This window comes from Triticum aestivum, chromosome 2A, assembly GCF_018294505.1.
Source record: "Triticum aestivum cultivar Chinese Spring chromosome 2A, IWGSC CS RefSeq v2.1, whole genome shotgun sequence".
NCBI classification, from domain to species: domain Eukaryota; kingdom Viridiplantae; phylum Streptophyta; class Magnoliopsida; order Poales; family Poaceae; genus Triticum; species Triticum aestivum.
The window spans coordinates 165,470,135-165,758,492 of NC_057797.1; the positions used below are offsets into that span (position 1 = coordinate 165,470,135).

The following is a 288,358-nucleotide window of genomic DNA, read 5'->3' on the forward strand; positions in this document are numbered from 1 at the left end:
CTTACCCGCTGCTATCTTCTTCATCGCATCGATCTCCTGAAGGGCCTTCTGGGCCTCGGCCTTGGCACTCTTTGCGCTCTCACGGGCCACGGCAAGCTCAGACTCTCGCATCTTCAAGTCAAGCTCCAATGCCTCATGCTTTGTCACGAGAGCCTGGAGCTCTTGCTGCACCTCGCCCACCCGAGCCTCGTGCCTCTCTCGCTCGGTGCGCTCCTTAGCCGCTGTATCTTCGGCCTTGGTCAGCGCTTGCTTCAGGGTCGCCACCTCGGTCGTGGCCCCTGGCAAAACATACAATGATCCTGTCATTTTGCAATCGCGTCCTTTTTTATATACACATATCTATAGACGGGGTATTACTTACCCTCGTTCTTCTCGAGCTGCCTCTTGGCAAGGCCGAGTTCTTTTTTGGACCCATCGAGGTCCTGCTTCAGTACGGTGACCTCCGCAGTTAGTGCAGCGGACGCCAGCAGAGAAGCCTGCATATGCATATTGACATACTTATATTAGACTCCTGCAATATTATTTGATCCTCTGTTCGGCTTTTCTTTGTGAATACCGAACAAAGCATCAGGGGCTACTGTCTATGCGGTAATACTTCTACCACATTTTAAAACACTTACCTCGAAGCCTATTAGAAGGCTGGCACAGGCTTCAGTCAATCCGCTCTTGGCAGACTGAACCTTCTGGATCACCGCACTCATGATGGTGCGGTGCTCCTCGTCGATGGAAGCGCTGCGAAGCGCTTCCAGCAGGCTGTCCGGTGGCTCTGGATGGGCAGAGGTCACCGGCACTGGCGTTTCGCCCCTCTTAGAGGGGGACCGCCTACCCGAGTCTGGAACCGTTGGAGGATCCGGCGCGGTGTTCGGCTGAGGGCCAAACTCGGAGCTCTCGGGGACCCCATCCCCTCGGCTCCCGGAGTCCGGAAGGTCGCTTTGAGGCACCTCCGGGATGGTCCCCCCTTGATCCGATGCCTCTTGAGACAACACTTCGGCGTCGTCGGCAGGATGAGGGAAGGTGGCAGTCGGGACTGGATCGCTATCCATGTCCGACGAGCCCAGGGAGCCATCCGATGATACCTCGATATCGGCTCGGGGCGGCCTGCACAATTGAGTTTGGCGTTAGGAAAGTAGTGCGACAAAGGAATCCTATGGATAATTTTGGTATCCGAATACTTACGATCTCCCCGGGGGCTTGGCCCTGGGCAACCACTTGTCTCCACTTTCATCGGCGGCGGTGGAGCTGTCCGGAAGGAGAGTCCTTCCCTTCTTGGACCCTCTGACCTCCCCAGTTGGGGCGGCCTTCCTTTTCTTGTCTCCCCTAGTCGGTGGGGGAGCCTCTTCTTCCTCTTCCTCGTCTTCGGGGGAAGAGTGCACCGCAGAGTCATCGGACGGTGAGTCCGACGACGCCTGGAGTCGGGAACTCTTTCGAGCTCCCTTGGCCTTCTTGGTCTTCTCCGGCACCTTGAGTCAACATCTTCGCCAGAAGGGCGTCTGCGGGGCCTTCGGGCAAAGGAGCCGGACAGTCAATCTGTCCGGCCATCTTCTGCCAGTCCTGTCAAAGGCACGGGAGTTTAGATCCCGCAGGGAGTCAATCTATATGGAAAACAAGTATCCTGTGAAAGGTAAAACAGCTTACCGCACTGGCTTGGCGCTTCGCGCTGAATCCGCGATCCTCAGTATTGGGGGGAGGGACCTCGACGCTCTTGAACAACACCCTCTAGGCATCTTCATGAGTCGTGTTGAAGAGCCTGTTCAGAGTTCGGTGCTGCACTGGGTTGAACTCCCACAAGGTGAACTCCCGTTGTTGGCACGGGAGTATCCGGCGGACAAGCATAACCTGGACTATGTTGACGAGCTTGAGCTTCTTGTCCACCATGTTTTGAATACATGTCTGGAGTCTAGTCAGCTCTTTTTAATTACCCCAGGACAGGCCCTTCTCCTTACAGGAAGTGAGCCGCATGGGGATGCCAGATCGGAACTCGGGGGCCGCTACCCATGCGGGGTCGCGCGGCTCGGTGATATAGAACCACCCCGATTGCCATCCCTTTATGGTATCCACAAAGGAGCCCTCGAGCCATGTTATGTTGGGCATCTTGCCCACCATGGCGCCTCCGCACTCCGCCTGGCAGCCGCTCACCACCTTCGGCTTGACATTGAAGGTCTTCAGCCATAAGCCGAAGTGGGGCTTGATGCTGAGGAAGGCCTCGCACACGATGATAAACGCCAAGATGTTGAGGATGAAGTTTGGGGCCAGATCGTGGAAATCCAGGCCATAATAAAACATGAGCCCCCGGACGAAGGGATGGAGAGGGAATCCCAGTCCGCGAAGGAAATGGGTGAGAATACCACCCTCTCATGGGGCCTGGGGGTGGGGATGAGCTGCCCCTCATCTGGGAGCCGGTGCGCGATGTCGTCGGGCAGGTATCCGGCTCTCCTCAGTTTCTTGATGTCTCCCTCCGTGGCGGAGGAGACCATCCACTTGCCTCCCGCTCCGGACATGGTTGGAGAAGGTTGAGATGGAAGTGAGTGCTTGGGCGCTAGAGCTCGAGTGTGCGGGAGCGGATGAGCAGAGGAGGAAGAAGGCGTGGATAGAAAGGTGATCATTATCCCTTTATATGGGCGGACAAAACTAAGCGTCCCCACTTGCCTGGTAAAACTCGCTTATACCCCAAGCGCCGTAATTGATGGCGCGGTTGGGTTACCCACGCCCGTATTGATGAGAATCCCGTAATAAGGGGACACGATCTCTACTTTGACAAGACGTGTCGAAAAACTGCCTCGCGTTATGTGCGGGGCTGGTTAAAAGAAACGGTTTGAATAATCACCGGGCCATGACGTAACGTCGTGTTGCCAAAACATGCTAGCGAATTAGATTTGTGAAAACATTATTCTCTCTACGGTGGAATGTGGAACTTATTTTGCAGGGTCGAACACTATCCTCGTATTCAAATTCTTCGCTGATGTATTCGGAGAAGGAACCCGCCTTGCAATGCCGAAGACAACTGCGCGTCGGACTCATCGTCATTGAAGCCTCGTTCAGGGGCTATTGAGGGAGTCCTGGATTAGGGGGTCTCCGGATAGCCGGACTATCTCCATTGGCCGGACTGTTAGACTATGAAGATACAAGATTGAAGACTTCGTCTCGTGTCCGGATGGGACTCTACTTGGCGTGGAAGGCAAGCTAGGAAATACGTATATAGATATCTCCTCCTTTGTAACCGACCTTGTGTAACCCTAACCCTCTCCGGTGTCTATCTAAACTGAAGGGTTTTAGTCCATAGGACAACAATCACAACATACAATCATACCATAGGCTAGCTTCTAGGGTTTAGCCTCTCTGATCTCGTGGTAGATCTACTCTTGTAACACCCATATCATCAATATTAATCAAGCAGGACGTAGGGTTTTACCTCCATCAAGAGGGCCCGAACCTGGGTAAAGCTTCGTGTCCCTTTCCTCCCGTTACCATCTGGCCTAGACACACGGTTCGGGACCCCCTACCCGAGATCCGCCGGTTTTGACACCGACAGCCACCCTAAGAGAATTGAGCAAGATTCTCAGAGAAATAAAATTGATGCACCTAGTTCTTCTAAAAAGAATAAAAAGAAAAATGATAGAACTATGCAAACTTCTAGTGAACCTATTGCTGAACCACCTGATAATCCAAATGATATCTCTATGTCTGATGTTGAAACACAATCTGGTAATGAACATGAACCTAATGAAAATGTTAATGATGATGTTCATATTAATGCTCAACCTAGTAATGATAATGATGTAGAAATTGAACCTGTTGTTGATCTTGATAACCCACAATCAAAGAATCAACGTTATGATAAGAAAGACTTTGTTGCTAGGAAACATGGTAAAGAAAGAGAACCTTGGGTTCAGAAACCCATGCCTTTTCCTCCCAAACCATCCAAGAAAAAGGATGATGAGGATTTTGAGCGCTTTGCTGAAATGATTAGACCTATATTTTTGCGTATGCGATTGACTGATATACTCAAAACAAATCGTTGTGTTAAGTATATGAAAGATATATTACAAATAAAAGAAAGATACTGGAAGCTGAAATTTCCACCATGCTTGCTAATTATACTTTTAAGGGTGGAATACCAAAGAAACTTGGGGATCCAGGAGTACCTACTATACCATGCTCCATTAAAAGAAACTATGTTAAAACTGCTTTATGTGATCTTGGAGCCGGTGTTAGTGTTATGCCTCTCTCTTTATATCGTAGACTTGATTTGAATAAGTTGACGCCTACTAAAATATCTTTGCAAATGGCTGATAAATCAACTGCTATACCTGTCGGTATTTGTGAGGATGTGCATGTTGTAGTTGCAAACATTACTATTTTAACGGACTTTGTTATTCTTGATATCCCCGAGGACGATAGTATGTTTATTATTCTTGGAAGACCTTTTCTTAATACTACAGGGGCTGTTATTGATTGCAACAAAGGCAATGTCACTTTTCATGTTAATGGTAATGAGCATATAGTACACTTTCCGAGGAAACAACCTCAAGTTCATAGTATCAATTCTATCGGAAAAATTCCATCGATTATATTTGGAGGTTTTGAATTTCCTCTTCCTACTGTCAAGAAGAAATATGATATACTTATTATTGGGGATGTGCATATCCCTGTTGAGGTAACCTAGTGTTATTCGAAATTTCTCCGGTTTCATGTTAATCGGAATGGGTTTGTTAACAAGACTTGATCAACCTTGTTAGTGGATTCCTTTTGACGAGCATGAGATGGATGAAACTAGAAGCACAACTCTCTGTAACCTTTCTATACCTTCTGTTATTTAGTTAAAATAAAGTAAAAATAAATAATTTTCTGTCTGTTATCTAATTATCTGTGCAATATAAAAATAGCTCGAAAATAAAAGTTCTCCAAATGCCCTGAAAAATAAATATGATTTTTATAGAATATTTGAGGATTTATGGAACAAAGAACACCCTAGGGCGCGCCCCCTGCCTCGTGGGCCCATGGTGGCCCTCCTCCACTTATTCTTCCAGCCACACACTTCATCTTCCTCCCCCAAACACGAAAAACCAACTCAAACCCGAGTCCAATCTCGTTTTGCTGCCATTTTTTATCTCCTTGCTCAAAGCACCTCTCACAAAACTTCTTGGGGAGATTGTTCCTTTGTATGTGACTCCTCCATTAGTCCAATTAGTTTTTGTTCTAGTGCTTTATTCATTGCAAATTTGTGTTGTTTAGGTGACCCTGTTCTTGAGCTTGCATGTCAAATTTATATGGTCAAAGTAGTTTTGATGCATGATATAGGCCCTAGGCACTTGTAGGAGTAGTTGCTATCAATATTATTGAGTTTGGTTTACTTTTATTTTGAAGTTACTAAACATTTCAGAATTTTTTAGAAAATGATGAGGAGATTATTGAGGGGCTCATTGAGCCAAAGCTCGAAGGAAAAGGCACCGAAGCCTAAGTATAATTTTTCGTGCACCGCGGAGGTTCGGGCGTGTGAATGGCCTTCTGAGGATTTCTTGAGGGCAGCCGGGATTTATGAAGATTTTCATGAGTTGGCTCATAATGTCAGCCTCACCGCTTTCCTCCACGACCAATGCGATCAGTATCTCTTACTCACAAATACCTTTGTGCAAAACTTTCATTTCCATTCTAGGAACTCGCCACCTATGGTGGAGTTTCATTTATATGATGAGCATAAGGAGATGTCACTTTATGATTTTTGTCAGATTTGTTTAGTCCCTTTTGGGGGCAAGACAGAAGAACCACATCATGATGATGTGGAAGGATTTATTAATACTATCACTGTAGGGGAAACTAGGAAGGTTTCCGATGCACGAATCACTAGCATACACTTTCCTGTCTTACGTTGCTTTGCATTATTTGCTAGTCGTTGCTTAATTGGTCGCGGAAACTCTGGAAACCTTAGTATCCCTGATATTATTATTTTGCCCCAGGTTTATACAGTGATAACACTTTTAGTATGGGCGGCATTATTGCTAGACGGTTAAGTATGAACCGTACTAAGGGTCCCATCTTTCGAGGCGTCTATGCCACACGCCTAGCTGCACATTTTACCTATTAGGCATGCTGAGAAGGAGGAAAAAGTGCCGCCTCGTGTTTATTTAGATTATAAAAGTATGGTGGCACATGATTTTATTGTTAAGAATAGGGCAGGAGAGCTTAAATATCAATTGTTCTTTAATAAACATCATCCTGAGACTATTACCTTGCCTGCTCCTGCTTTGTTTGATTTGACTGTAGGCAAGTACCTTGTTCTGTTGACGACTATCCACGCCTACCAAAAGCCTGCACCAGCTGAGGAGCCAGAACTGGAACCACAATTTGATCCTTCACGACAGTCTAACTATCAGTGGGATCCGGAGATGATTGCCAACCAGTGGCAATCGGAGCCTTCTTCTTCCTCATCACAGTACGACCCCAACAACTATTATTATGGATATCAGCCAGGCCAGCCGTGGCCATAGACCAACTTAGGCCAAAAGCCTAAGCTTGGGGGAGTATGTATTTCTCACCGACATTACATTTATGTTCACACACACACTCATTGCCAGATGTCGGTGCTCATACCTTTTCATTGTATCATCCATGCTAGTTTATTTTCTTTTATGCTTTATTCTTGTGTGTTTGATAAACCTTAAGAAAAAACCAAAAAAATAGTTGTAGCTTTTAATTAATTTACTTTCCATGATGTAGTAGTAATTAAAAAGAAAACCCAAAAATATTTCCCGTTCTTCTTTTGCTTGTTGGGAGCTTTCCCGTGTAAATAGTTTTATTTCTTTTCTTTTCTTTGGGGGTCAGTAGGAGAAGACCTTGATTAAATTGTTGAAGTGGCTCTTATATGCACTATTATTTATCTGACAAAAGAGCCCATATTGCCTTGTCTTCTCCTATTTATTGAATGCTCGCAGATTCCAGCTTAGTCCAATGCACGTGCACTCTTATTATTATTCACATCGTTCGGTCGTGCAAGTGAAAGGCAATTATGATGATATATGATGGACTGACTGAGATGAGAAAAGCTGGTATGAACTCGACCTCTTTTGTTTTTGTAAATATGATGAGTTCATCGTTCTTGATTAAGCTTGTTATGAATAAACATGTTTGCAATGACAATTAGAGATCATAGTTGCTTATGCCATGCTTGATTAGCTATGAGTTATAATGGTTTACCTTGCATGCCAACATGCTATTAAAATGGTTATGATGTGGTATGATAGGGTGGTATCCTCCTCTAAATGATTTAAGTGACTTGACTTGGCACATGTTCACGCATGTAGTTGAAACAAATCAACATAGCCTTCACGATATTTATGTTCATGGTGGATTATATCCTACTCATGCTTGCATCTAATGTTTATTAATTTTAATGCATGTACATGGCTGTTGTCGCTCCCTAGTTGGTCGCTTCCCAGTCTTTTGCTAGCCTTCACCTGTACTAAGCGGGAATACTGCTTGTGCATCCAAACTCCTTAAACCCCAAAGTTATTCCACATGAGTCCACTATACCTTCCTATATGCGGTATCTACCTGCCATTCCAAGTAAATTTGTATGTGCCAAACTCTAAACCTTCAAATAATCATCCTGTTTTGTATGCTCGAATAGCTCATGTATCAACTAGGGTTGTTTGTATCTTCCATGTTAGGCGGGTTATTCTCAAGAGGAGTGGACTCTGCTCCTCACTCACGAGATAAAGGGCTGGTCACTGGGATGCCCAGTCCCATGCTTTATGCAAACTAAATCAAAATAATTGCAAACAAAACTCCCTCTGGGACCTAATGTATGTTGGAGGCACTCGTTGTTTCGAGCAAGCCATGGATTGATGTTTGTTGGTGGAGGGGGAGTATAAACTTTACCATTCTGTTTGGGAACCGCCTATAATGTGTGTAGCATGGAAGATATCGCCATCTCTTGGTTGTTATGTTGACAATGAAAGTATACCGCTCAAAATATTATTCACCTCTATTTTAAAACCGAGCTTTGGCACCTCTACAAATCCCTGCTTCCCTCTGCAAAGGGCCTATCCATTTACTTTTATGTTGAGTCATCACCCTCTTATTAAAAAGCACTAGCTGGAGTGAGCATCTGTCATTTGCATTCATTACTGTTAATTTATATTGGGTGTGACTATGATTGGATCTCTTTTACCATGAATTAAAATGTCTAGTCAGTCCTTGATCTTTAAAGGTGCTCTGCATTTATGTTTTACGGTCTCAGAAAGGGCTAGCGAGATACCATCTTGTTATATCATATTATGATTGTTTTGAGAAAGTGTTGTCATCCGAGATTTATTATTATGGCTTGCTAGTTGATTATGTTATTGATATGAGTAATCATGAGACCTGAGAATTATTGCAAATGTGGTTAGTTATAATCTTTACTGAAAACTTGAATGCTAGCTTGACATATTTACAACAACAAGAGCAAACAGAGTTTGTAAAAGTTTTTCATTATTTCTTTCAGTTTGTCAACTGAATTGCTTGAGGACAAGCAAGAGTTTAAGCTTGGGGGAGTTGATACGTCTCCAACTTATCTACTTTTCCAAACACTTTTCCCTTGTTTTGGACTCTAACTTGTATGATTTGAATGGAACTAACCCGGAATGACGCTGTTTTCAGCAGAATTGCCATGATGTTGTTTTATGTGCAGAAAACAAAAGTTCTCGGAATGACCTAAAACTCCACGGGATATCTTACAATAAATAATAATAAATCCTCGCCAAAGATGAAGACCAGGGGGCCCACACCCTTCTCACGAGGGTGGGGGCGCCCCCCCTAGGGCGCGCCCCCTACCTCGTGGCCCCCTAGAGACCCCCGACTCCTACTCCAACTCTATATAACTGCTTTCGGGGAGAAAAAAATAAGGGAGAAGAAATCATCGCGTTTTACGATACAGAGCCGCTGCCAAGCCCTAAAACCTCTCGGGAGGGCTGATCTGGAGTCCATTCGAGGCTCCGGAGAGGGGGATTCGCCGTCGTCATCATCATCAACCATCCTCCATCACCAATTTCATGATGCTCACCGCCGTGCATGAGTAATTCCATCGTAGGCTTGCTGGAAGGTGATGGGTTGGATGAGATTCACCATGTAATCGAGTTAGTTTTGTTAGGGTTTGATCCCTAGTATCCACTATGTTCTGAGATTGATGTTGCTATGACTTTGCTATGCTTAATGCTTGTCACTAGGGCCCGAGTGCCATGATTTCAGATCTGGACCTATTATGTTTTCATCAATATATGAGTGTTCTTGATCTTATCATGCAAGTCTATAGTCACCTATTGTGTGTTATGATCCATTAACCCTGAAGTGACAATAATCGGGATACTTACCGGTGATGACCGTAGTTTGAGGAGTTCATGTATTCACTATGTGCTAATGCTTTGTTCAGGTTCTCTATTAAAATGAGGCCTTAATATCCCTTAGTTTCCATTAGGACCCCGCTGCCACGGGAGGGTAGGACAAAAGATGTCATGCAAGTTCTTTTCCATACGCACGTATGACCATATTCGAAATACATGCCTACATTACATTGACGAATTGGAGCTAGTTCTGTATCACCCTATGTTATGACAGTTACATGATGAACCACATCCAGCATAATTATCCATCATTGATCCAATGCCTACGTGAAGGAAATATGCCCTAGAGGCAATAATAAAGTTATTATTTATTTCCTTATTTCATAATAAATGTTTATTATTCATGCTAGAATTGTATTAACCGAAAACATAATACATGTGTGAATACATAGACAAACAAAGTGTCACTAGTATGCCTTTACTTGACTAGCTCGTTGATCAAAGCTGGTTAAGTTTCCTAACCATAGACATGAGTTGTCATTTGATTAATGGGATCACATCATTAGTAGAATGATGTGATTGACTTGACCCATTCCGTTAGCTTAGCACTTGATCGTTTAGTTTGTTGCTATTGCTTTCTTCATGACTTATACATGTTCCTCTGACTATGAGATTATGCAACTCCCGTTTACCGGAGGAACACTTTGTGTGCCACCAAACGTCACAACGTAACTGGGTGATTATAAAGGTGCTCTACAGGTGTCTCCGAAGGTACTTGTTGGGTTGGCGTATTTCGAGATTAGGATTTGTCACTCTGATTGTCGGAGAGGTATCTCTGGGCCCACTCGGTAATGCACATCACTATAAGCCTTGCAAGCATTGCAACTAATGAGTTAGTTGCGGGATGATGTATTACGGAATGAGTAAAGAGACTTGCAGGTAATGAGATAGAACTAGGTATTGAGATACTGACGATCGAATCTCGGGCAAGTAACATACCGATGACAAAGGGAACAACATATGTTGTTATGCGGTCTGGACGATAAAGATCTTCGTAGAATATTTAGGAGCCAATATGGGCATCCAGGTCCCACTATTGGTTATTGACCAGAGAGGTGTCTCGGTCATGTCTACATACTTCTCGAACCCGTAGGGTCCGCACGCTTAACGTTCGTTGATGATATAGTACAATGAGTTATGTATGTTGGTGATCGAATGTTGTTCGGAGTCCCGGATGAGATCACGGACATGACGAGGAGCTCCGGAATGGTCGGAGGTAAAGATTCATATATTGGATGATATGGTTTGGCCAAGGGGTCAGGACCATGGGGCTATAAGTCGGTGCAAAAGGAGTTTTGCGGAGGCCAGGGGGCCAAACGCCGGAGACCCTGGCGTCTGGCCCTGGGCCAAACGCCGAGGCCCATGGCGTCTGGACCAGACGCCAAGGATTGTGGCGTTTGGTCCCGGAGTTCGAGTGGGACTCTTGCCTTTCGGGCAAAACCGACTTTGAGGAGGCTTTTGCTCCAAGTTTCGACCCTAGGGCTCAACATCGTGTGTAGAACTCGGAGGTGCCGTGCTTTTGTTACTTGGATCGGTCGGATCGTGAAGACGTACGACTACATCAACCGTGTTGATATAACGCTTCCGCGAACGGTCTACAGGGGTATGTAGACAACACTCTCCCCTCTCGTTGCTATACATCACCATGATCCTGGGTGTGCGTAGGAAATTTTTGAAATTACTACGTTCCCCAACAGTGGCATCCGAGCCAGGTTTTATGCGTTGATGTTATGTGCACCAGTAGAACACAAGTGAGTTGTGGGCGATATAAGTCATACTGCTTACCAGCATGTTATACTTTGGTTCGGCGGTATTGTTGGATGAAGCGGCCCGGACCGACATTACGTGTACGCTTACGCGAGACTGGTTCTACCGACGTGCTTTGCACACAGGTGGCTGGCGGGTGTCAGTTTCTCCAACTTTAGTTGAACCGAGTGTGGCTACGCCCGGTCCTTGCGAAGGTTAAAACAACATCAACTTGACAAACTATCGTTGTGGTTTTGATGCGTAGGTAAGAACGGTTCTTGCTAAGCCCGTAGCAGCCACGTAAAACTTGCAACAACAAAGTAGAGGACGTCTAACTTGTTTTTGCAGGGCATGTTGTGATGTGATATGGTCAAGACGTGATGAGATATAAGTTGTTGTATAAGATGATCATGTTTTGTTGAAGTTATTGGCAACTGGCAGAAGCCTTATGGTTGTCTCTTTATTGCATAAGATGCAAGCGCCAAATAATTGCTTTACTTTATCGCTATGCGATAGCAATAGTTGCAAGAGCAGTAGTTGGCGAGACGACCATGTGACGACACATTGATATAGATCAAGATGATGGAGATCATGGTGTCATGCCGGTGACGATGGAAATCATGACGATACTTTGGAGATGGAGATCAAAGGCACAAGATGATGATGGCCATATCATGTCACATATTTTGATTGCATGTGATGTTTATCTTTTATACATCTTATTTTGCTTAGTTCGACGGTAGCTTTATAAGATGATCTCTCACTAATTATCAAGGTACAAGTGTTCTCCCTGAGTATGCACCGTTGCAAAGGTTCTTCGTGCTGAGACACCACGTGATGATCGGGTGTGATAAGCTCTACGTTCAAATACAACGGGTGCAAAATAGTTGCACACGCGGAATACTCAGGTTAAACTTGACGAGCCTAGTATATAACAGATATGGCCTCGGAACACGGAGACCGAAAGGTCGAGCGTGAATCATATAGTAGATATGATCAACATAGTGATGTTCACCATTAAAACTACTCCATCTCACGTGATGATCGGACATGGTTTAGTTGATTTGGATCATGTGATCACTTAGAGGATTAGAGGGATGTCTATCTAAGTGGGAGTTCTTAAGTAATATGATTAATTGAACTTTAATTTATCATGAACTTAGTCCTGGTAGTATTAGCATATCTATGTTGTAGATCAATAGCTCGCGTTTAGCTCCCCTGTTTTATTTTTGATATGTTCCTAGAGAAAACTAAGTTGAAAAATGTTAGTAGCAATGATGCGGGCAATGACGCGGATTGGATCCGTGATCTGAGGTTTATCCTCATTGCTGCACAGAAGAATTATGTCTTTGATGCACCGCTAGGTGACAAACCTATTGCAGGAGCAGATGCAGATGTTATGAACATTTGGCTAGCTCAACATGATGACTACTTGATAGTTTAGTGCATCATGCTTAAACGGCTTAGAATCGGAACTTCAAAGACGTTTTGAACGTCATTGACCATATGAGATGTTCCATGAGTTGAAGTTAATATTTCAAGCAAATACCCGAGTTGAGAGATATGAAGTCTCCAACAAGTTCTATAGCTAAAAGATGGAGGAGAATAGCTCAAGCAGTGAGCATGTGCTCAGATTGTCTGGGTACTACAATCGCTTGAATCAAGTGGGAGTTAATCTTCCAGATAAAATAGTGATTGACAGAATTCTCTAGTCACCATCACCAAGTTAGTAGAACTTCGTGATGAACTATGATATGCAAGGGATAATGGAAACGATTCCCAAGCTCTTCGTAATGCTGAAATCGATGAAGGTAGAAATCAAGAAAAATATCAAGTATTGATGGTAGACAAGACCACTAGTTTCAAGAAAAGGGCAAAGGGAAGAAGGGGAACTTCAAGAAGAACGGTAGGCAAGTTGCTGCTCAAGTGAAGAAGCCCAAGTCTGGTCCTAAGCCTGAGACTAAGTGCTTCTACTACAAAGGGACTGGTCACTGGAAGCGGAACTGCCCCAAGTATTTGGCGGATAAGAAGGATGGCAAAGTGAACAAAGGTATATTTGATATATAGATTATTGATGTGTATTTTACTAGTGTTCGTAGCAACCCCTCGGTATTTGATACTGGTTCAGTTGCTAAGAGTAGTAACTCGAAACGGGAGTTGTAGAATGAACATAGACTAGTTAAGGGTGAAGTGATGATGTGTGTTGGAAGTGGTTCCAAGATTGATATGATCATCATCGCACACTCCCTATACTTTTGGGATTAGTGTTGAACCTAAATAAGTGTTATTTGGTGTTTGCGTTGAGCATGAATATGATTTGATCATGTTTATTGCAATACGGTTATTCATTTAAGTAAGAGAATAAATTGTTGTTCTGTTTACATGAATAAAACCTTATATGGTTACACACCCAATGAAAATGGTTCGTTGGATCTCGATCGTAGTGATACACATATTCATAATATTGAAACCAAAAGATGCAAATTTAATAATGATAGTGCAACTTATTTGTGGCACTGTCGTTTAGGTCATATTGGTGTAAAGCGCATGAAGAAAATCCATGTTGATGGGCTTTTGGAATCACTTGATTATGAATCAGTTGATGCTTGCGAACCATGCCTCATGGGCAAGATGACTAAGACTCTGTTCTCCGGAACAATGGAGCGAGCAACAGATTTGTTGGAAATCATACATACTGATGTATGTGGTCCGATGAATATTGCGGCTCGCGGCAGGTATCATTATTTTCTGATCTTCACAGGTGATTTGAGCAGATATGAGTATATCTACTTGATGAAACACAAGTCTGAAACATTTGAAAAGTTCAAAGAATTTCAGAGTGAAGTGGAGAATCATTGTAACAAAAATAAAAGTTTCTACGATATGATCGCAGAAGTAAAATATTTGAGTTACGAGTTTGGCCTTCAGTTAAAAACAATGTGAAATAGTTTCACTACTCACGCCACCTGGAACACCACAGTGTAATGGTGTGTCCGAACGTCATAACCGTACTTTATTAGATATGGTGCGATCTATGATGTCTCTTACCGATATACCACTATCGTTTTGGGGTTATGCATTAGAGACAGCTGCATTCACGTTAAATAGGGCACCATCTAAATCCGTTGAGACGACACAGTATGAACTATGGTTTGGCAAGAAACCTAAGATGTCGTTTCTTAAAGTTTGAGGTTGCAATGCTTATGTGAAAAAGTTTCAACCTGATAAGCTCAAACCCAAATCGGAGAAGTGCATCTTCATAGGATACCCAAAAGAAAATGTTGGGTACACCTTCTATCACAGATCCGAAGGCAAGATATTCGTTGCTTTGAATGGATCCTTTCTAGAGAAGGAGTTTCTCTCGAAAGAAGTGAGTGGGAGGAAAGTAGAACTTGATGAGGTAATTGTACCTGCTCCCTTATTGGAAAGTAGTTCATCACAGAAATCTGTTCATGTGACTACTACACCAATTAGTGAGGAAGCTAATGATGATGATCATGTAACTTCAGATCAAGTTAGTACCGAACCTCGTAGGTAAACCAGAGTGAGATCCGCACCAGAGTGGTACGTAATCCTATTCTGGAGGTCATGTTACTTGACCATGACGAGCCTACGAACTATGAGGAAGCGATGATGAGCCCAGATTCCACGAAATGGCTTGAGGCCATGAAATCTGAGATGAGATCCATGTATGAGAACAAAGTATGGACTTTGATTGACTTGCCCAATGATCGGCGAGCCATTGAGATTAAATGGATCTTCAAGAGGAATACGGACGCTGATAGTAGTGTTACTATCTACAAATCTAGAATTGTCGCAAAAAGGTTTTCGACAAGTTCATGGTGTTGACTATGATGAGAGTTTCTCACTCGTATCTATGCTTAAGTCTGTCCGAATCATGTTAGCAATTGCCGCATTTTATGAAATCTGGCAAATGGATAAACAAAACTGCATTCCTTAATGGATTTATTAAAGAAGAGTTGTATATGATGCATCCAGAAAGGTTTTGTCAATCCTAAAGGTGCTAAGGAAATATGCAAGCTCCAGCGATCCATCTATGGACTGGTGCAAGCATCTCGGAGTTGGAATATACGCTTTGATAAGTTGATCAAAGCATATAGTTTTATACAGACTTGCGGTGAAGCCTGTATTTACAAGAAAGTGAGTGGGAGCACTACAACATTTCTGATAAGTGTATGTGAATGACATATTATTGATCAAAAATAATGTAGAATTATTCTGCAAAGCATAAAGGAGTGTTTGAAAGGAGTTTTTCAAAGAAAGACCTCAGTGAAGCTGCTTACATATTAAGCATCAAGATCTATAGAGATAGATCAAGACGCTTGATAAGTTTTTTCAATGAGTACATACCTTGACAAGATTTTGAAATAGTTCAAAATGGAACAGTCAAAAAAGAGTTCTTGCCTGTGTTACAAGGTGTGAAATTGAGTAAGACTCAAAGCCTGACCACGACAGAAGATAGAAAGAGAATGAAAGTCATTCCCTATGCCTCAGCCATAGGTTCTATAAAGTATGCCATGCTGTGTACCAGACCTATTGTATACCCTGCCCTGAGTTTGGCAAGGGAGTACAATAGTGATCTAGGAGTAGATCACTGGACATTGGTCAAAATTATCCTTACTGGAGTAAGGATATGTTTCTCGATTATGGAGGTGACAAAAGGTTCATCGTAAAGGGTTACGTCGATGCAAGTTTTGACACTGATCCAGATGACTCTAAGTCTCAATCTGGATACATATTGAAAGTGGGAGCAATTAGCTAGAGTAGCTCCGTGCAGAGCATTGTTGACATAGAAATTTGCAAAATACATATATATCTGAATGTTGCAGACCCGTTGACTAAACTTCTCTCACAAGAAAAACATGATCACACCTTAGTACTCTTTGGGTGTTAATCACATAGCGATGTGAACTAGATTATTGACTCTAGTAAACCCTTTGGGTGTTGGTCACATGACGATGTGAACTATGGGAGTTAATCACATGGTGATGTGAACTATTGATGTTAAATCACATGGCGATGTGATCTAGATTATTGACTCTAGTGCAAGTGGGAGACTGAAGGAAATATGCCCTAGAAGAAATAATAAAGTTATTATTTATTTCCTTATTTCATGATAAATGTTTATTATTCATGCTAGAATTGTATTAACCGGAAACATAATACATGTGTGAATACATAGACAAATAAAGTGTCACTAGTATGCCTCTACTTGACTAGCTCGTTGATCAAAGATGGTTAAGTTTCCTAACCATAGACATGAGTTGTCATTTGATTAACGAGATCACATCATTAGGAGAATGATGTGATTGACTTGACCCATTCCGTTAGCTTAGCACTTGATCGTTTAGTTTGTTGCTATTGCTTTCTTCATGACTTATACATGTTCCTATGACTATGAGATTATGCAACTCCCGTTTACCGGAGGAACACTTTGTGTGCCACCAAACGTCACAACGTAACTGGGTGATTATAAAGGTGCTCTACAGGTGTCTCCGAAGGTACTTGTTGGGTTGGCGTATTTCGAGATTAGGATTTGTCACTCCGATTGTCGGAGAGGTATCTCTGGGCCCACTCGGTAATGCACATCACTATAAGCCTTGCAAGCATTGCAACTAATGAGTTAGTTGCGGGATGATTTATTACGGAACGAGTAAAGAGACTTGCAGGTAACGAGATAGAACTAGGTATTGAGATACCCATGATCGAATCTCGGGCAAGTAACATACCGATGACAAAGGGAACAACATATGTTGTTATGCGGTCTGACCGATAAAGATCTTCGTAGAATATGTAGGAGCCAATCTGGGCATCCAGGTCCCGCTATTGGTTATTGACCAGAGAGGTGTCTTGGTCATATCTACATACTTCTCGAACTCGTAGGGTCCGCACGCTTAACGTTCGTTGACGATATAGTACTATGAGTTATGTATGTTGGTGACCGAATGTTGTTCGGAGTCCCGGATAAGATCACGGACATGACGAGGAGCTCCGGAATGGTCCGGAGGTAAAGATTCATATATTGGATGATATGGTTTGGCCAAGGGGTCAGGCCCATGGGGCTATAAGTCAGTGCAAAAGGAGTTTTGCGGAGGCCAGGGGGCCAAACGCCGGAGACCCTGGCGTCTGGCCCTGGGCCAGACGCCGAGGCCCATGGCGTCTGGGCCAAACGCCAAGGATTGTGGCGTTTGGTCCCGGAGTCCAAGTGGGACTCTTGCCTTTCGGGCAAAACCGACTTTGAGGAGGCTTTTGCTCCAAGTTTCGACCCCAGGGCTCAACATATAAATAGAGGGGCAGGGCTAGCAACAAAGACACATCAAGAAACACCAAGCCGTGTGCCGGCTACCCCGTCTCCTCTAGTTTATCCTCTGTCATAGTTTTCGTAGTGCTTAGGTGAAGCCCTGCGGAGATTGTTCTTCACCAACACCGTCACCACGTCGTCGTGCTACCGGAACTCATCTACTACTTCGGCCCTCTTGCTGGATCGAGAAGGCGAGGATGTCACCGAGCCGAACGTGTGTAGAACTCAGAGGTGTCGTGCTTTTGGTACTTGGATCGGTCGGATCGTGAAGACGTACGACTACATCAACCGCGTTGATATAACGCTTCTGCGAACGGTCTACAAGGGTATGTAGACAACACTCTCCCCTCTTGTTGCTATGCATCACCATGATCCTGCGTGTGCGTAGGAAAATTTTGAAATTACTACGTTCCCCAACACTACGAGCTTTCCATATACTGGTTTACGCTTATTTACTTTTCCGTTGCTATTGTTACAATCACTACAAAATACCAAAAACATTAGTTTGCTTTCATTACTCTTTTGTTACCGTTACCATCACTATCATATTACTTTGCTACTAAACACTTTGCTGCAGATACTAAGTTTCTAGGAGTGGTTGAATTGACAACTCAACTGCTAATACTTGAGAATATTCTTTGGCTCCCCTTGTGTCGAATCAACAAATTTGGGTTGAATACTCTACCCTCGAAAGCTGTTGCGATCCCCTATACTTGTGGGTTATCATCTCATTGCAAGAAAGATCAATCTAGTAGGCCAAACCAAACTGATAATTCGAAGAGACTTGTAAAGATAAACCAATCATACATAAAAGAATTCAGAGGAGATTCAAATATTTTTCATAGATAAACTTGATCATAAACCCACAACTCATCGGATCTCGACAAACACACCGCAAAAGAAGATTACATCGAATAGATCTCCAAGAAGATCGAGGAGAACTTTGTATTGAGATCCAAAGAGAGAGAAGAAGCCATCTACCTAATAACTATGAACCCGTAAGTCTGAAGTAAACTACTCACACATCACCGGAGAGGCCATGGAGTTGATGTAGAGGCCCTCCGTGATCAATGCCCCTCCGGTGGAGCTCCGGAAAAGGCCCCAAGATGGGATCTCTCGGTACAGATGGTTGCGGCAGTGGAATTAGGTTTTCGTGGTGCTCCTGGATGTTTGGAGGGTACGTGGATATATATAGGAGGAAGAAGTACGTCGGTGGGGCAATGGGGGGCCCACGAGGGTGGAGGATGCACCCAAGGGGGTAGGCGCGCCCCCTGCCTCGTGGCTTCCTCCGTTGTTTCTTGACGCCCACTCCAACTCTCCTGGATCACGTTTGTTGAGAAAATCACGTTCCCGAAGGTTTAATTCCGTTTGGACTCCGTTTGATATTCCTTTTTTTTGAAACCCTAAAATAGGCAAAAAAACAGCAATTTGGGCAGGGCCTCCGATTAGTAGGTTAGTCCCAAAAATGATATAAAAGTGTAAAATAAAGCTCATTGACATCCAAAATAGATAATATAATAGCATGGAGCAATCAAAAATTATAGATACGTTGGAGACGTATCACCAACTAGCCCGAGGTCCCCGACGACGAGGGCGACACCACGATGGAGACGGGCCCCGACGACTCCACCCCGGCTTCGCACCTCCTGTGCACGCTGACTTCACCATGGAGCAGGCGCATGTGCAGTTTAACGTTGTCATGGCGGAAGTGTGGCCTGCACCGGCGCCTTTATCGGTGTTCAAGCAGGCACAGGAGGAACAACAATACAACATGTTCCTCCTGGAGCAGCACCGGTTGGCGGAGGGTCAGACCTATACGCGAGCGCGAGAGAGAGGAGGCCGTGGCGGCCATGGCCGCGGCGAACCCAAATTTCGTCATGAAGCAGCGTGCCATCTACGATGCCGGCCGCTCTCAAGCCGCCTCTCGCTAGGAAGCAGCAGTCGCGGAGGCGCAACTACAGGTGATCGCGGAGGAGAACAACGCCAGCTGTGCCTCCTACGCGCCGCCGACGAACCATCAGCCGGCCCGGTGGGACGACGACAACCAAGGTGCTACCATTTCCCTCGTGGACCTCACGTCCACCGGCAATGGACAAGGTGCGGACTCCTCCGAGGATGAGTAGGCCACGGGAGGCGGCGGGCCCTGGTGTCCCATGTGGCCCGGTTCGTCTCTCATGGTCTACCCTTCCTCGTCGAAGGCCGCACCTTCACTTCATCGGTCTTATCGTCAGTGTTCATGGAGACAGCGGAAGGAGGACGATACGTGCTTGGACGCCGGCCGCCGACGTAGGATTGGTTTAGGGTCGGGTCTATTTTTTGTTCTAACTGTTCAAAATATAGTTAAATCCATCGTGTTTGTATGAAATTTGTCATGTTTGTACAAAATCCGGTCTATTTGTACGAAATCCGGTTGTGTTTGCATGAGTTTCATCCGATTTGTTGAAAATAAAATAAAATATATGCAATTAGTGTTAGATGTCTGACCTCTCGCATCCATGTCCACGGACTGGACTCAATGCGAGAGGAAATTTGCGGGGCGTTGAATATGCCCTTAACTTGCACTGCACGCAAGGACGAAAAAGTAGTTCTACTGAAACAAGGTAAACGTCGCATGGACGGACCCTTGGACGTACAGATTCATATGGCCGTGTGAAAATCAACAGTTCCGATACAGTGAGACTGAAACTCGTATATACACCGCACCGATCAGAGATAAGCCATGAAAAGCACCCAAAGCCTCCGACAAGTATTCGGCGTGCACCGATTGCCGCTGATCTCTCGGCTCTCGCGGTGCATCGACTGGTCACACCATCGACAGGTTCCTCCGGTGAGGCCGAGCACTCCACTCCTCCTTGCACGGCTCCTTGTCGTAGCCGTCCTCCGGCTCCGGTGGACATGACGCACACGCGCCTTTCTCGCCGACGCGGACGTCAGTGCCGGCGTCATCACTGCTCGCGGGCGGCGGCGCGACACCGTTCCCTGGCCTCCGGCCGAACAGGCTCTTGAACCCGTGCACCAGACGTGACTTGAGGCTAAGGTTGCCCTTGGCGACGGAGCGGCCGGTGGTGGCGGTGCTGGACGAGAGGTCCTCGCCGTTCCAGAGCCGGCTACGCGGAATGCGGAAGCTGGCCGACTTGGCGGACACGCGGTCGATGGCGGCCGAGGCCGTGGCAGCAGCCGCGGCCTGCTCGGAATGGCGCAGGCGGCAGCGGAGACCGGCGAGCTCGCGCTCGAGCGTGTCGATGCGGTGCCCCGTGGCATCCATGGATGCGCGGATGTGCGCGGACTGGCGCAGCACCGCGTCGCGCTGGAGGATGTCGCCGAGCGTCATGTTGGCGGCGTCCCCGGCGGTCGCGGCGGCGACGGCGCTGCTGAACGGGCCGGAGATGGACCTCTTATGTAGCCCAGGCGGCAACGGCAGCGGCGCGGCGGAGACGGGAGCCGCGGCGGCGGCGGCGTGGTGGTGCTGGGTGAGCAGCATGGAGTGGTGCGAGTGCAGCTGCTCGACGAGCATGGCCTGGACGACGAAGCGGAGCGGCAGCCGCGGGTTCTGCACGAGGTGCATGAAGAGGTGGTGCGACAGCTTGGCGCAGTTCACGTTGTAGCACAGCCGGCTCTTCTCCTCCTCCGTCAGCTTCCCCTTGTGGTTCTGCACCCACATCCGTGCGTGAAACGATCAGCACTCAAAACAGCAACTCATTTCACAAAACATTCTACTGGGACGAAAGCTTTACCTCGAGGTAGTGATCCACGATGGTGTACATGAGGTCGTGGTCGTGCGCGAGCCGCGCGCGCATGGCCTCCACGACCACCTGGAACTCCTCCAGCGGCAGCGCGGCCACGTCCTCGAGCCACCTGCCGTCCGCGCCGCCGGACGCTGCGAGCGTCTCCAGGCACCGCACCAGCAGCCCCGCGCCGGCCCCGGCGGCCTCGCCGCCGAGGAACGCCGCGCACGACCGCAGCACAGCTGCGGCGCGCCCGTGGTCCGTGGCCACTTCCTCGAAGAAGTAGTCCTCGGCGCGGCGTGCCAGCCCGTCCTCCGCGGTCAGCTCCAGCCAGTCCGCGGCCACCCACGCCGCGGCGAGGTTGTCCGGCGACAGCGCCACGTCGGCGCCGTAGCAGGAAGCCACGGCGTCGGCGAACGCGTCGACCGTGAGGCCCGCCGGTAGGTCCACGGCGATGTCGCTGCACTCCGACAGCTGCCGCTTCAGGTAGCTGCTCTCCGACGTGATCGGGTCCTGGGAACAGACAACTCACTCTCTGCATTTAAAAACCGAACCAAAAAACTATACCAAAAATAAACCGAACCGAACCGATTTTATGGTTTTTATGGTTTTTGGTTTCGGTATGGTATGAACTTTTCATACCGTTTTGAACTTTGGTTTATATGATATATACCGAAAAACCGAACGGTTAACCGAATAAACCGAAGTAAAAACTAAATTTGTATTTCTTGAGATAAACAACCATACAAGTTGTCATTTTTTTTGTACATGAGTCAAATTCACTACTAAGCACGTAAATTTTTCTTGTAGCATAGTTATTTTTCTCTTTTTAAAATGCTAAGCACGTCCATAACTATCAACAGATGAATCAATGCAAGCATATACACTTATATATATAGTTATATACTATTTGTGTAAAATAGTATGTGTTTTGAGTCATAAATTTGTAAGTTATTATTACGTCATTTTCAAATTCGCGTTAGGTTTGGTTTTTATGGTATATACCGAAACCATACCGAAACCGAACCATATTTTAATTTCATATCATATTTATCAAAGTATTAATACCGTACAAACCGGAAAACCGTATAAACCGAACCATGTAAACCGAATAAACCGAACGCAAAGAGTGACAGACAACAGAGCAACGTGGTAAAAATACGGAATCTGTAAATAAATTTGAACATCCAGGAGCACAAGTACCACTACATTTGGATCGTTTAACTGTCGCTTAATGGAGTTAGAAAAAAAAACATTTGGATCGTTTCATTTGTAACATCAATCTCTTGGCTTGGCTGGCTAAAAAACATCAGTGTACGTCCGGTACTCTGAAATTTGAACTTACTAGGCGGCAGGAAAAGTCGTAGGAATAAGCACAGAGCTAGAGCACTTGATCCGGCAGATGATTGGCCTAGCCCACAAGATGAGCAGAGGCCAACAAAAAACAGGTTGCATGTTTGCTGGCACTAATTGGATCTTTATCATTTTGGTACAATTGGCAACAGTTTCGGGCTTTCAGTGGCTTTTGGCCTGTATGTGTCAAACTCATTTGAGTTCTGCAGTTCGAGGGAGGAAAAGACCAAGAAAACAGTGTTTCTTGTGCCTGTCGAACTCACTTCAGCAATAAACCGAACCGGGTTGCAGCCAAGCTGAAAACAAAATTGTAGAATGTTCCGAACTGTGAAATCCGAATCCCAGCAAAGTAAGTACTGTACTACAGTACTACTACTACGATCAAAGTTTAATACGTACAGTAGTAGTACGACTCCATAAATAAAATTTGAAATGGTCCGTCCGTCTGATCCTCACATTTACTCAGATCTCCCTTCTGTCGGCCAGCATGAATGCAATGGGCGATACCCCTCCTCGCAGTACGTCGATACTGCCTGGTCCCGATCCCGAAAGAAATTCATACGACGCCACTTGAATTTCCGGCACGATCGACTGTAAATCTACGTCGAATTCAATACGCGAACTGCGCCGGCCCATGTGTCCGATCGTATGTAGAGGGACCAAAAGCCTAACCATTTTTACATGAGATCTCCTCGACCTCTTCTTGCCACACTCCTTGCCATGTCAAAGTTCAGTTGAAACCAACACGGCACAGCGGGTAAAAGAGACGATGCAGGAGCATGCAGGAACATATACTACTGCTACAGTCGACGTGCATGTGTAGAGCTAGGATGGCAGGCAGAAGGCAGTAAACTTGTCTGAAGGCGCCAGTAACTCCTGAGACAGAGGTTACTGGAAGTTTACGATCGCTCCTGCTGCACGCAGGGCAGTGCGCTAATCAAGGCAATGGAGTAAATGTGGTACAGAATCGGCCATCCATTATTGCCTGTTAGGACGCCATTGGCACTCTGCTGTTCATCGTGGGGCAGAGGCTCTGGCATTTGTCTACTTGGGGCACTTAAGCTAATCCAGAGGCCAAGACCATCAAGGGTCCACCTCCGCTTACAAAAGACTTGAGAATCAATTTATATTTTTCATGTATTCTATCGGAAGCATGCGGGAACTGAACTGTTTCCTGCAGGAATTTTACGCGCATTCGGGGAAGAATCCCATAGCCGTGATGAGGATCTTATGTAGGTCAAATAGCTCAATGTGCTACTACAGTGACAATATTGGCAGGCAGCTAACCAGGGAGAAGGCGAAATCTTAGTGCAAGGTTGAAACTAAGAGACACTTTTATTTTTTCTGAAACTCCTACGGTGAATCTATGGGCACTGCCAGGGGAGTGCGCAGTAACTATTTGTGAGTTACTGCTCGTTCCTTTACCGTCACAAGAAACGTCTGACGACGTGGGCGTGGACTGCGTTGTCTGTCATCTCTGCGCCGCGCACGTATCCAGCAGGGCTCGTATTGAATTTGCCATAAATAAATTTCTTCCTACTAACGGAAAACATGCAGCTGCAGCACGGCCTATTCTTTTCTTTTCTTCATCTTGGTTTTACTAAAGGAAAATTGACGGGAGTTACTAGTGCAGGAGATTAATTGGAAACGCTTGGCATGTGGTAAAATTCGACTAATATGGCAGTTTCGAAGAAGAAAGAAGTGATTCATCATCACTGCCGTCGATTTTTAAGGGAGGTGGTGAATTTCTTCTGTCCGAAGTGTTCGATCGTTCAAGAAAAGAAAGGAAAAGGAGCGGTTGATCTTGGTATATCTTACCCTGTGAAGATGGAAGCAGTGTTCTTGGACACGCACGATCACGTCCGGCTTGCGCGATCCATTCGCCCGCGACCTAATCAAACATGGAGGCAAAAAATCGATCGCCGGTCTGTAAGAATGTGAGATGATGCCGAGTTCTGAACTCTGCGTACGTCCATGGAATCCAGAACAGATCGCAACGAACTGAATTGTCACACTGGCTGACACACGTACCATCCTTGCACCGCGGTCCTGAGCGCCGGCGGGAGGGAGGAGGAGGCGGACGGCGCCGCGGGCGAGCAGGACGCCGACGTGGGCGCGGAGGAGGACATGGTGGGCGAGTTGAAGCAGTCCTCCGTCTCCTCCTCCTCCTCCTCCTCGTCTTCCTCCTCGTGGTCGTCCTCGTAGATGGTGTCCACGACGCCGAGCTCCTGCCAGCTCCTGCCCATCTCCATGGCCATGCCTGTTGGCTCCTACTCCTTCTCGATCTCCAACTTCTTGTCCTATCTGGCTATCTACCACCAGCGCGACCCCTGTCCCTGTGGAGGAGGAGCGACGGCTGTGGCTGCTGCGGCTCTTGTAGGTGTAGTACCGGGCGATGCCATTAGGGGGCCGGGGTGTTGAATTGGGATGGCAATGAATGCGTGCATGTGGATGGTAAATGCGGTGGCACCCCCCGCGTCTCCGATCGAGCGCTGTCCTTCCGCCTGCACCACTGCTCCTGCTCGTGTGCGTTTTGTTTTGTTTTGTTTTCGGCCTCCGTGGATCCATCGTGCATGCAGTCCGGTCGTGTGAAGCGTGAGAGTAACTACCCTGTGCTATAGAAGTGGGGTTGCCGACACGGGGCTCGGGCCGTCGGATCGTGCAATGGATGGCCCAGACTTGTCGCCGCCGCCAAGTAACGGATGGCTTGACCGACCGGTAGTTCCAAGATTTCTGATTTTCTTTAAAAAAAATCCAAGATTTCCGTACAAAAAGAATTGGTAACCCCCCTATCCAAGAACGCCACATGTCGCACAAAACACTTATTTCATAGAACCCTCGTAGCCAGCGGAAGTTTGCCGAGAGGCATGGAAATCGCGAAAGAATATCATGGCAATTTATGTTGCACGAGGATGAAAAATTCAGTTAATCTTGAATAAATATTCAAGAGTATTGTTGCTGTTTGTGGCAAGGATTTGCCGTGTTTCTAGAAGAAATTGCATACCTACAACAACTAAAATTGCCATAAAAATGTTCGTTTTGTTATGCCCTCACGGGGACGTCAGTATAATAACACTCCCCATTTCATATATGTTTTAATAAAGTAATCTACGACCTCTTTGATTAAAGAGAAAAATGCACAAATACACAACATTGGTTTTTTGTAGGACCGCGGCCCTCAAGGCATTTTATTCATTTTGACGGATCATATATTGCAAAGTGAAAGATGGGCTGCTCCATTAGCTTCTCCGCCCCGTCCATCAAAGAACGACTCCCTACAAGTTCGAGATATAGGTATGCATTACCCTAATGAGATGTCCCCCAACCAAGCAATCCCCATGTTGCCATGCGGAAAAGACAAACTAGCAATCCGTCTCAACAATGATGTTGGAGAGGCCATTAGCAATAGTCATAACCATAGCATCTCGACATGCAACAAACTAAATAGTGCACGGAACATATAACGTCGGGTACGCCATATATGTCTTCTCACATAAGTTTGTAAACCAGCAACAATACTCTCAGTATTTGCGATCAATAAACAAAGTCATCTCACATAAGTCCTCGCACAAAAATCTGTAAACCAACAACAATACTCTAGATACCAACAACAATACTCTAGGTATAACCTCGGGTATGCCATATATGTCCTCTCTAGTTACTATAAGTACCCCCATCTCAATAGTGAATGAGGAACCTTTTTATTACCAGCTCTAAGCAAATTACTATATGGATACTATTTTGCTGAGCACACACTCAAAAAGTGTTTGAGTTAGCTATTAGCCCCCAACATTGTTTTGTAAGGAGTTAAAAGCACTGGGGGTCCTAGAACTTGTCCGAGATGTGATGATTTGGTCCTACAACTTGCAAAATGACCCTACACAGTCCCAGAACTTGCACCCAATGTGCAGCTATGGTCCTGGACCAATCACAGAGCGACAACTGGACTCGTAGGGCCCGAGCCGGTCAGTGCACGCGTTTTTGCAAATACCCCCTGCCTTCTCCTTCCTCGTGTCGCACGTCTCGGCTGAAACTGAATCGGGTTCGACGACGCCGGCTCCGGCGTCTTCTCCTACGACGCCGGCGAGGGCAGCCCCGGCATGCACAACCCGGCCGCCTACTCGCCCCGCCGCCCATCCCCAGGCCCGGCGCCGGCGGCGGTGGCGAAGGCTTCGCCTCCTCCACTGGCCTCTCCCTCGGCCTAGTATGCTATATTCTATACTACCACCCGACCGTTCATGCGCTCAATACCACTGCATGTTTACTGGCCTTAATTAATTGGCCAGTTTCTCTTCATTGCCGTGTTTAATTGCCTTGGATTTTAATTGGTTTAATTGGCAGACGAACATGGAGGGCGAAGGTCAGCTGGGCGGCGCTTTCATGGGGAGCACGGGGAGCGGCGGCGACGGCGACTCGCTGGGCCGCGCGTGGGAGGGCGAGAACGACAACCGCTCCGGCTGCGACAACCTGGACGGCGCCTCCGCCAACGAGCTGGACCCGGACAACCCCGCGCAAGAAGAAGAAGCGCTACCACCGCCACACGCCGCAGCAAATCCAAGAGCTCGAGGCGTAAGAAATTGTTACAATTCTCTCAGGTTCTTGGTCTACTTTCTATCTAGCCCTAAATTACAGCTTGCTTGACTAATTCATTTTTGGCAGTGTGTTCAAGGAGTGCCCTCACCCCAATGAGAAGCAGCGCATGGAGCTCAGCAGGCGGCTCAACCTGGAGAGCCGCCAGGTCAAGTTCTGGTTCCAGAATCGCCGCACCCAGATGAAGGTTCAGACTGTTAGCCAGAACAATCTTCTATCTATCTTTGGTGCGACGTGTCGGTTGATGTGACAAGCTAGGCCAAGAAGAATCAATTTCCTTCTTCTTTTTGGTAATCATGCCTGGGTGGGCTGGTTGCAGACCCAGATCGAGCGACACGAGAATGCGCTGCTGTGGCAGGAGAACGACAAGCTACGGACGGAGAACATGACGATCCGGGAGGCGACGCGGAGCCCCACCTGCGGTAACTGTGGCGGCGTGGCCACGCTCGGGGAGGTATCGTTGATGACCCACAAGTATAGAGGATCTATCGTAGTCCTTCCGTTAAGTAAGAGTGTCGAACCCAACGAGGAGTAGAAGGAAATGATAAGCGGTTTCCAGCAAGGTGTTCTCTGCAAGTACTGAAATAAGTGGTAACAGATAGTTTTGTGATAGGATAATTTGTAACGAGCAACAAGTAACAAAAGTAAATAAAGTGCAGCAAGGTGGCCCAATCCTTTTTGTAGCAAAGGACAAGCCTGGACAAACTCTTATATAGAGAAAAGCGCTCCTGAGGACACATGGGAATATCATCAAGCTAGTTTTCATCACGCTCATATGATTCGCGTTCGGTACTTTGATAATTTGGTATGTGGGTGGACCGGTGCTTGGGTACTGTCCTTACTTGGACAAGCATCCCACTTATGATTAACCTCTATTGCAAGCATCGACAACTACAATAAAAGTATTAAGGTAAACCTAACCATAGCATGAAACATATGGATCCAAATCAGCCCCTTACGGAGCAACACATAAACTAGGGTTTAAACTTCTGTCACTCTAGCAACCCATCATCTACTTATTACTTCCCAATGCCTTCCTCTAGGCCCAAATAATGGTGAAGTGTCATGTAGTCAACGTTCACATAACACCACTAGAGGAGAGACAACATACATCTCATCAAAATATCGAACGAATACCAAATTCACATGACTACTAATAGTAAGACTTCTCCCATGTCCTCAGGAACAAACATAACTACTCACAAAGCATAAACATGTTCATAATTAGAGGGGTATTAATATGCATATAGGATCTGAACATATGATCTTCCACCAAATAAACCAACTAGCATCAACTACAAGGAGTAATTAACACTACTACAACCTACTAGCACCAATCCCGGACTTGGAGACAAGAATTGGATACAAGAGATGAACTAGGGTTTTGAGAGGAGATGGTGCTGATGAAGATGTTGATGGAGATTGCCCTCTCCCGATGAGAGGAGCATTGGTGATGACGATGGCAATGATTTCCCCCTCCGGGAGGGAAGTTTCCCCGGCAGAACAGCTCTGCCAAAGCCCTAGATTGATTCCGCCAAGGTTCCGCCTCGTGGCGGCGGAGTTTCGTTCGAGAAGATGGCTTGTTATTTTTTCCCATCGAAAGACTTCATATAGCAGAAGATGGCCACCAGAGGGCCACCAGGAGGCCCATGAGGTAGGGGGGCGCGCCCAGGGGGGTAGGGCGCACCCCCACCCTCGTGAGCAGGGTGTGGCCCCCCTGGTGAATCTCTTCCACTGAGTATTTTTTATATATTCTGAAAACGTCTTCTGTGAAGTTTCAGGACTTTTGGAGTTGTGCAGAATAGGTCTCTAATATTTGCTCCTTTTCCAACCCAGAATCCCAGCTGTCGGCATTCTCCCTCTTTATGTAAACCTTGTAAAATAAGAGAGAATGGGCATAAGTATTGTGACATAATGTGTAATAACATCCCATAATGCAATAAATATCGATATAAAAGCATGATGCAAAATGGACGTATCAACTCCCCCAAGCTTAGACCTCGCTTGTCCTCAAGCGAAAAGCCGAAATCGAAAAATATGTCCGCATGTTTAGAGATAGAGGTGTCGATAAAAATAAAATACGGATATGAGGGCATCATGATCATTCTTAGAACAACAACTTATATAATTCTTGTCATATGATTTCTTATGCTAGAGTAATAATTCAATCACAATTTCAAGTATGAATCGTAAACTTCATTGAAAACTTACAAACTATAATCTCAGTCATTGGAGCAATTGCAATTTATCATAACATAGGAAAGAGTCAATGTATAAGAGCTTTTCAGCAAGTCCACATACTCAACTATCATATAGTCTTTCACAATTGCTGACACTCATGCAATACTTATGGGTATGGAGTTTTAATCGGACACAGAGAAAGATAGGGGCTTATAGTTTTGGCTCCCAATGTTTTACCTCAAGGGTAATGTCAACAATAATAGTTCATGAAAACTCACATCCAATTATCCATATATACCAGGATCTTTCCAACATACTGTGCTTGCCAAAGGATAAAATAAAAAAGGAAGGGTGAAGATCACCATGACTCTTATGCAATGTACGAGATAAAAGTAGAAGATAAGCCCTTCGCAGAGGGAAGCACAGGTTGTCATGCGCTTTTGTAGTTGGATGCACAAAATCTTAATGCGAAAGAACGTCACTTTATATTGCCACTTGTGATATGGACCTTTATTATGCAGTCTGTCGCTTTTATTTCTTCCATATCACACGATCGTATAAAGCTTATTTCTCCCACACTAATAAGTCATACATATTTATAGAGCAATTTTTATTGCTTGCACCAATGACAACTTACTTACTCAATCCATAGGTAGGTATGGTGGACTCTCATGGCAAGACTGGTTTAAGGGTATTTGGAAGCACAAGTAGTATCTCTACTTGGTGCGATGAATTTGGCTAGCATGAGGGAGAAAGGCAAGCTCAACCATGTTGGATGATCCATGACAATATAATTTATCTCAGATGTAAGAAAACATAACCCATTATGTTGTCTTCCTTGTCCAACGCCAACTCTTTAGCATGTCATATTTTAATGAGTGCTCACAATCATAAAAGATGTCCAAGATAGTATATTTATATGTGAAGACCTCTCTTTCTTTATTACTTCCTATTAATTGCAACGATGACCAAAACTATGTTTGTCAACCCTCAACAACTTTTATTCATCATACTTTCTCTATCTGAGCTCATGACTCTCCATAAGATTCACATGATCTCTTTGTTTCTTTTTATTTCTTTCTCTTTCTTTCTCTTAGGATCATGGCAAAATAATCAAGCCCTTGACTCAACACTAATCTTTATTATATAGCTCACGGACTCGATTACATAGAAGGATTATAAAGCAAAACTCACAACTAGATCATACTAAGAGTTTTATTCTACTAGAGCAAGATATTACCAAAAGGATCGAACTAAGAAAAACAATAAAGGTAGAAGTGATGGTGATACGATACCGGGGCGCTCCCCCAAGCTTGGCAGTTGCCGAGGGGAGTGCCCATACCCATGTGATTATGTCTCCTTTGTTGATGAAGAAGGTGGAGTTGTTGATGATGGATAGTCACACATCGAGCGTAGGAGGTCTTCTAACTTGCGGATAATGCCTTTGAGTGCGATGATATGCTCCTTCAACAAAATATTTTCACGTGTGAGATACTTATTTTGTATACGAGCTAACTCGGTCATCTTGAAAGCTTCGATCTCAGTTGGGGTAAGAAGATTGTGATCAAGTTGAAGGATGTCTTCTGTTGCCGGAGGTTGGTCCTCCGTGGCCTTCTTGATCCCTTCATCCTTGTTGGTCTCCATGGGTTCTTCTCTCTTCAGCTCTATCTTCATTAGCCAAGCATCGTTGCCCTCATTGTTGGAGGAGGAGGGAGACGACATGACGCTTAGCTTCGACAACCCTGGCAAAAACAGCTCGAAACAAGAACAAGAGATTTTTGCGTGATACAGTAGTCAAAACCTCCGGGATATTATATAATGCATTTTTACTGACCAAAATACATTTCGTGTACGAAAACGGAGTCCGGAGAGCACATGAGGTGCCCACGAGGTAGGGGGGTGCGCCCAGGGGGTAGGGCGCGCCCTCCACCCTCGTGGAGCCCTCATGTCCTTCCCGGACTGCTTCTTATTTTTCTATTTTTCTAAATATTTCAAAACGGAGAAATATTGCCTTAAAAACTGTTTTGGAGTTGGTTTACTTACCGTACCACATACCTATTCCTTTTCGTAGTCTGAAACGTTCCGGAAAGTGTCCCTTATGTATTCCTCCGGGGTTACGGTTTCAATAATATTGGTTTCAACATTTATGGGATTACCGGAGATATAATGTTTGATTCTTTGACCGTTCACCACCTTCGTATTTGTGCCTTTGAAGTTGTTGATTTTTATGGCACCGAAGCGATAGACCTCCTCGATAACGTAAGGACCTTCCCATTTAGAGAGAAGTTTTCCTACAAAAAATCTTAAACGAGAGTTGTATAGCAATACATAATCACCTACATTAAACTCACGCTTTTGTATCCTTTTGTCATGCCATCTTTTAACTTTTTCTTTAAACAACTTGGCATTTTCGTAGGCTTGGGTTCTCCATTCATCGAGTGAGCTAATATCAAATAACCTCTTCTCACCGGCAAGTTTAAAATCATAATTGATCTCTTTAATAGCCCAATATCCCTTGTGTTCTAGTTCAAGGGGTAAGTGACATGCTTTTCCATAAACCATTTTATACGGAGACATACCCATAGGATTTTTATATGCAGTTCTATAAGCCCATAATGCATCATCAAGTTTCTTGGACCAATTCTTTCTAGATCTATTAACAGTCTTTTGCAAAATTAATTTGAGCTCTCTATTACTCAATTCTACTTGACCACTAGACTGAGGATGATAAGGAGATGCAATTCTATGATTAACATCATATTTAGCAAGCATTTTACGGAAAGCACCATGAATAAAATGTGAACCACCACCAGTCATTAAATATCTAGGGACTCCAAATCTTGGAAAAATAACTTCTTTAAGCATTTTAATAGAAGTGTTATGATCAGCACTACTAGTTGGAATAGCTTCTACCCACTTAGTAACGTAATCAACAACAACTAAAATATGTGTATATCCATTAGAGGAAGGAAAAGGACCCATATAGTCAAAGCCCCAAACATCAAATGGTTCAATAACAAGTGAATAGTTCATAGTCATTTCTTGACGTCTACTAATATTACCAATTCTTTGACATTCATCACCAGATAAGACAAACTTACGGGAATCCTTGAAGAGAGTAGGCCAATAAAAACCAGATTGCAATACCTTATGTGCAGTTCTATCTCCAGCATGGTGTCCTCCATAAGCTTCGGAGTGACACTTGCGTAGGATCTGTTCCTGTTCATGCTCAGGTACACAACGTCTAATAACACCATCTACTCCTTCTTTATAAAGATGTGGGTCATCCCAGAAGTAATGCCTCAAATCATAGAAGAACTTTTTCTTTTGCTGGTATGTGAAACTAGGTGGTATAAACTTAGCAACAATGTAATTAGCATAATCAACATACCATGGAGCAGTATGAGAAGCATTTATGACATTTAATTGCTCATCAGGAAAGCTATCATCAATAGGAAGTGGGTCATCAAGCACATTTTCTAACCTAGACAAGTTGTCTACAACGGGGTTCTCAGCTCCCTTTCTATCAACGATATGTAAGTCAAATTCTTGTAGCAATAGAACCCATCTAATAAGTCTAGGTTTAGCATCCTTCTTTTCCATAAGATATTTAATAGCAGCATGATCAGTGTGAATAGTTACTTTAGAATCAACAATATAAGGTCTGACCTTATCACAAGCAAATACAACTGCTAAGAATTCTTTTTCGGTAGTAGCATAATTTCTTTGAGCATTGTCTAGGGTTTTACTAGCATATTGAATAACATTTAATTTCTTATCAACTCTTTGTCCTAGAACAGCACCTACAGCATAATCACTAGCATCAAACATAATTTCAAAGGGTAAATTCCAATCAGGTGGCTGAACAATAGGTGCAGAGATTAATTCTTTCTTAAGTATTTCGAACGCTTCTACACAATCATCATCAAAGACAAATGGTATATCTTTTTGTAATAAATTATTCAGAGGCCGGGAAATTTTTGAGAAGTCCTTAATGAACCTCCTATAAAATCCGGCATGGCCAAGAAAACTTCTTATACCTTTGATGTCCTTGGTACATGGCATCTTCTCAATAGCATCAACCTTGGCTTTATCAACCTCAATACCTCTTTCAGAAACTTTGTTCCCCAAGACAATACCTTCATTAACCATAAAGTGGCACATTTCCCAATTCAAGACAAGATTAGTTTCTTCACATCTCTGCAAAACTCGATCAAGGTTGCTCAAACAGTCATCAAAAGAAGATCCATAGACGGAGAAATCGTCCATGAAAACCTCACAAATCTTTTCACAAAAGTCAGAGAATATAGCCATCATGCATCTTTGAAAGGTAGCAGGTGCATTACATAAACCAAAAGGCATACGTCTATAAGCAAAGGTACCAAAAGGGCAAGTAAAAGTAGTCTTTGATTGATCTTTGGCTGACACAGGTATTTGAGAGAAACCAGAATAACCATCTAGAAAGAAAAAATGTGTATGTTTGGATAATCTTTCTAGCATTTGATCGATAAAAGGTAATGGGTAATGATCCTTTTTAGTAGCCTTATTTAATTTGCGGAAATCAATTACCATCCTATAACCTGTAATAATTCTTTGAGGAATCAATTCATCTTTATCATTAGGAACGACAGTGATACCTCCCTTCTTAGGGACACAATGGACAGGACTTACCCACTGACTATCAGCAACGGGATAGATTATACCTGCCTCAAGGAGCTTTAGTATTTCCTTTCTTACCACTTCTTTCATTTTAGGATTCAGCCGTCGTTGATGATCACGAACTGGTTTAGCATCTTCTTCCAAATTAATTTTATGTTGACATAGAGTGGGACTAATGCCCTTAAGATCATCAAGAGTATAGCCAATAGTAGCATGGTGCTTCTTCAGAGTTTTCAATAATCTCTCTTCCTCATGCTCTGAAAGGTTAGCACTAATAATAACATGATATATCTTTTTCTCATCAAGATAAGCATATTTAAGAGTATCAGGTAAAGGTTTAAGCTCAAACACAGGATCACCCTTGGGTAGAGGAGGATCCCCTAGGATTTCAACAGGCAAATTGTGTTTCAGAATAGGTTCCTGTTTAAAGAATACTTCATCTATTTCCCTTCTTTTATTCATAAACATGTCATTTTCATGGTCTAGCAAATATTGTTCTAAAGGATCACTAGGAGGTACGGCAATAGAAGCAAGACCGATAATTTCATCCTTACTAGGTAATTCTTCTTCACTATGTTGTCTACTAAATTTAGAGAAATTAAATTCATGAGTCATATCATCTAAACCGATAGTAACAACATCCCTTTTGCAATCTATGGTAGCATTAACAGTGCTCAGGAAGGGTCTACCAAATATAATGGGACAAAAGCTATCTTGTGGGGAATCAAGAACAAGAAAATCAGCAGGATATTTAGTTTTCCCACACAAGACTTCAACATCTCTAACAATTCCCATTGGTGAAATAGTACCTCTATTGGCAAGTTTAATTGTGACATCAATATCTTCTACCTCAGCAGGTGCAATATCATGCATAATTTGTTTGTATAAGGAATAAGGTATTGCGCTAGCACTAGCACCCATATCACATAAGCCATGATAACAATGATCTCCTATTTTAACAGAAATAACAGGCATGCACTACTAGGAAAAGGCCTGCTGGTGGCGCACCTGTTTTGGCTACTAATGGCGCACTACAGGTGCGCCACTAGCATCACGCCATTAGAATTTTTTACTAATGGCGCACCACAGGTGCGCCATTAGTATCTGGTATACTAATGGCGCACCACGCAGTGCGCCATTAGTATATCCCACGGTGCGCCATTAGTATGCCTCCTGTCGTTGTCAAAACCGGCGGATCTCGGGTAGGGGGTCCCGAACTGTGCATCTAGGCGGATGGTAACAGGAGGCAGGGGACACGAAGTTTTACCCAGGTTTGGGCCCTCTTGATGGAGGTAAAACCCTACGTCCTGCTTGATTAATATTGATGATATGGGTAGTACAAGAGTAGATCTACCACGGGATCAAAGAGGCTAAACCCTAGAAGCTAGCCTATGGTATGATTGTCTGTTGGCCTACGGACTAAAACCCTCCAGTTTATATAGACACCGGAGAGGGCTAGGTTTACACAAGGTCGGTTACAAAAGAGGAGATATACATATCCGTATTGCCTAGCTTGCCTTTCACGCCAAGTAGAGTCCCATCCGGACAAGAGACGAAGTCTTCAATCTTGTATCTTCATAGTCCAATAGTCCGGCCAAAGGATATAATCCGGCTGTCCAGAGACCCCCTAATCCAGGACTCCGTCAGTAGCCCCTGAACCAGGCTTTCAATGACGATGAGTCCGGCGCGTAGTATTGTCTTCGGCATTGCAAGGCGGGTTCCTCCTCCGAATACATCACGGAAGAATTTGAATACTAGGATAGTGTCCGACCCTGCAAACTAAGTTTCCACATACCACCGTAGAGAGAATAACATTTCCACAAATCTAATATGCTGACACGTTTTGGCAACACGACATTATTCCATGGCTCGGTAATTATTCGAACCGTTTTCTTCAACCAGCTCCACACATAACGCGAGGCAGTTTTTTGACACGTCTTGTCAAAGCAGAGATCGTGTTCCCCTAATTACGGGATTCTCATCAATACGGTCATGGGTAACCCAACCGTATCTAGGACTCCTAGATTATAGGCAAGTCCCAAACGGCTACAGAGAGGACGCTTGATATTCACCCTCTTTATAAAGGGACAAGGCTTTTACTCTTTCCCTCCCGTGCTCAATCGAATCCTTCCCCCGCCTCGAGTTCTAACACCCAAAGCCTACGTCAGGTGCTCCGGACCTTCAATCATTTCCGGATCTAGCCTTCAAGCCGGTGGATGCCCTCCTCCATTACAGAAGAAGATATCAAGATGTTGAGGGAGGCCAAATACCTGACCGCCGAGGTTTCGCATCGGCTGCCTGCCCGAGGGCAGGTCGTCCCTACTCCTAAACCCAACGAAGACGTCGTGTTCATCTCCCACTTCCTCCGAGGTCTAGGCCTCACTCTGGATCCCTTCGTTAGGGGGCTGATGTTTTATTACGGGCTAGATTTCCATGATCTAGCCCCGGACTCCTTTCTCCACGTCTCATCATTTATTGTTGTATGTGAGGCCCTCCTCCGCATTACCCCTCACTTCGGCCTATAGCTCAAGACCTTTGACGTGAAGCCGAAGATGGTCGAGGGGCAGCATGTAGCGTGCGGAGGCGCATTAATAAGCAGGATCGCCAGAGCTCCATGGCCAAAGGGTTCTATTCCAGAGGTGTCTGGATTATGGCAACAGGAGTGGTTTTACATCACCTCTCCCAGAAGTGCCAAGTGGGCGGCTGCCCCTGCTTTTCGCTCAGGCCCTCCACCATAACTGATGTCATGGATTAGCAGAGGGCTGAGCTGCGGTCCCGCAAAGGACGTGCCTGTACTGCAAAGCCACATTCAAAATCTCTTTGAAGGAGATTTCAGTTTGATTATGGTAATGCAAGTCATGCTGGTTCGACGAATCCAGCCATGCAAACGCCAGCCTCTTCGCATGTGGGAGTTCAACCCAGAAGGACCACGCGCTATTTAGAATTTCCTCAGCCTGACGCACGAGGAGATGTATAGATCATTCTTCGAACCACAGATAGAGTGTCCGGATACTACCGAGGACGTGGGCCTGAGCAGCAACCGCACCGCCAACCAAGTAAGTTATCCTCTAGCCAAACACATCGTCTTTCATTTATCATGACGTTATTCTGAGAAATCGCTCTTTGACCAGGACTGGATAACAAAGGCGAAGATGATTCGGTGTTCGGCCCCCCTTCCTGGGGGTTTGGAAAATCCGGTACTAGAAAAGATGCTCAAGCTAGCACCTTGCCCGGAGCCCTCAAAGGAAGACAAAGGGGGGGGGGGAATAATGAGGGCGAAAGCGGTCCTCCACCGCTACCTATTCCGACCGAGGGAACGAGCGCCTCCGTGAGGGAGGATAACCGAGGGGAGGAATCTGACATTCTCTCACCCCGGGGAAGGAAGAGGACTACCTCTAAAGATCCGGAAACCAAGGTTTCCAAGCGGGAGAAGAAATCTCCACCAGAGGGTCCTGCCTTGGAGGGTGCTCTTGCCGCACAAAGTCTGCGCGGGGATCAGCCCTCTAACGAGCTGTAAGTAATTAAAAAGTACTTTAATAGTGAAGATATATTACCTTACCTCTGAGGAAAATAACCGAAGTATTTATCTTGCGGTTCAGATCTTAGCCCTTCTCAGCAGAGCTCATCTTCGGGGGATCTTCTTCCGGAGATGATGGAGAGCGAAACGCCTCCCCGGGACTCCTCTGCTCAAGAAGCGGGCGACCTTGAAGTGACGTCATGGAGGGCCTCTCCGGATCCGGTGAGGCCAGAAGATAATCCTATAGTCACCCGAAGTCCCAAGCGTCTGGCTCTCGAAGAGAGCAAACAGAAGAGGCCGGCACCGTTTGGTATGCGGTTGGACGTACTGAGAGAGCTATTGGAGCGAGCGGCCATCTCAGAAGAACACCGTACATTGATGGGTACGGTGATGGAAAGGATTTCATCCGCCGAAAGTGGGTTGCATGATGCCTTTATGAGTCTACTGATGGGCTTTGAGGTACGTAAAATGATGTACATTTGTGATGGTACCGCACATTTTTAGGCGTGCCCTGTGTAGATAGTAGCCCCTGAGACTCTGGTTATCGCCGAGAACGGCGGCAAACAGAGGATCGTAGTCCCAGGCAATAACCATACCGCTTTAATGTGCAGGTAGTGGGAGCTCCGGTGGCTAGCCGGACTCATAAGTTTGCCGAACTGAAGCGGCAACTGGATGCGGCGGATGCCAACATCGAGCTTGTTAACAAGAGGCTTGACGAGGCATAGGGTAAGCGGTATTTTTTGGTGAATGCCACATAGTAAGAGCAGCATGATGCCAGTATCTTTAATATGTTGTGACTGCAGATGGAGCTGCCACCGTGGAAAACCTGCGGGCGGAACTTGCCCGAGCCAAAGAACAAGCAAGGATTAGTAACGCGGCCGCTTTGAAGGCGGCCAAAGAGTTGAAAGCCGAGAAGGCCGCGCATTGCAAGAGCAAAGAGAAGATGGCCAAGATGGCCGTGAAGTTAAAAGACACTGCCGACCATTGCCAGTTCCTTGAAAAAGAAAACCGAGCGAAGGCTACGGGCCTTGAAAAGGCCACGATGGCGAACAAAGACACCCGCTCTGCTATGAGAGCGAAGAAGGAGGAGCCGCGTGAAGCCGGGGATATTGCGGCTGGGAAGCCCTTTATGCTACGGAGGAAGTTCTGAGATCCACGGTATGCCCCTCTGGATCGGCTGTGGAGTTCGGCAGACGCATATATGGACTTGGCGGCGAGCGTTGTCGATGCGGCCAAATACTTCCGAGATCAAACAGAGCGTGAAGTGGACAAGCTGTTCTGGTCGCAATTTAACGTTCCAGAGTGTCCGCTTCCGTTGACTGATCAGCTAGCCGAATGGGCCGAACTCAATAGGTTGTCCGGACTCACCATGAGGTCTGTCGTGGATCAGCTGTGGCTGGAAAAGCTGAAGCCGAACAGCTATTTCAGCTTAGTGCAGCAGTTCCTTGGTGCGGTGCCGTGCATCAATGCGATGAAGAGGTCGACGTGCATAGAAGGCTCGCGGATGGCCCTTGCTTGTGTTAAAGCATACTGGGCGGAGATGGATGCTACCACTGTTGCGGCGCAGGGTTCGGCCATAGGCCGAGTGGCTGCCGAGCACTATTTCGAAGAGGTTCTCGAGGGTGCTCGTTTGATAGAGGCCCAGTGCTCGAAGAATATTACGTTTGAGTGACATGTATTCCCATTGTAAACACAATGTTTTTATGAAATTTATTAAGGATGTGTTTATACTTTTGCCTGAAAGTAATATGATGCCTCCTGTGTGGCCGTTTATGTATACATGTGTATAACCTGAAAGATTGCAGTCGTCGGCTTCAGCCCCCACGCATATAATGCGGAGGTGTTCGCAGAAGACGCGTGTTCACACTTAACCCAACGTCTTGGTCCTATTAAGGAGGTGATAGTGCAGCGAACAAGGCAACCGGACTATAATGCTTTAACACTTTCACTTAGCCATAGGAGTTTGCTGGTGGGGCTACTATATAGCCCCTGGTGGCTCCGCACTCTCCCAAATTCGGGGTGCGTACATGCCTGGCCGAGAAACGGCCCTTCATTAAGGCGGAGGAATTCTAACATTCCGATAGGTCATCGAGTGGTTGACCAGTCTCACGCTATATCATGACAGTCAGTTTTCGGCTTTCTCTACTGAGGTGCTCGTCCGGATGACCCAGGGCAAAATCGCAGTAGTTCTCCTAGTGCTACCTTAGCCGATAGAGCGGAACGTAAGGTACCAAAACATAGGAGCCGGGCAAACCCAACATTTGACCAAAGACATGATTCGGAGCTGATGCATATAGGGCCAAACTCGCGACGCCGAACACTCCCTAAGGTATTCAGTCTTTATGGTATGAACCGGGCCTAATCAGTGCCCTTTGTAAGAAGCCCCTGGTGTTCAGGTACGCGCATTATTCTGACATGGCCACATGCCAAGATGCCGGCATCCTTCTCAATTGTACTGAGAATCCGAGGGATGTGTATCAACAAGAGACAGTAAAAAAGGTTGACGCAGGGTCTTAATCTAAAAAGAATCCTTGGAATGGGTCCCTGCTGCACATCTATGCCTATGTCTCTGTTGTGCCGTATCTTGGACGGGTGTCGCATGGTGGTCATCTGTAAAAAAGAGGAACTTAGGTGAAAAGTTGTCGTGCAAAAAGGTAGGTTTTTTGAAAAAACCATGTATAGTTCAAGATGAGTAAAAATTGCCACTTGTCTGTGCGCGTTGAGCCCCTTGTATTTGTGATAAGGGTGTGGCCATCAAACCTGTACAAATTACATACAGCTGCGCCGGACTCGTCTAACTGTGTCCGTGGTCTTGACGACCTATCGAATACTTTAGTTGGTGAGGCCGTTTTAGTGTGCGGCTTCCCAGGCAGCCGCATTCTCTTCGGCGCGCAGGGATCGCTCCATATTTCCATTTACTGTAATGATGCCACGTGGACCGGGCATCTTGAGCGTGAGGGAAGCGTAGTGCGGTATTGCGTTAAAGCGAGTGAAAACTTCACGTGCAAGTAGTGCTTGATAGACACTTTGGAACGGAGCAATGTGGAAGGTTAAATTTTCGCTACGGAAGTTATCGGGGAAGCCGAATATAACTTCTAGTAGCAGGGAGACCGTGCAGTGAGCCCCTGGGCCTGGCGTTACTCCTTTAAAGGTAGTATTATTGTGGCAAATTTTCGTTGGGTCTATCCCCATTGTGCGGATTGTGTCCTGATATATCAGGTTTAGACTGCTGCCGCCGTCCATCAGGACTCGTGTGAAATGGTATCCGTCAATTATTGGGTCTAATACCAAGGCAACCCATCCTGCATGCCGGATATTTGCTAAGTAATCCCGATGGTCGAAAGTGATCGGTTGAGCCGACCAGTGGCAGGACTCCGCGGTGATAGGCCCTTGGGCATATTTCTTTGGGAGTGCCGTTTTATTTCTCCCTTTGATCACGTGTAACACATTTACTGTTTTGACTTATGGTGGAAATTTCTTTTGTTCCCTAGTGTCTTGCTTAAGAGGCTCATCCTCGTCTTCGCTTGGTGTACCCCCCCTTGTGTACGGCGTTTAGCTTGCCGGACTGCTTGAAGACCCAACATTCTCTGTGGGTATGATTAGCGGGTTTACTAGGGGTGCTATGGATCTGACATATTTGGTCCAGAATTTTGTTCAGGCTGGACAGTTCATCTCTGGCGCCTTTAGGGGGCGGCTTTTCCTGACCTAGCCGAGAGCTTCTGAATCCGGTGTTTACTGCCGTGCTCTTCGGGCCATCTTCTTTATTCCGGCGCTTATTATTTTTGCTGCGTCGTGATTTCCCGTTTTCATCTCTAACTTCGAATGTACTTGGGTCGCTGGTGCTGCATCTGGCCAGCCAGCTATCCTCACCCGCGCAAAAGCGGGTCATGAGGCTTGTTAATGCTGCCATTGTTCTCGGCTTTTCTTGGCCGAGGTGTCTGGCAAGCCATTCGTCACGGACGCTATGCTTAAAAGATGCCAAGGCTTCAGCGTTCGGACAGTCCACTATTAGGTTCTTTTTAGTAAGAAACCTATTCCAAAGCTTTCGAGCTGACTCTCCGGGCTGTTGAGTTATATGACTCAAATCATCCGCATCCGGAGGTCGGACATAAGTCCCTTGAAAATTTGCTTGAAAAGTATCTTCGAGCTCTTCCCAGCTTCCAATGGAGTTTTCGGGGAGGCTTTTAACCCAGTGCCGAGCTGGCCCTTTGAGCTTGAGGGGTAAGTACTTGATGGCGTGGAGATCATCTCCTCGAGCCATATGGATATGGAGGATATAGTCCTCAATCCAGACCCCAGGGTCTGTTGTTCCGTCGTATGCCTCTATGTTTACAGGTTTGAATCCCTCTGGGAATTCATGGTCCAGTGATACGTTTCCAACGTATCTATAACTTTTGATTGCTCCATGCTATATTATCTACTGTTTTCGACTATATTGGGCTTTATTTTCCACTTTTATATTATTTTTGGGACTAACCTATTAACTGGAGGCCCATCCCAGAATTGTTGTTTTTTGCCTATTTCAGTGTTTCGAAGAAACGGAATATCAAACGGAGTCCAAATGGAATGAAACCTTCGAGAACGTGATTTTCTCACCCAACATGATCCAGGAGACTTGGACCCTACGCCAAGGCATCAGAGAGGCGGTCACGAGGGTGGGGGGCGCCCCCTAGGGCGCGCCCCCTGCCTTGTGGGCCCCTCGGAGCTCCACCGACGTACTCCTTCCTCCTATATATACCTACGTACCCCAAACGAACAGAAGAGGAGCCAAAAACCTAATTCCACCGCCGCAACTTTCTGTATCCACGAGATCTCATCTTGGGGCCTGTTCCGGAGCTCCGCCGGAGAGGGCCGTCATCACGGAGGGCTTCTACATCATCATAGCCCCTCCGATGAAGTGTGAGTAGTTTACCTCAGACCTTCGGGTCCATAGTTAGTAGCTGGATGGCTTCTTCTCTCTTTTTGGATCTCAATACAAAGTCCCCCCCCTCTCTTGTGGAGATCTATTCGATGTAATCTTATTTTTGCGGTGTGTTTGTTGAGACCGATGAATTGTGGGTTTATGATAAAGTCTATCTATGAATAATATTTGAATCTTCTCTAAATTCTTTTATGTATGATTGGTTATCTTTGCAAGTCTCTTCGAATTATCCGTTTGGTTTGGCCAACTAGATTGGTAGTTCTTGCCATGGGAGAAGTGCTTAGCTTTGGGTTCGATCTTGCAGTGTCCTTTCCCAGTGACAGAAGGGGCAGCAAGGCACGTATTGCATCGTTGCCATCGAGGATAACAAGATGGGGTTTATTTCATATTGCATGAATTTATCTCTCTACATCATGTCATCTTGCTTAAGGTGTTACTCTGTTTTTAACTTAATACTCTAGATGCATGCTGGATAGCGGTCGATGAGTGGAGTAATAGTAGTAGATGCAGAATCGTTTCGGTCTACTTGTCACGGACGTGATGCCTATATACATGATCATGCCTAGATATTCTCATAACTATGCTCAATTCTGTCAAGTGCTCAACAGTAATTTGTTCACCCACCGTAGAATACTTATGCTCTTGAGAGAAGCCACTAGTGAAACCTATGGCCCCCGGGTCTATTCTCATCATATCAATCTCCATCACTTTAATCTTGCTTTGCTTTTTTACTTTGCCTTTACTTTTTACTTTGCATCTCTATACCAAAAATACCAAAAATATTATATCTATCAGATCTCACTCTCGTAAGTGACCGTGACGGGATTGACAACCCCTAATCGTGTTGGTTGCGAGTAGCTATCGTTTTGTGCAGGTACGAGGGACTTGAGCGTGGCCTCCTACTGGATTGATACCTTGGTTCTCAAAAACTGAGGGAAATACTTACGCTACTCTGCTGCATCATCCCTTCCTCTTTGGGGAAAACCAACGCAAGCTCAAGACGTAGCAAGAAAGATTTCTGGCGCCGTTGCCGGGGAGTCTACGCAAAAAGTCAACATACCAAGTACCCATCACAATCCCTATCTCTCGCATTTCATTATTTGCCATTTGCCTCTCGTTTTCCTCTCCCCCTCTTCACCCTTGCCATTTTATTCGCCCTCTCTCTCTCTCTCTATCCTCCCTCTCTATTTGCCTCTTTTGCCCGTTTGCTCTTGTCTACTCGTGTGCTAGTTTGCTTGTTTGTCGCGATGGCTCAAGATAATACTAAATTGTGTGACTTCACCAATACCAACAACAATGATTTTATTAGCACTCCGATTGCTCCTCTTACCAATGCTGAATCTTGTGAAATTAATACTGCTTTGTTGAATCTTGTTATGAAAGATCAATTCGCCGGCCTTCCTAGTGAAGATGCCGCTACTCATCTGAATAGCTTCGTTGATTTATGTGATATGCAAAAGAAAAAAGATGTTGATAATGATGTCGTTAAATTGAAGCTATTTCCTTTTTCTCTTAGAGATCGTGCTAAAGCTTGGTTTTCGTCTTTGCCTAAAAATAGTATTGATTCTTGGAACAAGTGCAAAGATGCTTTTATCTCGAAGTATTTCCCTCCCGCTAAGATCATCTCTCTTAGAAACGATATTATGAACTTTAAGCAACTTGATCATGAACATGTTGCACAAGCTTGGGAGAGAATGAAATTAATGATACATAATTGCCCTACTCATGGTTTGAATTTGTGGATGATTATACAAAAAATTTATGCCGGATTGAATTTTGCTTCCAGAAATCTTTTAGATTCGGCCACGGGAGGCACTTTTATGGAAATCACTTTAGGAGATGCTACTAAACTCCTAGATAATATTATGGTTAATTATTCTCAATGGCATACTGAAAGATCTTCTAATAAAAAAGTGCATGTGATAGAACAAATCAATGTTTTGAGTGGAAAGATGGATGAACTTATGAAATTATTTGCTACTAAGAGTGTTTCTTCTGATCCTGATGATATGCATTTGTCTACTTTGATTGAGAATAACAATGAATCTATGGATGTGAATTTTGTTGGTAGGAATAATTTTGGTAACAACGCTTATAGAGGGAATTTTAATCCTATTCCATATCCTAGTAATCCTTCTAATAATTATGGGAATTCCTACAACAACTCTTATGGAAATTATAATAAGATGCCCTCTGAATTTGAGAATAGTGTTAAAGAGTTTATGAATTCACAAAATAATTTTAATGCTTTGCTTGAAGAGAAATTGCTTAAAGTTGATGATTTGGCTAGAAACGTTGATAGAATTTCCCTTGAGATTGATTCTTTAAAGCGTAGATCTATTCCTCCTAAGCATGATATCAATGAGTCTCTCAAAGCCATGAGAATTTCCATTGATGAGTGCAAGGAAAGAACCGCTAGGATGCGTGCTTCCAAAGATGCCTTTATTAAAGCGTGTTCTTCCAATTCCTATGAAAATCAAGATGTAGATCTAAAAGTTATTGATGTGTCTCATATTAAATCTTTGTTTTGCAATATGAATCTTGATGAAACTGAATATGATCTTCCTTTACCTAGAAGGCGTTCTAAAAATTCGGAGTATTTAGATCTTTATGATGAAATTGATGAAAGTGGGATTGAAAGAAATAAAAATCTAGATGTTGCTAAACCCACTATATTGGATTTCAAGGAATTTAATTATGAAAGCTGCTCTTTAATTGATTGTATTTCCTTGTTGCAATCCATGCTAAATTCTCCACATGCTTATATTCAACATAAAGCCTTCACCAAACATATTGTTGATGCCTTGATGCAATCTTATGAAGAAAAACTTGAGTTGAAAGTTTCTATCCCTAGAAAACCCTATGATGAGTGGGAACCAACTATTAAAATTAAAATTAAAGATCATGAGTTTTATACTTTGTGTGATTTGGGTGCTAGTGTTTCCACTATCCCCAAAACTTTGTGTGATTTGCTAGATTTCCGTAATTTTGATGATTGCTCTCTAAACTTGCATCTTGCAGATTCTACTATTAAGAAACCTATGGGAAGGATTAATGATGTTCTTATTATTGCAAATAGGAATTATGTGCCCGTATATTTCATTGTTCTTGATATAGATTGCAATCCTTCTTGCCCTATTATTCTTGGTAGACCTTTCCTTAGAACGGTTGGTGCGATTATTGATATGAAGGAAGGGAATATTAGATTTCAATTTCCATTAAAAAAGGGCATGGAACACTTTCCAAGAAAGAAATAAAATTGCCATATGAAACTATCATGAGAGCCACTAATGGATTGCCTACCAAAGATGACAATACCTAGAGCTGTCCTCGCTTTTATGCCTAGCTAGGGGCGTTAAACGATAGCGCTTGTTGGGAGGCAACCCAATTTTATTTTTATTCCTTTCTTTTTTCTCCTGCTTAGTAATAAATAAATTATTTAGCCTCTGTTTTGGTTGTGTTTTTTGTGTTTAATTAGTGTTTGTGCCAAGTAGAACCGTTGGGAAGACTTGGGGAAAGTCTTGTTGAACTTGCTGTAAAAAACAGAAACTTTAGCGCTCACGAGAACTGCTATCATTTTTATTTGAAGAGTGCTATTTAGTTAATTATTTTTGCAGATGATTAATTGATAAATTCGTCACGTCCAGCAATTTATTTTAGAATTTTTGGGGTTCCAGATCTTGCGCTAGCTACAGATTACTACAGTCTGTTCTGTTTTTGACAGATTCTGTTTTTCGTGTGTTGTTTGGTTATTTTGATGAATCTATGGCTAGTAAAATAGTTTATAATCCATAGAGAAGTTGGAATACAGTAGGTTTAACACCAATATAAATAAATAATGAGTTCATTACAGTACCTTGAAGTGGTCTTTTGTTTTCTTTCGCTAACGGTGCTCACGAGTTTTCTACTTTAAGTTTTGTGTTGTGAAGTTTTCAAGTTTTGGGTGAATTCTTGTGATGGATTATGGAACAAGGAGTGGAAAGAGCCTAAGATTGGGGATGCCCATGGCACCCCCTAGATAATACAAGGACACCAAAAAGTCAAAGCTTGGGGATGGCCCGGAAGGCATTCCCTCTTTCGTCCACGTCCATCGGTAATTTATTTGGAGCTATATTTTTATTCACCAACATGATATGTGTTTTGCTTGGAGCGTCTTGTATTATTTTTGTCTTTGTGTCTTAGTATGCCAAAATCATCCTTGCTGTACACACCTTTTGAGAGAGCCATACATGAATTAAAATTTGATAGAATACTCTATGTGCTTCACTTATATCTTTTGAGTTATGTAGTTTTACTCTATGTGCTTCACTTATATCTTTTGAGCTATGTAGGTTTGCTCTATGTGCTTCACTTATATCTTTTGAGCGTTATAATTTTGCTCTATGTGCTTCACTTAGATCTTTTAGAGCACGGTGGTGGATTTGTTTTAAAGAAACTATTGATCTCTCATGCTTCACTTAAATTATTTTGAGAGTCTCTTAATAGCATGGTAATTTGCTTAATAATAATATGCTTGGTATTCAAGATTTGTGAAACTTTCTTTTGAGTGTGTTGAATACTAAGAAAATATTGAAGCATGATAATTGTTTTGGGATATGGAGGTGATAATATTAAAGTCATGCTAGTTGAGTAGTTGTGAATTTAAAGAATACTTGTGTTAAAGTTTGTGGTTTCCGTAGCATGCACGTATGGTGAACCGTTATGTGATGAAGTCGGAGCATGATTTATTTATTGGTTGTCTTCCTTATGAGTGGCGGTCGGGGACGAGCGATGGTCTTTTCCTACCAATCTATCCCCCTAGGAGCATGCACGTAATACTTTGCTTTGATAACTTCTAGATTTTTGCAATAAGTATATGAGTTCTTTATGACTAATATTGAGTCCATGGATTATACGCACTCTCACCCTTCCACGTTTGCTAGCCTCTCTAATACCGCGCACTTTTCGCCGGTATCATACACCTACCATATACCTTCCTCAAAACAGCCATCATACCTACCTATTATGGCATTCCCATAGCCATTATGAGATATATTGCCATGCAACTTTCCACCGTTCCGTTTATCATGACACATTCATCATTGTCATATTGTATATCCCGGTATACCGCCGGAGGCATTCATATAGAGTCATATTTTGTTCTAAGTATCGAGTTTTAATTGTTGAGTTGTAAGAAAAATAAAAGTGTGATGATCATCATTTTTAGAGCATTGTCCCAAGTGAGGAAAGAATGATGGAGACTATGATTCCCCCACAAGTCGGGATGAGACTCCGGACGAAAAAAAGAGAGGCCAAAAGAAGCCCAAATAAAAATGAGGCCATAAAAAAAAGAGAAAAGGCCCAAATAAAAAAAAGAGAGAAAAAGAGAGAAGGGACAATGTTACTATCCTTTTACCACACTTGTGCTTCAAAGTAGCACCATGATCTTCATAGTAGAGAGTTTCTCATGTTATCACTTTCATATACTAGTGGGAATTTTACATTATAGAACTTGGCTTGTATATTCCAATGATGGGCTTACTCAATTTACCCTAGGTCTTCATGAGAAAGCAAGTTGGATGCACACCCACTTAGTTTCTTTTTGAGCTTTCATATACTTATAGCTCTAGTGCATCCGTTGCATGGCAATCCCTACTCACTCACATTGATATCTATTGATGGGCATCTCCATAGCCCGTTGATATGCCTAGTTGATGTGAGACTATCTTCCTCTTTTTGTCTTCTCCACAACCACCATTCTATTCCACCTATAGTGCTATATCCATGGCTCACGCTCATGTATTGCGTGAAGATTAAAAACGTTTTGAAAAAGTTAGAGTATGAAACAATTGCTTGGCTTGTCATCGGGGTTGTGCATGATTTAAATACTTTGTGTGGTGAAGATAGAGCATAGCCAGACTATATGATTTTATATGGATAACTTTCTTTGGCCATGATATTTTGAGAAGACATAATTCCTTTGTTAGTATGCTTGAAGTATTATTATTTTTATGTCAATATAAACTTTTGTCTTGAATCTTTCAAATCTGAATATTCATATCACAATTAAGAAGATTTGCATTGAAATTATGCCAAGTAGCACTCCGCATCAAAAATTCTCTTTTTATCATTTACATACTCGAGGACGAGCAGGAATTAAGCTTGGGGATGCCTGATACGTTTCCAACGTATCTATAATTTTTGATTGCTCCATGCTATATTATCTACTGTTTTGGACTATATTGGGCTTTATTTTCCACTTTTATATTATTTTTGGGACTAACCTATTAACCGGAGGCCCAACCCAGTATTGCTGTTTTTTTGCCTATTTCAGTGTTTCGAAGAAACGGAATATCAAACGGAGTCCAAATGGAATGAAACCTTCGGGAACGTGATTTTCTCACTGAACGTGATCCAGGAGACTTGGACCCTACGCTAAGGCATCAGAGAGGCGGTCACGAGGGTGGGGGTGCCCCCCCAGGGCACGCCCCCTGCCTCATGGGCCCCTCAGAGCTCCACCGATGTACTCCTTCCTCCTATATATACATACGTACCCCCAAACGAACAGAAGAGGAGCCAAAAACCAAATTCCACCGCCGCAACTTTCTGTATCCACGAGATCCCATCTTGGGGCCTATTCCGGAGCTCCACCAAAGAGGGCCGTCATCACGGAGGGCTTCTACATCATCATAGCCCCTCCGATGAAGTGTGAGTAGTGTACCTCAGACCTTCAGGTCCATAGTTAGTAGCTAGATGGATTCTTCTCTCTTTTTGGATCTCAATACAAAGTTCTCCCCCTCTCTTGTGGAGATCTATTCGATGTAATCTTCTTTTTGTGGTGTGTTTGTTGAGACCGATGAATTGTGGGTTTATGATCAAGTCTATCTATGAATAATATTTGAATCTTCTCTGAATTCTTTTATGTATGATTGGTTATCTTTGCAAGTCTCTTCGAATTATCCGTTTGGTTTGGCCAACTAGATTGGTAGTTCTTGCCATGGGAGAAGTGCTTAGCTTTGGGTTCGATCCTGCGGTGTCCTTTCCCAGTGACAGAAGGGGCAGCAAGGCACGTATTGCATCGTTGCCATCAAGGATAACAAGATGGGGTTTATTTCATATTGCATGAATTTATCTCTCTACATCATGTCATCTTGCTTAAGGCGTTACTCTGTTCTTAACTTAATACTCTAGATGCATGCTGGATAGCGGTCGATGAGTGGAGTAATAGTAGTAGATGCAGAATCGTTTCGGTCTATTGTCACGGACGTGATGCCTATATACATGATCATGTCTAGATATTCTCATAACTATACTCTATTCTGTCAATTGCTCAACAGTAATTTGTTCACCCACCATAGAATACTTATGCTCTTGAGAGAAGCCACTAGTGAAACCTATGGCCCCCGGGTCTATTCTCATCATATCAATCTCCATCACTTTAATCTTGCTTTGCTTTTTTACTTTGCCTTTACTTTTTACTTTGCATCTCTATACCAAAAATACCAAAAATATTATATCTATCATATCTCACTCTTGTAAGTGACCGTGAAGGGATTGACAACCCCTAATCGCGTTGGTTGCGAGTAGCTTTCGTTTTGTGCAGGTACAAGGGACTTGAGCATGGCCTCCTACTGGATTGATACCTTGGTTCTCAAAAACTGAGGGAAATACTTATGCTACTCTACTGCATCATCCCTTCCTCTTCAGGGAAAACCAACGCAAGCTCAAGACGTAACATCCAGCACCTCATCGGTGAAACATCGGGGGTGTGCGACACCCCTGTATCTGGGTTTACCGTCTTGTTCGGATGTTTGTTGTGTTGCATCGTATGCTGGAGCACGCTTGCATGGTCCATAGATGGATCTGGTTGCGCCGTCCTTTTGATGCGAGCCCTCGCGTGGATCGCATATTGTCTTATGTGCGGCGTTGTTTGCCGCTCTATGTTGGCCGTGAAGTCGTCTATCCGGCCGGGTGGCTGTTTTAATTTTTGGTTGCGGGGGATCTAAGGCCTCCTCATTGAATTCAGGTAGAAACTTCCGCTTCGGGTAGCTCTTGGTGGGGCAATTACCGCCGTACTTCGCTGCTGTATTGAGTACTTTACTCCATCTGATTTTAAGTCTGTCTTGCGCGGCCTTGAGCCTTTGCTTCTGCTTTTTTAGACTCCTCGCGGTGGCAACGAGCCTTTGACGGACATTCTGTTGCTCCGGGTGTCTGTCCGATGTGATGTCATCCGGACTGTTATCTTTGACAGAATCGGGTTGTTCGGTTTGATTCTTCGTGTTGCCGTGGTTCGGCGATGGTTCACCCTGCTCTAACGTTGGGTCTGTATGATCGTTGTTTCTGCCGAGGTGGGATTTGGAGCGGCGCTTACGCCGCCGCTTTGACTGTTTCTCGAGGGGACAACCCTTCATTGCGTCCTTCTGTTCCTCATGGTCGTTTTATTTTGGTGTGTCCACCATGTATACGTCATGTGATGAAGTGGGCGTCCAGTGCCCTGTGGGCAGTGGTTCCTATTCGTCTCCTCAATCGTCGTCCATACCGTCGATGTCTTCGTAGTCAAAGTCGAGCATGTCGGTTAAGTCATCAACAGTGGCTACTAAGTAGGTGGTGGGCGGGCCGCGAATTTCTTCGTCGTCCGCATCCCAATCCTGTCGGACATAGTTCGGCCAGGATACTCCTGACAAGGAGAGAGACCTTAACGAGTTCAGTATGTCGCGAATGGGCGAGTGCTGAAAAATAATCGCGGAGGTAAAATCCATGATCGGAGCCCAATCGGATTCGCTACGAACGGGCGCAGGCGGTTCGAAGTCCGTGGCCGGAGAGAGATCCGGTAGTTTGTCAACACGGCTCTCGTGCAAAGTAAGGTCGATGTTCGGCTCGATCGCCGATGAGGGTAAGGCCTCCGTGGCGGGGTCCATCCACCTGTCCATGGACGGCACAACTAGCTCCGAATTGAGGGTCAGAGCGGCTGCTGGTGCGATCTCCTGAACACTGTCGGATGGTAGAGCTAAATCGTACTCATCATGACCCCGTGACACACAAGGCAGAGGCTCGAATCCGTCGAAGATCAAGTCTCCGCGGATATCGGCCGTGTAGTTTAAGCTTCCAAACCTGACCTGATGGCCAGGGGCGTAGCTTTCAATCTGCTTCAGATGGCCAAGCCAATTGGCCCACAGTGCAAAGCCGCCGAATACAAAAATCTGTCCGGGGAGAAAAGTCTCACCCTGGACTGCATCGCTAACGATGATAGAAGGAGCCATCAAGCCTAACAGCGACGACACAGAGGAACTCTCAATGAAAGCACCAATGTCGGTGTCAAAACCGGCGGATCTCGGGTAGGGGGTCCCGAACTATGCGTCTAGGCGGATGGTAACAGGAGGCAGGGGACACGAAGTTTTACCTAGGTTTGGGCCCTCTTGATGCAGGTAAAACCCTACGTCCCGCTTGATTAATATTGATGATATGGGTAGTACAAGAGTAGATCTACCACGAGATCAGAGAGGCTAAACCCTAGAAGCTAGCCTATGGTATGATTGTCTGTTGGCCTACGGACTAAAACCCTCTAGTTTATATAGACATCGGAGAGGGCTAGGGTTACACAAGGTCGGTTACAAAAGAGGAGATATACATATCCGTATTGCCTAGCTTTCCTTCCACGCCAAGTAGAGTCCCATCCGGACACGAGACGAAGTCTTCAATCTTGTATCTTCATAGTCCAATAGTCCGGCCAAAGGATATAATCCGGCTGTCCAGAGACCCCCTAATCCAGGACTCCCTCACCTCCCAGGGGCCATATTTACCCATGTGCTCTGGCTTACTAATGGCGCACTAGTTGATGATGCGCCACTTGTGTGCTTTTTGCAGTGCGCCACTAAAGTGCTGAGTGGTGCACCACTAGTATGAATATTAAGGATTATTTTTTTATTTTCTGATATTTGCACAGGTTACAAAATATATCACTAGACAGAATATAGACAGCACCACACATCAACAACAAATTCATTGAATACAATAGAAGATTAGTCTCCGAATACAATTCATCATATTAGTCTCTGAATTCAAAAGACCAAACAAAGATAGAACATTAAAAGTCTCGAGACCGCGAGTAGTGAGTTTGTTTTCACATTACAAGTCGATATCGATCATCTAAACTACCATCACATAGAAGAGAGCTGCGGTCATCACGATGAGCATCATTGCGATGAAACTGGTCTTCATCCGGTTCCTCCTCCGCTCCCTCCTCTCTCCCGCTAGATAGCGCGCGTATCTAGATTCCGCCTCTGCCCTAGTGGTGTACCCTTTGTAACTGTTACCGCTGAAATGGTGAACCTGTCTCCGACAATCCTCCCAGTCGTCGTAGACTCAGGGAACCTTACCCTTGTACACGACATGCGATGGCATCTCTACGCACTAGCCAAACAAAACGTTGGTAGCAATTCACAGACAATACATAAGCAATATATAAGTATGCAACAAAAGGATCGGAAGAGAAAAGCAAGACATTAATAGCATGATTCATTGTCCTACTAATAAATAGCATCGATTACATCTAAGTTGAACGACTGTCCAAACCAAAGAGACATACAAGTTCATTAAAGTTTAATTACAACATGAGCTAATCGATATTTCAGAACTACACATAGCATCACTACTTTCGACTCGACTCAGGGACCGGAGCGTGGATGAAGCCGCCGTCTCTCGTGATGGTCATGAAATCGCGGGCGTTGTCAGCCTGCATTTGTAGCGTTGTGTCTATATCACTGTTGGAAGGTTGATATCTGAGGTAGAACTGCCCCGAGGTACGAAGGACATCTTGATGGATGATTTCCGCAAACTCTGACTGGATGCGAAAGAATTCTTGTCTAATGTCCGCGTCCTAGATTGCCGACAAGCTTGCGGCCCAATCTTTGAGATTATTTGGTAGCAGAAGGTGATTATGGTCCCGTACGATCGCCCACATGTGATGGAGGGCGTAGTAGGCATCCTTCTGACCTCCAGGCGGCTGCTTAACGCAGGTGAACATCGTATTGTGGGTGAACACGTGCTTGCCATACCTACGAACTGGCCTGGTGAAGGTGCCTCCAGATCTGGCGTAGCCGGGGAGAACATCATCAAGAACTTTCTTGATATTTATGTAGTCTTTCTTTGACTGACGGTCCGACTCGAAATACGTGGCCATGGAATATTTCGGGCTTAAGAGGATGAGTGTGCAATGTGTGTCACTACACAAAACACGAAATGTTAGAAAAAAAGAATGATCGAAATCTAAGAAATCATATGTTACGGGGCGGTGAGGGTTTCACTTACTCGGGAAAGTAAGGCATGAGGAAGTTATCCTTATCTAGGTTTGCCAGAATGACGCCTTCGAGGTATGAACTCGCAACTTGCCGGTCCCCAGCGCTGCCCAAGATCTTGGCACGCATGTAGAAGGGGTCGACTATCACGATGTTCGGGGTCTTGTCTCTAATGATCCGCATCTCCATACTTAGCGAAAATAGTCGAATGAAGGTGTAGTGCAGCGGATGAAAGTTAAACATAGCGAAGATGTCATCAAACCGCAAGACGATCGTACCCCCAATGGCGTTATCCACAAAGCCCTTGCCCTCTGGCACCTTGGCCACGAAAACCGGGTATGCCACATCATTCTCGGAGAGACGTCGCTTCTCCAAAGAAAGAACACTATCATGCAGACTCCGCATAGCACCGGTTGCAACATTGAGCAGATTAGTCGGTAGCATCAGCCTACCCGCCACATGCACCCTCCTCGAGATATCCTTAGGTGAAGGTGGACCGTCCTGAGCACGGACCGTACTCGGTGCTGGCTGGCTCGCACCCTTGTTACTCTTTCTTTTCCGTTCCTTCTTCTGCTGTAATGGGATTGAGTTCTGCTCACAGACCGTCTTCTTGAGTGTGTTGGGGCTGATAATATTTCGCACCTCGGCTATCTGAGGCTCGGTGAAGGTGGAAGCTGGAGGCGTCTCCTGTGAACTGAACGCCAGATGACGCCTGTTGCAATGGGGTTTCTCCGTGATACCAGCTAGATCGTGATCGTCTTTTTCAGGGTTGGGTTCTTGAGAAGGAGGCCCGAAGAATTCGTCACCGTACCCAGGTTCGGCAAAGTACTTATCGACATTGGTAAATGTACTGTCGTCTTTGTCGTCGTCGTCGTCTGCATCCTGTGCCATATGCATGTTTGGATCCTGTGCCATAAGGATGTCCGACATGTCCGGTAGCGTTGCGGCGGTCTTGCCATGGCTTGGCGCCGGCACGACTGGCGGTGTTGTCTGTGGGGTGGTGTCCCCTGCCCCCAAACGAATCTGGCTCTTCGGCCAAAGGAGGGGCCAGCTTACGCAGGCACTGAGGGTCATCACATCATCTTCGTCGGCCCCAGCGGGTCGAATCGGAGGTAACAACTCATTGCAGCCTGGCAGCACCCGAACCAGTTCAACCCTATACACGGTGGGTGGCATCGGATTACCGTGGAACACGGGGTTGCCCGGTTCAACGATTCTGCCCTTGGCGACATCGATCAACTCGCCGCCCACGAAGTGCAGGAGAGTGCATGGAACGTCGGCGGCGCCCTACGAAAACATGTAGGGCGTCAGGGATGCCCAGTCAAAGGCAAGGAGATGAAGTCATCGGCCGATAGGTTTAGTTACCGTGATGGCGTCGAGCTCGGCTAATGTCGAGGCACCGCCAACAGCAGGCGTGCAACTGACGGAGGGGCCGCTTGCTGCCGAGGTGCCGGCTGGCGTACACCCGGGTGCATTAAGCTCCAATGCCCGTGCCGACGTCGGAGACACCAATACCGCCTCCGCCGGAGACACCAATGGCGCCACCTGCGTGTTGTGCGAGTTGCTGGCCGTGAAGCTGGGAACCGGGGGTGGCCCCTGTTGGCCGCCTGCAATCCACGCCTGCAGCCCCTCAATCAAGGTAGGCACAATGGCGGTGAGCGTCGTTCCCAATTGTTGTTGCACTTGCTCTTGGACAATCTCCGGAATCCGCGCCACTTGTGCCTTGTGTTCTTGAACCTCGTGCGACTGGCTTTCCAAGATGGTCTTTCTCTCCTTTCACCCACCAGCATTATAGTATTACGACCATTTTGTGGACAAGCCTTTGCCGGCCACACGACCAGCTGACGACGGCTTACTGAGCTTATCCTTGTTTTTCATTACGTTCAACGCCCTATTTAGAGTGCTGTCCCAAGGGGAGCTCTGAGACGACCCCGCGCTACTGCTTTCAGTCTCCTATGGAAGGAATGTGAACCATTTAGAAATTTGGCTTCATTAATTAGAATGCAACCATATGGAGCTAATTACGCGGGGGTGTATTCCTTACCAGAACACGCTCAAGCGCCCTGGTCTTCGGATCCGTGGTAAGCTCCTTTGTTACCGGGTCCTCCTTGTACCGGGCCCTGACATAGTTCCTGGTCTGCTTATCACGGTATTTCTCGAAGCGGGGCGGTAGGCCTTGCTCGGCACGCTCCGCGTCCTCCTTGTCCCATATAGGCTCCGCCACTCTGTAACCGCCGGGACCGAGTTGGTGGACCCCTAAGTTCAACTCCTGCATTTCTTCCCCCCACTGAGTTGATTCCACGGTTGTGCTGCTCTCGCAATTGATCTTGAACTCCTTGTAGTCATCTTCGCTGATCGAAGGATTTTTCGCCTTGATCTTCTCATAACTATCACCTTTGTCAATCATTCTCTTCACCGCACTTCTCCAAGTAGACAGGGCCGTGCTCATCCTCGTGAGGGCGGCACTGTTCACTTTATTCCCTGAGAGGCGTGTGTTTGCAATGTCAGCGGGGAACTTGTATTGTTCGTGCAGCTTCGTGAAGAGGAGGCTGCGCAAATTCCCTCGGTCCTTATGCCTTAGGTTCTCGGTGTTGATCGAGACGGTGCTCCGGAGAATGCACCCGAGCTGAACCAAGTACCCCTTGACTAATTCTTTGGGCGCCGTTGGATGCCCGTCAGAGTTCACTTCAATAAATTCCTCCTTGACGGTGCCGAGCACGTTCGGGCGCCAGTCCTTCCGTTGCCTCTTCGGTTGGCTGCCATCTGTTGTAAGGGCATATTTATCCCTAAGGTGTTTTGGTGATTGATGACAATGCTTTTGCGGACTAATCGTGTGCCTTGAGTATCCCAGACGTTTCATCGCTAGGCACAAGCCGGTTTGGTGCCCCTCGAAGACTGTTAAAGACAGTGTCTTTTCTATGTTTCTTTTTGGTGGATTTGAGTCGTAGGAAAGCCGTACTATTAAGAGGGGGTCCGCGTCAGAAAGGTTTGGGTGGAATCATCACGTACATGTTTTCTTCCTTGTCCCCTCCTTTCCCTTGCACTTTGGAGCATCCTCCATTGATCCTCTTTTCCCTTGTCCTGACTGCTGTTGGTGGGCTTGCAGTAGTACCGCAGGCACCCGCGGTAGTACCGCAGGTGCCCACGGTAGTACCGCTCCTCTGGAGTCGCAGTACCATGGCCCCCAGGCCAAGTACCGCTCCTTCGCGGTAGTAGGGGCGGATGTAATTTTTTACATCCGCGCCACTGCGGTAGTACTGCATGCCTTGCGCGGTAGTACCGTGCGCGGCCTGGATCAGCTGCCAGGCGGTAGTACCGCTCCTCTGCGGTAGTATTGTGTCGGATTTTTTCTTCTTCCGTTTACCAGCGGAAGTAGGCACGGATTTATCTTTGTCCGTGCTCTTCCCAGGCTAGGGGTTTCCTGCCTTGCGGTAGTACCGCAAGGGGGAGCGGTAGTACCGCGCCCGCGGCAGTACCGCCCTCAGCTCTTGTGCTACAGGTCTGCCCTAGCTGCTGCTGCTGTGGTAGTACCGCGGGCCCGCATGGTAGTACCGCGTGGCCTTGCGGTAGTACCGCTTGTCAGCAAGCGGAAGTACCGTGTGGCCCTGCGGTAGTACCACTAGTCTGGGGCGGTAGTACCGCTGGTCGCGGGCTGGTAGGTGGATAACGGTTGGATTTTTGTCCTAAGCTATAAAAGGGGTGTCTTCTTCCTCTAGTTGACCACCTCTTCTAACACTAAGCTCCATTGTTGCTCTAAGCTCCATTTTCGCCCTATCTCACTCCCTAGCCAATCAAACTTGCTGATTTGCTCGGGAGTGGTTGAGAAGGCCCCGATATACACTTCCACCAAGAGAAATTTCATTCCCCCCACTAATCCCTTGCGGATCTTGTTACTCTTGGGTGTTTGAGCACCCTAGACGGTTGAGGTCACCGCGGAGCCATAGTCCATTGTGGTGAAGCTTCATGGTGTCATTGGGAGCCTCCAATTGAGTTGTGGAGATTGCCCCAACCTTGTTTGTAAAGGTTCGGTCGCCGCCTCCAAGGGCACCAATAGTGGAATCACGGCATCTCGCATTGTGTGAGGGCGTGAGGAGAATACGATGGCCCTAGTGGCTTCTTGGGGAACATTGTGCCTCCACACCGCTCCAACGGAGACGTACTTCCCCTCAAAGGGAAGGAACTTCGGTAGCACATCCTCGTCTCCACCGGCTCCACTCTTGGTTATCTCGCGCCTTTACTTGTGCAAGCTTATTTGTGATATATCTCTTGCTTGCTTGCGTTCCTATCTTTGTTGCATCATATAGGTTGCTCACCTAGTTGCATTTCTAGACAACCTACTTTGATGCAAAGTTTAAATTGTTAAAGAAAAGCTAAAAGTTGTTAGTTGCCTATTCACCCCCCTCTAGTCAACCATATCGATCCTTTCAATTGGTATCAGAGCCTCGTCTCTTTTTAAGGACTTTACCCTCCAAAGAGTATGGTTGATACCGTAGACGGTGTGGAGGGACACTCCGGTGTGAATCCGATCTCATCTACAAGCGATGGGGGAACCTCAGTCTCTCGTGAGGAGTTCAATGTGGCCTTGGAGACATTGAAAACCTCCATGACGACCGAGGTTGAAAGCATGTTTACTAAATTCCTTGAAGGGCTTAAACTATCCACCACACCGTTGAAAGTGGGTGATCCCACTGACAAGGTGACGGAAGCTATCTCCGACAAGGGGGAAGCTAGTAGTGAAAAGGCTCCTTCTTCTAGTGGTAAAAATGGCACCTGCATCTTTGCTCATGTGGAACCACCACTTGTTTATGGTGGACCGGTTCCTTCCACTCATTTGAATCATGCCGGTCCTCCCCCTAAGATTGTGAAAAATGAGGACTTTGATTCTTGGGTTTACCGCTTTAAGCGTAATTTAAATCATGTGAACACTAATCTTTGGAGAATCATTGAAGAAGGTTTCCATCCGCATGATCCAAGCAACTTCACTCCTCAAGAAGCCGCGGATAATCAATTCAATGAGAATGCTCTCTTCATCATTCAAGATGCAATTCCACCCGAAGATCTACCTCATCTTCGGCCCTTCGCCTTGGCCAAAGACGCATGGCTTTGTGTTGTCTCGCTCTACCCGGGAAGCGCAAGCATTCAATGCTCCAACTATGAAGTGGTGCAAGATGAAGCTGATGAGTTTGCAATGAAAGAAGATGAAGAACCTCGTGAGCTTTATCGGAGAGTAACCAAACTCGCGGTCTCACTCCGAGATCACAGGAGCAAGGACACGGATGACAATTGGATCAAGCGCAAATTCCTCAAGGCAATGATGCCTTACCACAAGGCCATGTCCTCCGTCATTCGTCAAATTCCGGACTTCCACACTTTGACCTCAAGCAAAGTGTTGGATGAGTTTGTGGCCATGAACATCTTGGACAAGACCGCCGACAATGCGGTGCTTCGTTCTCAAAGGGCAAAGAAGCCCAACCTTGCATTGAAGGCCAAGGTTTGCGTTGAAGAAGAAGAAGAGGAAGAAGAGGAAAGCAACCCCGAAGATACAAAGTATGCATATCATGAACACATGGCACTTCCTTCAAGGCAATTTTGGAGCAACAAAAACTCAAGGCCAAACTTAAAAAAAACAACTCAAGTGGCACGAAGAGCAAGCAACGTGTAAGGACTTGCTACAATTGTGGCAATGTGAGTCATTTTGTTGCGGAGTGCCCGTATGAGAAAAGGGAAGACAATGTGGCAAGCTCATCCAAAAGGACAAGGCCAGGTCATTCCCCAACAAGAGCAATTTCACCAAGAAGACTCCTCCCAAGGCATTGGTGGTACAAGAAGAGTACAATGAGGATGATGACGATGATGAAGATGGTGAGTCGGTTGCCATGGCCTCAGTTGCCATTGCGACGACTCCACGGGTGTCTCTCTTTGACTCACCCAATGAGAGCATCACCGCCAAGTGCCTCATGGCTAAAGCCATCAACAAGGTAACCCCCAACATCAAAACTACCATCATTAATCATCCTTCTTCGACGGATAGCATTGATGAACATGAGGGAGCTAATGTGGAGGTGAATGAGTTTGAGGCCTTTATGGGCAAACTCAAGGGTAAATCCAAGAAGCACTTTGTTGCTCTCTTGGAACTTGGTGAAGCCAATGACATGATCGAGGCTCACGAAGATACCATGTCTAAGATGGAAGGGCATAGTCGTGACTATGTCGATGAGATTTTGGATCTTTCCAATGCTCTTGAGGAAGAGCGTGGTCTTCGTTTGGCTCTTGAGGAGTCTCACAACGATGATCATGCTAAATTAAAGAAAGATTTTGATCATGCGCTTGTTGTTTCTCGTGTGCTAAACTCAGAGAAGGCAAAGCTTGGAGTTGATCTTGCTAGACTCAAAGAGGAGTTTGACATTCTCGACAAGGCTCACAAAGTCTTGAAGGGTGTTCATGCTACCCTCAAGGAGTCGCATGATCAACTCCAAGTGAAGCTAACCAAGGAGAAAGCCACATTTCCTCGTATGCTATTAATTTATAATGCAAATGCTACTAACCCTTGTTGTCAGCATGTGCATCTTATTGAGGAGAATGTTAAGTTGAAGAAGCAACTTGAGAAAGGCCTTGTATCTTGCATACAAGGGGAGAAGGACCTAAACGACCTTTTGAGAAATCAAAAGGAAGTTGTGGCCAAGGAGGGAATTGGGTTCGCATCCAACCCGAAGAACAAGAAGAAGGATAACAAGACCAAACGACCTCCTCCTCTCAAGCAAACTTTTGTGAAGGAGGGAGAGAGTGCTTCCAAGGAGAAAAAGAACAATGCGAAGGGTGGCGGTGTCAAAAAGGGCAATGCCACCCCTCCCATCAAAGCCGGCGACTTTAATCCTTCTTATGTGTTATGTCGTGCTAGTGATGGGCATGTTTATGCCAAATTTGTTGGTACTCCTCATGAGTACATTGAATGGTCTATTTGGGTTCCAAAGAACCTTGTTACTAACATCAAAGGATCCATTACAAAATGGGTACCTAAAACCAAGCATTGATCTCTTGTAGGTGTTTGCTTCCGGTGGGGGATCATGGTTGCTCGATAGCGGAGCTACAAATCATATGACCGGAAGCAAGGACTTGGTGGTGGACATGCAGAAGATTCCATCTGTGCCCACCAATGTCGAGTGGGGTGACGCCTCATCTTCTAAGGTATTGGGACTTGGCAAGGTAGTCATCTCTCATGATATCACGATCGAGAAGGTCATGCTTGTTGAGTCCCTTGCATACAATTTACTTTCCATTCGTCAACTTGCAATCATGGGCTTTGCCACTTTCTTTGATATTGATACCGTGGCCCTCTTGTGGAGCAAGACTCTTAAAGTAGCCTTTGTTGGGCATGTCGAGAACGGTCTATATGTGATTAACTTTTCGGAGCGACCCACTAAGACCGCGACATGCCTAATGGCTAAAGTTTATGTGGGATGGCTTTGGCATCGCCGTTTAGCCCATGTCAATATGAGATCTTTGCAAAGTCTTCTCAAGGGGGACCATGTCCGTGGACTAACAAATGTTAGTTTTGCCAAAGATCGTGCTTGCAGTGCTTGCATCAAAGGAAAGCTACATGAGAAGGCTCACCCTCCCACGACTATCATCTATTCAAAGAGGCCCTTGGAGCTCCTTCACTTGGTTCTCTTTGGACCTCCATCCTTTGATAGTCTTGGGGGTAGAAAGTACCGCTTGATGACTGTAGATGACTATTCAAGATACACTTGGGTATATTTCTTCAAGATGAAGAGTGAGACCCAACAAACCGTCATCGACTTTGCAAATGAATCTCAATGACAGCATAATACAAAGATCTTGACAATAAGAAGCAACAGCGGCTCCGAGTTCAAGAACTACACCTTGGATGAGTTTTTGAGTGATGAGGGAATCAAGCATCAATATTCCGCACCTTATACCCCTCAACAAAATGGTGTAGCGGAGAGGAAGAACCAGACGTTGATGGATGCGGCAAGGACCATGATGGCGGAGTTCAAGTCTCCCTACAACTTTTGGGCCGAAGCCATCAACACCGCGTGCCATGCATCTAATCGGCTCTACCTCCGCAAAGGCTTGGACAAGAGTCCATATGAGATACTCACCGGTAACAAGCCCAACCTCAAGTACTTCCGGGTGTTCGGGTGTAAGTGTTTCATTCTCAAGAAAGGTGTCCGTTTGTCTAAATTTGAGGCTAGAGCTCACGAGGGCATATTTGTTGGTGATGATACAAACTCTCATGCTTACCGTGTTCTCAATAAGTCCACGGGACTTATTAAGGAAACGTGTAATGTGGAGTTTGAAGAGAATAACGGCTCCCAAGTGGAGCAAAGTGGTACTTGTGATGTAGGTGATGAAATTCCTCCTCAAGACATAAGAAGAATGGGTGTTGGTCTTATCCTACCCATTAAGGAACCCCTTGTGGCCGAAGGAGAAGGACAATGCTTCCGAAGAACAAAGTGAGGGCCCTCAACCTCATGAACAAGACCAAGGGCAAGATCAATCTCAAGATGGTGCTATAACATCAAGTGATGCCCAAGGTCAAGTTCCCTCCTCCGAGAAAGTTCAACATCAAGAGCTTCCACGAGAACGAGAACAAGCTCAAGACAACGCTCAATATGATCAAGTGACCACTCCTCGTCTCACCCCCGAGGAGGAATCAGAGCGTCGTGCCGCCAAGGTTTCTTCCAAGCTCTCCACCAAGGATCATCTCATGAAAAATGTGCTTGGAAGCTTAAGAAAGGGGGTAAGCACTCGTAGACAATTAGCAAACTATTGTGAACATCACGCATTTGTCTCTTGTGTTGAGCCCCAAAAGGTCTATGAGGCGCTTGAAGATCCGGATTGGATCAATGCCATGCACGAAGAACTCAACAACTTTGAGCGCAAAAACGTGTAGAGATTGGTGCCAAGGCCGACAGTGAACCACAATGTCATTGGAACCAAGTGGATATTTAAGAACAAGCAAGATGCTCATGGGATTATCATTCGCAACAAGGCTCGCTTGGTAGCACAAGGCTACTCCCAAGTCGAGGGTATCAACTACGGTGAAACCTTTGCTCCCGTTGCTCGTCTTGAATCTATTCGCATGTTGATCGCATATGCTTCTCATCATAACTTTAAGTTACAACAAATGGATGTGAAGAGTGCTTTTCTTAATGGTCCTATTAATGAATTGTTTTATGTCAAGCAACCCCCCGGGTTCAAGGATCCCTACTTTCCCGATCATGTGTATCAACTCGATAAGGCACTCTATGGCCTTAAACAAGCCCCATGTGCATGGTATGACCACCTTACCGAGTTGTTACAAGACAATGGTTCTGAAGTTGGGCTAATCGACCCCACTCTTTTTACTAAGAAGGTCAAAGGGGAGTTGTTTGTGTGCCAATTATATGTTGATGATACTATCTTTGGTTCCCCTAACAAAGCTTTCAATGAGGAATTTGCCGCTCTCATGACCTCAAAGTTCAAGATGTCTTCCATGGGAGAGTTGAAGTTCTTTCTCGGGTTCGAAGTGAAGGAAAGGAGAGAAGGGACCTTCATCAACCAAGCCAAATACACTCAAGACATGCTTAAGAGATTCAAGCTAAGTGATGTCAAGTCGGCGTCCACTCCCATGCCCACCAAGTGTCAACTTGACATTGATCCTAATGGTAAAGCGGTGGATCAAAAGGTATATCGCTCCATGATTGGCTCCTTGCTTTACCTTTGTGCATCTAGACCGGATATCATATTGAGTGTGGGAATTTGTGCATGGTTTCAAGCTGCACCTAAGGAAAGTCACTATGTGGCAGTCAAACGAATCTTTCAATATTTGGCTCATACCCCAAAACTTTGGCTTATGGTACCCAAGAGGAGCAAACTTCAAGCTTGTAGGTTACTGGGACTCGGATTGGGCGGGAGACAAAGTGGATGGGAAGTCCACTTCCGGAGGGTGCCAATTCCTTGGTTGCTCTTTGGTAAATTGGTCTTCCAAAAAGCAAAGTTGTGTGTCTCTCTCGTCCACCGAAGTGGAGTATGTAGCGGCCGGTAGTTGTTGTGCACAAATCTTATGGATGAGGCAAACTTTAAAGGATTACGGTGTCATTTGTGACAAAGTGCCTGTCGGTGTCAAAACCGGCGGATCTCGGGTAGGGGGTCCCGAACTGTGCGTCTAGGCCGGATGGTAACAGGAGGCAATGAACACTTTGTTTTACCCAGGTTCGGGCCCTCTCGATGGAGGTAATACCCTACTCCTGCTTGATTAATATTGATGATATGGGTAGTACAAGAGTAGATCTACCACGAGATCAAGGAGGCTAAACCCTAGAAGCTAGCCTATGGTATGATTGTTGTGTATGGAGTTGATTGCCTACGGACTACAACCCTCCGGTTTATATAGACACCGGATAGGGTTAGGGTTACATAAAGTCGGTTATAATGGTAGGAGATCTCGAATATCCGCATCGCCAAGCTTGCCTTCCATGCCAAGGAAAGTCCCATCTGGACACAGGACGAACTCTTCAATGTTGTATCTTCATAGTCCAGGAGTCTGGCTGAAGGTATAGTCCGGCTACCCGAACACCCCCTAATCCAGGACTCCCTCAGTAGCCCCTGAACCAGGCTTCAATGATGGCGAGTCCAGCACGCAAATTGTCTTCGGCATTGCAAGGCGGGTTCCTCCTCCAAGTTCTTCGTAGAAGATTGTAAACACCAATAGTAGTGTCCGGCTCTGCAAAATAAGCTTCCACATATCGCCATAGAGAGAATAATATTAACACAAATCAAATCTGCTGACGTATTCTGCAGTGCGCCATCACACTACAACCAAGTCCTTTACTCGAATTGTTTTTACTTTTCCACCTCAGCATGTTTTGCGAGGCGGTTTCCTTGGCACGTCTTGTCAAAGTAGAGATCGTGTAACCCCCTTACGGGATTCTCATCAATATGGACGTGGGTAACCCTGACTGCGCCATTTATCACGGCGCTTGGGAGGCAAGCGAGTTTTACTAGGTTGGTGGGGACGCACAACCGCATCCGCCCATATAAGGGGATAAGGATCCACCTTTTTACCTACGCCTTCTTCCTCCTTTGCCTATCCATCTCCTGCGCACTCGAGCTCCAGCGCCCAACCCCGCACTTCCCACCTCAACCTTCTCCAGCAATGTCCGGAGCGGGAGGCAAGTGGATGGTCTCCTCCGTCACGGAGGGCCATGTCAAAAAGCTAAGGAAGGCCAGATACTTGTCCAAAGACATCGCGCACTGGCTTCCCGAGGAGGGGCAGCTTCTCCCCACCCCAAGGCCCCATGAGAGGGTAGTATTCCTTCCCCACTTCCTCCGCAGACTGGGTTTTCCACTCCACCCATTTGTCCGGGGGCTCATGTTTTACTATGGCCTGGATTTCCACGATCTGGCCCCAAACCTCGTCCTCAACATCTCGGCATTTATCGCCGTGTGCGAGGCCTTCCTCCGCATCCGCCCCCATTTCAGCCTCTGGCTCAAGACCTTCAACGTCAAGCCCAAGGTGGTGCGCGGCAGCCAGGCGGAGTGCGGAGGCGCCATGGCAGGCAAGATGGCCAACGTCCTATGGCTCGAGGGCTCCTTCGTGGAGACCCTGAAGGGGTGGCAATCGTGGTGGTTTTACATCACCGAGCCGTGCGAATCGAAACGGATCGCAGCCCCCGAGTTCCGATCCGGACCCCCCACGCGGCTTATGTCCTGGAAAGAGACGGGCCTATCATGGGGTGACGAAAAAGAGGTGACCGGATTGCAAACATGCATCCAGTCCCTGGTGAGCAAGCCAATCTGGCTTGTTAATGTAATCCAGGTTATGCTCATCCGCCGGATCCTCCCGTGCCAACAACGGGATTTTAATCTGTGGGAGTTCGTCCCGGCGCAGCACCAAACCCTTAACAGGCTCTTCGACACGACGTATGAAGACGTCTGGAGGGTGCTAACCAAAGGCGCCGAGGCTCCCACATCCGCTTCCGAGGACCGCGGATACAGCTCGCAGCGTCACGCTAGCGAGGTAAGCCATTTTCACCTTTTACAGGATGTTAAGTTTTTTCATAGTTTGACTCTATGCAGGATCTAAGCTCCCTTACCTTTGACAGGCTTGGCGGGCGAAGTCCGGATCGATTAACTGTCCGGCTCCCTTGCCCGAAGACCCAGCCCCCGCTCTACTAGCGAAGCTACTGGTTCCGGCACCTTATGTGGTGCCGGAGAAGAAGGCCAAGAAGAAGAAGGCCACGGGGACTCGAAAGAGTTTCGGCATATGGTGGTGTCGGACTCGTCGTCCGACGAGTCTGAGACACACCCCTCCCGTGGAGATGAGGAGGAGGAAGAAGAAACCTCTCCCCCTCCAGCGAGGGGAGGCAAGAAGAGGAAGGCTGCCCCAGTAGGGGGGGCCGAAGGGTCCAAGAAGAGGAAAACCCCTCCGCCGGACTATGCCCCTGTCGCCAATGAGGACGAAGAGGAGTGGCCGGACAGGACCAGGCGTCCAGCGAAGTCGTAAGTGTTCAGATACCAGAGTAACTCATGATATTCCTTTTGTTGCACAGCTTTCCCTAACGTTGAATATAATCATGCAGCCCGCCCCGGGCCGAACTCAACGAGTCGTCGAGCGGCTCCCTGGATTCATCGGACGTGAACTAAGTTCCGCCCGCTGTCTCCCCCTGCACTGTGGATGACGCCGAAGTGGCGTCACAACGAGCTCCGGGGCAGGAGGAGGTGGTCCTGGAGGAGACGCAAGGCGACCTCCCGGACTCCAGGAGTAAAGGGGACAAGACCCCCCAGGGCTCCAAGTCCGGCTTTGTGCCGGACACCGCGCCAGAATCTTCAACAGTTCCGGACCGCAGTAAGCGAACTCCTTCCAAGAGGAGCAAGCCTTCTGAGCCGGCGGCCTCCGTCCAACCGGAGGTGCCGGGCAATCTGCTCGAGGTGCTTGACGGCGCCTCCATCAACGAGGAGCACCGTACTATTATGAGTACGGTGATCCAGAAGGTTCAGTCCGCCAAGAGCGGACTGAGTGAAGCTTGTGCTAGCCTCCTAACAGGCTTCGAGGTAAGTAAAAGATATGTAAAAATATTACCACATAGACAGTAGCCCCTGATGCTCTGTTTGGCGTTCAGAAAGAGTCAATATGCGTATGCAGGCTTCGCTGCTAGCCACCGCCGCACTGACTGCGGAGGTGGGTGCCCTGAAACAGGGACTCGAGCGGACCGAGCAAGAGCTCGGCCTTGCCAAGCGGCAGCTCGAGGAAAAAGAAGGTAGGAAATACCTTACAAAAAAAGTGCCTATAGAGAGGCATGATTGCAAAAAATAACAGGATTGCACTGCTTATTATAGGGGCCACGACTGAGGTGGCGACCCTCAAGCAGGCGCTGTCCGAGGCCGAAAAGAAAACGGCCGCGGAGCGCACCGAGCGAGAGAAACTTGGGGCTCAGGTCGGCGAGGTGCAGCAAGAGGTTCAGGCTCTCATGAAAAAACATGAGAGTTTGGAGCTTGAGTCAAAGACCCAAGCGTCTGAGCTCGCGGTGGCCCTTGAGACTGCCAAGTCTGCCAAGGCCGAAGCCCAAAAGGCCCTCCAAGAGTTGGAGGAGATGAAGAAGATAGCAGCGGGTAAGGCATTCTTTATGCAAAGCAGAAATATAAAAGTAAACTACTTGTTACTTACCCGAATTCGGAGCTCTCCTGGGGCGTTCGCAGATCTTCCCCGCAGCGTATCCGACGCCGCCGCATTCTACCGAGCTGAAGAGGGCAGCTCGACGGAGAAGGTGTTCTCGTCTCAGTATGCTGAGGCCGGACACCCTGTGCCCTTGAGCGACCAGCTGAAACAGCTGGTCGAGCTCCACAAGGCGGCCGAATAGGCCATGAAAGGCTTCATAGTTCGGCTGTGGCCCGGAGAGGCCCTGCCTGGGAGCTACTTCGGGCTGGTGCGGCGGCTGGTGGAGGCCTGTCCACGGCTCGAGGTCATCAAGCGCTCCGTCTGCATCGAAGGTGCCCGTAGGGCCCTTGCCCGTGCAAAGGTGCACTGGGGTAAGCTAGATGGTGAAAAGCTTGTGAGGGATGGGCCGCCGTCGAGGAAGGAGCATCGCAAGACCGAGAACTATTACAAGGATGTTCTTGTAGGTGCCCGCCTTGTGGTGGATGAATGTACCAAGGATGTAATTTTTAAATAAACTCGCCCGTTTTTATCCTGTGCACTGAAAACTTGTTCATATGTGCTAAGCAATGCTTATTGAATTTAAAATATTATTTTCTGTGCGGCCGTTTATCAAAAATTGAGAGATGGCCAGTCGTCGGCTTCTGCCCCATGCCACTAGTGCTGGGGTGTTCGGTGATAAACCTGAGCGCTCTTTTTCCCATGTTTGGGTCCTTCGAGGGAGGCGCTCAGCACGACGAACCAGGCAATTAGACTATAATGCTTGAACACTCTCACTTAGCCATAGAACTTTATAATTTTAAATTTCGGCGAAGCCCCTAGTTCGGAAGACCGAGTTCGGGGCGCTATCCATGCCTTGGCCGGACAAATCCGGCTCCTCGCTCGAAGCGGCATAAGTCTTTAGGGACTCGAAAAACCTCTCGAACAGCGACCGGTCTCTCGCCTCACCATGACAGTCAGTTTTAGCTTTCTCCACTGAGGTGCTTAACCCAGCTCAACCGGGGCACAATCGCAGTGGTTCTCCTAGTGCTACCTTAGCCGATAGAGCGGAACGTAAGGCACCAAAACATAGGAGCCGGGCAAACCCAACTATTGACCCAAATCATGATTCGGAGCCGATGCATATAGTGCTATAAGTTCGGGGTGCCGCACTTGTGAAAGTGTACGGACTTCTCACACCATATTAAAGGGTACTGAAGCCCCTGGCGTACTTGCCGTACCACAGTGTACGGGTGCGACATGTCATTAATGAACATATATAAAAGAGAGTAATGCAGAAAATAGACAAAAGCTATGCATTGTTTATAGAGAGGCTATTTATCAAAGCCGAACGATACAAGTAGTGCGATAAGCAAAAAGATGTTGGACTATTCAGTATGTCCTGACCAGGGGGAGGCCGCGGAATTGCATTTAAAACAGGTATACTGCTTGTAACAGAGACCACCTGGTAGTTCCATAATGCGGCATGGCTTGTCTGCCTCCCTAGATCTTGCGTCATTTGTGCGGCAGTCGAGTTGCCGAACAGGTCGTCCGAAGTATGGAGTCCTGAAAGTAAGAAAAAATTAAAAAAGAATCCGGCAGCCCCTAGTACGTTTTAAGCCGTATTTTGGGCGTGCCGTTATTGTGCCCCTTCCCCTGTGCCCATGGTATTTCAAAGGGTGTAGTTATGTACGCGAGGTACTGGTTTTGCTATGTCGCGAAAGCTGGGGTTGGGGCCGCATTGCTACGCTTGCTCAGAGTGTGCCAGGCGGTCCTGCTGTGGGTTACTCCAGGCGCGCTTGGCAGTGTCTGGCTTTTTAATGGCCGGACTGGAGAATTGCCTGAGAAGGCTACTTTGTACCTCTGCTGCGAGAGCCGCCGTGTGCTCCTCCGTACGGAGGGAGCGTTCGGTGTTTCCGTTGACCGTAATTACTCCTCGAGGGCCTGGCATCTTGAGATTGAGATATGCGTAGTGCGGCACCACATTGAATTTTGCGAATGCGGTTCGTCCGAGCAGGGCGTGATAGCCACTGCGAAACGGGACTATATCGAAGATTAACTCTTCGCTTCGGAAATTGTCCGGGGATCCGAAGACCACGTCAAGTGTTACTGAGCCTGTACAGTTGGCTTCTACACCTGGTATAACGCCTTTAAAGGTCGTTCTTGTGGGCTTAATCCTTGAGGGATCTATGCCCATTTTCCGCACTGTATCCTGATAAAGCAGGTTCAGGCTACTGCCGCCGTCCATGAGGACTCTTGTGAGATGAAATCCGTCGATTATTGGGTCGAGAACCAATGCGGCGAAGCCGCCATGACGGATGCTAGTGGGATGGTCCCTTCGATCAAAAGTGATCGGGCAGGAGGACCATGGGTTGAACTTTGGGGCGACTGGCTCTATCACGTATACGTCCCGTAGCGCACGCTTCCGCTCCCGCTTGGGAATGTGGGTTGCGTATATCATGTTCACCGTCCGCACTTGTGGGGGAAAGCCCTTCTGTCCATTGTTGTTCGGCGGCTTGGGCTCCTCGTCGTCGCTGTGCAGCCCCTTGTCTCTGTTTTTGGCCCTTAACTTGCCTGCCTGCTTGAACACCCAACAATCCCTGTTAGTGTGATTGGCTGGCCTTTCGGGGGTGCCATGTATCTGGCACAAGCGATCGAGTATTCGGTCCAAACTGGACGGGTCCTGAGTATTCTTTTTGAATGGCTTTTCCGCTGACCGGATTTATAGCCTTTGAATCCGGCATTGACTGCCGTGTCTTCATTGCTGTTGCTGTTAACGCAGCGTTTTTGCTTATTCCGATGTATCCTGCCACTTTTGTCCTTGGTATCCGAATTACCAGGGTTCTTTGATCAGTTGTTACTGCGAGCTAGCTAGCTGTCTTCTCCCGCGCAAAAGCGGGTCATGAGTGTCGTGAGGGCTGCCATGGATTTCGGCTTTTCCTGTCCCAGGTGCCGGGCAAGCTACTCGTCACGGATGTTATGCTTGAAGGCTGCTAGGGCCTCTGCATCCGGACAGTCGACTATCTGGTTTTTCTTTGTTAGGAACCGTGTCCAGAATTGTCTGGCCGATTCTTCTGGCTGCTGAATTATGTGGCTTAAGTCGTCAGCATCCGGCGGTCGCACGTATGTGCCCCGGAAGTTGTCGAGGAATGTGGCTTCTAGGTCCTCCCAAGAACCGATTGAGTCTGCTGGCAAGCTGTTAAGCCAATGCCGAGCCGGTCCTTTAAGTTTGAGCGGGAGGTATTTGATGGCGTGTAGATCATCGCCGCGTGCCATGTGGATGTGAAGGAGATAATCCTCGATGCATACCACCGGGTCTGTTGTGCCATCGTATGATTCGATGTTTACGGGTTTGAAACCCTCTGGGATTTTATGATCCATTACTTCATTCGTGAAGCATAGCGGGTGTGCGGCGCCTCTGTACTGGGCTATATCACAACGCAGCTCGGAAGAGCTATGTCTGTTGTGTTCGGCCCAGCCGGATTTGTTGTATCCGGCGTGAAGATCATTATCACATGCTATAGGGCGCCTGCGTGATCCGTAGATCGATCTTGTTTGTCTTGCCTTATCTTCCAGTATGTCTCGTAGGTCGGGCGCATTTTCCCGTGCCTTAGTTGAGCGGCGTCGGGGCATGGCTTGGGTGGAGGGCTGAGAGGCCTCTCTGTCGCGGCCGCGAGGTGGCCGGTCTGCCATGTCATGCGCTGGTGATGTAGGTGCTTCCTCCTCTGATCGGGGTAGCGGCCTGCGCTTCGGGTAACTCTTGGAGGGGCGTTCGAGTTCATACTCTTCGGCCGCAAGGACTTCAGTCCATCTGTCAGCTAGCAAATCTTGGGCAGCTTTAAGCTGTTGCTGCTTTTTCTTAAGGCTGCTTGCCGTGGCTAAAAGCCTGCATTTAAAACGCTCTTGTTCGGCGGGGTCTGATGGTATGACGAATTCATCGTCATCGAGGCTTGCCTCGTCTTCGGAAGGAGGCGTATAGTTATCATCCTCGACCTCTCGGTCTGCCGCTCTCTCATGAGGGTTGGCTTCTCCATCTTCCTGTGCCGAATCTTGCTGAGGTGGGTGTTCTTCGGCGTTATCCGGGGTAGTATTATTTCCCGTGCTGGAATCACCGTTTTTGCTTTGGCGGGATTTAGAGCGGCGCCGCTGACGCCGACGCTTCGGCTGTTTCTTGGGGGCGTCACCCCCCACTGTTCCATCGCCATCTCCATCTTTTGGAGTGTCCACCATATATATGTCATATGACGAGGTGGCCTTCCAGCGCCCTACAGGTGCTGGTTCCTATTCATCTCCTACATCGTCGTCCATGCCGTCGATGTCTTCGGAGCTGAAGTCAAGCATGTCGGTTAGATCGTCGACAGTGGCTACAAAGTGGGTGGTGGGTGGGCTTTGAATTTCCTCATCGTCCGTATTCCACCCTCGCTGACCGTAGTCCGGCCAGGGCTCTCCTGATAAAGAGAGAGACTTAAGAGAATTCAGGATGTCGCCAAAAGGCGAATGCTGAAAGATGTCTGCGGTGGTGAACTCCATTATCGGCGCCCAATCGGATTCGATTGACAGGGGCGGGGGGTTCGGAGTCCAGGGTGGAGTTCGGATCCTCGGAGTCACGGATAGTGCAGAGTGCGGGGCTAGCGTTTGGCTCGATCGCCTCTGAGATCGCAGCCCCTGAGGTAGCATCCAACCGCTGATCCTCGATCGGCGTAGTAGGCTCCGAATCAATGGTCGAAACCGATGCATATGCGGCCTCCAAGGCGCTGTTCGGTGGCAGAGCTATATCATGCCCATCGAGACAGTGCAGCGCGCTTGGCTGTGGCTCGAATCCGTCGAAGATCAAGTCTCCGCGGATGTCGGCCATGTAGTTTAAACTTCCAAACCTGACCTGATGGCCAGGGGCGTAGCTTTCGATCTGCTCCAGGTGGCCGAGCGAATCGACCCGCAGAGCGAAGCCGCCGAAGACGAAGATCTGTCCGGGGAGAAAAGTCTCACCCTGGACCGTATCGTTGTTGATGATCGAAGGAGCCATCGGGCCTAAAGGCGACGACACAGAGGAATTCTCAATGAAAGCACCAATGTCGGTGTCAAAACCGGCGGATCTCGGGTAGGGGGTCCCGAACTGTGCGTCTAGGCCGGATGGTAACAGGAGGCAGGGAACACTTTGTTTTACCCAGGTTCGGGCCCTCTCGATGGAGGTAATACCCTACTACTGCTTGATTAATATTGATGATATGGATAGTACAAGAGTAGATCTACCACGAGATCAAGGAGGCTAAACCCTAGAAGCTAGCCTATGGTATGATTGTTGTGTATGGAGTTGATTGCCTACGGACTACAACCCTCCGGTTTATATAGACACCGGATAGGGTTAGGGTTACATAAAGTCGGTTATAATGGTAGGAGATCTCGAATATCCGCATCGCCAAGCTTGCCTTCCACGCCAAGGAAAGTCCCATCCGGACACATGACGAAGTCTTCAATCTTGTATCTTCATAGTCCAGGAGTCCGGCTGAAGGTATAGTCCGGCTACCCGAACACCCCCTAATCCAGGACTCCCTCAGTGCCTCTTTGGTGTGACAATGAAAGTGCCATCAAGATTTCTCTCAACCCGGTGCAACACTTCAAGACGAAGCATATTGAGATTCAGTATCACTTCATCCGGGATCACATTAGGCGAGGGGAGATCGAGCTCAACTATGTCAACACTCATGATAACCCTGCAAATATTTTCACGAAGCCGTTGGATGAAGCAAGATTTCGCGAGTTAAGGCATGAGCTAAATATCATTGATTCGAGCAATATTGCTTGAACCCTTGCACACCCTACCATACTCAACTTGTTGTCTTGTTTAGATGTAGGCATGGACATAGGGGGAGTGTTGTTCTCTCAATGAATTCTCCCTCCCCCCATTATGCATAAATTGATCAAGTCTTTCACATTAGCCATGTTTGATGCTACTTGTGCTTCAAAGACGAGTTTTGGTCATGGGCCCAAGGATAATTCTTCACGGTGCCATACCAATTGACTCAAACATAGGTGGCTCCGGCCACCACCCTCTCGTTGGAGAGGTTGTGTCTCGTGGTCGTCTCTTGTTGTCTTTTTGCCCTTTCTTCTCCTTGTGTTTGAGCTTGTTGGGTGGTGTGGTGTTCGTTTGAAGTTTCTGTGTGAAGACCACTCTTTCTCTTGTGTTGAAAATGTGCTTCTTCTTGAGCTCACGGTACTACCGCGGCCTGCCACGGTACTACCGTGCGTGGAGTGTACGGTACTACCAGCCCAACGCGGTACTACCGCCTGGGGAAGCGATACTACCGCTTTGGTGCGGTCCTTCCGCCCAAGCGGTACTACCGCACTGTTGGAGGCACGTGGGGATAAGGACGGGAACAGGGGGGGTTCTAACTTCCCCATACCCATTCGTCAGTTTCCCCCACTTCGTCTCTCTCTCTCTCGCTCAAGAACGGGGCCGGAGTCCCTCACCGGATCTCCGTCTCCGGCTGCTCTCTTTGGATTCCGACCTATGGGATCGTTCCCCACCACTTCCTCTTGCCATGGACCAAGGTTTTTCCCCAAATCCCTCTCTTTCTTGTTGGTTCTCTTGTCTCTAGGTTTTTGGGGAGATGCTTGTGTTCTTGAGATTTTAGGCCAAATCTTTGCAAGAGAAGGTTGTAGGAGAGTAGTGTTGCGTAGACATTTTACTTGATATATTGTCCCGTGGTAGATGTGATCAACCGTAGTTCCGCCATGGTTTCGCGTGTCTTCTCAGATTCAAAAGTATGCTCAGATCTGACGTGGTGCGATACTACCGTGCCTCTGATGCGGTACTACCGCTTGTTCGGTGCGGTACTACCGCACGTTCTGTGGCACTAAGGTCTTACTACCGCTCCAAGCCACGGTACTACCGTATCCTCACATGGTACTACCGCAACTAGGAGCGGTACTAAAATCTTAGTACTGCATGACCAGGCAGCAGTACCGTTGTTGTCCCATCTTCCTTGTGGCATTTATCCCGTATGATTTCCACCTGTTTCCTTTGCTTTGTCGTGGTCTTTGCATTGATTCTTCTCGCTCTTTGAGTGTGTTTTATCTTGTGTCTTATGTGGTCGCTCTCGCCGTTCCAATCCCAATCGTGACACTGGCTCCAAGCGACTGCGCAATCCTCAAGATGAAGCACCAGAGGGCTCCAATGCCCCCAAGCGCAATGTCAAGACCACTGCCAGCAAGCAAAAGGAACCTGCTAAGGGCATGGACGAGATTCCCCTCACTGAGTACATCGAACGCCGAAAGATCAACCCTTATGTGAATGCTCGTGCTATCCTCAGAGGCACTGAGTTGTTTTGGACCAAGCAGCAGGCTCTCATTTATCTGGATGTAATCAAGAACAAGCAAAACACCTATGTGGATGTCAAGTGGATAGACATGAATCACATGAGGAAGGACAAGTTTCGTGACTACTTTGGAGAAGCTTTGGATTTGGTGGAGCAGTTTGGTATTGAACATGTGATCTCTTTCCACCTTGACTATGATCCTGAGCTTATCTGTCAGTTCTTTGCCTCAGTTCACTTTCACCCCGGGGATGAGCGGAGGATGACCTGGATGACCAGTGGCCGTCAGTTGTCTGCTACCTGGAAGGAGTTCATGGGTCTGCTCCAAGTTCCTAATGACGGGCTTCACACACCCATTGGTGTTCGCCCCCACGCCAATTCTGAGTCTGCTAACAAGAACTTGCTTCAACCGTACTATGTTGAGAAGGTGCTTCCCAGCGGCAAGTCGACTTGGGTGTTGAACTCTTTTCTGGATATCATGCATTGCATCTTCCGCAACACTTTGTTCCCTTGCATTGGCGACGAGGACAGGGTTCATTCCTATCTGGTGGACATGATGCTCCTATGCGCGGAGGCACGTTCGTCTCAGACTCAGCCACTTGATGTCTCACACATCATGTGGTGTGAGCTTCGGTTTGCGTTGTACACTCGCAAGGTACCTATCTATGGACCATACATGTTTCTGTTGATCTCCACAACTAGGGAGAAGATGTACCCTGGTGATGAGTTCCTTGCTCCAGACTGGATTCAGCATGAGTCCATCAGTCTCCGCGTCAAGCCCAACTAGGCCAACACTACTACTCGTGCTGAGGTGTCTGCTGCTAGGAGGGCTGTTGGTGAGGAGGAGGCTGGTGCAGAGGATGTTGCCGAGGACCATGCTGCTAGGTCTTCCCCACCTTCCTCTGAGCCGTCGTGGGCCAAGAAGTTGAAGGACAAGATGAATACTCTCTTCTGCATGCAGGCAAAGGGGCAGTGCAGGATGCACGTGGCATCCAAGGAGAATCGCCGCCGCGACAAGAAGGTCATGAGGCTCTTTGGAGAGGATGTCTCTTGCGATTTTAAGGATGCCATCACGCCAAAGGCTGCATGGATGGCGAAGCAAGGTTTCAAGTGGACTAGTTCTGAGGAGGACATCGAGGAGACCGTCCCCGCCGCCGAGTCTGACGAGGAGCATTGGGATGATTTCTCTGCCTGAGCCACTGCTACCTCTTGAGCTTGCGTTGATTTTCCCCGAAGAAGAAGGGATGATGCAGCAGAGTAGCGTAAGTATTTCCCTCAGTTTTTGAGAACCAAGGTATCAATCCAGTAGGAGGCCATGCTCAAGTCCCTCGTACCTGCACAAAACGATAGCTACTCGCAACCAACGCGATTAGGGGTTGTCAATCCCTTCACGGTCACTTACGAGAGTGAGATCTGATAGATATAATATTTTTGGTATAAAATGCAAAGTAAAAAGTAAAGGCAAAGTAAAAAAGCAAAACAAGATTAAAGTGATGGAGATTGATATGATGAGAATAGACCCGGGGGCCATAGGTTTCACTAGTGGCTTCTCTCAAGAGCATAAGTATTCTACGGTGGGTGAACAAATTACTGTTGAGCAATTGACAGAATTGAGCATAGTTATGAGAATATCTAGGCATGATCATGTATATAGGCATCACGTCCGTGACAAGTAGACCGAAACGATTCTGCATCTACTACTCTTACTCCACTCATCGACCGCTATCCAGCATGCATCTAGAATATTAAGATAAAAACAGAGTAACACCTTAAGCAAGATGACATGATGTAGAGAGATAAATTCATAAAATATGAAATAAACCCCATCTTGTTATCCTCAATGGCAACGATGCGATACGTGCCTTGCTGCCCGTTCTGTCACTGGGAAAGGACACCACAAGATCGATCCCAAAGCTAAGCACTTCTCCCATGGCAAGAACTACCAATCTAGTTGGCCAAACCAAACGGACAATTCGAAGAGACTTGCAAAGATAACCAATCATACATAAAAGAATTCAGAGAAGATTCAAATATTATTCATAGATAGACTTGATCATAAACCCACAATTCATCGGTCTCAACAAACACACCGCAAAAAGAAGATTACATCGAATAGATCTCCACAAGAGAGGGGGAGTGTCGGTGTCAAAACCGGCGGATCTCAGGTAGGGGGTCCCGAACTGTGCCTCTAAGGTGGATGGTAACAGGAAGCAGGGGACACAATGTTTTACCCAGGTTCAGGCCCTCTTAATGGAGGTAAAACCCTACGTCCTGCTTGATTAATATTGATGATATGGGTAGTACAAGAGTAGATCTACCATGAGATCAGAGAGGCTAAACCCTAGAAGCTAGCCTATGGTATGATTGTTTGTTGTCCTATGGACTAAAACCCTCTGGTTTATATAGACACCGGAGAGGGCTAGGGTTACACAAGGTCGGTTGCAAAGGAAGAGATATACATATCCGTATTGCCTAGCTTGCCTTCCATGCCAAGTAGAGTCCTATCCGGATACGAGACGAAGTCTTTAATCTTATATCTTCATAGTCCAACAGTCCGGCCAAAGGATATAATCCGGCTGTCCAGAGACCCCCTAATCCAGGACTCCCTCAGTAGCCCCTGAACCAGGCTTCAATGACGATGAGTCCGGCATGCAGTATTGTCTTCGGCATTGCAAGGCGGGTTCCTTCTCTGAATACATCACAGAAGAATTTGAATACAAGGATAGTGTCCGACCCTGCAAAATAAGTTCCACATACCACCGTAGAGAGAATAATATTTTCACAAATCTAATTTTCTGACTTGTTTTGGCAACACGACCTTATGCCATGGCCTGGTGATTATTCGAACCGTTTCCTTTTACTAGCCCCGCATATAACGCGAGGCGATTTTTTGACACGTCTTGTCAAAGCAGAGATTGTGTCCCCCTACCATGGGATTCTCATCAATACGGGCGTGGGTAACCCAACCGTGTCATCGATTACGACGCTTGGGGCATAAGCGAGTTTTACCAGGCTAGTGGGGACGCTTAGTTTCGTCCGCCCATATAAAGGGATAAGCATTTACCTTTTCATCCACGCCTTCTTCCTCCTTTGCTCATCCGTTTTCGCACACTCGAGCTCTAGCGCCCAAGTCCGCACTTCCCACCTCCACCTTCTCCAACCATGTCCAGAGCGGGAGGTAGGTGGATGGTCTCCTCCGCCACGGAGGGAGACATCAAGAAGCTGAGGAGAGCCGGATACCTGCCCGACGACATCCCGCACCGGCTCCCAGATGAGGGGCAGCTCATCCCCACCCCCAGGCCCCATGAGAGGGTAGTGTTCCTCACCCATTTCCTTCGTGGACTGGGATTCCCTCTCCACCTATTCATCCGGGGGTCATGTTCTACTACGGCCTGGATTTCCATGATCTGGCCCCGAACTTCATCCTCAACATCTCGGCGTTTATCGTCGTGTGCGAGGCCTTCCTCCGCATCAAGCCCCACTTCGGCTTATGGCTGAAGACCTTCAATGTCAAGTCGAAGATTGTGGGCGGCCGCCAGGTGGAGTGCGGAGGCGCCATGGTGGGAAAGATGCCCAACGTTACATGGCTCGAGGGCTCCTTTGTGGAAACCATAAAGGGGTGGCAATCGGGGTGGTTCTACATCACCGAGCCGCGCGACCCTGCATGGGCAGTGGCCCCCGAGTTCCAATCTGGAATCCCCATGTGGCTCACCTCCTGGAAAGAGAAGGGCCTATCCTAGGGTAGTTCGGAAGAGCTGACCGGACTCCAAACATGTATTAAAAACATGGTGAACAAGAAGCTCAAACTCGTCAACGTAGTCTAGGTCATGCTCCACCGCCGGATCCTCCCGTGCCAACAACGGGACTTCAACTTGTGGGAGTTCGACCCGGCATAGCACCGAACTCTGAACAGGCTCTTCGACACAACTCACGAAGATGCCTGGAGGGTGCTGTTCAAAAGCGCCGAGGTCCCCCCTCCCATTACTGAGGATCGCGGATTCAGCACGAAGCGCCAAGCCAGTGCGGTAAGCTGCTTTACCTTTCACAGGATACTTATTTTTTATAGATTGACTCCATGCGGGATCTAAACTCTCGTACCTTTGACATGACTGGCAGGAGACGGCCGAACAGATCGATTGTCCAGCTCCTTTGCCTGAAGGCCCAGCAGACGCTCTTCTGGCGAAGATGCTGACTTCGGCTGCTTATACGGTGCCGGAGAAGACCAAGAAGGCCAAGGGAACCCGAAAGAGTTCCCGACGCCAGGCGTCGTCGGACTCACCGTCCAATGACTCTGCGGCGCACTCCTCCCCCGAAGACAAGGAAGAAGAAGAAGATGCTCCCCCTCCAGTTGGGGGAGATTAGAAAAGGAAGGCCGCCCCAACTGGGGGGGCCGAGGGGTCCAAGAAGGGGAGAACTCTCCTTCCGGACTACTCTACCACCGCCGCCGACGGCGAAGACGAGTGGCTGCCCAGGGCCAAGCCCCTGGGTAAGTCGTAAGTATTCGGATACCAGAGTAAGTCATAGTATTCCTTTGCCGCACTACTTTACCTAACGCCGAAATATGATTATGCAGGCCGCCCCGAGCCCGTATCGATGTATCATCGGACGCCTCCCTGGGCTCGTCGGACATGGATAGCGATCCAGTTCCGACCGCCACCTCCCCCTATCCTACGGATGACGCCGAGGTGCTGTCTCATGAGGCACCGGCTCAAGGGGAGACAGTCCCGAAGGCGCCTCAAGGCGGCCTCCTGGACTCCGGGAGCCGAGGGGACAAGGCCCCTAAGAGCTCCGAGTTCGGCCCTCAGCCAAACACCGCGCTGGAACCTCCAGTGGTTCCAGGCTCGGGCAGGCTGCCTCCTTCTAAGAGGGACAAGACGCCTGTGCCGGTGATCTCTGTCCATCCAAAGGCGCCGGACAATCTGCTGGAAGCGCTACACGGCGCTTCCATCGACGAGGAGCACCGTACTATTATGAGTGCGGTGGTCCAGAAGGTTCAGTCCGCCAAGAGCGGATTGACTGAAGCCTGTGCCAACCTTCTAACAGGCTTTGAGGTAAGTGTTTTAAAATATAGGAAAAATATTACCGCATAGACAGTAGCCCCTGATGCTTTGTTCGGTGTTCACAAAGAAAAGACGAACAGAGGATCAAATAATATCGCATGAGTCTAATATAAGTATGTCAATATGCGTATGCAGACCTCACTGCTGGCGCCCGCCGCACTAACTGCGGAGGTTGCCGTACTGAAGCAGGACCTCGAGGGGTCCAAGAAAGAGCTCGGCCTTGCCAAGAGGCAGCTCGAGGAGAACAAGGGTAACTAATACCATGTCTATAGATATGTATATATATAAAAAAGATGCGATTGCAAAATGACAGGATCATCGTATATCTGCCAGGGGCCATGACCGAGGTGGCGACCCTGAAGCAAGCGCTAACCAAGGCCGAAGATAAAGCGGCCAAGGAGCGCACCAAGCGAGAAAAGCAAGAGGCTCGGGTGGGCGAGGTGCAGCAAGAGCTCCAGGCTCTCGTGACGAAGCACGAGGCGTTGGAGCTTGACTCGAAGACGCGAGAGTCTGAGCTTGCCGCGGCCCTCGAGAGCGCGAAAAGTGCCAAGGCCGAAGCCCAAAAGGCCCTCCAGGAGATCGACGCAATGAAGAAGATAGCGGCGGCTAAGGCATTCCATATGTAGAGCAAGCATATAAAAGTAAATTACCGATTACCTACCCGAATTCGGAGCTCTCCAGGAGCATTCGCAGATTTGCCCCGCAGCGTGTCGGATGCCGCACAGTTTTACCAGGCCGAGGAGGGAAGCTCAACGGAGAAGCTGTTCTGGTCTCAGTATACTGGGACCGAACACCCGATGCCTCTGAGCGACCAGCTAAAGCAGCTGGTCGAGCTGCACAAGGCGGCCGAATAGGCCATGAAGGGCTTTATAGTCCGGCTATGGCCTGGCGACGCCCTTCCGAACAGCTACTTCGGCCTGGTGAGGCGACTTTTTGATGCCTGCACATGGCTGGAGGTCGTCAAGCGGTCCATCTGCATCGAAGGTGCACGCCGGGCTTTCGCCCATGTGAAGGTGCAGTGGGCCAGGCTAGACGCCGTGAAGCTGATCAAGGAAGGGCCACCGCAGGGCAAAGAGCATCGCACCCCCGAAATTTATTATGAGGGTGTCCTGAAGGGTGCCCGTCTTGTGGCGGACGAATGTTCAAAGGATGTAATATTTGAGTAAACTTGCTCGTGTGATCCTGTATGATGAAAACTTGTTTCATATGCGCTATGCAATGCTTTGTGTGAATTTAAAATATTACCTTCTGTTTAGCCGTTTATCCAATCTGAGAGATGGCTAGTCCTTGGCTTCTGCCCCATGCCGCGAGTGCTGGGGTGTTCGGGATAAACCTGAGCACTCTTGTTCCCATGTTTGGGTCCTTCGAGGGAGGTGCTCAGCACAATGAACAAGGCAACCAGACTAATAATGCTTTATCACTCTCACTTAGCCATGGAATTCTATAATTTTAAATTTCGGCGAAGCCCCTGGTATTCGGAAGGCCGAATTTGGGGCGCGATACACGCCTTTAAGCCGGACAAGGCTGGCCCCTCGCCCTAAGCGGCATAAGTCTTTAGGGACTCGAAAACCTCGCCGAACAGCGACCAGTCTCTCGCCTTATCATGACAGTCAGTTTTAGCTTTCTCTACTGAGGTGCTAAGCCCAGCAGAACCGGGGCACAATCGCAGTAGTTCTCCTAGCACTACCTTAGCCGATAGAGCGGATCGTAAGGTACCAAATCATAGGATCCGGGCAAACCCAACATTTGACCAAAGACATGATTCGGAGCTGATGCATATAATGCTATAAGTTTGGGGTGCCGCACTTGTGAAAGTGTTCGGACTTTTCACACCATATTGTGGGGTACGTAAGCCCCTGGTGTATTGGCCGTACCAAAGTGTACGGTTGCAAGGCATCGTTAATGAACACACACACACACACACACAGACACACACACACACACACACACACACACACACACATATATATATATATATATATATATATATATATATATATATAACAAGAATGCAATAATAGTCGTGATGTTATGCATTGTTTATTCAAAAAGGTGCCTTAAAGCAGAATGATACAGATAGTATGATAAGCAAAGAGTGGGACTATGTCCCTTCCAAGGGCAAGCTGAGGAATAGTATTAAATCAAATGTTTCGCTCGTTATTGTAATCCACCTGGGAATTCCGTGGTGTTACGTAGCTGTCTACCTCCTTGGTTGCTGCATCGTGTGTTCGGCAATAGTGCTGCCGGACAGGGTTTCCAGAGATTAAGGTCCTGAAAAAGAGAAACATAACCAAACGGGAAGCCCCTAGTGTGGTTTAAGCCGCGTCTTAGGGCATGCCGCAGTGTGCCCCCCTTTCCACCTGTGCCCATGGTATTTTTAATGCGTAATTATGTACGCGTGGCACGAGCTTCGCCGTTTGGCTGGGACTGGGGTGGGGGCCACATTGCTACGTGAGCTCAGATCGCGCCAGGCGGTCTATTTGCCGATTGCTCCGAGTGCGCTTGAAGGTGTTCTGGCCTTGAAACGCCGAACTGGTAGATTGCCTTGAGAGGCTATTTTGCGCTTCTGCTGCGAGGGCCGCAGTGTGCTCCTCTGTTCGAAGAGAGCGCTCTGTGTTTCCATTGATTGTAATAACCCCGCGAGGTCCTGGCATCTTGAGCTTGAGGTATGCATAATGCGGTACTGCATTGAATCTCGCAAATGCGGTTCGCCCGAGCAGTGCATGATAACCACTGCGGAACGGGACTATATCGAACATTAACTCTTCGCTTCAGAAGTTATCCGGGGATCCGAAGACCACTTCCAGTGTAATTGAGCCTGTGCAATGGGCCTCTGCGCCTGGAATGACACCCTTAAAGGTCGTTTTTGTGGGTTTGATCCTTGAGGGGTCTATACCCATTTTGCGCATTGTGTCTTGATAAAGCAGGTTCAGGCTGCTGCCGCCATCCATAAGGACTCGAGTGAGGTGAAATCCGTCAATGATTGGGTCCAGAACCAGTGCGGCAAATCCGCCATGACGGATACTAGTGGGATGGTCCCTGCGATCGAAAGTGATCGGATAGGAGGACCATGAGTTGAACTTTGGGGCGACTGGCTCCAACACATATACGTCCCTGAGCACATGCTTCCGCTCCCTCTTGGGGATGTGGGTTGCGTATATCATGTTCACCGTCCGCACTTGTGGGGGAAACCTCTTCTGTCCTCCGGTGTGTGGCTGCCGGGGCTCCTCCTCGTCATCACTATGTGGCCCCTTGTCCTTGTTTTCGGCAATTAACTTGCCGGCCTGCTTGAACACCCAACAATCCCTGTTGGTGTGATTGGCTGGCTTTTCTGGGGTGCCGTGTATTTGACACGAGCGATCGAGTATACGGTCCAAGATGGAGGGACCCGGCGTACTTTGTTTGAATGGCTTTTTCCGCTGACCAGGTTTAGAGCCTTTGAATCCGGCATTGACTGCCGTATCCTCGGTATTATCGCTGTTAATGTGGCGCTTATGTTTGTTGCGACATGACCTGCTATTTCTGTCCTTGGTATCCAAAGTACCATGGTCCTTTGATATGTTATTACTGCGAGCCAGCCAACTGTCTTCTCCCGCACAAAAGCGGGTCATGAGTGTCGTGAGGGCTGCCATAGATTTCGGCTTTTCCTGACCAAGGTGCCGGGCTAGCCATTCGTCGCGGATGTTGTGTTTGAAAGCCGCTAGGGCCTCTGCATCCGGACAGTCGACAATTTGATTTTCTTTGTTAGGAACCGAGTCCAGAATTACCTGTCCGATTCTTCTGGCTGCTGAATTATGTGGCTCAAGTCATCGGCATCTGGTGGCCGCACATAAGTGCCCTGAAAGTTGTCGAGGAATGCGGCTTCCAGATCTTCCCAATAGCTGATGGACTCGGTTGGCAAGCTGTTAAGCCAATGCCGCGCTGGTCCCTTGAGCTTTAGTGGGAGGTATTTGATGGCGTGTAAGTCATCACCGCGGGCCATATGGATGTGGAGGAGGAAATCCTCGATCCATACTGCGGGATCTGTTGTGCCGTCGTATGATTCAATATTTATAGGTTTGAAACCTTCTGGGATTTGATGATCCATTACTTCGTCTGTGAAGCATAAGGGGTGTGCGGTGCATCTATATTGGGCTATATCACGACGCAGGTCGAATGGGTCTTGCCCGCTATGTTCGGCCCGGCCGGATTTGCTTTTACTGTATCCGGCGTGACGTCTATCGTCTCGCAGAGTGGTGCGCCCTCGTGATCCGTAGATCAATCTTGCATGCTTTGCTTTGTCCTCCAATATGTCTCGCAGGTCTGGCGTATCTCCCCATGCCTTTTTATTTGTATGGCGTCGGGGTGGACGCTGAGTTTTTGGCTGGAATGCCTCTCTATCGCGGCCACGAGGTGGCCGATTAGCCGTATCATATGCTTCTTCCTCCAGTCGGGGTAGCAACCTGCACCTTGGGTAACTCTTGGAGGGGCGCTCGAGTTTATATTCCTCGGCCACGAGGACTTCAGTCCATCTGTCAGTTAGCAGATCCTGATCAGCTTGAAGCTGCTGCTGCTTTTTCTTAAGGCTATTTGCCATGGCTATAAGCCGGCGTTTGAAGCGCTCTTGTTCAACGGGATCCTCTAGCACAGCGAATTCATCATCGCCGAGGCTTGCCTCGTCTTCAGAGGGGGCATGTAATTATCATCCTCCTCTTCTCCATCTGCCGCTCTCTCAGGAGGGCTGGCTCCTCCATCCTCCTGCTCTAAATCTTGCTGGAGGGGATTGTTGTTGTCTTCGGCACTATCCGGAGTATTATTATCTCCCGTGCCGGTCTCACCACTTTTGCTTTGGCGGGACTTAGAGCGGCTCCGCTGACGTTGGCGCTTGGGTTGCTTCTTGGAGGGGTCATCCTCGGCTATCTCGTCGCCATTGCCTTCTTTGGGTGTATCCACCATGTATATATCGTATGATGAGGTGGCTGTCCAGTGCCCTGTGGGTGGTGGTTCCTCTTCACCTCCCGCATCGTCGTCCATACCGTCGATGTGTTTGGAGTCGAAATCGAGCATGTTGGTTAAGTCATCGACAGTGGCTACTAAGTGGGTGGTGGGTGGGCCTCGAATTTCTTCGTCGTCCGCATCCCAGTCCCGCCAGACATAGTTCGGCCAGGATCCTCCTGACAAGGAGAGAGACCTTAATGAGTTCAGTATGTCGCCAATGGGAGAGTGCTGAAAAATATCTGCGGAGGTAAACTCCATGATCGGCGCCCAATCGGATTCGACAGGAACGGGCACAGGCGGTTCGGAGTCCGTGGCTGAAGAAGGATCTGGCAGTTTAACAGCACGACTCTCGTGCAAGGTAAGGTCGATGTTTGGCTCGATCGCCGCTGAGGGTAAGGCCTCCATGGCGGGGTCCATCCACCCGTCCGCGGAAGGCGCACCTGGCTCCAAATTGAGGGTCGGAGCGGCTACCTGTGTGATCTCTTAAACACTATCCGATGGTAGAGCTAAATCGTACTCATCGTGACCGCGTGACGCACAAGGCAGAGGCTCGAATCCGTCGAAGATCAAGTCTCCATGGATATCGGCCGTGTAGTTTAAGCTTCCAAACCTGACCTGGTGGCCAGGAGCGTAGCTTTCAATCTGCTCCAGATGGCCAAGCGAATTGGCCCGCAGTGCAAAGCCGCCGAACACGAAGATCTGTCCGGGGAGAAAAGTCTCACCCTGGACTGCATCGCCATCGATGATAGTAGGAGCCATCAAGCCTAACGGCGACGACACAGAGGAACTCTCAATGAAAGCACTAATGTCGGTGTCAAAACCGGCGGATCTCGGGTAGGGGGTGTCTAACTGTGCGTCTAAGACGGATGGTAACAGGAGGCAGGGGACACAATGTTTTACCCAGGTTCAGGCCCTCTTGATGGAGGTAAAACCCTACATCCTGCTTGATTAATATTGATGATATGGGTAGTACAAGAGTAGATCTACCACGAGATCGGAGAGGCTAAACCCTAAAAGCTAGCCTATGGTATGATTGATTGTTGTCCTACAGACTAAAACCCTCCGGTTTATATAGACAGCGGAGAGGGCTAGGGTTACACAAGGTTGGTTACAAAGGAGGAGATATACATATCCGTATTACCTAGCTTGCCTTCCATGCCAAGTAGAGTCCCATCCGGACACGAGACGAAGTCTTTAATCTTATATCTTCATAGTCCAACAGTCCGGCCAAAGGATATAATCCGGCTGTCCGGAGACCCCCTAATCCAGGACTCCCTCAGGAGAACTTTGTATTGAGATCCAAAAAGAGAGAAGAAGCTATCTAGGTACTAACTGTGGACCGAAGGTCTGAGGTAAACTACTCACACTTCATCGGAGGGGCTATGATGATGTAGAAGCCCTCCGTGATGACGGCCCTCTCCGGCGGAGCTCCGAAACAGGCCCCAAGATGGGATCTCGTGGATACAGAAAGTTGCAGCGGTGGAATTAGGTTTTTTGGCTCCTGTTCTGATCGTTTGGGGGTACGTAGGTATATATAGGAGGAAGGAGTACATCGATGGAGCTCCGAGGGGCCAACGAGGTAGGGGGCGCGCCCTAGGGGGGGCACCCTAGGGGGGGGGGCGCCCCCACCCACGTGACCGCCTCTCTGATGCCTTGGCGTAGGGTCCAAGTCTCCTGGATCATGTTCGGTGAGAAAATCACGTTTCCAAAGGTTTCATTCCGTTTGGAGTCCGTTTGATATTCCGTTTCTTCGAAACACTGAAATAGGAAAAAAAACAGCAATTCTGGGCTGGGCCTCCGGTTAATAGGTTAGTCCCAAAAATAATATAAAAGTGGAAAATAAAGCCCAATATAGTCCAAAACAGTAGATAATATAGCATGGAGCAATCAAAAATTATAGATATGTTGGAGACGTATCAGGCATCCCCAAGCTTAATTCCTGCTCATCCTCGAGTAGGTAAATGATAAAAAGAGAATTTTTGATGCGGAGTGCTACTTGGCATAATTTCAATGCAAATCTTCTTAATTGTGATATGAATATTCAGATTCGAAAGATTCAAGACAAAAGTTTATATTGACATAAAAAATAATAATACTTCAAGCATACTAACAAAGCAATTATGTCTTCTCAAAATATCATGGCCAAAGAAAGTTATCCCTACAAAATCATATAGTCTCGCTATGCTCTATCTTCACCACACAAAGTATTTAAATCATGCACAACCCCGATGACAAGCCAAGCAATTGTTTCATACTCTAACTTTTTTAGAACTTTTTCAATCTTCACGCAATACATGAGCGTGAGCTATGGATATAGCACTATAGGTGGAAGAGAATGGTGGTTGTGGAGAAGACAAAAAGGAGAAGATAGTCTCACATCAACTAGGCGTATCATCGGGCTATGGAGATGCCCATCAATAGATATTAATGTGAGTCAGTAGGGATTACCATGCAACAGATGCACTAGAGCTATAAGTATATGAAAGCTCAAAAAGAAACTAAGTGGGTGTGCATCCAACTTGCTTGCTCATGAAGACCTAGGGCAATTTGAGGAAGCCCATCATTGGAATATACAAGCCAAGTTCTATAATGAAAGATTCCCACTAGTATATGAAAGTGATAACATGAGAGACTCTCTACTATGAAGATCATGGTGCTACTTTGAAGCACAAGTGTGGTAAAATGATAGTAACATCGTCCCTTCTCTCTTTTTCTCTCATTTTTTGTTTGGGCCTTTTCTCTTTTTTATGGCCTCTTTTTATTTGGGCTTCTTTGGCCTCTTTTATTTATTTTTCGTTCGGAGTCTCATCCCGACTTATGGGGGAATGATAGTCTCCATCATTCTTTCATCACTTGGGACAATGCTCTAAAAATGATGATCATCACACTTTTATTTTTCTTACAACTCAACAATTAAAACTCGATACTTAGAAAAAAATATGACTCTATATGAATGCCTCCGGCGGTGTACCGGGATATGCAATATGACAATGATGAATGTGTCATGATAAACGGAACGGTGGAAAGTTGCATGGCAATATTGTTGGGTTTCGTAGTAATTTCAAAAAAATTCCTACGCACACGCAAGAACATGTGATGCATAGCAACGAGAGGGGAGAGTGTTGTCTACGTACCCACGCAGACCGACTGCGGAAGCGTTGACACAACGTAGAGGAAGTAGTCGTACGTCTTCACGATCCAACCAATCAAGCACCGAAACTACGGCACCTCCGAGTTCGAGCACACGTTCAGCTCGATGACGATCCCCGGACTCCGATCCAGCAAAGTGTCGGGGAAGAGTTCCGTCAGCACGACGGCGTGGTGACGATCTTGATGCACTATAGCAGTAGGGCTTCGCCTAAACTCCGCTACAGTATTATCGAGGAATATGGTGGATGGGGGCACCGCACACGGCTAAGGAATAGATCATGTGGATCAACTTGTGTGTTCTAGGGTGCCTCTGCCTCAGTATATAAAGGACTAGAGGGGGGAGGCTGGCTGGCCAAGGTGGGGCGCGCCAGGAGAGTCCTACTCCCTCTGGGAGTAGGATTCCCCCCCTCCAATCCTAGTTGGAATAGGATTCCTTAAGGGGGGAAAGAGAGAGAGGGGCCGACCACCTCTCCTAGTCCTAATAGGACTAGGGGAAGGGGGGAGGCGCACAACCACCTTGGGCTGCCCCTTTCTCCTTCCCACTAAAGCCCACTAAGGCCCATATAGCTCCCGGGGGGGGGGGGTCCGGTAACCTCCCGGTACTCCGGTAAAATCCCGATTTCACCCGGAACACTTCTGATATCCAAACATAGGCTTGCAATATATCAATCTATACGTCTCGACCATTTCGAGACTCCTCGTCATGTCCGTGATCACATCCGGGACTTCGAACAACCTTCGGTACATCAAAATGCATAAACTCATAATATAACTGTCATCGTAACCTTAAGCGTGCGGACCCTACGGGTTCGAGAATAATGTAGACATGACCGATACACGTCTCCGGTCAATAACCAATAGCGGGACCTGGATGCCCATATTGGCTCCTACATATTCTACGAAGATCTTTATCGGTCAGACCGCATAACAACATACGTTGTTCCCTTTGTCATCGGTATGTTACTTGCCCGAGATTCGATCGTCGGTATCCAATACCTAGTTCAATCTCGTTACCGGCAAGTTTCTTTACTCGTTCCGTAATACATCATCTCGCAACTAACATATTAGTTACAATGCTTGCAAGGCTTATGTGATGTGCATTACCGAGAGGGCCCAGAGATACCTCTCCGACAATCGAAGTGACAAATCCTAATCTCGAAATACGCCAACCCAACATCTACCTTTGGAGACACCTGTAATGCTCCTTTATAATCACCCAGTTACGTTGTGACGTTTGGTAGCACCCAAAGTGTTCCTCCGGCAAACGGGAGTTGCATAATCTCATAGTCATAGGAACATGTATAAGTTATGAAGAAAGCAATAGCAACATACTAAACGATCGGGTGCTAAGCTAATGGAATGGGTCATGTCAATCAGATCATTCAACTAATGATGTGATCCCGTTAATCAAATAACAATTCCTTTGTCTATGGTTAGGAAACATAACCATCTTTGATTAACGAGCTAGTCGAGTAGAGGCATACTAGTGACACTCTGTTTGTCTATGTATTCACACATGTATTATGTTTCGGGTTAATACAATTCTAGCATGAATAATAAACATTTATCATGAAATAAGGTAATAAATAATAACTTTATTATTGCCTCTAGGGCATATTTCCTTCAGTCTCCCACTTGCACTAGAGTCAATAATCTAGATCACATCACTATGTGATTAGCATCCATAGTTCACATCATCATGTGATTAACACCCATAGTTAATATCGCCATGTGACCAACACCCAAAGGGTTTACTAGATTCGGTAATCTAGTTCACATCGCTATGCGATTAACACCCAAAGAGTACTAAGGTGTGATCATGTTTTTGCTTGTGAGAGAATCTTAGTCAACGGTCTTTCACATTCAGATCTGTTATGTATTTTGCAATTTTCTATGTCTACAATGCTCTGCACGGAGCTACTCTATCTAATTGCTCCCACTTTCAATATGTATCTAGATCGAGACTTAGAGTCATCCAGATCAGTGTCAAAACTTGCATCGACGTAACCCTTTACGACGAACCTTTTTGTCACGTCCATAATCGAGAAACATATCCTTATTTCACTAAGGATAATTCTGACCGCTGTCCAGTGATCTACTCCTAGATCACTATTGTACTCCGTTGCCAAATCAGTGCAGGGTACACAATAGATCTGGTATACAGCATGACATACTATGGCCAAGGCATAGGGAATGACTTTCATTCTCTTTCTATCTTCTGCCGTGGTCGGGCTTTGAGTCTTACTCAACTTCACACCTTATAATACAGGCAAGAACTCTTTCTTTGACTGCTCCATTTTGAACTACTTCAAAATCTTGTCAAGGTATGTACTCATTGAAAAAACTTATCAAGCGTCTCGATCTATCTCTATAGATCTTGAAGCTCAATATGTAAGCAGCTTCACCGAAGTCTTTCTTTGAAAAACTCCTTTCAAACACTCCTTTATGCTTTACAGAATAATTCTACATTATTTCCGATCAACAATATGTCATTCACATATACTTATCAGAAATGCTGTAGTGCTCCCACTCACTTTCTTGTAAATACAGGCTTCACCGTAAGTCTGTATAAAACTATATGCTTTGATCAACTCATTAAAGCGTATATTCCAACTCTGAGATGCCTGCACCAGTCCACAGATGGATCGCTGGAGCTTGCACAATTTGTTAGCACCTTTCGGATTGACAAAACCTTCTGGTTGCATCATATACAACTCTTCTTTAATAAATCCATTAAGGAATGCTGTTTTGTTTATCTATTTGCCAGATTTCATAAAATGCAGCAATTACTAACATGATTCGGACAGACTCAAGCATAGATACGAGTGAGAAACTCTTATCGTAGTCAACACCTTGAACTTGTCGAAAACCTTTTTGTGACAATTCTAGCTTTGTTAGATAGTAACACTACTATCAGCGTTCGTCTTCCTCTTAAAGATCCATTTATTTTCTATGGCTTGCCGATCATCGGGCAAGTCAACCAAATCCATACTTTGTTCTCATACATGGATCCCATCTCAGATTTTATGGCCTCAAACCATTTCGCGGAATCTGGGCTCATCATCGCTTCCTCATAGTTCGCAAGTTCGTCATGGTCTAGTAACATGACTTCCAGAACAGGATTACCGTACAACTCTGGTGCGGATTTCACTCTGGTTTACCTACGAGATTCAGTAGTAACTTGATCTGAAGTTACATGATCATCATCATTAGCTTCCTCACTAATTGGTGTAGTAGTCACAAGAACAGAATTTATGTGATGAACTACTTTCCAATAAGGGAGAAGGTACAATTACCTTATCAAGTTTTCTACTTTCCTCCCACTCACTTCTTTCGAGAGAAACTCCTTCTCTAGAAAGTTTCCGAATTTAGCAACAAAAGTCTTGCCTTCGGATCTGTGATAGAAGGTGTATCCAATAGTTTCCTTTGGATATCCTATGAAGACACATTTCTCCGATTTGGGTTTGAGCTTATCAGGTTGAAACTTTTTTCACATAAGCATCACAACCCCAAACTTTAAGAAACGACAACTTTGGTTTCTTGCCAAACCACAGTTCATAAGGCGTCGTCTCAATGGATTTTGATGGTGCCCTATTTAACGTGAATGCGGCTGTCTCTAATGCATAACCCCAAAACGATAGTGGTAGATCGGTAAGATACATCATAGATTGCACTATATCCAATAAAGTACGGTTATGACGTTCGGACACACCATTACATTGTGGTGTTCCAGGTGGCACGAGTAGTGAAACTATTTAACATTGTTTTTAACTGAAGGCCAAACTCGTAACTCAAATACTCTTCTCTACGATCAGATCGTAGAAACTTTATTTTTCTTGTTACGATGATTTTTCACTTCACTCTGAAATTCTTTGAACTTTTCAAATGTTTCAGACTTATGTTTCATCAAGTAGATATGCTCATATCTGCTCAAATCATCTGTGAAGATTAGAAAATAACGATACTTGTCGCGAGCCTCAATATTCATCGGACCACATACATCAGTATGTATGATTTCCAAGAAATCTGTTGCTCGCTCCATTGTTCCGAAGAACAGAGTCTTAGTCATCTTGCCCATGAGGCATGGTTCGCAAGCATCAACTGATTCATAATCAAGTGATTCCAAAAGCCCATCAGCATGGAGTTTCTTCATGCGCTTTACACCAATATGACCTAAACGGCAGTGCTACAAATAAGTTGCACTATCATTATTAACTTTGCATCTTTTGGTTTCAATATTATGATTATGTGTATCACTATGATCGAGATCCAACGAACTATTTTCATTGGGTGTGTAACCATATAAGGTTTTATTCATATAAACAGAACAACAATTTATTCTCTTACTTAAATGAATAACCGTATTACAATAAACATGATCAAATCATATTCATGCTCAACACAAACACTAAATAACACTTATTTAGGTTCAACACTAATCTCGAAATTATAGGGAGTGTGCGATGATGATCATATCAATCTTGGAACCATTTCCAACACACATCATCACTTCACCCTTAACTAGTCTCTGTTTATTCTGCAACTCCTGTTTCGAGTTACTAATCTTAGCAACTAAACTAGTATCAAATACTGAGGGTTTAATATAAACACTAGTAAAGTACACATCAATAACATGTATATCAAATATACTTGTGTTCATTTTGCCATCCTTCTTATCCGCCAATCACTTGGGGTAGTTCCGCTTCCAGTGACCAGTCCCTTTGCAGTAGAAGCACTTAGTCTCAGGCTTAGGACCAGACTTGGGCTTCTTCACTTGAGCAGCAACTTGCTTGCTGTTCTTCTTGAAGTTCCCCTTCTTCCTTCTGCCCTTTTCTTGAAACTAGTGATCTTGTCAACCATCAACACTTGATGTTTTTCTTGATTTCTACCTTCGTTGATTTCAGCATCACAAAGAGCTTGGGAGTTGTTTCTGTTATCCCTTGCATATTATAGTTCATCACGAAGTTCTACTAACTTGGTGATGGTGACTAGAGAATTCTGTCAATCACTATCTTATCTGGAAGATTAACTCCCACTTGATTCAAGCGATTGTAGTACCCAGACAATCTGAGCACATGCTCACTAGTTGAGCGATTCTCCTCCATCTTTTAGCTATAGAACTTGTTGGAGACTTCATATCTCTCAACTCGGGTATTTGCTTGAAATATTAACTTCAACTCCTGGAACATCTCATATGGTCCATGACGTTCAAAACGTCTTTGAAGTCCCGATTCTAAGCCGTTAAGCATGGTGCACTTAAACTATCAAGTAGTCATCATATTGAGCTAGCCAAACGTTCATAACGTCTGCATCTGTTCCTGCAATAGGTCTGTCACCTAGCGGTGCATCAAGGACATAATTCTTCTATGCAGCAATGAGGATAAACCTCAGATCACGGATCCAATCCGCATTATTGCTACTAACATATTTCAACACAATTTTCTCTAGGAACATATCAAAATAAACATATGAAAGCAACAACGCGAGCTATTGATCTACAACATAGATATGCTAATACTACCAGGACTAAGTTCATGATAAATTAAAGTTCAATTAATCATATTACTTAAGAACTCCCACTTAGATAGACATCCCTCTAATCTTCTAAGTGATTACGTGATCCAAATCAATCAAACCATAACCGATCATCACGTGAGATGGAGTAGTTTTCAATGGTGAACATCGTTATGTTGATCATATCTACTATATGATTCACGCTCGACCTTTCGGTCTCCGTGTTCCGAGGCCATATCTGCATATGCTAGGCTCGTCAAGTTTAACCTGAGTATTCTGCGTGTGCAAAACTGTCTTGCACCCGTTGTAGATGGACGTAGAGCTTATCACACCCGATCATCACGTGGTGTCTGGGCACGACGAACTTTGGCAACGGTGCATACTCAGGGAGAACACTTCTTGATAATTTAGTGAGAGATCATCTTATAATGCTACCGTCAATCAAAGCAAGATAAGATGCATAAAAGATAAACATCACATGCAATCAATATAAGTGATATGATATGGCCATCATCATCTTGTGCTTGTGATCTCCATCTCCGAAGCACCGTCATGATCACCATCGTCACCGGCGCGACACCTTGATCTCCATCGTAGCATCGTTGTCGTCTCGCCAATCTTATGCTTCCACGACTATCACTACCGTTTAGTAATAAAGTAAAGCATTACATCGCGATTGCATTGCATACAATAAAGCGACAACCATATGGCTCCTGCCAGTTGCCGATAACTCGGTTACAAAACATGATCATCTCATACAATAAAATTCAGCATCATGCCTTGACCATATCACATCACAACATGCCCTGCAAAAACAAGTTAGACGTCCTCTACTTTGTTGTTGCAAGTTTTACGTGGCTGCTACGGGCTTAAGCAAGAACCAATCTCACCTACGCATCAAAACCACAACGATAGTTTGTCAAATAGACTCCGTTTTAACCTTCGCAAGGACCGGGCGTAGTCACACTTGGTTCAACTAAAGTTGGAGAGACAGTCGCCCGCAAGCCACCTATGTGCAAAGCACGTCGGGGGAACCGGTCTCGCGTAAGCGTACGCGTAATGTTGGTCCGGGTCGTCTCGTCCAACAATGCCGCCGAACCAAAGTATGACATGCTGGTAGGCAGTATGACTTATATCGCCCACAACTCACTTGTGTTCTACTCGTGCATATAAAATCAACATAAATAACCTAGGCTCGGATGCCACTGTTGGGTTTCGTAGTAATTTCAAAAAATTTCCTACGCACACGCAAGAACATGTGATGCATAGCAATGAGAGGGGAGAGTGTTGTCTACGTACCCACGCAGACCGACTGCGGAAGCGTTGACACAACATAGAGGAAGTAGTCGTACGTCTTCACGATCCAACCGATCAAGCACCGAAACTACGACACCTCCGAGTTCGAGCACACGTTCAGCTCGATGATGATCCCCGGACTCCGATCCAGCAAAGTGTCGGGGAAGAGTTCCGTCAGCATGACGGTGTGGTGACAATCTTGATGCACTACAGCAGCAGGGCTTCGCCTAAACTCCGCTACAGTATTATCGAGGAATATGGTGGCTGGGGGCACCGCACACGGCTAAGGAATAGATCACGTGGATCAACTTGTGTGTTCTAGGGTGCCTCTGCCTCAGTATATAAAGGACTAGAGGGGGGAGGCTGGCCGGCCAAGGTGGGGCGCGCCAGGAGAGTCCTACACCCTCTGGGAGTAGGATTCACCCCCCCAATCCTAGTTGGAATAGGATTCCTTAAGGGGGGAAAGAGAGAGAGGGGCCGGCCACCTCTCCTAGTCCTAATAGGACTAGGGGAAGGGGGGAGGCGCACAGCCACCTTGGGCTGCCCCTTTCTCCTTTCCACTAAAGCCCACTAAGGCCCATATAGCTCCCGGGGGGTTCGGGTAATCTCCCGGTACTCTCGTAAAATCCCGATTTCACCCGGAACACTTCCGATATCCAAACATAGGCTTCCAATATATCAATCTTTACGTCTCGACCATTTCGAGACTCCTCGTCATGTCCGTGATCACATCCGGGACTCCGAACAACCTTCGGTACATCAAAATGCATAAACTCATAATATAACTGTCATCGTAACCTTAAGCGTGCGAACCCTACGGGTTCGAGAATAATGTAGACATAACCGAGACACGTCTCCGGTCAATAACCAATAGCGGGACCTGGATGCCCATATTGGCTCCTACATATTCTACGAAGATCTTTATCGGTCAGACCGCATAACAACATACGTTGTTCCCTTTGTCATCGGTATGTTACTTGCCCGAGATTCGATCGTCGGTATCCAATACCTAGTTCAATCTCGTTACCGGCAAGTCTCTTTACTCGTTCCGTAATACATCATCTCGCAACTAACATATTAGTTACAATGCTTGCAAGGCTTATGTGATGTGCATTACCGAGAGGGCCCAGAGATACCTCTCCGACAATCGGAGTGACAAATCCTAATCTCGAAATACGCCAACCCAACATCTACCTTTGGAGACACCTGTAATGCTCCTTTATAATCACCCAGTTACGTTGTGACGTTTGGTAGCACCCAAAGTGTTCCTCCGGCAAACAGGAGTTGCATAATCTCATAGTCATAGGAACATGTATAAGTCATGAAGAAAGCAATAGCAACATACTAAACGATCGGGTGCTAAGCTAATGGAATGGGTCATGTGAATCAGATCATTCAACTAATGATGTGATCCCGTTAATCAAATAACAACTCCTTTGTCTATGGTTAGGAAACATAACCATCTTTGATTAACGAGCTAGTCAAGTAGAGGCATACTAGTGACACTCTGTTTGTCTATGTATTCACACATGTATTATGTTTCCGGTTAATACAATTCTAGCATGAATAATAAACATTTATCACGAAATAAGGAAATAAGTAATAACTTTATTATTGCCTCTAGGGCATATTTCCTTCAAATATATCTCAGAATGGCTATGGAAATGCCATGATAGGTAGGTATGGTGGCTTTTTTGAGGAAGGTATATGGTGGGTGTATGATACCGGCGAATGGTGCGCGGTATTAGAGAGACTAGAAAAGGTGGAAGGGTGAGAGTGCGTATAATCCATGGACTCAACATTAGTCATGAAGAACTCATATACTTATTGCAAAAATCTAGAAGTTATCAAAGCAAAGTATTACGCGCATGCTCCTAGGGGGATAGATTGGTAGGAAAAGACTATCGCTCATCCCCGACCGCCACTCATAAGGAAGACAATCAATAAATAAATCATGCTCTGACTTCATCACATAACGGTTCACCATATGTGCATGCTACGGGAATCACAAACTTTAACACAAGTATTCTTTAAATTCACAACTACTCAACTAGCATGACTCTAATATTATCACCTCCATATCTCAAAACAATTATCATGCTTCAATCTTTTCTTAGTATTCAACACACTCAAAAGAAAGTTTCACCAATCTTGAATACCAAGCATATTATTATTAAGCAAATTACCATGCTATTAAGAGACTCTCAAAATAATTTAAGTGAAGCATGAGAGATCAATAGTTTCTTTAAAACAAATCCACCACCGTGCTCTAAAAGATCTAAGGGAAGCACATAGAGCAAAATTATAACGCTCAAAAGATATAAATGAAGCACATAGAGAAAAACTACATAGCTCAAAAGATATAAGCGAATCGCATAGAGCAAAACTACTTAGCTCAAAAGATATAAGCGAAGCACATAGAGAAAAACTACATAGCTCAAAAGATATAAGTGAAGCACATAGAGTATTCTATCAAATTTTAATTCATGTATGGCTCTCTCAAAAGGTGTGTACAGCAAGGATGATTGTGGCATACTAAAACAAAAAGACACAAATAATACAAGACGCTCCAAGCAAAACACATATCATGTTGGTGAATAAAAATATAGCTCCAAGTAAATTACCGATGGAAGTGGACGAAAGAGGGGATGCCTTCCGGGGCATCCCCAAGCTTTGAATTTTTGGTCTCCTTGGATTATATTGGGGGTGCCATGGGCAACCCCAAGCTTAGGCTCTTTCCACTCCTTGTTCCATAATCCATCAAAACAATTCACCCAAAACTTGAAAACTTCACAACACAAAACTTAAAGTAGAAAACTCGTGAGCTCCGTTAGCGAAAGAAAACAAAAGACCACTTCAAGGTACTGTAATGAACTCATTCTTTATTTATATTGGTGTTAAACCTACTTTATTCCAACTTCTCGATGGATTATAAACTATTGTACTAGCCATAGATTCATCAAAATAAGCAAATAACACACGAAAAACAGAATCTGTCAAAAACAGAACAGACTGTAGTAATCTGTAGCTAGCGCAAGATCTGGAACCCCAAAAATTCTAAAATAAATTGCTGGACGTGAGGAATTTATCTATTAATCATATTCAAAAATAATTAACTAAATAGAACTCTTCAAATAAAAATGACAGCAGTTCTCGTGAGCGCTAATGTTTCTGTTTTTTACAGCAAGTTCAACAAGACTTTCCCCAAGTCTTCCCAACGGTTCTACTTGGCACAAACACTAAATAGACACAAAAAACACAACAAAAACAGAGGCTAAATAATTTATTTATTACTAAACAGGAGAAAAAAAGCAAGAAATAAATATAAAATTGGGTTGCCTCCCAACAAGCGCTATCGTTTAACGCCCCTAGCTAGGCATAGAAGCGAGGATAGATCTAGGTATTGCCATCTTTGCTAGGCAATCCATAAGTGGCTCTCATGATAGTTTCATATGGAAATTTTATTTTCTTTCTTGGAAAGTGTTCCATGCCCTTTTTAATGGAAATTGAAATCTAATATTCCCTTCCTTCATATCAATAATCGCACCAAACGTTCTAAGGAAAGGTCTACCAAGAATAATAGGGCAAGAAGGATTGCAATCTATATCAAGAACAATGAAATCTACGGGCACATAATTCCTATTTGCAACAATAAGAACATCATTAATCCTTCCCATAGGTTTCTTAATAGTAGAATCCGCAAGATGCAAGTTTAGAGAGCAATCATCAAAATTACGGAAATCTAGCAAATCACACAAAGTCTTGGGAATAGTAGAGACACTAGCACCCAAATCACACAAAGCATAAAACTCATGATCTTTAATTTTAATTTTAATAGTTGGTTCCCACTCATCATAGAGTTTTCTAGGGATAGAAACTTTCAACTCAAGTTTTTCTTCATAAGATTGCATCAAGGCATCGACAATATGTTCGGTGAAGGCTTTATGTTGACTATAAGCATGTGGAGAATTTAGAACGGATTGCAACAAGGAAATACAATCAATTAAAGAGCAACTTTCATAATTAAATTCCTTGAAATTCAATATAGTGGGTTTAGCAACATCTAGATTTTTTTCTTTCAATCCCACTTTCATCAATTTCATCATAAAGATCTAAATACTCCGAATTTTTAGAACGCCTTCTAGGTAAAGGAAGATCATATTCAGTTTCATCAAGATTCATATTGCAAAACAAAGATTTAATAGGAGACACATCAATAACTTTTAGATCTTCATCTTCATTTTCATAGGAATTCGGCTTAGCGGCCATCTTATTGACTAAGGTGGCTTGCATATCCGAAATTTCAGCAGTCATCTTTTCTAGACGAGCAATTTGGGATCTTATACCATCAAATTCTTTAGACATATCATCAAGCTCTTTATTCATATAACTCATAAAACTTTTTTGTTCTTTAAGCTCGTTTCTAAAGAAATTATTATGCTCAAATTGCAAAACCATAAATTTCCTAACGTTGTTTTCAATCTCCTCTAACCTTTTAAGGTGAAGATCACCGAATCTTGGTTGAGCCATCGCGACAAACAAGCAATCCAACACACGGGCAAATAAAAAGGCAAGCGGGCAAAAAGAGGCAAATAGAGAGGGAGGATAGAGAGAGAGGGCGAATAAAACGGAAAGGGTGAAGTGGGGGAGAGGAAAACGGGAGGCAAATGGCAAATAATGTAATGCGAGAGATAGGGATTGTAATGGGTACTTGGTATGTTGACTTTTTGCGTAGACTCCCCGGCAACGGCGCCAGAAATCCTTCTTGCTACCTCTTGAGCTTGCGTTGGTTTTCACCGAAGAGGAAGGGATGATGCAGCAGAGTAGCGTAAGTATTTCCCTTAGTTTTTGAGAACCAAGGTATCAATCCAGTAGGAGCCCACGCTCAAGTCCCTCGTACCGGCACAAAATGATAGCTACTCGCAACCAACCCGATTAGGGGTTGTCAATCCCTTCACGGTCACTTACGAGAGTGAGATCTGATAGATATAATATTTTTGGTACTTTTGGTATAAAAATGCAAAGTAAAAAGTAAAGGCAAAGTAAAAAAGCAAAACAAGATTAAAGTGATGGAGATTGATATGATGAGAATAGACCTGGGGCCATAGGTTTAACTAGTGGCTTCTCTCAAGAGCATAAGTATTCTACGGTGGGTGAACAAATTACTGTTGAGCAATTGACAGAATTGAGCATAGTTATGAGAATATATAGGCATGATCATGTATATAGGCATCACGTCCGTGACAAGTAGACCGAAACGATTCTGCATCTACTACTATTACTCCACTCATCGACCGCTATCCAGCATGCATCTAGAGTATTAAGTTAAAAACAGAGTAACACCTTAAGCAAGATGACATGATGTAGAGAGATAAATTCATGCAATATGAAATAAACCCCATCTTGTTGTCCTCGATGGCAACGATGCAATACGTGCCTTGCTGCCCCTTCTGTCACTGGGAAAGGACACCGCAGGATCGAACCCAAAGCTAAGCACTTCTCCCATGGCAAGAACTACCAATCTAGTTGGCCAAACCAAACGGATAATTCGAAGAGACTTGCAAAGATAACCAATCATACATAAAAGAATTCAGAGAAGATTCAAATATTATTCATAGATAGACTTGATCATAAACCCACAATTCATCGGTCTGAACAAACACACCGCAAAAAGAAGATTACATCGAATAGATCTCCACAAGAGAGGGGGAGAACTTTGTATTAAGAGCCAAAAAGAGAGAAGAAGCCATCTAGCTACTAAATATGGACCCGAAGGTCTGAGGTAAACTACTCACACTTCATCGGAGGGGCTATGATGATGTAGAAGCCCTCCGTGATGACGGCCCTCTTCGGCGGAGCTCCGAAACAGGCCCCAAGATGGGATCTCATGGATACAGAAAGTTGCGGCAGTGGAATTAGGTTTTTTGGCTCCTGTTCTGATCATTTGGGGGTACATAGGTATATATAGGAGGAAGGAGTACGTCGGTGGAGCTCCGAGGGGCCCATGCGGCAGGGGGCGCGCCCTAGGGGTGCGGGGCGCCCCCACCCTCGTGATCGCCTCTCTGATGCCTTGGTGTAGGGTCCAAGTCTCCTGGATCACGTTCAGTGAGAAAATCACGTTTCTGAATGTTTCATTCCGTTTGGACTCCGTTTGATATTCCATTTCTTCAAAACACTGAAATAGGCAAAAAACAGCAATTCTGGGCTGGGCCTCCGGTTAATAGGTTAGTCCCAGAAATAATATAAAAGTGGAAAATAAAGCACAATATAGTCCAAAACAGTAGATAATATAGCATGGAGCAATCAAAAATTATAGATACGTTGGAGACGTATAAGATATCCCTTGTATGTAGGTGTCCTCTCTGCCTTTTTGGCATCTCGATGCCAAAGGGGGAGAGAGAGTAGGGATTTGCGTGCTTGCGTGTCGTGTCGTCTTTGGTGTTTGCTTTGTCGTTTGAATCTCGTTTGCTTTGGTTTAGTTTGCGCCTTTGAGACTTATCCTTCATATGGTGTAAGACATATGCACTCTATTCTATCTTAGTGAGCTTATGTTTGTGCTATCTTGTCTAGTGTTAGCCTTACTATTGCAAGATATGCCTTGTCTCTATAATATAGGGGGAGCTTTGATCCTAGAATGTGTGACGTGCAGTCCAAAGCACCCATCTAGTTGGCACACATCTAGGGGGAGCCCGTCTATATTCTAGAGAGGAGGGGTTTGTGTTTGCTTAACCTTATTTCCTCTACGCAAATCCCGTATTGTCATCAATCCACAAAAGGGGGAGATTGTAAGGGCATATTTATCCCTAAGGTGTTTTGGTGATTGATGACAATGCTTTTGCGGACTAATCGTGTGCCTTGAGTATGCCAGACGTTTCATCTCTAGGCACAAGACGGTTTGGTGCCCCTCGAAGACTGTTGAAGATGGCGCCTTTTCTACGTTTCTTTTTGGTGGATTCGAGTCATAGGAAAGCCGTACTATTAAGAGGGGGTCCGCGTCGGAAAGGTTTGGGTGGAATCATCACGTACACATTTTCTTCCTTGGCCCCTCCTTTCCCTTGCACTTTGGAGCATCCTCCACTGATCCTCTTTTCCCTTGTCCTGACTGCTGTTCGTGGGCTTGCGGTAGTACTGCTCCTTGTTGAGCGGTAGTACCGTAGGCACCCGCGGTAGTACCGCACTTCGGCGCGGTAGTACCGCAGGTGCCCACGGTAGTACCGCTCCTCTGGAGTCGCAGTACCGTGGCCCCCAGGCCAAGTACCGCTCCTTCGTGGTAGTAGGGGCGGATGTAATTTTTTACATCCGCGCCACTGCGGTAGTACCGCATGCCTTGCGCGGTAGTACCGTGCGCGGCCTGGATCAGCGGCCAGGTGTCGGATTTCGGGTTCCGGCAGACCCTTGAGGTTCGAACACTGGGGTACGCGCGGAGATTTCGCCTCCTACCTACCTACACCCCTCCGCCTCGCTAAGATCTAAGCTATGGAAAGAACAACACAAGAGACACATGGTTTATACTGGTTTGGGCCACCGTTGTGGTGTAATACCCTACTCCAGTGTGTGGTGTGGTGGATTGCCTCTTGGGCTGATGATGAGGAACAATACAAGGAAGAACAGCCTCGCGAGGGTCTGTTCTTGGCTGGGGCGATGAACTGCTGGGAGGAGTTCAGTCACCCTTCTCTCTCTCTCTCTTCTATCGTTGGTCTCGATCCCCCTAAAACTCTCCCTCTTTTCCTCTCTCTCCTTTCCCCCCCTTTGCCCTGTGGGTGGCTGGTCCTATTTATAGAGGCCCTGGTCCTCTTCCCAAATATCGAGCGGGAAGGGAGCCAACAATGGCGGGCTAATTTGAAGGGGGACATCTAGTACTAGCTATCCTGACAAAAGTAGTCTTCTCCTGCACAAAGCTCTGGTGGTGACGCCGTCTTGGGCTCCACAATGACCTCCGTCTTGCAGTCATCCTGGTCTTGGTCTTGTTGCACCGAAATGGCAACCTTTGCCTGATGCCTCGGTACTCCGCGGCTGCGCTTGCTCCCTTTGCACCAAAGAGGAAAGGAGGACACTACGCGGGCTGGCACCCGCCTGGTGCCTTTGGTCGTCATGGCTTGCGTCACGGGCACCTCGTGAGGTACCCCGCCTTGATCTCTCCGCCTCCTCACGAGCCAGCCTGATGAGGCCGTGCCTGAGGAAGCTCCGCGTCGTCCATCCCACGAGGCTTGGCCCCTCGCGAGGGTCTTGGATCTGTGTTGATGAAGATGTGCCGTGCTGGGCCCCCCTTTGAGCCACGCTGCAGGCCGCAGGCAGGCAAGTCTGGGGACCCCCATTCCAGAACGCCGACAGTAGCCCCCGGGCCCAAGGCGCGCCCGGACTTGGCTGTGCAGGGAGGCGGAAGGGCAAGAGCGAAGCGCCGCGGGCCCTAATAGCCTGTGGCCTTGGGCGCCGCGTGGCAGTTGACTGGACGTGGGCGACACTGTTCCCCGCGCCCCCTTATTTTGCGCCATGCTAGGCGGACTCATAGTTGTACACAGCCGCTCCCCCTTCTGTTGGTCGAGCGCCCTCTGTCCTTCCTCCGCTCGAACTCCAGCTTCTGTTTTCAACCCAATCTCGAACCTCCCCCCTTCCCATTGCTATGGCTCCGACGAAGAAGGGAAGAGGGAAGAAACCCGTGCCTCCGACTTGTCCGCCGCCGTTGGCGGCCCCCGCCAAGGGCTTAGGCAAGGTTAGCTCGGCTCTGGCCACTATCTTCAACGAATGCGGGAGGACGACGGCCTGGCCCGTGTCCCACTTCTCCATCGACAGGATAATCACCGAGGTCCCGCATTTTGCCGATGCCCTGTGGGCGTGTTTGGTTCCTCCCTTTTCTGATTTCTTCAATGCCGTGCTTTCCCACTATCAGATCCACATGATGCATCTGGGTCCTGAATCCATCACCCTCCTTTCGGTCTTCGCCTTTGTTTGCGAGGCTATGATGGGCATCCTTCCTTCGGTTGCCTTGCTGCGCCACTTCTTCTCGCTGCGCCTTGTCGACCCTACCCAATGCTGGGCGTGCGTGAGCTTCGTTGCCGCATCTGAGACAGCGGCCTCTGGGATTGACTTCAAGCTCCCCCTGCCCGCGGCTGGGTTCCACGAGCGGTGGCTATATGTGGACGCAGGGGTGCCCAACCCCCTGCTATCGGAGCCAACTTCGCCTGCTGTCCCCAATTCGGGCTGGGGCCAGGAGACGCTTGAGAGCCCCCGGCTCGTCTTCGTCTGGCACTGCTTCATGTTCTTGAGGTCGCTTGGCGTGACAGCGCCCAAGGTGGTGAAGGAGTTCCTGCTATGCCGCGTTGCTCCTCTCCAACGCCACTCCCGCCGGATGTGGGCCTTCAGCGGGCGCGATGATCGTATGAGGCTCCAGGAAGAGGACCTGACTCCTGAAGTGCTGAGGACAGCGCTCTTGACCCTAACTAGGGACCCCAACCATGGCAGCCTCCAGCAGGGAGGGGCCTTGCTGTACCTCTGCCAGAGCAGGGGCGATTTTGTGAAGCAGATGCCTATCTTTGATGAGTGGGGGTCGCGCCCCACCGGCCTCCAGGGGCCTCGCGAGAACCCAGTGATGGTGACTGCCCTTCCAGTCGGCCAAGGCGGCTCTTCCTTGAGTGGTGGAGCAGGGAGGCATGAGGCGCCAGAGGCCGAGGGGGCTCCCGGCGGGGTGACGGCGCCGGGCGATGCTCATGAGGGAGCAGCTCTCGGGGCCCGTGCCGCTGAGGCTGAGGGTGACGAGCAGCTGCCCTCAGCGCGGGCGACTGAGGCCCCTAAGGCTCTAGCTGCTTCCCTTGGCGAGGCGATTGGCAGCGCACATCAGGCAGGCGCCCCTGACACAGATCGCCTTGACGCTCCGTCTTCGTCGCAGGTTGATCCCTACGCCCAACTCTTGGGCCGCTTCCGCGTGGACTTTGATGCCCTCCGGAAGAAAAGGGAGGCCCTGGGTGATGATTACCCCTGTCGCCTGCTGAAGCATAGGAAGTACTTCGCCACTGATGAGTAAGCCTTCTCCTTTCCCAGCTCCCGATCCTTCTGTTGCTTTTACTGACCCTTGCTCCGTAGGCCCTGCGCACCTCGCGATCCTCTTCCGCAGGTCTTCTCGTGGCATAGCCAGCCTGCCGTGGGCTTCTCGCCTGGTCGTGGACTATGATTGGCTGAGGCGCTCCCTGCGCTCTTCACTTGGGGACGGGCTGGCTCCAGGCCGGGCTTTTGGCGCGGCGTGCCCGGCCATCGCGAGGGTGCCAGCCCCCAGCCCCTAGCCCGAAGGGGGAGTGCTGATTCGTGGCCCCCGGCGCTTGCTTGGGGCAGATGATGGTGTGGAAGACATGCTCGAGCGCGCTCGGGGGCGTCGCGCTCTCTGCCAAGGATTCCTTCGAAGGGCGGCTGACGCAGTAAGCCTGCTTGGTGAGGAGCTTGCTGATGAAGACGCGTGCCTTGAGGCCGAGGGCCTGTGCCTGGCCGCAGAGAGGTGCGATCTGGAGGGCACCATCGCCCTTGCGCGCCGTCAGCGCGATCTTGATGACGCAGAGGCCAAGGCGTCGCGGGTGGCCTCTCTGGAGGCCTGATCTTGGGCCGCTGAGGAGGCCTGGGAAGCCGACCGGCGGCGAAAGGCGGCGGAAGAGCGGGCTCGGGAGCTCCTGGCCTGGTGCCACTCACTGGAGGAGCAGGTGGAGCTGCGCGAGGTAGCCCTCGCGTCGATGAAGGTGGCCTCTGGCGACTCAGCAGAGCTCCAGAAGCGTGAGGAGGCGCTGACGCTGGAAGCCGCCGAACGTACCCGTGAGTACAAGTGTCTGGAGACGAGGGAGCACTTGGTGACGCAGGCGGAGGATGATGTCGCTGCACAGGAAGCCCATGTCCTGGAGGAGGTCAGACGTCGGGTGGCGATGGCGCATTTGAACCTCGAGCACGAGTTCGAGGAGAAGCTGGGGTTGATCCGGGCCGAGGCTGAAGGCAGGACTGCTGCCTTGAGAGCCAAGCTAGAGGAGGCGACACGGCGGGCCGTTGCTTTCCGGGCCGTCCTTGAGGTGGCGCAAGGTGAGTTAACCACCTCCCAGGCCGAGGTGCTCCTTCTTCGCCAGCGGGTGGAGGAGGCTGAGGCCGTCGCGCGCCAGAATGCGGATGAGATACGTCAGCGGCGGATCCTGGAGCATGAGCACGGCCCCATGCTCACCACGCTCCGGGAGAGAGCCAACACAGCCTTGGGCAACATCTGCGATGCGGCTGTTGGCGAGCCGCATGCAGTCAACTACGCCGGCAATCTTCAGTTCCTCACTGACATGGTGACGCAGCTGGAGGCGCGGTCGGTCAGGGCTGACTGGTTGGTGGAGGAGAGGAGCCGCGCCCTGCTCGGGCGTGCCTTTTCTCGCATCTTCAGCCATCTCCGGAACATGGATCCCCACTTCGATTTCGACGCCGCCATCGCCCCAGTCCCCCAGGCCGTCCGAGGCGACCTAGCGCACTGGGTGGAAGACAATGTGGATGCTCTTATCAGGGCCTTCGCTTCAGACAACGATGACGTGATCGTAGCTGCCGATGAGGGCGGTGTGGTGAACGGCCCCGACGCCGCTGGCGGCGACGCGGACAACGATGGTGAGTTCAGCGACGCCAGCAATGGCTCGGGTGGTGCTCTTGAGGACGCATTGGGGGATTTATCCGACTGATTGTGCATCGTTCCTGCTTCCTTACCCTGCATGAATAGAACTCAGGGTTTGGCCTGATGGCTGTGAGAGCATTTTGGAGGGGGAGCCCCTCATGTAAAACTTGTGTTCATCGTATTAGTAGACGCTACATTGCCCATGCGCCCGCGCCAAGTGGTTGGCTTAAGTGACGCGCTGGTCGGCTAGTTTACCTTTGTCCCGTGCTGGCCTTGAGGTAGCCTGTGGGAGGTTGTGGTGTCCCGAGTGTTCCCTGATTGGATCCGTAGGACCTGCAGTTAAACACCCTCCTGAGAGGACGCGGCGGCGGCAGTCTGGGTTGTGCGCAAGCTAGGCCTGACCCGGCTCGCGAGGGGCTCACGAGGGGAGGCAGCTGAGGCGAAGTGGTAACCAAAACGCGAGAAATTGCTCGAACGAGACTAAGCACCCCTTCCCCGAACACACGCAAATCTCAAATTCGAATCCAACTTGAATCCAGCGGGGGAAAACGACAACCAAAGGGAAAAGCAACGAAAGTAGACAAAAGGCCGCGTCTGGCACCTAATCTAGTCTTGGATGTCTTCTCACCAGCGCGGAGCTAAGTGCTGCCACTGGGCATGGGAGGGAGCCCCAGGGCCTGAGGCCGGCACCCCTGAGACTCCGGGGCGTGTACAGCCCCACTCATTATTACGTGAGAGTGTCACGGGGCGGCGAGCTTCACAGGCACTAGGCCTTCTTCACAGGTACTGGCCTTGCTTCATATCGCTAGATGAGGGCCCCGCCTTGTGCCATACTCTAGTGCCATCAACGACGACCGGAAACCAGGACGCCGCCGATGGGGTAGAGCGGTCGCCAGCGGTTCCCCCGACGACCACGGGTCCTCCGCCAGGGGCAGGCCCTGAGGCAACTCCCCAGCAGAGGGCCTACCTCCTGAGAACACCTTGCTCCGAACGCCGTGGTGGTGATGTCGGATCTCGGCCCCTCTCCTGCAGCCCCCTGGGCCCTCCTCCCGAGCGGTAGGAGACTGTGGGAGCGGGGCAGCTGCTCGCTGTGGCGACCTGCACCTCCTGCGATCCATGGTTAGCGTATGCCTGCTCCTGAAGAATTGGCGGTACCCGATAATCTTTGCCTCTAGCGTGGCCAGTGGGACCGTCCCGGGGCTCCTGGAAAGGCTCAGCTTCTGGTGCCTCGTCCCCCCAGCTTGGGCTGAGGAGAGAGCCTTGTTCGCTCTCGTGAGGGTGTCCTTGGTCCATCATGAGGGGCACGTATTCCTCTGGCGCCGTCATCCCGAAGGCCACGCCGTAGTGCTCCGCGTGCCACGCGGTCCTGCCTGACGCGCCCACCATGGGGTGGCAGCGCGGCTGTCCACTGGGGCCGCGGGTCGCGTCGAGTCCTTCTTCACGGACCGGGAGCGGGGGCAGCGCCGCCGCCAGTCCGGTGCTGACAGCTTCACTGGCGTTGGAGTAGCCTTGGAGCCCGCGGGCGCGCGCAGAGCCCCCGCGCGAGCCGCCTTGGGCTTGAGATGAGAGCTGGGTGCAGAAGGGGTGAGCCCCCGAGGCGGCGAAGCCCAGGAGCTCTGCCACCCGCTCCAGCAGCACGTCGCGGCCGTCCTCCAGCAGCCTGCACTTCAGCAGCTCTCGGGCCACCATGAGCGCGGCCCTTGAGTTCGCCTGCTCCCGGCGGGTGTACGGTGTCGTGGTCGCGGCGTGATTGGAGGCCCTTGCTGCCGACCGCGCCTGCCACGGTGTGAGAGCTGTCGAAGCCTGTCCGCGTCGCTCGCGGCCCGTAGCGCCCTGTGGACCGCGAGCTGCCTGGGGCACGGGGTCGCCCGAGGCGAGCGGCTCTGCACGGGCGGGCCACGCCGCCCATGGATCTGGGTTGCGCGCCTGGTCGCCGGACATGGTGATGACGGCATGACGGGGCACGAAGCGGTAGAAGGTGGATTCCGGCACACCCCTACCTGGCGTGCCAAATGTCAGATTTTGGGTTCCGGCAGACCCTTGAGGTTCGAACACCGGGGTGCGCGCGGAGATTTCGCCTCCTACCTACTTGCACCCCGCCACCTCGCTAAGATCTAAGCTATGGAAAGAACAACACAAGAGACACAGGGTTTATACTGGTTCGGGCCACCGTTGTGGTGTAATATCCTACTCCAGTGTGTGGTGTGGTGGATTGCCTCTTGGGCTGATGATGAGGAACAATACAAGGAAGAACAGCCTCGCGAGGGTCTGTTCTTGGCTGGGGCGATGAACTGCTGGGAGGAGTTCAGTCACCCTTCTCTCTCTCTCTCTTCTATCGTTGGTCTCGATCCCCCTAAAACTCTCTCTCTTTTCCTCTCTCTCCTTTTTCCCCCTTTGCCCTGTGGGTGGCTGGTCCTATTTATAGAGACCCTGGTCCTCTTCCCAAATATCGAGCGGGAAGGGAGCCAACAATGGCGGGCTAATTTGAAGGGGGACAGCTAGTACTAGCTATCCTGACAAAAGTAGTCTTCGCCTGCACAACGCTCTGGTGGTGACGCCGTCTTGGGCTCCACAATGACCTCCGTCTTATAGTCATCCTGGTCTTGGTCTTGTTGCACCGAAATGGCAACCTTTGCCTGATGCCTCGGTACTCCGCGGCTGCGCTTGCTCCCTTTGCACCAAAGAGGAAAGGAGGACACTGCGCGGGCTGGCACCCGCCTGGTGCCTTTGGTCGTCATGGCTTGCGTCACGGGCACCTCGTGAGGTAGCCCGCCTTGATCTCTCCGCCTCCTCGCGAGCTAGCCTGATGAGGCCGTGCCTGAGGAAGCTTCGCGTCGTCCACCCCGCGAGGCTTGGCCCCTTTCGAGGGTCTTGGGTCTGTGTTGATGAAGATGGGCCGTGCTGGGCCCCCCTTTGAGCCACGCCGCAGGCAGGCAAGTCTGGGGACCCCCGTTCCCAGAACGCTGACACCAGGCGGTAGTATCGCTCCTCTACGGTAGTATTGTGTCGGATTTTTGCTTCTTCCGTTTACCAGCGAAAGTAGGCACGAATTTATCTTTATCCGCGCTCTTCCCTGGCTAGGGGTTTCCTGCCTTGCGGTAGTAGCACAAGGGGGAGCGGTAGTACCGCGCCCACGGCAGTATCGCCCATAGCTCTTGTGCTACAGGTCTGCCCTAGCTGCTGCTGCTGCAGTAGTTGTTGGGGAACGTAGTAGAAATTCAAAATTTTCTACGCATCACCAAGATCAATCTATGGAGTAATCTAGCAACGAGGGGAAGGAGAGTGCATCTACATACCCTTGTAGATCGCTAAGCGGAAGCGTTCAAGTGAACGGGGTTGATGGAGTCGCACTCGTCGTGATCCAAATCACCGATGATCCTAGTGCCGAACGGACGGCACCTTCGTGTTCAACACACGTACAGCCCGGTGACGTCTCCTACACCTTGATCCAGCAAGGGGAGAAGGAGAGGTTGGGGAAGACTCCATCCAGCAGCAACACGACGGCATGGTGGTGGTGGAGGAGCGCGGGACTCCAGCAGGGCTTCGCCAAGCACTACGAGAGACGAGGAGGAAGAGGGGTAGGGCTGCGCCAACAGGGAGATTAAATCGTGTGTTGGGCTGCCCCTTTGCCTCCACTATATATAGGGGGAGAGGGAGGGCTGCGCCCCCACCTAGGGTTCCCACCCTAGGGGTGGCGGCCAGCCCTAGATCCCATCTAGGGGGCGGCCAAGGGGGGAGAGGGGGAGGCGCACCTAGGGTGGGCCTTAGGGCCCATCTGCCCTAGGGTTTGCCCCCTTCCCCTATTGGAGGCGCCTTGGGCCTTGGTGGGAGGCGCCCTAGCCCACCTAGGGGCTGGTTCCTTCCCACTATTGGCCCATGTAGGCCTCCGGGGCTGGTGGCCCTACCTGGTGGACCCCCGGACCCCTCCGGTGGTCCTGGTACACTACCGGTGATGCCCGGAACACTTCCGGTGGCCAAAACCATACTTCCTATATATCAATCTTTACCTCTGGACCATTCCGGAACTCCTCATGACGTCTGGGATCTCATCTGGGACTCCAAACAACATTTGGTAACCACGTACATACTTTCCCTATAACCCTAGCGTCATCGAACCTTAAGTGTGTAGACCCTATGGGTTCGGAACCATGCAGACATGACCGAGACACCTCTTCGGCCAATAACCAACAACGGGATCTGGATACCCATGTTGGATCCTACATCTTCCACTATGATCTCATCGGATGAACCACGATGTCAAGGACTTAATCAATCCCGTATACAATTCCCTTTGTCTATCGGTACGATACTTGCCCGAGATTCGATCATCGGTATCCCGATACCTTGTTCAATCTCGTTACCGGCAAGTCTCTTTACTCGTTCCGTAACACATCATCCCGTGATCAACTCCTTGATCACATTGTGCACATTACGATGATGTCCTACCGAGTGGGCCCAGAGATACCTCTCCGTTTACACGGAGTGACAAATCCCAGTCTCGATTCATGCCAACCCAACAGACACTTTCGGAGATACCTGTAGTGTACCTTTATAGCCACCCAGTTACATTGTGACGTTTGGCACACCCAAAGAACTCCTACGATATCCGGGAGTTGCACAATCTCATGGTCTAAGGAAATGATACTTGACATTAGAAAAGCTTTAGCATACGAACTACATGATCTTGTGCTAGGCTTAGGATTGGGTCTTGTCCATCACATCATTCTCCTAATGATGTGATCCCGTTATCAACGACATCCAATGTCCATGGTCAGGAAAGTGTAACCATCTATTGATCAATGAGCTAGTCAACTAGAGGCTTACTAGGGACATGGTGTTGTCTATGTATCCACACATGTATCTGAGTTTCCTATCAATACAATTCTAGCATGGATAATAAATGATTATCATGAACAAGGAAATATAATAATAACCAATTTATTATTGCCTCTAGGGCATATTTCCAACAGTAGTACCGCGGGCCTACATGGTAGTACCGCATGGCCTTGCGGTAGTACCGCTTGTTAGCAAGCGGAAGTACCGCGTGGCCCTGCGGTAGTACCGCTGGTCTGTGGCGGTAGTACCGCTGGTCGCGGGCTGGTAGGTGGATAACGGTTGGATTTTTGTCCTAAGCTATAAAAGGGGTGTCTTCCTCTAGTTTACCACCTCTTCTAACCCTAAGCTCCATTGTTGCTCTAAGCTCCATTTTCGCCCGATCTCACTCCCTAGCCAATCAAACTTGTTGATTTGCTCGGCAGTGGTTGAGAAGGCCCCGATCTACACTTCCACCAAGAGAAATTTGATTCCCCCCACTAATCCCTTGCGGATCTTGTCACTCTTGGGTGTTTGAGCACCTTAGACGGTTGAGGTCACCGCGGAGCCATAGTCCATTGTGGTGAAGCTTCATGGTGTCGTTGGGAGCCTCCAATTGAGTTGTCGAGATTGCCCCAACCTTGTTTTTAAAGGTTCGATCACCGCCTCCAAGGGCACCAATAGTGGAATCACGGCATCTCGCATTGAGTGAGGGCGTGAGGAGAATACGGTGGCCCTAGTGGCTTCTTGGGGAGCATTGTGCCTCCACACCGCCCCAACGGAGACGTACTTCCCCCAAAAAGGGAAGGAACTTCGGTAACACATCCTCGTCTCCACTGGCTCCACTCTTGGTTATCTCGTGCCTTTACTTGTGCAAGCTTATTTGTGATATATATCTTGCTTGCTTGTGTTCCTATCTTTGTTGCATCATATAGGTTGCTCACCTAGTTGCATTTCTAGACAACCTACTTTGATGCAAAGTTTAAATTGTTAAAGAAAAGCTAAAAGTTGTTAGTTGCCTATTCACCCCCCTCTAGTCAACCATATCGATCCTTTCATCTGTGCGTGCGCTGCCATCATTAGTGGTGGCATCCTCGGCGGCACCATCAGTGGTGTCATCCCCGATGCCACTAGGGGTTGTGTAGTCAGGATCGGTGTCTTCCGCGGCGTCCTCATAGCGGTGAGGTTCTTCCTCCATCTCCTGGGACAGCTCCCAGAATTGCTTGCCCGAACCGTCGGCCTCATTGTTGTGGGCCATGTTTCGCTCTAAATAGGAAAAAGTTTGGTCAAAAAGTTGGTTATTGTCAAGGAACAAGATCATGGTCTCATCATTTAGGGTTTGTCGACACTGAGGCATCCTAAAAGCTAAGCTTTTATCATTTAGGGTTTGTTGATGCCAAGGCACCCTAAAAGCCTAAGCTTTCATCATTTAGGTTTTTATCGACACCGAGGCACCCTAAAAGCCAAGGTTTTATAATTTATGGTTTGTCGACAGCAAGGCATCCTAAAAGCTTTGTTGGGAAGGAGAATTCTAAGTTGGACCTAATCACTTGGCTCTATTGCCACCTATGGTTTAATGCAAGAAGAATAAAGGGGCAGTTGATCCTACTTAATTTAGTACTAAGATACCCCGGCCCATGCATTAGTCACAAGTACCCCATATGTCCTATTTTTAGCAAAGTCATGCTAAAATTCACGGAAAATTTCAGCATGACCTTTGCTGAAAATAGGACATATGGAGTACCCGAATTTGCCGGAACGGAAGTTAATCGACATTCCAGCAAACTCAAGGGCCTCTCGGGGTACCTGCAAAATCATCACGACACGATGGTCGGAGACAAAACCCAGCAAACTAGCAAAGTTACTGACGTGTTTACAGAATATTTTTTCTGTAAAAGATGATCATCATCTTTACAAGTCTTTCTCAATGTGATCATAAGTAATTCAGAGCATCACAAGGCATTAGTAGTTCAGTACATAAACAAGTTTTACAAAGCACATCAATATGTACTGTATTTCATTGTGGAGTGATATACAATATGGTACATCAAAGAAACAGCTTAATCCATGCCTCAGCTTATCAACAATCATTACTTGTCAAATACAGAAGAAGGAACAATTTATTTGTGACATAGTTACAAATGATGACAGAATAAAGCAACACCCTGCACTAGCCTAAACAAACCAACACCAACGAGAAAATACATCATATAAGCATAAGCACAAGATAGTTAGGTTACTAACAAACTTCCAAAGCTAATTTCAAACAAAAAAGGCCACATTTTTACTACAGAAATCACCAAAGGTGAATGATTTCTCTATGCTCCCTTAAAATTCCCTTCAGATTTTGTATCCATAATACACGACACTAGCATTTCAATATGCAACAAAAGGGAACGACAATCTGTATATAATAAGGAACAGCTGACAAACAAGTCACCAAACCACAAGGCTTATTACAACAACTAGATACTAGAGTAGCACTGTTGATGCACTGAACCTATCCATGTCACAGGTAGGGCAACCGTTGGAGAAATGTTTTGCAGAATGAACTGAGAAGACAGACATCCTATGCACAAAACCTGAAAAACTGAATTACTGTAGGATACAAACTGAATTTGGTTCAGTTATTTCAAAGCATTTACAATATGCTAAATTAAACAAAAATCGGGAATATAGTAGGCTAATCAAACAGAAACTCGACTGATTTGGGTTTCCAAGTTCCAAAGTTTCTACTAGTACCAAACTTCCGCGGTATGGTAATCATGGACAGCAGTACGAAACCCAAAAAATTAGCTTCTTCATCTGTACAACTAACGCAAATACCAACTATTTCTATCCTCTAGGCTCTACGCTAGTGGGTGGCGCACGACCACGCGAGGGGCAGCCGACGCGGTGAGCACGAGCCTGCAGGGAAGTGGCGGGCGGCACAAACGGTGACTAAACAAGGGGAAAAGCGGGGGAATCAATGGAGACGCTCACCGCAGAGCTGGGGAAGGAGACGGCGAGGCCAAGGGTGGTCGCGGCAGCACGGATAGACGCCGAGAAGCAGTGGTCGGTGATGAGGAAGAATAGGTCGATGCGCTCGATCCTTGATGAACCGGCTCCAATCCGTGGACGTAGGCGATGAAGGTGATGATGGTGTTGCTCCTGGCGCAGCTCCTAGGCGATGACGGCACGACAACGAAGCACGGGGCGGGCGGTGGCCGCGGTGACGCACGGCGGCCGCGCTCGGGGAGGGTCTGGGCGGCGGCGCGTGGGTCGGGGCGGCGTCGCAGTGGGTCTGGGCGGCGGCTCGTGGGTCGGGGCGGTGAAGCAGTGGGTCGGGGCGGTGGTGCAGTGGGTTGGGGAGGGCGCCTGGATCTGGCAAAGGGAGGGAGAGAGGCCAGAGGGAGAGGGGAGCAAGTGGAGTGGGGATTTTAGTGGGGAGGGTTAGCAATGGCGCACCACCCAACGGTGCGCCATTAGTAATTTTTTTGATAGCAATGGCGCACCTCCTGGCGGTGCGCCATTAGTAATCTTTTTTTGAATTGCAATGGCGCATCCCCTAGAGGTGCGCCATTAGTAGTCTTTTTTTGGATAGCAATGGTGCACCGCCTAGCGGTGCACCATTAGTAATTTTTTTAGGATTTTTTGTTGCCTAGCGGAGGGCCTGCAGCGGTGCTTTGAACCCTGGGTCTCGCTCGGGGGTGGGGAGGGAGGGGGTGGGTGGTGCGCTCGGCGGTGGCGTAGCGGGGGAGGGTGCAGGGGGTCGGCGGCGGCGGTGGAGCGGGGGAGGGTGCGGGGGGTCGTCGGTGACGGTGGAGCGGGGGAGGGTGCCGGGGTCGTCGGCGGCGGGGGAGCGGGGGAGGGTGCGGGGGGTCGTCGGCGGTGGTGGAGCGGGGGAGGGTGTGGGGGGTGCTCGGTGGCGAGGGGGATCCGGCGAGGGGGGATAGCGATCGAGATGGAGGGGGATCGAGATCGAGTGTCCTCATGAATATTCAATATTTTTTCATATTGAATATGAAAAAATATCATCAAATTTGAAAAAATATTCATGAATTCAAAAAGTGCCCATGAATTAAATTTAAAAATATTCATGAGTTCAGAAAATATTAACTAGCTATCTGTTCACAATCATCTTGCCCTTATTTTTCGTAAATGGAGTTCATCTCTTGAACGGGCGTCCTTTAGGTAGGGTGGTCCTGTTTCTTCTTGTGGTGTATGCTGGTACTTCATCGTCGTCGTCATGTTCCATCTTCGGGTCGCCGTACTTGTCGAAGTCTTGCTCATTGGCGACTCCATCCATTCCGATGATCTTCCTTTTGCCTCTTCTCACGACAACACGACTGGGCTTTGACAGGTCGGTAATGAAGAAGCATTGGTCCACTTGGGAAGCCAGTACCAATGGCTCATTTTTCGCGGTGACGTTTGCGCCCGCGGTCTTGGATTTGGCTTCGGGTATAACCATGGTGGTGAAATACCGGTCTTCTTTTATGACGCTCTTGGCCTGACACGGAACATCGGGACCTTCTCTCCAGCGTAGCTCAGCTCCCAGATCTTCTCGATCCTTCCGTAGTATCATCCTTGTTGTTACCGGTGTAGGATTCCATCGTTACCCCGGAGTTCTGATAACCATCGCTCTTTATGTCCTTTCCCTCGGTGTAGAATGTGTAGCCGTTGATATCGTACGCATCATACGTCATCAGGTTGTGCTCGGCGCCCTATGACAAGGCAAATATGAGTTGTTCTTCCGTGAAAGAATCCTCATGTAAAGGGTATGACAGAACCTTCTGCTTGAACCAACGCGTGAAACATGAGTTGTGCTCTTTGATTATATCTCCATCCGTCCTCTGTTGGCCTCAGTCATTGTACGTCTTCTCAGTAAAGGTTTTGTGCTCTACCACCTAAGGATCGACCATGTCTATGTGTTGTAGCACGACTAGGTTTGCTCTTTCAAAGTCGGCGAGTCGACCCTCGAAGTCAACATGAATTTCGCGGTGACCCTCACAGTGACCCCATCCAGCGAGCCTGCCGAGGTGCCTATTGACGGGCAGACCAACGGGGTTCTCGATGCCTAGATAATTCGTGCAGTAGGAGATGCACTCTTTGGTCAGAAAGCCCCTGGCTATGCTTCCTTGTGGACGTGACATGTTGCGAACATATCCTTTGATGACACCATTCATCCTTTCGAACGGCATCATGCTGTGCAGGAACGTCGGCCCAGTTGGATGATATCCTCCATGATATGGACCAGCAGATGCACCATAACGTCGAAGAGTGCAGGCGGGAAGTACATCTCAAGCTCACATAGTATCACCATGATCTCTTCATGTAGCCTTCTGAGTTGCCTCACGCCAACCGACTTCTGAGAGATGACGTCGAAAAAGTTGCATAGGCCAGATAGCGTTTCATGGACGTGCGCGTCCATATGATCCCACGGATTGCAATTGGAAGTATTTGCGTCATCAGCACGTGACAGTCGTGAGACTTCATCCCGCTGAACTTCTGCTTCGCTGAGTCTAGGTATCTGCTTATCTTCCCCGCATAACCGTAAGCAAGTTTTATTCCTACGAGGCAGGTGAAAAACTGATTGATCTCCTCCTGACTTAGAGTGAAGCACACGGGAGGGAAGTCATTTCCGGTCTTCTTGGCCTTTTTTCCTTTGCGACGACTTTCCGTGTCCTGCTTCGCCTCATCATCATCATCATCATCACCAGCGTGAAGCTCCTCCCTGATGCCCATTGATTTCAAGTCCGCCCTTGCTTTCGGCCCATCTTTGGTCCTCTCTGGCATGTTGAGCAGGGTACCAAGTAGACTCTCGCACACGTTCTTCGTGATATGCATGACATCAAGGCTGTGAGGCACACGGTGGATCTTCCAGTACGGCAAGTCCCAGAAAACATACCTTGTTTTCCATACCTTCAGCAGCGGCTCTGGCGCCTTTCGCTTCTTTCCCGGTTCTGGCGCCTTTTGCTTCTTTACCGGCAGTGGGCAATCTTTCCAATTTTTCAACACCTCGTCTATTTCCTCATCGCTCCTCGTACGCGGGCATCTTCGGGGTTCGGTTTTACCATCGAACAGATCCTTGTGTTTTCTCCACGGGTCATTGTCGCGAAGCCACCTTCTATGTCCCATGAACATGGTTTTCGAAGACCCGAGATCTCTATCTAGCTGGTGATACGTTGTGTCATCCATGCACCTGACGCATCCAGAAAATCCGTGGACCACCTGCCCCGCGACATATCCATAACCGAGATAGTCCTGCACCGTCGTGAGCAGTGCGGCTCTCATAGGGAAATATTCTTTCTCTGCGGCGTCCCACATATTGGCTGGCGTTTTCCACAGCATGTCTAGCTCCTCTTTCAGCAGCCCCAGATACATATTGATGTCGTTCCTTGGTTGTTTCGGCCCTTTGATTAGCATACTCATGTGAATGTACTTCCTCTTCATGCACAACCAGGGGGGAGGTTGCACATCAACACAAACACATGCCAGGTGCTATGTGTGCTTCTCTGGCTGCCAAACGGATTGACTACATCGGTGCTCGCGCCCAGCATGATGTTCCTTGGATCGTTCCCAAATTCTGGGTGTTCGAAGTTCAACGCTTGCCTGTGGCTCCCATCCTTAGGGTGAATCAGCATCTTATCTTTTTTATTTATCTCCACATCATTTGCGTCATCTTCTCGCTTCTTCTCCTCCCTATTCGCGTGCCAACACAGGAGCTTTGCTACCTTTGGGTCCGCGAAATACCGCTGCAGACGAGGAGTGATCGGAAAGTACCACACCACTTTTTGAGGAGCTTTCTTCCTCTTCTTGTATCGAGTGACGCCGCACACTGGGCAGATGGTAGACTCCGCATGCTCGTCCTGATAAATGATGCAATTGTTCATGCACACATGGTATTTCACGTGCGGTAAATCCAGAGGACACATGATTTTCTTCGCCTCCTCGAAACTGGTCGGGCACTTGTTCCCCTTGGGAAGACGTTCGTGCCAGAATGACATGTTCTCATTGAAGCATGCGTCGGTCATTTTGTGTTTTACCTTCATCTCCAGAGCCATGAGCGTTACTTTCAGGCGAGTATCCTCGGGCCTGCATCCTTCATACAATGGAGTAACCGCGTCTATCTCCAGTTGATCCATTTTGGCTTTCTCTCGGGCGGCAGCTCTTGCGTTATCCGTCTGCTTGAGAAGCAGCTCTTGAATATGAGGATCCTGCACCCAGCCCATCGATGGTCCATCGTCATCTGCTCCGGCATCTTCATCTTCATGATCATGCCCTTCGTCTTGATCTTCCTCATCATCATGTCCGACATCTTCTACATGATGACTATGTACAGCATCACCGTCGTGATCATGTCCTGGAGATTCTTCGTCTTCTCGCCCGCCCTCGCCGCGGTGGTTGTCTTGCTGCCCTTCCTCATTTCTTGCTCGGCCCCCAAGGACGACTTCATAGTCATCTTCATCACCTTGCCACCGATAGCCATCCATGAAACCACGCAAGAGCAGGTGGTCCCGCACCTGCCCGGAATCCGGGTCCACAATAAGGCTCTTCAGCTTGCATCTTCGACACGGACATCTTATCTCCGTCTCGTTCTTTTGAAGCATCTCGGCCTTCGCAGAGCTCAGAAACCTATTCACGATGCCTTCGGTCATCGTGCGGACCATGGTCGCCTGCGGGGTAGAGCAAAACGATATTTTAGAACCAAGAAATTTTTTGGCATGACTTTCCCTAAAAATAGGACCAAAAAGAATGCATAGTGCCAAAATTCTCGCTGAAACGGAAATGAATCAACATTCCGGCAAAATATTGACAACTATCGCATTTCAAATACCAGTACCTGCAAACACAAACATATATGCAACACCACAAACATATGCAACACCAGAAACATACATAGATCTAGCTACGCCATAAAAAGTGCATGTGCACATTGTTGGAGGGAGAAAAAGTAGATCTACAACATAAACAAAGCTTTCCCCTTACTTACCTATCAAAAAAGGTAATTTAACCACTTAATTTGGATGAATCTATGGTGCAAATGAGGTGAGGAGGAGGAGGCAGCCGAGACAAGCTTGGAGGAGGAGGTGGAGAGAATCAAGTGGGGAAAGTGAGTGTGTAGGTGGCTGTCTAAAATATCTAGCTGGTCCCAGGTTACTAATGGCACACCACCTACAAATGCGCCATTAGTAACCCTGGTTACTACTGGCGCACTAGCTGGTGGTGCGCCATTAGTATTTTTGGAAAAAATGATAGTAGTGGTGCGCCATTACTAGTTAAAACTAGTAATGGTGCACTGTTCCCTGGTGCACCATTAGTATTTTTGGAAAAAAAATATGTTAGTAGTGGCGCACCATGGGTGTGGTGCACCATTAGTGTCTATCACACTAATGGCGGACCGACACATGGTGCGCCACTGCTATATAGTAGTGGCGCACCACATGTCTGGTGCGCCATTAGTGTCCATATTATCTATAGCCCTTTTCCTAGTAGTGATGCCTACCACAGGTCTGTTTTTATCTTTAGCACAAGGTTTAGCAATTCTAGCAGTCTCATCAAGGAAATGAATAACATGCCCATCAATATTATCAGACAAGAGATCTTTAACAATAGCAATATCAGGTTCAAATTTAATTTGCTCATGAGGTGTATAAGTTTTAATATTGCTTTTACGAACCACAATTGAAGCTTTAGCATGATCCTTTATCCTAACAGGAAAAGGTGGTTTCTCAACATAATAAGTAGGAACAATAGGATCATTATAAGTGACAATCTTTTCTTCAACTTTAATAGGTGCAACTACTTTTACTTCTATGGGAGGATGATATTTAAACCACTTCTTCTTGGGGAGATCAACATAAGTAGCAAAAGATTCACAGAAAGAAGCTACTATCTCAGAATCAAGTCCATATTTAGTGCTAAATTTACGAAAAACATCGGTATCCATCAAAGATTTAACACAATCAAACCTAGGTGTCATACCTGTCTCCTTACCTTTGTCGAGGTCCCAATCTTCAGAGTTGCGTTTAATTCTTTCCAATAAATCCCATTTGAATTCAATAATCTTCATCATAAAAGAGCCAGCACAAGAAGTATCAAGCATGGTGCGATTGTTATCAGAAAGCCGAGCATAAAATTTTTGAATAATCATTTCTCTTGAGAGATCATGATTGGGGCATGAATATAACATTGGTTTAAGCCTCCCCCAAGCTTGAGAGATGCTTTCTCCTTCGCGAGGCCAAAAATTATATATATAATTGCGATCACGATGAACAAGATGCATAGGATAAAACTTCTGAAGAAATTCCAATTTCAATCGTTTGTAATTCCAGGACCCCATATCATCACATAGCCTATACCATGTCGATGCATCTCCCTTCAAAGATAAAGGGAAGACCTTATTCTTAACAACATCTCCGGGTACACCTGCAAGCTTAAATAATCCACAAACGTCATCCACATATATTAGATGCTCATCAGGATGTTTTGTTCCATCTCCTAAAAAAGGATTAGCTAGCAGTTTCTCTATCATACCTGAAGGAATTTCAAAGCAGACATTTTCATTTTCAGTAGGTTCAGTAGGTTGAGGAGCAACTCTTTGCTCTACTGGTCGGGGTGAAGATACCACGAACAAGCCCCTCAAAGGATTAATTTCCATAGTAACAAGTCACAGTAAATTTCAGCACACTATATAATTTTTTCCTTACCAAATTCCACCTACCAAAGGCGCTTCACTCCCCGGCAACGGCGCCAGAAAAGAGTCTTGATGACACACAAGTATAGGGGATCTATCGTAGTCCTTTCGATAAGTAAGAGTGTCAAACCCAACGAGGAGCAGAAGGAAATGATAAGCGGTTTCCAGCAAGGTGTTCTCTGCAAGTACTGAAATAAGTGGTAACAGATAGTTTTGTGATAGGATAATTTGTAACGAGCAACAAGTAACAAAAGTAAATAAAGTGCAGCAAGGTGGCCCAATCCTTTTTGTAGCAAAGGATAAGCCTGGAAAAACTCTTATATAGAGAAAAGTGCTCCTGAGGACAGATGGGAATATCATCAAGCTAGTTTTCATCACGCTCATATGATTCGCGTTCGGTACTTTGATAATTTGGTATGTGGGTGGACCAGTGCTTGGGTACTGTCCTTACTTGGACAAGCAGCCCACTTATGATTAACCTCTATTGCAAGCATCCGCAACTACAACAAAAGTATTAAGGTAAACCTAACCATAGCATGAAACATATGGATCCAAATCAGCCCCTTACGAAGCAACGCATAAACTAGGGTTTAAGCTTCTGTCACTCTAGCAACCCATCATCTACTTATTACTTCCCAATGCCTTCCTCTAGGCCCAAATAATGGTGAAGTGTCATGTAGTCGACGTTCACATAACACCACTAGAGGAGAGACAACATACATCTCATCAAAATATCGAACGAATACCAAATTCACATGACTACTAATAGCAAGACTTCTCCCATGTCCTAAGGAAAAAAAGTAACTACTCACAAAGCATAAACATGTTCATAATCAGAGGGGTATTAATATGAATATAGGATCTGAACATATGATCTTCCACCAAATAAACCAACTAGCATCAACTACAAGGAGTAATTAACACTACTAGCAAACTACTAGCACCAATCCCGGACTTGGAGACAAGAATTGGATACAAGAGATGAACTAGGGTTTTGAGAGGAGATGGTGCTGATGAAGATGGTTATGGATATTGCCCTCTCCCGATGAGAGGAGCGTTGGTGATGATGATGGCGATGATTTCCCCCTTCGGGAGGTAAGTTTCCCCGGCAGAACAGCTCCACCAGAGCCCTAGATTGGTTGCGCCAAGGTTCCGCCTTGTGGCGGCGGAGTTTCATCCAAGAAGATGGCTTGTTATTTTTTCCCATCGAAAGACTTCATATAGTAGAAGATGGCCACCGGAGGGCCACCAGGGGGCCCACAAGGTAGGGGGGCGCGCCCAGGGGGGTAGGGCGCGCCCCCACCTTCGTGGGCAGGGTGTGCCCCCCTGGTGAATCTCTTCCACTGAGTATTTTTTATATATTCTGAAAACGTCTTTCGTGAAGTTTCAGGACTTTTGGAGCTGTGCAGAATAGGCCTCTAATATTTGCTCCTTTTCCATCCCAGAATCCCAGCTGCCGACATTCTCCCTCTTTACGTGAACCTTGTAAAATAAGAGAGAATGGGCATAAGTATTGTGACATAATGTGTAATAACAGCCCATAATGCAATAAATATCGACATAAAAGCATGATGCAAAATGGACGTATCAGTCGCTGGAGGACCAACACATGCGCATCGAGAACTCGTGCCTCAAGGACGAGCAGGACCACGTCTGCGCGCTCGCCGGCAAGTTCCTCGGCCGCCCTGTCTCCGCCATCTTCTCGCCGTTGAGCCTGCCGTCGTCCCTCTGCTTCGGCCTCGACCTCGACTGTAACACCCCGGATGTAACTTTCCCAATTTGTACTCCAACTCTTGCCATTTCTGGCTTTAAGTTATTTTATTTTCTTGGGTTCGGGTTTTTGTCTCCGTGTGTTGCTGTCGTTGTCATGCATCTCATATCATGTCATCATGTGCATTTCATTTGCATACGTGTTCATCTCATGCATTCGAGCATTTTCCCCGTTGTCCGTTTTGCATTCCGGCGCTTCGTTCTCCTCCGGTGGTCATTTCTACCTTCTTTCGTGTGTGGGGGTTAAAAATTTCTAGATTGGACCGAGATTTGACAAGCGTCCTTGGTTTACTACCGGTAGACCGCCTGTCAAGTTTCGTACCATTTGGACTTCGTTTGATACTCCAACGGTTAACTGAGGGACCGAAAAGGCCTCGTGTGCGTTGCAGCCCAACACCCCTCCAATTTGGCCCAAAACCCACCAAAACCCTCTCCATCATCTAGAGCGTTCGATCGCGATCGCGTGGCCGAAAACCGCACCTCATTTGGACTCTCCTAGCTCCCTCTATGTCTATATAAAGACCACCTCCGAAATTTGCGGATCCTCTCCCCCCTAACCCTAAAAATATCCCCTCTCCGCCGCCGGACAACGTTCACCCTGACCGGACGTCCCGCCACCACCATACTCCGCCATGTGGTGCGGAGCCGCTCGTCCCGCCGCCGGCCCGGGGAGCCCGCATCCGGCCCCCGAGGCCCATCCGGATCCGCCGCCGCCCGCCTTCGCCCTCCTCCACTCCGGCTCGCCGGCGCCGCCGCGCGCCTCGCCGGGTCTTCGCGCCGCCATCGACGCCGACGCCGACGCCTCGCTCCGGCGCCGCCCCGCCGCGCTGCTCCCGCCGGCCGACGCCGCCGCCTCGCTCCGGCGCCCGTCCGCGACTCCGACCGGCCCCCTCGTCCTCCGCGGCCGTCCGACGCCACCCCGACGACTCCGGCGAGCTCGACCTCCGAGTCCGGCGAACCTCGTTTTCCGTGCCAGCCGGATCCGATCCAGATCTAGATCCCCTCCTCGGTTGACTTTTCTGCCCGAAACCCTAATATTTTTTGCCATGTTCATAGCATCGTAACTTTGCATCTGTAGCTCCGTTTTGGGCATATAGCATATCAAAATGTTCATCTCAGAGAGTACATCATTACATTCCATTGCATCATTTTCATTTGAGTTCATTTTGATGCCCGAAATTCTGTTAGAAGAGTGCTACTTGAGTTAATTGTCAGATCTGCTGCTCCATTTGGATATTTGTCATTTTTGCCATGATTATTGTGTGCATGATATGGCCATGAGCTCTACATATGTTTTGTTAAGGGTTTTGCCATCTTTCCAGAGGTGCAACCCATGTATTTTTGTGATGTGTGTGCTGACTAGCACAAGCTTGCAAAGTGAGGCACTTGGTAATACTGATTTCAGGGACTTAGCATTTCCACTAAGTCCTTGAGCTGTTTATCTCATATGGCCATATGTTCATGTTGTTTCCTAGTGATCCGTGCCTCTTTTGAGAATGATCAGTAAGGATGATTTGTTAATCTTGTAGTGCTCTATCCATCCATGTCTTTGTTTGCAATTATGGAGCACCCTAGCGATTTTGCCGATGATGTTGTAGTTGATCTGTGCATGCTATGCTATTGTTCTTGCCATGTCTAGCTTGCATTTTGTGTATTCTTGATGGGTGTATGCTTAGCTTGTCATGAATTTCTCCATAGTGAGTGCATCAAGCTCATAAACATGCCTACTTGATATTTGTTTTCAGCATGTTCCAATTTTCACTAAGTCTGTGATCTGATTATGTTTTTGCCATGTTCACATGCTTGCAATTGTATTTTCTGACCCCTTTTGGCTCAAGGTCACTAAGGGACTTTTGTTAAGCTCTTTGAGTATCTCCATGCCATGCTTTACTTTGCCACGTTCAGGTCCTGTAGCTTCTAGTTTTGTTGCTCCGAAGAGTGCTACCTGATCTGAAATTTCAGACAAGTGTTAATTTCACTAAGTCTGAAATCTGTTTGCCATATGCGTTTTTGCCATGCTTGTTTGAACCTGTTAATGGATGAATTGGCCGTTTCCCAGTGCTAGACTTTTGTTAAGCATCTTGAATGCATCCCTGCCATGTATTTTGTTGTCATGTTTGGGTGCTGTAGCATGTTCATCTTGTTGCATTTAGATGGCTACTTGTTGTAAATCGCAGAATGTGGTCATATTTGAATCGCTTGCCATTTCCAAACCGTAACTCCGATTCCGGCGTTCTTTATATCATTTTCAAGCGATTTCATATCATATTTCCAGTGGCACACTTGGATTTCCAAGTTGAGGCCAGGTTCATGCATCCCTTGTCAAATCTTGCATATGCATCCCGCATCCCATCCCGCATAGCATACCATCCTTGCATCATATTGTTTGATCCTTGCACGTGGTTGATTGTGTCCTTGTTGCTAGTTTGTCTTGTTTGCGTAGATCCGGGAGACGAGTTCGCTAACGAGGAGCCCGTTGAGTTTTCTTTCGAGGATCCAGTCAACTCTGACAACTTTGCAGGCAAGATGATCATACCCTCGAAATCACTACTATCTTTGCCTTGCTAGATGCTCGCTCTTTTGCTATGCCAATGCTATGATGCCTACCACTTGCTTTCAAGCCTCCCAAATTGCCATGTCAAACCTCTAACCCACCATGTCCTAGCAAACCGTTGATTGGCTATGTTACCGCTTTGCTCAGCCCCTCTTATAGCATTGCTAGTTGCAGGTGAAGATTGGAGGCCGTTCCTTGTTGGAACATCTATTTACTTGTTGGGATATCATTATATTGCTGTGTTATCTTAATGCATCTATATACTTGGTTAAGGGTGGAAGGCTCGGCCTCTCGCCTAGTGTTTTGTTCCACTCTTGCCGCCCTAGTTTCCGTCATATCAGTGTTATGTTCCTGGAGTTTGCGTTCCTTACGCGGTTGGGTTATAATGGGAACCCCTTGATAGTTTGCCTTGATTAAAGCTTTTCCAGCAATGCCCAACCTTGGTTTTACCATTTGCCACCTAGCCTCTTTTTTCCTTGGGTTTCCGGAGCCCGAGGGTCATCTTATTTTAACCCCCCGGGCCAGTGCTCCTCTGAGTGTTGGTCCAACCGAGCGATGTCCGGGGCTACCAGGGGCAACTCTGGGCTGGCCTACCCGACGTCTGGCTCATCTGAGTGTGCCCTGAGAACGAGATATGTGCAGCTCCTATCGGGATTTGTCGGCACATTTGGGCGGTGTTGCTGGTCTTGTTTTAACCTGTCGAAGTGTCTTGAAGAACCGAGGTACCGAGTCTGATCGGAATGTCTCGGGAGGAGGTCTATTCCTTCATTGACCGTGAGAGCTTGTCATGGGCTAAGTTGGGACTCCCTGCTGGGATTTGAACTTTCGAAAGCCGTGCCCGCGGTTATGGGCAGATGGGAATTTGTTAATGTCCGGTTGTAGATAACTTGAACCTTAATTTAACTAAAATGAATCAACTGAGTGTGTTACCGTGATGGCCTCTGCTCAGCGGAGTCCGCGAAGTGGACACGGTGTTGGAGTAATGCTTGTGCAGGTTGCTCTCTAGTTTCTCGCTCGCGCTTTGCCTCCTCTTCTCGCCCTCTTTTGCGAACAGGATAGCCACCATATATGCTAGTCGCTTGCTGCAGCTCCACATATTTACCTTGCCATACCTATAAGCTTAAATAGTCTTGACCGCGAGGGTGCGAGATTGCTGAGTCCCTGTGGCTCACAGATTACTACTACACCAGATGCAGGGCCTGATGATTCTGCTCCAGGTGACGCGCTCGAGCTCAAGTGGGAGTTTGACGAGGACTCTCAACGTTACTATGTTTCCTTTCCTGATGATCAGTAGTGGTGCCCAGTTGGGGGTGATCGGGACCGTGTCGCATGTTGGGTTATCTTTTATTTTGGTGCCGTAGTCGGGCCATGAGTGTTTGGTTGATGTAATGTTATTTATGTACTTGATTGACGTGGCGAGTGTAAGCCAACTATGTCATCTCCCCTTTTATTATCTATATTACATGGGATGTTGTGAAGATTGCCTAACTTGCGACATATGCCTTCAATGCGATTATGCCTCTAAGTCGTGCCTCGACACGTGGGAGATATAGTCGCATCGAGGGTGTTACAAGTTGGTAATCAGAGCCTTCCCCGACCTTAGGAGCCCCATTGCTTGATCGTTATTAGCGGCCGAGTTGTGTCTAGAAAAATGTTTTGAGTCATTTAGGAATTATATATCAGAGAGTTTAGGAATTCTTTTTACTTCCCAATCTCCTCATCGCTCTGGTAAGGCATCCTAACGTAGAGTTTTGATTCTTCTCTTCTCAAATTTCACAAAAAAAAATTAGGATCACGCGGGTATCTTGGAATCGTTCCGATGGTTTTATGACGAGAACATTGTCTTGGTGCCTCCTGTCAGGGGTTTTGTGGAAGTGTCCCGGGGAGTTGAGCTCTGAGGTTTTGTTGTCATAATTTTATCGTTGCAGTTCTGGAATACCTGAGTCTAGTACGCCAACATCGAAAATCTCTTTTATGCAGTTCGTTGGTGAGATAACCTCGACGCCACCCAGTACTGGGGCGGGAGTTCGGGAGTATCGCCATAACTTGTATAACAGATGCTTTTCGAAGGTTGAGGTAGATGGTTTCCGAAGTTTTTCTTGATTATGTGTAGAAGGATGGATACAGCTGGATGTAGGATTTGCTAGATTTGGGTGAGATATTATGCTTCCCCTGTATCCCCAACACCTGATTGCATAACCGGAAAGGTTCGGGAGTTTCATATGTGGGAATTCTAGTAGCTCTAGTTCTTCTTCCATGGATAGTTGGTTTGAGATTGGGATTTCTTACCGAGTATTCGTTCTTGATCCGTACCTTGTTGATTTATTTCTCTACCTAAATTCCAAGTGGCTTCTCAATTTATGGATATGTGATCATTTCAAGAGGAATGCATTCGTTCTTTTTGTTCGGATGTGAAGACTATATGTTGCAATTTTCATTCCGTTGGATTCAGCTTCAATATTTGTCTATCAATGTGCTAATGGATGTCAACCTCTTCAGGATGGCTCCTCCTACGCGCATGACTCCGAATCCTGATCTGCCACCACCTCCACCTCCTCCGGAGGCATGGCAAGCTGTGATGGCTGCAACCAATGCAAACACACAGTTGATCATGCAAATTCTTCAAGAGCGCAATCAAGGCAACCAAGGGAACCAAGGCAACAATCAAAATCACTTTGCTACACTCAACCAGTTCCTTGCTAATGGGCCAAAGTGTCGAGGGACTAATCCACGAACACCTATGGGACCGGCGGACCGAGTCCCTTTCGGTTCGGCGAGGGCGGAGGTCGCACGAAGAGCGGATCGAGGCGAAGCACACGAGCAGTTTACCCAGGTTCGGGCCGCATGGATGCGTAAAACCCTACTCCTGCTTTGTGGTTTGTATTGAGTTCATCCCAATGTAGCCCTCTTTCGCCACTTCTTTATACCCCGAGTAGAGAGAGGAGAGCCTTTATCCGGCGGAATCGCCTGGATCTCAAAGGCCGGCAAGAAGGAAACTTATCCGGAGGGAGAATTCCGCGGCAAGTGGGAGGAGTGGAGAGCAGACTGGTGCTGGATTGACGAGGAGAACCCGCAGCCATTCACCACCCGGCGCCAAACCCCAGTAGCACGCGGCAGCGATTGGAGTGACGTGGCCCCGGAAGACGACAGGCTGAAGATTGCTGCCACCCAGATCCTACGCCTCAGGCTTGCCGGGCTCACTTTAGGCGCTGTTGGCGCGGATTTTCTTCGCCGCCGCATCGCCCCCCTACAGGAACGGGGGAGACCCACTTGGGAGTTCAAGAATGCGGCAGATATCATGAGGCTGTGGCCGGGCCTCAACTTCAACTTCACAGTTCTGGAGCTCAACGCAATGCTCCAGGAGCTGTTCAAGTACGACCCTCAACACCCCGAAGTTTTCAGGTTGCCGGGGGGTCGTTCCGCTGTGCAACAACTCCGCGCTCGACCGCATCCGTGCAATGATGCTGTTGTGCGACTCGCATGGAATTGTCCCAACTTGGCAAGAGCCTGCAGACGACGTCGTGCAGCAATTCTTCGATGACTTGGTAGAAGTGCCGATCCGCTCCGACGAGAAAGATAGCCTCACCCGCGACACCACCGATGCGGAGATGACACTCATCGCCACTAGGCTAGAAGAGGCGGCGGCAGCCGCAACCGCTGGCGAATTTGGATTCACCGTGGAGGAGGCAGAGGCAGCAGAGGCGGCAAGCCATGCCGAGTGAGAGGAGCCTGCCGGCGAGAAAGAGCTTGCCGGGAATAACATCGAGTCGAGCGAGCCCGCCAAGGATACGAGCGGCTCGCTGGAGATCAACTCGTCTTCCTCCTCATCTTCAGACAGCTCGCCGCAAGCAAAGCCTCCATCCAAACCAAGAAGGCGTCTCCGCAAGGTCGGTGACATAGCGGAGCGGCAGGCGAGGCAACAGTTGCCGCGCCGCGTGACACGCTCCACTGCGGCAAGCACTGTTACCGCGGGAGCGCCTCACGCTGCAACGGCAACTGGAGCAGGACCCTCCCGGACCACCGCTTCTACTCCTGCCGCTTCTCACGCCGCGGCGACAGCCGGAGCGGGGTCGTCTCAGACCGCCGCCACTGCTCCCGCCAAGCGGCCAAGGGAAGCTACTCCTCCGCCTCCTCGCGCCGGACGTGAGCCAGACTTCGACTTCTCCGCGTTCAGCTCCGACGAGGAAGAAGAAGAAGAGTAAGACTCCCTTGTTGTACTTGTAGTTCTTCAATCCTTGCTGTTTGTCTTGTATCTCATTTGCTTGACTCTGAACTTGTTCCTTTTTAGGACTCTGGCCCAGAGAGCAGCAAAGAGAGCCAAAGTCCCGGTGATTGTCATCGAGGACGAACCTACTGCGACAGCAGGGGGTGCGCCCGAGACAACCTTGCCAGACCCGGCAACTTTTCTCCAGAGCAGCCCCCAGCGTAAGTATATGGTTTGCTTTCCGCTGTGAGATGCGCATGGATACTCTGTCTTTGCTGATATCTTACTGCTGGTTTGTGTAGGAGCAGAGCAGCCCCACCAAGAGCCAAGGGAGAATCCCCCGACAAGGGAGAGCTCTCCGGCAAGGGAGGGCTTTCCAGTAAGGGAGAAGTCTCCGGTAAGGGAGCATTCTCCGGCAAGGGACGGCACCAGCGGCCCCCCGACGGTGGAGACCACGACTGCAGAACCCGGCACAGGTAATCCTTTCGCTTCAAAACTTTCCTTGGGTTCTTCTTCTTTTGATCTTCTTGGGTTTTTGCTTGACTCTTCTCCCTTTCCCGGCTGTCAGACCCATCTGCTACGGAGCCGATGGAGACCGAGGTTGCCGCCGAAGAAACGGCCGGTGCTGACGATCCCGCCGGCGCAGAGGCCGCCAAGGCTGCCGCCGCGGCAACCGGCGAGGGGTCTGGCGATCGCACTGACGGCCCTGAGGCCGCAGGAGCGCCAGGCGCTACACCGACCGCCGACCCGTCCGCCGCTGCCGCAGCGCCAGGCTCCGAAGAGCCCCAGCCAGGCGTCTACTTGAAGGCCGGCGACGACGTCTTCATCAACCTTCCCTGGGCATCGAGCTCCAGGGCGCCGGTCGAGGGAGAGATCTTCGACGGGGAGGTGCTTGCCTCTACTGGGCTGACTCTGGTTGACACGCCGAGCAGCAGCAGCAACGAGCCTGAGGAGGAGCGGCTGCTGCGGAAGTTGTTGTCGCTCTACCGCGCGCGGCAAGCCAAGCTGGAATCCCGCGAGGCGCTTGTCGCGAAGGCGGGAGTAGACATCGAGAAGCGCGTGGAAGAGCTCGGGGGTTTCCACCAGGAAGCCCTCCGGTCCCTGGCAGAGGAGCGGGAGCAGCTCGCCGAAGCGCAGAAGGCCTTCCTCCTCGAGAAGGCTGAAGTCGAAGAGCAACAGCGACTTCCCGCTGTGAAGCTATCCGCGGAGGAGGGCGAGCTGGCGCAGCGGAAGGTCAATCTTGACGCCCACGAGGAGGAGCTTGCCATGCGCGAGGAAAAACTCGGCGGAGCCCTTAAGCAAGCAGAGGATGCTGCCGCAGTTGCCGAGGCCGCCAAGAAGGAGCTGGAGATGAAGGTGGTGCAGCTGGAGGCCGATCTTGCCGAGAAGGGCAAAGAGCTCAGCGCCGCCAAAGACTCCAACGCGGATCTTGAGTTGAAGCTGACCACTTTGACCGAGATGCTGGACATCGCCAAGGAGCAGGAGACGGCCTTGAAAGAAGAGATCAAGGCCGACAAGGCGCTGTTGGAGAGTGTTGCCGCCACCCAGAATGCTTTCAGGGAAAATGTGGAGCACTGGACGGAGAGCCTCGTGAGCGCTGCCGCAGATATTGACAGGGAGTTGGCGCAGCTGGGGATGGAGGATCTCGGGTATCCCTCCGACGAGAACCTCCAACCCAGCGCCAAGCTCGTCTTGTTCTTCAAGGGCATGGCGACGGACCTCCAGCGGCTCCGGGAGAGGATCCCAAAGCAGCTGGCCGACGAGTCACGCAAGATCTGCGCGGGAGCTCTTTAGAAAGTGCTGGTGAAGGTGGCCTTCCGCAATCCGGGCCTCAACCTCACCAACGTCCTCAAGACCCTGCCGCCGGATGCCGATCTGGAGGCGCTCAAGGCCCTTGTCGCACCCATTGTGGACAAGGTGAGCGGGATCAAGAGGATCGAGGGCGATCACGTAGATTAGGCCGCCCATTTCTTCTTTTCTTGTCGCTGTTTGTCATGCTATGAAAACAATCTGTTAGAGCCGCGACAAGCTATCTTTGTAATATAACTCTATTCTGGGTAATGATTGCAATGTTATTCCCTTTACTTGATTCCTCCCTTTGTATGTTTTTGCCCTACGCTTTTAGGGAACTTGCCGGTGCATGTACCTGAGCCGCGAGCGCTGAGTGCGGGACGTCAGCAGCCTACTGGCGGTGCCGCTACCGAAAAGAAACCTTGTCGCAACTAGTTGCAGCTCACTTAAGTTGTTGAGCAGACTCGAAACAAAGTAAGGGCGCAACTAGCTACGAGTTGGTTCCTCCGCGCACAGGTTTTCCATACAAAGTGCAGTCGTTCAAGGGAGATAACTTAAAATTTTAAAAAATCTGATTGCTCAAACTTTGGCAACTTAGCTTTTCTGTTGTTTGCTTCCTGGTAAGGCAAAATTTTCTTGAACGACGCCTGGTCCATACCATTATCTTCTCCTTTCCTCCCCGGCAAACTTGTGGGCGAGGGAACCTTCCTTTCTTTGAGAAAAAAGAAAGAAGAGAAAATAAAGATAGGGAGCCTTACGGCTCGTTATTGCTTACCATGGAGTAGGTGCTGCACAAAGTGTCAGATCATATATGCCAAAAAATAGAGAGCATGAAATTGCCAAAATGTGCGGAGCACATGAGCTTTACTTATGCACGGGCTCTGCGCCCGGCTTTGTACAAAGGATTACATGCAACAGCGGCAAGAATTGTACAAAAGGTGGTTGCCGGAACAGGTTCCGGCAACCGCGCCTTACGGGTAAAACTTACGAAGATGCTCAATGTTCCAGGAGTTCCTCACCGGAATGCCATCTTCGGTCTCAAGGCGGACAGCGCCAGGCCTAGTGACTCGTTTCACCCGGTAAGGGCCTTCCCACTTTGGCGTCAACTTGTTGGAATTCTTGGCGGACTAAACACGCCGAAGAACAAGGTCGCCTTCCTCGAGACTTCTGGCGTTAACTTTGCGGCTATGGTAGCGGCGCAAAGCTTGCCGGTAGCGAGCAGCTCGCACAGCAGCCTGAAGACGGTCTTCCTCAAGGAGCAGCGCGTCATCTTGTCGTAGCTGCTCTTGCTCGAGCTCATCATAAGCGAGCACTCGAGATGACCCATATACGAGTTCCGTGGGGAGAACTGCCTCTGCTCCATAGACTAGAGCGAAAGGTGTCTGGCCAGTGGCTCGATTTGGCGTCGTTCTGATCGACCAAAGAACCACCGGCAGCTCCTCGATCCAGTTTCTTCCGCACTTGTGCAGCCTTTTGAAAGTCCTGGTCTTGAGCCCGCGCAGCACTTCAGCATTTGCCCTCTCCGCTTGACCGTTGCTTCTCGGGTGAGCAACAGAAGCGAAGCAGACCTTCGCGCCAAAGATGTCGAGGGACTAATCGACGAACACCTATGGGACCGGCGGACCGAGTCCAAAGATGTCGGGGACTAATCCACGAACACCTATGGGACCGGCGGACCGAGTCCCTTTCGGTTCGGCGGGGGCGGAGGTTGCATGAAGAGCGGATCGAGGCGAAGCACACGAGCAGTTTACCCAGGTTCAGGCCGCACGGATGCGTAAAACCCTACTCCTGCTTTGTGGTTTGTATTGAGTTCTTGCTCGGGAGCGCGGAGTGCTACAGTACACACCAGCGGCTAACGAGACCGAGCCTGAGTGTTCTCTTTTTTCCGAACCCCCCCCCCCCTACGTTGCACATGGGCCTCCTTTTATATGCTCAAGGGGTCACCGACAGGTGGCAACGGAGACAAAGGGTAAAAATGGAAAGGTACTGCGGTAGGTACAGCTACCTGCTACAATGTATCATACCTAACCCTGACGGCAGGGGACAAGGGCATTAAATGCCCGTCTGTGTCGCCTAAACAGTGCAAAAGGGACCGTCAGGGACGCCACCGCTCGCCACGATGGCAATCTTGTCAGCCCCGCTCGCCACTGCGCACCGCTGGCTGCACAGCCTCCCGCCACGCACGCCTGGAAGGGTCCCAGAGCGACACGTTGGTGGATGTGCTGGAGCGCGGGCACAGAGTGGTGGCTTGCCGCGGCAAGCGCCTTGCCGTGGTCGTTGTCTTGTCGCGTCCGGGAGCTTGTCGCTCACCGGGCCTTGCCGGGACGCGAGGCGCGTCGCGGCAAGTTCCTTGAGATGCCTTGGGTGGCCTTCCCGGCAAGCTCCTCTTGCCGGGGTCTTGTCTCATTAAGCGCCTTGCCTTGGTTGGCCTTCCCGGCAAGCTCCTCTTGCCGGGGTCTTGTGGTGTCTTGGTTTGGATACTTTGTTCTTGAATGGCTCCAAAGGAACCACGGAGGACCTTGGCGGTCACCCGGCAAGCCTTGCCGCGGGATGCTGCGACTGCCCGTGCACAAGTTCGGGATACTAGGGTACCCCTACTCTAGTACACCGACACAAAGACTATCAGCAATTGTGTTGAGGCAACCGATGCTGACGATTGGCTTGTGGATCTGTGCAAGCATTTCGAGTGCAGTAACGTCAGGCCTGAGGACTTTGTCAAGTTCGCTTCCTTCCAACTCAAAGATCAAGCTGTAGAATGGTTCCAGCAGTACAAGGATTCCAGAGGTGGACGTGTTATCACTTGGGATGAATTCCGTCAAGATTTCCGAGCTCATCATATTCCTCAGAGCGTGGTTGAAAGCAAGCGTGAGGAATTCCGCAACCTGAAGCAAGGCTCTTTGTCTGTCTATGACTACAACAAGTTGTTTCAGAAGCTCGCCCACTTTGCCAAGCAGGACATCCCTGATGAGAAGAGCATGGTATACTAGTTCAGGGGTGGTCTCAGAGAAGAAATTCAGCTAGCTCTTGTTCTCTTTGAGCCCTTGAGGTACGATGAGTTCTACAACATGGCATTGAAGCAAGAGGCTGCTCAACTGAGGTGTGATGCTTCCAAGAAGCGAGTCAGAGACGCTACTCCTTCTTCCTCTACTCAAGTGGCCAAGCAGCAGAAGTATTGGCTTCCTCCTCCTCCGTCCCGTCAGCCGTATCAGCAGAAGAGCAAAGGTGGCAGTGGTTCTTCCCACCCACCCAACCCTGGCTTTCAGAACAAGACTTCGTCTCAAGCTCCAAGATCGAGTGCTCCGTATCACCGTCCGCTTTCGGAGGTCACGTGCAACAAGTGCCAATAGAAGGGTCACTATGCCAACAAGTGTTTCAACCAGAGGCGTCTTCATCCTCCTCCTCCTATCAGATCGGCAAGTACAGCTGTGGTCAAGCATAACCCCAAGTCCGCCAAGGTCAACTTGATGAATGCAGCTCAGGCAGAGGACTCATCAGATGTCATTATGGGTAACCTTCCTGTTAATGATATTCCTGCAAAAGTTCTTTTTGACATGGGTGCATCACATTGTTTCATCTCGAGACCATTTTTTTCTAAGCATGAGTTGCCTTTACAAGATTTGCCTAGACAGTTATCTGTTGTTTCTCTGGGTAAATTCATGAATGCAAGCGCTATTGCCCCAGATGTTACTATCACGTTGGCGATTACAAGTTTCTCTCTTCTCCAGTGGTTCTTGGTAACTCGGATATTGATCTTATTCTCGGAATGGATTGGCTTTCTAAGCACAAGGCGCATCTTGATTGTGCAGCCAGGCAGATTCAATTGACTCACTTGTCTGAGGATGTAATTGTCTTTGCCACTCGTGATGATACCATCCGTCTGTTTTCTCTCGATGAGAAGGGTGAACTGGATGCTATCTCGCAGATTCCAGTCGTTTGCGAATATCAAGATGTCTTTCCAGAAGAGCTCCCAGGAATGCCTCCGCACCGGCCAGTTGAATTCGTTATTGATCTTGAGCACGGTACGGAACCAGTGTGCAAGCGTCCTTACAAGCTCAGACCTAAAGAGTTGAAGGAGCTGAAGAAGCAACTCGATATTCAAGAAAGAATGGGTCTCATCCGGCCTAGTTCTTCTCCGTGGGGTTGTGGTGTTCTTTTTGTGAAGAAGAAGGATGGAATGGACCGACTTTGTGTTGATTACCGTCCATTGAACAAGAAGACCATCAAGAACAAATACTCACTTCCCAACATCAATGAGCTGTTCAAACAACTCAAAGGTTCCCAAGTATTCTCCAAGCTTGATCTCCGTATGGGTTAATATCATATTCGAATCCGTGAGCAAGATATTCCCAAGATGGGTTTCAGGACAAGCTATGGTTCATATGAATACACTGTCATGTCTTTTGGCCTCGTCAATGCTCCTCCGACATTCTCTCGCATGATGAACTTCATCTTCAACGTCTACATCAATGACTTTGTTTTGGTCTATCTCGACGACATTCTGGTTTTCTCGAAGAACAAGGAAGATCATGCCAAGCACTTGCGTTTGGTACTCGATAAGCTAAGGGAACACCAGTTCTACGCCAAGTTCTCCAAGTGCGAATTTTGGCTCGATGAGGTTCTTTATCTTGGTTATATCATCTCTGCCAAGGGCATTGCGGTGAATCCTGAGAAGGTGTCTGCAATTGTGAATTGGGAACCTCCTCAGAACGTGAAGCAACTCCGTAGCTTCCTCGGTCTCGCAAGTTATTGCCGAAGATTCGTTGAAAACTTTTCTAAGATCGCGAAGCCTCTCTCAAATATTCTCCAGAAGCACGTCAAGTACGTTTGGTCTCCGGAGTGTGACATTGCTTTCAACACTTTGAAAGAGAAATTGATCACTGCTCCAGTTCTGACTCCGCCTGATGAATCCAAACCGTACGAGGTCTTTTGTGATGCCTCTCTCCAAGGTCTTGGCGCAGTGTTGATGCAAGAGAAGAAAGTTGTTGCTTATACCTCTCACCAGTTGAATCCCAATGAGAAGAACTACCCCACTCATGATCTCGAGTTGGCGGCAGTTGTGCATGCTCTTTTGACTTGGAGACATCTCTTATTGGGAAGAAAAGTGGACATTTTCACTGATCACAAGAGTCTCAAGTACATTTTCACTCAGCCTAATCTCAACCTCAGGCAAACTCGACGGGTCGAAATGATTCAAGAGTATAATCCGAGTATCGAGTATACTCCAGGCAAGGCCAATGTGATTGCTGACGCTTTGAGCAGAAAGGCTTATTGTAACAGTCTTATTCTCAAGCCTTATCAACCCGAGCTTTGTGAAGCTTTCCGCAAACTTAATCTGCAAGTTGTTCCTCAAGGTTTCCTCGCCAACCTTCAAGTCTCTCCTACCTTGGAAGACCAGATTCGCCAAGCCCAGCTTCTTGATGCTATGGTGAAAAAGGTGAAGATTGGGATTGCCAAGAGTCAACCCAAGTACAAGTGCTACCGCCTTGACGACAAGGACACTCTCTTCTTCGAGGATCGTATTGTTGTGCCCAAAGGTGACATCCGTAAAGTGATCATGAACGAGGCTCACAATTCTCTCCTCTCCATCCACCCTGGGAGCACGAAGATGTATCAGGACCTCAAGAAGGCTTATTGGTGGACTCGAATGAAGCGCGAGATTGCTTAGTTCGTGAATGAATGTGATGTCTACAGAAGAGTGAAGGCAGAACATCAAAGGCCAGCGGGTCTCCTCCAACCTCTTGCCATTCCAGAATGGAAGTTTGACCACATTGAAATGGACTTCGTGATTGGGTTTCCAAAGTCCAAGCGTGGCAATGATGCTATATTCGTTGTCATCGACAAACTCACCAAAGTGGCTCACTTTCTGCCTATCAAAGAGTCAATCACTGCAGCTCAATTGGCGGAACTCTATACCTCTTGGATTGTCTCTCTGCACGGTATTCCTCAAGTGATCTCTTCAAACCGTGGTAGCATCTTTACCTCCAAGTTTTGGGATTCTTTTCAGAAGGCCATGGGCACCAACATCCGCTTCAGCACAGCTTTCCATCCTCAAAGTAGCGGTCAAGTCGAGCATGTCAACCAGATTCTTGAAGATATGCTCAGGGCTTGTGTGATCTCCTTCGGCATGAAGTGGGAGGATTGTCTTCCATATGCTGAATTCTCCTACAACAATAGTTTTCAAGCAAGTTCGGGCAAGGCCCCATTTGAAATTCTGTATGGCAGGAAGTGCCGTACCCCTCTCAAGTGGTCTAAAACCGGTGAACGTCAGCTTTTGGGTAATGACTTAATCGCAGAGGCAGAGGAAATGTGCAAAGTCATTCGAGATAACCTCAAAGCAGCCCAATCCCGCTAGAAGAGCTACTATGACAGTAAGCACCGTGATTTGGCTTTCGAGATCAGAGATCATGTTTACCTCCGCGTCTCTCCTATGAAAGGTACTCGTCGCTTTGGTATCAAAGGGAAGCTTGCCCCTAGATACGTGGGACCTTTCAAGATTGTCAGCAAGAGAGGCGACCTCGCCTATCAACTCGAGCTTCCTTCAAACTTTGCAAATGTTCATGACGTGTTCCATGTCTCTCAGCTTCAAAAGTTCTTTAAGACTCCTGACCGCACCGTCAACTTCAAGGACATTGAGCTCCAAGAAGATCTCTCCTATCGTGAGCACCCAGTTGCTATTCTCGAAGAGGCTGAACGCAAGACTCGCAACAAGTCAATCAAATTCCTCAAAGTCAAGTGGTCACACCATTCCGACCGTGAAGCTACCTGGGAACGCGAGGATCACCTCCGTTCTGAGTAGCTGGCATTCTTTCAGTCCTAGATCTCGGGACGAGATCCTTTCGTAGTGGTGGAGTGCTGTAACACCCCGGATGTAACTTTCCCAATTTGTACTCCAACTCTTGCCGTTTCTGGCTTTAAGTTATTTTATTTTCTCGGGTTCGGGTTTTTGTCTCTGTGTGTTGTTGTCGTTGTCATGCATCTCATATCATGTCATCATGTGCATTGCATTTGCGTACGTGTTCATCTCATGCATTCGAGCATTTTCCCCGTTGTCGGTTTTGCATTCCGGCGCTTCGTTCTCCTCCGGTGGTCTTTTCTACCTTCTTTCGTGTGTGGGGGTTAAACATTTCCAGATTAGACCGAGATTTGCCAAGCGGCCTTGGTTTACTACCAGTAGACCGCTTGTCAAGTTTCGTACCATTTGGACTTCGTTTGGTACTCCAATGGTTAACCGAGGGACCGAAAAGGCCTCGTGTGTGTTGCAGCCCAACACCCCTCCAATTTGGCCCAAAACCCACCAAAACCCTCTCCATCATTTAGAGCGTTCGATTACAATCGCGTGGCCTAAAACCGCACCTCATTTGGACTCTCCTAGCTCCCTCTATGTCTATATAAAGACCACCTCCGAAATTCGCGGATCCTCTCCCCCCTAACCCTAAAAAAATCCCCTCTACGCTGCCGGACAACGTCCGCCCTGACCGGACGTCCCTCCGCCGCCAACCACGCTCTGCCACGTGGCGCGGAGCCGCTCGTCCCGCCGCTGGCCCGGGGAGCCCGCATCCGGCCCCCGAGGCCCATCCGGATCCGCCGCCGACCGGACCCCTCGTCCTCCGCGGCCGTCCGACGCCGCCCCGACGACTCCGGCGAGCCCGAGCTCCGAGTCTAGCGAACCTCGTTTTCTGTGCCAGCCGGATCCGATCCAGATCTAGATCCCCTCCTCGGTTGACTTTTCTGCCCGAAACCCTAATATTTTTTTCCATGTTCATAGCATCGTAACTTTGCATCCGTAGCTCCGTTTTGGGCATATAGCATATCAAAATGTTCATCTCAGAGAGTACATCATTCCATTCCATTGCATCATTTTCATTTGAGTTCATTTTGATGCCCGAAATTCTGTTAGAAGAGTGCTACTTGAGTTAATTGTCAGATCTGCTGCTCCATTTGGATATTTGTCATTTTTGCCATGATTATTGTGTGCATGATATGGCCATGAGCTCTACATATGTTTTGTTAAGGGTTTTGCCATCTTTCCAGAGGTGCAACCCATGTATTTTTGTGATGTGTGTGCTGACTAGCACAAGCTTGCAAAGTGAGGCACTTGGTAATACTGATTTCAGGGACTTAGCATTTCCACTAAGTCCTTGAGCTGTTTATCTCATATCGCCATATGTTCATGTCGTTTCCTAGTGATCCGTGCCTCTTTTGAGAATGATCAGTAAGGATGATTTGTTAATCTTGTAGTGCTCTATCCATCCATGTCTTTGTTTGCAATTATGGAGCACCCTAGCGATTTTGCCGATGATGTTGTACTTGATCTGTGCATGCTATGCTATTGTTCTTGCCATGTCTAGCTTGCATTTTGTGTATTCTTGATGGGTGTATGCTTAGCTTGTCATGACTTGCTCCGTAGTGAGTGCATCGAGCTCATAAACATGCCTACTTGATATCTATTTTCAGCATGTTCCAATTTTCACTAAGTCTGTGATCTGATTATGTTTTTGCCATGTTCAGATGCTTGCAATTATATTTTCTGATCCCTTTTGGCTCAAGGTCACTAAGGGACTTTTGTTAAGCTCTTTGAGTATCTCCATGCCATGCTTTACTTTGCCACGTTCAGGTCCTGAAGCTTCTAGTTTTGTTGCTCCGAAGAGTGCTACCTGATCTGAAATTCCAGACAAGTGTTAATTTCACTAAGTCTGAAATCTGTTTGCAATATGCGTTTTTGCCATGCTTGTTTGAACCTGTTAATGGATGAATTGGCCGTTTCCCAGTGCTAGACTTTTGTTAAGCATCTTGAATGCATCCCTGCCATGTATTTTGTTGTCATGTTTGGGTGCTGTAGCATGTTCATCTTGTTGCATTTAGATGGCTACTTGCTGTAAATCGCAGAATGTGGTCATATTTGAATCGCTTGCCATTTCCAAACCGTAACTCCGATTCCGGCGTTCTTTATATCGTTTTCAAGCGATTTCATCTCATATTTCCAGTGGCACACTTGGATTTCCAAGTTGAGGCCAGGTTCAAGCATCCCTTGTCAAATCTTGCATATGCATCCCGCATCCCATCCCGCATAGCATACCATCCTTGCATCATATTGTTTGATCCTTGCACGTGGTTGATTGTGTCCTTGTTGCTAGTTTGTCTTGTTTGGGTAGATCCGGGAGACGAGTTCGCTAATGAGGAGCCCGTTGAGTTTGCTTTCGAGGATCCAGTCAACTCTGACAACTTTGCAGGCAAGATGATCATACCCTCGAAATCACTACTATCTTTGCCTTGCTAGATGCTCGCTCTTTTGCTATGCCAATGCTACGATGCCTACCACTTGCTTTCAAGCCTCCCAAATTGCCATGTCAAACCTCTAACCCACCATGTCCTAGCAAACCGTTGATTGGCTATGTTACTGCTTTGCTCAGCCCCTCTTATAGCGTTGCTAGTTGCAGGTGAAGATTGGAGGCCGTTCCTTGTTGGAACATCTATTTACTTGTTGGGATATCATTATATTGCCGTGTTATCTTAATGCATCTATATACTTGGTTAAGGGTGAAAGGCTCGGCCTCTCGCCTAGTGTTTTGTTCCACTCTTGCCGCCCTAGTTTCCGTCATATCGGTGTTATGTTCCCAGAGTTTGTGTTCCTTACGCGGTTGGGTTATAATGGGAACCCCTTGATAGTTCGCCTTGATTAAAGCTTTTCCAGCAATTCCCAACCTTGATTTTACCATTTGCCACCTAGCCTCTTTTTCCCTTGGGTTTCTGGAGCCCGAGGGTCATCTTATTTTAACCCCCCCGGGCCAGTGCTCCTCTGAGTGTTGGTCCAACCGAGCGATGTCCGGGGCTACCAGGGGCAACTCTGGGCTGGCCTACCCGACATCTGGCTCATCTGAGTGTGCCCTGAGAACGAGATATGTGCAGCTCCTATCGGGATTTGTCGGCACATTCGGGCGGTGTTGCTGGTCTTGTTTTAACATGTCGAAGTGTCTTGAAGAATTGAGGTACCGAGTCTGATCGGAATGTCTCGGGAGGAGGTCTATTCCTTCGTTGACCGTGAGAGCTTGTCATGGGCTAAGTTGGGACCCCCCTGCAGGGATTTGAACTTTTGAAAGCCGTGCCCGCGGTATGGGCAGATGGGAATTTGTTAATGTCCGGTTGTAGATAACTTGAACCTTAATTTAACTAAAATGAATCAACTGAGTGCGTTACCGTGATGCCTCTTCTCGGCGGAGTCCGGGAAGTGGACACGGTGTTGATGTAATGCTTGCGCAGGTTGCTCTCTAGTTTCTCACTCGCGCTTTGCCTCCTCTTCTCGCTCTCTTTTGCGAACAGGATAGCCACCATATATGCTAGTCGCTTGCTGCAGCTCCACATATTTACCTTGCCATACCTATAAGATTAAATAGTCTTGATCGCGAGGGTGCGAGATTGCTGAGTCCCTATGGCTCACAGATTACTATTACACCAGATGCAGGGCCTGATGATTCCGCTCCAGGTGACGCACTCGAGCTCAAGTGGGAGTTCGACAAGGACTCTAAACGTTACTATGTTTCCTTTCCTGATGATCAGTAGTGGTGCCCAGTTGGGGGTGATCGGGACCGTGTCGCATGTTGGGTTATCTTTTATTTTGGCGCCATAGTCGGGCCATGAGTGTTTGGTTGATGTAATGTTATTTATGTACTTGATTGACGTGGCGAGTGTAAGCCAACTATGTCATCTCCCCTTTTATTATCTATATTACATGGGATGTTGTGAAGATTGCCTAACTTGCGACATATGCCTTCAATGCGATTATGCCTCTAAGTCGTGCCTCGACACGTGGGAGATATAGTCGCATCGAGGGTGTTACATCGACGTTGGCAGCAACAACGGCTTCATGGGAATGGGAATGCAGTCTATCCCTGACCTGACGGGTGGCAGCTCGGCGGCCATGCACCTGCCTGCTGGCATCATGGACGGCGGCCTCGACGATGGCCTCGGTGGCGAAGGCGTCGCCATCGACCGTGGCGCGCTGCTTGAGCTCGAGTTGGCGGCCATGGAGGAGCTGGTGAAGGTGACGCAGGTGGACGTCCCGCTGTGGCAGCCCCACCTGGATATTGCATTGGAGAGTTCGCCCGCGTGCTCAGCCCCAGCCCCGCCGGCTACGTCTCGGAGGCCACCCGTGAGGCCGGCATCGCCATCATCAACATCGTCGACCTTGTCAACAACCTCATGAACGAGGTTCGCATTGCCATCCACATGGATACTAGCGACGCTTCATGTAGAAACACAAGAGTTAAGCGGTGCAATGCTGCATGCCCGGTGGTCTGAGATGTTCCCGTGCGTGGTGGCGAGGGCGAGCACGTTGGAGATCATCTCGAGCGGCATGGGGGGTACCCGCAGCGGCTCAATCCAACTGGTGACCACGACCGTCCTTGCTCGTGCCCTGATACGTCTCCAATGTATCTATAATTTTTTATTGTTTCATGCTGTTTTATTATCAATCTTGAATGTTCTATAATCATTTTATAGTCATTTTATATCATTTTTTGGTACTAACCTATTGATATAGTGCCCAGTGCCAGTTCCTATTTTTTTCCATGTTTTTTATGTCAGAGGAAATCAATATCAAATGGAGTCCAAATGGCACGAAACCTTACGACGATTTTTAATGGGCCAAAAGGAAGCAGATGGGCCCTGGTTGCACCTGGGGGGAGTCCCGAGGAGGGGACAACCCACCAGGGCGCGCCAGGAGGCTTGGCACCTCTACAAATCCCTACTTCCAAAAATTTCGCTTTGAGCTCTGGCACCTCTACAAATCCCTACTTCCCATTGCGAAGGGACCTTCTTTTACTTTATTCATTTTTTATTTTGAAATGTGAGTCTCCATCTTCTCTTATAAAAAGCACCAACTAGGATGCAATATGATCGTGCTCAAGTATTGGGTGTAGTTAATACTCGAGTGTGTTTCATGAATGGGTCAATGTTTGAGCATGATGGGCTAGGGATAACTTATTTTAGCATTGATATTTTGAAAGACATGGTTGCTTGTTGGTATGCTTGAGTATCTAAATTATTATATCAAAACTAGACTATTGCTTTGAATCACATAAAAGTCCAAATGTCCATGCTATAAACAAAAGAATATGAAATGACTTGATGAACAACACTCCACATCAAAAAAATCTGTTTTTATCACTTGCCTACTCGAGGACGAGTAGGAGTTAAGCTTGGGGATGCTGAAACGTCTCCAACGTATCTATAATTTTTGATTGTTCCATGCTGTTTTATTATCAATCTTGGATGTTTTATAATCATTTTATAGTCATTTTATATCATTTTTGGTACTAACCTATTGACATAGTGCCCAGTGCTAGTTCCTATTTTTTCCATGTTTTTTACATCGCAGGAAATCAATATCAAACAGAGTCCAAATGGCACAAAACTTTACGATGATTTTTTATGGGCCAAAAGGAAGCAGATGGGCCCTGGTTGCACCTAGGGGGAATCCCGAGGAAGGGACAACCCACCAGGGCGCGCTAGGAGGCCCTAGCGTGCCCTGGTGGGTTGTGCCCACCTCGGGTACCCCCCCCCCCGGACCGCCTCTTTGCTCTATAAATACCCCCAAAATCCCAGAATCCTAGGGAGTCGATGAAATATTCATCTAGCCGCCAGAGAGTCCAGAAACACCAGATCCAATATAGACACCATCACGGAGGGGTTCACCACTTCCATTGGTGCCTCTCCGATGATGCGTGAGTAGTTCTTTGTAGACCTTCGGGTCCGTAGTTAGTAGCTAGACGGCTTCATCTCTCTCTCTCTCTCTTAATCCTCAATACAATGGTCTCTTGGAGATCCATATGATGTAACTCTTTTGTGGTGTGTTTGTTGGGATTGATGAACTTTGAGTTTATGATCTGATCTATGTTTTTATATCCATGAAAGTATTTTGAGTTTCTTTGATCTCTTTTATGCATGATCTCTTATAGCCTCATATTTCTTCTCCGATATTTGGGTTTTGTCTGACCAACTCGATCCATTTATCTTGCAATGGGAAGAGGTGCCCAATAGTGGGTTTGATCTTACGGTGCTTGATCCCAGTGACAGAAAGGGAACTGCCACGTATGTATCGTTGCTACTAACGATAAAAAGACGAGATCTATATCTACCGCCATATAGATAAACGGTTCTTTTCTACATCATGTCATCGTTCTTATTGCATTACTACGTTTTTCGATGAACTTAATACACTAGATGCATGCTGGATAGCGGTCGATTGTGGAGTAATAGTAGTAGATGCAGGTAGGAGTCGGTCTACTAATCTTGGACGCGATGCCTATGTAATGATCATTGCCTGGATATCGTCATAATTATTTGAAGTTCTAGCAATTTCCCAACAGTAATATGTTTACCCACCATTTGCTATTTTTCTCGAGAGAAGCCACTAGTGAAACCTACGGCCCCGGGGTCTTATTTCTCATATATTTGCCTTTGCGATCTACTTTTTCCTTGCTTTTATTTTCAGATCTATTAAACCAAAAATACAAAAATACTTTGCTGCACTTTATTTTATTTGCGATCTATTTATCCAATCTATTACAACCTTTTTACCATCACGCACCAATTTCTGGCGCCGTTACCCGAAAGGGATTGACAACCCCTTTAACACGTCGGGTTGCAGGTGTTGTTATTTGTGTGCAGGGGCTGTTTACATTGTGTTGCTTGGTTCTCCTACTGGTTCGATAACCTTGGTTTCATAACTGAGGGAAATACGTACCGCCGCTGTGCTGCATCATCCCTCCCTCTCCGGGGAAATACCGACGTAGTTCCAGCTGCCATCAAGGAGAATTTCTGGTGCCGTTGCCGGGGAGGATCTTCAACATAACCAGGTTCCTAATCACAAATCTCATCTCCTCGCAATTTACATTATTCGCCATTTGCCTCTCGCTTCCCTCTCCCCCACTTTACAAAATTTGCCGTTTTCTTCGCCTCTCTTTTTCCGTTCGCCCTTTTTGTCGGATCTGTTTTTGAGTGCAATCTTGTTGTATAGTCATCATGACTCAAGAGAACACCAAATTATGTGATTTCTCAAATACCAACAACAATGATTTTATTAGCACTCCGCTTGCTCCCCCCGCCACTAGTGCGGAGACTTGTGATATTAATAATGCTTTGCTGAATCTTGTTATGAAAGACCAATTTTCCGGTACTCCTAATGAGGATGCCTCGTCCCATCTTAATACGTTCGTGGAATTATGCGGTATGCAAAAGAAAAAATATGTGGACAATGATGTGGTCAAGATGAAATTATTTCTGTTTTCCTTGCGTGATTCTGCAAAAATTTGGTTCTCTTCTTTGCCTCATAATAGTATTGGTTCTTGGAATAACTGCAAAGATGATTTTATCACTAAGTATTTTCCTCCCGCAAAAATTATTTCCCTTAGAACCCAGATCATGAATTTCAAGCAATTTGAACATGAGCATGTCGTGCAATCTTGGGAAAGGATGAAAATGATGCTGAGGAATTGCCAAACTCATGGGTTAAATCTTTGGATGATCATACAAATTTTTTGTGCGGGATTAAATTTTGTTTCTCGTAATCTTTTAGATTCCGCCACGGGTGGTACTTTTATGGAAATTACTTTTGGTGAAGCCACCAAATTGCTCGATAATATCATGGCAAATTATTCACAATGGCATACCGAAAGAGCTCCTACTAGTAAAAAAGTTAATTCGGTTGAAGACATTTCTTCTTTGAGTGATAAAGTTGATGCTCTTATGAAATTGGTTGGTAGTAAAAGTGCTCCTATTGATTTTAATGATATGCCTTTGTCTACTTTGATTGATCAAAATAGAGATGCCATTGATGTGAATTTTATCTCTAGAAATAATTTCAATAACAATGCTTATAGAGGTAATTTTAATCCTAGGCCTTTTCCTAGTAATTCCTCTAATAATTATGGTAATTCCTATGGCAATCAATCTTACAATAATAATAGGAACACCTTTGATCTTGGGAATAATATTAAAGAATTTATCAACACACAAAAAGTTTTCAACACTTCCATAGAAGAAAAGTTGAACAAAATTGATGATTTGTCTAGAAGTGTTGATAGAACTGCTCATGATGTTGAAAATCTCAAGATGAAATTTTTTGTGCCTAAAGTAGATGAATCAATTAAAGCTCTTTATGTTTCTATGGATGAAAGTAAAAAAAGAACTGCTATACTTAGAGCTAAAAGAGATTTTTTTGGAAAAAGCTTTTTCTAGTGATTATTCTTGCAAAAGTGATGAAGATCTTAAAATGATTGGTGTTTCTTATATTGATTCCTTGTTTAGTAAAGTTAAGAATGATGAAAAAGGGACTCAAGAAGAGTCAACTTTAGGTAGAAGGCGTCCCAATATTTTGGAGGGTGAAAATATTGTTGAGAAAATTGATGAAAGTGGGTTTGGAGAGGTCAAAACTTTAGCTAGTGATGCACCCACTATTTTGGATTACAAAGACTTTAATTATGATAGTTGCTCTTTGATTGATTGTATTTCTTTGTTGCAATCCATGATAAATTCACCCCATGCTTATGAACAAAATAAAGCTTTTACTAAACATATTGTTGATGCTATGATGAAAAAGCTCTTGAAGAAAAATTGGAATTAGAAGTTTCAATTCCTAGAAAATTGTATGATGAGTGGGAACCTACTATCAAAGTCAAGATTAAAAATTATGAATGTTTTGCTTTGTGTGACTTGGGTGCTAGTGTTTCCACAATTCCGAAATCTTTATGTGATGTGCTTGGTCTTACCAATCTTGAAGAATGATCCTTGAATTTGCATTTGGCGGATTCTACTATTAAAAGCCCTATGGGAAGAATTAATGATGTTCTTATTCTTTCAAATAGGAATTATGTGCCCATAGATTTTATTGTTCTTGATATTGATTGCAATCCATCTTGTCCAATTATTCTTGGTAGACTGTTTTACGCACTATCGGTGCCGTGATTGATATGAAAGAAGGCAATATTAAGTTCCAATTTCCTTTGAGGAAAGGTATGGAACACTTTCCTAGAACTATAATTAATCCACCTTATGAATCAATCATGAGGGCATCTTATGGATCTCGAACCAAAGATGACAAAACGTAGATCCTTGCTATATGCCTAGCTAAGGGCGTAAAACTATAGCGCTTGTTGGGAGGCAACCCAATGAATAAAATTTATTTTTGAATTTTTCTTCCTCTTCTTGTGTGTTTACGCAATTATGCTACTGTTATGATTGTGTTTTTTATGTTTTAATTAGTGTTTGTGCCAAGTAAAGCCTTTAGGATCTTCTTGGGCAATAGTTGTTTGATCTTGATGAAAAAATAGAAAGTTTGCGCTCACGGAATTAATTTTCATTTTTACCAGAGAGCGATAAAATACCCATTCCACTTGCAATAGATCAATATACAAGTTTATCAGGTCATCCTAATTGTCAGACTTTTTTGAGTTACAGAAGTATTTGAAATAGTCAGATTGCTACAGACTATTCTGTTTTGACAGATTCTGTTTTCTTTGTGTTGTGTGCTTATTTTGATGGATCTATGGTTTTATTTGATGAGTTTTTTCCATAGAAAAGTTGGAATACAGTAGATATAATACCAAAACAAAATATGAATTGGCTTGATACAACACTTATAGTAGTGGTTTATTATTCTTATACTAACGGATCTCACGAAGGCTTTGTTGAGTTTTGTGTGATTGAAGTTTTTAAGTCTTGGGTTATCTTACGATGGATGAAGGAATGATGTAAGAGCCTAAGCTTGGGAATGACCCAGCATCCCAAGCTATTATCCAAGAATGAGCAACCAGCTAAGCTTGGGGATGCCCCGGAGTGGCATCCCCGCTTTCTTCCAACAACTATCGGTATTTTACTCGAGACTATATTTTTATTCGTCACATGATATGTGTTTTGCTTGGAGCGTCTTGTATGATATGTGTCTTTTCTTGTTTAGTTTGTGTTTTTAGTCACCAATCCTTGCTGGACACACCTATTTGTGGGAGCCAAAATTATGTCATGACTTGCTAGAATTGCTCTCTATGCTTCACTTAAATCTTTTATGAGCTAGGACTTGCTCTAGTGCTTCACTTATACCTTTTTGAGCATGGTGTGCTTTGTTATTTTTGAAGAAATTCTCTCTTGCTTCGCTTAGATTTGTTTGAGAGTTAGTAAAATTTTGAAGAAATTCTCTCTTGCTTCACCTAAATTATTTTGAGAGAACAAAATTTGTTATGCTCATGATCTTCACTTATATTTGTTTGAGCTTATGAAAAGAAACACAAGAAAATTAGTCCCAAAGTGATAGATATCCAAGAAGGATAAAGTAAAGAAAATGTAATGAAGATCATTGGACAAAATAAACTTGTTTCTTAGTAATAGTTTTGAGATATGATGATGTGCTATGTGAGTTATGTCGATGAGTAATTGTGCTCTAGTAAGAATATGGGTGTTAAGGTTTGTGATTCCCTATGCATGCACGGAAGTCAATAGTCATGCAATGAAAATTATATCCTACTTGTGGTGCATTATTCAGTGTTAATTATGCTTAATGCTTGCTTATGAGATTATTCGTTTCTTGGTTGGTCACTTCCCAATCTTTTGCTAGACTTGATTTTGCACTAAGTATGACTTCTGCTTGTGCATCCAAAATCCTTTAAACCAGTTTTGTCACATGAGTCCACTATATCTACCTATATGCAGTATTCTTTTGCCATTCGAAGCAAATTTGCATGTGCCATCTCTAATTTTCAAAATAAACTTATCTTTTGTGTGTTTGTTTCGCTCGTGGAACGGTAACGAGTGGCTAATATTTTCCATGCTAGAAGTGTTATTCTCAAGATGAGTGTTTACTCACTTTTCATTGCACGAGAGTAAGGCTAAGGTATTAGGGATGCCCAGTCCTGAAATGAAAAAACAAAAATGAATTTACTTTATGTTGTCAAATAATAAATTCGTTGAAAAGTGTTGGTATGGAGGGCACATGTGGATACGGCTAGCCATGGAAAGTGAAAGTTATGGTGGAAAAAGGAATAAACTTTATTTTCTATTTGGGAACCGCCTATGGCATATCTAGCATGGAAAGTGTTCGGAACTCTAAGTCGTTTTCGTTGGTGGGATGGATACACCTCCCAAAATGTTTTTATATCAAATTTTTCGCTTTGAGCTCTGGCACCTCTACAAATCCCTACTTCCCTCTGCGAAGGGACTTTCTTTTACTTTATTCATTTTTTATTTTGAAATTTGAGTCTCCATCTTCTCTTATAAAAAGCACCAACTAGGAGGCAATATGATCGTGCTCAAGTATTGGGTGTAGTTAATATTCGAGTGTGTTTCATGAATGGATTTGAGCATGATGGGCTAGGGATAACTTATTTTAGCATTGATATTTTGAAAGACATGGTTGCTAGTTGATATGTTTGAGTATCTGAATTATTATGTCAAAACTAGACTATTGCTTTGAATCACATAAAAGTCCAAATGTCCATGCTATAAAGAAAAGAATATGAAATGACTTGATGAACAGCACTCCACATCAAAAATTCTATTTTTTATCACTTGCCTACTCGAGGACGAGTAGGAGTTAAGCTTGGGGATGCTGATACGTCTCCAACGTATCTATAATTTTTGATTGTTCCATGATGTTTTATTATCAATCTTGGATATTTTATAATCATTTTATATCATTTTTTGGTACTAACCTATTGACATAGTGCCCAGTGCCAGTTCCTGTTTTCCATGTTGTTTACATCGCAGGAAATCAATATCAAACGGAGTCCAAATGGCACGAAACTTTACGATGATTTTTTATGGGCCAAAAGGAAGCAGATGAGCCCTGGTTGCACCTAGGGGAGTCCAGAGGAAGGGACAACCCACCAGGGCACGCTAGGAGGCCCTAGCGCGCCCTGGTGGGTTGTGCCCACCTCGGGTACCCCCCGGACCGCCTCTTTACTCTATAAATACCCCCAAAATCCCAGAACCCTAGGGGAGTCGACGAAATATTCATCCAGTCGCCAGAGAGTCCAGAAACACCAGATCCAATGTAGACACCATCATGGAGGGGTTCACCACTTCCATTGGTGCCTCTCCGATGATGCGTGAGTAGTTCTTTGTAGACCTTCGGGTCCGTAGTTAGTAGCTAGATGGCTTCATCTCTCTCTCTCTCTTAATCCTCAATACAATGGTCTCTTGGAGATCCATATGATGTAACTCTTTTGTGGTGTGTTTGTTGGGATTGATGAACTTCGAGTTTATGATCAGATCTATGTTTTTATATCCATGAAAGTATTTTGAGTTTCTTTGATCTCTTTTATGCATGATCTCTTATAGCCTCATATTTCTTCTTCGATATTTGGGTGTTGTCTGGCCAACTTGATCTATTTATCTTGCAATGGGAAGAGGTGCCCGGTAGTGGGTTCGATCTTACGGTGCTTGATCCCAGTGACAGAAAGGGAACCAACACATATGTATCATTGCTACTAAGGATAAAAAGACGAGATCTATATCTACCGCCATATAGATAAACAGATCGTTTCTATATCATGTCATCGTTCTTATTGCATTACTCCGTTTTCCATAAACTTAATACACTAGATGCATGCTGGATAGCGGTCGATATGTGGAGTAATAGTAGTAGACGCAGGCAGGAGCCGGTCTACTAATCTTCGACGTGATGCTTATGTAATGATCATTGCGTGGATATCGTCATAATTATTTGAAGCTCTATCAATTGCCCAACAGTAATTTGTTTACCCACCGTTTGCTTTTTTCTCGAGAGAGTGAAACCTACGGCCCCCGGGTCTTATTTCTCATATATTTGCCTTTGCGATCTACTTTTTCCTTGCTTTTATTTTTCAGATCTATTAAACCAAAAATACAAAAATACTTTGCTGCACTTTTATTTTATTTGTGATCTATTTATCAAATCTATTACAACCTTTTTACCGTCACGCACCAATTTCTGGCGCCGTTACCTGAAAGGGATTGACAACCCCTTTAACACGTAGGGTTGCGAGGTGTTGTTATTTGTGTGCAGGGGTTGTTTACGTTGTGTTGCTTGGTTCTCCTATTGGTTCGATAACCTTGGTTTCATAACTGAGGGAAATACCTACCACCACTGTGCTGCATCATCCCTCCCTCACCGGGGAAATACCGACGTAGTTCCAGCTACCATCATGCCCAGCCTAAGCTCACTCGCGTGACGTACTGACGTTATGATGTGTGCAGATGTGCGCGGAGCTGCAGGTGATGTCGCTGCTGGTGCCGATTAGGGAGGTGACGTTCCTGCACTTCTACAAGCAGCACGCCGATGGGCCATGGGCCATTGTGGACGTGTCGGTGGACGGCGTCCTTCGCCCCGACTCCGGCACCGGCGCCGACCCTGCAGGGTACATGGGTTGCCGCCTCCTCCCTTCCGGCTGCATCGTCGAGGACATGCAGAACGGCTACGCCAAGGTACGTAACCAAAGCATCTGTCCCACTCTCCCGTAACCAACCTGATTCAGTTTCAGCCGGGACGCGCGGCACGGGGAAGGAGAAGGCAGGGGGTGTTTGTAAAAACATGTGCGTTAACCAGCTCATGCCCGACAAGTCCAATTGTCGCTCTGTGATTTGTCCAGGACCAAAAGTTGCACATTGGGTGCAAGTTCTGGGACTGGGTAAGGTCATTTTGCAGGTTGTAGGACCAAATCATCACATCTTGGACAAGTTATAGGACGCCACCCCAGTGCTTTTAACTCTTTTATAAGCATTGCGAGATTAAAAGCATGCAAACCTCTGAACCCCGTACCTTCATCTTTCTTGGGAATACACATACACCAACATGCCCAGCAATGCATTTTCCTTTGGTCCTCATTGTCGCCCCACCAGAAGCTTCACATAGCGTACGTAATCTCCTTGCTTATTTTCTTTGGAATCTTGAATACTTCCATTGCAAAAACAGGAAGAGATTGGATGACTACTTTCAATAAGATTTTCTTTCTACCTAAAGATAACATTTTTCCCTTCCACCCCTTTAACTGTGCAATCACACTCTCAACAAGATCCTGAAAATTATAACTCCTTTCAGCCTGAACCATTGCAGGTAAACCCAAGTATCCATCAGACAAAGCTTTGCTCTTTGCCTTTTTTACAACATTCACACACAAGGGCTACAAAAAATATTGCACTTTTCTTCACTCATCAATTGTCTTGAGCTTGCACAATGTTGATCCATTACTTGTCTCAACTAGGTTGCATTTTCCAAATCTTCTTTCACAAGGATCAGGGCTAAAACATATACTACATTTTTGCTTCACTCACCAATTGTCTTGAGCTTGCACAATTTTAACCAAGTAATTGTCTTAACTAGGTTCAATATCCAAATCTGCTTTCATAAGGATCGGGGAATCATCAACGAATAGTAAGTGGGATATTGGTGGTGCATTTATGAAAACCTTACTCCTTCAATGCCGCAACCCTACGAGTCAAAAGACTTGATAAACCCTCTTGATACGTCTCCAACGTATCTACTTTTCCAAACACTTTTCCTCTTGTTTTGGACTTGAATTTGTATGATTCGAATGGAACTAACCCGGACTAACATTGTTTTCAGTCGAAGTACATTCGTGTTGTTTTTTGCGCAGAAATAGAAGTTCTCAAAATTGGATGAAACTTGACAGTGATTTTTTTATTTAATATATGGAAAATACTGGAGCAAATACCTGCTAGAGGGGGGCCATCGGGAAGCCAGAAGGCAGCTGGATGCGCCTACCCCCTAGGGTGCGCCTACCTCCCTAGTGGGGCCCACAAGCGTCCGTCTGACCTACTTCCAGTCCTATAAGTTCCGTCTTCCGAGGAAAAAATGAGAGGGAAAGAATTATCGCCTTTTGTGATACACAACCGCCGCCACCTCCTGTTCTTCATTAGGAGGGCTGATCTAGATTCTGTTCAGGGCTCTGATGACCCACAAGTATAGGGGATCAATCGTAGTCCTTTAGATAAGTAAGAATGTCGAACCCAACGAGGAGCAGAAGGAAATGACAAGTGGTTTTCAGCAAGGTATTTTCTGCAAGCACTGAAATTGTCGGTAACAGAAAGTTTGATAGCAAGATAGTTTGTAGCGAGCAAGTAACGGTAATGGTAAATAAAGTGTAGCAAGGTAGGCCAATCCTTTTTAGCAAAGGATAGGCCAAAACGGTTTCTTATGATAGGCAAAGCGTTCTTGGGGGTACACGGGAATTTCATCTAGTCACTTTCATCATGTTGGTTTGATTCGTGTTCGCTACTTTGATAATTTGATATGTGGGTGGATCGGTGCTTAGGTGTTGTTCTTACTTGAATAAACCTCCTACTAATGATTAACCCCCTCGCAAGCATCTGCAACTACGAGAAAACTATTAAGATAAAATCAAACCATAGCATTAAACATTTGGATCCAAATCGGTTCCTTACGAAGTAGCGCATAAACTAGGGTTTAAGATTCTGTCACTCTAGCAACCCATCATCTAACAACTACTCCACAGTGCATTCCCTTAGGCCTAAATATGGTCAAGTGCCATGTAGTCGACGTTCACATGACACCACTAAGGGAATGACAACATACATATCATCAAAATATCATACACATATCAAATTCACATGATTACTTGCAACATGACTTCTCCTGTGACCTCAAGAACAAAAGTAACTACTCACAAATGATAATCATGCTCAAGTTCAGCGGGGTATTAAATAGAATAATGGATCTAAACATATAATCTTCCACCAAATAAACCATATAGTAGTCAACTACAAGAGATAATCAGCACTGGTCACCCATAGGTACCAATCTAAGGTTCCGGTACAAAGATTAAACACAAGAGATGAACGAGAAGATGGTGTTGTTTAAGATGTTGATGAATATTTCCCTCCCAAATATTAGAGGGTTGTTGGTGATGACGATGGCTTCGATTTCCCCCTCTGGGAGGGAAGTTCCCTCGGCGGAATCGCTATGCCGGAGGGCAAAAGTGCTCCTGCCCCAAGTTCCGTCTCGAGACGACGACACTCCATCCCGAAAGTCCTCTCCTTATTTTTTTCTAGGTCAAAATGACATATATACCAGAAGATGGGCACCTGAGGTGGGTAGTGCTGGGCACAACCCACAAGGGCGCCCTGGTGTCTTGCGCTTGCTACCTCTTGAGCACTGCGTTGGTTTTCCTCGAAGAGGAAGGCATGATGCAGCAAAGTAGCGTAAGTATTTCCCTCAGTTTTTGAGAACCAAGGTATCAATCCAGTAGGAGGCTACGCGCGAGTCCCTTGTACCTACACAAAACAAATAAATCCTCGCAACCAACACAAATAGGGGTTCTCAATCCCTATAAGGCCACTTACGAGAGTGAGATCTGATAGATATGATAAGATAATATTTTTGGTATTTTTATGATAAAGATGCAAAGTAAAATAAAGGCAAAGTAAATAGCAAAGGAAATAACTAAGTAGTAGGAGATTAATATGATGAAGATAGACCCTGGGGCCATAGGTTTCACTAGTGGCTTCTCTCGAGAGCATAAGTATTCTACGATGGGTGAACAAATTACTGTTGAGCAATTAACAGAATTGAGCATAGTTATGAGAATATCTAGGTATGATCATGTATATAGGCATCACGTTCGAGGCAAGTAGACCGACTCTTGCCTGCATCTACTACTATTACTCCACTCATCGACCACTATCCAGCATGCATCTAGAGTATTAAGTTAAAAACAGAGTAACGCCTTAAGCAAGATGACATGATGTAGAGGGATAGACTCATGCAATACGAAGAAAACCCTATCTTGTTATCCTCGATGGCAACAATACAATACGTGCCTTGCTGCCCTTACTGTCACCGGGAAAGGACACCGCAAGATTGAACCCAAAGCTAAGCACTTCTCCCATTGCAAGAAAGATCAATCTAGTAGGCCAAACCAAACTGATAATTCGAAGATACTTGCAAAGATAACCAATCATACATAAAATAATTCAGGGAAGATTCAAATATTATTCACAGATAGACTTGATCATAAACCCACAATTCATCGGTCTTAACAAACACACCGCAAAAAGAAGATTACATCGAATAGTTCTCCACAAGAGAGGGGGAGAACATTGTATTGAGATCCAAAAGGAGAGAAGAAGCCATCTAGCTACTAACTATGGACCCGTAGGTCTGAGGTAAACTACTCACACTTCATCGGAGAGGCTATGGTGTTGATGTGGAAGCCCTCCGTGATCAATGCCCCCTCCGGCGGAGCTCCGGAACAGGCCCCAAGATGGGATCTCATGGATATAGAAAGTTGCGGTGGTGGAATTAGGGTTTTGGCTTCGTATCTGATCGTTTGGGGGGTACATAGGTATATATAGGAGGAAGAAGTATGTCGGTGGAGCAACAGGGGGCCCATGAGGGTGGAGGGCGCGCCTGGTGGGGGTGGGCGCGCCCCCTACCTCGTGGCCTCCTCTCTTGTGCCTTGACGTAGGGTCAAAGTCTCCCGAGTCTTGTTCGTTGAGAAAATCACGTTCTCGAAGGATTCATTCCGTTTGGACTCCGTTTGATATTCCTTTTCTTCGAAACCCTAAAACAAGCAAAAATAACAATTCTGGGATGGGCCTCTGGTTAATAGGTTAGTCCCAAAAATAATATCAAAGTGGATAATAAAGCCCAATAATGTCCAAAACAGTAGATAATATATCATGGAGCAATCAAAAATTATAGATACGTTGGAGACGTATCAAACATCCCCAAGCTTAATTCCTTCTCGTCCTCGAGTAGGTAAATGATAAGAACAGAATTTTTGATGCAGAGTGCTACTTGGCATATTTTTAATGTAATTCTTCTTAATTGTGGTTTGAATATTCAGATCCGAAAGATTCAAGACAAAAGTTCATATTGACATAAAAATGATAATACTTCAAGCATACTAACTAAGCAATTATGTCTTCTCAAAATAACATGGCCAAAGAAAGTTCATCCCTACAAAATCATATGGTTTAGTCATGTTTCATTTTTGCCACACAAGAATGCTCTCATCATGCACAAACCCCAATGACAAGCCAAGCAATTGTTTCATACTTTAGTAATCTCAAACCTATAAACTTTCACGCAATATATGAGCGCGAGCCATGGACATAGCACTATGGGTGGAATAGAATATAATGAGGGGGGTTATGTGGAGAAGACAAAAAAGGAGAGAGTCTCACATCAACGGGGCTAATCAATGGGCTATGGAGATGCCCACCGATTGATGTTAATGCAAGGAGTAGGGATTGCCATGCAACGGATGCACTAGAGCTATAAATGTATGAAAGCTCAACAAAAGAAATTAAGTGGGTGTGCATCCAACTTGCTTGCTCACGAAGACCTAGGGCACTTGAGGAGGCCCATTGTTGGAATATACAAGCCAAGTTCTATAATGAAAAATTCCCACTAGTATGTGGAAGTGACAAAACAAGAGACTCTATATCATGAAGATTACGGCGCTACTTTGAAGCACAAGTGTGGAAACAAATGATAGTAGCATTGCCCCTTTTATTTTTATATATGTATTTTTTTATTTGGCCTTTCTTTTTTTATTTGGCCCTTTTTCTTTTTCTTTTTGGGACAATGCTCTATTAATGATGATCATCACACTTCTATTTATTTACAACTCAATGATTACAACTCGATACTAGAACAAAGAATGACTTTATATGAATACCTCTAGCGGTGTACCGGGATATGCAATGGACCAAGAGTGACATGTATGAAAGAATTATGAACGGCGGCTTTGCCACAAGTACTATGTCAACTACATGATCATGCTAAGCAATATGACAATGATGAATGTGTCAAGATGAACGGAATGATGGAAAGTTGCATGGCAATATATCTCGGAATGGCTATGGAAATGCCATAATAGGTAGGTATGGTGGCTGTTTTGAGGAAGATATAAGGAGGTTTATGTGTGAAATAGCGTATCATATCACGGGGTTTGGATGCACTGGCGAAGTTTGCGCCAACTCTCAATGTGAGAAAGGGCAATGCACGGTACCGAAGAGGCTAGCAAGGATGGAAGGGTGAGAGTGCGTATAATCCATGGACTCAACATTAGTCATGAAGAACTCACATACTTATTGCAAAAATCTACAAATCATCAAAAACCACATACATCCATCCAACCATACATATTACAATAGTGTCATCAACACATACATGCATAGTTCATCAATACTAAAGAAACATAGTCCATGCAAACAAGCACTCCATGTATGCAAGCTTCCGTGAAGCGAATGAATTCTGCAAAATGGGAAATAAGAAAGTTAGAAGAAGAAGATTAGAAGAAGAAGATGATGATGAATAAGAAGAAAATGAAGAAGAAGAAGAATATATGACATTTATGAGCTAATTTAGGTGAAATTGATCGTTTGTGAGCTAACATAGGTGAAATGGATCGTTTATTAGCTAACCTAGGTCAAATGGATCGCTTTTGAGCTAACTTAGGTAAAAATGCATCATTTTAGAGCTAACCTAGGTAAGATGGATCATTTTGGAGCTAACCTAGGTAAGATGGGTCATTTTAGAGCTAACATGGGTGAAATGGATCATTTATGAGCAAAGTAAGGTAAAATGGGTCATTTTAGAGCTAACTTAGGTAAAATGGATCGTTTATGAGCTAATAAGGTAAAATGGATCATTTTAGAACTAACTTAGGTAAAATGGATCGTTTATGAGTTAACTAAGGCAAAATGGATCATTTTAGAACTAACTTAGGTAAAATGGATCATTTATGAGCTAACTAAGCTAATTATGCCATTTTTGACATAAGTAAGCTAAGTACATGTCATTATTGAGCAAACCTAGTTAACTAAGCATATTAGAGCTAACTTTGGTCATTTTGGAGGAAACAAAGCTAAGTATAGATAGTTTTAGAGCTAACTTAGGTAAAATGGATGGTTTTGGAGGTCGACAAGCTTATTAAGTCATTTTGGAGGAAATAAAGCTAAGTCTAGGTCTTTATGCATTTGTTAAGCAAAACACTAGAGAAACTTACCGTGATCATGGAGGTGTGGGAGCAGGCTGGCTCGTGCCGGTACCTGGAGAAGGATCATGCGATGCTTGTCTGGAGTTATGCTGCACCAAAGATCATTTCCAATGTCTCTTTAGCATGATGACACTCAAATGTTCAGACTAGCAAGTAGTGTCCATTCAAATTAAACGCACCATCGTCCCAGGAGCAATCACTGGCATCGGTGGAGCGGTCTGACCGGACTTCTCGCACACAGACTGTACATTTGGTTTTGACGACTCAGTCATACTAGTTAGTAATGAGACAAACACTACATGAATGTTTTGGCTAATTAGCAGAAGAAACTTACCACAAGGAGCTCATACATTGCCCTTGCCTGCATGTCATTCTGTGCCCTCTCCTCCTCCAACATATTTGTCATCCTCTCCTTTAACTCCCGCTGCCTCTCCGCCGCCTCCGACAGAAGTTTCTCCGTTCTATCTCTCTCACTCTGTATAGCAGCCTGCAACACCACTCCTCGTTAGCATTTGTAATCATTGATGGAAGCGCACACAATGTAATGTAGAAAGATAGCTGAGTACGTATAACTAACCTTGAAGGCGAGTTGGACTGGCCATTCACAAGGCCTTATCTCAGGAGCGGATCTCGACTGGCACGCCTTGATCTCCAGGAGAGTGCTAGGAAAACGGATAAGTCCATCTCCAATGGCTATCGAGCCATGGGGCCTCCCGCCACCAGCTATCATCACCAGCTCTGGATCAATGGGACCCTGGCTCGGGTTAAAGTCCTCCCCTTTCCTCGCCTTCCCTTCATCTCTATATTTCACGAGCTTGTCATGGGAGGATATGTTGGTGAAGTTGTTTGCATCATCGAGGTTAGACGGAGAGAATGCCTTGACTTTCTTGTAAGAGGCAGTATGGGCCATGGCATAGAGGTCGTACACCACTGGCACCTTATCTGCCTTATTGTAGCATGCCTAAAAGAGAGAAACAACGTAAATTAGTAATTAAAGGGCTCAAGCTAGCATGATGAATGAATTGCATGAATCATGAAGCAAACCACATACCCAGTTCCTCCCGAACTGATATAAGTTGGAGCTGCCTTGATGGTGTGGCACACCTTCCATTTGGGCACGTTTGTCCTTGGCCGCGTTGTGGATGGCTAGCCATTCTTTTGAGCACCACTCATTGACCAACACCTCCCAACAATCCATCCGATCCACACACCATCTCCGAGCCGCCTAAGTTAGCAAATAGAAACTTGAGCGCTACAGCTATGAATTAATAAATGAAGGAAGTAAGTACAAGGCCTTAAGAATTACCTTCATGTATTGCTCCTTACTCAGGAACTTCTCGTGGCACGCCGGCTTGGGCTTCTTGATACCACGCAAGGCGTAGTACTCTCGAACAGCCTGCACCCGAGCCTCATGCCGGAAGTTCTGTAGTAGGCGCTTGCAGACGTTCTCGATAACATTTACCGCCTCCTCCTCGTATCCCTCCTCACACCTGTAGAATGTCTGCAATCAAATGAGACAATATTGATTTGTACAATTAATAACTAGCTAGTTGAAGATTTTTAGTTGTGTAAAGGAGAAATTACTCAGAATTTCTAATCACCGCGTCTGCCCTCGTGTTGCACAAGACACCATCGATAATCTCACCCGGCGAGGCCGGGGCAGCCAAGTAGTGCTCCTAGCTCAATCCAAGCTCTGGAAGCCGTCCCTCACCAGGCAACGTGACAAATCCCGGGAAGTTTTGCCGGCAAAGCACTCCAAGGACGGAGTTGGGCCGGCGGACCTTCTCATGGTGGTCCCAACCCCTACAGCATGACAAGGCTAGCGCATTAGATATTTGAAGAAACGTGAATGCAGAAGGTACAAAAATATTAAATGCACTTACCTCTCCCCATCAGGGAATATCAACCACCTCCGCTCGCGGGTCGCCGGCACGGACGGGAGCCGTGTACAACCACGCTGGTAGATGGTGCCCCCTCCTCCTCAATATCAGTCGGCTCCCCGCCATCATCAGCATGGCCACTCGGCCCCTCAGGCTGATCCGGCCAGGTACCCCATCTAGATGTGTGCTCGTCCGATGTCTCGTGGGCCCAACTATCATGGGCCGAAGGCTCGTGGACCGGAGTCCGTGTAGCCTCCTCCTCGGACGAGTCTACCCTAGCAGTCACATGCTCGGGTGAAATAGCTGGGGGTGGTGGCGAGGAAGGCACCCTAGCAGTCACCCTACCTCCTCTCCTGTGACCACATGCTCCAGCTCCTCTCTTCTTCCCTCCCTTTCCTCGTCCCCTACTGGGCACTGCGGTTGACGAAGAAGGGCCAGCCGGTGTCGCCATACTGTCTAGCAATGCTCGTCGGATTTGTGCGGGTGGAATGGAAGACCTCCCACCACACGCTGACGAAGAAGGGGCCTCAGAGCGCTCCGGACCAGCGCCCATCATCTTTCAACACCTGCCATGACAAAGAGTAAACGAAATTAATACAACATAAAAAAATACCGACATGAATAATAATATATGATGTTTTTAACAAAATCAAAAAATATATATGGTGTCGGGGTGGCGTGTCGGGGTCGGGGTGCCGTGTCGAGGTCGGGGTGCTGTTTCGAGGCCTGGGTGTCGGGGGTCGGGGTGTCGGGGTGTCGGGGTCGGGGTGTCAAGGGGTCGGGGGTCGAGGTCGGGGTGTCAGGGGGTCGGGGTCGGGGTGTCAGGGTGTCGGGGGTCGGGGTGCCGTGTCGGGGTCGGGGTGCTGTTTCAGGGTCAGGGTGTCGGGGTTTGGGTGTGGTGTCAGGGTGTCGGGGATCGAGGTCGGGGTGTCGTGTCGGGGTGTCGGGGTGGCGTGTCGGGGTCGGGGTGCCGTGTCGGGGTGTCGGGGTCGGGGTCGGGGTGTGGGTCGCGGTCGAGGCACGTGACAGCCTTTTCTTCTTCTCTTCTTCTCCTCCTCCTCTTCCTCCCTCCTCCTCCTCTTCTCCTCTTCCTCCTCCTCCTCTTCCTCCTCCTCCTCTTCCTCCCTCTTCTTCTTCCTCTTCTTCTTCTTCTTTTCTTTCTTCTTCTCCCTCCTCCTCTTCCTTCCTCCCCCCTCTTCTTAAAACTAAAACTAATCTAAAATAAACTAAACTGAAAATAAAAACTAAAACTAAACTGAAACTAAAACTAAAGTAAAACTATAACTAAAACTAGGGTTTAGGGTTTCCTCTTCCTCTTCTTTTCTTTTTCTTCTCCCTCCTCCTCTTCCTCCCTTCTCCCCTCTTCTTCTTCTTCTTCTTCCCCTTCTACATATTCTACCACTAAAACTAAACTGAATCTAACACTAAATCTAACACTAAAACTAAACTGAATCTAACAACAACAAAAAGAAAAAACAGGAAAAAAATAACTCACCGGATCGAGCGGCAGCGACGGGGGCGACGGTGGCGCCGGGGCGGTGAGCGGCGGTGCCGAGCCGGTAGGGAGGTGGGGGCGATGGGGTCGCGGTGGCGTCGGGTGGCGGGCGGGTGGAGGGGGTGGCGGTGTGGTGGGGGCGCCGGGGCGGTGGGGCGGTCGGGCGGCGACGTGGTGGGGCGGCGAGGCACCGGGGCGGCGGGGTGGTGGGGCGACGAGGCGTCGGCGCGTGGGGGGCGGCGGGGTGGTGTGTCGACGGGGCAAGCAGCGGTGGGTGGCGGGGCGGCAGCGGGTAGTGGGGGCGGCGGCGGGCGGCGGGGGCGGCGGGCGTCGGGGAGGAGAGAGGGAGAGAAACAGAGAGAAGGGACGGGGTGGGGCTCGGCCGTTAGTTAGGAAGAATCTTTGCCGTCCGCCCACCCTTTGGCGTACGCTTTGTTTCCTCTTTGCCGTTTGCTAGAAGACGGCAAAGAGGGGGGCCGTTAAGTTTTCCTCAATTAACTCGTTTAGTGGGACCAGCTCTCTCTTTGCCGTCAGCCAGCGGATGACAAAGTACAGGCTGATGGCAAAGACCTTCTTTGCCGTCTGCCAGTTCTTTGCCGTCCGTTTTCCTTAAGCTAACGGAAAAGACCTTTGCCGTCCGCCAGCGGACGGCAAAGAACTGGCAGACGGCAAATATGCAAATTCCAGTAGTGTTCTAGTGAACCTGAAATAGAAAAACCTCCTGACAATGAAAATGAAACTTCTATCTCTGATGATGAAACCCAATCTGGTAATGAACACTCACCTAGTAATAATGAAAAAGATAATGATGAGGATCATGAAGACTCTCAACCAATAAATGATAAAGAACTAGATAATGATGTTGAGATAGAACCACATGTTGATCTTGATAACCCACAATCTAAACATACTAGATATGACAAAAGAGACTTTGTGGCTAGGAAACATGGTAAAGAAAGAGAACCATGGGTTCAAAAACCCATGCCTTTTCCACCAAAGTCAACTAAAAAGAATGATGATGAAGAATTTGAATACTTTGCTGAAATGCTGAGGCCAGTCTTTTTGCGTACTCCCTAAACTGATATCTTGAAAATGCCTCCTTATGCAAAGTATATGAAAGACATCATCACAAATAAGAGAAAAATACCGGAAGCTGAAATCTCCACTATGCTGGCTAATTATACTTTTAAAGATGGAGTACCTAAAAAACTTGGAGATCCGGGAATACCAACTATATCTTGCTCTATCAAAAATAATTATGTGAAAACTGCTTTATGTGATTTAGGAGCTGGTGTTAGTGTTATGCCTTTCTCTTTATATAAAAGATTTGACTTGAATAAACTCACACCTACTGAAATATCCTTGCAAATGACTGACAAATCAACTGCCATACCTATCGGTATCTGTGAGGATGTGCCCATTGTTGTTGCCAATGTTACTATTTTGACTGACTTTGTTATACTTGAGATGCCCGAGGACGACAACATGTTGATTATCCTTGGTAGACCCTTCTTGAATACTGCAGGGGTTGGTATTGATTGCAATAAAAGCAATGTCACTTTTCATATCAATGGTAATGAGCATACAATGCACTTTCTGAAGAAACTATTCCAAGTGAATGGTATTAATGTTATTGAAAAATCTCCGACAATCACTATTGGTAGTTTTCAAATACCTCTACCTACTGTCAAAAAGAAATATGAAATGCTTTGTTGGGGAAATGCATATCCCCATTGAGGTAACTTAGTGATTTACGAAAGTTCTTCGGTTCCGACAGTGGTTGTTAATAAGACTTGATCAACCTTATTATTGAATCATTTTTGAACGGTATGAAGTTGATGGATTTAGTAAGCACTACTTTCTGTCCCTACCTTTTGTTTTCTATTTTTATTAGTTAAATAAAATAAAATGCCATGTTTTATCTGTTTTTGAATTTCCCGTGAAATAAAAATGACCCAAAAAAATTCTCAGAATGCCCTGAAAATTTTATATGATTTTTCCTGAATATTTAAGATTTTTTGGTGCAAAAATAACCAGAGGGGGTGCACCAGGTGGGCACAACCCACCTGGGCGCGCGAACATCCCCTGGCGCGCCCTGGGGGGTTGTGGTCCCCACGTGGGCCCCCTCACTTATCTCTTCGTCCCACATTGTCACCTACCTCCAGAAAAAAAGCACTCTCCCTCTCTGTCATGTGTTCTTGCTCATTTTGCTGCCAATTTCAATCTCTTTGCTCGAAGCTCCATTTCAAAAACTGTTTCGAGAGATTGTTGCTTAGTATGTGACTTCACCATTTGTCCAATTAGTTTTTGTTTCAGTGGTTTATACTTTGAATAATTAGCTACTCTTGGTGCTGCTGTAGATGTGCTTGCATGTTGAATTCTTAGTGTTCTAAGTTGTTTGAATGCTTGTTATGGCCTCTATGTATCCCTATAGGTAGTTGCTATCAATCTTACAAAGTTATGTTGACAAATTTTTGTCACTCCAAATTCTTTATTTTCAAAAAATTGTACACGGACATGAATATCTTCAGGAAATATGGCTCAAGGAAGAACTCCAAGGGTGTTATTGGGGAGTCTTCTGACAATGATCTCCACCCTCGGAGGTTGGCAGAGGTACAGCCGTGCGAATGGCTGCACATCCTGTTCCTGTAAGAAGCTGGAATTCATGAGGAGTTCATGCAATTCATTACCAATGCTGGTCTCACCGACTTCTTCGCAGATGAGTGTGACCAGCACCAAATCCTCACAAATATGTTTGTTCAAAGCTTTACTTTCTTGCCTAGAAATAATCCTCCTGAAGTGAGCTTTAATTTATATGCTGAAATTCATCAGATACCACTTACTGAGTTTTGTGACATATGCTTGATCCCTTCTGACGGGAGCTTGGCCGAGCCCAGGCCAGCTGAGTTTGAGGATTTTTGTCGCACTTTGACAGTGGGTGATGAGAGGAGAGTGTCAGCCATCACTACCGGTGGTTTACATTTTCCTATTGTTCGTTACTTTGCATATTTCGTTACCAAATGCTTGCTTGCTACGGAGAAGGTGGGTGCAATTAGTTCACCAGACCTTGCTGTCTTACGTCGTGCAATCGAGGGCGACAACACATATAGCTTGGGAGCTATTGTGGCTCGTCACCTCCATCTTAATAAATCTTAGGGCAAAATACACGGTGGGATTTATGCTACTTGCTTGGTGGCTCACTTCGAGGTTGAGATACGCCCTCATGATTTCCCTCTTACCATAGTTTACCTAGACCGTGCAGCCATGGATCACCATCACTTTCTTGCACATGATCGTCCTGACATTGCCATTCCTTATAACTTGGTCTATAACATTGACACTCGTGATGTTATCCCCTTGCTTGCACCTGCTTTGTTTGATCCTGTCACCAAGGGCGGATACCGGATTATACCTGCAGACATCCTCGCCTACTGGAACGCTCACACTGCTGCAGAGGCACCTCCACAGTGGGATCAGTGGATGCCTGCTCCTCAGTAGTGGGATGAGTGGATGCCTGCTCTTTAGGATCCATACTACCCTCCAGGCTACTGATTCACTACCAAGTTAGGTCAAAAGCCTAAGCTTGGGGGAGTACATGTTCTCACCGACATTATATTCATGTTCACATATCATTTCATTTTTCCGTGTTCACACTTTTTCATTGTATCATCCATGCTTAGATTTATTTTCTTGCTTTCTTCTTGTGTGTTTGAACAACTTTAGAAAAAACCAAAAAAATTAGTTGTAGTAATTTACTTTCTATTATTATTTTCATATCATTCGGTCGTGCAAGTGAAAGGCAATAATGACAATATTCGATGAGCTGGCCATGGCAAGGAGAAACTGGTATGAACTAGACTTGTCTTGTCTGTGTAAATATGTTTAACCTAGTGCCCATAATTCAACCGGTTATGATTAAACATGTTTGCAATGGAAATTAGAGATTATAGTTTCTCATGCCATGCATAAGTAGCTGGGAGTGGATAATGATTTATCTTGGATATCAACATAGCGTTAAAATGATTGTGATGTAGTATGATGATATGGTATCCTCTCTGAATGTTCGAGTGGCTTGACTTGGTACATGTTCATGCATGTAGTTGAATCAAAACCAACATAGCCTCTATAATGTTTATGTTCATGGTTTTCATATCCTACTCATACTAGTGTCCAATGTTACTTATGCATAATGCCTAGTCATGATCGTTGTTGCTCTCTAGCTGGCCGCTTCCCAATCTTAAAATTGCTAGCCTTCACCTGTACTAAGTGGGGATTCTGCTTGTACATCAAAAACCTTGAACCCAAAGTTATTGCAGATGAGTCCACCATACCTACCCATATGCGGTATTACCCTGCCGTCCTAAGTAAATTTGCATGTGCCACCTCTAAAAACTTCTAAAAATTATCCGTTTTGTGTGCCTGGATCATTCATGGAACGATAGGAGGTGATCGATATCTTCTTTGCTAAGCATGTTATCCTCTGGTCGACTGTTTATTCACTCGCCATTGCACGAGGAAATGGGAGGTAATAGGGATTCCCAGTCCCGAACTAAAAAATGCAAATAATTAAACAAAACTCCTCCAGGACTGTTGTCAGTTTGGATGGCACCCGTTGTTTCGGACAAGCCGTGGAATGTGATTATTGGTGGAGGGGGAGTAAACCTTTACTTTTATCGCTTGGAAACCGCCATTGGCGTGCTTAGCATGGAAGATGTTGATAACTAATGGTCGTGAAGTGAATGAGAAGGGTGCATGTCTCAAAATTTCATTTATCTCAGTTTTAAAAATTGAGCTCTGGCACCTCTGCAAATCACTGCTTCCCTCTGCAAACGGACTTTCTATTTACTTTTATGTTGTGTCATCACCTTCTATAAACAAGCGCCAGAAACTGAGTAGAGCATAGCGGTCATGATTTATGCATTGTGTGTAGCTAATGATTGGTTGCATCATGACTGGATCTTTTCTACCATGAATTACAATGTTTAGTCGCTGCTTGAACTTTGGAGGTGCTCTGCATTTATGTTTTGCGGTCTCAGAAAGGGCTAGCGAGATACCATTATTGTCATATTATATCATGGTTGTTTTGACAACATGTTGCTGTTTGAGATATCTTATTATTGCTCGCTAGCTGATTATGTCATTGATATGAATCATTATAATCTTTAAGAGTTATTGTCGACATGGTTAGTTATAATGCTGGCTGAAAACCTGGGTGCTGTTTAAGCTTATTTATGCAAACAAGAGCAAAAGAGTTCATAAAAGTTTTTCTTTCTCACTTTCAGTTTATCAACTGAATTGCTTGAGGACAAGCAAAGGTTTAAGCTTGGGGGAGTTGATACGTCTCCAACGTATCTATTTTTTCTCACGCTTTTCCTCTTGTTTTGGACTCTAATTTGCATGATTTGAATGAAACTAACCCCAGACTGACGCTATTTTCAGCAAAACTACCATGGTGTTGTTTTTGTGCAGAAATAAAAGTTCTCAGAATGGAACAAAACTTTTTGAGGATTTTTTATATCAATAAAGAGAATTTTGGGAGCCAAGAACTGCCAGAGAGGGGCACCTGGGTGGGCACAACCCACTAGGGCGTGCCCCCTCTCCTGGCGTGCCTAGGTGGGTTGTACCCACCTGGTCGCCCCGCTGATGACCCCCCTGATACTATAAATTCAAATTATTTCATAAAAAATAAAGGAGAAAGAATTATCGCGATCCACGAGATGGAGCCGCCACCAAGCCCTATTCTTCCTCGGGAGGGCAGATCTGGAGTCGATTGGGGCTTCGGAGAGGGGGATATGCGATCTTCATCATCACCAACCTATCTCCATCGCCAATTCCATGATGCTCCCCACCGGGAGTGAGTAATTCTTTCGTAGGCTCGCTGGTCGGTGAGGAGTTGGATGAGATTCATCATGTAATCGAGCTTGTTTTGTTAGGGCTTGATCCCTAGTATCCACCATGTTCTTAGATTGATGTTGCTATGACTTTTCCATGCTTAATGCTTGTAACTTTGGGCCCCGGTGCCATGATTTCAGATCTGAACTGTTTATGAATTCATCATTATATCCATGTTTTAGATCCGATCTTGCAAGTTATAGTCACCTACTACAGCTATGTGATACATCTCCAACATATCTGTAATTTTTTATTGTTCCATGCTATTATATTATCTGTTTTGGATGTTTAATGGGCTTTAATATGCACTTTTATATTATTTTTGGGACTAACCTATTTAACCGGAGGCCCAGTGCCAGTTGCTGTTTTTTTTGCCTATTTCAGTGTTTCGCAGAAAAGGAATATCAAACGGAATCCAAACGGAATGAAACCTTCGCGAGAATCTTTTTTGGAACAAACGCAATCCAGGAGACTTGGAGTGGATGTCAAGGAAGCAACGAGGCGGACACGAGGTAGGGCGGCGCGCCCAGGGGGGCTAGGCGCGCCCCCCACCCTCGTGGGCCCCTCGTAGCTCCACCAACCTACTTCCTTTGCCTATATATACTCTTATACCCTAAAAACACCCAGGGGAGCCACGAAACCACTTTTCCACCACCGCAACCTTCTGTACCCGTGAGATCCCATCTGGGGACCTTTTCCGGCGATCTGTCGGAGGGGGATTCGATCACGGAGGGCTTCTACATCAACACCATAGCCTCTCCATTGATGTGTGACACTACAAAAAAATACACTTCCGTGATGATACATGTTTGTTATAGTAGGTCACATTTTCTGTCATGCATGTACATCCATGACAAATTTATGACAAAATGAAGATAGCCATACCTGTGTTGTCATAGAAGTGTTCCATGACATTACCAAAATTATCATCACGAAAGTGTCCACTTCCATGACGATAAATCGCGCATCATAGAAGTGCTTTCTTCAAGGGTGACCGACACGTGGCATCCACTGTAATGGGACGCCGTTAAGCTATCGGGTACGGTTTTGGATCCGATAACCCGCTAACAGCCACGACCAATGCCGACTTTCCATGTGTAAAATTCTCATTGGCCAACGGAACCACACGTCAGCTCCGCGTTGGCACAGGTGTCACTCATCCAACGGTCGAGATGGGCCTATGAAATATTGACACGTGGACGGGCCCAAAAGTGGCCCATAAAGTTTAAATGGGCCGGCCCAACTAAAGGCCTGCAAGATTTAGCAGACCATAATGGGCCGGCCCAGCTAAAGGCCCACAAGATTTTGCAGACCATAATGGGCCGGCCCAGCTAAAGGCCCAACATTCTCAGTTAAGGACCGTACGGCTAGTGTTAAATTGGCCCGTCAACGGCCTGGCCTAAACTTGTCATCATCGCAGCCCATGGTTACTTCTGGCCCGTTAACAATCCGCTAAGTATATGGGCCGTATTACGGCCCGGTGTATTTCCATCCTGTTAAAGGTCCTGCTTCATTTGGGCCCATTTACAGGCCATTGAAACTTTCAACCCATAAACGACCGTGAAGGATTTGGGTCATATTCGGCCATGTCTGACATTCGGCATGTTAGAGGCCCACTATAGATTTGGGCCACTTTCATCCTGTTGTGATTTTCAGCCTGTTAACGTCGGACGAAATCCATGGGCCATATGTGGCCCAACGTCACATCAGGCCCATTAACGGCCCATATAAAAATGATGATAATCTAGCCCGACCGAACTTTCGGCCTGTTAAAGGCCCGTGTATTAGGTCCGCGCATTTACGACCAGTTCGAATTTCGGCCTGTGAAAGATCCGCATCGTAAATGGGCCACCATTTCGGCCTGCTAAGACCAGTGGGTTATTTGGCCCAATCAGGGCCCAATCTCATTTTCGGTCTATTAAAGGGCCATGTTTTTTATGGGCTCGAGATATTTACACCTGTAAACGGCCTATTGTTACTGAGGGCCCAAATTATGTTTAGGCCTGTTAAAGGCCCACTATGGGCACAGGCTTACCAGAAAAATATGGAAGCTTATGTTGATTTAGGCCCAAATATTTTTAGTGGGCTACATGCAAATTTTGGCCCATAATTGTTTTTAGCCCAATTGGAATGGGCCCGACGAATGTTGGCATGTTGGGCTCCTACGAAGCTTTCGGCCGAATACATTACTAACATAAACATACACTATACAAAAATAGCGTAGTAATTACTGCAGCCTTTGGCAACATCATAAATGATGTATCACAACAAAATAAATTCCAACCATACAACAAAAGGCTTGTTGGCATAAAGTTTACAATCCTTGCAGATAAAAGCACCATCAGATGTATAGAAGCACAAATCATTTGACCTAAGTGCTAATGTTTCAGGCTGTAGAATCTGATGGAGCAGAACGATCTTCACCTTTTTTCCGCCATTGCTCTTGAACAACGAAGCGAATGACTGATAGTCTGGTTTCAAAACCATTCATATCTTGACGACATTTGTCTACCACTATTCTTGTTTCCAAAACGACGTCCATTAGGGATTGGACTTGTGTCTGGAGCACAGATATATCACTATGTCTAGCAGGAAGATTTTGTTCAATAGGCGACTTCGACGAGGTTACCTTGACAACCAACCCAGAATTACGCAGGAAGGTGCTTTTTGCACTGCTAGTGGAGAGATACTGACGCACTGCGGCAAGAGGTGACATTGTGCCTGTGGTAGCCTCGTCACCTTCAGGTGGTTGTGGCTGTTCAATCATTTGTTCCATAGCTTCCTGAAAGTTTGAACTTGTAGATTAGTCTACCAGATAAGTTACTAATGAGACAAAAACAAACAAAGTAGGTTACATGTTTATACATAACTTATTTTGGTGAACTACTGTAATACATTAGCATGTATTGTAGTGCCAACTACATAATAAAATCACTTTCGAAACATATGTCAATGTAGCATGCCTACTGTATTGTCTATTTCCTCACACTCGTTGACATCTAAGGATAAAGAGACATGGTTTAAAGTAGGATGAACATAGTATGACATCATTCATATCATGGGCAAACAGATATAAAATAAACATGCTATTTTATCATTGTGTGTGCACGTGAACATAACAACTAAATTACAGATCAAGACCAAAAGAATATCCTTCATCTCTTTTAAACCATGTAAGGTGAAATGATACGTTAAGACAACTGTGTATAAAAGTGAACAAAGTAACTGACATTGGCTGCAAACCAAGTAGTTAAATGAACACATCACAGTACCAATCAGTTCAAAGGAAGGAGGAGTAAGGACTTACAACAACGGCTTGAACTGGTGTGCTCATGCCCTTCATCTTGCTGGTGTGGCAATCCTTGAAGATTTGCACTGCATTCAGTTCAGGTTCTTTTTGGTCCACATAGGCTTTCCTCTGTATTTGGAACAAGTCAATATAGATACGATAATATGGCACAGAAAAAAGAAGGAAGCATCAGCTATTTACAAGAGCCTCACAGTGTGCAATATAGCTACGAGATCCTGTTGTCTGTTGGAATTTCACTTTAGAACGGTTGGTCTTGTTCTTCAAATAGTTAGCCTAGAAGAAGATACACTTGTAAGGCACATACATAAATACAAGTTCAATATGTGGTCTGATCAAATACATATAGCCTACCTGATACTTTGGCTCAGACCAGTGTTTAACAAGGACTGTCCAGTCTTCATCTGTAATATATTCCACTGGTGATGTTTGGGAGCTTTCATTGTTAACCCTGCCTTCAAAGTGAGATTTTCTAAGGTGGCACCGATACTGTCGCAGAGCACACTGAAAAACATGAGTGCATGCTTGTTTAGTTGCATCATCTTTCGGATCCAACTTTAACCTCATCTGTTGAAAAAAGAATGTGAGTCTTATTAGGAGGAAGCTAGAAAGTATGGGACAGAGTAAGACAATATTACTAATTGCGATGAATAACATTACTTACGGATAAATGGTCAAGGAAGGTGTTAAACTGGGTATTGTCTTTCTCATTCATGTACTGGATCCACATTGGGAGGATACGTGCATGAAACCTAACGACAACGGCTGCCTCTGATACTAACTTGGCTGACTCTGTAGCATCACGTGGCCTTTTTAAACCTGCCTCAAAATTGATCTCCATTCTTCCTCCTTTAGATTTTGTTAATCTGTCAAGCATTATCCCTAATGTCTATTTCCGCTTGCGCCGTGGTGCTAGTTCAGCAACAAATATGGAAAGTGTTAGTGTACATCAAACTGTGAGAGTACATATAAAGGAGCATGCAACTGCAACTTGACTCGGTCAGGTACCGTCTTGGTGTTGATGCTCATGAGGTTCATTTGATCTTGCCAAGTCCTGTTTGTGTCAGTAGTGCTTCGGAAGTAGTGTTAGATGTGAAGGTAGCTTGGGAACTGGCCAGTTCCGGAGCAAACGAACGAGTAACTCGTTGAGATGCTGGTACAGTTGAAGTGGATGTTGCAGCTGGTGGAGCAGGTGATACTATGTTTGTAGATTTAGCTGGTGGACTTGGACCTTCTACTGCACTATAAGTACCAACAGAATCTGGATGACAGATCCTTTTCCGTTTATCCCGACGAGTAACACCACTCCCTACTATATTATTTTCCTTGCTCTTTCTTGACTTTTCCATGTCAAGCCATATCCACAACACAAAAGAATAAAATCGCTCTTCCGAACTCATTGATGCATGATATAGACAAGCAATACTTTGATGTAAGACAACCGTATGAGGATGGAACATGTAAGAAAAATAGGACAGCATGACATATTCACAGCTACGATGTGTAAACTAAGCAAAAGGATTTTCAAGAAAATAGAAGTAATGCAAGCTAGACGCCATATGAAAGATGCAACCAATATTACTCTACCAAGTTAAAAGTGTCTTGTCATAAGTGGCAATTCGAAAAATTAGAAGCAATACAACATAGAAATCAATGCAAGATGCAACCACTATCAAACTGCCATGTTAAAAGCGTCCAATCATGAGTGACTAATGCGGGATACACAACAGCAATACTGTGATGTAAGAGCATGGTATGATAGATAGATGTAGTGTATTCTAGACATAGAACGCCATGTCATATGCACATGTATAACGTATAAACTCAGCAGGTGCAATTTAATCAAAATACAAGAAATACAGGCTAGACAACATATGCAACATGAAACCGATTATCACACTGTCAACTTAGAGCAAGCACCTGCAATGGTGGAGTACGGGAGATGAACTCATCTTGTAGACTTGGGACTTCAACTTCATTAGCAGTAGCAGTGGCAAATCTAGAGAGTCTCTGTTTGCATCGGTGCGGAGGACCACCAACATCCCCTAACTTACTCTTTTCCTTCCTATTTTATGACATTGCGTTATGAAGTCAAAACCACAAGAAAATGAATAAAATTAGCTCTGCTAACTGGTTGATACATGATACTGACGAACACTACTTTGATGTAAGGCAAGCGCATGATAGGAGGATGGAATATATACAAAAAAAAGACAGCATTCAATATTCACACGTACGATAGGAGGATGGAATATGTATGAAAAATAGTAAGTGGAAGGCATTTCAACAAAATTAGAAGAAATGAAAGCTAGGCACCATATGAACATGCAACCAATATCACTCTATCAGGTAAAAAGTGTCTCGTCGTAAGTGCCATTTCAAGAAATTAGAAGCAGTACAAGCTAGAAGACAATGCAAGATGCAACCTACATCACAGTCCCAAGTTAAATGTGTCTTATGGGTAAGTGATCGTTGTAGGTATAAGTTGTAAGCTACGCAGATGCAATTCAACATAATCAGAAGCAACACAAACTAGACATCACACAGAAAATGCAACCACATATAACAGTTCCAAGTTAGAGCAAGCACCTGTGATGGTGGAGTAGGGGAGATGTGCTCATCATGTACACGTATGTTCTAGAAACAGGAACACGTGTTATATTCACATGCATTATGTGTAAAGTAAGCAGATGCAATTCAACAAAGTTAGAAGCAATACAAGCTAGAGATCATAAACAACATGCAACCACATATAATAGTACCAAGTTAGAGCAAGCACCTATGATGGTGGAGTAGGGGAGATGTGCTCATCATCTACACACCTACGTTGACTGTCCAGCCTTCTGTTGTCTTGTGAATCTTGTTGGGAGGATGGCGGAGTAGAATCTATAGAGACCCCATGTTTGAGTTGCTCCGAAGGAGCACCATCATCCACTGCCGGACTAATCTCCTTCGGCTGTAATGATTTTGCATTGTGAAGTCGAACCGATAAGAGAAAAGAATAAAATTAGCTCTTTAGAACTCATTCATGCATGATACTGACGAACACTACTCCGATGAAAGGCAAACACATGATGCAAGGATGGAATATGTATGAAAACAGGATGGCGTGACATATTCACATGTATGAAGTGGTAACTAAGCAGACGACATTTCAACAAATTAGAAGCACTGCAAGCTAGACAACATATGAAAGATGCAACCAATATCACTCTGCCAAGTTCAAACTGTATGGCGTTTCAAAAAATTAGAAGCAGTACATGCTGGAAATCATATGCAAGACACAACCAATATCACAGTGGCAACTTAAAGGTGCCTTATCATAAGTGACTGATGCAGATATGCAAGAACAGTAGTCTGATGTAAGAACATCGTGTGATCAGATATAGTATGTTCTAGAAATAGGAACATATGTCATATTCACATGCATTATGTGTAAAGTAAGCAGATGCAATTCAACAAAGTTAGAAGCAATACTACAAGCTAGACATCATACGCAACATGCAACCACATATAATAGTGCCAAGTTAGAGCAAGCACCTGTGATGGTGGAGTAGTGGAGATGTGCTCATCATCTACACAGCTACGTTGACTGTCTAGCCTTGCGTTGTCTTGCGAATCTTGTTGGGAGGATGGCAGAGTAGAATCTGTAGAGAACCTCCATTTCAGTTGCTCGGAAGGACCAGCATCATCCAATGCCTTGCCAATTTCCTTCAGCTTTATTGATTTTGCATTGTGAGGTCAAACCGACAAGAAAAAGGAACATAATTCTCTCTTCAGAACTCATTCATGCATGATACTGACGAACACTACTCTGATTAAAGGCAAAGTCATGCTACGAGGATGGAATATGTACAAAAAAATGGATGGCTTGACATATTCACACCTATGATGTGGTAACTAATCAGAAGGCACTTCAACAAATTAGAAGCACTGCAAACTAGACACCATATGAAAGGTGCAATCAATATCACTCAGCCAAGTTAAAACTATCTCATCATAGGTGGCGTTCATCAAACTAGAAGCAATACATGCTAGAAATTATACTCAAGATGCAAACCAATATCACACTACCAACTTAAAGGTGTCCCATCATAAGTGACTGATGCAAGATACACAAGAAGAGTAGTTTCATGTAAGAACATGGTGTGATTGACAGATATAGTATGTACCAAAAACAGGAAAGCGTGTCATATTCACACATATCATGTGTAAGCTAAGCAGATGCAGTTTACACTAATTAGGAGCAATACAACCTAGACACCATATGCAACATGCAACCAGATATCACACTACCAAGTTAGAGCAAGCACCTTGGATGGTGGAGTAGGGGAGCGGAGACTTGGACCTTGTAATGCACTATCAGTACAAGGAGAATTGGTACATATGCTCCGTTTACGTTGCTATAGAGGACCACCATCATCGCCTTCCTTACTCTTTTCCTTCCTATTTCTTGATTTTGCCTTGTCAAGTTAAACCCGCAAGAAAAAGTAATAAAATTTACTCTTCAGAACTCATTGATGCATGATACTGATGAACACTACTTTCATGTAAGGCAGCCGCATGATAGGAGGATGGAATATGTATGAAAAATAGGACGGCGTGACACATTGACATGTATGATGTATAAAGTGTAAACTAAGCACAAGGTGCTTGAACTTGTTAGAATCAATGCAAGCTAGAAACCATATGAAAGATGAAACCAATATCACTCTGCCAAGTTAAAAGGGTGCCCTAACAAATGTATTTTACCAAATTAGAAGCAATACATGGCAATAGGCTAGAAATAATATGCAATATGCAACAAATAAAGGTGACTCATCGTAAGTGATTGATGCAGGATACAGAAGAGAGGTAGTTTCATGTAAGAACAAGGTTAACACATTGGTGTAGTGTGTACCAAAAATAGGAAGGCGTGTCATATTCACAGGTATAATGTGTAAACTAAGCAGATGCAATTTACCCTAATTAGAAGCATTACAAGCTAGACACCGTATGCAACATGCAACCACATATCACACTACGAAGTTAGAGCGAGCACCTATGATGGTGGTGAGGGGGAATTGCGGTCATCAACTAGAGAGCTACGTTGACTATCTTCATTTAGCCTTGCTCTTTCTTGAGAATCATGTGGGGAGGATGACACTACACTCTTTAAACGAGTATGGCATCTCACAGTAACCCATTGGGGTGATTGTCTCATCATAAGTGGTTGACGAGGGATACAAAAGAGCATCTGTTTGATGTACGAACATGGTTATTAGACGAGGGATACAAAACAGGAAGGCATGTCATTATCAAAGGTATAATGTGTAAAGTAAGCAGATGCAATTTAACCAAATTGGAAGCAATACAAGCTAGACACCATATGCAACACGCAACCACATTTGACAACGCAAAGTTAAAGCAAGCACCTGGGATGGTTGTGTGTGGCAATTGAGATCATTAACTGCAGAGCTATGTTTACTGTCTCCAACTGCTGAGACTGCACCCTTTAGAGCGCTCAAATGTTTAGTGCTTATCTTCGAATTACACTGGAGCGACTTCTGTCTTTTCTTTTCTGCATTCATCAACACTACGTCAGAGTTTGAAATACCCATGCATAAAAAAACAATAATGTGAGTACGGGTGAAGTGTGTGCACAAATAGTATAGTGTAAAGGTAGCAGATAGCAGGCCGGTGAGAAATAAATGATGGGAGACATATGATAGCTCTACAACATGCATGGCACACTAAATTACAATAGGATTCTAGAAAATAATAGTCGATTGAAAACAAATAGGTCAGTCCATTTTTTCTGCACCGTTTGATGTATAAAGAACGGGCAGATCGCCTTCATCTACCTCCAACCAGCCAGTGTTAATGATCTTCCTTGAAATGCCAGCGACCACCGGCCCAGTCCCCTGCCTGTGCCCTCCTGCTACCTCTTGAGCACTGCGTTGGTTTTCCCTTGAAGAGGAAAGGGTGATGCAGTAAAGCAGCGTAAGTATTTCCCTCAGTTTTTGAGAACCAAGGTATCAATCCAGTAGGAGATCACGCTCAAGTACCACGCACCTACACAAACAAATAAGAACGTCGCAACCAACGCGATAAAGGGGTTGTCAAGCCCTTCTCGGTCACTTACGAGAGTGAGATATGATAGATATGGTAAGATAATATTTTTGGTATTTTTATGATAAAGAGAAATAAAGATGCAAAGTAAAATAAACGACAAAGGAAATAACTAAGTATTGGAAGATTAATATGATGGAAGATAGACCCCGGGGCCATAGGTTTCACTAGTGGCTTCTCTCAAGAGCATAAGTATTACGGTGGGTAAACGAATTACTGTCGAGCATTTGATAGAAAAGAGAATAATTATGAGAATATCTATTTGAGAAAATCACGTTTCTTGAAAAAATCACATTCCCGAAGGTTTCATTCCGTTTGGACTCCGTTTATAATTCCTTTTCTTCGAAACCCTAAAATAGGCAAAAAAACAGCAATTTGGGCTGGGCCTCCGATTAGTAGGTTAGTCCCAAAAGTGATATAAAAGTGTAAAATAAAGCCCATAATAACGGAACGATGGAAAGTTGCATGGTCATAATAGGTAGGTATGGTCATGCAAGCAATATGACAATGATGAAGCGTGTCATAATAACGGAACGATGATCAACTATAGTACAATTTGGGCTGGTCAACTACATGATCATGCAAGCAATATGACAATGATGAAGCGTGTCATAATAACGGAACGATGGAAAGTTGCATGGCAATATATCTCGGAATGGCTATGGAAATGCCATAATAGGTAGGTATGGTGGCTGTTTTGAGGAAGGTATATGGTGGGTTCATGGTACCAACGAAAGTTGCGCGATACTAGAGAGGCTAGCAATGGTGGAAGGGTGAGAGTGTGTATAATTCACGGATCAACATTATTCATAAAGAACTCACATACTTATTGCAAAAATCTACAAGTTATCAAAGCAAAGTATTACGCGCATGGTCCTAGGGGGATAGATTGGTAGGAAAAGACCATCGCTCATCCCCGACCGCCACTCATAAGGAAGACAATCAATAAATAAATCATGCTCCGACTTCATCACATAACGGTTCACCATACATGCATGCTACGGGAATCACAAACTTCAACACAAGTATTTCTCAAATTCTCAACTACTCAACTAGCATGACTCTAATATCACCATCTCTATATCTCAAAACAATTATCAAGTATCAAACTTTTCATAGTATTCGATGCACTTATATGAAAGTTTTTATTATTGCCATGTTGTTCTAAAGGACTCTCAAAATAATATAAGTGAAGCATGAGAGAACAATAGTTTCTATAAAACAAATCCACCACCGTTCTCTAAAAGATATAAGTGAAGCACTAGAGCAAAAACTATATAGCTCAAAAGATATAAATGAAGCACATAGAGTATTCTAATAAATTTAAATTCATGTGAGTCTCTCTCAAAAGGTGTGTACATCAAGGATGATTGTGGTAAACTAAAAATCAAAGACTCAAATCATACAAGACGCTCCAAGCAAAACACATATCATGTGGTGAATAAAAATATAGCTCCAAGTAAAGTTACCGATAGACGAAGACGAAAGAGGGGATACCTTCCGGGGCATCCCCAAGCTTAGGATTTTTCGTGTCCTTGAATTTTACCTTGGGGTGCCCTGGGCATCCCCAAGCTTAGGCTCTTGCTACTCTTTGTTCCATTATCCATCAAATCTTTACCCAAAACTTGAAAACTTCACAACAGAAAACTCAAAATAGAAAATCTCGTGAGCTCCGTTAGCGAAAGAAAACAAAACACCAGTACAACGTACTGTAATGAACTCATTATTTATTTATATTGGTGCTAAACCTACTGTATTCCAACTTCTCTATGGTTTATAAACTCTTTTACTAGCCATAGATTCATCAAAATAAGCACACAACACAAGAAAAACAGAATCTGTCAAAAACAGAACAATCTGTAGTAATCTGTAGCTAATGCAAGTTCTGGAAACCAAACAATTCTAAAATAAATTTCTGGACGTGACGAATTTATCTATTAATAATCTGCAAAAAGAATTAACTAAATAGAACCTACCAAATAAAAATGGCAGCAGGTCTCGTGAGCGCTAAAGTTTCTGTTTTCTACAGCAAGATCAAAAAGACTTTCCCCATGTCTTCCCAACGGTTCTACTTGGCACAAACACTAATTAAACACAAAAAAACACAACCAAAACAGAGGCTAGATACATTATTTATTACTAAACAGGAGCAAAAATCAAGGAATAAAAATAAAATTGGGTTGCCTCCCAACAAGCGCTATCGTTTAACGCCCCTAGCTAGGCATAAAAGCGAAGATAGATCTAGGTATTGCCATCTTTGGTAGGCAATCCATAAGTAGCTCTCATAATAGATTCATAAGGTAATTTAATTTTCTTTCCAGGGAAGTGTTCCATGCCTTTCTGTCGGTGTCAAAACTGGCGGATCTTGGGTAGGGGGTCCCGAACTGTGCGTTTAAGGCGGATGGTAACAGGAGGCAGGGGACACGATGTTTTACCCAGGTTCGGGCCCTCTTGATGGAGGTAAAACCCTACGTCCTTCTTGATTTATTATTGATGATATGAGTATTACAAGAGTTGATCTACCACGAGATCGGAGAGGCTAAACCCTAGAAGCTAGCCTATGGTACGATTGTCTGTTGTCCTACGGACTAAAACCCTCCGGTTTATATAGACACTGGAAGGGGCTAGGGTTACACAAGGTCGGTTACAAAGGAGGAGATATACATATCCGTATTTCCTAGCTTGCCTTCCACGCCAAGTAGAGTCTCATCCAGACACAAGACAAAGTCTTCAATCTTGTATCTTCATAGTCCAACAGTCCGGCCAAAGGATATAGTCCGGCTGTCCGGAGACCCCCTAATCCAGGACTCCCTCAGTAGCCCCTGAAGCAGGCTTCAATGACGATGAGTCTGGCACGCAGTATTGTCTTCGGCATTGCAAGGTGGGGTTCTCCTCCGAATACACCACAGAAGAATTTGAATACAAGGATAGTGTCCGACCCTGCAAAATAAGTTCCACATACCACCGTAGAGAGAATAATATTTCCACAAATCTAATCTGCTGACACGTTTTGGCAACATGACATTATGCCATGGCCCGGTGATTATTCGAACCGTTTCCTTTAACTAGCCCCGCACATAATGTGAGGTGGTTTTTTGACATGTCTTGTCAAAGCAGAGATCGTGTCCCCTTATTACGGGATTCTCATCAATACGGTCGTGGGTAACCCAACCGCGCCATCGATTACGGCGCCTGGGGAATAAGCGAGTTTTACCAGGCTAGTGGTGGCGCATAGTTTCGGCCGCCCTTATAAAGGGATAAGGTTTAACCTCTTTCTACCCACGCCTTCTTCCTCCTTGCTCATCCGTTCTTGCGCACTCGAGGTCCAACGCCCAAGTCCACATCCTTCCCTCAACCTTCTCCAAACATGTCTGGAGCGGGAGGCAAATGGATGGCTTCCTCCGTTACGGAGGGACACATCAAGAAGTTGCGCGGAGCCGGATACCTAGCCGCGAATATCGCGCATCGGCTGCTAGTTGCAGGGCATATCGTCCCTACCCCGGAACCTCACGAGAGGGTAGTTTTCCTCCACCACTTCCTCTGCGGACTGGGGTTTCCCCTCCATCCATTCGTCCGTTGTCTCATGTTCTACTACGGGCTGGACCTTCATGATCTGGCCCCAAACTTCATCCTCAACATTTCGGCGTTCATCGTCGTGTGTGAGGCTTTCCTCCGCATCCGGCCCCACTTCGGCATGTGGCTGAAGACCTTCAATATCAAGCCGAAAGTGGTGGGAGGCCAACAAGCAGAATGCGGCAGAGCCATGGTGGGCAAGATGCCCAATGTTATATGGCTTGAAGGCTCCTTCGTGGAGACCATAAAGGGGTGGCAATCGGCGTGGTTCTACATCACCGAGCCGCGCGACCCCAACTTGGTGGCGGCCCCCGAGTTTCGATCCGGAATCCCCACGCGGCTCACCTCCTGGAAAGAGAAGGGCCTATCCTGGGGTTCATCGATGGAGCTGGACGGACTCCAGAAATGTATCCGGAATATGGCAAGCAAGAAGCTTAAGCTTGTCAACATAGTCCAAGTCATGCTCTTCCGCTGGATCCTCCCGTGCCAACAACGGGATTTCAATTTGTGGGAGTTCAACCCGGCCCGGCACCAGACTCTTAGCTAGCTCTTCGACACGACGCACAAGGACGTCTGGAGGGTGCTATTCAAGGGCACCGAGGTCCCTCCTTCTCTTACCGAGGACTGCGGGCTAAGCGCGAAGCGCCTTGTGCATTCGGTGAGTTCTACACATCCGGTAGGATATTTATTTCCCCTAGCTTAACCATGTGCGGGGTCTGAGCTCCATGCCTTTGACAGGACTGGGTGGAGACGTCGGGGCAGATTAACTGTCCAGCCCCTCTGCCCGAAGACACTGCGGACGCTCTCCTGACGGAGATGCTGACTCCGGCTCCTTACAAGGTGCCGGAGAAGACCAAGAAGGCCAAGGGAACCCGAAAGAGTTCCCGGCGCTAGGTGGTATCGGACTCATCGTCCGATGACTCCACGACGCACTCCTCCCCCGAAGACGAGGAAGAAGATGAAGGTGCTCCCCCTCCAGTCGGGGGAGACAAGAAAAGGAAGGCCGCCCCACTTGGGGGGGGGGGGCGAAGGGTCCAAGAAGGGAAGGACTCTCCTTCCGGACTACTCCACCACCGCCGCCGAAGGCGAAGACGAGTGGTTGCTCAGGGCCAAGCCCCTGGCAAAGTCATAAGTATTCGGATACCAGAGTAACTCATAGTATACCTTTGTCGCACTGCTTCTCCTAACGCCAAATTATGATTATGCAGACCACCCCGACCCCGTATCGACGTATCCTCGTCGGACGGCTCCCTGGACTCGTCGGATATGGATAGTGATCAACTTCCAACCGCCACTCTCCTTGCCCTATGGACAACGCCGAGGTGTTGTCTCAAGAGGCACAGGGTCGAGGGGAGACAGTCTTGGAGGCACCTCAAGGCGACCTTCCAGACTCCGGGAGCAGAGGGAGCAAGGCTCCCAAGGGCTCCGAGTTCGGCCCTCGGCCGAACACCGCGCCAGAACCTCCAGTGGTTCCGGACTCGGGCAGGCGGCCTCCTTCCAAAAGGGGCAAGACGCCTGTGCCGGTGACCTCTGTCCATCCAGAGGCACCGGACAATCTGCTGGGAGCGCTTCGCAACGCTTCCATCGACGAAGAGCACCGCACTATTATGAGTGCGGTGGTCCAGAAGGTTCAGTCCGCCAAGAGCGGACTGACTGAAGCCTCTGCCAGCCTTCTAACAGGCTTTGAGGTAAGTATTTAAAATATACGAAAAATATTACCGCATAGATAGTAGCCCCTGATGCTCTATTCGGTGTTCACAAAGAAAAGCCGAATAGAGGATCGAACAATATCGCAGGAGTCTAATATAAGTATGTTTGTATGCGTATGCAGGCTTCACTGCTGACCTCTGCCACACTGACTGCAGAGGTCGCCGTACTGAAGTAGGACCTCGAAGGGTCTAAGAAAGAGCTCGGCCTTGCTAAGAGGCAGCTCGAGGAGAACAAAGGTAAGTAGTACCTAGTCTACGGATATATATAAAAAGAATGCGATTGCAAAATGACAAGATCATCATAAATTTGCCAGGGCCACGACCGAGGTGGCAACCCTGAAGCAAGTGCTATTCGAGGCTGAAAACAAAACGGCCAAGGAGCGCACCGAGCGGGAAAGGCAGGAGGCTCGGGTGGGCGAGGTTTTAGCAAGAGCTCCACGCTCTCATGACGAAGCACGAGGCGTTGGAGCTTGACTTGAAGACGCGAGAGTCCGAGCTTGCCGCAGCCCTCGAGAGCGCAAAGAATGCCAAGGCCGAAGCCCAAAAGGCCCTCCTGGAGATTGATGCGATGAAGAAGACAGCGGCGGGTAAGGTATTCTATATGCAAAGCAAGCATGTGAAAGTAAATTACTTGTTACTTACCCGAATCTGGAGCTCTCCAGGAGCATTCGCAGATTTGCCCCGCAGCGTGTCGGATGCCGCGAAGTTTTACTGGGCCGAGGAGGGAAGCTCGACGGAGAAGTTGTTCTTGGCCCAGTATACTGGACCGAACACCCAGTGCCTATGAGCGACCAGCTAAAGCAGTTGGTCAAGCTACACAAGGCGGCCGAACAGGCCATGCAGGGCTTTATATTCCGGATGTGGCCTGGCGACGCCCTTCCCAACAGCTACTTCGGCCTGGTGAGGCGGCTTGTGGATGCCTGCCCACGGCTGGAGGTCATCAAGCGGTCCGTCTGCATCAAAGGTGCACGCCGGACTTTCTCCCGTGTGAAGGTGCAATGGGCCAAGCTGGACGCCGTGAAGCTGATTAAGGAAGGGCCGCCGGAGGGCAAGGAGCACCGCCACCCCGAAATGTACTATGAGGGTGTCCTGAAGGGTGCCCGTCTCGTAGCGGACGAGTGTACAAAAGATGTAATATTTGAGTAGACTTGCTCGTGTAATCCTGTATTATGAAAACTTGTTCATATGCGCTATGCAACGCTTGTTTGAATTTAAAACATTACCTTCTGTTCGGCTGTTTATCAAATCTGAGAGATGGCTAGTCGTCGGCTTCTGCCCCCATGCCATGAGTGCTGGGGTGTTCGGGATAAACCTGGGCACTCTTGTTCCCATTTTTGGGTCCTTCGAGGGAGGTGCTCAGCACAACGAACAAGGCAATCGAACTATAATGCGTTATCACTCTCACTTAGCCATAGAATTCTATAATTTTAAATTTCGGCGAAGCCCCTAGTATTCGGAAGGCCGAATTCGGGGCGTGATACACACCTTTAGCCGGACAGGGCCGACTCCTCGCTCTAAGCGGCATAAGTCTTTAGGGACTCGAAGCCTCTCGAACAGCGACCAATCTCTTGCCTTATCATGACAGTCAGTTTTAGCTTTCTCTGCTGAGGTGCTTAGCCCAGCAGAATCGGGGCACAATCGTAGTAGTTCTCCCAGTGCTACCTTAGCCGATATAGCGGAACGTAAGGTACCAAAACATGGGAGCCGGGCAAACCCAACTATTGACCCAAGACATGATTCAGAGCTGATGCATATAATGCTATAAGTTCGGGGTGCCGCACTGTCGAAAGTGTTCGGACTTCTCACGCCATATTATGGGGTATGCTTAAGCCCCTGGCGTATTGGCCGTACCAGAGTGTACGGGTGCTGGATGTCATGGAGGAACATATATATAAAAAAGAAGAATCCAATAATGGTCTTAATGCTATGCATTGTTTATTCAAAAAGGTGCTTTAAAGCAGAATGATACAAGTAGTGCGATAAGCTAAAAGTAGGACTGTTTGACATGTCTCTTCCAAGGGCAAGATGAGGAATAGTATTAAAGCAAATATTTCACTCATTATCATAATCCACCTGGGAGTTCCGTGGTGTGACGTAGCTTTCTGCCTCCTTGGTTGCTGCATCATGTGTTCGACAATCATGCTGCGAGACAGGGTTTCCAGAGATTATAGTCCTGAAAGAGAAAAATAACAAAGCGGTAAGCCCCTAGTGCGGTTTACGCCGCGACTTGGAGCATGCCGCAGTCGTGCCCCCCTCCCTGCCTGTGCCCATGGTATTTTTAATGCGTAGTTATGTATGCGTGGCACGGATTTTGACGTTTGGCTGGGACCAGGGTAGGGCCGCATTGCTATGCGAGCTCGGAACATGCAGGTGGTCCTGTTGCCGATTACTCCGGGCGCGCTTGAAGGTGTCCGGGTTCTTAATCGCCGAACTAGTAGGTTGCCTTAAGAGGCTGCTTTGCGCTTCTGCTGCGAGGGCCGCAGTGTGCTCCTCCGTGCGGAGAGAGCGCTCTGCGTTTCCATTGACTGTGATGACCCCTCGAGGTCCTGGCATCTTGAGCTTGAGATATGCATAATGCGGTACCGCATTGAATCTTGCAAATGCGGTTCGCCCGAGCAGTGCGTGGTAGCCACTGCGGAACGGGACTATGTCGAAGATTAACTCTTCGCTTCAGAAGTTATCCGGAGATCCGAAGACCACTTCCAGTGTTACTGAGCCTGTGCAATGGGCCTCTACACCTGGTATGACGCCTTTAAAGGTCGTTTTAGTGGGTTTGATCCTTGAGGGGTCTATACCCATTTTGCGAACTGTGTCCTAATAAAGCAGGTTCAGGCTACTGCCGCCATCCATAAGGACTCGAGTGAGGTGAAATCTGTTGATGATTGGGTCTAAGACCAATGCGGCGAATCTGCCACGACGGATACTAGTCGGGTGGTCCCTGCAATCGAAGGTGATCGGGCAGGAAGACCATGGGTTGAACTTTGGGGTGACAAGCTCCAACGCATATACGTCCCTGAGCGCACGCTTCCGCTCCCTCTTGGGGATGTGGGTTGCGTATATCATGTTTACCGTCCGCACTTGCAGGGGTAACCTCTTCCGTCCTCTGGTGTTCGGCTGCTGGGGCTCCTCCTCGTCATCGCTATGTGACCCCTTATCTTTGTTTTCGGCATTTAACTTGCTGGCCTGCTTGAACACCCAACAATCCCTGTTGGTGTGGTTGGCTGGCTTATCGGGGGTGCCGTGTATTTGACACGAACAATCGAGTATACGGTCCAAACTAGACGGGCCTGGAGTGCTTCTTTTGAATGGCTTTTTCCGCTAATCGGGTTTAGAGCCTTTGAATCCGGCATTGACTATCATATCCTCAGTATTATCGCTATTAATGCGGCGCTTATGTTTGTTGCGACGTGACCTGCCATTGCCGTCCTTGGTATCCGACGTACCATGGTTCTTTGATATGTTATTACTGCGAGCCAGCCAATTGTCTTCTCCCGCACAAAAGCGGGTCATTAGTGTCGTGAGGGCTGCCATAGATTTCGGCTTTTCCTGACCAAGGTGTCGGGCTAGCCACTCATCGCGGATGTTGTGCTTGAAAGCTGCTAGGGCCTCTGCATCCGGACAGTCGACGATTTGATTTTTCTTTGTTAGGAACCGTGTCCAGAATTGCCTGGTCGATTCCTCTGGCTGCTGAATTATGTGGCTCAAGTCATCGGCATCTGGTGGTCGCACATAAGTGCCCTGAAAGTTGTCGAGGAATGCGGCTTCCAGATCTTCCCAACAGCCAATGGACTCTGCTGGCAAGCTATTGAGCCAATGCCGATCTGGTCCTTTGAGTTTGAGTAGGAGGTATTTAATGGCATGTAGATCATCACCGCGGGCCATGTGGATGTGCAGGAGGAAATCCTTGATCCATACCGCAGGATCTGTTGTGCTGTCGTATGATTCTATATTTACGGGTTTGAAACCCTCTGGGATTTGATGATCCATTACTTCGTCTGTGAAGCATAAGGGGTGTGCGGCGCCTCTGTACTGGGCTATATCGCGACGTAGCTCGAATGAGTCTTGCCCGCTGTGTTCGGCCCGGCCGGACTTACTTTTATTGTATCCGGCATGACGATTATCGTCTCGCATAGTGGCGCACCCTCGAGATCCGTAGATCGATCTTGCATGTTTTGCTCTGTCCTCCAATACATCTCGCAGGTCTCGCGTATTTCCCCATGCCTTTTTATTTGAATGACGTCGGGGTGCGGGCTGAGCTTTTGGCTGGAATGTCTCTCTGTTGCAGCCACGAGGTGGCCGATCAGCCGCGTTATACGCCGGGGATGTAGGTTTCGGTGCTTCCTCCTCCAGTCGGGGTAGCAACCTGCACTTTGGGTAACTCTTGGAGGGGAGTTCGAGTTTATATTCCTCGGACGCCAGGACTTTAGTCCATCTGTCAGCTAGCAAATCTTGATCAGCTTGAAGCTCCTGTTGCTTTTTCTTAAGGCTATTTGCCGTGGCTATAAGCCGGCGCTTGAAGCGCTCTTGTTCGATGGGATCCTTAGGCACGACGAATTTGTCATCGTCGAGGCTTGCCTCGTCTTCGGAGGGAGGCATGTAATTATCATCCTCCGTCTCTCCATCTGCCGCTCTCTCTGGAGGGCTGGCTTCTCCATCCTCCTGCCCTAAATCTTGCAAGAGGGGATTGTTGCCGTCTTCAGCACTGTCGGGACTTTTGCCTTGGCGGGACTTAGAGCAGCGCCGTTGACGCTGGCGCTTGGGTTGCTTCTTGGAGGGGTCATCCTCCATTGTCTCGTCGCCATTGCCTTCTTTGGGTGTGTCCACCATGTATATATCGTATGATGAGGTGGTTGTCTAGTGCCCTGTGGGCAGTGGTTCCTCTTCGCCTCCCAGATCGTCGTCCATACCGTCGATGTCTTCGGAGTCGAAGTCGAGCATGTCGGTTAAGTCATCGACAGTGGCTACTAAGTGGGTGGTGGGTGGGTGGCGGATTTCTTCGTCATCCGCATCCCAATCCTGCTGGACATAGTTTGGCCAGGACTCTCCTGGCAAGGAGAGAGACCTTAATGAGTTCAGTATGTCGCCAAAGGGCGAGTGCTAAAAAATATCCGCGGAGGTGAACTCCATGATCGGCGCCCAATCGGATTCGATAGGAACGGGCACAGGCGGTTCGGAGTCTGTGGCCAGAGAAGGATCCGATAGTTTGGCGACACGGCTCTCATGAAGGGTAAGGTCGATATTCGGCTCGATCGCCGCTGAGGGTGCTGCCTCTGTGATGGGGTCTATCCACCCATCCATGGATGGCGCAACTAGCTCCGAATTGAGACTCGGAGCGGCTACCGGTGCGATCTCCTGAATACCGTCCGATGGTAGAGCTAAATCGTACCCATCGTGATCTTGTGGTGGCGCACAAGGCAGGGGCTCGAATCCGTCGAAGATCAAGTCTCCGCGGATATCGGTCGTGTAGTTTAAGCTTCCAAACCTGACCTGGTGGCCAGGGGCGTAACTTTCGATCTACTCTAGATGGCCAAGCGAGTTGGCCCGCAGTGCGAAGCCGCCGAACACAAAGATCTGTCCGGGGAGAAAAGTCTCACCCACTATCGATGATCGTAGGAGCCATCAAGCCTAACGGTGACGACACAGAGGAACTCTCAATGAAAGCACCAATGTCGGTGTCAAAACCGGCGGATCTCGGGTAGGGGGTCCCGAACTGTGCGTCTAAGGCGGATGGTAACAGGAGGCAGGGGACATGATGTTTTACCCAGGTTCGGGCCCTCTTGATGGAGGTAAAACCCTACGTCCTGCTTGATTTATTCTTGATGATATGAGTATAACAAGAGTTGATCTACCACGAGATCGGAGAGGCTAAACCCTAGAAGCTAGCCTATGGTATGATTGTCTGTTGTCCTACGGACTAAAACCCCCCGGTTTATATAGATACCGGAAGGGGCTAGGGTTACACAAGGTCGGTTACAAAGGAGGAGATATACATATCTGTATTGCCTAGCTTGCCTTCCACGCCAAGTAGAGTCCCATCCGGACACGAGACGAAGTCTTCAATTTTGTATCTTCATAGTCCAATAGTCCGGCTGTCCGGAGACCCCCTAATCCAGGACTCCCTCACTTTCCTTAACAGAAATTGGAATCTAATATTCCCTTCCTTCATATCAATAATTGCACCAATTGTTCTAAGGAAAGGTCTACCAATAATAATAGGACATGAAATCTACAGGCACATAGTTCCTATTTGCAACAATAAGAACATCATTAATTCTTCCCATAGGTTTCTTAATAGTGGAATCCGCAAGGTGCAATTTTAAAGAACAATCATCAAAATCACGGAATCCTAGCAAATCACATAAAGTTTTCAGAATCGTGGAAACACTAGCACCCAAATCACAAAAAGCATAGAACTCATGATCTTTAATTTTAATTTTTATTGTAGGTTCCCACTCATCATAAAGTTTTCTAGGGATAGAAACTTCCAACTCAAGTTTTTCTTCATAAGATTGCATCAAAGCATCAACGATATGTTTAGTAAAAGCTTTATTTTGACTATAAGCATGAGGAGAATTTAGCATGGATTGCAACAAGGAAATACAATATATCAAAGAGCAATTATCATAATTAAATTCCTTGAAATCCAAAATAGTGGGTTCATTGATATTTAAAGTTTTAACCTCTTCAATCCCACTTTTAACAATTTTAGCATCAAGATCTAAAGATTCCGAATTTTTGGAACGCCTTCTAGGTAAAGGTGGCTCATCTTCAGCCCATAATTATCAAGATTCATATTGCAAAACAGAGATTTAATATGAGATACATCAATAACTTTTAGATCTTCATCCTTATTATCATGAAAACTAGAAGAACACGCTTTTATAAAGCAATCTTTCTTAGCACGCATCCTAGCGGTTCTTTATTTGCACTCGTCAATGGAAATTCTCATGGATTTGAGAGACTCATTGATATCATGCTTACGTGGAATAGATCTAAGTTTCAATGAATCAACATCAAGAGAAATTATATCAACGTTCCTAGCCAACTCACCAATCTTAAGCAATTTTTCTTCAATCAAAGCATTGAGACTCTTTTGCGAAGTAATAAATTCTTTAATATTAGATTCAAAATCAGAGGGCATCTTATTATAATTTCCATAGGAATTGTTGTATGAATTACCATACTTATTAGAGGAATTATTAGGAAACGGCCTAGAATTAAAATTACCTCTATACGCGTTATTACCAAAATTGTTCCTACCAACAAAATTCACATCCATAGATTCATTATTATTCCCAATCAAGGTAGACAAAGGCACATCATTAGTATTAGAGTAAACACTCTTATTAGCAAACAATTTCATAATTTCATCCATCTTTCCACTCAAAATATTAATCTCTTCAATTGCATGCACTTTTTTATTAGTAGATCTTTTGGTGTGCCATTGAGAATAATTAACCATAATATTATCTAGGAGTTTGGTAGCTTCTCCTAAAGTGATTTCCATAAAAGTGCCTCCCGCGGCCGAATCTAAAAGATTTCTAGAAGCAAAATTCAATCCGGCATAAAAGTTTTGTATAATCATCCAAAGATTCAAACCATGTGATGGGCAATTACGTATCATTGATTTCATCCTCTCCCAAGATTGTGCAACATGTTCATGATCAAGTTGCTTAAAATTCATAATATTGTTTCTAAGAGAGATGGTCTTAGTGGGAGGAAAATACTTAGAGATAAAAGCATCTTTGCACTTATTCCATGAATCAATACTATTTTTAGGCAAAGATGAAAACCAAGCTTTAGCACGATCTCTAAGCGAAAACGGAAATAGCTTCAATTTAACAATATCATTATCCACATATTTCTTCTTTTGCATATCACACAAATCAAAAAAGTTATTTAGATGGGTAGCGAGATCTTCACTAGGAAGGCCAGAAAACGGATCTTTCATGACAAGATTCAGCAAAGTAGTATTAATTTCACAAGATTCAGCATCGGTGAGAGGAAAAATCGGAGTGCTAATAAAATCATTATTGTTGGTATTGGCAAAGTCACACAATTTAGTATTATCTTGAGCCATTGTGACAAGCAAGCAATCCAGCACACAAGCAAAACAAGGAATGGGAAAAGGAGGCAAATAGGGAAAGAGACAGGGAACGGAAAGAGAGGGACAGAGGAAGAGAGGGTGAATAAAACGGCAAGGGTGAAGTGGGGGAGAGGAAAACAAGAGGCAAATGGCAAATAATGTAATGCGAGGGATAAGAGTTTGTGATGGGTACTTGGTATATTTTGACTTGGTAATGGCGCCAGAAATGACTCGTTGTGGGAGTCAAATCTTGACTTGACTTGGCGCAATTCTCCCCGGCAATGGCACGAGAAATCCTTCTTGCTACCTCTTGAGCACTTTGTTGGTTTTCCCTTGAAGAGGAAAGTGTGATGCAGTAAAGCAGCGTAAGTATTTCCCTCAGTTTTTGAGAACCAAGGTATCAATCCAGTAGGAGATCATGCTCAAGTCCCACGCACCTACACAAACAAATAAGAACCTCGCAACCAACACGATAAAGGGGTTGTCAAGCCCTTCTCGGTCACTTACGAGAGTGAGATCTGATAGATATGATAAGATAATATTTTTGGTATTTTTATGATAAAGAGAAATAAAGATGCAAAGTAAAATAAACGGCAAAGGAAATAACTAAGTATTGGAAGATTAATATGATGGAAGATAGACCCCGGGGCCATAGGTTTCACTAGTGGCTTCTCTCAAGAGCATAAGTATTACGATGGGTAAACGAATTATTGTCGAGCAATTGATAGAATTGAGCATAGTTATGAGAATATCTAGGTATGATCATGTATATAGGCATCACGTCCGAGACAAGTAGACCGACTCCTGCCTGCATCTACTACTATTACTCCACACATCGACCGCTATCCAACATGCATCTAGAGTATTAAGTTCAAGAGAACAGAGTAATGCTTTAAGGAAGATGACATGATGTAGAGGGATAAACTCATGCAATATGATATAAACCCCATCTTTTTATCCTTGATGGAAACAATACAATACGTATCAGTTCCCTTTCTGTCACTGGGATCGAACACCACAAGATTGAACCCAAAGATAAGCACTTCTCCCATTGCAAGAAAGATCAATCTAGTAGGCCAAACCAAACTGATAATTCGAAGAGACTTGCAAAGATAAACCAATCATACATAAAAGAATTCAGAGGAGAATCAAATATTGTTCATAGATAATCTGGATCATAAACCCACAATTCATCGGATCTCGACAAACACACTGCAAAAGAAGATTACATCGAATAGATCTCCAAGAAAATCAAGGAGAACTTTGTATTGAGATCCAAAGAGAGAGAGAAGCCATCTAGCTAATAACTATGGACCCGTAGGTCTGAAGTAAACTACTCACACATCACCTGAGAGGCCATGTAGTTGATGTAGAGGCCCTCCGTGATCAATGCCCCCTCTGGTGGAGCTCCAGAAAAGGCCCCGAGATGGGATCTCTTGAGTATAGAAGGTTGCGGCAGTGGAATTAGGTTTTCGTGGTGCTCCTGGATGTTTGGGGGGTACGTGGATATATATAGGAGGAAGAAGTACGTAGGTGGAGCAACAGAGGGCCCACGAGGGTGGAGGGCGCGCCCCCTGCGTCGTGCGTTCCTCACTTGTTTCTTGACGGCCACTCCAAGTCTCCTAGATCACGTTTGTTGAGAAAATCATGTTCCCGAAGGTTTCATTCCGTTTGGACTCCGTTTGATATTCCTTTTCTTCGATACCCTAAAATAGGCAAAAAAAACACCAATTTGGGCTGGGCCTCCGATTATTAGGTTAGTCCCAGAAATGTTATAAAAGTGTAAAATAAAGCCCATTAACATCCAAAATAGATAATATAATAGCATGGAGCAATCAAATATTATAGATACATTGAAGACGTATCACCTCCCCTTGACCTCATCGCACCGCCGTGCTTGGCACCGCCCCCCGACCATCCATTCAAGCCCTGCCGACCTCCAGATCGGGCGCAAGCAGCTCCTGCGCCCACACCCCTATGATAGACACCAATGCGCCCTTCCCCAGCGAACAGGCGGACTTGGTGCTCTGCGCGCCTAAGCGGGCATTGATTCTTTTAATTGCTGTTCGACTGACCCTGAATTGAAATCCAGGCGGGCTACTGACCTCTAGCAAAGGTGAAATAGTAAAGGGAGGAAACCTTGTGCATTTAGTATCACGAAGAAGATGCAGTAAGAAGCGCTCAACTAGTTTCTTTTGTGGGATGAATACGGTGTGAGCAGAGATGTAAGGTTTGCACGAATAAGGGAAGAGGAGTACCTGTTTCTGCTAGCAGTGTTGTGTCCTCCTTCTGTTTTTCCAACGATCTTCTTGTGGTTCACTGGAAACGAGAAGTTGTGGAGGACGGTGGATCCTTGGATGAACCCATGGCCAAGTTGTTGAGTGTGGTGTAGTGGCCGTCTGTCGGCGGCAGGGAACCAGATCCGAGGCGGCGAACGAGGGCATAGCGGGAACAGCTCCGGTGCGGTGGATGGTTGCGATAGTGGAGCGGCAGCAGTGAGGTGCAGGACGGCATGGTCGGAGTGGTTCTGGTACGGCGCACATCGGCATCAGCGTCGTGGAGGCAGCTCTACCTCAGCTTCAGCTGCTAAGTCCTTGAGGGCGTTGCGGTTGCAGTTGCGTTGGACGACGAAGTCAGGGTACCGGCTCCGGCGTGATGGAGGAGGGCGGCGGTGGATTGGGCGCTATGGGGTGGAGGACGGAGGAGGCTGGGGTTTCGCAGCTGGTGGAGATGGCGTTTTGGCGCCCATGGAGTATGAATGGGGAAACGAAGGGAGGCGGGGAACTAAGGGGGAACAATGTTTCAGTTTGGGACGCGCTTGTTTGAAATTTGGGGAAAGATACAAACTTTGCCCCCATCTAAAATTTCGGACATATTGCGGGTTGGGGGTAGGACAATAATCTCAGGTGTCCCAAATGTGGGCGGGATAGATTTCGGCCGAGCGCATAGGTGTTTAGGCGCCCACGGCGTATGAATGCTTCTCGGAGGCAGTTGAGACTGGCGTCATGGTGAAGTTACAAACCTACCACAGTTTAGACCTTTGGACATCGAGCCGATAGGCTACACGGGCCAGAGTCAGGACAGTAATTTCCTGCCACCAAACATTAGTCTTGCGTGGTTTCGGGTGACCAGAGGCCTATTTGGTGCTTCGTTCAATATTTGGGAGCAGAAGCATTAACGTTTTCGGTTCTCTTGAATTGAACTTTCAGGATTTTTCAAACTTCACAAATCTTTACTATTGAAAATCCTAAAGCTACGATTATTTTGGAATGGAGGGGGTACATTTGAATATACATTGTACACGAGTATATATGAAAAATATGCAACTTACCTCAGTTCATGCATGGTTCCAGATATAATCTCCTTGGTTGCAAAAAAAGTTATACATGCGTATGAATATATATAGCATGTTCAAACGCACAACAAAGCTTGATGCACCCTTTAACATCTGATTTACAAATGCCATTATCTCGGGTTCAAATAGATGAATGCACTTCCTATGAATTCGAATCTTTAAAACCCCCTTTATGTTGAATTCGACATGTATTCTATTTCATAGCTAGCAATTTGGAATGTATCCATGCAAGTGACAAATGTATAAAGTGCTTCATACTAACAACATGGAGTGCACTAATTAATGTTTATATATGAATTGCAAAAGCATCCATTGCCTGTATTTCAAACCGCTCTCACTCTATGGATCGATAATATGAAATAAACACATGCACATGCTAGAATTCCATAGAGTATGGGCGTCTGATAGACCGATTTTCGTCCATACACGATTTGCAAAATTCAGGATCTCATCCAAAAGTAATAATGCCATTTATATTTTAATTTAATGCGTAGAACCGCCTTTTACACGTAGATGCACTATGCCTCGGCCCGTTCTCACAAACGCGCTATATATCTCTCTATCTACCGCATAAGTGCACACACTTTATATGCATCGGCATTTCTCTTTCACACATGCTCACAATCTCTCTCGGGGTGTCGGGGAGTCTCACGCACATGCTCTCTCTGTATCTCTCTCTCTCTCTCTCTCTCTCTCTCTCTCTCTCTCTCTCTCTTTCTGACTACTATGTACCACTCTTTCCACTAATCTCAGTTGGAAAACACTATTTCTCTCACATGCATATATACACACGCACGGTCTCTACTAGCCCTCTATAAGCACATATATGTGCCTACGTGTCTCCCGCACGCACATTATCTTTAGGCCTCTCGCACACATTGCCCCCCTAGACACACCTCTCTTTTAGTAGTTAGAAGATATGATACCATCATATCATTCGGTACGATATCCCTGGCTGTTAGGCTAGATGGTAATACAGGGAAAAGTTTTACCCTAGTTCGGACCCTTGCAGTTGAGGAAAAATCCTACTCATGGTACTGTATATTAGTGATAGGGGTGTGTACAAAGTACACGTGAATACCAGGCATTGTGCGTGTGTGTATACTTTCAACGAACTAGCCCCCAAGCTTCTATAACATACTGGGGGCCTAGGGTTACAAATCATATATAGTCGGCTTATCACTAGTGGGGATAGAGTCCTCCGCGACTCTGGTAGCTAGCTTCATGTTGTACGCCAAGTCCTCCACATGGGTCTTCGTATAACGCGTCTCGGTCCAACCTATGTGGCACAAGATGGAACCAACGCATTAGTCCTCATGTTGACCCACCACAACTAGAAATGTTGTGCCCACCACACCACACACGCAATCGACCACTAAGAAAATAAGCATATACAATAGTACAATGTTATACATGTAATTTAATTGCATGGTGCATCCAAAAATATTTATTCTGCATTGTGAATGTTTATATATTCTCCTAAAATATTAGTCATGGGAAAGAGAAACAAAGGGCATATCTCTCCTTGTCTCCACCGGACACCCCCCTCTTTCTACACCACTTTCACGTACGCACACAAATTATCTCTCGGCCCTCTAAAAGTATGCATGCCCACGACACATTCACGCGTGACGGTCACTATATTTCAAGCTAAGGCACTATACGGTCACTGGACTTTAGAATATGCTCATTACGGTCACATTATACATTCTCGTGGTGATCATACGGTATGTAGCTCACGATACGTCTCCGTATTTTTTTGATGACACTGACTGACCTTGCATTTGATGCGTGCTCCGTATTTTGTTGATGACACTTACGGTCATTGTATTTGAAGCGAAAGCACGATATGGTCACTGGACTTCATAATAAGCTCATCACGGTCACCACATACATTTTGTCGTGCTAACCAACATGTGATTGGATGGTTAGGAGGACAGTGGTTTCTCGAGCCCACCAGGGTTAAAGTCCCGGTGCTCGCATTTATCCTGGGTTAATTTCAGTATTTTTCGGCGATGTGCGTTCAGTGGGAGGAGACGTTCCACTCGACTACGAGGCACCTATGGTGACTTCGTAAAATCTCAAGATCATATGCTGGCTCACTCTATCGAAGGTGCTCATAGGGGTAGGGTCTGCGTGTGTGCGCTTATAGCGGTGAGTGCTTGCGCGTATATATGAGCCCTTGTGTCTGTACTGTGTTAAAAAAATACATGTCATGATTATTCGCTCACTGGCTCACCCGTACAACTCCATATTTTGTTGATGACACAATCAATTGACTAGTCAAACATTCCACATGGCGCAACTAGTGTTGCACCATCAGGGCGTGCAACCATGGGGCCCACCTGTCAGCCCGTATATGAAAGAAAGAAATGGTAGTTTGAGTTTGTACTGTGTTAATAAAATACATTTTAGGGTGATCATACGGTCACTGGCTCACCATACAGCTCCGTAATTTGTTGATGATACAATCAATTGACCAGTCAAACGGTCCACATTCAGCAGCGCACATTACCATAGGGCCCACCCGTCAGCGGGTATATGAAGGACAGAAATGGTAATAAATTAGTGGTCGGTGGGTACTCGAAGTCGTGAGACTTCCGGTTGGCAGTCGTCGGCAGTGGGGGCGCGTTGATTGGGCGGTGGGGTGGGGATTGCCGGAGAAAAAGCTCGGCGTGGGGGGGCCTAGAGGGATGGCCGGTGCGGCGGCGGTCCGGCGGTGGGGAGTGGTTTCGGGGCGGGCGGGGCGGCGGGGCGGCACGGGCCGGCCGCGGGCCGGCGGTTCGGCCGGTGGTGGCTGGCGGCTCAGGGGGGTGGAGTTTGATGATAAACTGCAGGTCCTTGATTTCGTATCCAACGGCTGGAAAATCTAAAGCCCAGAGATGAAAAAGTCAGTCGACTGACGTGTAGGCTCACCCCGCATGCACACATGCGTGCACGCAAGACACGCATGCATGCAGGCATGCAACACTAACACGTACACATAACGAACACATGCACGCATGCAGGCGTGCAACACTTAAACGTACACATGCACTCACGAACACACGCACGTACGCACACATGCATGCAACACTAAAACGTACCCTTGCACGCATGCAACACTCGCACGCCTGCATGCACACGATGCAAGACGCATGCTCAACCTATACGTGCATGCACCCTTTGTTAAGGACATGGATTGTTACGGGTATTAATCAATCTTATCTGTGATAAGCAGAACATTGATGTTTGCAGCGGTCTTTATGAATCACAACGTATCGAACGAGCTATCAACATAGTAGGCTTATCTACATGAAAAGGATGACGTCACACTCAATGAAAAATCATCGGTTTATGAAATGCCCGCTTCTGACCGCCCTGGCCCACCAAAGGTTCCTCTATTGTACGATGCCTGTGTTGGGTCACTGACATGCAGGCCATGTACCCAAAGAGCCCACATGTCAGTGGAAGAACGGCGTGGTGTCCTACGTCAGAGTCGAGGGCGCCACTCGCTGTACGCCCAGCTAAACATGCCTCCTTGCCACATTCAAACGCCTCCATGAAACCCGCCCGTGCGGAAGCCGAGAAACCCACTCTGGACACACGTCCGCCATTAAACGCAACGTCGTCCGAGCTCCTCCCGTCCGCCATATATTTAATCTCGTATTTAAACGAGGCCAAACGCTGGCCAAGAATCGCACACCTCTGCCGCTCCCCGATCTCCCCTTTCACCATTTTGTCCACTCTTACAATGGCTTATGAAGAGTAGTTATTCCGCACAAGCCATTTGTCTAGTTTTGTATCTCTCACACACACCCACGTAGGTGGGAGACGTGCACGAAGAGAAGAGGTGCATGCACGGCGCACGTACTCCCATCTCTTTCCCAACCACACCCGCGTGGGTACACGGTGGGGCTCATTTCTGTATGAAAAGGCATCCCACGTGGTAATTTGACCGTGTACTGGTTGTCCACTTGGTGGAGGGAGGACCGTCTACCACAGGTGAACAAACAAATTGCGACTTGACGCGTTATGTTAAAAAAGAGGCAAACCATGTGGGGCCTACCTTAGAGGCAAGGCTCTATACACTGGAGTACTTTTGATGTGTCCCGTCAACTCGCAGAATGAGGAGAAGCTTGCTTAGTACGCTGTCTCCCCCGCCCACAAGCGCGGTGGCTCGCAGGATGAGGTGAAGCTTGCTTACTAGTAGTAGTATTGTACGCCTTACGTCCGCTCCCTTGCCCACGCGCACGGTGGCTCGCAAGACGAGGAGAAAATTTTACTACTCCCTCCGTTTACTCCTCGTCCCTACTACTTTGGTTAGAGAGATTATCATATTGTTTGGAATATATATGTCCTTTAGTACTCCCTCCATTTACTTATACAAGGCCACTATGAAAAAAATACATTTTGCATCTATGCAAGGCCACAAATAGTAATCGAGACAAAAGTTACTACTCCCTCCTTTCCATTTTATGGCTTAATTTCAAAATCTCTCCAACCAAGGTAGACGGTGAGTGGTCAAATTAATTTCGTACTCCTAGTTTGCACAAGTAATTAGTAGGCTCATTTTTCTCAAGAAGTTATGTTTACCGAGGCATTAATTAGAACGAATGCATGAATGACCACTAAATTTCCATGAACTTCTACATGCATTGGTGAGTTTTATCTTGACACTGCTTTCATCGGGTGATCTAACGCACCTCGAAATCCAACATGTGATGGTACTACTACTAGTAGTAGAATTGAGACTTATAAAACGGAAAAACGAATGTTTTTTAGATGAGCCCTATAAACCCTAGTGGGTACGTACTCCGTAAAATCAGATTTTCCCAAAACTAAGTCGCTCAACCTTTATTTGCTTGTTTCCCTTCCTGCCTCCTTGTCTCGAACAGACTATGCCAAACTCCCCTACCTGCCACGCAAGAAAAGACCCGCCCTCGCCTTTTTTAGTCCGGGTTTGTATCGATGGATCGCACGAAGCAGCAAAAACCCAAGCCGTGTCTTGTACTCCTCCATCGACGCTCGCTTTCATGAATTATGTACTTCCTGTCGCCGACATGTGGGACATATAGCAACCGGGTCGATGTGTCAAGCACCAAATAACAGTGCAGAACAGCAGGGGGGATGCACCCCAGTCGTATCGCCCCAGTAGTAGTAGTAATGAGCAATGAGACGTCAAATCACAATGCCGCACCTTCCCAGACGGACGAAGCAACCATTATTTCACACTTCGGTTCGCCATCATCACAAACCACGTAGTATTGCTTCTGCCTCAAGAGGGACACGCGCATCGCCTTGGTACATCATAACACATGGGACCGCATGACAGGCCATGCTCCCCCGCCAATCGCTCGGTAAAATCACCTCATTTTTACTACTATACTTCCTCCGTATCGGTTTACATGGCATGCACATCATTCTAGGTTGAGAATTTAACTGGCTATATATGTGATGAACAGTATATGTTTAGATACTACGTCCGCTTAATAATCCAATGATATACTTTCTGTGACATAGTAACTCATATTTAGTTAGTCAAATGGATGACCTAGAACAACGTGCACGCCCTATAAACCGAGACGCCTAAAAACAAGACGGAGAGGGTAGTTCAGTATGTATCTTTATAGATAAATATAGTCGGGATTCACCAAGGAGCAAAACTAAGTGGTAGGTTGCACCTGTCGTGTTGGCATATCAACTCAAGCAGGGTCAGTACGGACACGAAATGGCGACACACTTAACAGGACCCCTTTGGCCGACATGTGGCTCATCCATCGTCTTGTTCCACGTGCGATGCACCAAATTACAGTTCGGAGCAGCGGTTGGAATTGGAGGCACCCTGGTCGTAGTGCCACCATAGTAGAAAATGAGCGATGAGGGGTCAAATCACAAAGCCCCACCTTTCCCGCATTAAGCTGGATGGACGAAGCAACCATCATTTCACTCTAGGGCGCAAGAGCATAAAGAAAAGAGAAAACCAATGATGCGTGCAGCAGCTAGCTAGGGCACCCTAGGGTAGGGGTCTCCAGTACAGATCATTTTTTGAAAGCGCCTCCACTACAAATCGGCTTCTCCCTCGTCCTCTTGAAGAAACCCGATGATGCGTGCGGCGGTAGGGTTTGTAGGAGTACTACTACGGCGTGCGGGGCCACGTCGTAGTAAATGGGAGAGGGATTGAGTTTGAGTCGATGCCTTAAATATGTGTGGGCCGCTTGGTTCTAGGGGAACGAGGCAACATCTTGGGTTCGAGGACCAGTGGAGATATAGTACGTACAAAAAACTGTGGACGTAGGTTCGACCGAAAGGCAATGATGCATGGGCCCTGCATTTTGATATACCCGGGGCCGCGTGAAATTTGCTACTCTACTCAAAACTAGTAAGGTACACATGCATTGAACGCATGAGATTTCGAAACCAAATTATGAATAAATACACACTATAGCATGTAAAGCTTTGAGTCATATATGCATGATGTAGATGTTCGTTTTGTTCTTATAGTTCATCTCATTCAAAATCAATTAGTTTTATAAAAATGTTAAGATTCATGGGGTTGTGCATTGTAAAGCATAAAGTAAAAAACAAATAATGGCAATTCATTTAGAAAAAAAATCAATTATGATATGGAAGATTCTAGAACAAAGGAGAAGTGCTTGTGTTTTGAGGTTTGTGCATTATGCTTAAGTTCAACCATGGAGTCTTCTAAACTGTACATGTGGCAGATCTGGTGGAATGTTGATGATATCCAATGGCCAGTAGTGCTCAGATTTTCCATCTCTGCACTGTCGGATTAGCTTCATCCAGCGACCATCTTTCAAAGTTATTCGCACACTATATAGTTCTTGTGCCATTGTTGCATGTCTTGGAAAAAAGCTACTAGTGGGTTGTACTAGCTATTTAGGAATAGAAGATGTATACATGGAAGTTGTAGGAAAAGATATGACATGGAGTATCTCAATTCCTATGAGTAGGGATTGGAAAAGAGATGTCATTTGGTTCACACCATAGGAACTTTTCTATTGAATCTAGAGATGACATGTATCTCAATTCCTATGAGGAGGGATTAGAAAATAGATGTAATTTGGTTCATATCATAGAAACTTTTCTATTGAATATATGCTAATGTTTATTTTCCTTTGAAATTATGGGAGTATAGGAATCCATTCATATGAACCAAGTGGCTCTAAAGCTATAGAAATGATATCATGTTTATTTACTTTGAAATGTGGAGTATATGAATCTATACCTATGAACCAATTGGCTCTAAAGGAAAAAATCCTATAAAAATCATATCATATAGAGTTCCTATGATATTCATCCACACCAAAGGATGGTTGAAAATTGCTGCAGGTGATACGATGGTCTTTCTTTGTAGACTTCTCCCCCATCTTTATAGTTACCTCTCGAAGATGAATGAAATGATATATACAGGGTATTCTACATGTGCAATTTGGTACATGAAAACTTGGTAAAAAGTTTGCGAGGTTTGAATTTCCAATAAAGCTATATGTACTGCATTTTGGAACGGAGGGAGCATACGGCAGTTGCTAACACTCACGTGGAAGATTTGTGTGTAGGAGGAGTGACTGTTCTGTTAAATGACATGGCAAAACTGACACTATCGGATGCCGATCTAACGGTTCTTATGGCGTTCGTCGGGAAAAGGCTTGTGGTGAACATTTGTCGGATAATGATTTACGGACACATGCCTTGCATTGATACATGCCCTCTCTCTCTCACGCACACGCACCCTCACGAGTCACAACTCTCCCGAGTCCTCTGGCACCCACCGTCTATCTGCAGGTAGACGTCACACACATATGTGCTCTTCACACCCTACCCTCAGAACTTCTAAAAAACAAAAGACGTTCTGCACATTTTATTTTAGCTCACACGTCACACACTTATACTATTACACTTGTGACGAACATTCTTTGGGCATAGTATATTGTACTCTCATGAAGAGAAGTGGTGCACGCACGCACTAGTTCTCTCACACCCACTCGCGGGTACACGTAGGAGCGCATTTTTTTGAAGCTGGTACAACAAAATCACTCCACTATATATATATATATATATATATATATATATATATATATATAAGTAGGAGCCTTAGAGCTTGCTTTACTAGGGTTCCTCTCGTTCACTCTCTCATGCTCTCAAGATCTAAGAAAGACATAGGTGGCCACACTCTCTCTCTCTCAGCTCACGGTTGGTCACAAATCCGGCCGGACAACCTCGACCGGGGAAGGGGTGTAGGTGCATCATTCACGCTGTCGTCGGCGGCGAGGGAGGAGACCAACGGCTGCCCGCTCGTCCCGATCGGCGGCCGTGCCGTTCTCTCCAAGAGAGCGCCGGCTCGGGAGGGCCTCCGACCCCTTCTGCCTCCCTGTGGTATTGTGGCCAAGATGCGGCCTCCCGACGCCGTATTTGCCACATGCCGACGACCCTCAGGTATATATTCCTTTGAAAACTGCCTTGCTCTACTGCCCCAGCTCCCCACTTGGCTCCGTGTGGATCTTTTTCTACTTCCGTCCGCTGTTCCAAAGCCACCTAGACTTTTACTATTATTAGAGGTAAAGCTAGTTCATACAGTCGACTCTAAGAGTTGGTTCAAATAGGGAAGAAAGTGGGAAAGCTGTAGCATGAATCTAGGACTTGGTTCTAAGAGGAAATGGGGGAAAGTAGTAGATACTGGCTACCCAACCAGTCTCTTGGTTGAAAAGACGAAGAAAGCATGGTGGATGGAGAAGGGTGGGGGGAAGTGGACCTATCTCTTGGTTGAAAAAGGAAAGAAAGTGACGGGTGTTGGGGGACAACGCAAATGAAAATGAGCAGGTCTAGATTTCCTGTGCTCACATAGGAAAATGTCACCCAGGAGATTAAAAATGGGACAAATGCAGACATGCTGCCGAAGTGTTTGCCGCTCTGGGCAACCACATCTGCCTCAGCACTTTATGCCCCTGCTGTCCCTACGCCCATACCGCTACCGTTAATGTAAAATCACATGAAGCATTAAGCAATGCCACCTAATGTCACTATAAGTAATGGTCTAGTACCATCGATAAATTGAAGCAATGCCACCACCATTTTATGAAGTGCTTCCGTCTTGCTTTATTTCCCATGAATTGTGTTTTTGCAGTTACACTTTAATCTCGCACCCTAACATTGATTCATCCTAGTGGAACTGCACAAATTTGATTGCACATTTACTGACCATGTTCTACTCTCATGACAGTAATACTAATGCTATTGTTCCGCATGTTAATCTAGTGGCAGTGTTGATGCGATGTGATACTACTTACTTAAGGACACTTTCATACTGTCAATCTGGTGCCAATTATAACACAATAGATGCTGCTTTTAATCATACGCCACTGCAAATATCTGTCACTGTTTAAATAACCGTATTTTGTATTTGCGCAAATAGGGATGTCTGTCTCCATATCGTTTCGGGATGTCTGTCTCCGTATCGTTTCTATCTGCGCAATCAAAAGCACACACCTTAGTTTTAGTAGAACTGCGCAAAATGAGATGGCTATCCCTCGTTGTCGTCGTCTAACCACCCGTCTTCCAGGTATTCCTACATTGGTAGTTACTAGGTAGAATGACCAACGCAATATAAAAGAAGTCGATTCGTATGTTTTGCTTCCTGATTGCAGTGTAGGGACGAGCAAAAACAACTGCATCCTAGTCCGGAATGCACTTTCTACCAGTTCATCCATGGACCGAGGACTAGCTGGCACGGCTACACGGCAGTTTTTTGGACAGGTTCGCGGATAAGAGGCATTGTGGTCTGCTTATTTTTGCAAATAGCGGTGCTTAAATTTAGTGGAATGCACAAGAATTTCACCTGGTCAGTACACTGCATGGTTCAGTTCAGCATTCCAGCTGAGAACACAATTATAATTGGTTATTTTGGAATGAGAGAACCTAACCCTGGATGGTGGCAACAAGAAAAAACCAGAGTGAACTCCAGGAAATTTAAGCCTGCTGGGAGGCCCTTTGCTCAGAGAAGCCTTGCTTGTTTTTTCCTGATTTGTAAACCTTCTCACAACTTTGTCTTTTGCTGTGAACTAGTATATGTTTGTTATGCTCTATGAATCATTGAGATGTATAAAATTTCTTAACTTATGATTTTCAAGTTTTTTATGACGCCGAGTTTAATGTGAGTGTTCCACATGAACGCTGGACTAGCGTGTGAACGTTTGGAATTTACATTGTGGCCTCAGTTAACTACATGAACCATTGTAACAAGATACATTGATTATATATCAGACAACAGATTGTTGATTGTTAGCTGGTCAATAGCCTAGTGTTGAAGCGAGCTGAGCCAATGTGCCGTGTTTTGCACAACTGCTTACAAGTGGAGTAGCACCAACAGTGTTTACAAGTACTTATGTATATGTCGGCGCACAGTTCTCAAACGAGTACTCTATTTCATCAAAATATACACTGCTTGTATGATAAACCGTGACAACTTATGTCTTACCATGCCATATTCATGAAAAAGCTAGTGAGGACGCATCTGTTTTGGCAACAATTACGATGGTTCTCACATGATTCACGGGTACACAAAAGTAGCAGCAGTTCCCATAGGCGAATTCAAACAGAGTACTAGCCCTAGAGGGCTCGATAATAGGCAAGGTTCGGATAATTAGACACAATCCAAACTACTATTAAACACTAGATGGGGCAACTATTTCATGCCTCGATCTAATTTGGGCAGGACACAAGACGGACCTTGCCATGAACATCATTGAGGACGTCCGGCAGCAGCTCAATCGTGTGAACCTTCATGAAGACAACCTTGTGGCCTTGCCACTCATAAACTTGTTTGTGGGGGCATGCCACGTCATCTTCCTGCGTAAGCTTGACAAGAATAGTATGCCTCACAAACGAAGGAGTAGCTTTGAACTTCTTGTGCTTCAGTACACCCTGGACAACACGCCTGACAATAGTGAGGCTGGAATACAACTATTCATTGGTACAAGCGAAAAATGGCTTCCAGGATCCAACAGCCTAAAAACTATGTTTTCCTAGTGCGTATATTCAGGAAATCCGCCTCATAGCGAGTGACATGTACAACCACACAATCCTTGTCTGCATCAGGGCTCTAATTGAAACAGAAACTGTTGGGGATATTACTGTTGGACGTAAACCGGCCAGGAGTAGCCGGATTAACTTTATGAAGATTATAAGCCCATGAAGATGTGAGAATGATGGCACTTTATGAAGGCCCAAGGCCCAAAGGCGAGTTAAAGCCTGTAGATGTAAACTGACCTTATTATGTAACTTGCATTGTAAGATAGGAAGTATAGAGACCGAACCGAACACGTTTATGATCCGGCTTCGGGACTCCGTAAACCGGCAAGCGTCAACCTGTGTATATAAAGGGACGACCCGGCAGCGGTTTAGGGACAACACACAACAACTCGAGGGCCAATCAAAGCATATTCGCTCCCTGGTCATCGAAAACCTAGAAATACCAATCACAACTAGACGTAGGCTTTTACCTTCATCGAAGGGGCCGAACTAGTATAAACTCCCCGTGTCCCCTTGTCTGGTTTAACCCCTTTAAGCTAACCCATTGCGATGGCTCCACGACTAAGTCCTTTCAAAAGGACATCTGCCGTGACAAACCCACGACAGTTGGCACCCACCGTGGGGCTATCGAACGATGGTTTCGAGTTCTTAAAGGGCAGCTTTGACGGACTCAAGGGATACGCTGTGGGCCGGATGATGAAGAGTCATCGCGGCAATCTCTACATCAACAACGCATGATGGGGCCCTGAGACCGATTCAATCGAATACGGGTACCGGGTCCCCTTCGGTGGGATTCACATCTTCATCGGCAAGATTGGCGAACCGGGCCCTCAGCCGGACACCTGCACCGACATCAACGAGATGGCTCAGCGTGCAAGCCCTTCCCCAGTTCAGCCCATGGCAAAGCATGTTTTCGTAGGTGTCATCCATGGAGCAGAATATGAGGACGGACTGACATCCGATGGAGAAACCGTTGTCTGCTCCGACGACGAGTCTTCTGGAGAGACCGAATCGCTCTATCAGTTGCAGGATGGCCGGATTAGCGGAGGTTCCGAGGGCAACAGTATTCCGGACTCCCCTGATCTGCCAAACCGGGCCGCTATCTTCATGGCCGGTACACAATCAGCGCCCCACTCATCAACCGCCGCAGCAATGCTCTCCGGTTCAACAACGGCCATGCCTGCGGGGGCAGGGAGCTTTGCGCCACCTCCGGCTCAAGTTCTGTCTGACTTGTTCGACGCTTTGGCAACATTGATGGCTGCGGAGGTGGACGCAGCAGCCCAGGATTAGCACAACGCGGAGATCACAAAAGGTAAAGGATCATATAACCCAGGCTAAAGCGGACCTAGCGGAAGAGAACGCTAGGATGGCTATAGAAGGGTCGAGTTGGAAGCTCAGGCCTACCGGCTTAGGCTGGATCAGAATGCTTCAGAAGAAGCGATGAGAAGAAGATACCGATCGCATCTCCCATCGAGTTATGAGCCAAGAAATCTCTTCAATACACTAGGAGCAGGAATGAGTAACCAGCCAATATTAAACCGGACGGAGGCACCAGGAACAGGAGCGCCGGTTCAGCCGCACACGACGGACCCGCCTCGTCAGAACAACATTGTGCCACAGTATGTTCCAACACCTCCTGGCCATTACTCCAACCCGTTGGACAACATTGTGGCCGTCGCTTCATGATTGGCAGCCCTCCCAACCGACGGTGAATCACCAGTTGCGATTGAGGCACGACGGGCCAAAGATCTCCTTCAAACAGCTCTAAACCAGTAGCAGGCATATTTGCACAGTCGTGAGAGGATTCATTCCACCCCCCGTCCAAGCCGGGGCTACAGCAGGCACGTCGAGTATGAACCGGCCATGTCAAGCAATGCACGTCGCTGTAATTCGCCCCGAGGGCACAACCCGGCAGGGGGAGGTGCTAATGCGCAGGATGTGGTGGATCATGGTTGCACACGTCGAGAGGCCGAGTTAGCAGCTTTGCATGGAGCCCGTCAACCTACTCCGGTTCACCCTACCACTTCAATAGAGACAGGTGTGGTATTCAGTTCCTTAGGGGTGCCGTGTCTCATCCCCGCTTTGCGTAATGTGAGACTGCCCAAGGACTTCAAAGGACCTCGTAAGGTACCCAATTACACCGCCGATCTACAACCAGAGGCATGGGTTGAAAGCTACGAGATGGCAATGGAGATGTTAGATGTGGATGAAGCAGTATGTGCTAAATACTTCACCATGATGTTGGAAGGAACAACTCGTACTTGGTTGAAGAGCCTACCAACTAACTCTGTCGGATCATGGGCCGAATTGAAGCAATGGTTTATCCAGAATTTCAAAGATACTTGTAAGCAGCCCATGTCAATTGTGGATCTGGCCGCTTGTGTCCAAGAGGATGGGGAGTCCACGACCCATTGGGTAAAGCGGGTCTTAGCTATTTTGCATTCATCGGATCATATCAATGCAGATATCGCAGTGCTAACATTGGAGGGCAGTTGCCGTTTTCTGCCGCTCAAACAGAAGTTAGGAAGGCTCAAACGTCACTATAATGATATGTCAACGCTTATGGCCGCTTTGGTTAAGTACGCCGATTCAGATAATACCAAAGACCCTGACTGAGGGGAGGACTAACCGGGGAAAGGGAAAAAGAATAGCAACACCAAGGGTCAGCAGCATCCGGCAGGCCATGGGAACAATGGTAAGCACAAGGCCGACAACAGTTTGGACTTTGTAGCTAACACCAATGCTCAGGAGAATGGTCAGCGCCGTAAGGGTAAGCAGCCCTAGAGGGGCGGAGGTTTAGCCCCCAATTTGGAGCGGCTGTTAAACCAACCCTGTCCAAAGCATGGATCAAAGGAGAAGCCAGCATCGCATCTTTGGAAGGATTGTTATATCATGCGAGATTTCAAGAACTCCAATATGTTTCAGTACGATAATGGCCAGCCCGGCGGTTCAGGAGGTGGTTTCCACGGGCTGGGTTATGGAGGCGGCAGTTCCGGTTCAGGATTTCAGGGCAATCAAACTGGACACAGCAATCAAGGGAACCAGGGCAACCAGGGAGGTTACAACCATCAGGGGAACCAGCAGCAGCAGCAGTCGGGTTATCAGAGCAATCCTAAGCAGTTATATAGTGGGCAATAGCATGTCTTCACCAATAACTTGTGTAAGCGTGATCAGAAGCTTCACAAGAGGGCAGTGAACTCTGTTGAACCGGCGGTGCCTCAGTATTTGTGCTGGTCTGAGCAACCCATTTTGTGGAGTAGAGAGGATCACCCGCCTCAGGTTGACAATCCGGGTCATCTGGCCTTAGTGGTGGCCCCTCAAGTTGGGGGATATAAGTTCACTAAGGTACTCATGGATGGGGGAAGTAGTATCAACATTCTATATTATGATACCTTCCGTCATATGGGGTTGACAGATAAGAATCTTAAACCATCAAACACCGTTTTCCATGGTGTGGTGCCTGGTAAGTTTGCATATCCAGTGGGCAAGATAGCCTTAGAGGTGGCTTTTGGAGATGATCATGATTCAAGATCAGAAACATTGACTTTTGAGGTGGTGAAAATCAAAAGTCCGTATCATGCTTTGTTTGGGCGACCGGCTTATGCTAAGTTCATGGCGAGGTCGTGTTATGTTTATCTACAGCTTAAAATGCCAGGTCATAAGGGGACCATCACAGTACATGAGAGCAGGAAGATCGCTTTGGAATGTGAGGAAGGTGATGCGGCTTATGCTGAGTCGGTTTTTGCCACGGAGGAGCTGAAGTTTTATAAAGACCAAGTTGATCCGGCAGATATGACTTCTTTGAAAAAGCCAACTACAGAACACGATCCGGCGTTGAAATTTAAATCGGCCACAGATACTAAGATGGTTGATTTTTTTTCCTGGCGATTCATCCAAGCAATTCAGCATCAGCGCTAACCTGGATCCCAAATAGGAAAGCACGCTCATCAAGTTCATCCGTGAGAACCGGGACATCTTTGCATGGAAACCTTCCGACATGCCAGGTGTACCGAGGGAACTCGCTGAGCACACACTTAACATTGATCCTAAGTTTAAACCGGTCCGGCAGTTTCTCCGCCGCTTCAATGAAGAAAGGCGCAAGGCTATTGATGAAGAGGTAGCTCAGTTGTTGGCCGCAGGGTTTATCGTGGAGGTCTTTCACCCAGAGTGGTTGGCTAATCCGGTGCTGGTTCTTAAGAAAAACGGCACTTAGCGTATGTGTGTAGATTACACAGACTTGAACAAGGCTTGCCCTGCAGATCCCTTTTACCTCCCTCGTATTGATCAGATCATTGATGCTACGGCGGGTTGTGACCGTTTGTGTTTTTTGGACGCTTATTCTAGTTATAATCAGATCAAAATGGCAGTTAAGGACCAGGAGAAGACGGCTTTTATAACTCCTTTTGGAGCCTTCTGCTATGTCTCCATGCCTTTTGGGCTCAAGAGTGCCCAGGCGACTTATCAACGCTATGTTCAGAATTGTCTTCATAAGCAGATTGGGCGCAATGTTCATGCATATGTGGATGATATTGTGATAATGTCCAGGAAGGAGGAAACATTGATAGATGATTTAAGAGAAACCTTTGACAACCTCCGGGTTTACAAGATGATGCACAATCTGGAAAAGTGTGTCTTTGGTGTCTCGGCAGGCAAACTCTTGGGTTTTCTGGTGTCAAATAGAGGCATTGAGGCTAATCCGGAAAAAATCTCAGCAATTACATCTTTGGCTAAACCGGCGTGTATCAATGACGTTCAATGTTTGGTCGGCCGGATTGCGGCTTTGAGCCGGTTTATCAGTCGTCTTGGGGAGAAGGCTATTCCATTATATCAGATGCTAAAGAAAACAGATGATTTTGTCTGGAGCGAGGCAGCTGATAAAGCGTTTGAGGATCTGAAGAGGCAGTTAGCTGAACCGCCTGTGCTTGCAGCCCCGATCGATAAAGAGCCATTACTGCTATACGTGGCTGCTAATGCCCGAGCTGTTAGCATGGCTATTGTGGTGGAGCGCAAGGAAGATGGAAAGGAGTATCCGGTTCAACGGACGGTTTATTATATCAGTGAGGTGCTCATTGAATCAAAGCGGAGGTATCCACATTGGCAGAAGTTGGTGTATGGAGTGTTTATGTGTTGGGGAATGTTGCAGAAAACAAAAAATTTCCTACGGTTTCACCAAGATCCATCTAGGAGTTCATCTAGCAACGAGTGATCGGATTGCATCTACATACCTATGTAGATCACGCGCGGAAGCGTTCAAAGAACGGGGATGAGGAAGTCGTACTCGACGTGATCCAAATCACCGGAGATCCTAGCGCCGAACGGACGGCACCTCCGCGTTCAACACACGTACAATCAGCGTGACGTCTCCTCCTTCTTGATCCAGCAAGGGGAAAGGAGAGGTTGAGGAAGATGGCTCCAGCAGCAGCACGACGGCGTGGTGATGGTGGAGCTGCAGTACTCCGGCAGGGCTTCGCCAAGCTCTATGAAGGAGGAGGAGGTGTTGGAGAGGGAGAGGGAGGCACCAAAAAGCGTAGGTCTGAGGCCCTCCCTCCCCCCCACTATATATAGGGGGCCTAGGGGGGCGCCGGCCCTAGGAGATGCAATATCCTAGGGGGGCGGCGGCCAAGGGGTGGGGGGCTTGCCCCCCAAGCAAGGGGGCACCCCCTTTTAGGGTTTTCCCACCCTAGGCGCATGGGCCCTAGGGAAAGTGGCACCCAGCCCACTTTGGGCTGGATCCCTTCCCACTTTAGCCCATGGGGCCCTCCGGGATAGGTGGCCCCACCCGGTGGACCCTCGGGACCCTTCCGGTGGTCCCGGTATAATACCGGTGACCCCAAAACTTGTCCCGATGTCCGAAATAGCACTTCCTATATATAATTCTTTACCTCCGGACCATTCCGGAACTCCTCGTGATGTCCGGGATCTCATCCGGGACTCCGAACAACTTTCGGGTTACTGCATATACATATCCCTACAACCCTAGCGTCACCGAACCTTAAGTGTGTAGACCCTACGGGTTCGGGAGACATGTAGACATGACAGAGATGGCTCTCCGGTCAATAACCAACAGCGGGGTCTGGATACCCATGTTGGCTCCCACATGCTCCTCGATGATCTCATCGGATGAACCATGATGTCGAGGATTCAAGTAACCCCGTATACAATTCCCTTTGTCAATCGGTACGTTACTTGCCCGAGATTCGATCGTCGGTATCCCAATACCTCGTTCAATCTCGTTACCGGCAAGTCACTTTACTCATATCGTAATGCATGATCCCGTGACCAGACACTTGGTCACTTTGAGCTCATTGTGATGATGCATTACCGAGTGGGCCCAAGAGATACCTCTCCGTCATACGGAGTGACAAATCCCAGTCTTGATCCGTGTCAACCCAACAGACACTTTTGGAGATACCCGTAGTATACCTTTATAGTCACCCAGTTATGTTGTGACGTTTGGTACACCCAAAGCACTCCTACGGTATCCGGGAGTTACACGATCTCATGGTCTAAGGAAAAGATACTTGACATTGGAAAACTCTAGCAAATGAACTATACAATCTTGTGCTATGTTTAGGATTGGGTCTTGTCCATCACATCATTCTCCTAATGATGTGATCTCGTTATCAATGACATCCAATGTCCATAGTCAGGAAACCATGACTATCTGTTGATCAACGAGCTAGTCAACTAGAGGCTTACTAGGGACATGTTGGTGTCTAAGTATTCACACATGTATTACGATTTCCGGATAACACAATTATAGCATGAATAAAAGACAATTATCATGAACAAGGAAATAGAATAATAATCCTTTTATTATTGCGTCTAGGGCATATTTCCAACAGTCTCCCACTTGCACTAGAGTCAATAATCTAGTTACATTGTGATGAATCGAACACCCATGGAATTCTGGTGTTGATCATGTTTTGCTCTAGGGAGAGGTTTAGTCAACGGATCTGCTACATTCAGGTCCGTATGTACTTTACAAATTTCTATGTCTCCATCTTGAACATTTTCACGGATGGAGTTGAAGCGATGCTTGATGTGCCTTGTCTTCTTGTGAAACCTGGGCTCCTTGGCAAGTGCAATAGCTCCAGTGTTGTCACAGAAGAGCTTGATCGGCCCCGACGCATTGGGTATGACTCCTAGGTCGGTGATGAACTCCTTCACCCAAATTGCTTCATGTGCTGCCTCCGAGGCTACCATGTACTCCGCTTCACATGTAGATCCCGCCACGACGCTCTGCTTGCAACTGCACCAGCTTACTGCCCCACCATTCAAAATATACACGTATCCGGTTTGTGACTTAGAGTCATCCAGATCTGTGTTTGAAGCTAGTGCCGACGTAACCTTTTACGACGAGCTCTTCGTCACCTCCATAAACGAGAAACATTTCCTTAGTCCTTTTCAAGTACTTCAGGACATTCTTGACCGCTGTCCAGTGTTCCTTGCCGGGATTACTTTGGTACCTTCCTACCAAACTTACGGCAAGGTTTACATCAGGTCTGGTACACAGCATGGCATACATAACAGAACCTATGGCTGAGGCATAGGGGATGACGCTCATCTCTTCTATATCTTCTGCCGTGGTCGGACATTGAGCTGAGCTCAATTTCACACCTTGCAACACAGGCAAGAACCCCTTCTTAGACTGATCAATATTGAACTTCTTCATTATCTTATCAAGGTATGTGCTTTGTGAAAGACCTATGAGGCGTCTTGATCTATCTCTATAGATCTTGATGCCTAATATATAAGCAGCTTCTCCAAGGTCCTTCATTGAAAAACTCTTATTCAAGTAGGCCTTAATGTTGTCCAAAAGCTCTATATCATTTCCCATCAAAAGTATGTCATCTACATATAATATGAGAAATGCTACAGAGCTCCCACTCACTTTCTTGTAAACGCAGGCTTCTCCATAAGTCTGCATAAACCCAAACGCTTTGATCATCTCATCAAAGCGAATGTTCCAACTCCGAGATGCTTGCACCAGCCCATAAATCGAGCGTTGGAGCTTGCACACCTTGTCAGCATTCTTAGGATCGACAAAACCTTCCGGCTGCATCATATACAATTCTTCCTTAAGGAAACCATTAAGGAATGTCGTTTTGACGTCCATTTGCCATATCTCATAATCATAGAATGCAGCAATTGCTAACATGATTCGGACGGACTTCAGCTTCGCTACCGGTGAGAAAGTCTCATCGTAGTCAACCCCTTGAACTTGTCGATAACCCTTAGCGACAAGCCGAGCTTTATAGATGGTAACATTACCATCCGCGTCTGTCTTCTTCTTAAAGATCCATTTATTTTCTATGGCTCGCCACTCAACGGGCAAGTCAGTCAAAGTCCATACTTCGTTTTCATACATGGATCCTATCTCGGATTTCATGGCTTCCAACCATTTGTCGGAATCCGGGCCCGCCATCGCTTCTTCATAGTTCGAAGGTTCACCGTTGTCTAACAACATGATTTCCAAGACAGGTTTGCCGTACCACTCTGGTGCGGAACGTGTCCTTGTGGACCTACGAATTTCAGTAGGAGCTCGATCAGAAGTATCTTGATCATCATTATTAACCTCCTCTCTAGTCGGTGCAGGCACCTCAGGAACATTTTCTTGAGTTGCGCCATTTTCCGGTTCAAGAGGTAATACTTCATCAAGTTCTACTTTCCTCCCACTTACTTCTTTCGAGAGAAACTCCTTCTCTAGAAAGGATCCATTCTTGGCAACAAAGATCTTGCCTTCGGATCTGAGGTAGAAGGTGTACCCAATAGTTTCTTTAGGGTATCCTATGAAGACGCATTTTTCTGACTTGGGTTTGAGCTTTTCAGGTTGAAGTTTCTTGACATAAGCATCGCATCCCCAAACTTTTAGAAACGACAGCTTAGGTTTCTTCCCAAACCATAATTCATACGGTGTCGTCTCAACGGATTTCGATGGAGCCCTATTTAAAGTGAATGCGGCAGTCTCTAAAGCATAGCCCCAAAAAGATAGCGGTAAATCGGTAAGAGACATCATAGATCGCACCATATCCAATAGAGTGCGATTACGATGTTCGGACACACCATTACGCTGAGGTGTTCCAGGCGGCGTGAGTTGTGAAACTATTCCACATTTTCTTAAGTGTGTGCCAAATTCGTGACTCAAGTATTCTCCTCCACGATCTGATCGTAGGAACTTGATTTTCCTGTCACGTTGATTTTCAACCTCACTCTGAAATTCCCTGAACTTTTCAAAGGTCTCAGACTTGTGTTTCATTAAATAGATACACCCATATCTACTCAAGTCATCAGTGAGGGTGAGAACATAACGATAGCCACCGCGAGCCTCAACACTCATTGGACCGCACACATCAGTATGTATGATTTCCAATAAGTTGGTCGCTCGCTCCATTGTTCCTGAGAACGGAGTCTTGGTCATTTTACCCATGAGGCATGGTTCGCACGTGTCAAATGATTCGTAATCAAGAGACTCTAAAAGTCCATCTGCATGGAGCTTCTTCATGCATTTGACACCTATGTGACCAAGGCGGCAATGCCACAAGTATGTGGGACTATCATTATCAACCTTACATCTTTTGGTACTCACACTATGAATATGTGTAGCATTACGCTCGAGATTCATTAAGAATAAACGATTCACCATCGGAGCATGACCATAAAACATATCTCTCATATAAATAGAACAACCATTATTCTCAGATTTAAATGAGTAGCCATCTCGAATTAAACGAGATCCTGATACAATGTTCATGCTCAAAGCTGGCACTAAATAACAATTATTGAGGTTTAAAACTAATCCCGTAGGTAAATGTAGAGGTAGCGTGCCGACGGCGATCACATCGACCTTGGAACCATTCCCGACGCGCATCGTCACCTCGTCCTTCGCCAGTCTCCGCTTATTTCGCAGCTCCTGCTTTGAGTTACAAATGTGAGAAACTGCACCGGTATCAAATACCCAGGAGCTACTACGAGTACTGGTAATGTACACATCAATTACATGTATATCACATATACCTTTCGTTTTTCCGGCCTTCTTGTCCGCTAAGTATTTGGGGCAGTTCCGCTTCCAGTGACCATTTCCCTTGCAATAAAAGCACTCAGTCTCGGGCTTGGGTCCATTCTTTGGCTTCTTCCCGGCAGCTTGCTTGCTGGGTGCGGCAACTCCCTTGCCGTCCTTCTTGAAGTTCTTATTACCCTTGCCTTTCTTGAACTTAGTGGTTTTATTCACCATCAACACTTGATGTTCCTTTTTGACTTCTACCTCTGCTGATTTCAGCATTGCAAATACTTCAGGGATGGTCTTTTCCATCCCCTGCATATTGAAGTTCATCACAAAGCTCTTGTAGCTCGGTGGAAGCGACTGAAGGATTCTGTCAATGACCGCGTCATCCGGGAGATTAACTCCCAGCTGAGTCAAGCGGTTATGTAATCCAGACATAGTGAGTATGTGTTCACTGACAGAACTATTTTCCTCCATCTTACAGCTAAAGAACTTGTCGGAGACTTCATATCTCTCGACCCGGGCATGAGCTTGAAAAACCATTTTCAGCTCTTCGAACATCTCATATGCTCCGTGTCTCTCAAAACGCTTTGGGAGCCCCGGTTCTAAGCTGTAAAGCATGTCGCACTGAACGAGGGAGTAATCATCAGCACGTGTCTGCCAAACGTTCATAACGTCTTGGTTCTGTGGGACGGGTGCGTCACCTAGCGGTGCTTCTAGGACATAATCTTTCTTGGCAGCTATGAGGATGATCCTCAGGTTCTGGACCCAGTCCGTGTAGTTGCTGCCATCGTCTTTCAGCTTGGTTTTCTCTAGGAACGCATTGAAGTTGAGGACTATGTTGGCCATTTGATCTACAAGACATATTGTAAATATTTTAGACTAAGTTCATGATAATTAAGTTCATCTAATCAAATTATTCAATGAACTCCCACTTAGATAGACATCCCTCCAGTCATCTAAGTATAACATGATCCAAGTTAACTAGGCCGTGTCTGATCATCACGTGAGACGGACTAGTCAACATCGGTGAACATCTTCATGTTGATCGTATCTTCTATACGACTCATGCTCGACCTTTCGGTCTTCTGTGTTCCGAGGCCATGTCTGTACATGCTAGGCTCGTCAAGTCAACCTAAGTGTTTGCATGTGTAAATCTGTCTTACACCCGTTTTATGTGAACGTTGGAATCTATCACACCCGATCATCACGTGGTGCTTAGAAACAACGAACTGTCGCAACGATGCACAGTTAGGGGGAACACTTTCTTGAAATTATTATGAGGGATCATCTTATTTACTACCGTCGTTCTAAGTAAACAAGATGCAAAAACATGATAAACATCACATGCAATCAAATAATAATAGTGACATGTTATGGCCAATATCACATAGCTCCTTTGATCTCCATCTTGGGGCTCCATGATCATCTTGTCACCGGCTTGACACCATGATCTCCATCATCATGATCTCCATCATCGTGTCTCCATGAAGTTGCTCGCCAACTACTACTTCTACTACTATGGCTAACACGTTTAGCAATAAAGTAAAGTAATTTACATGGCGTTTCTCAATGACACGCAGGTCATGCAAAAAATGAAGAAAACTCCTATGGCTCCTGCCGGTTGTCATACTCATCGACATGCAAGTCGTGATTCCTATTACAATAGCATGAACATCTCATACATCACATATATATCATTCATCATTCATCACAACTTTGGCCATATCACATCACAAAACACTTGCTGCAAAAACAAGTTAGACGTCCTCTAATTGTTGTTGCAAGTTTTACGTGGCTGCAAAAGGGTTCTAGCAAGAACGTTTTCTTACCTACGTGAAAGCCACAACGTGATTTGTCAACTTCTATTTACCCTTCATAAGGACCCTTTTCATCGAATCCGCACCAACTAAAGTGGGAGAGACAGACACCCGCCAGCCACCTTATGCAACTAGTGCACGTCAGTCGGTGGAACCGGTCTCACGTAAGCGTACGTGTAAGGTTGGTGCGGGCCGCTTCATCCCACAATACCGTTGAAGCAAGATAAGACTAGTAGCGGCAAGAAAGTTGACAACATCAACACCCACAACAAATTGTGTTCTACTCGTGCATAGAGAACTACGCAAAGACCTAGCTCATGATGCCACTGTTGGGGAACGTTGCAGAAAACAAAAAATTTCCTATGGTTTCACCAAGATCCATCTAGGAGTTCATCTAGCAACGAGTGATCGGATTTCATCTACATACCTTTGTAGATCACGCGCAGAAGCGTTCAAAGAATGGGGATGAGGAAGTCGTACTCGACGTGATCCAAATCACCGGAGATCCTAGCGCCGAACAGACGGCACCTCCGCGTTCAACACACGTATGGTCAGCGTGACGTCTCCTCCTTCTTGATCCAGCAAGGGGAAAGGAGAGGTTGAGGAAGATGGCTCCAGCAGCAGCACGACGGCGTGGTGATGGTGGAGCTGCAGTACTCCGGCAGGGCTTCACCAAGCTCTATGGAGGAGGACGAGGTATTGGAGAGGGAGAGGGAGGCACCAAAAAGCATAGGTCTGAGGCCCTCCCTCCCCCCACTATATATAGGGGGCCTAGGGGGGGTGCCGGCCCTAGGAGATGCAATCTCCTAGGGGGGGGCCAAGGGGTGGGGGCTTGCCCCCCAAGAAAGGGGGCACCCCCTTTTAGTGTTTCCCCACCCTAGGCGCATGGGCCCTAGGGGAAAGTGGTGCCCCAGCCCACTTTGGGCTGGATCCCTTCCCACTCCAGCCCATGGGGCCCTCCGGGATAGGTGGCCCCACCCGGTGGACCCCCGGGACCCTTTCGGTGGTCCCGGTATAATACCGGTGACCCCGAAACTTGTCCCGATGGCCGAAATAGCACTTCCTATATATAATTCTTTACCTCCGGACCATTCCGGAACTCCTAGTGACGTCCGAGATCTCATCCGGGACTCCGAACAACTTTCGGGTTACTGCATATACATATCCCTACAACCCTAGCGTCACCGAACCTTAAGTGTGTAGACCCTACGGGTTCGGGAGACATGTAGACATGACCGATATGGCTCTCCGGTCAATAACCAACAACGGGGTCTGGATACCCATGTTGGCTCCCACATGCTCCTCGATGATCTCATCGGATGAACCACGATGTCGAGGATTCAAGCAACCCCGTATAATTTTCCCTTTGTCAATCGGTACGTTACTTGCCCGAGATTCGATCGTCGGTATCCCAATACCTCGTTCAATCTCGTTACCGGCAAGTCACTTTACTCGTACCGTAATGCATGATCCCGTGACCAGACACTTGGTAACTTTGAGCTCATTGTGATGATGCATTACCGAGTGGCCCCAAGAGATACCTCTCCGTCATACGGAGTGACAAATCCCAGTCTTGATCCGTGTCAACCTAACAGACACTTTCGGAGATACCCGTAGTATACCTTTATAGTCACCCAGTTATGTTGTGACGTTTGGTACACCCAAAGCACTCCTACGGTATCCGGGAGTTACACGATCTCATGGTCTAAGGAAAAGATACTTGACATTGGAAAACTCTAGCAAACGAACTATACGATCTTGTGCTATGTTTAGGATTGGGTCTTGTCCATCACATCATTCTCCTAATGATGTGATCTCGTTATCAATGACATCCAATGTCCATAGTCAGGAAACCATGACTATCTGTTGATCAACGAGCTAGTCAACTAGAGGCTTACTAGGGACATGTTGGTGTCTAAGTATTCACACATGTATTATGATTTCCGAATAACACAATTATAGCATGAATAAAAGACAATTATCATGAACAAGGAAATATAATAATAATTCTGTGTTATGGAGCATCAACACCACACCCAACAGATCTACGGGTTACACACCTTTCTTCATGGTTTATGGAGCAGAGGCAGTTCTTCCTAGTGACATCCTTCACGACTCGCCCTGTGTGGCAGCTTATGTTGAAGCTGATAATGAGAAGGCACGTCAGGATTCCCTGGACCTGTTAGATGAGGAGTGTGATCTTGCAGCAGCACGTTCGGTGATTTATCAACAAGATCTCCGACGTTATCACAGCCGTCGGGTTAAGACCAGAACTTTTCAAGAGGGTGATCTGGTGCTCCAGCTCATCCAGGATCAGACTGATATGCACAAATTATCCCCACCTTGGGAAGGACCTTTTGTGGTCAGTAAGAATCTGCACAATGGGTCATACTACCTCATTGATGTTCGAGAGCACAAAGACTCACGTAAATCGGAGGAGGAGACCAAGCGGCCGTGGAATATAGCTCTTCTTCGGCCTTACTATACTTGAGCCATAGGCTCTTCATATGTACATATTTATGACAATGTATATATTATATAATAAACTGGAGCCTCGAATAAAGTAGGGTCTCTGTTCTTGTTACATCATGTGTGTGCTTACAAGAGTTTCTACTGAAAAAGCGGAGTTTTGTTAAACCGGTCTCTGCAGCCGCACGGATATAAAGAAAATCACTAGGGGGCTTGGTCATATCTGAACCATAGCTACACCTCTTGATCGGTTTGAAACCACAAAGGGATATCACTAGGGGGCTTGGTTGTTGTCACACCATAGCTACACCTCTTGATCGGTTTAACACCACAAAGGGATGTCACTAAGGGGCTTGGTTGTTATCACACCATAGCTACACCTCTTGATAGGCGTTAAGCCAAAAAGGAAATTATGTGGAGCCAAAGAGAGTCTGTTGCATTAAGCACAGTTCAAACATAGGTAACCACCGAGCACAGCTCACATATTACCTAGGGGATCTTTGCTTCTCAAAGAACAATGATTTTGAACCCTTGTAATAGGCTATCAAGCCAGGCTTGGAAGCCAGGTGTATTCACCTAAAACCCCAGGTTATCTTGCCTCTTTAAGTAAGTCACTCCGTCCAGGTAAACCTGGTATGACCCATCGAACATTTGACAAGTCAATCCCATGGACCCTGAACTTGTCACAGTTAAATCGATGATTGGTTAAAGATTGAGGTCCATCTAAAAAAGGCTTTGTAAAATGGTTTAACTCAGTGGCCTGGCAGTCCATGAAAAGCCTCGATTTGGAGCCTGGCAGCTCGTACAAAGCGTCGCATGTTCATTTTGAGGTTTATTTGCCAAGTTTTTCTCCTTTGTTGAGGTTCATAATATCTTCTGATAAACTGGCGTCCTTGACCCGGCATGGCTTTCAACTACAAGTTGTCAGTACATGATCAGTTATAATCCGGCGGTCATTAACCCGGTCTGGTTTTGACTAACAAGTAGCCAGTGTTATAAGGAAAACCCGGTGTTTATTATATCTCGGTACGGTTTATTATCATAATCCGGCAAATTAAGGACGGAGTTATCAATGCTCCGGATTGGTGTTTACACCTTGACCATACAAGCAGTTGGTCAGCCAATGAGGTATGTTGCAGATGTTATTTTTTATACAAACTTTGATTATCCATCCAAGTATTGTCTATTCTTGGGCATCATGACCTGTCCAGTGGTAAACCACTAGGACACTTTCAAGTTTTTGTATCCAGGAACACAAATTATCATGGGCTATGCATAAATAGATCCCACAAAAAGTGAAACAAGTTTTCACAATGTCAAGGCACCACAAAACATGCTCGATGGCATGACAGAAAAGGGGTTTTTGATATCCTATTACAAGAAGCTTCAAAACGGCTCCAATTGAGTAATTGTTTCTAAGCAGTGGCATACAATAGCTGGTAAACCGGTTGCCGGTTTAAGATGCTTCGTCTGGACGGTTTGACGGTTGAGGATCATTTGGTGCAATCACTTCTTCTTCATCCCTACCCAGACGCTAGAAATCAACCGTTGCCCAATCGATTCCGGTTAAAGCATGAAACATGGCTTCTTCATGGATAAGGCTGGAGGGGTTAATGTCAGGAGCGTAAGTATGCTTACGGATTGGAGGCACAAGTTCTTCGACTTCATGGATTTCGGCAGGCTGTCTGTAGGATCGAAAGTATGTCTAGAGGGGGGTGATTAGACTACTTGACCAAATAAAAACTTAACCTTTTCCCAATTTTAGTTCTTGGCAGATTTGAGCTAATTTAGGACAAGTCAAGCAATCATCACATAATTCAAGCAAGCATGCAAAGAGTATATAGGCAGCGGAAAGTAAAGCATGCAACTTGCAAGAATGTAAAGGGAAGGGTTTGGAGAATTCAAACGCAATTGGAGACACGGATGTTTTTCCCGTGGTTCGGATAGGTGGTGCTATCCTACATCCACGTTGATGGAGACTTCAACCCACGAAGGGTAACGGTTGCGCGAGTCCACACAGGGCTCCACCCAAGGGTAACGGTTGCGCGAGTCCACACAGGGCTCCACCCACGAAGGGTCCACGAAGAAGCAACCACCCACAAAGGGTCCACGAAGAAGCAACCTTGTCTATCCCACCATGGCCATCGCCCACACAGGACTTGCCTCACTAGCGGTAGATCTTCACGAAGTAGGCGATCTCCTTGCCCTTACAAACTCCTTGGTTCAACTCCACAATCTTGTCGGAGGCTCCCAAGTGACACCTAGCCAATCTAGGAGACACCACTCTCCAAGAAGTAACAAATGGTGTGTAGGTAATGAACTCCTTGCTCTTGTGCTTCAAATGATAGTCTCCCCAACACTCAACTCTCTCTCATAGGATTTGGATTTGGTGGAAAGAAGATTTGAGTGGAAAGCAACTTGGGAAGGCTAGAGATCAAGATTCATATGGTAGGAATGGAATATCTTGGTCTCAACACATGAGTAGGTGGTTCTCTCTCAGAACATATGAGTTGGAATGGTGTGTGTGTTCTGATGGCTCTCTCTTAGAATGAGAAGGAGGTGGAGGGGTATATATAGCCTCCACACAAAATCCAACCGATACACAGTTTTCCAATCTCGGTGGGACCGAATCAATAAACTCGGTCGGACCGAAAATGTAAACCTAGTGACCGTTAGAGATTTTCGGTGGGACTGACATGCAACTCGGTAGGACCGATATGGTTAGGGTTTGGGCATAACGTAATCTCGGTGAGGCCGATTACACAAACTCGGTGAGACCGAATTTGTTAATTAGCTAACCAGAGAGTTGGTCAGGCAAACTCGGTGGGACCGATTTGCTCTTTCGGTGAGACCGAGTGGAACTCGGTGAGACCGAAAAGTTACAAAGGGGAAACACTGAGTTTACATTGCAATCTCGGTGGGACCGATTCGCTCTTTCGGTGAGACCGAAAAGTTACGAAAGGGAAACAGAGAGTTTGCAACCCCATCTCGGTGAGACCGAGATCCTTATCGGTAGAACCGAATTGCTAGGGTTTGGCAGTGGCTAATGACAAGTGAAACTCGGTGGCGCCGGATAGGAAGAATCGGTAGGACCGAGTTTGGCTTAGGGTTTAGGTCATATGTGGATATGGGAAAGTAGTTGAGGGTTTTGGAGCATATCACTAAGCACATGAAGCAAGAGGCTCATTAAGCAACACCTCATCCCTCCTTGATAGTATTGGCTTTTCCTAAAGACTCAATGTGATCTTGGATCACTAAAATATAAAATGAAGAGTCTTGAGCTTTTGAGCTTGAGCCAATCCTTTGTCCTTAGCATTTTGAGGGTTCCACTTTCACATCCATGCCATGCCAATCATTGAGCTTTCCTGAAATAATCATCTTGGAATAGCATTAGCTCAATGAGCTATATGTTGTTATGAATTACCAAAACCACCTAGGGATAGTTGCACTTTCGATCTCCCCCTTTTTGGTAATTGATGACAACATATAGGTCAAAGCTTCGACAAATGATAATAAGCATGAAATATATCGTCGCTTTGAGAAGTATGTGATAAGTAAGAGCTCCCCCTAAATTTGTGCATATTTAAAATTTGCTTTGGACTGCAAATGCACAAGGAGCTAGAGTCATGGGTTACTCTTCCATGTCACATACATCTTGGTGGAGCGCTTAAAATGATAAGAATGAAATACATGCACTCATCACCAAGAATAGTGAATGATCACACAAGATAGATAGTATAATACCAATAAGCAAGAATTAAGTGTAGCTTATGATCAAACACATGATCATCAATGTCTCACAAGTAATGACGTAGTATCTCAAGCACTCAAAAGCAAAAAAGTTTGAAAAACCACCAAATAAAGCAAGAGAGAAAAGCAACACTCTCTCTCTCTCTCCCGAAGCCTATGATCTATACATCTTCTCCCCCTTTGGCAACAAGTTACCAAAAAGTTCCTAGAAAATGCATAGTGCTAGATCGATGCTCAGGCTTGATCTTCTGGTGGTGGTGGAGTCCGGATCACTCCAAGGACGAAGGCTTCGGTAGATGCTGAAGTAGACGCTGGAGTTGGAGCTGAAGTAGATGCTAGAGCTGGTGGAACTGAGGCTGTGGCTGGTGCTGAGGTGGTGGCTCTGGTGTCAGCAACTGGCACGGCAGATGACCTCGGGCCTCGTGGCACTCTGGCAAAGGCATGAGTGGTAGTCCTGCCTCTCCTCTCCTGCATGTCCTCCTGGAGCTGCTCCAGTGCAGACTGAACTTCCGTTACTTTGACATCCAAGTCATAGAACTTCTGTTCCATGATTCTCTTTAGGCTCTGCTGATTCTGAGTGAGGGTGGCCAGACTTTGCTCAATCCTCAGCGTGGATGCAATCAAGTAACCAAGCTGCTCTTGTTTAGTCTTCAAGAAATACTCAGATGCCTCCTCTTGAGTAGGCATCTTGGCAGCTTTCTCCTTCCTCACCTTCTCCTTCTTTGCGTATGCTTGGGCAGATGATGGCTCGTTCTCAGTCATGAAAACTTGATTGTCCTCGAAATCTGGACAGATGGGCAGGTGTTCCTTGTCCAATAGATATATGCCCGTGCCCATCTTGGAGTTGATGAGCTCCTGAATTTGAGGGGCATATCCGCAGCTCCTCTTCTGATCTGCTGCAGTCCTCTTGATTGTTTCCACTATGAGGCTCATCACCTTGAACTTCTGAGGCACATCAAACACATGTAGCAAGTTGATAGCATGGCCTCTGATCATCTTGTGATCTCCAGACTTGGGCAATAAGGTGTGCCTCAAGATCCAATTGATAGTCGGGAGCCCTGACAGAAGGTAATGTACTGAGCCAAACTTGAAGGTATCAAGTGCTTCATTTGGGATCTCTTTGTACATATTGGACATTGAGTTGTGGTCCATCTTCTTCTTGGCATATATGTCCATGTCATCATCATGCTCATCTGGGCATTAATGATCTGTGCCCACTCAGCCACTGTAGATTGGTACCTTGTACCCTCAGACATCCATGTGATCCTCCCATCTGGATAAAAGTGTGCCGTGGAGTAGAACTGCATGATAAGCTCCTCGTTCCACTTTGTGAGCTTCTGCCCAACAAAGTCAGCTACTCCACAAGCTATGAAGCTGTCTTGCACTCCAGGATAGTGCTCCTCATTATCCTTAATGTATTGCCAATCAACCCATCGCATATCACAGACAATGGGCTTCTTATCTAGCAGCACTGTCTCATAAAAATCCCGCTGCTCCTTGGTGTGAAACCTGTAGTCAACTGCTGTCCTTCTCCTTGAAGCATACGGGTCTGCTTCTCTCCACTTCCTCAGTCCTGAATCTCCCCTGAGCTTCATATCCTCAGCCACAGGATGAGCATCGTTGTGGTCTGGGATCTTGGGCTTTAGCTTTCTCAGGACATTCTCTTCCTCTTCTTCTGCAACAGTCTCAGGCACTGGGGCCTTGTTCTTCTCAGCTGTAGGAATGCTTCTTGTATTCCTCTTTGGCTTTGGCTTTGGAGCTGGCTTGGCCTTGGAAGCAGCTCCCCCTGATTTTATGGCATCTCCCATTAGCTTGGGTGCCTTGGGCGCTGGTGCAGCCACCTCTTCTTCTTCTTCCTCTTCCATGATGGAAGCTTTGCCAAGCACTCTAGCCACAGTCTTCTTCACCCTTTCCTTTCTTTTCTTGCCCTCAGCTGCAACTAGCTCTATGGGCTTCTCAGTTGACATTCTGGCCTTTGACATTGGCTGCCTGCCTGCTGGCCTTTTGATTTTCAGGCCTGGCTTAGTGCCTTGAGCTGGCTCAACTCTCTTGGAAGTGGCCTCTTCCACTGCCACATAGTCCTCATCTTCGGAATCTGAAGTCCTCTTCTTCCTCTGTCTCGTGGCAGCCTTTGGCAAATTGCTAGGAGTGCTCCTGCTGCCTTCATCAGAAGAGCTAGAGGGACTAGTGCCCTCACTCATGTGCACCTGCTGCTCTGACATATTTTGGCTATCACTTTGATCAGACATGTTGCAAACTGACTGCTGACCCTGTGAATAGTTTATAGAAGAGATAGAGTGGATGAGCATCACAAAATGCAGAGATTTTTGCAAAAGAATGATCCAAAAACTTAGTTTTAGTTTCCCACTGAAATCATCTCGGATCTACCGATTTTTAAACTCGGTGATACCGAAGCAGTTTTGGCACCTAAACTGGTGAACTCGGTTGGACCGAGTCACAGTTCGGTGGCACCAAGACTGCTAGGGTTTCACAGAGTTCCAAAATCGGTCACACTGATAAGTAATTCTCGGTCAAACCGAGTCTCACTTGTGCAATGGCATAAGCCAAATCGGTGGGACCGAGTTTTTCAACTCGGTGGGTCCGAGATGGTTTCGGCGGAAACCTAACCCTAAAATTTTCGAATCAAAGCTAATCTACGGGCGCATTGACTGGATAGGAGTGTTTCAATCGTGGCAAGAATCATGAAGAACACAATGTGCTAGGAATTGGACGGGAATAGCACTGTGATCAAGTCCATACCCTAGTTCGGCGGAGACTTGCTACGGCGGCAACGGCGGGGCAGAATTCCCGTTGACGGCGACGGAGACCAGCGACTGGAGGCGGCTGGCGGCGAGAAGACGATCCGGAGACCACGAGGGCAGAGCAGGCTATCGCGCGGGCGAAGGGGTTCAGAGAAATTTCCAAAATTTTGCCCGTGACTATATATAGCCCGACCCTGTCGGTGTGACCGAGTGGAACAACTCGGTGGCACCGAGATTCATAACTGCAAGCAGTTACTGAAACTCGGTGTGACCGAAATGTTCAAATCGGTTGCACCGAGATCGAAAACCTAGATCAACTTAATGATCTCGGTAGGACCGAAAGTGGGGTATCGGTCAGACCGAGAATCATAAAGAGGTTTTGGAAGTTTAAGTCTATGACGAATCGGGGACTCCGAGCGCTCCTCACACAGAGTGGTTCGAATCTGACTTGATCAAATTTTGTGATGCAGCATGAATAGAGTTTGAGACGAGAACAACATAGATAGCTAGAGGAGGTTCTTAGGCATTCTTGTCCATCCACTTGGCAAAGAAGATAAAACCAAACAATCAAAACAACAAGTGGATGTCCTCGAATGAGTAAAATATGCAACTAGCATGCTCACACAATAAGATGGCAAATGAAATATGTGACAAGGCATGCACAACCAATTCTAGCATCTATCAAGTAATTTGCGATGACTAGGTCATCTATATATGAGTATATTGACTTAGGAGTCAAGTGAGAACACTTGATCATAGGTCATACTCATCGTTTAAGCTCAAGTGGGGTTACCACTTTTACATAAAGCATTGTTTTGTTCACATCTTTAGAGTTGCTTTAGCTCAAGTCTTAGAGTAAAGCTCCCCCTAGATGTGATATCCCCCCTAAGAGGGATGAACTAACCTTGGGTTTTGTCGATCATGACTTCATGTAGTTATTGAAGATGTGGATGCTCAATGTTGATGTAGATCTCTTGGAGCTATCCATTTGAGTGAATTGCACTTTCAATACCTACATGGGTTAGTCCCACAAGGAACAAACAAGGATATCCATAGACATAGAGTGATGCACACAAAAGATGATGTCCATGAAAACTTTTTAGGTTACCTTGTCCCTTGTCTTACCAACAAGAGGGTTTGTGACTCCTTGAACTAGTGCAAGATGTGGAAGTTGATTGCACTTGTTCTTGCCAAAATGATAAGAGTGAAGTATGTTGGCGGAGTCACCCTCAAGGACTCTCTAGTTCTTCTTCTTTTGGATCCACATCATCTTGATGGGAATACTTGGAGTTGTAGTCATACTTGATGAAGTGGAACTTGAAGTAGTCTTGGGAATCCACTTGACTAAGGTCTTTGGAGCTTCTTCAAATGCATCAATTTCCTCCTGAAGCTTGTCCTTGCCTTTTTGCTTGTAGTCTTGTGGTGGAAGATCACCTTGATCTTGTGTCCCCTTGAGCTTCTCTTGTTGAGGGACAAACTTTGTCTTGGGGTATTGATCTTCTTCCCACTCAACTCCATTGGCATTGAACTTTCGTTCGAAACCAACACCTTGATTCTTCCGGTGCATTCCTTGCTTGCACACAGTTTCCTCGAATTGCTTACTCCCGACAAGGCTTTTGTACACTCCTTTCTCTATAATTCCCTTCAATAAGCTATTTTCTTGCTCAAGTGTAACTTGGCTAAGAGAATCATTAGTGGAATCAGGAGAACTACTAGAAGCAACAATATTGGATTTAGCATGATCATTGTTACTACTAGAGGAAGAATCTTTCTTGTTACTAGACTTGACTTGAGGCATGTAAGTGGATAAGAGTAAACGCTTGGCAATGTAAGAAGAACTTTTCTTGCGGAGATCATCATTGATTGCTTTTAAGAACTCATGCTCTTGCTCAAGATTGAGCTTTTCAAAGCGTAATTTCTCATGAGCTCTTAAAAGTTCTCGATGATCTTCGAAGATGGTTTCATGAGCTAACTTAAGAGTGTTTAGTTCTTTAGTTAGGGCCTCAATCTTCTCCTTATCATTGTCATTCCTTTTATCTTGATTAGCATGTTTAATTGACATTTCATCATAGTATTCATCACTAGAGTTGTCACCAAGCAAATCATCACCTAACAAGTCATCTTCATCACTATTGAAATCAACATACTCGGGGTGTGTTACCTTAGGACCTTTGGCCATGAAGCATCTTCCAATTCCTTCATTTGGTGAGTCAAATATGTCGTATGAGTTGGTTGACACAAGTGCTAGACCGGCAACACCTTCATCTTGAGTATCTTCGGAGTCGGAGTGATAACTTCTCTTGGAGTGGCTGTCGGAGTCGGAGCCGGATACCCATTCACCAACATGAGCTTGATGTCTTCGTCTTGTGTAGCTCCTTGATGATTTTTCCTTCCTTTCCGAATCCTTGCTTCTCCGTGAGTATCTTCGTTCATAACGATCATCTCTACTCCTTCTCTCTCTTGGTGGTGATCCTTTGCTTCTTCTTTTTGGAGAATCTTCTCTTCCCTTGTAGGGAGCCGTACACTCATTGGAATAGTGTCCGGGTCTTCCACAATTGTAGCAGTTTCGCTCTCGACTAGAAGATCTTTTGTCATTGTAGGACCTTGACTTGGAGCTTCTATCTTTGCTTCTACTCTTGTAGAACTTGTTGAAGTTCTTCACCATTAAGCTCAATTCTTCATTGAAGTCTTGTTTCTCACTTGATGATGTAGGGGCTTCACATGAGGCTTTATAGGCACCACTTGATTTGTTGTGAAGTTCCTCTTTATCCTTAAGTGACATCTCATGAGCAACAATTCTTCCAATCACCTCCGTTGGCTTGAGATCTTTGTAATTGGGCATCATTTGGATCAATGTGCACACGGTATCATATTTTCCATCCAAGGCTCTTAGAATCTTCTTGATGATGAATTTATCGGTCATCTCTTCACTTCCTAAGCCGGCAATCTCATTTGTGATGAGAGCAAGCCTAGAGTACATTTCAGCGACACCTTCACCATCCTTCATCTTGAACTTGTCAAGTTGGCTTTGAAGCACATCCAACTTGGATTCCTTGACGGAGTCGGTACCTTCGTGCATATCAATCAAAGTGTCCCAAATTTCCTTTGCATTCTCAAGGCGGCTGATTTTGTTGAATTCTTCGGGGCACAATCCGTTGAAGAGAATATCACAAGCTTGAGCATTGTATTGCAACATCTTCAACTCATCCGCGGTAGCTTCACGGTTTGGTTCTCTCCCATCAAAGAAGTCACCTTGCAAACCAACACACACAATAGCCCAAACGGCGGGGTTATGTCCAAGAATATGCATTTTCATTTTATGCTTACAACTAGCAAAATTAGTACCATCAAAGTAAGGACCTCTACGGTGATAATTTCCCTCGCTAGACACCATACTCTCCTAGGTTGTGAAACCAAGGCTATGACCACCAAAAGCTATGGAGATCAAAGCAAATGGAGACCAAAGCTCTGATACCACTTGTAGGATCGAAAGTATGTCTAGAGGGGGGTGATTAGACTACTTGACCAAATAAAAACTTAACCTTTTCCCAATTTTAGTTCTTGGCAGATTTGAGCTAATTTAGGACAAGTCAAGCAATCATCACATAATTCAAGCAAGCATGCAAAGAGTATATAGGCAGCGGAAAGTAAAGCATGCAACTTGCAAGAATGTAAAGGGAAGGGTTTGGAGAATTCAAACGCAATTGGAGACACTGATGTTTTTCCCGTGGTTCGGATAGGTGGTGCTATCCTACATCCATGTTGATGGAGACTTCAACCCACGAAGGGTAACGGTTGCGCGAGTCCACACAGGGCTCCACCAAGGGTAACAATTGCGCGAGTCCACACAGGGCTCCACCCACGAAGGGTCCACGAAGAAGCAACCACCCACAAAGGGTCCACGAAGAAGCAACCTTGTCTATCCCACCATGGCCATCGCCCACACAGGACTTGCCTCATTAGCGGTAGATCTTCACGAAGTAGGCGATCTCCTTGCCCTTACAAACTCCTTGGTTCAACTCCACAATCTTGTCGGAGGCTCCCAAGTGACACCTAGCCAATCTAGGAGACACCACTCTCCAAGAAGTAACAAATGGTGTGTAGGTAATGAACTCCTTGCTCTTGTGCTTCAAATGATAGTCTCCCCAACACTCAACTCTCTCTCATAGGATTTGGATTTGGTGGAAAGAAGATTTGAGTGGAAAGCAACTTGGGAAGGCTAGAGATCAAGATTCATATGGTAGGAATGGAATATCTTGGTCTCAACACATGAGTAGGTGGTTCTCTCTCAGAACATATGAGTTGGAATGGTGTGTGTGTTCTGATGGCTCTCTCTTAGAATGAGAAGGAGGTGGAGGGGTATATATAGCCTCCACACAAAATGTAAACCCAGTGACCGTTAGAGATTTTTGGTGGGACTGACATGCAACTCGGTAGGACCGATATGGTTAGGGTTTGGGCATAACGTAATCTCGGTGAGACCGATTACACAAACTCGGTGAGACCGAATTTGGTAATTAGCTAACCAGAGAGTTGGTCAGGCAAACTCGGTAGGACCGATTTGCTCTTTCGGTGAGACCGAGTGGAACTCGGTGAGACCGAAAAGTTACAATGGGGAAACACTGAGTTTACATTGCAATCTCGGTGGGACCGATTCGCTCTTTTGGTGAGACCGAAAAGTTACGAAAGGGAAACAGAGAGTTTGCAACCCCATCTCGGTGAGACCGAGATCCTTATCAGTAGAACCGAATTGCTAGGGTTTGGCAGTGGCTAATGACAAGTGAAACTCGGTGGCGCCGGATAGGAAGAATCGGTAGGACCGAGTTTGGCTTAGGGTTTAGGTCATATGTGGATATGGGAAAGTAGTTGAGGGTTTTGGAGCATATCACTATGCACATGAAGCAAGAGGCTCATTAAGCAACACCTCATCCCTCCTTGATAGTATTGGCTTTTCCTAAAGACTCAATGTGAACTTGGATCACTAAAATATAAAATGAAGAGTCTTGAGCTTTTGAGCTTGAGCCAATCCTTTGTCCTTAGCATTTTGAGGGTTCCACTTTCACATCCATGCCATGCCAATCATTGAGCTTTCGTGAAATAATCATCTTGGAATAGCATTAGCTCAATGAGCTATATGTTGTTATGAATTACCAAAACCACCTAGGGATAGTTGCACTTTCACTGTCTCTTCCCTTCAGTGTCATAAGCCGGCTGGAAATGAGATAAGTCTGTATCTTCTGCCAGTTTGCCGGCTATGGGCCGCATCTCCTTTGTCAGCCTTCGGAGATCATCATTGTCGAAGTTTGAACCGTCCTCCTTCACACCTGGATATCCTTTAATGATGTCATCCGCTTCAAGAGCCGGAATCCATGCTTTGGCCCGGATTAGTGAGGTCAGCGCTCCTGCTCTTGCGGTCGCTTTCTTCAGTTCAGTAATCTGGGTTGGTAGCATCGCCAGCTTCTCAAGGGTTTCTTTTATCAGTGTTGGTGCCGATTTATTGTAGGTTGCAGTGCATATAGCACGATGGGATCCAGAGTAAAGCTGTTCTATTAAGGTGTAAGCTGCTTTAAGATTCATCTGCATATCAGTGCCCAGATGAGTAATGCGAGTGCCTGTCATGGTTTAAAATCAGCCAGACTAGTAAACAATAAGGTCTCATGAATTGGACAAACAACATAAGGAGATACTTACCAAATACAGCGGACGTCATAGCGTTGATTTGCCGCTTCAAACCAGTTAGTTCATCTACAACTGGTTCCAGGGCTGCTTCGGCATCCTCAACTCTTTTGGTTAAACCGGCCTTCTCGGTTTCCTAGTCAGCACGTTATTTGTTAAAAGACTCCTTTAGCTTTTCCATAGATGTCAGGGCTTTGGTCAGCTCCTCCTTGGCTTTCACAGCCTTTGCTTGTTGGGACTTCACGTTCTCTTGCAAATCAGCGGTTCGGGCATCTCTATTGCTTAGCTCGGCCTGTAACAGCGAAGATATGTCAACAACAGGATTTTTTTTTTCTAAGTACTAAGCGTATAACAAAGTTATGCACTTCGTACTTGGGGGCTAATGCCTATTTGCTCTGTTATCAATACATGTTTTCTAAGTCTCCAGAATAGTGCAAGCATTATCCTCGACACTTGGGGGCTAATGTACATCTGTTCAAAACGGACGCATGGATTCAAGACCCGGATTACCTTGCAAAGCTAAACCGGCCTTTTGGGCTACACTGAGGAAAGCTACATAATTACATTGGTAAAGTATCGGTTTTGTTTTCACTACGGACCTGGCATTTTGAGGGTCAGCAGGAGAGGATTAAAGTATTACTAAGTCCCAGTTTAAGATTAACATCATAAAACAGCCCTTGGGGGCTACTTGGGCTAGTGTTTCAACTTTGGAATCAAGAAAAAAAGGGAGATGAAAATACCTCATAGCGTTCCTTCATCAGGTTCACCAAACCGGCTTCATAGTCACGGTTTGAGTGCAGACGGTTTAAAAAACCGGAGTGAAGTTCTTCAGCAGTAAGATGAGCATAGCTTGATAAGTCAGTGCTCCATTTACCCTTTTCCTTGGCAGCACGCTCTACTTTGGCACTATGTTGGGCCAAGATTACAGGATGGCCAGGAGAGCTGTGGCCCATGCCAGTAATGATAATATCATCTCCTTGGCCTTCAGTAGTTCTTGTGGGTGATGATGGATTATCAGTACTTCTCACCGGACTAGCCCGGTTTGGAGTTTTCGGTTCAGTGTCAGGCATAGTAGGATCAGCTTTTGGTTGTTCATCAATATTCTGGTCTTAAAGGGGCGGTTCATCAAAGGTAGCTTTAGGATGAGGACCCTCCGGTTCACAAGTTTGGTCCGGTTCACCTATTTGCTCTTCTCCAAAAACCGCTTGGTCTTCTGACGGATTATTGACCCGAGCTTTCTTGCTGGGTCTGGCTTTCGCTCTGCAAACAAAATTAAAAGAGGTTTAGCATCTTATTTAAGATTTGCAACGCATTTGAAGAAAGGGTTTGAATGCTTACCCAGCTACAGTTTTAAGAGGAGGGAGTTGGCTTGCTGTTGACTCGCCAGAAGATGAGGGAGGTGTCACCTGATAATTTGAATCAGATGGATTAAGAGGTTGTCTGAAATAACCTGCCTTGGGATAAGAAAATTGTCAAAAGTGGGGGAGACATCAGATCGGCGCTTCCGAACCAGGGTATCAGATAAACCGGCCGAAGTGACCTGTTGGCCGTTGTGCTGGGTTGTTCGGCAAGCTTCATGCTGCTGCATCTTCAAAATAAATGTTGGATCCAAGTAAGCAAGAGGATGAGAAAAGCTTACTTTCCGAATCACTTGACGGGTTTTTTTGTGTTGGCATAGAGTCTGAACCGGAGGAAAGGGTAATTACCTCTACATCATTAGCATGGCTGCCTTCTACGTCCTCCTGATAAATATCATTGTTAATGTGGTGCATGAAAAGGGAGCCAAGTGAGTCAAGTTCTACCTCAACTTCCGGATCATCTTCATCTTTATCAAGATCCATGTTAATCTGGTCAGCTGTTTTCTGCTTTGAGGTACGCTTGACGGCTTTGGTTTTGGGACGGGGTGGCTTTGCCGCTTTATCTATGGATTTCCACTTCCAGAAGGGATCATCACCCTGTTTATACACAAACAGAAGAAAGTTTACAAGTTGAACAATTTAAAGATATTAAAGATAGAAAAGGAAGCATAGTGCTTACAGCAGGCGGTTTATCTTGAGTGTAGAAGGGGTTCAAGCCGGTTTGGCGACAGACTGATTCCCGTTCATTCAAAATTTTCTTAACGCCTTCAATGACCTCTTCATCGGTTATCTGAATGTTGATGTGGCGTTGGGGGTCTTCCAATTCACCGGTATAATCACACATTAAACCGGGGCGGCGGCTTAGTGGCAAGACGCTCCAAGATATCCAACAACGCACAAAATCAACGTCTGTTAGACCATCGGCCATAAAGGCCCGGAGCTTGGCGAGTTGAGGGGCATATTTGGCCCATTCTGCAGAACTTAAATGTTGCGGCATTGGATGAGTATTGGAAAGCCGGTGATCACGGTAGCCTGGAAGAGGGTTCTCATCTTCAGGAGAGGTATCTACGCAATAGAACCAAGTCTGGTTCCATTCCTTAGGGTGACTGTGCAGTTTGGCATGAGGGAATTCAACTTCTTTCCTCTTTTGAATAGAGACACCACCAAGTTCAGTGTTGGGACCATTTACAAATTATGTATGCTGGTTCAGATGAAAAATGTCCTAGAACAGCTCAGCAGTTGGTTCTTCTTGTAAGTACACTTCACAGAAGACTTGGAAGTTGCATAGATTGGACACCGAGTTGGGTCCAATATCTTGAGGATGGAGTTGGAAACTGGCAAGAACATCTCGGAAAAACTTCGACCCGGGCGGTTTGAAACCACGGCCTATGTGGTCGACAAAGACCACTACTTCACCCTGCCTCGGGGTAGGAGGATTCTCTGTTCCTGGAACTCGCCACCGAATTTCCGTTTTCTTGGGCAAGGTGCTGATACTAACCATTCCGTTCAACTATTCTTCGGTGATCTGGGAAGGAGCCCAATTGCCAGCGGCAAACTATTTTGGCCATTGTAAAATGAAAAGCTAAAAAAGAAATGCCGGTTTACAAATCATTCATGGTGGTGCGCAGGATGCAATGGAATAAAGATATACAGATGTGTGAAATTACGTAAACCGGAGACTGATATAATAATGAATGACAAGGTCATATCAAGGGCATACATGTGTTGTTAAACCGGACTATTATAATGAATGTAAAGGGGGTTTTCCAGTTTACCAGGGGACTAATGGTATGATATAGATTGTTTTTACAAGGGTAAACCGCCTACATGGTAAAGAGGATACAGATCTAAGGCGAAAAAGGCTAAGTAAGGTAAAACAGATTTCACAGTTTGGCATGGGAATTTCAGATCTGCCGTGCGTTGGATAATCAAAATATATTATGTTCTAATCTCAAGTGCTCAAAAGGTTCAGTAAGTTCAGATGAGTTTGATATCAAGCAGATGCCTTAAAGAAAGGAGTTTAAAGCTACAAAGGGCACTGGAAACAATCAGATCTAACTGGCCATTGATGTTACTAAAGGAGGAACAGCTTCAGGTTATGAAGAACACCAAACCCTAATGGCGGATCTGGGGTGAGGAGAAAGGAACTTACTGGTGCAGGAGGAAGCAGCGGAGGGTCACCGCGTGTCTCTGGTAACGGTCTGGTTGATGCAGCGGCCTTTGTCAAAGCAGAGGTGAAGCTCGGTGACGGCGGCGATGCTCAGGAGCAGAGGTGTCGCGAGGAGGAAGAAGAAGCGAAGTAGATGAAGGGAAAATATGAGAAGGACCCGTGACCCTATTTATAAGGCGAAGCGATAAAGCGACAAGTGCGGAAATCGAGGAGATGGAAATGGATAATTATTAAGGATGACGCCTCGAGGGTTGAAACGATCATTAATGAAGAGCATCTTCAGCTTCAACGGGTAGATGACATCATAATGATTGGCTATGGATTTAAAGGATGACGTCATGGCGATTTACCAGATTTATACAAAGATGCCAGAGCAAGAATTTTTCTAAAGTGTTGAAGATTGACATGAACAAGTTCAAACCAATCTGGGGCCTAATGTTGGGGATATTACTGCTGGACGTAAACCGGCCAGGAGTATCCGGATTAACTTTATGAAGATTAGAAGCCCATGAAGATGTGAGAATGATGGCGCTTTATGAAGGCCCAAGGCCCAAAGGTGAGTTAAAGCCAGTAGATGTAAACTGACCTTATTATGTAACTTGCATTGTAAGATAGGAAGTATAGAGACCGAACAGACACGTTTATGATCCGGCGTCGGGACTCTGTAAATCGGCGGGCGTCAACTTGTGTATATAAAGGGACGACCCGGCAGTGGTTTAGGGACAACACACAACAACTCGAGGGCCAGTCAAAGCGGATTCGCTCCCAGGTCATCGAAACCCTAGCAATACCAATCACAACTAGATGTAGGCTTTTACCTTCATCAAAGGGGCCGAACTAGTATAAACTCCCCGTGCCCCCTTGTCCGGTTTAACCCCTTTAAGCTAACCCGTTGCGATGGATCCACGACTAAGTCCTTTCACAAGGACATCTGCCGTGACAAGCCCACGACAGAAACAAATTCCGAATTACTTCCCAGTATAAGAAACACAAGTTATTTAAACCACTATGTATAGCATGGCATCGAAGCTAATAAAATTTTGCATTATTCATCACCACATACTTAGATGAAAAACAACAATCGAGATCGGCAAAGAAGAAAATCACCTTGGGCAGCTCAGCGCGAGGGGGGGGGGACACATCCTCGAAGGGGGAAAACTGCTCCTGCAGTGCCACGGGGGCTGTAACCTCAAACGGGGCGTTGACCATCTCAGTAGTGGCCGTGAGCATATCTGGGGTCGGGTCGGTGGTTGCCTCCATCTTCTTGGAGCTCTCTGTCTCGCGGGGATCAGCCTCCCGTGTCTGCTCCAATATCGGCAGATCTTTGTCTGGTTCTCCTTGGTCCATCATGAAACTGGCGAATACTAGGAGACCACTGAAAGGAAAACACAATCGCAATGACAATGAAACAAAAAAGAGAGTGAGGATCGGTCACTTCTTTGCAAAAGTTCTTTTTTTTCTCTGAACGAAAATATACCAACATCATGGATCTGCTTACCTTCCCTTCGTTGGGAGAGAAGAACAGTGACAGATGCAAGTGTTGCCTTTCTTGAAGACGATGAGGGAGAAGGGGATTCAGCGAAGAGTGAAATGATGGTAGCTTCGTCCATCAAACTTAGACTGCGGGGAGGTGGGGTTTTGTGATACGATGGCTCGTTACTGCCGTGCTACGACCGGGGTGACTCTTCGCCTGCATACTGCCTTCTAATTTGGTGGATGGCATTTGGGCCCGCGCGCTGCATGGCAAGCATGTCGGTGAACAAAAGTATAACGACATTCAGTAGAGGGAGACGTTTCGATGACCTAGGAGGAGCCAGAAGCGGTATTGTGTCCACTGTACTAGTAGTAATTGTTTTTCTGGGTAGTTGTAGAGTGTCTCCATTGTACTAGTAGTAATTGTTTCTCTGGGCCCAAGACAAAACAGCCCATCCACCCTAGTAAATAGTAAAATCAATTCAAAAGTCCATATATTTACTGAATGAGAGGCGCTACCCACACCCAGCACACCGCCCCCCAAAAAAACCTGGGTGTTCTTCTTCCTCCTCACTCCCACCCACCCCACATTAGCTCGCTCCACTCATACCCCCAAATTCCTCACCTCACTCCTACAGAAAACCCCAGCTCCCCTTCTTCCTCACTACTACAGAAAAACCCTAGCTCCCCTTCTTCTTCACTCGCACTACAACTAGGCTTGTCATTCATTACTCTGCTCAAATCCGCGAACGCGACGCCCTCGAGGAAAATGGAGTCGGCTGACCCCGGCACCAAGAAGATGAGGATCCCGCTAGCGGCGACGCCTGTTGTAGATCCCGCACCCGGCAGCGCGAGGAGAAGCGGCGACCCCGCCCCCACCGGATCCCAGGAACCCATAGAATCTCGGGTGGACCGCATCAGCGATCTCCCAGACGCCGTCCTTGGGGAGATCATCTCGCTTCTCCCCACCAAGGATTGTTGCCGCACCCAAGTCCTCTCAATTCGGTGGCACCCTCTATGGCGCATCGTGCCCCTTAATCTCGACTGTCGTCAGCTATCTCTCTTCAATGATTTTGGAATCCCTAGAGCCATCATCTCCTCCCACCAGGGCTCCGTTCAAAGCCTCTGCATCCCGTCATGCTACCTGAGCAAGCATACCATGCCCTGCATGGTGGACGCCTGGCTGAAATCCCCTGAATTCACAGAACTACAGTTGCTTGAGTTCTACTATTCCCCTGGAAATCACCTACCAGATACCAAACGCCATCTACCTGTGCCCTTAGCACCGATGTCCATCTTGCGGTTTTCCTCCTCTCTCTCTCCACACCGCCACCTTTGCGCTGTGCGACCTACCAGACAATCTGGTACTAAACCTTTGACTCCCATTTCTCAAGAAACTTTCACTTGTGCAGGTTCGTATATCGGAGGCCTCATTGCACAACATCATCCACTCCAGTTGCCCTGCCCTGGAGTGCTTGGTGCTTGTTTTCACAGTTAGAATCGGCTGTCTCCAAATAAAGTCGCCTAACGTTGTAAGAATTGGAATTTCTTTTGACGGAAGGAAGCTCATCATCCAAGATGCCCCTTCACTTCAAAGGTTGATCCTTGATTCTAGTGTTTGGCTCCATAGTTCTTCGGGTACTTTATATTATCATCTACACTTGTAACCATAAGCTGCATTTTAAATTTCTGCACATAAGTTATATGTCATCTTGGAGTACACATTTTGTACTAATATTATGTTCTATGCTCAATGAAGAGTTTCTCCATGGATGGCCTATCAATGGTGCTGGATTTTGTCAAGATCTTATATATCCAAATGAATAGTTTTGATCTGAACAAGATTATTGGCTTGCTGCAATGCTTTCCATGTCTGGAGAAGTTGTATATAAAGGTGATAATTTAACGCACATTGGAAGTCCGCATATAGTGTACTAGAATTAACCATTCAGCTGTTGCTCTTTCGACACTCTTTTTTTTAGACCTTAACTGTTTTCAATCTTCATGTCTATTTAGGCAACATGACGGGGTAAGAAAGTTATAACCAATCGGTGGATTCGTAAGCATCGGGATTTACTCACTTCTCATGAGATTCGATTGAAGACAATAACGCTGGAACGATATGTAGCCAACCGTGCAAACACTAGATTTGCCGCATTCTTCCTACTGAATTCGAGGTTACTATTGTCCATCAGGCTTAAGTTTATCAGCAGCATGGTTTTGACGGATGGGTATGTGGAAGAGCATAAAAAAAGGAGTTTTCGATGGGCAAAAGAGCTTCTGAACGTGCCAGGCTTCTATTTACAACATACTGTGGTCATAATCCAGTAAATTTTGCGACCCATGATGTTCATTCTATGGACCTGACTGATCCATTTGACTGTGACTACCGAAAACAGTGCTGGAGTTAGATGTTGTTGCCCTTTTCAACCTGGGTTTTTTTGTAAACCTGATGAACAATTAACCCTCGTGCTTTTGTACAGTTTGTAAGGTGGAGTTTGATGTTCTTGCCCTTTTCAACTCGGCTATGACTGTCATATTTTCTTTGAAGCAAGGCAAATGGCTTGCCAGTCGTTTAATTTAGAGTGAAATATTGTAACAACTAACAAATCCCAACCAAGGGAAATAACATCACTCTCGCCGGCTGCTGGAGCTCATTGTGCATTGTAGAAGCCAAGTGATTAGCCCCCACCAGCACCCACAAACTTATTTCGAACTAGCACATCAAATGGGCTGTAAATTTTCATAGGAAAGGCTGCATGACTGTGACAGATTTGGATTCTGACATTTGGGACCCGCGAGGAAATAGCCTATCCAAGGTGGTGTCGACTTACCAGCCAGTCAACAAACGATTCTGCCTACCAGCCGTTGGATTGACATCCAACATCTGTCATGTATCTTCTACCTCTTGTCTTCTTCTTCCTCCAGCCACCCAAACCAAACCTCCCCGTTGGCTCCGCCTGCTCCCGCCTCCCATGGCTGGCTGTGCCTCCGCCGCCCAACCGTACGTACCCTCCAATGTTGGCCAGTCCCTCCCTCTATTCCCCTACACGTCCTGTTATTCTCTGGCAACGTCGGCCCCAACACGCACCTGCACCCGAACCAGTCAACCCTCGTACTCCCCTCCGCCTGCGACTGGACCGGTGCATCTTCCACGGCTCCTGTTTGTTCCGTCCGAGGCCTTGCCGTCGTCCTCCACCTTGCGGCCTTGGTTCGCTCTCTGTGCGCGGTGTGCCGCCCTCTTGCGCTGTCAACATCGTCAACAACTGAGAGGAACAAGGAGATGATTGTACATGGAGAGGATGACAGTAGGGACCCACTAGCATCATGGCAGTACGCAAGCAAGTGCCTCTATATTACAAGCCCAAAAATATGGTTCCTCCTAATGGTTGGACATCTGGGGCTCACGCCATTGTCAACGTAGTCAATAAACGAGAGAATTACACTACGAGCAGTTGACACCAGGGACCCAGCAGGTCACGCAGTTTTTTTACGAACACGCAGTTGTTATTTATACTAGTTTTAGCGACGGATCAGGGTAAGAACGGGGCTGTGCGGGGGCTGTGGCCCGTCTAGCCAGGATTTTATTTATGTTTACCACATCATGAGCCCAGTTGTGTTTTTTTCTTGCTGAAAATGGCTAGCCCAGTTCTATTTTTTAAAGGAAATACCCAAACGAGGCCTAATTGCTTTATCAGCCCTGTTGGGCTGCAAATCTTTCAAGATGAGGAGAGTTTCATTCTGTCGGGGGTTGGGTGCGACATATGCCAAACGATGGCTTATCATGGTGGGGGCGAGTAGAACGTCGCCGGTGCCTGGAAACGGGATAAGGCGAAGACATGCACGCCGGCAAATCTTACCCAACTTCAGGGCTCTTCGGGGAGATAATACCCCTACTGCTGCTCTACGGGGTCTCCGCATGATCACTATGGCAAAGTGTTTCCACGGTTGCTCCTTGAGCTATTTCCTAGAGGTAGGAGAGGGCAAGGCTAGCTCTCTCCTTACATAATGATCTGGTCTAGTCCTAATGGATTCCAACCCTTTGCATGGATGCCCTGGGGGGTTTATATAGGCCTACCCCCCAGGGGTACAATGGTAATCCGGCTGGGCGCGGGCCCAGCCGTTAGTCTCTCTGGCCGCCGTCTTATCCGCCGACTCCTGGGGCCCGCCGACTGGCTTGGTGTGGAGCCGACAGGCCGAGTCCGCCGCGGGCGGGTCTTTGCCGGCTGCAGATTACTGTAGCCGTGCCTCTAATGACGCAGGCTCGGTCATGAGATCGTGGCGACAGCCCCGCCATCTGGCGGGCGATCACTGTGGCAACTACTTGTCGTGTCTGATTAATGGCGCGTGGGGCCCGTCAGAGGGGCCGGCCGACTTCTGGTGGCCGACTCCCATCCGGGCCGACTGGTGGTGCTTTGCCGTCTTTGTACGCCTGCCGACTGGTGGGACCCATCATCCCTGGGTCGTACTAGCAGGCCGTCGTGGGCACAGGGCTCCACCCCGGGGGCTGATGTCAGGGCCGGCATGGCAACAGTGTCGTGCCGCGCGGAGATCTCCGCGGGTACGGCGTACTGTTGCCACCCCGGCCCTTGGAAAAAGGGGTGGGAGTAGACCTTACTGTGGCCACTCCCCGTCCCGTCCCTCTTTATGGGGGAATGGGGGTTGTTGGCGTCGCGGGCCGACTCCCCAAGGCCGGCTTCTCTGGAAGTCGCCAGTCAGGAGTCGGCTCATCTTGAAGTCATTCCTAGGACTCGGCCACGAGTGGGCAGCCGGCCGCCTCGCCGCCGACTCTCAGAAGGCGGCTCTTCGTCCTGGGGTCTCGAGGGGCGCAGTCTGCCTCAATGTCTTGAAAGGTTCTGGGCCTGGGTTAGCCTACCCGTGGCCCATTTCTCCGACAGTAGTCCCCGAAGCTGGTGAAGCTCCAAGGGCGACATGTCGTGGAGCCTCAACAGTTTATTCTCTCCGGCGGTCGGATCTGGGCTACGCTAGCCGTCTTCTGTCAAGCCGACTAGTTGGAGTCGGACTTGCTCAAGGCTGACTTGCCCCTAAAAAATTTGAACGTTGCGGCCGAGTTCAGGCGGCATGCCTGATAAGCTTCCGGGTTGCCGCGCATGGCTGACCCATCGCGAGGCGCCACGTGGCGGAGCTAGTCTGATCACCCACGTGCGCAACAGGACAGGCCTACAGGCGGAGCCCGCCACTACCGCGCCTCGCATGCGAACGGATCCGTTGTGGCCGCGTGGACGGTTGGGGTTCCCGCGCGGTTATTGCGCGTCGTAACTTCGTGTGGTAAATCGTGGGGGTCGTGGGGTCCCGGGCGCAGTTAATCCCACGTCCCCCCCCCCCTCGACTTCTCAGCCCACGAGCCTACAAGTAGGCGGGGGGAGGGGGGCAGCGAAGCACGCGCGCCCATTCTCCCCACTTCCTTTCGCTCCTTCTTGCTTCTTCTTCTTGCCACTGTTGCTCCGAACCACGCCGTGCCCGCAGCGATGAGCTCCTCCTCCTCCGCCGCGCCTCCTGCTGTTCGCTCCGGAGTGTGGGATGGCTCCGAGGTTGACGACGACGACATCGAGATCCTCCGCCAGGCACGGCGGCTGCCTGGCAGGGACTTAGTGCGGGTCCGCCTCGCGCCGGAGGGAGAGATATCGCCGGCGCCGGAGGAGGGCGAGCGGGTCATATTCCGCTCGCACCTCATGCACGGCCTGGGACTACCGGCGAGCGGCTTCTTCCGCTCCTTCTTGGAGTTCCACGGGCTCCAGCCGCACCACCTTACTCCGAACGCGGTGATGCTGCTGGCTGCCTTCGCCACCCTGTGCGAAGGCTTCCTAGGCATTCTCCCCACCATCGAGCTCTGGGGGGAGTTCTTCCAATCCAAGCTCGGCACACACGTCACTGGCGTGACGGCCCAGTGTGGTGCATTCATCGCGATGCGGAGATCAGTGGCTGACAATCCGTTTCCCACCATCGCACTGATTAAGTTGGTGAAGATGTGGCAGCGGTCATATTTTTATGTGAAGAACGTTGCCCCAGAAGGCGACTGGCTCAACCTGCCGGCTTACAAAGCCGGTGCGCCGGCTGGAAGGCTCCCTAGCTGGTCACACTGATCCAGGACGCTGTCTCCCGCTGGTGCCGCCGCCGCCGCGCGACTCCGAGTGCTGACGCAGTCGGAGGGCCTGATCGGGGCCGATTTGCTGGCCACCTTCATGGCGCGCCGAGTACTCCCACTCCAAGGCTGACCTTACCTGATCTGCCAGATGAGCGGTCATCGGGACCCGAGTCGGATGTGCTCCAAGGACATGCCTCACGCGGAGGTGGCGAACACGGTGAACTACATCGCGAACTGCGGTCTCTCGGTGGACTGGCGGTTCGGCAAGGAGCCGTATTCGCGCGCCAACCCCCCGCCTATTGTAAGTCGTCTTCCTTCTTCTTCTGTTTATTTTGCTGCCGAGTCCGACTTGTCAAGTCTGACCGTTTTTGTTTTGGATCAGAATCCTCTCGTCCCTCCTTCGGCCGGCACCGCGGGTCCGGCTCGTCAGTTTGTCCCCGGTCGGGCGGAGAGCGATGTCGACGATCCTGACTTGGGGGCGGCAGCTATGGAGGCCGACGCCGAGGGAGGAGGAAGAGAAGCAGGCGGCTCCAGGCCTTCGGCCACTTTCGCTGACTGGCCTGACGACGAGGCCGAGGGAGAAGTCGCCCCGCGTCGCCAGCCCAAAGTCGTCCAGCCAAGCCCGAGTTCCTCCGCCGGCTTGGACGCTCAAGGCGGTGCGAAGAAGCGCCGGGCCAAGCCGAGTACGCTTGGTGGGCGGTCGAAGAAGTTCAAGGGTGCGGCCGCCGCGACCAAGCGGGAAGAGGCGGCCGTGAAAGCCAACCGCTTCCGCAAGGAAGTGAAGAAGCCGCCGCTGGTCTCTGCGTAAGCGCCTCCATCCCTTATCTTTATTTTCTCTTTGTTGATCTTGTCTAAGTTTTTCATATGCTTTTCTCGTCTCAGGGCTCCGCTCACTCTTGAGAGGGTTGCCGCCGTCTCCGTTATGGGGTCGCTGGAGACGTCTGCCACCACTCGGTGGATTGACCCTGCCGCCGACCTTCGGGAGGCGACAGAGCGGAACGCGCGGGAGAAGCACGAGGAGGATGAGGCCGCCCGCCGGGAGAAAGCGGAGGCCGAGAAGGCGGAGGCCTCCGCCCTGAAGAAGCTGGAGGCGGCCGAGGCCGCCGCTGCGGCTAAGCAGCCGGCTAAGGAAGTCGCGCCCCGGCGGTCGGCGGTGTTCGTCACCCCTTTGAACTCCACGCCGCCGCCCCCGGAGTTCACGGGGCAGTCAGGGGAAGTCGGCGGCGAGTTCCCGATCGTGGAGAGAGGCGGCGGCGATGCCCCCATGTCGGACATGGTCGCGCCGCCACAGCCGCCCCCGCCACCGTCTAGAAGCGCACAAGGCAAACAGCCGGCGGATCCGCCCTTGCCGCCGACTGAAGACAAGGCCGTGGCAAGGCTACTCCTTCAAGTCGGCTCGCCAATGCGCCGCCGTCTTGAGAAGGCGACTTCGGCGCCACGCCCCTTGGAGGCCAGCACCGCCAGCTCGACGATTCCAGATGCCGAAGCGACGAGCGTCGCGCCCATTGGGTGGGTACGAGGAGGCGGCACGGGCCCGCTGAACCAGGCGCTTCTGGATGTCCAGACGAAGCTGCGAGCTGAGAGCGACGCCATCCAGAACTGCACCAAGGCGCACCTGGCGTCGCGGGCAGCCATCCGGGTATGCTTTCTCCTTTGTCCCTGTTTTCTTGTTTCTCTCTGTGGGGGCGCGCCAGCGCACCCACTGGGTGTAGTCCCCGTGTTCTGGGCCGGCTGCTGAGCAGGCGGCCCGGAACTCCAATTGGTAAGTTCCGGGTACTAACCTTGTTCTGAAATACTTGTTGTAGGACTATCACAACCTCCGTGTCACCGCCTTCAACCGCAACGTTGAAGAGCTGGGCAAGCGGACTGCCAACTTGTTGGAGTGCCGGAGTGAGTCCTTTTTCTTCTTTGCGGGGGTGCGCTGGCGCACCCGCAGGCTGTAGTCCCCATGATTCGGGCCGACTGCTGAGCAGTCGGACCAGATCTCCCCGGCGACCTTCTTCGTTGATGACTTAACGCCTTCTTTCTTCTTTCTCTTTAGAGGCCAACGCCGCTCTTCAACAGCAGCTGAGCGAAGCCAACTCCGTGTTGCGCGCCAAGGGGGAGGAGTGCAGCAAGCTCGCCGCAGAGCACGATCTGCTGGCCGCACAATTGGCAGAGCAGAAGGAGCTGCTTACGAAGACGCAGAAGGAGGCGGAAGAGGCGGAAGCCGCCCTCCTGGCTGAGTTCGCGAGCGAGCGCTCCTCCTGGACCGACAAGGAGGCAATGCTGGTCTCCGGCTTCCACGAGCTCGAGGACCTTGTCGACGGTGAGCTTCTTTGCTTTCCTTCTTCGAGCCGCCGACTATATGTCGAGCCGACTCCTGGTTTTTTTGACTTGTTCTTCATTCTTTCCGTCTTGGCAGACTTCTTTCCCGACCACTCGCAGGCCACCATTCAAGCTATCGAGGCCAACCGCGAGGAGCGAAGGGCGGGTGGCGCGGAGATCGGCGCTGATGCCCCTCGGACTCTTGACTAACATATTCTGAGCATTGGGGCTCGCCTGCGGCCGGCTCACCAGATGCTGCGCCGGCTTCAACCTCTCGGCGCCCAGGCGATCGCTGCCCTGTGGCTAGACGTGCAGGCTCCATGCACCCCCACTCGGACTGCCGACTAGCTGGAGGTCACGGATGGCCGTCTTGAGGCCTGGAAGGGTTCCTCGGCCCGGGACGGAGCGCGCCGAGCCTTGGAATTCGTCAAGGCGTAGTATCCGGGGCTGGACCTAGACCGACTGGCCACACTCCGGTCGGAGGCCCAGCCGGAGCTGGCAGCCGCGGAAGACGCCCTTGTCAAACGTGTGGCGGCGATCGCCGAGTACACCGACACCAGCATCTTTGTCCCCGAGCAGGCTGAAGACAGCGAGGAGGTGCCGCCGGAGTGGTTTGGGCTGAACCCCGACTACGGCGAGGACTCGGCAGAGGTGATCGGCTCCAGCGTCGAGGAGGAAGACGAGGCGGAGGACGGAAGCGAGACGGAGGCACCGGAAGACGGAGCGGACGGCCAGCCTCAGCTCGACCATGCCTCCAGCAACGAGTCGTGCCCGCTCGAGTCGACTGCTGCTGGAGGTGATCAAGCCGAGACCGCCCAGCTGGCCGCCCCAACATCCAACACCGCCGTCTCCTCCGATCCTCCAAACCCGTCTGCCGCCCCTTAGGCTGCCACCTTGTCTTTGTTTTATCTGTTCTAATAGTTTTTGAAGAACTCATTAATCCGCACAATTCCACCCGCGGGGTGTATTTTGAAATTCTGCTCGAAGATTCGGCCAAGGGCCTTTGTTATGTAAATATTCATCCGACTTCTATCTTTCTTGCTCATTGTTCTTTTGGCTTTTTCCTTTGCCGTCTTCCCTCAGTTGTCGTCTTTGTCAGTCAGACAGCCGCTCCGCGGACTGCTGCTGGATCAAATTCTTGGTCACTTTGGGAAGGCAAGTACTTAGCCGTTTTTAGGGTTGTTTAACAAGTCGGATAGAAGGCGGCAAGCCGACTATTCAAGAGTCGGTTTGCGAGAAAAGGCTGGAAGCCGGCCTTAAGCTATGTTTGTGCTTTGAGTCCTTAGCCATTTTTCATGTGGACGCCCATTCTTCCTTACTCCTGCCCACCAGACAGTCGCTCTGCGAGCTGCGGCTTCTGGCAAGAGACGGTTTAGACGCCACACACTACTTCTCCGGCTGCAGGCAGCATTTCATAGCACAGGGCGGCAAGTCCCGGGGCCGACTAGTCAAACCCGGTGCCAAACGGCATAACAAAGAGTAATATACTCGAAGGCATATTTCTTATCATATAGATAAAAGAGGGCAGTCCCCGAGCTCTTCTCGGGGGGCCCGAAGTCTTGGTACTTTTAATACAAAAGGTAGCGTGATACATACTGCGTTTAACTGTAAAATTTTCGGAGGAGATTTGCATTCCATGGCCGCTCTGTCTCTTTGCCGGAGTCGTCCCTCTTGCATGCTCGGGGCTTCTGAGCATCGATCAGGTAGTAGGAGTCGTTGCCCAGCACTTTGCTGATGATGAAGGGGCCTTCCCAAGGTGCCGACAGCTTGTGCTGGCCGGCTGTTCGCTGGATTAATCGGAGCACGAGGTCGCCCTCCTGGAAAGATCTCGGCCTGACCTTCCTGTTGTAGTATCTGCGCAGGCTCTGCTGGTAGATGCTGGACCGGCTGAGTGCCAACAGCCGGCCCTCTTCCAGCAGGTCGACGCCGTCTTGTCGTGCTTCTTCTGCTTCTTCCTCGGTGTACATGGTGACTCGCGGGGAATCGAACTCTATGTCCGTTGGGATGACGGCTTCAGCACCGTAGACGAGGAAGAAAGGCGTGAAGCCGGTTGACTTGTTTGGAGTCGTGCGCAGACTCCAGAGGACGGCTGGCAACTCGTCGAGCCAGCAGCCAGCCGAGCGCTCCAGAGGCTCGATCAGTCGGGGCTTGATGCCGGACAGGATGAGGCCGTTTGCTCGCTCCACCTGGCCGTTTGACTGTGGATGGGCGACGGATGCTAGGTCCAGTCGGATGCCCTGTGTCGCACAGAAACGGGCCAAGGCGCCTTTGGCAAAATTCGTGCCGTTGTCGGTGATGATGCTGTGTGGTATGCCGTACCGAATTGTGATGTCGGAGATGAAAGTCACGGCAGTCGGACCGTTCAGTTTCTTGATTGGCTTCGCTTCTATCCACTTGGTGAACTTGTCCACCGCGACAAGTAAGTGAGTTAAGCCACCTCGTGCCGTCTTGAATGGTCCCACCATGTCTAGACCCCAAACTGCGAAAGGCCAGGCAATGGGGATGGTCTTGAGTGCAGAAGCCGGCTGATGCGGCTTGGAGCGGAACTTCTGGCACCCTTTGCATTTTTGGACCAATTCCTTGGCCTCTTCTAAGGCCGTTGGCCAAAAGAAACCGTGTCGGAAAGCTTTGGCGACGAGTGCTCTTGAAGCCGCATGGTGGCCGCACTCGCCTTGATGGATGTCTTTGAGAATTGCTTGGCCTTGCTCTGGCTCTACGCAGCGCTGGTAGACACCAGTGACGCTGCGCCTGACCAGCTCTCTGTTGACTATGGTGTAGGCTGCCGCTCGGCGTTGTACTTGCCGAGCTAAGGTCTCATCAGTCGGCAGCTCTTTGCTCACCAGAAATTTGAGGATGGGCTGGGCCCATGAGGGTGCTGCTATTTCTTCGACTGCCAGAACTGCGACTTGGACGAGGGCGGCTGGGCTGGGAGGCGGCGGGCTGGAGTCAACAACCGCTTGCTGGATTAATGAAGTCCCCGGGCCGACTGGCGCAGCTCTTGGGCCGAGTTCTGGAGTCTTCGGGCCGGCCGCCGCAGTCCCCGGGCCGGGTTCTGCAGTCCCTGGGCCGGCCTCGACTGTGGCGGCTTTGGAGCCATCTGCCAAAATCCCCGTACCGTCCGCCGGGGCTCTGGAGTCGGATCCGACTTCTTCGGGAGGAGCCGGCACAAAGATGGAGTCTGATTCTGGTGAAGGCTTGACAGACGGCTTGAGGAGGCGTTGAAGGGCGACGCCGGATGGTATTGCTTGGCGGGTAGAGCCGATTCGTGCCAAGGCGTCTGCTTGGTCGTTGTCGTTTCTTGGCACATGGAGGAACTCGCACCCCTCGAAATACCCACTGAGTTGCTGCACGAGGAAACGGTAACTCGCCATGTTTGCATCTTTGGCGTCCCAGTCGCCAGACGACTGCTGGACCACTAAGTCCGAGTCGCCATAACACAGGATCCGGCGAATGCCAAGTTCTTTGGCAAGCCGGAGCCCGTGAATGAGCGCCTCGTACTCGGCGACGTTGTTGGAGGCGGCAAAATGGATTTGCAGTGCGTATTTGAGCTTGTCGCCTTTAGGAGAAGTGAGGACAACGCCGGCTCCCAAGCCGGTGCGCATCTTGGAGCCGTCGAAATGCATCCGCCAATGGGTGGAGTCGGGCGCTGGAGGTAGGTACTGGGTCTCGGCCCAGTCGACGAGAAAGTCGGCCAGTGCTTGTGACTTGATGGCGGTGCGGGGCTGGTAGTGGATGGTGTAGGGAGCCAGCTCTATGGCCCATTTGGCCACTCGGCCAGAAGCATCTCGGCTTCCGATGATCTCGGCAAGTGGGGCCGTGCAGACCACAGTGATTGGATGCTCTTGAAAGTAAGGCTTCAATTTCTTGGCGGCAAAGTGCACGCCATAGCACATCTTCTGGTAGTGGGGGTAGTTCTGCTTGGAGGCCGACAGTACTTCGCTCAGGTAATATACCGGTCTCTGGACAGGTAGTGCCTTGCCTTCCTCCTTGCGTTCCACTACAATGACTGTGCTGACTACCCGGCTGGTGGCGGCGATGTACAGGAGCATAGGTTCCTTAGGAGTCGGAGCCGCCAGAACGGGTGGAGTAGTCAGCATCTTCTTCAACTGGAGAAAAGCTTCGTCCGCCTTGTGGTTCCACTCGAAAAAAGTGGTCTTCTTCATGAGCTGGTATAAGGGGAGAGCTTTCTCGCCCAGCCGACTGATGAATCGGCTGATGGACGCCAAGCAGCCGGTGAACTTTTGCACGTCCAGCAGTCGGCTGGGTACCTCCATCCTCTCAATGGCCTTGATCTTTACAGGGTTGCACTCTATGCCGCGTTCAGAGACCAGGAAGCCAAGGAGTTGGCCGGCTGGTACTCCGAAGACGCACTTCTCAGGGTTGAGCTTGATCTGGAATCGGCGCAGGTTCTCAAAGGTCTCCTTGAGGTCTTCCAGCAGTGTTCCACGCTTTTCCGTCTTCACCACCACATCGTCCACGTAGATGTGGGCGTTTCTGCCGAGTTGCTTGAGGAGGCACTTCTGCATGCAACGCTGAAAGGTGGCGCCGGCATTCCTCAAGCCGAACGTCATGGTGAGGTAGCAGAAGGCTCCAAACGGCGTGATGAAGGCGGTCTTCAGTCTGTCAGCCGGGTTCAGCTTGATCTGGTGATATCCTGAATATGCATCCAAAAAGCTCAACAGCTCGCATCCGGCTGTGGAGTCTATCACCTGATCAATTCTTGGTAAAGCAAACGGGTCCTTGGGGCAGGCCTTGTTGAGGCTTGTGTAGTCAATACACATTCGCCACTGCTTGTTCTTCTTCAGTACCAGGACCGGGTTGGCTATCCACTCTGGAAAGAATACTTCCATAATGAAGCCGGCTGCTAGGAGTCGGGCTATCTCTTCTCCGACAACTCTTCTCTTTTCTTCTGATAGGCGGCGCAAGGGCTGCCTGACCGGCTTTGCATCAGATCGGACATGTAACTTGTGCTCGGCGAATTCCGTCGGTACACCTGGCATGTCTTTGGGGGACCATGCGAAGATGTCCCGATTCTCACGGAGGAAATCGACGAGCTCGCCTTCCTATTTGCTGTCGAGGTTTGCGCCTACGACAGCGTACCTCTCTGGGTGCTCCGGATCCAAGGGTATCTTCTTTGTCTCCTTGGCCGGCTTGAACGAACCCTCAGCCTCCGACTCCTTTGGGTTAGGCGACACCTCTAGCTGCTTGCCGGCCATCGCCACAACCCGGTCAAGGAGCCGCTTCTCGGCCGCGATCACCAGGGACTCGGCCAGCCGACTACTCTCAGCCGCACAGGCAGACGACTTCCGGTAGTCGCCGGCTACGGTCAGAATCCCCCTGGAACTGGGCATCTTCATTTTGAGGTAGGCGTAGTGGGGGACCGCCATGAACTTGGCCAGGGCGGGTCGGCCAAGTAATGCATGGTATGGGCTCTCGAGGTCCACCACCTCAAACCAAACTGACTCTCGGCGGAAGTGATCTTTGTCTCCAAAGAGGACGTCCATCAGGATCTTGCCGATTGGTGAGCAGGAAAGACCAGGAACAATGCCGTGGAACACAGTCCGGCTGTTCTGAAGCTGTCTTTGCTTGATTCCTAACTTCTCCATGGTGTCCTTGTACAGGATGTTGATGCTGCTGCCTCCGTCTATCAGAACTCGCGAGAAACGAGCAGCTCGTCTATCCGTGGCAAAGGTGGCATCCAAGACCAAGGCATAAGAGCCCGGACTCGGCATCACCTCTGGGTGATCAGCCCTGCTCCAGCTGATAGGCTTCTCGGACCAGTGCATGAACTCTGGCGTCTCTGATGCTACTGCATTCACCTCTTGTCGCTGCAGCCGCCTGCTGCGTCGATCATCAGCCACGCTGGTAAATATCACGTAGGCTCCGTGCTCTTCGGGGTACTCGTCTTGTACTGCGCCGACTGGCCTGACAGCCGGCTGCTGGGGCGGAGGCGGAGGCTGCTGCCCAGCAGGCGGGGGAGGTAGGAGGCCGTCTCCTTTGGCGATCCTGGTGAGCCAGTGGCACTTTCGGGTGGTGTGGTTCGACGGCTTCGCGCCGCTATGGAACTTGCAAGGACCAACCAAAGTCTGCTCGTATGAGAAAGCCGGCAACCAGTTGGGCTTGCCACCTTTCTGTCGCTTGGGTGGAGGCTGCCCATCCAGCTGCTGGTCTTTAACTGTCGCGACCTGCCGGCTGCTGGAAGCCGGCTACGAGGCCTTGCGCTTGTGGTCGTTCTGCTGTTACCGCTGACTGGCGTCTCCTGCCGGCGTTCTTGGAGCGTGAGGGGCCACTTTGCCAGTTGCGCTAACTTGAATCTCCGCCTTCATGGAGGAGTTGGCCGTGGCATACTTGTCTGCTATGATCAGCAGCTCGTCGAGGGTTTCTGGCTCGTCGCAGAGGAGCTTGTGCTTGAGGAGGGTGCCTTCTCTGCACCCGGCGGTGAAGTACTCGATAGCCTGCACCTCGTGCACGCCCTCACAGGAGTTCCGAAGCTCGGTCCAACGCGTGAGGTACTCGCGAGTCAACTCGTTGGGGCCTTGCATGCACAAGGAAAGCTGACGAGGCTTGGGAGGACGCTTGTAAGTGCTTGTGAAGTTGCGGACGAATGCTTCGGTGCAGTCGACCCAGCTGTTGATGCTGCGGGGCTTCAGGCCGTTCAGCCATGTCCGAGCCGTGCCCTGGAGCATGAGCAGAACGTATTTTACGTCGACACGCTTGTTGCCCTTCGCTATGTTGACGGCCATGGAGTAGTCAACCAGCCAGTCCTCCGGCTTCACGGAGCTGGTGTACTTGGGCGTGTCTCTTGGGAGCATGAGCACTTTGGGAAAGGGCTCGTCTCAAATGCGGGGCCCGAAATAAGGCGGACCCAACTTGTTTTCTTCTTCCAGCACCAGGGATCGGTGAAGTCGGTCGATCCGGTGGCGGGCGTCATTTTCTCCGACTCCCTCTCGGCGGCCAAGGCGGTCGCCGAGAGTCGGATGGTCAACAGGCGGCAGGGAGACTTGTCTTTCCTTGCGAGGAGGAGGAGGCGGACAGTCGTCCCGTCGTTCCAATGCTCTCGCGCGGCCGTCTTGGTCGTGCTCTATGGTAATTTTAGTCCGACTGTGGCTGACAGCCGGATCCTTTTCTTTCCTTACTCGGGCGCCGCCAGTCGGCGTCCGAGATGTCGCGCCTTGATCTCGACGAAGGTCGTCGTTTTGTCGTTGCGGCGCCTCCGTGCGGCAGCCAGCCTCGTTCTGCGTAGCAGCCGCGTCGAGGAGCCGCTGGACTCGCTCCATCATCAGGCGGCGCTCTTCGCCCTCGAAGTTGTCCAGCTCGTCCGCCGCTGCCTGGGTGGCTCGAATGTTTTCCACAGGCGTGGCGTACACAGGGTGACTTGCCCCGAACAGGTTGGCAATGGCCACGCCGCGCTGCTGGACCGCGCCAAGGCGGTTGGGCCTAGCTAGGGCTGGCGAGCCACCCACAGCGCGATCCATCTCACGCTGGTAGGCTTCGGACAAGCGTCTCATGCTAGCCAGCTTCTTCGCGCCTTCGACGAGCTGAAGGCGGCGCGCCTCCAACGTCTCTGCGTCAGCGTCTTCCGAAATGGGCACAGTCAGGTCTTATAGTGCCGCGAAAAGTGGGCCATGCTCTCCTCCGTCGGGAGGCTCGTCATGACCGATGACGAGCACCTCGGTGACCGTGCTTCCGTCGCTCTCCGCGCGAGGGAGAGGCTCGTCGTAGACCACCACGTTGGTGGGGAACGCATCGAGCGACGCGGTGTCGGAGTCGACCAGCATCAGGTCGGTGGAGCCTATAGACTCCAAGTCCATGGCAGGCTCGTCGGCGACGTGGAGTTGGTCGAGGAGGCCTGTGAGGAGGCTCTCGGGGCCGCCCGTGCCTGCGTTGCATGCAGGTTCGTCGGAGAGGCAAACCTCGCCGACAAGATCGGCGAGGCAGCTGGCTGCACCAACGATCTCAACATCGTGCAGCGCGTCAGCGCAAACTCCTTCTGGCGTGCCGGGCTGGCTGCGCTCGCCAGGGAGAAAAAGGGTTCCCGTCTAGAGCAGGTCTCCGGACGACAGTGCACCATGCCCCACGGTGGGCGCCAAATATCGAGGGTTGGGTGCGACATATGCCAAAGGATGGCTTATCATGGTGGGGGCAAGTAGAACGTCGCCGGTGCCTGGAAACAGGATAAGGCGAAGACATGCATGCCGGCGAATCTTACCAAGCTTCAGGGCTCTCCGGGGAGATAAGACCCCTACTGCTACTCTACGGGGTCTCCGCATGATCACTATGGTAAAGTGTTTACACAGTTGCTCCTTGAGCTGTTTCCTGGAGGTAGGAGAGGGCAAGGCTAGCTCTCTCCTTCTTCTATATGATCTGGTCTAGTGCTAATGGATTCCAACCCTTTGCATGGATGCCCTAGGGGGTTTATATAGGCCTACCCCCAGGGGTACAATGGTAATCCGGCTGGGCGCGGGCCCAGCCTTCAGTCTCTCTGGCCGCCGTCTTATCCGCCGACTCCTGGGGCCCGCCGACTGGTGGGCCCCGCCGACTGGCTTGGTGTGGAGCCGACAGGCCGCGTCCGCCGCGGGCGGGTCTTTGCCGGCTGCAGATTACTGTAGCCGTGCCTCTAATGACGCAGGCTCGGTCATGAGGTCGTGGCGACAGCCCCGCCGTCTGGCGGGCGATCACTATGGCCACTACTTGTCGTGTCTGATTAATGGCGCGTGGGGCCCGTGGGAGGGGCCGGCCGACTTCTGGTGGCCGACTCCCATCCGGGCCGACTGGTGGTGCTTTCGCCGTCTTTCGTACGCCCGCCGACTGGTGGGACCCATCATCCCTGGGTCGTACCAGCAGGCCGTCGTGGGCACAGGGCTCCGCCCCCTGGGGCTGATGTCAGGGCCGGCATGGCAACAGTGTCGCGCTGCGCGGAGATCTCCGCGGGTACGGCGTACTGTAGCCACGCCTGCCCTTGGAAAAGGGGTGGGAGTGGACCTTACTGTGGCCACTCCCCGTCCCGTCCCTCTTTATGGGGGCATGGGGGTTGTTGGCGTCGCGGGCCGACTCCCCAAGGCCGGCTTCTCTGGAAGTCGCCAGTCAGGAGTCGGCTCATCCTGAAGTCGTTCCTAGGACTCGGCCGCGAGTGGGCAGCCGGCCGCCTCGCCGCCGACTCTCAGAAGGCGGCTCTTCGTCCTGGGGTCTCGAAGGGCACAGTCTGCCTCAATGTCTTGAAAGGTTCTGGGCCTGGGTTAGCCTACCCGTGGCCCATTACTCCGACACATTCAGTTTGCCCAGAAATGGGTTGTACATTTTTAAAACACATCAAACTGGGAATTAGTTTCAATTTTTTTTCATTACAAGATTTTAAATTCCATTAATTTTTATGCATGGACAATTATTTGGATTTTATATTTATATAAATTATTTTTCAAAATAGTTTGAATGTGAATCAATATTTCGGGATTAAAAATAGTTGACCGCACCGAAATATGCAAAATTTCGTATACTTTTTATCCGTGGCCACAATATGGGGTGTAATGCTAACAAAAAGAAGATGGGCTCCAAAAAAATTCTTAAGAATTCGCAAATGGGCTGTACATTATTAGAAATATTGCACACGAGAGCAGTGACTGTTGGATGTCCATCCAACGTCTGTCGTGCTTCTTCAATCTCTGCTCTTCCTGCTTCAGCCACTCAAACAAGCGCCGACGGGACTGCCTGCTCCCTCCTCCCATGGTGTAACACCCCGTATGTAACTTGCCATATTTGTATTCCAACTCTTGCCACTTCCGGCACTAAGTTATGATATTTCCTCGTTGTCGGGTTTTGTCTTCGTGTTGCTTTTGTCTTTGTCATGCATCTCATATCATGTCATCATCTGCATGGCATTTGCATACATGTTCATCTCATGTATCCGAGCATTTTCCCCGTTGTCCGTTTTGCATTCCGGCGCTCCTATGTCCTCCGGTGTCCCTTTCTACCTCTTTTCGTGTGCGGGTGTTAAACGTTTTCGGATTGGACCGAGACTTGCCAACCGGCCTTGGTTAACTACCGGTAGACCGCCTGTCAAGTTTCGTGCCATTTGGACTTCGTTTGATACTCCAAAGGTTAACCGAGGAACCGAAAAGACCTCGTGTGTGTTGCAGCCCAACACCCCTCCAAAGTGGCCCAAAACCCACCTAAACCCCTTCCATCATCTAGGCCGTTCGATCACGATCGTGTGGCCGAAAACCGTGCCCAATTTGGAGCCTCCTAGCTCCCTCTACCTATATATATAGCCCCCCCCCCCTCCGAAATTTCCGGATGAACCCTAACCATTTTTTCCCTCTCCGCCACCGGACAATTTCATCCCACTGACGGACACGTCTGACTTGCCCCGCCGCCCCCACGTGGTGCCTCCCCATTGGCCCGGCCGCATATCCTCCGCCACAGGCCCGCGGAGCCCGCCGCGGGCCCTCCCGCGCCGCCAACCGGGTCGCGCCCCGCCGCCACCTACCTCCCTCGCCGCGCCGCCCACACTCCGCCCCGACCGCCCGGCGCCGCCCTTTGCCACCATCGCCGGCCACCGCCGTACGGCGACTTCCGCAAGTCCGGCCGGCCGCTGCGCATCGTCCCTCGTCGTCCTCCGCCGTCCCGTGCCTCCCCGACCCAAGCTTCGGCCGGCCCCGCTCGATCCGGTCGCCTCCCTCCTCTCCTCGGCAAGTCCCCGGCGCAACTCCGGCGAACAGTGATTCCGGCGAGCGCCTCAAAGTCCATGCCGATCTGGATCTGGATCTGGAACCCTAGTCGGTTGACCTAATTTGTGCTCCATTTTAGTATTTTTGCATATCTTCATCGCATCATATCTCATCATCCGTGGCTTCATTTTGGGCGTGTAGCATATCAAATTGTTCATCTTAACGAGTACTTCATTTCATCTCATTACATTATGTTCATTTGAGTTCATATTGATGCCCTAAATACTGTTGCAAGAGTGCTAGTTGATATTAATTTCAGATTCTTATCAGTAATTGGACATTTGTCATTTCTGCCATGATTAATGTGTGCCTCCTATGAACTTGAGCCTTACATGTGTTTTGAATTATGCCATGCCATCTTTACAGGGGTGTATGCCATGCATATTTGTGATCTCTGTGGTGACTAGCACAAGCATGCAAAGTAGCCCTCGTAATGTTGCAGATTTCAGGGACTCAGAAATCTTCTAAGTCATTTTCCTGATTATATTTTTATGCCATGTATTCATGTTGCTACGCAGTGATCCATGCCTCTTTTGAGCATGATCAGTAAGGATGTTTTGTAGATATTGTTGTGCTCTATACATCCATGCCTTTGTTTTCAATTATGGAGCACCCTAGCTTGACTCAATCGAGCTCAACTTTTGCTATAAAATGTTCCTGGCAGAATGTTTACGTGTTAAGTAATTTTGCGGAGGTTGTTGTATTTGATCCATGCATGCTATGTTGTTGTTCTTGCCATGTTTAGCTTTTATGTCATGTCTACTTGCTGGGTGTATGCTTAGTTTATCATGCAATGCCTTGTGGTGAGTGCATCGAGCTTGTAAACATGCCGACTTAATATCTGTTTTACCATGTTCCAGTTTTCTGCTAAGTCTGAATCTGCTAACGATAATTGCTATGTTCACATGGATGCCACTGTATTTTCTGTTCCCTTTTGGCTTATGGTCAGTAAGGGATTTTTGTTTTATGCTTTGAGTAGCTTCATGCCAGGCCTTGCTTTGCCATGATATGTTCATGTAGCATGTTGTTATCGTGCTCTAAACATTGCTTCCTGATGTTAAATTCCTCGCATGTTGTTAATTTCACTAAGTCTATAACACGTTATCTTTTGCACTTTTGCCATGCTTGTTTGAACCTTCTATTGAGTGGATTAGCCGTAGCTCAATGTTCATATTTTGTCAAGCATCTTCAGTGGATCCCTGCCATGTATTTTGTTGCTATGATAGAGTGCAGTAGCTTGTTGTTCTTGATGCATTTAGATGGCCTCGTGCTGTTAATCGGAGATCGGTGTCATATTTGTTTTGCTTGTCATTTGCAAACCGTGCATCCGATTCCGATGATCTTTATATCGATTTCGACCGAAATCAACTCCTCTTTCCAGTGGCACTTTTAGTTTTCCAAGTTGAGGCCAGGTTCAATCTTTCCTTTCCGAAACATGCATATGCATCGCATATCGCATCCCGCATATCATGACATGTTTTGCATCATGTTGTTTGTGCATTGCACGTGGTTTATTGTGTCTCCCTTTGCTTGTTCTTGCTTTGGGTAGAGCCGGGAGACGAGTACGTGACTGAGGAGCCCGTTGAGTACTTTTACAAGGATCAAGCTAACGTCAACTCGGAGAACTTTCCAGGCAAGATGACCATACCCTCGAAATCACTTCTATCTTTGCTTGCTAGATGCTCGCTATTTTGCTATGACTTTGCTACGATACCTACCACTTGCTTATCATGCCTCCCATATTGCCATGTCAAACCCCTAACCCACCTTGTCCTAGCAAACCGTTGTTTGGCTATGTTACCGCTTTGCTCGGCCCCTCTTATAGCGTTGCTAGTTGCAAGTGAAGGTTGGAGTTTGTTCCTTGTTGGAACATGTTTATTGTTCGGATATCATTATTATATCTTGATCTATTTTAATGCATCTATACACTTGGTAAAGGGTGGAAGGCTCGGCCTTATGCCTGGTGTTTTGTTCCACTCTTGCCTCCCTAGTTTCCGTCATACCGGTGTTATGTTCCTTGATTTTGCGTTCCTTACACGGTTGGGTTATAATGGGAACCCCTTGACAGTTCGCCTTGAATAAAACTCCTCCAGCAAGGCCCAACCTTGGTTTTACCATTCGCCACCTAGCCTCTTTTTCCCTTGGGTTTCCGGAGCCCGAGGGTCATCTTTATTTTAAACCCCCCGGACCAGTGCTCCTCTGAGTGTTGGTCCAAACTGGGCGATGTCCGGTGCCACCAGGGGCAACTCTGGGCTGGCCTACCCGACGTCTGGCTCATCTGGGTGTGCCCTGAGAACGAGATATGTGCAGCTCCTATCAGGATTTGTCGGCACATTCGGGTGGCTTTGCTGGTTTAGTTTTACCATTGTCGAGATGTCTTGTAACCGGGATTCCGAGTCTGATCGGATTGTCTTGGGAGAAGGAATATCCTTCGTTGACCGTGAGAGCTTCTGATGGGCTAAGTTGGGACACCCCTGTAGGGATTTGAACTTTTGAAAGTCATGCCCGCGGTTATGGGCAAATGGGAATTTGTTAATGTCCGGTTGTAGATAACCTGAAACTAAAGCTTAATTAAAATGAATCAACAGAGTGTGTAGCCGTGATGGTCTCTTTTCGGCGGAGTGCGGGAAGAGAACACGGTCTCGTGTTATGCTTGAACGTAGGTTGTTCTAGGATCACTTCTTGATCATAGATTCTCGATCGTGCCTTTGCCTTCTCTTCTCGCTCTCACTTGCTATGTTAGCCACCATATATGCTAGTGCTTGCTGTAGCTCCACCTCATACATTTTACCCTTCCTATAAGCTTAAATAGTCTTGATCGCGAGGGAGTGAGATTGCTGAGTCCCCGTGACTCACAGATTACTTCAAAACCAGATGCAGGGACCGATGATACCGCTCCAGGAGATTTGACTGAGCTCAAGTGGGAGTTCGATGAGGACTCAGGACGATACTACGTTTCCTTTCCAGACGATTAATAGTGGTGCCCAGTTGGGGCGATCGGAGACTTTGTTGCATTTGGGGTTGTTCTTTATTTTGGTACCGTAGCCGGACCATTATTGTATTTGGATGAATGTAATGATATTTATGCTACTGTGTGACGTGGCGAGTGTAAGCCAACTATGTACCTTTCTCCCTTATTCATTACATGGGTTGTGTGAAGATTACCTCACTTGCGACATTGCTTACAATGTGGTTATGCCTCTATGTCATGCTTCGACACATGGGAGATATAGCCGCATCGTGGGCATTACAAGTTGGTAATTAGAGCCTTCCCCGACTTAGGAGCCCCACGCATGATTGAATCGCTGGCGTTGTTGAGTCTAGAAAAATGTTTTGAGTCATTTAGGAATTATATATATCGGAGAGTAGGATTCTTTTTACTCCTCAGTCCCTTCGTCACTCTAGTGAGGCATCTGTCGGCGTTCTGGGAACGGGGGTCCCCAGACTTGCCTGCCTGCGGCCTGCGGCGTGGCTCAAGTGGGGGCCCAGCGCGGCCAATCTTCATCAGGTCAAGCTCAAGACCCTCGTGAGGGGCCAAGCCTCGCGGGGCGGATGACGGAAAGCTTCCTCAGAGGCAGCCACATCAGGCAGGCTCGTAAGGAGGCGGAGAGATCAAGGCAGGGGTACCTCGCGAGGAACCCGTGATGCAAGCCTTGAGGATCGAGACCAGGCGGGCATCGGCATGTGCAGTATCCTTGTTTCCCCTTTGGTGCAAAGGGGGCAAGCACAGGCCAAGGCATCGGGCAAAGGTTGCCATTCCGGTGCAACGAGACCAAGACCAGCAGAGCAGCAGGACGAAGGTCACCGTGGAGCCCAAGACGGCGTCATCACCAGTACTTTTGGCAGCCGAAGACCACCTTTGGTCAGGATAACTTGTACTAGATGTTCCCCTTCAAAATGGCCAATTGTTGGCGCCCTTCCCGCTCATTATTTGGGGAGAGGCCCAGGGCCTCTATAAATAGAGCTAGCCACCACAGAGTAGGGACATGGAGAAAACGGCCAAGACTCTGGTAGAGCCCTAGTAGAGAGAGAGAGAGTGGCGACTGAACTCACCCTAGCAGTTCATTGCACCAGCTCAAGAACACCTCTCGCGAGGCTGTTCTTCCCTTGTACTGTTCATCATCAGCCCCTTAGGCAATCCACCACACCACACACTGGAGTAGGGTATTACACCACAACGGTGGCCCGAACCAGTATAAACCTTGTGTCCCTTCTGTTGTTCGTTGTTTCCAGCTTAGATCACGCGAGGAGATTGGACGTAGATCGGTAGGGGAGGGATCTCCGCGTGCACCCCAGTGTTAGAACCTCAAGGGTCTGTCGGAACCCAAAATCCGACATTTGGCGCGCTAGGTAGGGGTGCGCCGGAATCTTTCTTCTGTTGTTCGCGTGTGATCTTCTGTCGTGTCCATGGCTAACGCTCGTCGGGCTCGCGCTGAGCGCCGGGCTGCTCTCGCCACCCGCGTCGCCCAGACGGCGCCCGTCGGCGGACGCCCTCGTCGTTCCCCATCGCCTGCCGCCAATGCTGCCACCATCCCGGCGGGGAACGAGCAGCAGGCCTCGTCCCAGCATCCTTCGGTATGGCGGGAAGGCCGCACCGCCACACCATCACTGACTCCAGCCGCTTCGTCATCCCACGCCCGTCACGCCCCCACGGACGCGCATGCCGCGCTGCTCCTAGCAAGATAGCTCTTGCACTACCGCCCTGTCGACGACCTCTACGAAGACTGGTTCGCCCGGATCACTGAGCTCGTCAGCGCCGCAGGGGGATCCCCCTTGCCGTCCCACTCGCTACCTCGTCCTCCATTCTGCGCGGGAGGCGAGGATCGGGAGGTGCCTCCGCCACCTCCTCCCCAAGGAGGCACCCTGGTGCGCAGCCCCGGGGCAAGACCCTCCGCATCCGGCGCCTGCGCAGCAAGAAAGGAGCTGCCAAGAGATCCCTCGTCCCCAAGAAAGTGCTCGCGTGCTCCCATCGCCGGTGCGCCAAGATCGCGTCCCTGCACCTCCACGCCAAGGCCCTGCGCTGCTCCAAGCGGCAGCGCGCAGTAATCCCCAGGAGCAAGCCTAGTACCAGCAAAAGGCACCGGTGGCCACAGCAGGCTGCCGTGCCCTCACCCCCGAGCTACGCGGCATCGCATGGCCAGGCAAGTTCAAGCCTGACCTGCCCCCTCGCTACGATGGCACGGCGGACCCTGCGGAGTTCCTGCAACTCTACGAGCTATGCATCGAAGCCGCCAATGGAGACGAAAGGGTCATGGCGAACTGGTTTCCCATGGCGCTCAAGGACGGGGCCCGCACCTGGCTCCTGAACCTGGCTCCTGGCACGATCTCCTCCTGGGACGAGATGTGCACTTGCTTCATCGCCAACTTCCAGGGCACTCACGACCGGCCCCCGGCCGTGAGCGACCTGCACCGCATCAAGCAGCAGTAAGGGGAAACCCTGCAGAAATACATCCAGCACTTCAACAACGCTCGCCTCAAGATCCCCAAGGTGACTGAAGAAGCCATCATCTTGGCCTTCTCCGATGGCATACGCGACGTCAAGATGAAGGAGGATCTAGAAATCCATGAAGACATGTGCACATCCCTGGAGTTGTTCAACTTGGCGACCAAGTGCGCCAGGGCTGAGGAAGGGCGCCTTTCCCTCCTCGAACTCCCATCTGCCGACCCAGAAGAGAAGAAGCCCAAGGCCAAGGACGTGAAGCGCAAGGGGGCTGTCGTGCTTGCAGCGGAGCCAGACACCAAGCGAGGCAGGGATCGGCCCGAGTCATCCAAGGGCAGCCGATACTGCGTATACCACGACCTCCACACCCACAACACCAACGAATATCAAGAGCTCAGGGACGTGAGAGATGGACATGTCGGCCGACACCCGAGCGCAACGACAGGGGCTATGGCCGAGGAGGAGGAAGAGGTGGCGGACGGTGGGAAGACCGTGGCCCTCGCCAAGGGTGGCGTGACCGACCTCGCGAGGATCACTAGCTGGACCAGCCTTGCGAGGGAGGCTGGAGAGATTAGCCTCGTGAGGATCACCCGCGCGGCAACGCGGGCCTTCCTCCTCCGCTGCCACCGCCAAGGAGGAACGAAGACCAACATCAGGACGAGGGGGCTGGGGGCTTCCAGGAGCCGCGCGCAATCACTTGCTTCTTGGGTGGAGCGCAGGCCCCAGCCTCACAACGTATCTTCAAGCAGTTTGCTCGCGAGGTGAATGCAGTCCTCCCCAAGCTTGAGGTCACGCGCCCTCTCAGGTGGTCTGCGTGTGCTATCACGTTCAGCTCAGCGGATCAGCTCAAGTGCGCGGCGATGGCCGGAGTCCTCCCGATGCTTTGCTCCCCAGTCATCAGCAACGTGCAGGTCACCAGGACCCTCATTGACAGCGGATCAGGACTCAACGTCCTGTCCGTCGAGACGTTCGGCAATCTCCAAGTGTCGTACGATCAGCTTCAGCCAACCAAGCCCTTCTCAGCAGTCACTGATAGTTCCACTGTTCTGATAGGGCAGGTTCGCCTTCCAGTCACCTTCGGGCAGCGCAACAACTACCGCACCGAGCTCATCGACTTCGACGTCGCCCATATCCGTCTGCCATACAACGCCATCCTTGGGTACCCAGCCCTGGCCAAGTTCATGGCAGTCACTCACCATGGATACAATGTCCTCAAGATGCCAGGAAGCGGTGGAGTCATCACCGTACCTTGTGAAGAGAGGGACGCAGTATGTTCACTTGAGCGCGCGTTCCAAGCCACAGCAATCGAATACCCGGACCGCTGAAATGGAAGACTTCCTGAGGCAACCCCCAAGAAGAAGAAGGCTTCGCCTGGCCCAAGCCATCAGGAGGCAGGCGCCTCCGGAGGTGTTGGGTCAGGATCTGCGCCCAATCAAGGAGCACCACCCTCTCTCGCATAGGAAGGCGCGCCCGGCGCCCTCCTCGGGCAGGGCTCGGGGGCTCTTTCTTGGAGAGCCACCGACGTTGCCAAGGTCGCGAGTGAGGCTCTCAGGCACCACTTGGAGGGGTGCTTCCAGGCACGTTTCCCTCAGGAAGGTACAAGGCAAGGAAGACCAAACCCTCAGGAGTTCATCGCAAGCAACACTCAGGAGCTACAGGAGTCGACAGTCATGCGCGGCAGCCGCCGCTTGCCCGCCATGGCCCCACATCCAGGCGAGGATGGTGGGCTGCGCGTCTGCGTCGACGTGCCAAGGCTCAACCAAGCAGCGTCTTAGGAGCGCCTCTGGCCTTTCGCGCGTGGGGCACTGCGAGGGTCCGCCTCACAGCTACGTTTGCATGCCTTTCGGCCTGCCGAACGCGGTCGCCGCTCATCAGCGCTTGCTGAGGAGCATTCTAGAGGCTCAGGAGGTCAGGCATCGTGTGGTCCTGGCGGAGATGGAGATGGCTCTCGAAGACCCACCTGTTCCCCCGGAGGCTCCCGAGGTTCCTGGGCCTGGGGGCTCATGAGGGTCGACGTCTTCATCGCGCATCGCCCACTTCTTCAGCATCACTCCATCTTTAACGGCACCAGTTGACATCTTTCTAAGTTCCGTTTTTAGCTGGGAGCGCCCACAGGGCCTCATTATTCCCAGGTCATGTGGGTCCGTCCTTGCGGCATGTATCCGTTTTGCTTATGCTCTTTTCTTACCTTGCTGGGGGCGCCCCTCGGGGTGCATCATCCCTGAGCTGCTCGGGCCTGGCTCTGCGGCATTTGCTTTTCCTGTGTCTACTTAAAATGAATTTGCTCTTTCGCGCTCAATTATCACATGCTGCTTATCGCGGCCTTCTCCGCTTTCATGCAAAGCGCTTGCACGTTAAAAGGGGGGTACCTGAGCAACGCGACTCACGGACTCCTACTGGCTCTCCAGCCCTCATCCCCTGGCCTTGACCCACGGTATCGCGACCTGTCATACCAGCGGCAGCTGAGCTCGCTCGAGGGCCGGGACCTGAGGACGTAGAGCATTTGCATTCTAACCACCCTGCAGGAACACACCATTGATTAAGGCCCAGAGCCAGGGGCAACCCGCCTCGAGGCAGGGCCTCGTGAGTCCCGCGCTGGCTCGCGAGTGCCCAGATACACCTCTCCTAGCCCTACCGTGCCGGCCACGTGTCAGGGCGGGGCTGTACACACCCCGGAGGCTCCTCCCGGAGGGGAGCCCCCTCCCACGTACCAGTGGAAGCACCATGCTCCGTGCTGGCTAACAACACTGTCGAGGAGCGGCTATGCCCGTACACATACGGAAGCGCTATGCTCCGCGGTGGTGATAAACAACCGAGGGCGGCCTCCGGCCGTACCAACCTCAGGGAGCCCAGAGCTCAGTGTCCGGCACCATCGCAATGCCTCCCCTCGGGAGCGCCACGTGAGGGGGCTGGACGCGGGGGCTACGCCCGGGCCTCGCCCGAGCGCATGCCACCCAGCCAGGTCCCTCGGACCTGGTCGTCACGCGCTCCTCCCCGAGCGGAGCCAGGGTATGGAAACCTGTTTGAATGTCAAGGGAGACTCCCGAGCATCGTGACTCAGGAGCCTAACTTGCCCCGTAGCCCCTCACTCCTTAGTCCCGTCCTGGTTTCCGGTCGGGGCTAACGTTGGGTGAGGTACGCGCGGGGTCAGGCCCTGCCCACGCAGAACGATCAATCCACTCCTCGTTCCCCCCTTTTCCTACTTGTTGCTTGTGCGTCAAGGGGGACTCCTGAGCATCGCGACTCAGGAGCCTAACTTGCCACGTATCCCCTCACTCCTTAGTCCCGTCCTGGTTTCTGGTCAGGGCTAACGCTGGGTGAGGTACGCACGGGGCCGGGCCCTGCCGACGTAGAGCGCGAGCAAGTAGGGGAGAAAAATGCAAATTCCAGGAAATTCAAAGCAAATATTACAAGCCATATATTGTTTCACGATGTCAAACACAAGTCTAAATGCCTTCGTGAGGCATGGTGCATGTTGCAGGAATAAAAACAGGACAGAAGCCGCGAAGGGATCACTCTCCAGTGGCGTCGCCTCCTGGGGCCGCGGAGCTGGCGGCACCACGCCCGGGCAAGATGCTGAAGGCGCGGAACCTCCCTAGCAAAGCTTCGGCTCGGCCTTCCACGGCCTCAGCGGCAGCGGCGGCAAGGTCGCCGCTCACGGGCTCTAGCAGGCTGTCGAGGTCGACGTTGAGGTCGCGCAGGTAGACGTGGCTAAGGACACGCGTCAGCGCCGCCGCAGACAGGGCGCGCGCCTCGGCCATGGGGCCAAGGCCGTCTACGACATCTTCAAGCGCGCGGACCAGGAAGGGAAGCAGCTTGGCGGGGCCGTCCTCCGCGCCGGCCAGCAGCTCCTCCAAGCCGCTCTCGTAAAGCGTCTTCAGCACGGCACGAGCCCTCTTCTCCATCTTCGCAAAGGCCACCCGATCCTCCGCCAGGACCTTCGCCTTGTCGTCCAGCTCGGCCCTCTCCGCCTACAGCGACCGCTCCAGCGTCTCTAGTTCGCCATGGCGGTCATCGAGCTTGGCGCCCCGATCCTTGACGGCAGCCTCCCGAGCCTTCATCTCCTTCTCCTTCTCCTGGTGGCCGCGGACCTCCTTGGTGAGCCGGTCGCGCAGGCCTTGCAGCTCGACCTCCAGCTCCTTGCAGTGAGCCTTGGCAGCCGCCGCGTCGCCCAGGGCAGCATCGCGGGCGGCCTTGGCTTGGTTGGCGGGTTGCTTCTCCCCATCGGAGGTCGACACGGCCTGGCTCAGCGCTGCTCGGACAGAGGCAGCAGAACGCCCAGCCAGAAGCTAGCTCCAGGCGCCCGGCTGCTAGGCGAGGGTCCGCACTCCGAAGATCCTCCCGTAGCTGGCTCAGTTCACTGGCGACCTGGTCCAGGACGGCGGCAGGGGAAGCAGAAGAAGCAGGAACCAGCGGAGCGGGCGAAGAAGACGGTAGCGTGATCACGGTTTGGCAGGGAGGAACCCCCTGGGCCTGGGATGCCCCGGCTGCAGCATCGGGCGCAGTCGACTCCAGGGTCAGCGGGGCCACGGGGGCTGACTCCTCGCCAAGGCGTCCCAGTCGGCCTCGCGAGGACTATTGGACCAGGGAGGCGTGAGCCGCGCCATCTTCCTCCCCAGCGTACGAAGGCACCGCCCCGGCAGATGGACTCGCCCCAAGCGGAGCCGCAGAAGCCCATCTCAACCTCTTTGTCGTAGGCGCTGGCCTGACAAGAGAATATGGACATCAAGCCTCGGCGGCAAAAACCAAGCAAAGCGGGAATCAAGCACTTATTGGTCATCGCTCGCGGACCCAAGCAACTTCCGGCTGAACTTGAAGCCCGAGAGCCTGCAGCTTGGGTCAGCCTCGGGAGGCCTGGAAGAAGAAGCCACGTCGAGAGGACTGGGGCTGGCTTCAGACTGCCCAGGGATCGGAGTGGACCCTGGGGGAACCAGCCCCGACCTGCCCTTCCTTGTGACCAAAGGAGAGTCCTCCCCTCCTCGCCCGGCGCCGGCATCATCGTCATCCGGCATGGAGCGGAGGGCCCGAGACCTGAGCCGAGGGAAGGACTCCCCCGACTCCTCGCCAGTCGCCTCAAAGACGGACTCTTCCTCCTCCGCCTCTTCTTCCTCGTCGCTCTCGCTGGAGCTGCTGGAGGACACGTCCACCACCGCCAGCGCCGCAAGATCCTCGGGAGTTACCGTGGGCACCAGCCCCTCGCCGTTGAAGGTGGGCATGGCGTTCACCACCTGCTCCTAGTCGTCGCGAAGGAACAGGGGGACGGGGGCGCCCACCGGCTTCGCCACGTCTCCCCCAACCAAGGAATGGAGGGCCGCGACCAGATTCTCGTCGGTCAGGGCCTCCAAGCTCAGGCGCAAGGTGGCGTTCGCTTCCCCAAGCCTCCACAATGGGAGCGAGTGCTCCTGGAGTGGAGCCACCTGGTGCTCCAAGAACTCCCTCAGGAGCATGGCTCCAGTCAGCTTCGCCACCCCCAAGTTGCTTGGCCTCAGGTCCGCGTCCATCCTCTTCAGCACCGCCTTCGCACGGGGGTCGACAAGCTCCGCACGGGACCACGCGTCGACGGCCTTGGGCTGCCCTGTAGGCAGCACCAGACGGGGGTGGAGACGCCCGACATCCACCATGACCCACTTGCTCCGGAAGCCTTCGATCCTCTTCCCAGGCTTCGAGATGGCATTGGAATTGGAGTACGTGATGAAACTCGCACATGCGGAGACATGGACACCAGAAACCCGGAGGGAAAAATAGTGACGCAACAAGGCCACCGAGGGCTTTACCCCGACATGAGCCTCACAGTAGTAAGCAAAAATCGCCAGGAGAAGAACGGAGTTGGCGTGGTGGTGTAGAGCCTGCAAGTTGTACTGGCAAAGAACAGCAAAGAAGAACTCAAAGAAAGGAGGCACCGGACCGGCGACAATCGTGCTCACAAAGAGCAGATAGAAGGTGCTCCCCTTGCCTTTAGGTTGGTCGGAGCCGGCCTTGAGCACAGTCGCCCCCTTGCTGCCCTGCGCCACCGTCATCAAGCACGTAAGGGAAAGGTTCTTCTCCAACAGGTTCGGGGAATCCAGAGCCGGCGAGTAACAGGCCTTAGTCGAGGACTTGCGAGGCGCCATGGCGTGCCGGATGAGAAGGATTGAGACAGATCTGGAGGATTTCGGAAGCAAGAAGGAGGAGGGCGAGAAAGGGGATCTGGAGCGAGGCGAACGAGAGCAAGGCAAGTAAGTCAGGCCGGGCACCTCTTTTGTCAGATGGGCAGTTGCCGAGGCGTCGTGGGGAGCGCAGACGCCCACGTCCAATCAATCGCCACACGGCACCCAAGGCCGCAGGCTGTTAGGGCCCATGGCGCTTCGCGCTTGCCCCTTCGCGCTTGCCCCTTTGCTTTCCTGCTAGGCCAAGCCCGGGCGCGCCTTGGGCCCGAGGGCTACTATCGGCATTCTGGGAACGGGGGTCCCCAGACTTGCCTGCCTGCGGCCTGCGGCGTGGCTCAAGTGGGGGCCCAGCGCGACCCATCTTCATCAGCTCAAGCTCAAGACCCTCGCGAGGGGCCAAGCCTCGCGGGGCGGACGATGGAAAGCTTCCTTAGAGGCAGCCTCATCAGGCAGGCTCGCGAGGAGGCGGAGAGATCAAGGCAGGGGTACCTCGCGAGGAACCCGTGACGCAAGCCACGACGATCGAGACTAGGCGGGCGCCGGCCTGCGCAGTGTCCTTGTTTCCCCTTTGGTGCAAAGGGGGAAAGCACAGGCCAAGGCATCGGGTAAAGGTTGCCATTCCGGTGCAATGAGACCAAGATCAGCAGAGCGGCAGGACGGAGGTCACCGTGGAGCCCAAGGCGGCGTCATCACCAGTACTTTTGGCAGCTGAAGACCACCTTTGGTCAGGATAACTTGTACTAGATGTTCCCCTTCAAAATGGCCAATTGTTGGCGCCCTTCCCACACATTATTTGGGGAGAGGCCCAAGGCCTCTATAAATAGAGCTAGCCACCACAGAGTAGGGACATGGAGAAAACGGCCAAGAATCTGGTAGAGTCCTAGTAGAGAGAGAGAGAGGCGACTGAACTCACCCTAGCAGTTCATCGCACCAGCTCAAGAACACCTCTCGCGAGGCGATTCTTCCCTTGTACTGTTCATCATCAGCCCCTGAGGCAATCCACCACACCACACACTGGAGTAGGGTATTACACCACAACGGTGGCCTGAACCAGTATAAACCTTGTGTCCCTTGTGTTGTTCATTGTTTCCAGCTTAGATCACGCGAGGAGATTGGACGTAGATCGGTAGGGTAGAGATCTCCGTGCGCACCCCAGTGTTCGAACATGAAGGGTCTGGCAGAACCCGAAATCCGACAGCATCCTGACATAGAGTTTTGACTCTTCTCTTCTCAAATTTCACAAAAAAAATAGGATCACGCGGGTATCTTGGAATCGTTCCGATGGTTTTGTGACGAGAACATTGTTCTTGGTGCCTCCTGACATTTAGGGGTTGTGGCAGTGTCCCGGGGAGTTGAACTCCAAGGTGTTGTCGTCATAATTTTATCATTGCAATTCTGGAATGCCTGAGTTTCACCGACATCGAAAATCTCTTTTATGCAGTTGTTGGTGAGATAACCTCGACGCCACCCAGTACTGGGGCGGGAGTTCGTGAGTATCGCCATAACTCGTATAACGGATGCTTTTCGAAGGTTGAGGTAAATGATTTCCGAAGGTTTCTTGGTTATGTGTTGAAGGATGGATACAGCTAAATGTAGGATTTGCTAGCTTTGGGTGAGATATTATGCTTCCCCTGTATCCCCAACACCTGATTGCATAACCGGAAAGGTTCGGGAGTTTCATAGGTCGGAATTCTTGTAGCTATAGTATTTCTTCCGCGGATATTTGGTTTGTGATTGGGTAATCCTCACCAAGTATTTGTTCATATCCCTACCTTGTCGTTTTATTTCTTCTACCTCTATCAAAGTGGCTTCTCAATTTATGGAAGTGTGACCAATTCTATTGTAATGCATTCGTTCATTTTGTTCGGATGTTAAGACTATATGTTGCAATTTCGATCCACTTGATTCAGCTTGAATATATGTCTGTCAAGATGCTAACGGATGTCACCCTCTTCAGGATGGCTCCTCCAACGCGTCAGAAGCCTGATCCGCCACCACCACCTCCACCTCCGGAGGCATGGCAAGCTGTGATGGCCGCTACCAATGCAAACACGCAAATGCTCATGCAACTCTTGCAAGAGCGCAACCAAGGAAATCAAGGCCATGGCAACTTTCAGAATCAGTTTGCTACACTCAACCAGTTCCTCGCAAACCAGTCAAAGACATTCAGTCACTGTGTCGAGGCAACAGACGCTGATGATTGGCTCGTGGATATCTGCAAGCATTTTGAGTGCAGCAACGTCAGGCCTGAGGACTTTGTCAAGTTCGCTTTGTTCCAACTCAAAGACCAAGCCACAGAATGGTATCAGCAATACAAAGATTCCAGAGGAGGTCGTGTGATTACCTGGGATGAATTCCGTCAAGACTTCAAAGCTCACCACATTCCTCAGAGTGTTGTTGAAAGCAAGCGTGAGGAGTTCCGCAATCTGAAGCAAGGCAGCTTGTCTATTTACCAGTACAACATCATGTTCCAGAAGCTCGCTCGTTTTGCCAAGCAAGACGTCCCTGACGAGAAGAGCATGATTTATCAGTTTAGAGGTGGCCTCAGAGAAGATCTCCAACTAGCTCTCGTGCTTTTCGAGCCGCAGAAGTACGATGAGTTTTACAACATGGCACTGAAACAAGAGACTGCTCAGCTCAAGTGCGATGCTTCCAAGAAGCGAGTCAGAGATGCAACTCCTTCTTCCTCAACTCAAGTGGCAACTAAGCAACAAAAGTATTGGTTGCCTCCTCCTCCTCTGTTCCGTCAGCCTTATCAGCAGAAGAGCAAAGGTGGCAATGGATCTTCCCACCCACCCAACCCAGGATTTCAGAACAAGACTTCGTCTCATGCTCCAAGATCAAGTGCTCCATATCACCGTCCGCTCTCGGAGGTTACATGCAACAAGTGTCAGCAGAAGGGTCACTATGCCAACAAATGCTTCAATCAGAGGCGTCTTCCTCCTCCTCCTCCTGTGAGTTCTGCCAGTACCGCAGTGGTCAAGCATAACCCCAAGTCTGCAAAGGTCAACTTGATGAATGTAGCTTAGGCAGAGGACTCGTCAGATGTCATCATGGGTAACCTTCCTGTTAACGATATTCCTGCAAAAGTTCTTTTTGACATTGTGCATCGCATTGTTTCATTTCAAGACCATTTGCATCTAAGCATGAGTTGCCTTTCCAAGATTTGCCTAGACGGTTATCAGTTGTTTCTCCGGGTAAATTCATGAACGCAAGCTCTATGGTCCCGGATGTTACTATCACGTTGGGCAACTATAAATTTCTGTCCTCTCCAGTGGTCCTTGGTAACTCGGATATTGATCTTATTCTCGGAATGGATTGGCTTTCTAAGCACAAGGCTCACCTTGATTGTGCTGCCAGACAGATTCAATTGACACATTCGTCTGAGGATGTAATCGTCTTTGCCGCTCGTGATGATACCATTCGACTATTCTCTCAATGAGAAGGGCGAGCTGGATGCCATCTCTCAGATTCCAGTCGTTTGTGAATATCAAGACGTCTTTCCAGAAGAGCTTCCAGGAATGCCTCCGCACCGGCCAGTTGAATTCGTCATCGATCTTGAGCCTGGCACGGAACCTGTTTTCAAACGTCCTTACAAGCTTGGACCTGAAGAGTTGAAGGAGCTAAAGAAGCAACTCGACATTCAAGAGCATATGGGTCTCATCCGACCAAGTTCTTCTCCATGGGGTTGTGGTGTTCTTTTTGTCAAGAAGAAGGATGGAACGGATCGACTTTATGTCGACTACCGTCCATTGAACAATAAGACCATAAAGAACAAGTACCCACTTCCCAACATCAATGAGCTTTTTGAACAACTCAAAGGTGCTCAGGTATTCTCCAAGCTTGATCTCCGTATGGGCTATCATCAGATGTGCATTCGTGAAGAAGATATCCCCAAGACAGCATTCAGAACAAGCTATGGTTCATATGAATACACTGTCATGTCTTTCGGCCTTGTCAACGCCCCTCCAATATTCTCTCGCATGATGAACTTCATCTTCAACGCCTACACAAATGACTTCGTCTTGGTCTACCTCGATGACATTTTGGTCTTTTCCAAGAACAAAGAGGATCATGCCAAGCATTTGAGATTGGTGCTGGATAAACTCAGAAAACATCAGTTCTATGCGAAGTTTTCAAAGTGCGAGTTTTGGCTCGATGAGGTTCTCTACCTTGGGCATATCATCTCCGCCAAGGGCATAGCTATTAATCCTGAGAAGGTGTCTGCAATTGTGAATTGGGAACCACCTCAGAATGTGAAGCAACTCTGCAGCTTCCTTGGGCTCGCAAGCTATTGTCGAAGGTTCGTTGAGAACCTCTCTAAGATCGCGAAGCCTCTTTCCAACCTTGTACAGAAGCATGCGAAGTACGTCTGGTCGCCTGAATGTGACATCGCTTTCAACACCCTGAAAGAGAAGTTAGTCACTGCTCCAGTTCTGACTCCTCCTGATGAATCCAAACCGTTCGAAGTCTTCTGTGATGCTTCCCTTCAAGGTCTTGGTGCAGTGTTGATGCAAGAGAAGAAAGTTGTGGCCTATACATCTCGCCAGTTGAAGCCCAACGAAAAGAACTACCCCACTCATGACCTCGAGTTGGCGGCAGTTGTCCATGCTCTTTTAACTTGGAGACATCTCTTGTTGGGAAGAAAAGTGGACATCTTCACTGATCACAAGAGTCTCAAGTACATCTTCACTCAGCCAAACCTCAACCTCAGGCAGACTCGTTGGGTCGAAATGATTCAAGAGTATAATCCGAGTATCGAATATACTCCGGGCAATGCCAATGTAATTGCTGACACACTGAGCAGGAAGGCTTACTGCAACAGTTTGATTCTCAAGCCTTACCAACCAGAGCTATGTGAAGCTTTCCGCAAACTCAATCTTCAAGTTGTTCCTCAAGGTTTCCTTGCCAACCTCCAAGTCTCTCCTACTTTGGAAGATCAGATTCACGAGTCTCAACTTCTTGATGCTATGGTGAAGAAGGTGAAGATTGGGATTGCCAAGAGTCAACCCAAGTACAAGTGCTATCGTCTTGATGACAAGGATACTCTATTCTTTGAGGATCGCATTGTTGTTCCTAAGGGTGACCTTCGTAAAGTCATTATGAACGAGGCTCACAATTCACTCCTCTCTATTCACCCTGCAAGTACAAAGATGTACCAGGACCTCAAGAAGTCATATTGGTGGACTTGAATGAAACACGAGATTGCTCAGTTTGTGAACGAATGTGATGTCTGCAGAAGAGTGAAAGCAGAACACCAACGACCAGCTGGTCTCCTCCAACCTCTTGCCATTACAGAATGGAAGTTTGACCATATTGAGATGGACTTCGTGATTGGATTTCCAAAGTCCAAGCGTGGCAATGATGCTATCTTCGTTGTCATCGACAAGCTCACCAAAGTGGCTCATTTTCTTCCTATCAAAGAATCTATCACAGCAGCTCAGTTGGCAGAGCTATATACCTCTAGGATTGTCTCCTTGCACGGCATTCCGCAGTTGATATCTTCAAATCGTGGGAGCATCTTTACCTCTAAGTTCTGGGATTCTTTTCAGAAGGCTATGGGCACCAACATTCGCTTCAGCACAGCCTTTCATCCTCAAACCAGTGTCCAAGTTGAGCGAGTCAATCAAATTCTTGAAGATATGTTCAGGTCTTGTGTCATCTCTTTCAGTATGAAGTGGGAAGATTGTCTTCCATATGCCGAGTTCTCCTACAACAATAGCTTCCAAGCAAGTTCGGGCAAGGCCCCATTCGAGATTCTCTATGGCAGGAAGTGTCGTACTCCTCTAAACTGGTCAGAGACTGGTGAACGTCAACTTCTTGGCAATGACTTGATCACAGAGGTTGAAGAAATGTGCACAGTCATTCGCGAAAATCTCAAAGCCGCGCAATCGCGCCAGAAGAGTTACTATGATAGCAAGCATCATGACTTGGCTTTCGAGATCGAAGACCATGTCTACCTCCGCGTCTCTCCAATGAAAGGTACTCGTCGCTTCGGTATCAAAGGGAAGCTTGCCCCTAGATACGTGGGTCCTTTCAAGATCATTGGCAAAAGAGGCGACCTCGCCTATCAACTTGAGCTTCCCTCCAACTTTGCAAACGTGCACGACGTGTTTCACGTGTCTCAACTCCGCAAGTGTTTCAAGACTCCTGACCGCACCATCAACTTCAAAGAGATTGATCTCCATGAAGACATGTCTTATCATGAGCACCCCGTTGCTATTCTTGAAGAAACTGAGCGCAAGACTCGCAACAAGTCTATCAAATTCCTGAAAGTCAAGTGGTCACATTATTCCGATCGTGAAGCCACCTGGGAACGCGAGGACCACCTCCATTCTGAGTACCCGGAGTTTTTCCAGTCCTAGATCTCGGGACGAGATCCTTTCGTAGTGGTGGAGTGTTGTAACACCCCGTATGTAACTTGCCATATTTGTATTCCAACTCTTGCCACTTCCGGCACTAAGTTATGATATTTCCTCGTTGTCAGGTTTTGTCTTCGTGTTGCTTTTGTGTTTGCCATGCATCTCATATCATGTCATCATGTGCATCGCATTTGCATATGTGTTCATCTCATGCAACCGAGCATTTTCCCCGTTGTCCGTTTTGCATTTCGGCGCTCCTATGTCCTCCTGTGTCCCTTTCTACCTCTTTTCGTGTGTGGGTGTTAAACGTTTTTGGATTGGACCGAGACTTGCCAAGCGGCCTTGGTTTACTACCAGTAGACCGCCTGTCAAGTTTCGTGCCATTTGGACTTCGTTTGATACTCCAACAGTTAACCGAGGAACCGAAAAGGCCTCGTGTGTGTTGCAGCCCAACACCCCTCCAAAGTGGCCCAAAACCCACCTAAACCCCTTCCATCATCTAGGCTGTTCGATCACGATCGCGTGGCCGAAAACCATGCTCAATTTGGAGCCTCCTAGCTCCCTCTACCTATATATATAGCCCCCCCTCCGAAATTTCTGGATGAACCCTAACCATTTTTTCCCTCTCTGCCGCCAGACAATTTCATCCCACCGACGGACACGTCCGACTTGTCCCGCCGCCGCCACATGGTGCCTCCCCATTGGCCCGGCCGCATCTCCTCCGCTGTCGGCCCGCGGAGCCCGCCGCGGGTCCTCCCGCACCGCCAACCGGGTCGCGCCCCGCCACCGCCACCTACCGCGCCGCCCGCACTCCGCCCCGACCGCCCGGCGCCGCCCTTCGCCGCCATGGCCGGCCACCGTCGTCTAGTGACTTCCGCAAGTCTGGCCGGCCGCCGCGCACCGTCCCTCGTGGTCCTTCGTCGTCCCGTGCCTCCCTGGCCCAAGCTCCGGCTGGCCCTGCTCGATCCGGTCGCCTCCCTCCTCTCCTCGGCAAGTCCCCGGCGCAACTCCGGCGAACAGTGATTCCGGCAAGCACCTCGAAGTCCGTGCCGATCTGGATCTGGATCTGGAACCCTAGCCGGTTGACCTAATTTTTGCTCCATTTTAGTATTTTTGCATATCTTCATCGCATCATATCTCATCATCCGTGGCTCCATTTTGGGTGTGTAGCATATCAAATTGTTTGTCTCGACGAGTACTTCATTTCATCTCATTGCATCATGTTCATTTGAGTTCATCTTGACAACCTAAATGTTGTTACAAGAGTGTAGTTTATATTAATTTCAGATTCTTATCAGTAATTGGACATTTGTCATTTTTGCCATGATTAATGTGTGCCTCCTATGAACTTGAGCCCTACATGTGTTTTGAAGTATGCCATGCCATCTTTACAGGAGTGTATGCCATGCATTTTTGTGATCTCTGTGGTGACTAGCACAAGCATGCAAAGTAGCCCTCGTAATGTTGTTGATTTCAGGGACTTAGAAATCTTCTAAGTCATTTTCCTGATTATATTTTCAGCCCATGTATTCATGTTGCTACAGAGTGATCCATGCCTCTTTTGAGCATGATCAGTAAGGATGTTTTGTAGATATTGTTGTGCTCTATCCATCCATGTCTTTGTTTGCAATTATGGAGCACCCTATCTTGACTCAATCGAGCTCAACTTTTGCTATAAAATGTTCCTGGCAGAATGTTTACGTGTTAAGCATTTTTGCCGAGGTTGTTGTAGTTGATCCATGCATGCTATGTTGTTGTTCTTGCCATGTTTAGCTTCTATGCCATGTCTACTTGTTGGGTGTATGCTTAGTTTATCATGCAATGCCTTGTGGTGAGTGCATCGAGCTCGTAAACATGCCTACTTAATATTTGTTTTGCCATGTTCCAGTTTTCTGCTAAGTCTGAATCTGTTAACAATAATTGCCATGTTCACATGGATGCCATTGTATTTTCTGATCCCTTTTGGCTTATGGTCAGTAAGGGATTTTCGTTGTGTGCTTTGAGTAGCTCCATGTCATGCCTTGCTTTGCCATGATATGTTCCTGTAGCATGTTGTTATCGTGCTCTAAACATTGCTTCTTGATGTTAAATTCCTGGCATGTTGTTAATTTCACCAAGTCTGTAACCTGTTATCTTTTGCACTTTTGCCATGCTTGTTTGAACCTTCTATTGAGTGAATTAGCCATAGCTCAGTGTTCATCTTTTGTCAAGCATCTTGAGTGGATCCCTGCCATGTATTTTGTTGCTATGATAGAGTGCAGTAGCTTGTTGTTCTTGATGCATTTAGATGGCCTCGTGCTGTTAATCGGAGATCGGTGTCATATTTGTTTTGCTTGTCATTTGCAAACCGTGCATCCGATTCCGATGATCTTTATATCGATTTCGACCGAAATCAACTCTTCTTTCCAGTGGCACTTTTAGTTTGCCAAGTTGAGGCCAGGTTCAATCTTTCCTTTCCGAAACATGCATATGCATCGCATATCGCATCCCGCATATCATGACATGTTTTGCATCATGTTGTTTGTGCATAGCACGTCGTTGATTGTGTCTCCCTTTGCTTGTTCTTGCTTTGGGTAGAGCCGGGAGACTAGTACGTGATCGAGGAGCCCGTTGAGTACGTTTACGAGGATCAAGCTAACGTCAACTCGGAGAACTTTGCAGGCAAGATGACCATACCCTTGAAATCACTTCTATCTTTGCTTGCTAGATGCTCGCTCTTTTGCTATGCCTTTGCTATGATACCTACCACTTGCTTATCATGCCTCCCATATTTCCATGTCAAACCCCTAACCCACCTTGTCCTAGCAAACCGTTGCTTGGCTATGTTACCGCTTTGCTCGGCCCCTCTTATAGCGTTGCTAGTTGCAGGTGAAGATTGGAGTTTATTCCTTGTTGGAACATGTTTATTGTTGGCATATCATTATTATATCTTGATCTATTTTAATGCATCTATACACTTGGTAAAGGGTGGAAGGCTCGGCCTTATGCCTGGTGTTTTGTTCCACTCTAGCCACCCTAGTTTCCGTTATACCTGTGTTATGTTCCTTGATTTTGCGTTCCTTACATGGTTGGGTTATAATGGGAACCACTTGATAGTTCTCCTTAAATAGAACTCCTCCAGCAAGGCCCAACCTTGGTTTTACCATTCGCCACCTAGCCTCTTTTTCCCTTGGGTTTCCGGAGCCCGGGGGTCATCTTTATTTTAAACCCCCCGGGCCAGTGCTCCTCTGAGTGTTGGTCCAAACTGGGCGATGTCCGGTGCCACCAGGGGCAACTCTGGGCTAGCCTACCCGACGTCTGGCTCATCTGGGTGTGCCCTGAGAACGAGATATGTGCAGCTCCTATCGGGATTTGTAAGCACATTCGGGTGGCTTTGCTAGTTTAGTTTTACCATTGTCGAGATGTCTTGTAACTGGGATTCCGAGTCTGATCGGATTGTCTTGGGAGAAGGAATATCCTTCATTGACCGTAAGAGCTTCTGATGGGCTAAGCTGGGACACCCCTGCAGGGATTTGAACTTTCGAAAGCCGTGCCCGCGGTTATGGGCAGATGGGAATTTGTTAATGTCCGGTTGTAGATAACCTAAAACTTAAGCTTAATTAAAATGAATCAACAGAGTGTGTAGCCATGATGGTCTCTTTTCGACGGAGTCCGGGAAGAGAACATGGTCTTGTGTTATGCTTGAACGTAGGTTGTTCTAGGATCACTTCTTGATCATAGATTCTTGATCATGCCTTTGCCTTCTCTTCTCGCTCTCACTTGCGTGTGTTAGCCACCATATATGCTAGTGCTTGTTGCAGCTCCACCTCATGCCTTTTACCCTTCCTATAAGCTTAAATAGTCTTGATCGCGAGGGTGTGAGATTGCTGAGTCCCTGTGACTCACAGATTACTTCAAAACCAGATGTAGGGACCGATGATACCGCTCCAGGAGATTCGACTGAGCTCAAGTGGGAGTTTGATGAGGACTCAGGACGATACTACGTTTCCTTTCCAGATGATCAATAGTGGTGCCCAGTTGGGGCAATCGGGGACTTTGTTGCATTTGGGGTTGTTCTTTATTTTGGTACCATAGCCGGACCTTGATTGTATCTGGATGAATGTAATGATATTTATGCTATTATGTGACGTGGCGAGTGTAAGCCAACTATGTACCTTTTCCCTTATTCATTACATGGGTTGTGTGAAGATTACCTCACTTGCGACATTGCTTACAATGCGTTTATGCCTCTAAGTCGTGCTTCGACACGTGGGAGATATAGCCGCATCATGGGCGTTACACGTGGCCGGCTATGCTTCCGCGCAGGCCTCACTGCCCCACTGTACTCCCATCGCTGGCCTAGCCATCCCTCTACTCACCCACACCTGTTGTTATTCTCTAGGGATGGGAGATGAACCAGTAAACCCTTGTACTCCTCCACGTGGGAAACAACTGTCGAGTCTTCCATGGCTCCGTGTCGTTCCCTTCCTAGGCCTCGCCGTCGTCACCGCCCTAGTGCTCTCGGCGCGGCCTGGTCAATGACCGACATGCATCTGAAGTGGACTGTACATGGAGACTCTGACAGCTGGGTCCACGGCCGCATGCAAGGAAATGCCTCCTTATTATGCACAAAATAATGATTCCTCCACCTGATATCTGGGACCCACCAAAAGGGCCTCTGTATTTTGCGAAAAAAATGTTACCGCCGCCGACAGCTCGGACCCCCCAGCTATATCTTCACACGCAAGGAAGTGCCTCCTTATTACGCCCAAAAAAATGAAGACCCCCTGCTAGCTGGGACCCATCATAGTGGGTGGCTGACTTGTGGGCCTACTAAGTTGATGGGGATGGAGGGCTTTGTCAACTTAGTCAATATGAACGATTCTAGCTCCAATGACTGTATGATGTCCATCCAACGGCCATAGTGCTTCTTCAACCTCTGGTCTTCTTGCTCCAGCCGCCCAAAGCAGCGCCGGTCGTGCCGTCTGCTCCTGCCTCCCGTGACCGGCTGTGCTGCCGCGGAGGCCTCACCACCCCCATACTACTCCCACCGCTGGCCAGGTCATCCCTCCACTCACCCACACCCCCTATTATTCTGCGGCGACGGCAGCCTGACACCACATTCGAACCAGTGAACCCTCGTACTCCTCTCCGCATGGGCATCCACTATCGCGTCTTCCCCGGCTTCGCGTCGTCCCCTTCCTAGGCCTCGCTATCGTCCACCGTCTTGGTGCTCTCGGCGCGGCGTGGTCATTGTGGTCAACGACCGACTTCCATCGAAAGAGTACTATACGTGGAGAGGCTGACAGCTGGGTCCACGGCCGCAGCTGGGTGCACGGCCACAGCCCAGTTTTTTTGTGATTTGCCAAGTAAGTAGCTTTGTCAGGCCTGTTGGGCTGCAAATCTTTCAAGACGAGGAGAGCTTCATTCGGCTGGCCGAGAAAATGGCCTATCAGTAATGAGAAATGGGTTGTACATTTTTAAAACACATCAAACCGCCAATTAGTTTCAAATTTCTTTTTTTTCATTTCAAGATTTTGAATTGCATTGATTTTTATGCATGGACAATTTGTTGGATTTTATATTGATATACATTTATTTTTAAAATCAGTTTGAATGTGACTCGAAATTTCAGGATTAAAAACAGTTCGGACCGCACCAAAATATGCAAAATTTCGTATAATTTTTTAACCGTGGCCACAATATGGGCTGTAATGCGAACAAAAAGAATATGGGCTCCAAAAAAACCTTAATAATTAGCAAATGGGCTGTAAATTATTAGAAATAATGGCAGATGGGTTGTATGCTGTTTTCCACAGATTTGAGGCTTTCCTAAAAAAGGTTGAGGCACAAGTAGTGACTGTTGGATGTCCATCCAACGGCCGTCGTGCTTCTTCAATATCTTCTCTTCCTGCTCCAGCTGCTCAAACAAGCGCCGGCAGGACTACCTGCTCCCTCCTCCCCGTGGCCAGCTGTGCTGCCGCACCGGCCTCACTGCCCCATCATACTCCCATCGCTGGCCTAGCCATCCCTCTACTCACCCACACCTACTGTTATTCTCCGGCGACGGCAGACGAATCAGTAAACCCTCGTACAGTCGTACTCCCCTCCGCGTGGGAAACAACTGCCGAGTCTTCCCTGGCTCCGTGTCGTTCCCTTCCTAGGCCACGCCGTCGTCCACCGCCCTGGTGCTCTCGGTGCGGCCTGGTCAACATGGTCATCGACCGATATGCATCTGAAGTGGACTGTATATGGAGAGGCTGACAGCTGGGTCCACGGCCGCACACAAGGAAATGCCTCCTTATTACGCGCAAAATAATGATTCCTCCACCTGGCATCTGTATTTCATGAAAAAAATGTTACCGCCGCTGACAGCTCGGACCAACCAGCTATATCTTCGCACGCAAGGAAGTGTCTCCTTATTACGCACAAAAAAATGAATACTCCCCCTACTAGCTGGGACCCAGTATAGTGGCAGGCTGTCTTGTGGGCCTACTAAGTTGATGGGGATGGAGGGCTTTGTCAACTTAGTCAATATGCATGATTCTAGCTCCAGTGATCATACGATGTCCATCCAACGGCCGTAGTGCTTCTTCAACCTCTGGTCTTCTTGCTCCAGCCACCCAAACCAGCGCCGGTCGTGCCTTGTGCTCCTGCCTCTCGTGGCCGGCTGCGATGCGGCGGAGGCCTCACCGCCCCCTACTACTCCCACCGCTGGCCAGGCCATCCCTCTACGCACCCACACCCCCTGTTATTCTACAGCGACGACAGCCTCACATCACAGGGAACCAGTGAACCCTCATACTCCTCTACGTGTGGGCATCCACTGCCGCGTCTTCCCGGCTCCGCGTCGTCCCCTTCCTAGGCCTCGCCGTCGTCCACCGCCCTGGTACTCTTGGCGCGGCGTGGTTAACGTGGTCAAGGAACGGCTTCCATCGGATGTGGACTGTACGTGGAGAGGCTGATAGCTGGGTCCATGGCCGCAGCAAGGAAGTGCCTCCTTATTACGCAGAAAATAATGATTCCTCCACCTGACAGCAGGGACCCACTGGACGGGCCACTGTATTTTGCGAAAAATACTTTTTCCCCCTGACTGTTGGGACCCACCGGACGGGTCACCGTATTTCGCGAAAAAATATTCCCCCCGTTGTCAGCTCGGACCCACCGGAAGTGCCTCCTTATTATGCAGAAAAAATGAATACTCCCCCAGCTAGCTGGGACCCACCTTGGTGGGAGACTGACTTGTGGGCCTACTAAGTTGACGGGGACGGAGGGCTTTGCCAACTTAGTCAATATGCATGATTCTAGCTCCAGTGACCGTACGATGTCCATCCAACGGTCGTAGTGCTTCTTCAACCTCTGGTCTTCTTGCTCCAGCCGCCCAAACCAGCGCCGCTCGTGCCGCGTGCTCCTGCCTCTCGTGGCCGGTTGTGATGCTGCGGAGGCCTCACCACCCCCTACTACTCCCACCGCTGGCCAGGCCATCCCTCTACTCACCCACACCCACTATTATTCCACAGCGACGGCAGCCTCACACCGCAGCCGAACCAATGAACCCTCATACTCCTCTACGCGTGGGCATCCACTGCCGCGTCTTCCCCGGCTCCACGTCGTCCCCTTCCTAGGCCTCGCCGTCATCCACCGCCCTAGTGCTCTCGGTGCGGCATGGTCAACGTGGTCAAGGAACAGCTTCCATCGGATGTGGACTGTACGTGGAGAGGCTGACAGCTGGGTCCACGGCCCCAGCAAGGAAATGCCTCCTTATTACGCGAAAAATAATGATTCCTCCACCTGACAGTAGGGACCCACCGAACGGGCAACCATATTTCGCAAAAAAACGTTTCCCCCCTGACTGCTGGGACCTACCAGCTACATCTTCGCATGCAAGGATGTGCGTCCGGGCAAAAAAAACGATTCGGCCCTCTGACTGTAGGGACCCACCAGCTACATCTTCGCACGCAAGGAAGTTCCTGACAGTCGGGACCCACCTGGTCGAAGCATACGTAGCGTTGTCATTCTAGTCGCGAACGTGTACGTACATACTGGTCGATGTAGAGGCGCGCACGTGTCGTAGTAGAGGCGCGCACGTAGCATGTACACGTACGTACAACGGCCAGTGTGCAAGAAAGAAAATACGGCCACGTACGTACATACGGGCGGGTCTCGAACGCCTACTCACGCATACGTACGGCCAGGGCTCGTGTACATGGTTGGGTCAGAACGGAGAAACTGCGTCGTCGTCATGTTCATGGGGAGGCAACGGAATGCGTCGTGTTCATCGGGAGGCAACGGGACTCGTGGGAGCCAACTGGCTTGGACGGAACAGCCGATGGAAATGAGGCCTGGCGTACCGCACAACGGATGAAATGGCCTTGTGTTCGACCGGCCACGTTCGACACGGGATCCTGTTCATCGAGAGGGGTCTGGCGTACCGCAAAACGGAGGAAACAGACCTCCTACAGTCGAAACAGGGGTCCTGTTGATCGGGAGGGGTGTGGCGTACCACAAAACGGAGGAAACGGACTTGTGTTGGAGCGCTACAGTCGAAACGGGGTCCTGTTCATCAGGGGGTGTGGCGTATCGCAAAACAGGACTCCACGGGATACTGTTCACCTCCACCATCGACCCCCTCCAGCCTCCACGGGCTACTGTTCATCCACCGTCGACCTCCTCCAGCCTCCACCTGCGACTGTTCATCCACGGGCTCCTGTTCATCCAGCCTCCACCGTGCGCTACTCCACCGGCTATTGTTCATCCAGCCCCAACCGGCTCGATCGATCGGGTCCTGTTCATCCAGAGGCAACACCACGGGGTCCTGTTCATCCACCCCCACCGGGAACTGTTCATCCAACCCCCCCAGCAACACTCACTGTTCATCCAGAGGCAGCATCGATCGACTTCAGTTAGCAGCAGTAGCAAAGGAATCGCTCGATCAGGTTCAGTTAACAGCCATTGATCGATCGCTCGGGTTCGGTAACGCATAGCCTGCAGTGCAATCGCTCGGGTTCAGTAGGCGAATGCCTCGCTCGGGTTCAGTTAGAGCCCAGCGCCTCGCACCCACGCGCGTCCGTGTATGATAGAAACGCGCAAACCTCCGTGCATCGCTCTGCCCCGACCACCCACCGTAATCGGGAACACCCCGATATTTTCCTCGCCCTCGCTTCTACCATGGTTTTTTTCCGTCATGGACGGCCCAAAGAATGTCATGCAGCTGCGTCTCCGGCCCGCCCAGGACGAAAAGCCCATTTTTTGTCATGGAAGTAGGAGCCCACCACATCTATGATGATATCAGGTTTTGTCACAATTATCATCATAGAAGTGTCATAAGTATGACAGAAAAAAATTCGTTCGGCCCAAAAGGTCACGGATGTGTCTTTTTTTTAGTCTGAGTAGTTTACCACAGACCTTCGGGTCCATAGTTATTAGCTAGATGGCTTCTTCTCTCTCTTTGGATCTCAATACAAAGTTCTCCTCGATGTTCTTGGATATCTATTTGATGTAATTCTTTTTGCGGTGTGTTTGCCGAGATTCGATGAATTGTGGGTTTATGATTAAGATTATCTATGAACAATATTTGATTCTTCTCTGAATTCTTATATGCATGATTTGATATCTTTGCGAGTCTCTTCGAATTATCAGTTTGGTTTGGCCTACTATATTGATCTTTCTTGCAATGGGAGAAGTGCTTAGCTTTGGGTTCAATCTTGCGGTGTCCTTTCCTAGTGACAGCAGGGGCAGCAAGGCACGTATTGTATTGTTGTCATCGAGGATAAAAAGATGGGGTTTATATCATATTTCTTGAGTTTATCCCTCTACATCATGTCATCTTGCCTAATGCGTTACTCTGTTCTTATGAACTTAATACTCTAGATGCATGCTGGATAGCGGTCGATGTGTGGAGTAATAGTAGTAGATGGAGAATTGTTTCGGTCTACTTGACACGGACGTGATGCCTATGTTTATGATCATGCCTATTTATTCTCATAACTATGCGCTTTTCTATCAGTTGATCAGGAGGGGTGTGGTGTACCGCAAAACGGACGAAATGGACTTGTGTTGGAGCGCTACGGTCGAAACGGGGTCCTGTTCATCGAGGGTGTGGCGTACCGCAAAACAGGACTCCACGGGATACTGTTCATCTCCACCATCGACCCCCTCCAGCCTCCATGTAGGATCGAAAGTATGTCTAGAGGGGGGTGATTAGACTACTTGACCAAATAAAAACTTAACCTTTTCCCAATTTTAGTTCTTGGCAGATTTTAGCTATTGTAGGACAAGTCAAGCAATCATCACACAATTCAAGCAGGCATGCAAAGAGTATATTGGCAGCAAAAAGTAAAGCATGCAACTTGCAAGAATGTAAAGGGAAGGGTTTGGAGAATTCAAACGCAATTGGAGACACGGATGTTTTTCCCGTGGTTCGGATAGGTGGTGCTATCCTACATCCACGTTGATGGAGACTTCAACCCACGAAGGGTAACGGTCGCGCGAGTCCACGGAGGGCTCCACCCACAAAGGGTCCACGAAGTAGCAACCTTGTCTATCCCACCATGGCCATCGCCCACGAAGGACTTGCCTCACTAGAGGTAGATCTTCACGAAGTAGGCGATCTCCTTGCCCTTACAAACTCCTTGGTTCAACTCCACAATCTTGTCGGAGGCTCCCAAGTGACACCTAGCCAATCTAGGAGACACCACTCTCCAAGAAGTAACAAATGGTGTGTTGATGATGAACTCCTTGCTCTTGTGCTTCAAATGATAGTCTCCCCAACACTCAACTCTCTCTCATAGGATTTGGATTTTGTGGAAAGAAGATTTGAGTGGAAAGCAACTTGGGGAAGGCTAGAGATCAAGATTCATATGGTAGGAATGGAATATCTTGGTCTCAACACATGAGTAGGTGGTTCTCTCTCAGAACATATGAGTTGGAATTGTGTATGTGTTCTGATGGCTCTCTCCACGAATGAAGAGGAGGTGGAGGGGTATATATAGCCTCCACACAAAATCCAACCGTTACACACAGTTTTCCGATCTCGGTGGGACCGAATCAACAAACTCGGTCGGACCGAAAAGGTAAACCTAGTGACCGTTAGAGATTTTCGGTGGGACTGACATGCAACTCGGTAGGACCGATATGGTTAGGGTTTGGGCATAACGTAATCTCGGTGAGACCGATTACACAAACTCGGTGAGACCGAGTTTGGTAATAAGCTAACCAGAGAGTTGGTCAGGTAAACTCGGTGGGACCGATTTGCTCTTTCGGTGAGACCGAAAAGTTACAAAAAGGAAACAAAGAGTTTACACTGCAATCTCGGTGGGACCGATTCGCTCTTCCGGTGAGACCGAAAAGTTACGAAAGGGAAACAGAGAGTTTGCAATCCCATCTCGGTGAGACCGAGATCCCTATCGGTAGTGGCTTATGACAAGTGAAACTCGGTGGCGCCGGATAGAAAGAATCGGTAGGACCGAGTTTGGCTTAGGGTTTAGGTCATATGTGGATATGGGAAAGTAGTTGAGGATTTTGGAGCATATCACTAAGCACATGAAGAAAGAGGCTCACTAAGCAACACCTCATCCCTCCTTGATAGTATTGGCTTTTCCTAAAGACTCAATGTGATCTTGGATCACTAAAATATAAAATGAAGAGTCTTGAGCTTTTGAGCTTGAGCCAATCCTTTGTCCTTAGCATTTTGAGGGTTCCACTTTCACATCCATGCCATGCCAATCATTGAGCTTTCCTAAAATAGTCATCTTGGAATAGCATTAGCTCAATGAGCTATATGTTGTTATGAATTACCAAAACCACCTAGGGATAGTTGCACTTTCACTCCACGGGCTACTGTCCATCCACCGTCGACCTCCTCCAGCCTCCACCTGTGACTGTTCATCCACGGGCTCCTGTTCATCCAGCCTCCACCGTGCGCTACTCCACCGGCTATTGTTCAACCACCCCTCTCCACAGGCTCCTGTTCAACCAGCCCTCCACGGGTTACTGTTCATCCAGCCCTCCACCATCTACTGTTCATCCATCCCTCCACAGGGTGGTCCTGTTCATCCAGCCCTCCACGGGGTCCTGTTCATCCAGCCCCAACCGGCTCGATCGATTGGGTCCTGTTCGTCCAGAGGCAACACCATGGGGTCATGTTCGTCCACCCCCACCGGGAACTGTTCATCCAACCCCCCCAACAACACTCACTGTTCATCCAGAGGCAGCATCGATCGGCTTCAGTAGCAGCAGTAGCAAAGGAATCGCTCGATCGGGTTCAGTTAACAGCCATTGATCGATCGCTCGGGTTCGGTAACGCATAGCCTGCAGTGCAATCGCTCGGGTTCAGTAGGCGAACGCCTCGCTCGGGTTCAGTTAGAGCCCAGCGCCTCACACCCACGCGCGTGCGTGTACGATAGAAACGCGCAAACCTCCGTGCATCGCTCGGCCCCGACAACCCACCGTAACCGGGAACACCCCGATATTTTCCTCGCCCTCGCTTCTACCATGGTTTTTTCTGTCATGGACGGCCCAAAGAATGTCATGCAGCTGCGTCTCCGGCCCGCCCAGGACAAAAAGCCCATTTTCTGTCATGATTTTTTGTCATGGAAGTAGGAGCCCACCACATCTATGATGATATCGGGTTTTGTCACAATTATCGTCATAGAAGTGTCATAAGTATGATAGAAAAAATTTCGTTCGGCCCAAAATGTCACGGATGTGTCTTTTTTTTAGTGTGAGTAGTTTACCACAGACCTTCGGGTCCATAGTTCTTAGCTAGATGGCTTCTTCTCTTTCTTTGGATCTCAATACAAAGTTCTCCTCGATGTTCTTGGAGATCTATTCGATGTAATTCTTTTTGCGGTGTGTTTGCCGAGATCCGATGAATTGTGGGTTAATGATTAAGATTATCTATGAACAATATTTGATTCTTCTCTGAATTCATATATGCATGATTTGATATCTTTGCGAGTCTCTTCGAATTATCAGTTTGGTTTGGCCTACTAGATTGATCTTTCTTGCAATGGGAGAAGTGCTTAGCTTTGGGTTCAATCTTGCGGTGTCCTTTCCTAGTGACAGTAGGGGCAGCAAGGCATGTATTGTATTGTTGTCATTGAGGATAAAAAGATGGGGTTTATATCATATTGCTTGAGTTTATCCCTCTACATCATGTCATCTTGCCTAGTGTGTTACTCTGTTCTTATGAACTTAATACTCTAGATGCATGCTGGATAGTGGTTGATGTGTGGAGTAATAGTAGTAGATGCAGAATCGTTTCGGTCTACTTGACATGGACGTGATTCCTATGTTTATGATCATGCCTAGTTATTCTCAGAACTATGCACTTTTATATCATTTGCTCGGCAGTAATTTGTTCACCCACCGTAATATATGCTATATTGAGAGAAGCCACTAGTGAAACGTATGGCCCCGGGTCTACTTTACATCATATAAGTTTCCAATCTACAATTCTAGTTTACTATTTATTTTGCAATCTTTACTTTCCAATCTATACAAAAATACCAAAAATATTTATCTTATTATCTTTATCAGATCTCACTTTTGCAAGTGGCCTGAAGGGATTGCAACCCCTTTATCGTGTTGGTTGCAAGGTTCTTATTTGTTTGTGCAGGTACTAGGCGATTTGCGTGTTGTCTCCTACTGGATTGATACCTTGGTTCTCAAAAACTGAGGGAAATACTTACGCTACTTTGATGCATCACCCTTTCCTCTTCAAAAGAGGTAGCAAGAAGTATTTCTGGCGCCGTTGCCAGGGAGATCTACGCCAAGTCAAGACATACCAAGTACCCACACAAACTCTTATCCCTCACATTACATTATTTGCCATTTGCCTCTCGTTTTCCTCTCCCCCACTTCACCCTTGCCGTTTTATTCGCCTCTTTTTTGTTCGCCCTTTTTCCTTTTGGGCCTTCTTTCGCTTGCCTCTTGTGTGATTCTGTGTTGGATTGACTGTTTGTCACGATGGCTCAAGATAATACTAAATTATGTGACTTCTCCAATACCAACAACAATGATTTTATTAGCACTCCGATTGCTTCTGTTACCAATGCTGAATCTTGTGAAATTAATATTGCTTTGTTGAATCTTGTCATGAAAGATCAATTTGCTGGCCTTCCTAGTGAAGATGTCGCTACCCATCTACACAGCTTTGTTGATTTATGTGATATGAAAAAGAAGAAAGATGTGGATAATGATATTGTTAAATTGAAGCTATTTCCGTTTTCGCGTAGAGATCATGCTAAAACTTGGTTCTCTCCTTTGCCTAAAAATAGTATTGATTGAAGGAATATGTGTAAAGATGCTTTTATATCTAACTATTTTCCTCCCGCTGAGATCATCTCTCTTAGAAACGATATTATGAATTTTAAACAACTTGATCATGAGCATGTTGCACAAGCTTGGGAGAGGATGAAATTGATGATACATTATTGCCCTACACATGATTTGAATTTATGGATGATTATACAGAATTTTTATGCTGGATTGAATTTTGGTTCTAGAAATCTTTTAGATTCAGCCTCGGGAGGCACTTTTATGGAGATCACTTTAGGAGAAGCTACTAAACTCCTAGATGATATTATGGTTAATTATTCTCAATGGCACACCAAAAGATCCACTAGTAAAAAAGTTCATGTTATAGAAGAGATTAATGTTTTGAGTGGAAAGATGGATGAACTTATAAAATTGTTTGCTAATAAGAGTGCTTCCTCTGATTTTGAGACTAGTGTTAAAGAATTTATGAATCCGCAAAAGAATTTCAATGCTTTGCTTGAAGAAAAGTTGCTTAAGATTGATGAGTTGGCTAGCAACATGGATATAAGTTCTCTTGATGTTGATTCTTTGAAAACTTAGATCTATTCCACCTAACAATGATATCAATGAGTCTCTCAAATCCATGAGAATCTCCATTGATGAGTGCAAAGAAAGAACCGCTAGGATGCATGCTAAAAAAATTGCTTTGTGAAAGCGTGTTCTTCTAGTTTTCATGATAATAACGATGAAGATCTAAAAGTGATTGGTGTGTCTCCTATTAAGTCTTCGTTTGCCAATATGGATCTTTATAAAGATGGGACTGGAGATGAGTCAACTTTAGTTAGAAGGCGTCCCAATGATTCGGAGTTTATAGGTCTTGATGCAAAAATTGGTAAAAGTGGGATTGAAGAGGTCAAAACTTTACATAGCAATGAACCCACTATTTTGGATTTCAACAAATTTAATTACAATAATTGCTCTTTGATAGATTGTATTTCCTTGTTGCAATCCGTATTAAATTCTCCTCATGGTCATGATCAAAACAAAGCTTTTACCAAACATATCGTTGATGCTTTAATGCAATC

General features: G+C 47.7%; 1 protein-coding gene and 1 pseudogene across 1 annotated transcript; one reads left to right on the forward strand and one right to left on the reverse strand.

Annotated features, from left to right (window-relative positions):
* Positions 1–20,016: 20,016 nt before the first annotated feature.
* LOC123188155 (BTB/POZ domain-containing protein At3g49900) lies at positions 20,017–24,969 on the reverse strand. The gene is made up of 4 exons (XM_044600199.1): positions 24,555–24,969; positions 24,342–24,414; positions 21,180–21,683; positions 20,017–21,094 (listed from the first exon to the last, which is right to left on the reverse strand). Exons 1-4 carry the CDS (start codon positions 24,779–24,781, stop codon positions 20,249–20,251), a joined length of 1,650 nt encoding a protein of 549 aa, XP_044456134.1. The 5' UTR covers positions 24,782–24,969; the 3' UTR covers positions 20,017–20,248.
* Positions 24,970–26,560: 1,591 nt separating this feature from the next.
* Positions 26,561–158,190, forward strand: LOC123191605 (homeobox-leucine zipper protein ROC6-like; annotated as a pseudogene).
* The last annotated feature ends 130,168 nt before the right edge of the window (positions 158,191–288,358 follow it).

Excerpts from the sequence above, each read along its gene's own strand:
- LOC123188155 (XM_044600199.1), bottom strand. The coding sequence starts at position 24,781 with ATGGCCATGGAGATGGGCAGGAGCTGGCAGGAGCTCGGCGTCGTGGAC. Across the intron at positions 24,415-24,554 it reads AGGACCGCGGTGCAAGGATG|GTCGCGGGCGAATGGATCGC; the intron begins GTACGTGTGTCA and ends ATGTTTGATTAG. Across the intron at positions 21,684-24,341 it reads ACTGCTTCCATCTTCACAGG|GACCCGATCACGTCGGAGAG; the intron begins GTAAGATATACC and ends GTCTGTTCCCAG.